Source organism: Arvicola amphibius, chromosome 5, assembly GCF_903992535.2.
Source record: "Arvicola amphibius chromosome 5, mArvAmp1.2, whole genome shotgun sequence".
Taxonomy (NCBI): domain Eukaryota; kingdom Metazoa; phylum Chordata; class Mammalia; order Rodentia; family Cricetidae; genus Arvicola; species Arvicola amphibius.
In genome coordinates, this window is record NC_052051.1 from 143,894,517 (window position 1) to 144,182,874 (window position 288,358).

Genomic DNA, 288,358 nt, shown 5'->3' on the forward strand with positions numbered 1-288,358 from the left:
GTTGGCCTTAGAAGTTCCAGAGGCTCCCCAAAGAAGATTGGATATTGCTACTGCTGATGGCAAGAATGAAGGCATCCAGTGCCCTGGACAAGGGAGAGAAGACCCCCCATACCCCTTAACACATGCTAAAGTCATCTGAAGAAGGGAATCTCAGTTAAGAATGCCTCCATAAAATCAGGTTTGTGTGCAAATCTGTAAAGTATTATCTTAATTAGTGATTGATGGGGGAGAGCCCAGCACACTGTAGGTGGTGCCATCATAGATGGGTGGTACAGCGTTCTATAATAAAGCAGACTTGTTGTAGGAAGGGGTTTGTTTGTTCATTTCCAGCTGCCCAGCTAGCTTAGACCTGAAATAATCATACAGAAACTTATCAATTAAATCACTGCTTTGGCCTGTTAGCTTGGCCCATTAACTCTAGCTTCTATTGACTAACTCTTAATATTAATTTAACCCATTCTTATTAATCTGTGTATGGCCACATGACAGTGGCTTACCAGCTAAAGTTCCAGCATCTGTCTCAGGCAGAGGATCCATGGCTTCTCCCTGACTCCACCCTTCTTTCTCCCAGCATACAGCCTACCTTTCCCTGCCTAGCTAAATTCTGCCTTGCCTATAGATCCAAAGCAGTTTCTTTAAGCAGTTTCTTTATTCATTAGTGGTAATCCTAGCACACAGAGTGGACTCCCACATTACAGATGAGCAATCATGTAAGCCAGCCAGTAAGCAGTATCGTACATCAGCTCCTATCTCCAGGTTCCTGCCCTGCTTGAGTTCCTACCTTATTTTCCCCTGATGATGGACTATGAGAGAGGACTGTCACAAGGGAAGTAAGCCTTCCCTCATGGAGTTGCTTTTGCCATGGTGTTTTATCACAGCAAAAGGAAGATAAACTAAGAGGGACATACTCATCAATGATTATATCAGCTGTAGGAACTATTCCTACTACAATAACAGTGTGTCAGGGAAGATATGTCTACTGGTTCAATAGTGGCATAGCTACACTTGGTATAACCAACACTTTGAATTTGATTTGATTTGAGTCTTCTTCTACAGGACTAATGAGCTACCTAATACTACAAACTTGGTCAAAAGCCTATGGCTATAGGGATTTATGGACCCAATAAAGAGCCATCCCCATTATGTTTTGTTAAATGGACCATTTTGTCAAGATTCCTACTAAATATTTGGTTATATTTTAGACCTTAGTGCTGCTCTCAGTGTAAGCCAAAGAAGCTCCACTTTCCAGAGAATGACTGCCAATGGCAGAGATTTTCTGTTTGGCTAAAGTGATGAGAATAAATGACTTTTGAGCACTCATCCCTAAGTGGACATCTATATCAATCCCCACAACCAAGTAACATCGTGGTGGGGCGACATAGCTGTGTATGTCTATTTTAGTGAAAGAATATATGAACAAGAAGTTGACGCAGAGTGCTATGAAATACTGCCATCCAGGACATGCCATGCCTTTACAATCATGTATGCACAGCAACAGGAGATGCCCTGCACAAAACTGGACCATTCAGCACTAGAGCATGAACAGACGAGATAGCATGACCTTTTTGAGGAGCTGTTGGCTAAAATGGCTTTTTGCAAGAGAGAATGCCATTTGCTTTAATCATGTCTCGGGGAAGAAGGGGTGCAAATGGAAAATAAAGAACTGGCTAGCAGAGCACAATGGGGGTATATGTGAATATAATTACAGTCCATCTTATAAATGTATCTATATCTCATAAATATATGAAACTATCAAAAAGATATGCAGATCATAAATATGCTTAAAAGGAGATGTTTCAGCATCATTGACTAAAGAGCTACAAGTTAGAACTACTGTGTGATACAAAGACGAATGGAAAGGGGCCTCATTCACCGGTGTTATTTTAATGCACCCATGAGCTCATATGACCTCAAAGTACTTTGATAAATCTGCAGGCTGTCACCTTTTTACCTTCAGGGACAAGTTACTGGTCTGTGTCTTGCAGATGGTACTTAGCAGGCAGGTTTGTGTAGACGCCCACCATGCTACAGAGGCAACCTATCTCTGTTTGCAGTCAGACTGGAGTCAAACACTCCTGTAAAATGGAGTCTCTCAGGGCAAGTCCACACCTGAAACCCTCTGTCTCACCAGTATGGGCCACCTTATGAGCAGGACACAGCATCGTCCTCTCCATCGTCCAATCGCATTACAGCCCGGCGTTGTCACTTCTCAATCCAGCCTCATTCTCTTTGAATACCTTCCATTTCTTTCCCTGGGTCAAACCTCAGTTAGATCCTAAGGTCTCGTCTCATTCACAGTCAAACCTTATCCAATCAAACTCGTGATTCTTATTTGCCCTCATCGTGTAGTTTAGGGGAAAGGATTTCACTAGGCATAAAAAGTCTCATCCTTTCTATTTTCAAGCCTTGACTGGCACAAAATAATTGAAATAATTCATCGATAGCTGGTCAACATCACCCTAAAAATCCAGACCCAAACCTTTAGGTTATACATTTTACCTAAGGGAGAGCAACACTAAATATATTGTAACCTTATCCCTGGAAGAGGCATCCACACATCACTTTTTCTCCATCAATCAAAGGGAGATGAGAACAAAGGGAACTTATAAGGAATTTCCGAACAGGAAATGTCTGTATGAACTAGGACGAGCCCACAGATTGTCAGTCTTCGTCTTCTGCAGCTGTCAACAAAAGGATCTCCAGGTCTCGTTCAATCTACATCAGTCACATTGTCCCAGGCCTTCTAGTGAGTCACCAATCTGGTAGGAGTAGGAGACTAACCATCCTGAAAAAGAAAACAGCAAGCATTACTAGGAAAAATATAATTAGGTGCTCAATTATGTGGTACGGGATGCGAGCAATCTAAGAATTGAGAGCACAGAGTCTGATGCTGGAAAAAAAACATGTCCAAGCTTTCACAGAGTCATTGTGGGGTTTTTTGCTTGGTCTGAAACATGACATACTAGCATTGTTATTCTGGATCCATTGGGGCAGTGATATTTTCAGGGCAATAACTGTGTCTTCTTACATTGTATTCTCCCTCCCCTTGAGTTCCTTGTCTACACCACTGGAATTATCTCTAAACCCACTCTGTCTTACCCTGTTTACTGTATTAAACAGTTCCATGGAGTAGCTAGCTCCACTTTATTGGAAATCTGCTGAGAGCTGCGCCTCTACCTGTGTCTTGATCAACACACCTGTGCATCAACAGAGGACTTCAGTATGCTCATTATGACTCAGAGCTTACCAATTCTTCATGGAACTGGGATTAATTCATAATTTGTAAAGGGAGCTGGTTTCAAAGGCAAAGAATTTAAGTAAAAATCTGAGGAGTCTGGGATGGGGTGAGAATGGGAGTTTGGTGGTGGACTAAGAGAACTCAGGTATTTTTGACTTTTTTTTTTGATATTCTATTGCCAAATGCTTTAGCACCTTTTTTGTTCATGTAAAAATCCTTCCAGTCTGTAATTTTTGAATCCCCTGCTCAAGTCCTTAGGAACTCACATCCTGGTTATCATTTTATCTGTATGTTTTTTTTTAACCTCCTGCTTGGGGCCAGACATACAATGAACATATTTAAGTACCTAGTTCTCTATCTACTCATTTATCCCTTTTATTACTTTCCTATTGTTTTTGGTTTAAAGCACCCATAACCAAGGCAATTCTATTAAGAAAATGTCATTCAATTGGGTTTATGGTTTTCAGAGGGTTAGAGTCCATGATGGTGGAGCAAAGGTATGGAAGCAAGAGCAGCTGAGAGATCATCATCTTTGGATCCAAAGTCCAAGGCAGAGATAGCATACTGGAAACGTTGCAGCCTCCAAAGTTCCAACAAGCAACGCCCTAATCTTTCCCTAACAGTTTCACACCAAGTAGGAACCAAGTATTCAAACTATATGAGCCTATGGGAGCCATACTCATTGAAGCCACATATCCCTTAAATTTCTTGTTCTTTAGATAACCCATGCTACTAAATATCAGTCAAGGACAGACTGAACAAGTTCTTCCAAGTGTGTGAGTAAAGGCAGCCAAGAGCCCCAGAACCCAGTCCATTTGCTGACATTGTAACGCCATGTTACATATGGTGGCTAAGAAAAGCTCACTGATGCAGTCTTTAGGCTTGTGACATTGTATGTTACACAGCATTGGTGGGATGCTAACTGATGCAGCAGTGCTCCACAGCAGTCATGGGGAAGGATAGTAGTGGCCCAACTCTAGTTTTTACACTCATCCCTAACACACCAACATGTTAGAATTTATATTCCCGAGAACTGACCTCTCTTATTCTTTTTCTTCTCCCTCTTACTTGGAAATGTAGTTAACATTTTAGAGACGGATGAAATTTAAGAGATTATTGAGAAAACTGGGTCATTTGAGGTTTCTCAGATGGAGAGACTACATTGTTGCTTGAAGAGAGAAGGAACTTTTTAAAATGACCTCAAATGACAAGTTAGAATAAGTGGGGAACAAAATCTTCTAAACTAAAGCCTTGAAGGAAACGAGTATTTGGTACCTTGAAGAGAATTTCATTAACCGCTGGGGGATTCTGAACAAGAAATTGGTCATAATCTTATCCGTGTCTGTTGTGTGAGGAGAGGGTACGGTGTGGGTCAGGTGAGAGCCAACAGAAGAGTGGACAGGAAACAGAGACACAGCCCCCCATCCCTCCATCTGTAGTGGACTGAAGCTTTCAGAGACCTCCAGTAGGGAGAAACTGCTATTCTTGACTGGGGTGGCAAAAAAGAATCAGAGGATGAATCAGTATTGTATAGGTTACGTTTCCATCACTGTGATTAAAAACACCCTACCAAGGCAGCTTGTAGAAGGAAGAGTTTGGATTTAGGATTACGGAGGGATAAGAGTCCAAAACTGTCATGGCAGGGAAACGTAGCAACAGGTGGGCAAGGAGGCTGAGAGCTCACACCTCCATCCACAAGCAGGAAACAAAGGGATCCAACTTGAAATGTCCCGACTTGAATTTAAACCCTCAAATTCCAGTGACATCCTTCCTCCTACAAGGCCAATCAAACCAGAATTGGCATTTTTTAAAGAAGGTGCTTTTCAATATGGGTATGGACATGGGCATGAATAGACAATCACTTAGGGAAAGGGCAGGACTCACCCTAGTGTGAAAGGACAATCACACACCTGTCCCTTAATATTCATACATGTGATTTTGATAGCTACTGAAATTTTACAAGGATTTGGAAGGACACCTACTCTCTGTTTTCTTCTCTTTATTTCCATGAGTGCAGAGGGTCCTTGCTGAGATGCCTTGGCTAGGATTAGAGGCTGATGAGGCCAAAGCACAGCTCACAACACTGCGTGGGGGCTTGGGGTGCGTTTTGACTGTAAATAAGATTTGTTTACAATTATTTTGTGAGTTTCCAGAAAATGGCAGGTTTGCAAGTGGAAGTCAGGCCATGCTTGAAGGTCATATGCGCTCAGGCCTTAGGCACGCTTTATAGTGGCTTTAACATTCTTACTTGAAATATGCTGTATGTAAAGAAGGGTGATCTCCAATAATTTTCAATTAAAGGCTTAAATAATGGATGTCTGGGTGCCCATATGTGCTTAAGAAAAAAATGTATTGTAAATGAAACTTAATAAATAATTTTAATTGATAACTTTGGAGGGAGTTTGAATGTAATGCCCCCCATCCCCAGTCTCATAGGGAATGACACTATGAGAAGGTGTGGCTTTGTTGGAGTGGATATGACCTTGTTGGAGAAAGCGTCTCTCTGGGGTGTGAGATTTAAGGTTTCCTATGCTCAGGATACCTCTCAGTCGACTTCTTGTTGGCCTGCAAGATCCTAGGACTCTCAGCTTCTTCACCAACCAGCGCCATGTCTGCCTGCACATTGCCATATTCCCCAACATTGAGGATTCATGGTCTGAACCTCTGAACTGTAAACCACCCCCCAATTAAATGTTGTCCTTTACGACAACAACAACAACAACAACAGAATATGATCTCCACCCAAGGCACCCTTCCCAGCACTTTTTGTTAACTATGCTGCGACCATTGACTTTCAGCTGGCAAGAGAACCTAGCCGGACTGTAGAACAAAGGTTTCCTTTCTCTTCCATATGCCTTTAATTTTCCCTGTCTGTCCTACCTGAAGGAGATGGCCCGCATAAGTTAAGGGGGATTCCTGGTGGCTCCACACCTATGCTGTGAGAAAGATTCCTGATAAACACTCAGGGGAGAACCAGAATGATTTGTTGAAGGGTGAGACACATGGCAAGACAAAACAAAGGCGTCAATACAGAGTTCACTTCTTTGGAGGCAAGAACTGAAAACCATTCAGACTTGCTTCAGGGAGCAGTCCTCCCCCCAAGACAGAAAAGCTCTAAGGAATGAGTTCAAAGGAAAGACCAGGAAGTCCATTTTGGAGAGGCTAAGGCTAAGATGTTGTGCTTATAGATATATAGAGATATATCGAGGGCAATTAATCTACATCTAAGAAGCAGAGAATCAGGTCTGATTCTATGGTAAAATTAGAATCCTTTTCAGTGCAAATAACGCTACGTGGTTATTAGCATCTATTTGCTTTTAATTGTCATAGAAACTATACCTTTATTTTATTGACTTGAAATTTTGCATACAGAGCACCACCAACTCCTCATCAGCAGACTCAGTTATTTCGTTTCAAAATGTGCGTTTTGTTTGGTGACATAAATTACCATGAAAATCACAAAAGCTTTTAAATCACCCTTCGCTTCAAGGGCCTGAGCAAAAGTGGAATCAATAAAAACACACCATCATGTACATATTTGGGTTTTAATTTGTTTTGTTACACGGGATATCAAATATACAGATATTTTACTGGCATCCATTGGTTTTTAGTTTTAGGTAATCCTAACTGTTGTCCAGTCATTCAGAAAGCATTTTATTGAATAAATGCTAGGAGCTTGGAAAATCTCAGAGAAGAGTGGATTTTTTTTTAAATGTCCCCTTTGCAATTGGTAGAAGCCTGACTGGAAGCTGTGGTTGGGAGGGTAGATGGAGGAAGGCATAAGAGAATAGCGTAAAATTGGAATCACAGTATAGCAATAAGTCCTATAAATAAGATTTGAGCAAATTGTTTCAGTGAGTGGGGAGGAAGAACTCTCCTAGCTTGGAGGAAATTATAGCCCACTATATATTTTTTTCAATCAAAATAATTTTATTAGGTGCCTACTTGGAACCAGCTTACTGATTTTACTTTGCTATCTGGTTAAAAACTAAATAAAAATAATGTAGGAATTTCTTTTTAAAATTAATTATCTTTCTGACAATTTCATACATGCAGATGATACACACTGGTCCCACTCATCTCTCTATTTTCATTTTTTCAGGTCTATTGTCTTTATTTATGGTTAAACAATATCGAAGTCAGAAGATTGAGGTTGGGAAATGTATATCTCTTATAATATTTGTATTTAATGTTTCTTCGACAATCTCATACCTGCAATGGCACTCTGTTCCTATGAACATTACTGTTCTAGAGCTCTCTCTCTCTCTCTCTCTCTCTCTTGCTCTCTCTCCCCTCCCCTCCCTCCCTCCCTTCCCCCCTCTCACCTCCCTCCATCCTCTCTGCTCTCTCTCTCTCTCTATCTCTCTCTCTCTTATCTCTCCCATGTTACATTCATGTCTTTGGATTGTGACCCACCATGGTTTAATCAGGCCTGCCTGTGTGGTCATGGGTTTGGAACTGTTCCACTGGATCCTGATGAGCTTACACCCCAGTATCCTGTCTCCACAGAACAGTATCCTCCCACCACTCTCCCCACCCCACACTCTTTCCACCAAGCCCACTTTCTTTTCTTTCTTTTTGGTTTTGTTTGTTTGTTTGGTTTTGTTTTTCTTTTCTTTTTTTTTTTTGAGATGGGGGTCTCTGTATAAAACCCTGACTGACTTAGAACTCACTATGTCGACCAGGCTGGTCTCAAAATCATAGAGATCTGCCTTCCTCTGCCTCCTGAGTGTTGGAATTAAGACGTTGCACCACTAACACCCTCCCCCCACCCCATTTTCATGACTCTTTGTTTGTCTTGCTTTTTCTTTGCTGTCCACTGGGTTTCCCAAAGGCCACTACCATGGGCAGAGGGATGAAGCTATCTATCTACTGGAGCATGCAGTAACTTGCCAATGGCTACATCAATGACGACAGTGACTTTTAAACTGACATTAGTTTCACTAGGTGAGGTGGACCTCCTGAGAGCCTCCCCTACTTATGAATTAATATCTCAAGGATTAGTCTCTGTAGACCCATACCAAGCAACTGCAGCTTCTGTGAGCTGATAAATACAGTAGCCATGCCAAGCCAAGACCAATATGTCATTGCCCTCTTCCCCCATCATCTTCCCCATCATGACAACGCTTTAACATCCTTCTTCCGTGGTGTTTCCTGATCCGTGGAGAGGGTGATGTGCATGTTCATTTAAGGCTGAGCACTAATAGTCCTTCATTCTCATCATCTTGACCCCATTAGTCCTGTACTAACTGTTATCTATATTATAACTAGATGCTTCTTTGATCAAAGCTTAGGGTAACCTGTTCTACTGGCCTACTGGTCTACCCGTATTACATCAATATTCAGAAGACCTCTTGACCACACGTCCATTCAACAAAATGAAAGTAGTAGGTTCTTCCCTAGTACCTCTGACCTCCCAGTTGTGGGCCTTTGACCAGGTACATAGTCACAGGCATAAGCTCCCTCCTCTGGATTGATGAGCCGAACCTCATAGCCAATCATCGTAGCATTAGTTGCTCTCATTGCATTCGTTCCACTATGGCCCCATAAGCACCTTGCCTGGCTTGTTGGCACTGTAGTATTCAGAGCTGGCAGTACCACCGCTGGCTTTTCTCTCATGGTTGCCTTTATAACCACTGCAAAGACTCTAGAGGCTTAGCCAGAGCATCCGGTTGCATCAGGCTTTTCTAGAGTCTGCAACCAGACACAAGGTGTCAGCAGCCACAGGATCTTAATGTCCAATTCTGGTGAACTGCCAGGGAAAGTGGCTGCAGCCTAAATATTTGTTTAGGCCTCTGGAATTTCTTGACCAACAGTTCCCAAGGTGATGTTCTATATCTGACACTTGGGTTTCATTTAATAACCAGGACTGCTGGAATCAGCATTACCCACAGATGCATGGTACCCCGAATTCAAAAATCTGTTTTTAAAATTCTTTTTCTTTTTTTTTTTTTTTTTTTTTGGTTTTTCGAGACAGGGTTTCTCTGTGGCTTTGGAGCCTGTCCTGGAACTAGCTCTTGTAGACCAGGCTGGTCTCGAACTCACAGAGATCCGCCGTTTTCAATTAGCCTGTAAGTCATGCTTTCCCTGTGATGTCTTCATACACTGATGTTTTAGTTAATTATCACCCTTGCTCCCATCTTCTCCTTTATCCCATCCATTAATTTCCATATTCACGTGTACTACCATCCCTTGCCTGCCTAAGGCATCTACTCCTTTCCACCATGACCCTCTTCCTCTTTTATTGCTTTCAGGTCTCTACACACCTCCTAGGCAAACAGATATAAAAATTTAAAGTTACAGTTCACATTCAAGAGAACATGCAGAGTTTGACTTTCTGGGGCTGCATTACTTCACTCAGTAAAATATTACAATATTTTCTAGTTCCATCCATTTTCTTGCAAATTTTCTTTATCTTTTACAAATGAAGAAAATCCTGCTGCATGCATGTGCCACATTGCCATGATCCATTCACTGGCTGATGGGCACCAAGACGGGTACCATTTCTTAGCTGTTGTGAATGGCGCAGCAATGAATGTGGGTAGCAGCTGTCTCTGTAGAACAACATAGTCTTTTGGCTTTACAGTGATATAGCTGGGTTATAGCAGTTCTATGTTCAGCTTTTTGAGAGGCTTGAGAACCTTTAGAAGGTGTTGTATCGTGAATGCACTAGTTTGCACCCTCACTAACCGTGAATAAACACTTTCTTTCCCCCACAGCCTCACCAACACCCTTTTTCTACCTTGAGAAGGGGCTGACCTTTCCTCAGAGATACTGCGACAAGGTGTGAATTAGGGAAATATTCAGCTTCTAAGTTTACCTTGTGAATAGCAGGACTGCAGCCTTCCAGCAGGACCTATCGGGCTGGCATTCTGCTGATGAGTTATGATTGACAGACGGGCATGGAAGGGGGAGGAGCTCGCGGAGCCCATCACTAGAGTGTTTGCCTTGGTCGTACCAGCAAAAGGAATGCACTGGAGGAGTTACCTCTTGCTGGCTTTTTTTTTTTTTTTTGAAAGCCTAGAACCACGTGCCGTGCTGCAAATAGTCAATAAAGAATGTAGGGGTCACCGAAGCCCGACACCGTGACAGAAATGGGGTCCATCCATCGCCAATGTTTTATATGTGACAACGTGAAAGACGATCATACAAGCCCTGCTGGCGAGCAGCCTGCATTTAAACCTCAACCCACCCTTGGTGGCAAGAGTATTCACTGCGGGCGACTTACTTAATTCTCCCAAGTCTAGGTTTCTTAACCTCCAAGAAGGGTGGGTGCTAATAACAGGGAGTTCTTTTGGAAATCGTGTGGGATTATCAGGGGAAAGCAGGTAGCTCAACGCTGTGCACAAAAATAGTGCTCAGTAAATACTAGGAATTTTGCCTCCCTATTTTGATTCTTTTGTTTTAGAATTTCAATTTTAATGGGTGTAGGGCCAAATGTGATGCCGTGTGAAATAGGGAAAGATGCGTAAGATGGCAACTAAGGTCCCATCAACCACCTTGTTTTGTGATCCTAACTACTAATCACTAAATTGGATTGCCTGCCATTCTACAGAATGTCCACTAGGTGGCAACATGTGGTCATATTTACTGTCTGCTCTGACTTTGTAAGAAGGATCATCAGAGATTGCCGGCTTGGGTTTCACCTCATCTGACACTGGAGAATTTTGTTGCCACAGACAAAAATGACTGGCTGGCTATAGCAATTATTGGGGGCAGGGATACTCCATTATGAGTTTTTGTTTAAAAATAACTTATCTGCCTGTTCCCATGTTGGGTTTTTTAGGACTCTTTGTAGTTGCTGACAGCTGGAACCAAGGCCTCAGTAAGGACAAAGTATGTCTTTGTTCATTAACAAACGTTTACGGATTTCCTGATAGAGATGGGATACAGCCTCTGGACTCACAATTGCTCACAGTTGAACAAGAACACAGTAAGTAAACGGTTGGCATTCTGGCAGGAATGGTGGGAAACAGGCTAATGGAAATTTGAAATAAAAGATGAAAGTCTCCTCTGGAAGAGCACCCTGGAAGTTAAGTTCACTCAATAACTTACTTGTAGTTGTAAAACAAAAACTGAGCAATCAAAGCTCTGAATGACTTGCCACAACCACACAAAGGCCTTTCAAATAATCAATAAACATACCATGCTTCCAACCTGCTGCCCCCCCATCTCTTCAAACAAGCATAGATTCCATAGAAGAAACCCCATCTGGTTGCCATAGAGCTGATTCATGGGACACAGCTTCTAGCGTCCAATCCACAGAAAGTACCTGTGAGCTTGGGGCACTGCATCTGGATGGGGCCAACTAGGAAGGGAGCTCCCCAGATCACCAAGTTCTTTGCTCACGCTCGTGAACTGGGTGCCTGTACTATTAGACTTTTCTCCCAGCTCACTTACGCCGGTTCAACTCTACAACTTAATTTGCAATTTCCTTTATACCGTGTAAGCTAACAAAGTAATGCCCAGGCCAGAGTAATTAATAGTTATTCACAGATTTTGTGAAAAGTTGAGTCCCTTGAACATACCCAAAGACTAGCTGCTAGAATATTTTGGCTGCACCGTATACCATGTGTTTCCCTCATGTCTCCGAGATGAAAACATTGATCTCCCAGGAAGGGAGGGGATGGGGATTATTAGAGACTTTAAAGGATTGGACAAGGAAGAATTAAGTCTGATAACAAGTGCCAAGACCGTCAAGACTCAGTTCGGGCCAGACCCTCCAGTTAATACCTTAGATATTTTATAAAGAACTAGAAGTTTGTAGGTATAAAAAATAAAGAAACGGGTAGAAGGTGAAGGATATAAAAATACCAATCACGCCACTTTACTATTACACATGGTATAGACATGTGAATTACCATACCACTGAATTGTTATAATCATTCCAGATATGTATATATTTAAAAATCTTGTGGCTTCAAACTAGGAATAGCTTAAAGAAATGATACATTAGGCAAAATGAATTAAAAACCTCAAAGGTTTCTACACAGACTGCTTTCAAATATGTGTTCCAAGCTTCACTTTTCTCCAGGTTATGAACTTTGGGGCGCTTCCTTCGAATCAGGGTGTTTGAGATGAAAGAGACCCATGGGGGCTCGGTTACTTTCTTAAGGACTTGATTCCTGCGGCGTTGGATTACTGGAGGGCTTATGTTTGTGTCTGAAGTCAAGGTAAAATATTTCACTATTACATGTTGTTTTTTTTGATTCTACAAGGTTGGCTAACTTTTAAGGACATCCTTGCAATTATTTTTCACCAAAGTAAACTTTTAAAAACTGATCAGAACAATCTCTGCTCCATCGCTTTGCCCTTCTTATCTCTTAAGTCCAGGAGTCAAGATTTTAATGCTCTCTGCTTCCTTTGCCTTATTAATGACAAGAACCCTCTCCTGTTGTGCATGCGTAATCTCGGTTTCCTGTGGGGTCTAAGCATGGACAAGCTTCTTGGATGGCCCATGCCTGCTGGCTTTCTACACGTGACGTCTGGGTTAATTCTTCTATAGTAAAGTTCTATTTAGGCTGTTCAAGTTGAGCCTGGTAGGAGCGTACATTTTGGGCGAGTGCATTTGAAATAGAGGAATGGCAGAATCAAGGATGAGAATAGAGATGCATGGAAAGATCCCAGGGGAAAACTGAATGGACCACACCCAAGCCATCGAATCAATGGAATCAGAGGAAAAAGCCAGCTTTGTTGAAGGAGCTGAGACTGTACTATGTAAGAGGACAGAGGGCAATGGTTGAGGAGCCAAAATGGGATTGAATGATGCAGGATGGGATGGAGTATTGAGTGTACTCTCAGTAGCAGGGTGGCTCTGAACAGAGGCTGTCCTCTCCCAGCCGAGCATGCGCCATTTGGTCTGAGGTTAAGCGATTTGTGATGTCCTCTCTCTCTCTCTCTCTCTCTCTCTCTCTCTCTCTCTCTCTCTCTCTCTCTCTCTCTTTTCTCTCTCTCTCTCCTGAGGCAGGGTTTCTCTATAGCTTTGGAGCCTGTCCTAGCTCTTGTAGGCCAGACTGGCTTTGAACTCACAGAGATCCGCCTGCCTCTGCCTCCCGAGTGCTGGGATTAAAGGTGTGCGCCGCCACCACCCGGCTCTCTTTCTCTCTCTCATTTTCTTTAGTTGCTATATATTTTTAATCTTATTTTTTAGATTGTAATATAATTATGACATTTCACTGTTCCCCTTCCCCCCTCTAAATCCTCCCACATACCCTTCCTTGTTCCGTTTCAAATTCATGGCTTCTTTCTTCATTAGATATTATTATATGCATATATGTGTATACACACACACACACACACACACACAACCTAGATATAACCTCCTCAAATGTAAAATGTTGCTTCTATGTATCTATTTTAGGACTGACTGTTTGGCGTTAGGTAACCAGTTGATCTGCTCTTCCTTGGGGAAGACTGTTTCTCCAGCCTTCAGTATTACTTAGTTACCTGTAGCTGTTCGTGTATGGTTGAGATTTTGCAGACGTTTCCCTATTCGCTTTGGCATGTCTATCAATGTCAGCCTTGCTCAATCACGTTTCCATCAGTCACGTAGGTGATCTCCTTAACCCTTAGAATTTGAGAGTTCCTCTGGAACTCTCCTGAGGACTGCTGGCCCGTTTTTACTACACTCCATAACTTGAGTCTCAGCTTTCAATGCCTACTCCCCGCCTGTTTCTGATGTTCTTCCTCTTATCTCAGCTGCCTGTGAGTCAGCCTGTGACAACTGCCTGCTGTGAGCCAGCTCGCTGCCCGACTCCTGTAACTCAGCCTCCACTGTCGGAACTGCTTGGTACACCTGCCACTGCTGAGGCCCCTTGGTGAGGCTGTTCTGTCTCTGCCTCCCTGCCACTCTGCTGCCACCATCCTTTCTGTCTCTGCTGCCCCTGTCCCCATGTAACCAGCTAACCCTTGCACTGCTGAAAGTAAGTGCTGAAAGACTCTTGGCAGAAGTCTTCTGGGAGCTGTTGCTTCGGGGGTAAGCAGCTCCGGGTGAGGTCTCCCAGCCAACTCCCTGAGTGATGTAAGGAGCCCCATTAAATGACCCAACAGGAGGCACAGAGGGCATTTGAACCAATCACAACCACTTCTTTGGATTAATGACAGCCTTGCCTCTTAGCACTGGTTATAACAATCCCTCTACTAGATCACCAGAGGAAGGACTTCTCTGGCATGGGAGATAATGGTGGAAGGTTTGTCTCGAGTTATTTCAGGCTCGAAGCAGAAAAAAAAAAAAAATCTGGCATCAACGGTTCTACACATCCCTGGCTGAAGCTGCACCTCCAGGAGTTGAAGGGAGCAGCCGGGTCCTCACGTAGTTTTCTCAGGGGTAGCTGGTACTGGCGTGAGGGCAGGCTGGCTGGCTGTTAGACCGATGGTCCTTTTGCACAGGGCAGTCAGGGAGAAGGCAGTAGATGAGAACTAGGGAGTCCAAATAGCCCCATCTCCATACATCTGCTTTTTATAGGGAGGAGAAGACGACCAGCCGTGCTCATGATGTTAGCTTACAGAGCATAATTAACGCTAAAAAGTGGATTGCTAACAGATTTTAATAGAGGTTAACGCTGCCCGAGCCTGGAGAAGAGCTGGGGCTCCTTATTTGGCTCACAGGGAGAGGCTGTCAAACCTCATACCCATCAGAAGCAATGGGGGGGGGGGGGTCGGTTGCAACAATACAGCTGCCTCAGGGATTCTGGTGAGTGGATCCGGAGCCAGGCCCATGCCTTTGCAGTCTGACAAGTTTTCCAGCGGCCACTGTTGATCCAGGATCCATATCTGAGGCCAACTGCTCCGTCGTTAGGTTTTCCCCCGCTAGGTTAAGTGAGTAGAAGATAACTTCTAAATAAATACCGTGACCGTCTTTGTCAGTGATGCTGACCGTGAGGGGCTTCACTGTAGAGATGAGGACAAGCTCAGGATCAGCAAGGAGCAAAGCAGGCTTCTCTTTGTCCATGGCCAGCTTCAGGTGCCCACAGGGCCTCTGTTTACCATCTTTCTGGGGGCCCTCTGGAGCTTGGCTATTCTTTGTGTAAGATGCTGCTTCTCAACCACAGCTATCTCAGAAAGAAAACACAACTCAGGCGCACTTTTCTGAATTTTAGAAGTCCCCTTAAAGTAGTTCAAGAAAATGAAATAATTTTAGTTATTTTATTTTTGCCAATATATTTAAGATATCAATTTCACCTGTACATATATTGCTATATAAAATATTGCTGAGATCACTTATATTCTTTGATGCTTTGAAATTGTATATTTCAATTAAGACTCACCAGTTCTGTGTACTCCACAGTCACAGGTAAGCTATTAACTGCCTCATTGGAAAGGATGCTTGAAGCCACTGTGTGGTCCCCACTACAGACTGGCCGGGAGACACTTCTGCTCCTCTTTGGAGGCAGCCATGGGCTGGTCCCCAGGTGAGCTGCATTCTGTGAGTTCCTTTCCCCCAAACTCATGGCTTTCCCTTCATCTCCTTAGTTATTACTCCACAGGAAAACATGGAAAGGAAAACCTCACTGCCCCAAGCAGCAAACCGCTTAAAGAGATCCTCAGGTCTACCCAATACAGGAAGGAGCTTGACAAACTGAAAATCCCTTAAACCTTTGCTCTGGGCAGTTTTTGAACCATATAAGCATTTTATCATGTGTCTGTCACACATTTTCTTCCATTTTGACATCTCTTATATCTAAAAGCATCCTGTTACACTGTTATTTTATATTTGGCAATAAAAGTTCTTGTTTAAAATTGATTTTATTGAGCTATAACATTTTTCTCTGCTCCCCTCCCTTCCTCTCCCTTCTCCTCCAACCCTCTCCCATGGTCCCCATGCTCCAATGGGGAAGCTAGGAAGCCTGTGTGGGATCCTAAAGCCACGAGCCCTGCTGTGATCGGGATGATGTCCTGAGACATGGGTTAAATTTAACTTAGATCATTAACCAGACAAATTCTTAGGCTACGATTTTAGGTGTAAAACAATTCTGACAAGCTGATTGGCAGCCTCTCATTATAGAGGCATAGTGATTAATTAACACAGAGCTTAATTAATTTTGTAAGGCGAGGAGGAACAGTATTTCTTTGGAGTGAAAAATCAATATATAAATAGTTGAAAGTCCCTGCTCATTGGTAATTTCACTCAGATAGTTAACTTACTTTTTTTTTCTTTGAGACAGGGTTTCTCTGTGTAGTCCTGACTGTCCCTAGAACTTTGATCTGTCGACAAAGCTGGCCTTGAACTCAGAGATCTGCCTCCCTCTACCTCTGAGAGGTGGGACTATAGGCTTGAGCCACTGTGCCCAATCTAAATTACTTTTAATTCTCAGTTCTTGGTAAATGTTATCTGCCTCCACCTACCAAGAAATTTGGAGATTTATAGTATTGTAACTCAAATTATTTTTGGCTGAGTATCAGGTGTTATGTGGATATGTTCATTTATTCTTGCTTCAATTTTTAAAAACATATTTTTATTATTGCCTGGGTCAGGATGTCAATCAATACCCTTAAAGCTGAACATTTATCTAAAAACTGTAAAGATACCCACTTCCCTGCTTTTGGTGGGGGATGCATCACGACTGTGTCCAGGGTTCATTCTGCTCTGTTGCCTGCAGAAATTAGAGTGATCTTAGGGACTGGTGGAAGGTAACATTTTTGCCATGTGACATAGTAATTTCTACTGTGCACAAACAAACACAGCAGCACAGCCAACTCCAGCAGTACAGGGTTTTCTTCAGCTTGACCAAAAAAAATTACTTTGAGGAACCAAATAGAATTCAGAGTTGACAATCAGTAGTCTAGGAGTCTCGCTGGGGCTGGGAAAATAAAGCTATCCCTCGCCAGGTGCTGAAGATGATGAGTGAGTAACTTGGCAACCGTGTGTAAGGCTTGATCTCCACGAAGCAAGTGAGGCTGTCTGGCTAGCCAGGGACAGATCGTCCTGCATGGCACAGGCAATTGCGCAGCACAGAGACCCAGGGAGAGGTGGGGATGATGAGACCACACACTGTAGGACCAAAGTCAATGAAGACAAAGGCATGTCTCATTTTCCCCTCTTTAATTTTCTGCTGAAGAGCAAATCTTAAAGGAGTCTAGAAGGGCAAGGGCACCCCCTGAAAGGGCTAGACCCAGCCTTGAGAAGGACGTCACTTCAGAAACTGGTTACACATCTTCCTTACTGACAACTCACGCTAGTCTACCTTTCCCTAGGACAAACGGTATTTTATTTAAGCGTTTGAAGTGGCCTTTCTCTGTAGTAATTTAATAGATACTTAGCTTTTAGGTAAGTATGTCTTTTATCTCGGGTCGCTACAGCTGTAGAGCAGAAGGCAGGATCAGGCGCGAGAGAGGCTAAAGCCGGAGTGGCTCGGAGACTCGGGCTCACAAGGGAGGAAGGTGGGAGGGGAGGAGCATTTCAGGGTCTGTGGTCAGTGGTGGGCAGCAGAGCCCACGTGGATGCTTCTGTTAACAGAACCAGCTGAAATGCTACGCCAGGCTTCTGTGGCCACTTCATACCATGTCATCTGCTCACAAAGAGAACAGTAATTTCCTGGTAAAGATAAGTGTGACTTTTGGTCACCATCTGTTCTAAGAGCAGGATGCCAACTGAATTTCTTTCCCAATTTTAAACGGATTCACCTGCTCGAGCCATATTATGTACTTTCCTGTTTTAGCTTTAATGACTTATTTCAGAGAGCGTTATCAAAAGAACACACCAACAGAAACTTTAAATAGGAGCCCACAGTTCGCACTAATGGGCTTCTGATTTTAATCCTTGTGTACCCATTGCACCTCAAAATTGAAAAAGAAAAACGAATTTCAAAGCTTCTGAAGTTTAGTTTGAGGCTATCTTTTTAATCTCTTTAACATTTACTCTTCAATTGTTTTCCTCCTAATACTCAACCCCTATTTCATATTTTTCCATACACCAAATAATTCATAAATATCTAGTTTTGAACTCTAGACTCTTGTTGAACTCCTAATAGCTATATCCCTACAGCTGGACAACTGTTTGGCACTTTAGATATAATATTTTAAAATCAATTTCCTCTATAAACTGTTCTTTCTCTGTTATTTTAGTCTTACAAATTTATTAATTACTGGTATAAATCATATGCCAGATTATGGCTTAGAAATCATCAGTGAACACAGAGAGGGGGCAGGAGGCAAGAACTGTAGGGCCACTGGTGTACAATAAATAATAGAGATCTATCCCACAGTTGCACTAGAGGACTGGGTGTGTTTTCATGATACAACTTAATAGTATTTCCTCATAGACCACACGTAAGGTAATAACAAGGGGACTGGGGAGCACGTGGGCTAAGCAGTTAAGAGCACTTGCTGCTCTTGCTGAAGGTTCTGGCTCAGTTCCCATCACATATGCAGCTCACCACCTTCTGTAATGGCAGTCCCAAGAGATCCGGTGACCTCTTCTGGCCTCCTCCAGCACTGCACACAAGTGGTGCACTTACATAGATGCAGGCAAAACACACATGTGAAAGTATTTTATTTTATTTTTTTGAGGCAATGTTTCACTAGATAGCTTTGGCTATCCTAGAACTCACTTTTTAGACAAAGCCGGCTTCAAACCCACGCAAATCCACCTGTCTCTACCTCCCCTTCCCCGGTGCTGAGATTAAAGGCATGCACCACTATGTCTGGCTAAATAAATATTGTTTAAAGAAGTATATGGAACACTTAATAGAAATAATTCAGAGATGATGTCATCAATATTTGTGGTCCAAACAATAGGAATTATGGAGTTGCATCTGCTGAGTAGAGAAGATTGGCAGAGAGGCAGGTATATGTAAAAATCATGAATTAAGCATGTAATATGTAATACAGAAATTTCTGTTAGACCAAATGGTGATACTGAACAGGTGGCTGGAAATGTGTGTTTGTACAGCCACTATGAACATAGCACATCTCTCCATTTTCTCTAAGTCTTCTTCAGTTCTGCACACTCCATTTTAATACTTGCCTGTGTATAGTTATTTCCATTGTTATTTAATATATTACAAGTATTTAATGCTTACTAAAGCTATTATAAGTTTTTTTCAAAATATAGTTTTATAGTTTATTGTTTTTGTGTAGAAATTTAAATTTTTGTATCATCCAGGTACACAGCCATACAGATAAACTTTTTAATTCTACAGTTTGTCTGTGAACCTTCCACACAAGTGATCGTATGGGCTATAAGTAAGGAATCAGAATTTCTTCCTTTTTAACATTGATATATTTTATTCCTTTCTTAGTCCACTGGAAAGAATATTCATTATTCTATAACTTAATAGATTGGGTGAAATCATTCTTCTATCTTAGGATTCATCTTTATTTATTTAAATGTATGCGTGTGTGTGTGCGTGCATGTGTGTGTGCATGCGTGTGTGCATGTGTGTGTGTGTGCCAGTACACGGGTATGTGCACAGCAGTGAGGTGACAGCAGAAGAAGATGGCTTTAGTTCCTTGGAAACTGGAGTTCCAAGTGATTGTTAACCAATGGTATTCACAGCATACAGAGAGGAATTCCACATCAGATCTCTGTGAGTTCAAGACTACCCTAGGCTACACTAGACTGATCCAGTCTCAAAGAGAAACAGAGTCAGGAGGTGGTGGCTCACACCTTTAATCCCAGTACTAGGGAGGTGGAGACAGGAAGGGGTATGGCTTGATGGAGAGAGAAATATAAGGCAGGAGGAGACAGGAGTCAGGGCATGCAGTCTGAGGATTCAGAGGGATAGGATTGCCCCTTTGGTCTGAGTATTGGTGGAGAGAAGAACTCCAGCGGCTGGCCACTCTGTTTCTCTGGTCCTTCAGCTTTTGCCTCCTGAGAGTTGACTCCAAGTTTTTATTACTGAGACCAATAAGAATTCGTGCTGCAGGGTTTTGCTGTGACAGATCTGACTATGTTTTGGGGAGGATTGTGGAAGGACTTTGGAACTCTGGCCTAGAAGAGTCCTTGAGTGTTGAGACCTCAGTGGGGTGTTGTGTGGGAACTTGGAAAACAAGAATATTGAGAGCAGTGCTGAAGATGGAGGCCGGGCTTGTGAAAGTTCAGAGGGAAGTTTAAGGACTCAGTTGGGGCAGTTTGTTGCTTTGAATTAAGATCCTGTGGTTCTGGTTAGTTGGGGCTGAAGAATCAGCTGTGATTAAGAGGATACCAGAGCTACTAACGCAAAACTTTGCTTTGCTGGGATACTTGATGCTGGCCAGCTAGAGTTAAAAATTAGCAGTGAATAGGAGACCAGCACCACTGAAGTGAAACCTGGGACATTTCCTGAGAGCACAGAGAAGTTCTGTTCCAGAGGCAGCCAAGGTTGTACCTTGTGCTGGCAGCCGGACTTGGTCACATGTAAGCATCACCCAGGTGGCACTAGTTTTGAAGGCATGAAGGGATCATGGAGAGCAACTGAAGCTTGGCACTGTGAGAGGCAGGAAAGACCATTGGTGTCTTTTTCTGTTCCGTAGGCTGCCATTTTGTTCTAATGATAGTGTCCTTTGCCATCCTCAAGCTTCTTGGTTTCATGAGGTCACATTAACTAATTGTTAATCTTACTGTCTGTGCTAATATTTTTTTGTTCAGAAAGTATTTTCGTATTCCAATGAACTCAAGATTATTCTCCACTTTCTCTTCTAACAAATTCAATGTCTCTGGCCTTATTTTGAGGCCCTTGATCTATTAGTGGCTAAGTTTTGTGGACTGTGTTAAGTATGGATCTGTTTGGAATCTTCTACATGCAGCCATTCAGTTTGACTGGTTCTATTTGTCGAAGACGCTCTTTTTTTTCTCTCTCAAGTGTGCATTTCTGGATTCTTTATATAAAAAAAAATCAAGTGTCTGTAGATGTGTGGGCTTCTTTTTAAGCCTCAGTTCTGATCTATTGATCAACATGTCTGTGTATGTGCCAGTATCATACTGTTTTTATTATGATAGCTCTGTAGTATAATTTGAAATTGGGGATAGTGACAACTCAGTTCTGTTATTATTCAGAAATGTTTTAGCTGTGCTGAATATTTTCCTTTCAAGTTCTGTGAAAAATTGTGTTGAACTTTCCATAGGGATTATGTTGGTTCTGTAGGTTGCTTTTGGTAGGATATTCATTTTCTGTATATTAATCCTACTTATGCATGAACATAGAAGATCTTTCCATCTTCTGATATCTCCTTCAATTTCTTTCTTTAATCTCCTAGAGTTTTTTTTTTTATCATATAAGTATTTCACTGGTTTAGTTAGAGTTTAATCCAAGTATTTTTTTTGAGGCTTTTACAATGGACTCGTTTCCCCTAATTTGTTCTTAGTCTGTTATTTGTATACAGGAAGGTTACCTGATTTTTGTCTGTTGATTTTGTATCCTGCTACATTGTCAAATGTATTTATCAGCTGTTAAATTTTCCTGGTGGAGTTTTTAGGGCCATTTACATATACAATCATACAATGTACAAATAAAGTATTTTGACTTCCCCTCCCCTCTTTGTACCCCTCTAATTCCTCCAGTTGCCTTCTTGCTTAGCTAAGACTTCAAGTGCTATGTTTAAATACCTATGGAGAGAGGTGACAACCTTGTCATCTTCCTGATTTTAGTGGAAATGCTTTGAATTTCTCTCCCATTTTGGTTGATGTTGGATGTAAGTTTGCTGCAAATTACCTTTATTATATTAGTTCCTTGTGTCACTAATCTTTCCAAGACCTTTATCATAAATTATATCAAAGGCCTTTTCAAGCATCTAATGCGATGATCATGTGGTTTTTGTCTTTTATACTGTTTTTATTGTGAATTACATTTGTTGATTTAAGTATGTTCGAGCATCCCTGCATCCCTGGGATCAAGCTTACTTGATCATGGTGAATGATCTTCTTGATGTTTTCTTGGATTCAGTAAATAATTAGTGAATAATTTAGTAAATAATTCAATAAAATAATTCCAATTATTTTATTGGTATTTGTTCCAGTAATGTTCATATAGCTGGAACATCTTACTGTCTACTTCTTGTGGGCATTATTTCTTCTTTTTTTCTTAGAATTTTCAGATGTTCTATTAAGGTAAAAATATGAGTCTGTCCAATTATTTTTTAATGTGGGTTCTTACAGATGTCACCTTGTCTCTCTCTTAGAACTGTCTTCATTGTGTCCCACAGGTCTGGGCAGGTTGTGGTTTCATTTCCGTTCAGTTCTAAGATGTTTTTAATTTTCTTAATTTCTATCTTGACTTATTTTTCATTTCATAGTGAGTTCTTTAGTTTCCATGAATTTGTATGCTTTCTGTTGCTTCTGCTGTTGGTGATATTTAGTTTTAATCCATAGTAAGTTATCTGGGTTCTGGTGGAAATACACAATACCATTGTACTAGATGGTATTGTGTTTTTGCCCTGGTCCCTAAGTATCTGGATTTAGGATGATTGCAATTCTAGGTGCTGATATCTGGTCTTGTCTTTTTTTGGGGTAGGTGTTCCATTGCTTGTTTTCTGTTGCCATCTCTGGATCTTAGAAGAGTGTAATGGTTGTTGGTTGCCTGGTAGGGTGCTTCTGAGTCCCTGCTACATGTGGTCACTGGGGGTCCAGGAGAGAATGTGCTTCTTGGTATTGGGGACTGACAGGAAAAATGGAAGATCATCTAGAATGGAGGCAGAGGGTGTATGTTCAGGGGGGGTGGTCTGAGAGGGTCTGCAGGAAGGAGGAAAGTTGTGTTTGTCCCCAGGAGTGGAAGTACTGCGGGAGAAGAGGTCCCTTCAAGTAGTCTGTTGCAGGACTAGAGATAAGACTGGAAATTGACAATGGAGGGAAGGAAGGAAAATAAAGATGGGCTACCTGATTCCTAGGTCAACGTAACCAACAGCTTCCTAGGTAGAGAGTACCTTCAGGTACTGGTGGCCAACACAAGGGGATGGCATGAGGGAAGAAAGTTACTTCCTGGGAGGATCTGTACAGTCCCCAGGGGATGGAGGCAGGGAGGGAGGATGGACCCTACAGGTCTAGAGTAAATAATCATTTTAATAAATACTTTCCTCACAGTTTTGAAATGATCACATATTTTCTTCTTTAGAAAGACTATATATTATATATTACTTATATTGTTGATTTTTTAGTAATTATATTTATTTTTGCTTCACTGGAGCAAATCTAACTTGATTGGGAAGTAGTTCTCTTTTTCTCTGGACTCAGTTTCATAACATCACTTTGTGGAGCATGAAAGCCGTTGGCCTGGCATTTCGCTTCTTGTAGTATTCTGGTTGCATCCTCTATAGCCTGATCATGACCCGCTCCTGGCAACAGAACACAGCTGATAAAATCCATTTTTAGTTTCTGCTTTGGCCGACTGTGAAGTGTTAGATCCCAGGGTGCTAATTTAGACACAGCTCTCTTTGGTGTTCCTGACTAGGAGGTTGTTCAGAGACATAGTTAGTAGAGAATCACTGTGCCTGGCACATTCTGTTATAGGATGAGCAATTAAAATTTCTGATAGAGCAATGACCACGAAATCATCATAGCCCAGGAGATTGCCAAGAACAAAAATGGCCATTCGTTCTTATATTAGACTCTGAAAGAGAAGTCTGCATTAACATCTGTGGTTGTTTGAATAAGGGCCCACGTAGGCTTGAATATTTGAATGTCTAGTAGAATTAGGAGGTGTGGCCTTGGAGAACTGTGTCACTTGGAGTGGACTTTGAGATGTCAAAAGCCCACACCAGGTCCAGTGTCTCTGCCTGCTGATCAGGAGGTAGAGGTATCTGCTACATCTCTCGCACCATGTCTACCTGCCAGCAGTCACTCTCTCCACCATGATGTTAATGGACTCAGCCTCTCAAACTCTCAGCAAGCCTCCAATTAAATGCCTTGTTTCCTGAGTTCCCTTGATTCCTGAGTTCCCTAGATCCTGGTGTCTCTTCACAGCAATGGAATACTAAGATAACATCGTAGTGTGTGAAACTTGTTCCACACTTCAACTGCTTCTTTCTAGAAATACAGGCGTCTTTCTCCATTACCTGGCATAAAGCCTTCTGTTTGACTTCTAGAAATTGTATAGGCAAAGCACAAAGGATTTGCTAAAGCATGAACTACTGACGGGGAACAATTTAAATTTCAACTAGCTTCAAGCAGAAATCATACATGTTCAAGAAATAGTGACTGGGGCAAGTGGATAGTACAGTTTTTTTTTTATTGAGAACAGTAGGACTAAGACATTGGCCTTTTCGGGTACAGAAACCCCTTAAACAATGTCTGGAGCATCTCTGAAGAAGACGTGGAGCAAGGACAGTCCTGGGGTAGTTCTTCACTTCCAAATGATGTCCACAGTCTACTGCTCACAAGCCCTAGCTGCTATTAGATTAAGCCCCTCTCCTTTATCTTCTGTTGGTTGACATATTTGGGCAAGATCAGATATTTGAAATATTTGAACTAAGTTATAGAAAACAGCTCTTTCAATTACAAATACACATTTGTGATTTTCATTTGGTTCCCGTATTTGGTAGTTTTCACTTTTTCCCTTTTCTTTCTATTATTATTATTATTATTATTATTATTATTATTATTATTATTATTATTGATATTGATATTATTTTTAAGAGTCACAAGTAAATAAAATTCAGTCAGGATCACGCAAAGAAGTCTTTTGGTCTGGGTTATGGCTCTCTCTTTTTTGGAGGTAAAGCCATCATAGAATCTTCCTTGGGTGAAGGAAGGAGAGGAAATGCGTGCGGGGTGTGCCACAGATTCCTGCCCAACCCACGGGCAAGCTCCTTGACATTATTCCTTGGTTATTTGCTTTTTGCTGGAGGCATGAGTCACGGTGCTTTCCAGCAGGAGTTTCTAGTCTAAGGACCGTCATCCCTGTTGACTTTTCTCTAACAGAGGCTACCAATGAATAGTTACTAAGTCTTAGAGAGGGGAGGTACCATGCACTCATTTCAAGGGCAGTCAATTCCTGATGCGAACTGGCATTCTCAAGAACAAAAGCTACACCTATGTAAACTATTACACAGCTGACTGATTGATTAGCATATTAGTGGTTGAGGTGAGTTGATATATTACAGGTTCATATACAAGTTATCTTGAATTATCTTAGCATCACTACTGAATGTGACCTAATGTTCTTGTGATTGCTATGTAAAGCCTTTTGGATTGCACAAATAGATCCATAGCTTTCCCAAAATCTAAAGATAAAAATGTCATTAGATAATGTGATGTCCATGATTCGCTGTAACCCACTTACCTGATGTTTCCAGAAATATATTTTAAAAATAATTTGATTTGGTGCCTCTCTTTGTTCCATCACCTTATTGGAAAGTGAATATCTATTGGAGTAACTTGCTATTGGAATTGACTCTGTCTCTCCAGGATACACTTGCTCATATTCAGTTTCAGAATACACTATTGGCGTCTTTGAGGTGATGGCTGGTTTTTGTTGCTGCTTTTGTGGGTTAGCGCAAATCTCAATAGCACATTTCCTTTAAAAAGGAGATCTGGGGCAATAAGTTCACTAGCTCTAAAGTGGAAAACTCGGGTTTCATCAAAGTTTTTCTTAGGATCAGAACTGAGAAGAACAGGGTCAGTCCATCAGCAAGCACCCAAAGCAGTAGCGAGAAGCAAACAGGAAAGCTCGTTTTACAGAATTGAAGCCAGAGGGGCTGTATCCCTGCCTGCAATCACCCAACTCACCTGAACATTGCCTCGCACAATTTGCCCTCGCAACCTCAAGAGATTTACAGTGTACTGGGTGACTAGTGGCCACGTGATAAGAGAGGGATGAAGGAAGCATGCCTTAGAGAAGAAGGGATGAGAAAGGGTGCTGTCACGTTATGCAATGCTGTATAGCCTCCATAGCAAGATCTCCACACTTTCGTTCAAATCTGAACACTCCCCACCACTGGGTCACTTTCTAGGGGTCTTACCCATTGCATGGTTCCTTCAGCAGACTCCAAGGTGTGCTCTATATTCCTATATTTGCCAAGGCCCTGAGTTAATCCCCAGTACCCAGGTATGGGGGTTTACAACCACCTCTGCACTCTAAGAGCACCGATCCTCACATGTACAGACTCCCTTCTCCCCTACTGCTGCACACACAAGCATACACACAGTGCAAAAATAAAATAAGTTCTAAAAAAGAACAAAAAATACTAAAAGTAAATGGCTTTTTAAATTAAAATAAATATTTAAAAAGGAGAACAACAACCAACCCAGAAACAGAGGTATAAAAATCAAACACTAACAATTAACTATGCTGAAACAGGGTAGCCCCACAGAAAGGCAACCAGACTATAATAAGCCCCGTATATCGTCAGGCTAGAAATAATCCTAAAAACCATGAAGAATGAATCGATAATGCTGGTGGATTTTGCCTCCTGAAGCTGCGGCAGAAGGAGAAGACGTAAGATAATAAGCAGTGCGGAAGGAAGCGAGGAAGGACCTCATAAGTCCCCTCCTTCATCCTCCTCCTCTTCTTCTTCTGGACAGGTTCTCATGCAGCTCAGGCTCTCCTGCCAGCTCCCCATGTAGACAAGGATGACTTTGAACTTGAGACCTTACTGCCTGAAGCTTCAGAGTGCTGGGATTAGAGGTCATGCCATTACACTGTAGTTTATACTGCAGACCAAACTGCACAGATTATGCCAGGTTCAATGCACTCTGCCAACTGGGTCACATTCAGTCCCAAAGCTAAGGCTTAAGTGCAGTTAAAGGCAGATAAGGAAGTTCAGGTCAGAGCTGGGGAATTTGTCCAGTGCAGAAGGCAATTTGACACAAAAGCATGAGGGACCAGAGGTTCAAGTCCCAGAAGCCATATAAAAGCCTGGCTAGTGTAGTGGCCACCTGTCATCCCAGCACTCACTGGTCAAAGACAGGATCCCTAGGGCAATCTAAGCTATAGATCTATGTACCCTGGGTTCAATTGAGAGACTCTGCCTCAAAGTAGCGAGAGTTCAAGGAAGGCACCCAGTATCAACTTTGTGCCCTTTCATGAACATGCACATGAATGTATGTGCACTCAAACACATATGTGCTCACACACGTGAACATGCATACAGACAAACCAAAACAAAAACAAAAATGAGAAGAAAGTTGAGTTCCAGAATCTATAAGGATCCGTTCTATTCCAATAGAAGTAAAGAGTACATACACTGTTGAAGTGCTATTGAAATCCTCTGGGGTGGTAAAGACAAGGGGAGAGAATGTAGACAAGAGGTAATAAAGACAGTGACTTGAGCTATAAGCGCTAGGTAGAGCCAGGCACGCCTTCCTGTAGCCTTACTCTGAGCTTCACATCCCTCCTTCAGACAATCTCTGCAAGAAGTGTTTAAAGTTGACATTTAAGCTGTCAGTTCCAAAACACAACTCTCACCTCAAAGGGAATAATAAGTGACTTTATTCAACAGCCACATATGTGACCATAGCTCAGGAACACAAATCTAGGCTCCTCAAGATTCTGTGTTTCAATGTGGCAATGACTTTATCATAGTTTTACAGAAATCGAACAAGTTTTAAAATACACTGGTGGGACTGGAGAGAAGGTTCATCAGTTAAAAGCACATTCCACTCTTCTGGAAGACCAAGAGGTGTAGTCCAGCACATTCCCCAGAAGATTTACAGTCTGTATCTGCAGCTACAGGTGATCTAATGCTTCCTTCTGACTCTGAGGGCAGATGTGTCTACACACAGATGTGTACACACAAGACATCATCATTTTCTGAAACAATAAAATATTTAAATACATTGCAACGAACTCAGGCAGGCAGGTTACAGGCAAAGCAGGAAAGTCTCTGCTGCAGGCCTCAGATGTTACCAGACGACATTCTTAACCTGTGGGTTGCGAAAGCATAGAGAGCTGTTCAGCATGTTTTAAAGAGATTTGCCTACTAATACAGGGATAGATGTTGGATCACAGGGCTAAGCAAGGGACAGCTATTAAGAAAAACAAAGAAAAGTACAGATAATTTGATTCTGTGATTTTTGATGGTCCATCTCTCCAGAAACACACAGGTTTTAATCGGTCGTTCAGCCTTGTAGAAACTTTAACACGGGGAAGGCTCACAGTGCAGAGGGAGTGATGCTTAGCACGCTAGCTGTGGTCAGCACAGGTGAGAGTCAAACTCATCAATGTAAGAAAGCCCACAGAAATCAGAACTTCAAGTTCAAACAGCTGTATAAACCAGAGTGTTTTGAAATGGCATTTCTGGGAGCATATCAGATTTGTGTGTGTATGGCATTGTGTGGTGATGGTTTGCTTGTTTTGTGCTGGGAACCAAATATAGACCTTGTGCATACCAAGCAGCCATATTACCATTGACATGCATCCCTCGCCTTACCCTTCTGTTTTGCTAAGAAAGCAGTCAATACTGAAATCTAGAGCTCTCATTCAGCTGGTTGACATCCCAACGGTGTACTGTGGTTAACATTTTTTTTATTGCGTAACCAGCAGATACATATTTCGAATGTCATTTGGTTATGTCATGGTTTCTACATCTGTGATGTAAAAGAGGTCATATATAAAAGACTTACCTGTTCAGACAGACTTGTATACATAGATAAAATGCTTATTGTTCCTAAGTACTTGCTGAATGTTTTGCCCATGAGCTTATAACAATGATGAAGGTTTTAGTTCCTATAATGATTCTTTCCATCCTTTCTTCACAAAGATAACATTAAAAGGTGAGTGAAAGCAAATGCTCCCAGGACCTCCTTCTGGTACCTCACCCTTGTTTTTCCTGCAGCTTGTGTCCTTTATCCCAGGTAGACTGGATACATTGTGAGCTCCTAGACTGTACACCCAGAAAACTGTGGATTTAGGAAAGTACACGAACTCTTACTTTTCTATCTGGTTTTGCAGATTTCTTCAAGGACATTGTCTTAATCAGTTTTGACTACTATAATAAAATGCCATAGGTTTATATTTAGCCGGCTAAATACTCAATTTTATTTCTTACATTTAAAAGGCCTGGATGGTCAAGATCAAAGCACACACAGATGTGATATATGAGACCCTCTTCCTCCTTTGTGTCCTCCTTGCTGTGCCCTCAAACTACAGACTTCTTCTCTCCTGTTTCTTCCAATAAGGATACCAAACCCACAGGGCCCAAGACCTAACTGTTTAAGACAGATCTCCTTTTAAGAAAGATCTCCTTTTTAAATGACCGTGGTCATTTGAGATCCAATGGGGGTGGGAGAGATAAGCATTGACTCTATGAACAAATCTGATAACCCTTAAATATAAAGTTAAAATGCAGTTGTCAAGTAGGAAGTCAATCACCTCTGTGGTTTTGCTCCTTATGATTACCTGGAATACCACTGGGTTCATGGAGAAATAGAGTTACTGTTCTGAGGAGGTTCTAGCTAGAGAGAGGTGGAACGATCCTGGTCAGAGTGAGATTCACACTCAGGGGAGGAAGTGTGATGTTTAAGGAAGAAGCTGGCGAAAGCAAACAGGAGTAAACCAAAGCAAAAGGACAAATGGTTGGTACACACAACTTCTATGTGTACGCCAGGAATAAACATCCGTGACTATCTTTGGGTCACCATATTTCTGCCAGCACACATGTATGAGTTCACAGCGCCACGTGGATTAGTGAACAGAAAATTAACCGAGAGCCATCACCTTAAGAAGATCGTTTTTACTTTTTAAATCTCTTTGCTCTTTCCTGGCAAAGATAATTTCATTGGTTTATTTTCTTTTAAAATTAATGAATTAGTTAATTCAGTGTGTGTGCATGCATGTATTGAGTATATGTGTATTGAGCATGTCTGAGCCGGTCAGAAAACAGCTGCTGAGAGAGGCTTCTCTCCTGCCATCGTGTGGGATCTGGGGACTGAATCTAAGTGGAAAGAATTGCACGCAGGTGCTTCTCTTTCCTGGGCTACCTCACCGCTCTTCAGTAACTTTACAACTGTGTCTTTGACTTTATAAAAATAAATCAAATTCTGGGGACTATCAACTTTCACTTCTCCAATCGGGCCATCCTCCACACAAATCAATTTGGTGGGAAATACCATTTCCTTCTGCCAGATGTGTTGGGATCATTGGGTTCAAAGGAAAATTCTAAAAAGCCATTTGATATCGAAGCGTTGAGCAGCAGTGTTCGGTATCCTGTTAAATGTGAAGGGAGTGAAGGAAGAAGTGGCTTTTGTCTTTGTTTTTGTTTTCCCTCAAAGACCTAAACATTTATGAACTTTCAAAAGGGACACAGAAAATAGCTGAAATGGTCACCTATAACTATATAGGTCCATACTGATGTAAGTGAATGTACAGATACATGAGAGATAAGAAAAAAGCTTTAAATGATAATGTCTGGATAACCCAGGAAGTAGAGATCAGCCTTCCTCTCACTTGGAGTAAACTGAACTGAATGATTTCAATGCAAAGAAGGTACAATAAGAGAAAAATAGCAAGCCGGCCAGTGGTGGCCTTTAATCCCAGCACTCTGGAGGCAGAGGCAGGCATGTGAGTTCTACAAGAGCTAGTTCTAGGACAGGCTCCAAAGCTACAGAGAAACCCTGTCTCAAAAAACCGATATATATCTATATCTATATCTATCTATCTATCTATCTATCTATCTATCTATCTATATATATATATAGAGAGAGAGCAACCACCTGTGGAGACACCTAGCCTAGCATGGCTTTAATCAAAGAATCACTTGCTAGTGATGTCTTGTTGCTTTCGTGCTGACCACAGGTAAATGGGATGAGAGGGGGACTCATCCCTGTGGTTATCTTCCTGGTATACACATAACCACGTGTGAAAGACACCTGACCAGCAGGCATCTTACTTACAAAACCTTACAAGTATGCCTCAAATCTTTTTTTTTTTTTTTTTTTTTTTTTTTGGTTTTTCGAGACAGGGTTTCTCTGCAGCTTTTTTAGAGCCTTTCCTGGAACTAGCTCTTGTAGACCAGGCTGGCCTCGAACTCACAGAGATCCGCCTGCCTCTGTCTCCCGAGTGCTGGGATTAAAGGCGTGCGCCACCACCGCCCGGCTTATGCCTCAAATCTTTAAAGCTGACTGAGACAAGGAAGGAGTGAGAAACTGTCACAGACCAGTAGTCAAAGTGACCTACACTACTGCCATGTAGCATTTTGAACAGGATCTTGAGGCGGGGGTAAACGATCTTTGCTCAAAAACTAGAGACATTTGCAGAAAGTTGGGTTTTGTTAATAGCAATGGACGTTGTTAATTTCATAGTTTTGATAAGCCCACCTCTATGGATGTGTGGACTTTGGCACTGACTGAGGGGGTCAAGGGAACTTTTCCTAGTTTTCCAATTGTTCAGTTTCAAATCACCACCAAATAAAGTTTTATTAAAATACACACACACACACACACACACACACACACACACACACACACACACACACACACACACGGTAAGTTTATGGACTTAGGTGCTTGTAGAACGTCACCAACGAGGGCCCCTCCCCTAAACCTCTCTCCTGGGACAGGCCCCTTGGGGCGGTGATTTGTCTTTACATGCCTTCCTCCAAGGGATCAGCGAGCAGAGGCTCCTCCCAGGGGCCCGCCCAGCCCCGGACTCTGCCCTGGACGCCCTTCCTAACTGAGCTCTAGCTGCCCACAGTCGCCAACTGCACCAGCCGGGGACTGACCCTGGACACACCTCCGGATCTCCCTCCCTAAGCTTCAGCAGCAGGCGGGGCCTTGTGCTGAGCGCCCTCCAAGGTAGGCGAGCGGCTGCACCGCACCAGAGACACGCCAGGTTGGAGGGGGGGGACCCAGGTGACCTTGGAGCTTTGCACCCTGGGACGTTTCCTGGAAAAGAGGGAAATGGTCTTAGAGAGGTGAAGAGGGTGTTTCTTTGAACCTTTCTGTTCTGGACTCGAATTTTCTCTTACAGGAGTTTCAAGGAAGAGAGAAAGTTGCCTTTCCCCTCCAAAGGAATCCACCCCAGGGCACACACACCTGTTTATTTAGGCTGTTGTTATTTAATCCTTTAGTCAGAACTCCTGAGAGGCCAGTCTGACTGTTTCAGTGACCCAGGAGAAACCTAGGAAAAAGCTGCAAACTCATTGGAGCTGCAGTTTCTGCTTCCGCAATTTTTAGCAGGAAAGCACCTGAGCGAAGGTATCAATCACTTGTTCTGGCTGTCTCGCGAAGAAGCTGCAGGTGCTTCAAGGGGATAACCCATTGACGAACTGTTTCTACTGTTCAGCCTAGATTTTAGACGGGCCCGAGACAGCTTTGCCAGCGAGCAAAACCACCTACAGGAGCAGTTTGGGTGCTAGAGTGGATCGTTGTGAATTTTCAGCCGATTTGGGAAGGAAAAGAGTGAGCATAAACTTCCGAGCAGAGAGCACGCCTCCAGTCCAGGACGCAGTGATGGTCTACCATCACGTCACAGCTGTTTTACTGGAAGGATGGAGCCTCCCTGCTCCTTTCCCTTCGTGCTATATAAAGGTTAGCTGAATTAGAAGCTTAGGAATGGAAAATAAGTTTAGGAAGGGCAAAAGGTGATCTAGCCTCCCGACGGTACCCCATGTCATTAAATATTCAGCACTACTGAAGACTGGTTTTCCAGAAACTTGAGCTGAGCCGGAGTGTCAGGTGCGCACAATTGGTGCTGTTGTTCAGTTGTTGCTGGGCTGCCCTCCTCCCTCCGTCTCTCCATGCAGGGGGATGGGGAGCGGGGGTAAGCGGGAGAGCCCACGAATTTGTGTCTAGGGGAAGGAAAGAGCACTGTATGACTCCTCACCTCCAGAAATAATGAAAAGGGGATGGTCTAGGACCCAGGGAGATTTCTTAAGATTTTTAATTTGTTCTTTAAAATAAACATAGGCACTCTTCGTTGACTTACTAATAGGGGCTACAGAAAATTAATAAATCCACATAATATCCTTTTTGAGCTTGGCTGTTTCAAATGTGTCTCAACAGCAGACTGCGGTGCAACCCACGTTTTGGCCAAAATGCTTTAAAAAACGTAAGCTGGATTTGGCCGAAGCTGTAAAAACATTTACTTCGGAAAATTGCTGATAGAGAAAGGATTTTCAAGAGAACCGAAAAGTGCTTAAAGTTGTAGGCTTATGGTTTTTTAACTGAGACAGGTGCATCCAATTTAGATGATCGAAACATTTCATAACCACAAAAATGTGCTGCAAACAACTTGTGGATTCATTCGGGTTGTACTCGCCAAACAGTATTTTGTGGTTGATTAATTTAATAACCTGTTCAAACAAACTTGCGTTTTGCTAAGTGCAAAATCTGTCCTCTGCGTGGGTTTGGAAAGCAAATGGTAGTAGGGTTGTTTATATACACTCAGCTTTAGAAAACACTTTAAGCAATTGTGACATTGTGGACCGGATCATACATTCTTTAGGTCAATATGATGTTCCTGCCTGGTATGGTGTTGCATGTTAAAGGCACAAGAAGACACAGTCCTGTCTGGTTATATAATGCTAGATCCCTCCAGAGCAATGTACGATATATGTCAGGAAACATATCCGCAACCACCTGTCAGTTGTGACATGGCTAAGAGAAACTTCGTTCCAAAAGATGTTTTCTTCACTAAGAACAAAACCCACAACTTGGAGAAGAATCTCATGTTGTGGGCTGATGCCACTTCCTATAGATTTGGGGAAAACTTAGAAATTATGGATTCTAGGTTTAATATTATTCAACATGAAGTTATTGAGCATAAAAAAGTCAAATGTTAGTTTCCTTGAAAAATAACCAAAGACTAACTGTGTTCTTTAGGTAGCAGTGATTCCAGAGGAAAATGAACACAACAATTTAAAATTTAAGAAACCCTATTCCCACAAGGTACTTTTCTCCTTTAAATTAGAAGATCATAGAAATAATATTGGAATTATCCATAGAGGGCAAATCAGCTATGTTTAAGATATTTTTTACCTTATTCCGTTCCTTGAAAGCAGCTTTATGGAGGTGAAATTAAAATACTCTAAAACGTATCTGATTTCCTACAGAGCTGAGAATCAAACCTGGGACTTAGTGTGTACTGGGAAAGCATAGTACCAATGAAACTATATCCCTACTACAATCTTTAATATGAGCATTACAAATTTATCATCCCATTCCTGCTAAACAGTGGGATTTTCCATGTGAAACTGTCTTGTAAATCCAGTCAGAATGTCCTAATGTCGCAAAAGCAATGACCTTTGGGGTAACTTAGGATTCAGGAAGCTGACTGCTTTCTAGGCCCCCACTTACCTTGCTGTGTGCTGGGACAGTGGGTGCCTCAGGAGGAAGGTGGTGCTGGATGACTAAGGCGAAAAGTCTTTTCTATATTTGAGCTGAAACTTTGCTAGAGTCAATGGGTTCTGAGGACCAGAGAGAAGACAGTATCTCAGTGAGTGCCTTCTGTTGCTACTCAAAGATTGTACCGCAGAAGATACATGAACAGTAAGATAGCATGAGGTCTTCTTTTTTGGCAACTTAGAATACAAGAGATTTTTTTTTAAAAAAAAAAATCACCCTTCATTTGAGGGCAAGATAAGCTGAATCAAATAAGATTATTTTCTGTGTTGAATGTATTCTCATATACAGCTCAGGACTTCTTTCTGTTTGGAATGTTCGGAGGATCCTCCTGAAGGTCCTCTGAGAGACCCTGACTGCGTGATCTCAGTCACACCTTTTGCTTTTCCCACCTTGGCAAAGGTTTGAAAGGTCGCAAAACAGATGCTTTTTGAAAAGTTTTGCAGTGGCAATCTTGTTTATTCCCTCTCCAGGATTCCACCTTCATCCTTTCTTCTATATGCACTTCAGGAATTAGGGTGGAAGCGTCCTTCACACTCTGTGGATCCACCAAGAGGAAGGACTCGACAGGCATTGAGCTGGGAACATCTTCCCATCATTTTCCTCCAGTTCCTCTGCATTGTTAAGATTGGCAGGAGGAAAAAAAAAAAAGATTGGCAGGAGGAAGTCCACAGTGCCAACACCAGGCATCTCTCTGCCTCTCTCTGGTATCTTTTTATTATCACTTGAGTCAAGGTAGAATGGTGTTTTGGGAAAGCCAGGCATCTTCATTGTATAGAAAGGAGCACAAATGGTAACAGAAAGAAAGGTCTTGGCTGCTTCCGGCTGTGAAGAGATTTCATAGTCATTGCTTCAATAATCTGTGTGTAAAGGGCTTCAAGAAAACCATCCGGAAGGGTCAGGATGCAAGGGTTGATGCTGCAGGAGGAGTTGAAGGTTCATGGGTCAAAGTTAAATCTTACTGTAAATACTCATCTGCTTCTTGCATAGCTCTCATATTTCCTCCTGATCTTTTATGTTAGTGCCCAGTTCTCATGATTAGCTTTCTCCCCCCATACTGAAAATAAGTATTTCTCAAACAATATATTCTGATTATAGTTTTCCCCACCCCTTACTTCTCCTGTTTCCTTCTCACCTCCACTCCCATCCGGATCCACACCCTTTTGTTTTTCTTTGGAAAATAAACAGGCATCTAAGAAGTAATAACAAAATGAAAGAAGATAAAATAAAAACAAAATGAATAGGTCAAAGCAAACAGAAGAAAAACCCTAAGAAAAAGCATAAGACACACATATAAATGCAGAGACACATACATTCATGTATCTGGCATCCCATAAAAACACAAAAGTGGAAGTTATAATATATATGCAAAAGGCCAGTAAGGTTTAAAAAAAAAAAAAAAAAGGACCTGACAAGGGGGGTTGAGAAGGTTCAAGGGAAGAAGAGAGAGAGAGAGAAAAGGAGTGAGGGAGGGAAAAAGGAAGGAAGGAAGGAAGGAAGGAAGGAAGGAAGGAAGGAAGGAAGGAAGGAAACGGTGGGCCGTGAAACTGAACAAAAATTTAATAGAAGAGATGCAAATGGCAAGAAAACACTAAGAGTTTTCAATATCCTCAGCTGTCGGGGTGAAAAGTTAAACTGCTCTAGAATTCTCCTTCTGTCCAGTCGGAAAGACTTTCACCAGGAGGACAAATGTCAGCAAATGCTACTGTAGATGTGGAGGTGGGGGAAGGGGAACTCATGTGTCTTTGGTGGGACCATAAACTAGTGGCAGTCTTGGAAATCAGTCCGGAGGTGTCTCAGAAGCTAAAAAATAGAACTGCCATGTAACCTAGCGATACCACCCCTAAGTGTATACCCAGCAGACTTTGTGACCTGCTACAGAGACACTTGACTTCCGTGTTCATTGCTATGGTGTTCACAGTAGCTAGAAATGGAACCAACTAGATATTCATCAACAGAGGGATGGATGAAAAGTGGTTTATACATAAATACATTATCACTCAGCTAAAAAGAAAAGTGAGATGTGCCAATGGATGGAGTGAACTGAAACATTTATTTTGAATGAGGTCACTCGGGTTCAGAAAGACAACTGTTCTATGTTTTGCCTCACATGTGGATTCTAATTTCAAATGTTTTGTTGTGGGTATTTAACCTGGAGCCCAAATGGAGACCAGGAAACTAGAAAAGGTACCTTTTCTGTGGGAAAGGGACAATTTAAGAGAGAGAAGGTAAGAGATTATAGATAGAACAAAAGTAGAATACTAGGGGCAGAGAGGCTTATGCTAGGAAAGGCCTGCAAGTGTAATGGCTAGCAACTCCTATGATGCATATATATTATATAGTATGCTGTGCTTACAGTAATAATAAAGAAATACCTATATTATATAACTAGGAATTTCCTCTAGAACTTACACATACTACAAACCTGTGCATGTGTACTGAAGAATGAACACATGGTTGGACAGAATTAACCCTTCCTAAGAATATCACAGAGAAATGCTTGGAAGCAGAACGTGGGTTCTGTGTTACATGCATGCCTTTGGTGGGCTGTGCTTCATTGTCTGTCCCCTGAGGCTTATAGTCAGACACTGGATGTCACCATTGTGCTGTGTAATGTCACAGAACAGGTGTGCTACTTAATATTCCAGGCATAAACATTCCCTTCAAGACGTGGAGATTTACGGCCCCTTCCCCCAACAATCTGTTCATCCTGTAGGACTTTTCTTCTAACTTACTTTTACAGTTTAGCTGGTATCAAAGCGCACATACATCCTACTGATCAAAACCAAACAATATTGTTAGCGCTGAGCCAAAACTCTGAAACCTGAAAACTCAGAAAAATGTGGCCAAACCAGTCGGGGCTCCTGCTTACAGAACACTGTAATTGACTGGATGACCTTGCCTAAGTAAGAATCTACTACAAGGGTATGTAATTGGCTCCAGAATTGGTGAGGGAGTTAAAAAAAAAAAACAAAACTAAGTTTGGAAAGTAGGAGGACCCCTGTGAGGCTCATTCTACAAGATTAGGACTGGGGAAGAGCAGGTGGGATTCCTTTGGGGGACCAATGGTCATCATTACTTCCTGCTTCTTTCTCAGTGGGTTTGTGAGGGGATTTTTCTTTCAAGACTCCAGCAAAATGAAAATGATGATTCCATCAATCTGGGGGGAGTCCAGCTCTGGGTATCCAGTGCCAGCTGTTCTGTGCTGTCTGCCTTGGTGCCCTCAGAACCAGCTTAGGCAAACATGCCTTGCTGTCCCCCCCCCCCCACCATCTCTAGAACCCGCTTCTCCAGTTAGCCATGGGTTTTCCTCTGTTCCAGACTTTTCTCAAGTGGTACCTACCTAGGTTGACTTCCTTTATGTTTATTCGGAACAGCACCTCCTTTCATCTTGTTCCCCAAGTCTGCTTTATTCTTTATACCGTCCTCCCACATATTTAAATATTCTGCCCTGCCTCTTTTGCTGTACTCAAAGTTCTATGTAGCAGTCTTCAGAGGCTGACCCTGTAGACACAGCTCCTACCACAGCAAAGTTCAGGAAATCTCTACTACAAGAAAGGGTGAACGAACAGGTAAAGAAAAGAAATGCCTTTATTAATGTTTCATGACTACAAATGGCCCTGTATTAGATTCTTATAGCAGCTCTAGCCTAGAGCCACCAGCTGAGAGGCTTAAACAGAAATTTGCCATCTTGGAGTTGTGTTGTTTGGAAGTCTGAGATCAAGGAGTTTGCAGGTTAGATCTGTTTGAGAACATGGATCAGAGTCTGTTGCAAGTGTCCCTTCAGGCTGCTAGAGGCTTGAGGCAAATCCTTGGCGCTTCCTGGCTGGTAGAAGCATCTTCCCACGTGAGCCTTCATCTTCTCCTGGCCTTGTTCTAATGAGTCCATCTCTAAGCCCGCCTTACACATAAAGGTATCTGCAACTGGAAGGAAGGTCGGTGCTGCTCCTGCGTCAGGTCATTTCTGCTTAATCTTACTATACACACGATTACCCTATCAAAGAATGTCGTGTTCTGAGACACCGGGGCCTAGAACTTCAGCCTGGAAATTTGTGGTCACAGTTAGATCTGTAGCAAAGCCTATGTCATACTTTCTCAGCTCTTCTCCAGTCTTTAAACTGTGAAGTGTGTTTAATTACATCATCCTGGTCCAGGGGTATGTTGGTTTATCCCACAGAAAACAGTGCATCCCACTATGTCTACTTTGCTGTGTAGACTGTAAGCTATTAATAACATCATCATTTGGATATGGTGACAAACTGTCAATTCTTTAGTAATAGGGAATGGCTGCTGTAATTTGCTAGTTTCAAAATGCATAGCCCAGCTCACAATGCAGATATTTCCAATATCGCCTGATTTCCCCCCCTATGGGAACAAAACCACTCAGACTGCTCTTCAACTTTAATTATGGATAAATGTCTCATGTTTTATTTACTCATTTGACAAACATGTGTAAATCATTTATTATATATGTGCTAAGTGACTGACAAATATTAACTCCCAAAATATCCCGTCAGTTTTTATTATTAACAGTTAATATTACTCGAATTTTACCATAAAAGAAACTGAGGCCCTGAGCCATGGGGGAGCACCCATGCCGAGTATCTCCTGGGTGGTGTGGTGACCAGGAAGCTAGGAGAGCTCCCTCTGAACCCTTTAGCCACAGAGCCCTTTTTATTCACTGGAAGCTCTAGGGAAGACACTGTACGGTGGTAAGACAAAGCAATGCTGCTTTGGCTGAAGAGGAGGGGCAGGAGCACTCTCTGCCCAGCACCCCACCCTAACCCCCCTGCCTTGTTTACAAGGTCTGATACAGGAAATACCTCCTCTTGGCATGGTGCCACATGGAAGCTGCCTTCAATCCATCCTAGCATAAAACAAATAAAGCCTTTCCTCACTTTAATTAACTGATTGTGTTTTATTTTGAAAATTTTATCTGTCTAATCTACTTCTGGCTGAAATAAAATGCTAACATGGATTTTCCCCAGGCTGATAATGCCATATGGCTGGTTGGACTTTGCCGTGCACATCCCCCCCTCCTGCCTCCATCTTGAATTTCTTTATTTCACTCAGCGACTGTAGGCACAAAAGTTTTCTGAATCAAAGAGAAATGGAACTTAATTTCATACAGCTACTGTTGGATGTAAAGCTTTCAACCTTAGGTGTCTGCGTCCCTCCCCATCATGGGTGGCTCATCTCCTGAGGTTATTAGGGATATAAATGCAGTAAAACTGATGTTTACAGCCCATTGGTCCATTGAGTGCCTCCTTCACCCAGCCACTAACTACAACCCATTTACTCTGGGGATTGTTCCCCTTACTTTACCTATATGTAAATTCAGGCTATATTTTTATGTAACTTTTGCAAGTAGTAAGTAGGGAGGTTGGTGTTTTGGGGAGAAAGTCACTGAGGATCACTTATCTGGGATTAAGGAGAAGATGTCATTCTGATCAGGAATGAAAGGCAGAGAAGAAAATATATTTTGGGGTCTCTGACATGGGCCCAATGTGATTGTGGGATTAGGAAAGACGAAGAAAGCAGGGGGCTTTTTTTTCCTGATGACTCGATTTTAGTGATGTAATGCATGTACACAATGCATCCCAAGCATACAATACATCCCAAGCACACAATACATCTCAAGCACACAATGCATCCCATGCACACAATGCATCCCATGCACACAATACATCCCATGCACACAGTGCAGCCCCTATGAAAAAGGAAAATGAAAGTAACTCAGTAAGGTTGTGGATACACGAGCTGCAGTGGCGAAAAGAGCTCAGCCCAAGCTGGGTGGTGGCTTTGCTTGTATCCAATTCCTGCTGCCACAGTCCCTCTTCCCTGCCCTCCCATAACTTCTTTCTCCTTCTGGAAATGAACAGATAGTAAATATTTTAGTTTTGCTTGGTGTGTACTGCTTCTGTGGTAATGCTCACCTGTGCTGTTGTAGGGCCAAAGTTTCAGAAAGGGAGTAGGAAGAGGGGTGACTAATAACCTTTAAAGATTCGCTTCTATTCACCCACTTCTGCCAGCTATACCTCAGTGTCCAGAGCTTTCATGGTCACCCCCAAACAGGCCCACTGGCCAGAGGAACAGTTGCACAGAACACGAACTTGAGTGCATTTCAGATTCAAGCCACAGTTGCTTTTCTGAATTTAGTGCTCACAAATTTCAACTTCACATACATTTCACATTTTATGAAGTGATATACTTTTGGATTATTTGGGAGCATTAAAATATAAGAATAATCTTATCAGCTGTGCAAGCAGAGGGGTACCAGACGGAAGGCCAACGTACAGATTGCTGACCACCTTCTTCAAGTTTCTGAACACATTGCTTATTGTCTCTAAGGGGTTTTGTTTGTCTTTGAGCATTCAAATGTTGTGGACCAAGTCCCTAATCCTGGAAGCGACTTCAGAGGCCCAAGAGAGGGAAGTACCTCCATGTCGTTCCACACAGCAGACTTATGGAGTTGATGCTGCCAAATTGAGTTCTGCTGAAACAAAAGAGAGCCGTCGCTGCCTTCTGAGAGGATTTGCAATAAAATGGAAAATTCTTGGCATGCCCTGTCAATTTCATTGAAGATTAAAGGATAAACTCAGGGCTTTGTGGCTTCCCTGGAGACAATCTTTCTTCAAGGTGGTACGGGCCAATATAAAAATCCTCTCTGCCTTTCAGCAGCATAGGACCTTGCTAGATTTAAGCATTTTGTTGTTTCTTTCTAGGGAAGACCGTCTGAATGGGATGGAAGTGCTCTTCCACTTGGGATGAAAAAGACTAGGGTTTGAGTTTTGCCTCTCTTAGTTTTATTGTGATCTTGGATAAATTGGCATCACTATGGTAGTCTTAACTTCCTAATCAGCAGAGAAGGTTTAATAATTCTACACTCAGATTCTACATGCAGATTGGTATTGTAGCTTGTTTTCTATTGGCTAGTTTTCTCACCACTGTGAAAAAGTGCCTGAGACCCAACTTAAGGAGGGTAGATTTACCTCGTCCCAGACTTTTGGAAGGGCGGCTCTCTAGTGAGCCCCTGAGGTAGAGTTTCTTGCTTAGAGACCAGACAAGGAGGTGGAGCACTGGAGCAGGAGCAAGGCCTGGCTGTAGTCCTGAAAGGCTAGAGCCTTTCAGTGACCCGCCTCCTCTAGCCAAAAGTCATTGAAAGGTTCTATAAACTTCCAAATCACTGCCAACAGCTGAGTGCCAAGTGTTTGAATACGCTAACCATGAAGAACATTGTCGATTCAAGTCATCTATAGTTTGCCAAAATTTTGAATAAGACATGAATGTTATCTTTCTCCAAACTCTATTTTCTCCATCTTTATTGTTTATTCCTCCACAGCAGGTCCTGATGTCATCCTTTTACCCACAAAATCTCAACAAGTGTCACTAACAAACAAAATTTTCTCAAAGGATGTCTTAATTCCTTTAAGCTTAGAAACATAAAGGGTTCTTTGTGTATGTGTGTGTGCCTGTTCATATTTGTGCAGGTGCATGGTTGTGTGGATGTGTGTACATACATGTGGAGGACAGAAGACAAGCTCTGCTGTTAGTTCTCAGGTATTTCCCACGTTTTTATTTATTTATTTATTTTTTGGGACAGATTTTTTTTCATTGGCCCAACACTGATCAAATAGGCTGGTTTGGCTGCGAATGAGTTTGAGGGATTTGCTTATTTCTTAGCTCTGGATTGTTGGCGTTCCAAATGAGTGCCACAGTGCCTGGCTTTTTCCCTTGGATTCAGTGGGGTTGATTTCAGTTCCTCTGTTTGTAAAACAAGCATTTTACCAAATGAGCTACTTCTCAGAGTGTGATAAGAATTCTCCACTATTGGCTTTTTCCAGTCAATCTAAAAACAAAACAAAAACTACATATGCCTAGTGTGTTTAAGGCAGGATTCAAACAAGATTCATCTATTCTATTTGGTTATTTGTCTTTAAAGACTCTTTAAAAAAATTAATATTTTAAAAATTTTATTTTATGTGTGTGTGTGTATGTGCCTGTGTGTCTGTAGAGAACATGTATGCAGACGCCTGGAAAGGCCAGAAGAGGTTGTCAGATCTCCTGGAACCGAAGTCGTAGGTAGTTGTAAGCTGCTGTTGTATGTAAATTATCTGGATCCTCTTCAGAGTAGCAAGTGTTCTCAACTCTGAGCCACCTCCCAGCCCCAAGACTTAATCTGTAGCAGACTTAGTTACAAGGATGCCTGAGGATTGAAGCCCCTCAAGCCGTAGTGTTCCTCATTAGACTTTTTGTGATTGAGAATTCTTTTAGAACCATTTCCTTGACAGCAGTTACAAATATGATGTTTGCTGACATACCATAAAACCTTCCCGTTATTAACTATTTAGCTGCTGAAAAATGGAGTCAATGTATTATTGATGTGACATGTGCTTGCTATGTCTTTTTCTTTCTTCTGCTCTGTCCCATTTCCATCTAGTTGTTGGCTCAGCAGTCTGCGGGGACTGGGTCGGGGGTTGGAATTGGGGAGACAAAAAAGGCCATGGCAGTAATAAGTTCTCACCTGCTATAAGCTCAAGGACTTAGGATTTTTGATATTATTCAAGTCATTACAGTCATTTAGGATGACCGCCATCCTTCATTCAAATAGTATTTGATCACCTGTCATACTTAGTTTTATGGACTGTGTATCTTCGACCCGAAGTACCCAAGAGGATTCAGCTTTTCCTCAGGAGAACGTGGTATCCAGAGAGTACAGCCTGTCCACCAGGATTGTGACTGCTACTCTATTAGAACCCAGTCACTGTGTCTTCTCCTCCTTCCTTTTGTGTGATTGTATTCATATTCTTGTGTGTGTGTGTTCATGTGTGTGTTCATGTGTGTGTTTGTGAGTGTGTATGTTCATGTGTGTGAGGTTAGGATCTCACCCTGGAACCTAGGCTGTTCTGTAACCTACTTTGTCAGAGTTTTGAGTCAATATTTGTCTTCATTCATATTAGCCACCTTTTTAAGAAAATAAGAAAATGTGATATTGTATATTCATTCTGTACCATATTTTTAAATTGAGTCATATATCATAAAGAATATTACATAACAGCACTCTACTTACCAATACTGTTTGGATCTTTTCTCTGCGGGTCTTTTGATAAACAGCTTTAATCCAGGTTCTTCAGGACATGCACACACAGTTTGATTTTAACTGTATTTCTGGTTCCACAGACATTTAGTAAGCGCTTACATCATGCTACAACATAAAGTGAATGAAACGGGGCCCCACTCTTGCGATTTTGCAGTCTAAGATGATACTGAACATTTGATACCAAGACTTTGATTATGGCGGAACTCCTTTATGTCGTGTTGCTGAGCTGACTTACATTTTCCCAAAGCCAGAATCCACAATGACAACTGTGACAGTGACCACAGAAGTTCCCCCAAGGCGTAAGACAGAAGACAACGCTGCCTTGTGTGTGTCTTCGTCAGCTCACATCCTTGAAGAGACAGAGTATGTGAGAAAGGTATGAGTGCCCAAGACGTCACCTGCGGGATGTGTTGTTTAGGATGGGAACCAGTGGGCATTGTGTTCTCAGTCATGTGGAAAGGGGTGACCTCACTTGATGTAGGATACTCGGCTGCTTGGATTTAACAGGGCCAGCCATTTTTCTTTAGAATATAAACCTGTGCCTATACGGGAAGCAAGCCGATTTTCTCCATTCAGTAGAACTGAATAATGACCTGGATGCTTCAGGACACCCATCAGCATTTAATTCCCACCCCACCGTTCTCTGCAGGATTTCCTGCTGTTTTATAGCCTTCCCTGGTGGTTTCCTGAATGCGATCGCTGCCTCCCAAGCAGAAGTTTATGCTTCCTGCTGATGCTTGCTCTCTTCCCTCACCTTGTTCCTGTGCACAGCTCCAGTAGCTAGTGCTGGACCCCTCTGCAAGTGGCTGCATTCAAAATGTGACTTTGGAGAGATTCACCGTGAGAAGAAGTGACAAAGGATAGTCTCATAAGCTGCTTGTTATAACAGATGGGAAAATTCTGACATTGGTAGTTTGTAATTTGTTCAGAACAGCTAATTAAATTATCTTGAACTGTCTAGTAATTCCACAGGTCAGCAAGACTGGCACTCAAATTTTATGCATAAATTTGTATGATCATGTCTTAGGGATTTTTTGTAGTAATTATTTAATAGCAATTATTTTGTGGTAATTACTATTATCGTAATTATTTTGTAGTAATTACTATGTAGTAATTATTTTGTAGTGATTACTAAGTAGTAATTGTTTTTATAGTAATTACAAAACACCAAATTAGTACTAAATTATAGATAAAAGTGAACAAAATGCACAGTTTTTAAGTACTAATTACTAAATTATTTTGTAGTATATATAACATTAGTTTGTCATATTTTAGGATTAACTGGAAAGGAGATATAAATCCCAAACACCTATTTTCATTAATCTAAACAATATTAACCTAAATATAGTTTAGGTTGGAGGCTAAATCTGACATCATGATATATATGTAAATTAGGTGTCCTGGTATAGAGAAATTAAAATGCACTTGGAGTTAAATGGCTTATAAAAAACTTAACTATTTTTTTTAATCCAGATTCGAACTACCCTGGAAAAAATCCGAAATCACATGTTTAAGGATGAAGCAGGACAAGGCAATGCGAGTTGCAAACGAGACACAGAGGTAATAAATGCACCAAGACTCATTGCATGCATTCTTTCAGAAAATTAGCATAAAGCCATATAGATTTCTACTCTACCAACTTTTCTTCCCACTATTCCTCTCTGAAGCTGAGTGATATTTCATGCATGTCTAACCTCTAAGATATTAATGCTTATATGTACGACATGTAAACGGGGGAGGTCATTAGAAGAATCAGAACAAAATGTCCAGAACCTGCTGTATTACTGCAAAAAGAATGTAATTATAAAGTGTATAGGAAGACACTGGACCAAGGGGAATACATGGTAGCAACACTTTTCAGGGATGAAGGTGTTGTAAGCTTACCAGTCTACTCGTTGGAACACACAACTGACAGTTTTGAATTGAGGGATGGCTTTGCTGATCGATAACCTTAGGCACCACGCTCTAATTTCAGTAGCATCTTTGTGTACTTAAGTTTGGACAAACCTCTTTTAGCTCATACTGTACCAAACTAAATACCATCAGAGCCAAGAGCATCTATGCCATTAGCATTACTGACTGTAAACCATGGTCACACATGACATGAGAAGGCAGCATGTGCTACGTAAATACAGTCCTCCTATGCCATCCTCAGCTTCTAATATAACATGGCTAGTGCTAAAGATTCTCTTAATTAATTGCTCCAAAGCTGAGCAAAAAGGGGGTGATATTGTGGTGGTGTGACAGAAAATTAAATAATAAAATTAAAAAATCATTTTGGCCATGTTGAATTGACTTCTAGAACTCTATTGGTGGGTGCGCATGACCCTAGATTTGAGAGCACAGATCTGGATTAGATGGATTCCATTATGAGACAGGCCACAATCTACAGAATTATGGTGTTGTGGTGAAATATTGAAACTAGAGCTGAGTTTGGCGCTTGAGCAGGAGGACAAGACTGTAAGGCCTGCCTGATTGATACGGTAAGACTTTATCTCCAGAATAAAGAATATTTGAAAGTGGAAAGGATTGGAAAGCAAGTGAGTGTACATAGATATGGCAGATGACCTAAGGGTGTAGTGAGCGGCTTCCCAAACGTGGGCCTTTGGAAGAAGAACCATCACAGAGGTTGAAATAGATAGTGGAGAATTAGGAGGAAAAGCCATAGAGGATGGACTCCCTGAGGGTAGTTGGAAAGGAGTTAACTGTCCAGTGTTGTCCATGGGCTATGGAAACTAAGAAATGGCCAATGGCCATGGAGACATTGAAGTGGACTTTTTGGCTGTCTTGCTAGGCATAGCTCTGGATTATGGACAGACAATGGTGCTTCCATGATGTAGGGTCTTGTTAAGCGTAACCGTGTGGACTGCTTGGGCCCTGGCAGCAGCATCTCCATAAACTTAATAGGTTTGTACTGACTAGGCCTCCACTCAGACCTCCGGACTCAGAATCTACAGGCTTGTCATTGAAACTGCTGGGCTGACATGTTCTCTAGTTTCCTCATCACCCTCCCATGCCATGAGTCTCTGTAGATTTGTATCCCAGGTGTATTTTCAGGGAGCCTGGCTTTGCACAGGATTTAAACTGTGGTGGAATTCTAGTCTTGGCGGTAGAGAGGGCCTGCTTGTTCTTTCCGGCCACCCGGCTAGCTTACACCTGAAATAACTACACAGAAACTGTATTAATTAAATCACTGCCTGGCCCATTAGCTCTAGCTTCTTATTCCAAACGCTTACACCTTCATTTAACCCATTTCTATTAATCTGTGTATCACCACGAGGCTGTGGCTTACCGGTAAAACTTCCGCATGTCTTACGCTGGAGGAGGATCCATGGCATCTCTCACTCCACCCTTCTTCCTCCCAGCATTCATTTCCATCTTCCTCACATACCTAAGTTCTGCCCTATCAACAGGCCAAGGCAGTTTCTTTATTTATTAATGGAAATCACTGCACACAGAGGGGACTCCCACATCATCGTCTGGCATCTCTGATTAGAAATTCAACAGACTACAGGGCCAGCCACTGGCAGTGGCACCAGAATTTATCCCTACTGCTTGTACTGGCTCTTTGGGAACCCATTTTCTTTGGATGGATACCTTGCTCAGCCTAGATATAGTAGGAAGGGCCTTGGACCTTCCCCAAAGCAATGTGCCACTCTCTGAGAAGTGGGTGGGGGAATACGGTGGGAGGTTAGGTGGAGGGAAGGAGAGGAGGGGAGGGAGTGGTAACTGGGATTCGTATTAAAATGAAAAAAAAAAGATTGTTTTCTTTTTAAATTAAAAAAACAAATTTACTATGAAGTTAAGCCAGGGAAACACCTTTAACATTGAATGCTAGCAGGTCCAATTCTGTTTAACCAAAATGTATTTATAGGTATGATTTTAATTAATCCAATGTCATGGTTATTGTTTGATATATAATACTTTTAATAAATAAGGCATAGAGGGTATTCTTCCAAGATTCTTTAAATTGGAATAGACACAGAAGCTGGCTTATTTGTCTAGAATTAATCATCAAAATTAGAGATTCAAGTGTTTATTTTTGCTTGTTTGAATCCTCTTTGATTTATGTAATGAATGATGATCATTTTTGCTAATGTTCATAGAGAATGGGGTGACCTCTTTGGAGGGAAGTAAGTGTGTCACTATGGGGACAGGCTCTGAGGTCTCACATGCTCAGGCTATACCCAGTATGGCACACATTCTCCTTCTGTTGCCCGCGGGTCTAGATGTTGAACCCTCAGCTCCTTCTGATTTCTATGTTTCTGCATTTCAGCAATCTGGAAACCTTCAGAATGGCTCACAGTCCACAACAGATCCCACCAGTCTGGATTTGCTCATGGAAAACATGAGAAGAAAAGACCAGCAGCTCCTAGAAATGAACAGAGAAAATGAGGTGTTAAAGATCAAGGTATAACTGCTTGACACTCATAAGCAGTTAGCATCCATAAGTCTATATTGGCTACGAGACATCAACTCATACCCATAAGCCTACATTATTCAAACACATGGCCAACATGTTGGAATATTGTACAAATTAAATCCTACTATTTTGTTTTGGAGACTACTTTTAGTATTAAAGAAATCTTTTGGAGGCCCGTGGGTGTAAAATTTCAGCTGTGCAAAAGTAGGAAGATCCGGAAGTTTCCTGTGTGATTACATATCTTTAACTAACAGTGCTAAAGTGTGTATTATGCCATTTATTAAAAAAATAGATCTCAGGTTAGATGTTTTTTACCATTATGCATTTCAAGATGATTTTGCATCTTTAAGAAATATTTGAGCTAGGGAGATACCTTAATCAGCTAAGAGCTCCCTCTACAAACAAGAGCGCCTGAGTCAGAGCTGAGCACCAACCCAGAAAGCTATACATGGAGGTAGTGTTTGCAGTCCCACTGCTCAGAAGGTGGAGGCAGGAGGATTCCTGGGGCTGCTGATCACACATCCTAGTCTAATCTGTGGGTTTCAGGGCATACCATGAAACTCCATTTTAAGGAAAAAAAGAAAAAGAAAAGGCAAGATTGACATCTACCTGAGGAAGGACCTCCAAGGTGTACTTCTGACCTCCCTATGCACGTATGAACTGTGCATCTGCACCCACACATATGTACACATGGGTACATGGTCACATACCCCCAAATCCAAATGACCAAATTAACCTGTATTATGAAATACCTCCTTAATTGTTTAATTAATCTATTATTGAGTGCTTTGCATTTCCCCTTCGGGGTTTGTTTTACTTGTAGCCTCACAATGATTACCGTGGGATCATTTTGATCATTCTCTTAGATTGTATCCTTGAAAGATCAATGCTTGTACTGCACTGTTTTGACTGCTCCAACCTTGTCCCACAATTTCACAGTGCGGCATTTGCTAGTACATAATGAATGTTGGCGATAAGAGCATTCACCTCTGTGTGCTGACAGTGTGCTGTCTAGCTATGCAAAGCACTGGTACGCACAATGCTCCAGTCTGGCCTCACCATGGCAGATGCATGGCCATGGCCAATGCCCTCCCGGAGACTTCTAGATGTGACACTTCTCTCTTCCTCAACACTTCTTCCCCATAAATGATCTGTATGACTGCAAACTGTAATCGGGGACTGCTTTTAACTGACCGTAAAACTGTTCTCCTTTGAACTCTTTTTATTTTGTGATGTCAAAACATGCAGGGTGACTTTTATTTTTCCTAGCTGGAAGCTTCCCGAGAAGCAGGAGCCGCAGCCCTGAGGAATGTAGCCCAGAGATTATTTGACAACTACCAAACACATTCTGAAGACATGAAGAAGAGGCATGAGGACAGTAAGCGTTTACTTCAGGTACTAGCCCTGGCTGCGGTTCATGAGCTGGAGAAGTCAGGCCCACCCAGCCATAAGTGGGCTGGTGATGCACTGTGTGATTACTGCTACCTACAGGAGCAGGTATATGAGTCCTTCCATCAGGGGCTCAGCCCTAACCTGAGTGACCTGTCAAGAAGGCACACCTGGTATTCTCAAGAGCAGATACATACTCATTTTTTACTGAGCCGTTTTTGAGCTCTGTTTTATATGCACACACGTACATGCATGTGTTTTATAGGTGGAAGTTGCCTGAAGTCCCCTCCCTAAGGAGGACATTTCTTCCCTGTGACTGACCTTTACCCCCAGCTACAATTTAACAAGCAACCTTGGGATACAGTGGGGGTGATTACCCTGCTTTTAGGACATTTTCTTCTAAGAAAGAAAACACTTTTAACTGGATAAATGAGATGCTGTTATATTTTGCAATAGATAAAAAGTAGAGCAAAAGTCTAGCAAACTGCTCTTTGTTTTTCTGACCACAGATCAACAATCTCGAAAAAGAGCAGATGTTAAAGCAACGTGTTGAAAATCTGAGTCAACTTTCAGAAAAACTTGAAGAAAAGCACGGACAAATCGTAGGACTGGAGAACCGCGTACAGAGGATGGAAAATGTAAGTCCCCGCCCGGAAAGCAAAGACGTTTCATCCTGACAGTGTCGTATCAGGGGGTGTGGAATGACGTGGTTGGAAGTCTTCCTAGGCGTGTGGGTGTGTGCAGGGTGCTACACAATTCTGCTTTTCCCCTTAGACATTTCATGTGACCTGCTCGGTAGCAATCGGCTGGCCTGATTTCTCCTTGTAGTCGATGTACATATTCGGTGGTCTATGAATGAAATAATGGGTTAGGTCACAGAGCAGTCTTGTTAGGAGCAATAACAGAGTGGATGCCTGTAATCTAACATTTATTTGAATCATAATAAATCAATAAATTAGAGTTTAATAAATCTTGATACATTCAAGTCAGTATAATATTCTTTTTCTTTTTATTTTTTTATATTTTTATTTTTATCGTCCCATGGCTGCTTGAGGTTTATAAAAAAAGTGGCTACAAAATATGTGATAAATAACCTGTGGACATTAGAATTTCCAAAAGGTCTATTTAGGGAAAAACAGTGGTAAGCAAAACTGTGAAATTCTCATGGAATAGCTTCCAGTAGTTAGCACTCCAAATACCAACAAAATTGACATAAGTTTAAGTATGTGCTTCCCTACTTGAATTCAGATAAAATAAGAAATATAACCTTTTACTAGCCATACAAATGGGCATCTGAAAAACTGAACTGAGAGTGGATAAGACTATAATCTTAGACTTCTAGAAAATTATGTCTTCTTCATCCTCTCTCTCATTGTATTACTGGATTGGCCCCTTATCTAATCAATATCCACTCGTTTGAGTTTTCCGAGGCCTTTGTCTGTAGATGGGGTGGCGGGGCTGTGTCCTGTCACCCGGCTAGCTTTACACCCGAAATAATGAGATGGAAACTGTATTCATTGAAACACTGCTTGGCCCATTAGTTTCAGCCTCTTATTGGCTAACTTCTCACATCTTGCTTTAACCCATATTTAGTAATCTGTGTAGCACCACGAGGTGGTCGCTTACCAGGAGAGATCTTAACCTGCGTCTGTCTTGGAGAGGAGAGGCATGGCGACTGACTATGGCTGCTGCCTGAAGCGTCTGCCTCCCAGCATTCTGTTCTGTCTACTCCGTCTACCTAAGTTTTTGTCCTATTAAAGGGCCGAGGCAGTTTCTTTATTAACCAATGAAAGTAACACATAGGCAGAGGACTCCCCTCCATCATTTTTGTCAGTAGGGAACTTTCACTTACTGGGTATAACCTTTCAGTACTATGCAGGTTTCCCAATGATGTACAATTCGAGGTTGGTGGTCACCTGCAGGTGCCTGAAATGTAAGAAAAGAACAGTGGAAGAGAGTCCCCTCTCTGAGCAATTCCGAGAGTTACAGGACTAGACACAAGTTCTTTTCAGACTCCTGGGTGTGTTTATTCTACTGTTATTTCAAGATACTGAGCACCTGCCCTGTGATGCACCGTTGTTTATGGTTATTTTCTGTTCACTCACAAATATCAGCTAACTCCTGTGCCTGGCTGTGTGCATCAGGTGAGTCTCTTGTAGAGGTCTGTGACACAGGCAATAGATAGGATGCCATGCTCAGCAAAGCCACGAGACAACCTTCTAAAGTTTATTCTAGAAAATCTGCTCAGTAGCAGCTAAAGCAGGGCCTGTTGGAGTCTCCCTGGTTAGTGGAGGTGAGTGGGGATTGAATAGAGGAGCAATGTGTAAGGCTGTTGTTGTAAAACGCATTTAGCTCAATGTTATTTTGTACTTTCCAAACAAGTGTGGAATAAGTCAAATAAGCAGTCAAGCTTGGTGACGCCTTCTTAGGCTTAGCAGCTAACAAGAGAGCAGGCTGTATGGACATTCTCGGGTGGGGAGTACACATCGGAATTAAGGAGAGTATGCTGAGCCTTCTGTATTAATGGGAGCAGATGCAAGTTTAAGACGGAAGTGAAGATGAAAAGTCCACCTCCTCAGGAAGGCTGATAAACACTGCCCTCACACTGGCTGCTCCCAGAGAAGGGTTCATTTGCTACTCACTTGAGCAAGGCCTTGCTCCAGTAAATAGCCATTAGTGCTGCGAGGTCTGGTAATGAAGACATTACTTAATACCTCCGCCATCTGTCCCATTTTAATCAGGAATGCGGCGAGAATGAATTCCGAACACACAGCAAGAAGCTAGTAGAAATGCCCTGTAAGAGCACTTTAGCATGGCATATGTTCCTTTTGCCAGCAGTGCGATTCTGTTGGCTCACATTTGTTAGCGCGTGTCATTGATTTGGCCCCACTAGAATCTAAGGGCTCAAAGGCACTTCGGAGACCCACTACTTCCTCATCGTTCTTTAATAAATGAGGCCGGAGCAAACAAGAAACCATTCCAGAATCTCCCATTTCTGTTTATAAGCCTTCCTATTATGTCCACCTGTTTTCTAATGTTGGATAAAGAATGTAGTCAAATGGCTGAGCGGGTAATGGAGTCCACCACCAGGCATGCCAATCTGAGTTAGAGCCCTGAGACCCGTACGATAGAAGGAGAGAACTCATTCCCACAGTCTGTCCTCTGGCATCCGCATGCACTCTGTGGTCCAGACACACACACAATAAGTAAGTAAAAATGCAATCATTTTTTAAAAGATCATATTCTGGGTTGCTAAGACATTCATGTGGTAACACCATGCCATAAATCACGTCAGTCCACTTTGATCAACTGTGAAGGGAGAGCCTGAACCGTCAGAGACGAGCGGATACCCACAGTGAGGTGGTGTGTGGAAAAGAAGCTGTGCTAGGCAAGCGCAGTTTCATGCGTTGTCCAGGAGGAGTTCATGAAGGAGCCCGTGGCATACGCAGGAACCCTGGCTAGGGTAGAACGCGTTTTTGTTAGCGGCCCCGTCTCTGACCCTGGCTGTGAGCATCCATTAATCAAGAGAACATTCCCATGTTCTCTGTACCCCACACATTCATAGTGTGTGGTCTGTGGCAGTGTTTCCCCGAGAAAGAAGACACCCACATCGGCCTCAAGGTATATCTGCTATCCCTCAGGAATTATTTGGAGACGCTTAAGGCTAACACAGAAAAGATTAATATGGAATCATTTCTATGAGGCAAAATTGCTCTAAGAAAATAATCAAAATAAGTTAGCATAATTAAAAGTAGCAACTCACACGGGAAATAAAGTAATTGGTACCTTTAAATTCCTGCGTATTGAAGTCCAGCTCTCCACCAGGGAAGCAAGAAGGATTCTCATCCCACATATATGGTCTCCACCCATTTATTCCATCTTAACTTCATTTTATGGATATTCATAAAGTTAAAAATATGGCTCATACAAACAGATAATGAATACATTTTAAAATTAAATTTATTGCTAATTTGGGAACCAGTATGATAGTAAAGTTAATTTAATAAAGTATAAGTATTGGGTGGGGTCGCACAAGGATGGACAAAATACTGGGTTGTGTTCCCACTCTAGGTGTATCTAATTAATATTATTAAGACAATTCAACTATAACCTTTAGGATTATCTTTTCCATCTGATAGAAATCTATAACTTAAATCTGATACGGAAGATCCCACCTATCATTCAATACTAGGTGCCGTGCACCGCGCCCCCGTGTCTGCGTTCGGTGCGAGTTTACCCAGTTCGTGAGATTCGGGCAAGGGGCAGGAGGTTAAAATACACAAACACATACACACAGAAAGACAGCGACACAGGTCATCCTTGAATTCCCTAAGAATGCCCCCTTTATTGTGTTCACGGGCAGATTATATAGAGATAGCCACACCCAGCCAAACCCACCAGAAACCACTCTCCTGCCATCAGGAACTCCTGAAGGTCTCATGCTCAGAGCAGCTGTAGGCACTCAGATCCGGGGATTACAAGAAATCCAGGATCTGGGGTCTCACTGTTCCCAACAACTAGGGAAACCAAGGCAAGAGGATCATGAGTTTAAAGCCAGTTTTGGCTACCGTGTGACTTCAGGGCTAGTCCGTATACCATAAGAGTCCTGGTCTCAAAAATAAAACAAAATGAAACAAAAAGCTTTAGAGAATTGGGGTTCTAATCAATAAAAAAGTAAAACAAGCGAATCGTCTGGAACTGTTAAGTAATTGTTGGATCCATTACTGAACAGTGTCCCAGCGTGCCACTAAAGCTTCATGCTACAGATTACTTTTATTTCAAGTTTTGGTTAATGTTTCTTTACACTGATAATGTCCAGAGAGGTTAAAAACCTTGGACAAAGCTTCAAAAACGAGATCAGTGTATGGCATGAGCTTCCTGGTTTCGGTTGTATGGCACTGCCTGGGGTGGTGTCCATTTACATTTTGTGGCAGGCAGTAATTTTGAATAGTGTTGTGCATGTTTTCAGACATTTCCAGTCAAGACTGCCCTTGCTGTCAATGTCATTTTTGCCTCATTGCAGCCTTTCCTGGTCCCCCAACTTGGCACTAACCGGCAGTGCAAACTCTGCTTACCCAAGCCTGGGCTTTCCTGAAACTTGTCACTTTTCCCGTGAGATGAGCGGTTGGGTTTAATAATTAAATCACCCTAATTTAAAAGATAGTCCTTCACCATCTTATTTTCTCCCGGTTCCTCATTAGGAAGCAGTTTCAGCATTCGTGGCCCCAATCCCTCATTAGGCGTCCTTTTACCTGTTAACTACACGGTGGCAGATGCTGTGAGAGCACGTGGACACGTCACCGTGTGTGCGGTGGTGTCCTTGGATACCAACCGTTCTCCTAAGGTGCTCAAGAGGCAGGTGCGGCGGCAGTAAGGGAATCCACATCAGGCGAGGCCATGCAGGCTTCTTCCTCCAGATGGCACAGGCAAGGTGGCGCTGCAAGGGCTCCACTTTGGCCGTGGGCTGGAGAAAGAGCAAGCTTTGTCATTCAGACTAAAGGAAGAAATCATGAAGACATTTTGAAACAAGAATTCGTGCACCTCATCAGGACCTTGGGAGCTCAGTCCGGTGCTCCAATGTGGGGCTCTGTCATTTTCTTCATCTATCGTCAGGTGGAGGTTCTATGGTGATATGCAAGAAATTCATCAGTATGGCTATAGGAACTGGCCTTTTCAGGCTCCCTCTCCTCAGCAAGGTCCTGATGAGGAGCAGAAGGAGGGGAGAGAACATGAGAAAGAAAGTCAGGACCGTGAGGGAACCTCCAGCTGGCGACAGATGGGGAAGGTTCTCACGATGTAGACCCAGCTGACCTAGAAAACATTGTATAAACCAGGCTGGCCTTGAATTCACAGAGATTTGTCTGCCTGCCTTTGCCAACTACATGCTGAATTTAAAGGCATATACTAATATGTTATCACTTTTTATATTGTATTGTATGTATGTATGTGTGTGTATACGTTTATTTATTTTTGGAAATTGAAATAAAATTACATCATTTCTGCTAAAAAAAAAAAAAAGAATTCGTGCAGCCTGGGCTGATCTTGAACTTGCAATATTGTGCCGCAGCTGGTCCTGAACACCTGATCCTCCTGTCTCTAGCTCCGAAGTGTGAGGATTAACCACACACACCACCATGCCCATCTTAAACAATACTCGCGACACGGGTCTGATTTGCTTCTAAAGCTTTAAAGAGCGTTGCCTGGCCAGGCTTCTCGGTGACACATTTGTAATTGCTCAGATGAGATGAGCTCTGAGGCGCAGACTATATTTCCAGTATCACGAGACACAGCTATTGTGAACAGTTTGCAAGCACACACACATACACACAAACAAAAGCTGCATCTTGTTTTCTCCTAGGAAAAGAAAACACTCCTAGAGAGAAAATCGTGTTTGGAAAGCAAGCTGCTGCAGCTCAAGTCCAAGGATGCACATTCGAAGAGGTTTGAAAAATCTACCTCCTAAATAAACAGTTTCTGGTAGCTTTCCTGTTCGTAGCTGTGCTGGGCTGTAGGCAGGTGAGACTTGTACTTCTAGAGGGAACAGAGAGAGTAGGGCAGATGCAGGGAGAAAGGATGTCAACTTTCCAGGATTAATAGACATGCATCCCATTTCCTATCTATAAGGGATCAGAGGCCGGAGTACAGGAGGGTCCTGGAGACCCACTTGGAGAGTTCATGCTTCTGAAGCGTGAGTCTGCCACTTCTCCACTCACTCAAAGTTGCTGGGGCATCTTTATCCTCTGTGCTTTCATCACTGAGAAAGCGTCTCTTCCACAGCCTACATCAGACTGGCTAGTCATCAGGTGAAACTCTTAGAGCCTGGCACTCATCCAACTCCATAGAAAATGAAAGAAACAGTATGGAAAGCAGCCTTAGTTTGTTGGGGTGGCTTGGCCATATTCATCATTTTCAGCCTGTTATGTCTCAGTCTCTACTCAGGAGGCAGGACAGCTTATGGTTGTCACGGCAGCTGTGGTGCTGGAATGTCAGGTCCTGATCCATATCTTGTTTCCCTAGATTGCCCCTTTCCTTTTGATTCTAAACTCACTACAGTCCTGGTGTGTTCTGAGTTCAAGATAACGCATAACCCTATTTCAGCTTCTTACTTCAACCATCAAGGACTCTGGTCTCTAGGTTATTAGGCACTATTATGAGCACCCAGGGGACAAATCTTCATTGTCCTTTGTAATATCATATAGTCACAGACATCCTTACTCCTTCATCTTTTTACTTCCCCCTGTTTCTCATTCCTTTCTTTCGATATCTATCCTTTACTGTCTGTTGTTATACTTTGTGCTTTCTGGCTGGCTGGTAACGATGCATTTTTGGGCACTTATGGCAATGGCCAGAGACAGGCTGAACTTAAAGTTGCACACACATATTTGAATAATCTGTCATACTAATCTGTTATTTTTCCTTTCTTCCTCCCTGTGAATAAGCGTAGAACCCAAGGGAGCAGATGTATGGTAGCTTGTGCCGCTGTCTGTCTTGGTAAAGAAGGACATACAGACAGAGGGCAGCTTGGGCCCTGGCAGCACTTACAGATTGTCGCTAGTTAATTTTATTTTTGGCCTTTCTCTTTTCCTCCATTTTCTCTTTTTTTCTTTCCTCCCTTTGCTCTTAAATGTAAAGATCTTTCTCATGTAACTGAACTATGGACTTACACAATGTTCCTTCCTTTCAGAGTCCAGGTAGTCTGAGTTTGAGGATTTCCTTTTGTTTGTTTAAAGACAATAATAGGTGTCTCATCTGATTTTGAAACAACCTGACCTTTCATTTTAATCTGCTGTATATGAGCAATGCATTGGGAATTCTCAAAAGTAGTTTTGAAGCCGGGCGGTGGTGGCGCACGCCTTTAATCCCAGCACTCGGGAGGCAGAGGCAGGCGGATCTCTGTGAGTTCAAGGCCAGCCTGGTCTACAAGAGCTAGTTCCAGGACAGGCTCCAAAGCCACATAGAAACCCTGTCTCAAAAAAAAAAAAAGTAGTTTTGAGGGAAGCTTTGGAAATTTCTTGGGAAAAGCGCGTGCTCTGTGTTTCTAGAAAGGAACTGGACATCCAGTCTTACTGCATTTCCAGGCTGAAGACATCTCAAAACCCTGTCTTCCTTCTTACCTTTCCTGAGCTGTGAGAGGAAGCATTGTTCACATTTACTGGGGGACAGCAAGAGGGAAATCAGTATGAGTGGAACTCTTAAGTTGAAGCACTAAAAGCTTAGTAAATGCACCACAAATATGAGATGTTTTTCTTAGTCTGAGGTTAGATAGGCATAAGGAAAATACAGAGAAGAACAGAGTTACTTTCTTAAAAGTAAGTATTGTTGCTGCTATCATCTTGGGTAAGGTATTTTGCAGCTTACAGAGTAACAACCTTTGCATGAATGTAATTTTTCTAGTAGCTTCTCAAGGACAACCTCTGCACTCTGAAGTGTCTAGCTGCTCAGAAGATGCCATGCTGGTTTGGCTTCAGTCTTCCCATACATAGCAGAGCCTTGCATGTTGCCATGGATGGCATTGATACCAGTTCTTTCATTTCTGGAAACTTCTGATGGCCTCTGAGACTAGTTTCCTTACTCCCCTGTGTGACAATAGAGGAAAAGCCCTGGAAGCATGGCTTGCCCAGCCTGCTTCCTCCCACATCAATCGTTTATCAAGAAAATATCTGCAGTCTTGCCTACAGGACAATCTGAGGGAGGTGCTTTCAGTTCGTTATTTCTGCACATGTGATCCTACCTTGGGTCAAGTTTATAAAACTCTAACCACACGCATGCATAGTAGTAAAGCCCTTCGTCTCAAGAGAGCACCCCACCCAGACTTCTGGCTCCTTACCCCCCAGAGGAAACCCGAGTCTGACCACTAGCTAGGCCATTGTTACTCTTTTTCTTTTCTTCTTTTTCCTTTTTCACTGGAGGAATTTTTAAATTTTAACACTAATTTCTATTAATCCTCACATCCAGCACTGGGCTTTCTGCAGCTGCCCTCTACTGAGACTCCTCATCCTCCCATCCCCCATATCTCCTCACCAACTCTTCCTCCCAGGGATCTGTGCATCCCCCTACAATGTCCCAGCTGCCCTGCTTGCCTGGTCCCAGTCTCCTTGAAATTCAAGGATTGCTGACTCCCTGGGTTTGGGCTCCTCTCATTCTGTCTGGACTGTTTGAAGATCCCCAGAGTCCACAGTCCTTGGTGGGGGTCTGATTTCCCCACTTATTCCTTTGATGTGTGACTCCTCTGGGTGTCATGAAATCTCCACCCAAGCTTCCTTTGCCCTGGTAAGGGAGTTGCTCAGGTGGAAGCCCAGAAAGAACTAAAATCTGACAGTGATGTGTGCTAATGGGACGCACATGAACTTTAGAAATGATGAGACAGGTGACCTCTGGTGACCAAGAGTTCACAGTCTGGTCTGTTCCAATTAAGAGCAGAAACATTCCTGCTAAGAGCAGACATTCACTTCCTTCCTTTCCAATACTTCTGCCCATGAACATGGAAAGGAAAAACAGATTGACTGTACATTTAATTGCTGTTGTTTCCCGTTGCCTCTCCCTAAGAGAAAGACCAAAGTCTCGGTTTCTGCTGGGAACTGGGTCCTTTAAAGGTCTGTCTTCCCAAAACAGGGCCTCTTGTCCCTCTCTCTGTATGCCAAGCAGGCTGTCCTCTTGAGCTTCTTGCTGTTTGTGAGTCTCCGCCTCCCACACTGCTGTGGAAAGACTAGGGTTGCACATGTTGGCTGCCCATACCCAGCTCTACGTGGGCTCAGGGAATCCAAACTCAGGTCCTTAGGCTTCTAGCCTCGGAGTCATTTCCCTACCCAGAAGCAGCTTTTGGCCCAAATGCACATCTCGTTCAATTTCGTATGCAAGCAGAGCACAGGGCTAGCCTTCCTCAGGTTTCTTGTGTGTACCTGGATCCCTGGGACCTTAACTGCACAAGGCTCAATAGCAGGAGGGGAGGCTGGTGTAGCAAAAGTTCCTTCACTCCCTTCCTCCTTTCTGTGCATCCTCAGCTGCCAGGATCTTCAAGCAGAGATTTCCATCCTCCAGGAGCAGATCTGTCACCTGCAGTTCGTGATTCACTCTCAGCACCAGAACCTGCGCAACATCATCCAGGAGGTCAGGGTAACAAGGGCCTTTCGCAGGTAGATGGCAGGTTTACCGTGCCAAGACCACACCTGGGCAGTTTGGCAAGCTGAGTTCTGAAACACGCCTTCCCCCGACATAGCCTTTCAGTTTCTCAGGCAACCTGGCTCCGGGGCTTCTCTTGCCTATAATGTCAACACCTGTCAGGTTCTAGAAGAGCGTTTGAGAAACTATGCTTAGCTGCTTTTTAGATATTTTAGGGATTTTTGTACAAGCATAAAGGTTCTGAGTCAGATGTTGCTCACTGTTAAATAGAAGACTTTGTACATTAGGAGGTTCTAACCTTTTTTAAGTAATCAGGTCTGGATTGTGTGTGATACTTATTTTCAGGATTGTAGATTGACTACACCTGGCATATGTTAGCTAAATGCCCTAACACTGAGCTGTAGCAACAGTCCTATTTTACATTGAATTTGAGGTAGGGTCTTGATGAATTGACCGAGAGTAGTTTGGGAATTGCTATACAGCCCAGGCTGGCCTTGAGTTGGTTCCAGCTACAACCAGATGTGACTGTTACATCTCTATACCCTCATAAGCAGTGTCTCTAAGGGGTATTTTAAAGCAGGAACTAGCCTGCACTCTGCTCCGCAGCTAACTCTTCTGCAGAATGAGGCTCATGTTATTCACTGCAGCCTTTGCTCACCTAGGTTCCCGTTGGGTTTTTTGTAGGTAGGTTTCTCCCGTAGATGAAATCGGAGAGGACCATCATTCGGTAGTGACCCCCTTTCCCCCCCGCCCCCAGGGTGGCCTGCTGGCTTTGCCCATGCTGCGGGATTGCATCTTTTTTTTTTGATGAACGTCGTCTGGCCACATAAAGCTGCGTAATTCTTGATTTGTGTAACTGAATTCCCTATGGTCTGACAAGATTTCCCAATTGTTCTTCCTGATTCTTAGATGGAAGGATTAAAAAGTACTTTAAAGGAACAAGATGAAAAAATTGAAAATTTGAAAGAAAAAGTCAACATACTTGAAACTCAGGTAAGAAGAGAATCTGTACCGTATGTTTCTGTGTTGGTACATGCCTGGGTATGTATACATAAGTGTGTGCCTGCATGTTAATGATACATTACCACGTGTGCATGCACTTGAGAATGGTTATGTGCCTGTGTGACTTCGAATGTGTCTCTATGTCATTGCATTTGACTGTCTGATTGTCTGTATATAAGTACATGTACACTGGTGTATATGAATGTGTCTTCAGTCTCTTTATCGGCATATATGCATCTGCTATGCTTGAGATAGTATAGCTTACTTTCAATAACAATTGCATTGTAACTAACTTATTATTGAACACATGTATTAAATTTTCATTATCAGTTTTAGATACCAAATAAAGGTTAAAAGTTCAGTCACATTTCACCCTGGATACTCACTGTACTGGCAAAACAGGTGATGATCTTGAACGAGAGGAGTGATCAAGGCTGCTCTTGTGTAAACTTCCTCTAGTCAGATGGTGAGGCTTCTTGACTCCTGGTTCTCACACTTTTTTCTGGTCTGTGACGACATCTTATTTATATATTTTTTCATTCATACCCACTCTGGCTTCCCAGCCTTACCTCCGAGCTTAACTACATCTCAAAGTCTCTGAAACTATCATGCCTTTGAGTGGTTTTTCAAACTCAGTTTAAAATGAGAGGCTTTTCTTGGGCGTTGGTTGGAAAAGTGGTATGAGTTGGTTTTCCTTCACAGTAGAAGATTCTCCATGACTGTAAAGTGAAGAGCTTCCCACACGGCAGTTATATAAAGAACTGACTTTTTAGAAACTTAAGCAAAGTAATTTTGCAGTTGTATTACATTCTACTTTTGCTAGTTTTAACTTAATAGTTCATCATGGATGAGCATTTTAAAATTAAATGTTATTGTAAAGAATTGAAAAGTCAAAAAATTAAAAAACAGAAGCAGCATATTTTAATTTCCTATGATAAGACATGTTTTTCTTGCAACTCATTCTCTCTCCTGTAAACCTCTTCCTGGCTCTTCATGGTAGATTCCATCTGCCTCACAGGAAGGACAGGAAATCCTCAAAAGGTGGAATCCCTCCAAGGAAGATTTTTGTTATCTAATGAGTTCATTATAATCTTTCCTAGATGCTGTACAATGATTTAGTTGTCTTTGAGGTCAAGTAGTAGAACCAGGAAAGTGTGTCTCTACCCATTTCATTCTGCCTTTATAGTCTAGGTTCAGCCAGGGATTGTTGACACTGCAGTTAGTGGGGATGTAAACAGACCTGTGCTGCCCCTCCTGGACACTTGTGAGCTGGCTACTGACTCTTCACAATGATGTGATAATACCCTTCAGTGTTTCCCTGGATTCTTTGAGTATAGCTGAACCCAGGCAGTCTGTTTTATTGTTTTGTTTTTGTTTTTCATTTATAAACAAGGCTTGGAATCATCTAGTGATTATCCTTATGGTCTCCAATTTATTTTATTCAGTAGATAGATGTTTTCCTTGTCAGTAGTATACTCCTTCCCTCGGAGCTTTTAAAACTCAAGCCTTACTAATGAACTGGCCTTGAATTTACTACACAGCCAAGGACAACCTTGAATTTCTTATATTCCTGCCCCCAGTTCTTCCTGAGTGTTGAGATTGTAGGCCTGTCTAAGGTTTAGAATCTGCTTGGGGTGGAACTCAAAATTTAGGGCATGCCAAATACACACATACACACACACACACACACACTGCCAGTTGATCTACATTCACTTAATTCATTTATTCAACAAAACATTTCATATGTATTTACGTGCTGGAGAGCACCACTATTGGGTCAGGCTTTCCTTGACTTCATCTCGTTTATATTTCAGTTGAGAACCTAGCAAAAAAAAAAAAAAAACGATCTTTCGGAGTGCCAAGTGCTTCAAGAAATGCTAGGACAGTATAAGAAGTGAGGGAGGAACCGGGCAGAGAAGGCATCTCCGAGCAGGAGATGTTTGAGGAGATTAGTGAGTGGCGAGCTATGGTGAGGCAGCTCCAAGCTTATTCCCAATACTTTCTTCTCTGCACAGCTTCTAATCTGGACGAGACATACCAAGAGTGGACCAGCTAGCACTTAAATGATAAGCCTGCCACTGACTATGAAACTGATCAGCACTGGCTGATTCTGTCACAAAATGTTTGGTCCCTTTCTAAGAGAAGAACACTTCTAAACCTACCAGCATTATAAACTCTGTAGACTGTCATCTCGTCAGCTTCTGCATAATTGTCCAATCGCAGGATATTTTATTCCAATCAAAATTGTCAGTATGACACTGAGTTTTCAACTACGTCATCATGTACTGAGTAATGATCATGGAGACGTTCCTCAGTCACATACTGGCCTAAGATATGAGCCTACACTCATCGTGTGCATACATTAGATTTGTCTCCTAAGAGGGAGACGATGTTTATTATGAGTTTGTCTTAATGGATGTATATCTTCTGGATGAGATGTGTATGCTTAACTCTTGAGGTTACAATGGAATAGTGTCTAGTGATGCCAGCTCTGTCGTCCATCTTAAAGCTCTTCTCCCAGGTCTAATACATGCTGGAGACAGCGATGCATTTTCTCAGCCTATTACTTCTCAGAGTTGACAGACCCTTAAAAGGACCTGCCGACTTTTATCATATTCATCAGCAGGCACATGGCTTCTGATTCCAGGTGTTTGGGGGATGGAGGTTTTAAGTCCACAAGTTCCCAGGTGATGTTGATGACCCCAGGCTTATTTGGTAGGAACCACAGTCATGGGATTTGTCCCTTTTATACCTCACCTGTTTCCCTTTGTCTTTAGGATTCAGGTTCAGTCTCTATGTGTATGAAAATGTCCTAAATTATTCTGGTTACTCTGATTTAGTTTACATCTTTTCTATAATCATCAGTTGCTTATTGTTTTATGACATCTATGAAATGATTTTTGTTTTATTTTATTTCTATTATCACTTCAGTGGTAATATGCATCCTACACATTGAAATAGAAATTTTCAAAATGTCATTATTTGGGGGGGGGGGCTGTGTAGTACTTCATTGTATAAATGTACCATGTTTTCCTAATCCATTCTTTGGTTGAGGGACATTTGTTTCTGGGTTGGGCCATGGCAAATAATGCTGCTATGAACATAGTTGAGCACATGTCCTTGTGTTATGATTGAGCATCCTTTGTGTATATACCCAAAAGTGGTATTCCTGTGTCTTGAGGAAAGTTGTTTCCTAATTTTCTGAGAAATCACCATACTGATATCCAAAGGGGCTGAAAACATCATACCGAGTGACATAACCCAGACCCAGAAAGACAATTATCACATGTACTCACCCATAAGTGGTTTTTAAGCATAAAGCAAAGAAAACCAGCCTACAAATCACAATCCAGAGAACCTAGACAACAATGAGGACCCTAAGAGAGACATACATAGATCTAATCAACATGGGAAGTAGGAAAAAATAAGATCTCCTGAGTAAATTGGGAGCATGAGGACTATGTGAGAGGGTTGAAGGAAAGGGGAGAGAAAAGGAGGGGGTCAGAGAAAAATGTATAGCTCAATAAAATCAATTTAAACAAAAGAAAGAGAAATTTTCAATGCTAGAACAGGAGAATTCTGGGAAGAGGAAAGAGTCAGTCTGTAGTCATCATAGAGGAAGCCAAACACAGAGGAAGCAAGATGAGAATGCCTCACTAATAAAAGGTACCAAGCCATGTGGCTAACATAGACAGGAATAATGGACTAATTTAAGATGTGAGAATTAGTTAATAGGAAGCCTAAGCTAATAGGCCAACCAGTTTATGATTAATGTAGACCTCTGTGTGTTTCTTTGGGTCTGAATGGGCTGAGGGACCGGGTAGGACAGAATCTTCCATCAACAAAAGCTTGCTTTGGTTTCTTAATATCCCCCTGGTATTGGCTTAGTGTTGTACATGTAACAGGTACTGGATTGCTGGAGTGGGTGGGGTATGAGGCTTAATGGCTAATTCAGTTGATTGTTGATTTTTTTCCTAGTTACATTTTTACCATACCTGGACTCCTTTCAGACACCCCTAAATGTCTGTACCTCTTGCAATCACTGGTTATTTACTTGCAAAATCAAGAGTCTGGGCTAACTCTTGTGGTCATGCAGAAAAAAAATATCTTGCAGGGAGAAGAAAATGGGCTGTGGAGTCAAACAGCCTGCCCACAGACCAGAGTTGGATATGAGGGCTGCATATACTACCAATGATTTACCCAAAGCTGATACTTTGCCAATTTGAGTTTATTTAGTTTTACTCTATTAATAAATAATATGTTTGTTAATTTTCTATAATTTGTATTATATATTACACAGAATCTTTTAAAACACAGTACACATGTTTTCTAGAGTTGAGTAAGTCAAATGAAGAAAAGTAATGTATATACAATACATATAAGAAAAAAGTCTTATATGCTAGATATTCAAAAATTTTCTTCCTGATAGATTTCTATCAAAATCTAATGTCTGTTTCTCAAAATTTTATATTTTGGTCTTTCTCCAAACTAGTAGCATTTCTGAATCAATATGTCCTAAGAATGTTTCTTTAAATGTAATCATATGACTTGAAAAGAACAGCCACTGCTATCGTCACTTCACCTATCTGGGACTTAAACCAAGGTCCCAGATGCTTTAAAATCATTTGAATATTTTATACATGCATGTGATGTATTTTGATTAAAGACACTCTCCCTCCCTCTCTTTGAACTCTTCCAATACTCCCTACCACTATTTTCTATCAACTTCATTTTTTTAAAAACCCACTGAATGCTGTCAGGATGGCTGTAGGATCATCAATCGGAGCATGTGCAAGATATAGCAGTCACATTCCTAAAGAAAACTGTTAGTATCTCTCTCCCAGCAGTAACCAGTGGTCAATAGCTCCTCAGCTGGAAGTGGAGCTTCATGAGCCACTCTCATATTTGTTGGGATTTTGGTTGGCTTATTCTTATGTAGGTCTTGTCATGGTAACTGTGAATTCATATGTACAGTGTCCCTGTCATATCTAGACAGTCCTCCACTACTTCTGAACCTTACAGTCTTTCTACAACTCTTTTTATGATGTTTCCTGAGGAAACAGGTGTGAGATAGATGTGTCATTTAAGGCTGAGCACTCCACAGTCTCTTATTGTCTGCACTTTGACCAATTATGAGTCTCTGTTAATCACCATCTATTGCAACAAAAAGTTTCTTTGATGATGATTAAGAGATGTGCTTATTTATGAATATAATGACAAATATGGAGAAGTTTAAGCTATGTTCATTTAGTTGACTAATAAAAAGGCATTTTCATTTGGGACTTACCGATTCATGGACTCTTGGCTTAGTCAATAGTACTAGGTATGAGTTTTGTCTTGTTGAGTGTACTTTAAATCCAATCAGATGGTGGTTAGTTGTTCCCGTAACATTAATGCCAATAGTGTACCGGTGAGCATATTTTATCAAGACAGTTGTTGTAGCTTCCAGGGTTCATAACAAGGAAAATCTCTTGATTTGTTTTCTTCCTCAGTAGAGTACAGAGCACCTTCTAGCACATGAAAAGTAGCTAGTAGGGATGAAGCTTCTACATTAGTATTAGTTAGATTTCCCTAATTAGTTAGATTAGTTAGCATTCTATCACTCAAGTGTGTGTTGTCTTCAGAAATAGGATCTTACCACCAGGTTCTGAGCATAACCAGGAGCAATGGCAATATCTGCAATGTTTTTTGGGGGAGTGGGGTCTGTATTATACTAGTGACCAATAGCTGGAAAAGTGGTAATCCATACCTCACAATAAGTTTGTTGCTTGATGGCATATGGCATCTTGGAAAAGCATTATTTCCCTGTAAAGAGCTCATTTCCGTAGATGTGCATGATTTAGAAAACCTTGAGTTTATGTCATGTACCGACCTCAACAAAATTATATCTTGCCAGGATAGGAGTGTGGGAATTTAAAAATATGAGTAAAGAATATGAAGACACATGAAAATTAATATGAACAGAAACCATATAAAGTACCATGAGGGCATTCCAGTGAGTTACTGAAGTCGCCTGTGTTTATTTTTCCATAGCTTTTATAACCAATTAAACAGAGGGAGAATGTAACAAAAGACTTTATTAACTTGATACAAAGGACAACTCAAACAGTCAATTGCTCTAACACTTTGAGACATCAAATCATTAACATTCTGTTGTTTAAGCAGTATAGCTGCTCTAGACCACATTTCCTGAAGGCAGCCACTCCCCAGGTGACCTCATAGTTACAAAAGAAAGGGCAGAAGTTCATTTGCATATCCTGGCTACCTGTGAGGATGGCATGGACCTTCTTGTATGAGCTATTTTAATGTTAAAAGAATCACGCAATCACATCCTGAGTTGGGATGCTTGTCTCAGTCACTTAGAACAACCTCCAACTCTCTGACCATCAAACAAGGTGAAAATGGGCCCACATTTTTGGGCCCCTACAGGTTTAATGACCTCTGACCTGTTATTTCAGCCAACTGGCAACTCAACATGGGTGATGATCTTTCACTTTTTAAAGTTTTATTTTCCATATATGTGAAATAATTATACCAACACCTGTCAGTCTCACTGGGAGTAAATTTGTTGCAGTTATTCTCTTAGCATGTAGAAAATAGATATACAAATACACCCTGAAAGCTGGGTAATATAGCAGAACTTCAACTTTTCATGATAAAAATGCTAAGTAGAGTAGTATAATAAACAGATGTCTATAAATCAACACCTGTGATGGAGACTGTCTGAAATGAGTAATTTATATGCGTTTACCTCATTTTAAATATAGGAAGAAATTGCTCTTATGGAATCTGTAGTGGCACGTTAATTGTATTTTAATAAATAAAGCTTGCTTGGGGATCAGGAAAGTAAAATAGCCACAGTGGTCAGCCTTACAACCAAGCAGTGGTAACATACACCTTTAATTCCAGAGCCACATTGGTTGCCATAGAAACCAGGTGGTACATGCTTTTAATCCCAGAATTAGAGAGGACTGTAAGTATAAGATGGGAGGAGACAACTCTCAGTCACATCTCATTCTGAGATTCCTGGAAGCAGGATCACCATTTTGAATTGAGGTCGAGATAAGAGCCAGTAGTTGGCTTCTTTGCTTTCGAATCTTTGGATTGAACCCCAATTTCTCTCTCTGAATTTTTATTAATTGTGCTTCAGGAATCTGTTATGTAGATGACAAAATTAGATATAAAAAAGCCAAGTAAGGTAAATAACAGCACATAGATAGTGATTGACTGTACTGGAAAATATAACTGGTAGCGGCATCTCTTCTTACTTGCTGTCATGGGTTGTATTATATCTCAGAATTATATAATTATATAATAATACCTGTTTTTACAGGGTTTATAATCAAATGGGTTACTGCAAAAGGATAATTATGTAATCAGTATCATGTATACCACTAAGATTATTTTCATTTGCCTATGAGAAGGAATCTCTGTAAACTCAAATAGTTCAGAGGCTGAATCTCAGGGTTTAGCCCCTTGGCACATTAGGTAATCTTCAAGCTGTATTTAATATTGTTTTCCTTGGTTCTGATAAAATAAGCACAAAAAATTATTCTGTAGGTATTAGGCCAGTGGGGAGTAGAGTGGAAGGATTGAAAATGTAGGATATATGTGTATTTGCTGTCTTATCTCTGTACCTTTTGCCTTCCAATTTTAGAATAAGGAACTTAAAACCAAGGTGGCAAATTGGACGGAGACTCCTAAGGCACCAGTTTCTAAGGCTGTCTCTACAAGGTAAGGTCATTCTCCCTTCAGCCCCATCTTCCACCCTAAATCATGTCTGGAAATGCCCTGAAAGACATCCTCAGAAGCCTATCTCCTAAGTTCCCCTAAACCCATCAGGTTTGTGTTGAGGATTAACCACCACATTATCTATTGCTTCAATACTGCTCAGAATTGATGGTCTTATCCACTACTGCCTACTTGAGGTTGGATATATTAACACTTACTAAGTGCATGCATTGTACATCTTTCCTCCCTCTTCTCAGCCTTAAACCAAGCCCAACCTTAATTTCAGCACTTTTCTTTACATATATTACATATAATTTTCCTCCATTCTCCTTCTTCCTCAGCTGCTCTTTCCTTAATGGATGTTTTAATCACTAGTTGTTAGTACTTACTAAAATTTTCTTGTCAGCTCTCAATCAAATAGATTGTAAATATTCCCAGGAAACCACTGGGTTCTCATTTCATTTTCTGCACTGCTAAGAACATGTAACTTCAGCAACTACCAGCTACAAATGGATGGTTTCAAGCAGTGATGATGACCCAAGGAAGCAATCAAAATGATACTGAAAACCAGACTAATTTCTTTGTGTGTGATGTTTATTGTTGTTGGCTGATTCAGAATTTGAATCTGGGCTCGAACCTCATTTTCATAAACTTTAGGGAATGCTCACTTAAGAAAAAGCATAGCCTGTAATTACACAAATCGTTTAAAAAGTGATTAAAAACTTCCTGTTCTGGCCGCTTTTGAATTCCACTGTCTGGTCCCTGCAGGGAAGAGTCTCATTTTCTTAGACTCTTGGGCACAGGGGCTGAGGTGGAAAATCAGGCTCGCTATGATTAGCATTAGTCTAGGAATTCAGACAGATTCGTCTCTCCCTTTAAAACTCCTAGCGACAAAGATGCAGTTTGCTAATGATGTACATAATTAGAGAGTAGAGATGAAGCCGCGTTGAATCAAGTCCTCTCAGATCTCCAGGTGCTAAATCCTCAAGCTTGTTGGTCACTAGCATTGCAACTTCTAAAAAGAAAGAAATTAAGCCCTAGAGGCGCTCAAATAGGACTCTGCTTTCCTGGAGAAGGGAGGATGCTCAGTGTTCTGGTCCCTGCCTTGTATAACTGTTTAAAGAGTTTTCTTTCTTTGTATGGCTTAGAAAAAGTCAATGAAATCTCCTAACTGAAATGTTGAAACTGGACATTTTGTGTCTTTTAAGAATAGAAATTACAGTGTTAAGGGCACAAAGTCTGATCTTCATTTTCAAAATAGAGTTGGTTAGCTGCTTAAGAATGGAATTGCAGTATGGTTTGGTAAGTTAAACCAATATACAATGGAATTCTAATTTAAGGGAGATAACATTTACAACTTGTCTGGACAAATTAATTGTATTTCTTCCAAGACCTAGTTATATTCTATATCTCACTAAGATTTTTTTTAACCCCTGAGTCATTAAAGGATAGAGATGTCCCTTGTGCTGAATACAAGAGTGATCCACTTGAGATTAGGGTTCATACTGCAAAACAAAACACATGCATACTTATATAGATGTGTGCATATATACATTAGCACATACATGTATAGTTTTAAATACTAGACTCACACAGTAAGGGAGAAGGTTCAGGCTCCACAGAGCTGCAACATACTTCAGGAGCAGATATCTGAGTTCTCTCCTTCTCGATTTACTCTGTTGCATAGTTCCACTGAGTGGAAAGGCTCTTCTAACTCTGCTTCCTCTTACTCCTCATTCCTGCCCCATCCAACCTAGCTGAAATTGCCGATGATAATGCCTTCCCAGTGTGATTTCACTATCTCCCACGGGGTATCCATTACAATAGATACATTAATGGCTCTCTCTCTGAGATCAGATTTCGCAGTATGGTGGCAGTTGACGTAGGGGTAATGATGGTATAATCATTGTCTTACTAGACTATGCCTTGTTCCACTCTGGTAATGTGTGTTGTCTTTTCTGCAGTGAACTGAAGCCTGAAGGGGCCTCTCCCTATCTGATGTTGGTCAGGCTACGGAAGTGAACAGACTGGATGAAGCTCCGATAGAGAAGGACTCTGTAGATCTTATTTATTCCTTGAAATGCAGTTTCAGCTCTGAAGTTAAAATGACACCATGCCAGTGTTTATGTAAATATAACTTATTATACATCAATAAGATTATAGGAAGGTGATATTCCAGGCAATTCAACACATGTCTACTGGAGAGAAGAAACTTTCCACCCCAAAAAATTAACTTAGAAGGACATGAAATCAGGTGCTTCCTATGATGGTAGATGAATTCTGCTCTACACCTAACAAATTAAAATAAAATCTGAATCCATATCCTCAGATATTTTACTAAAGGGATTTGGGCTTTGATAGTGGTTTTTACATGTCTAAGTGAAAGGAAGTGTGTAAATGTATATGAATATATGATATGTTTTAACTTGGTCTTTAGATAAAAATAATCTTACTATGACACAGTCTCATCTCCGGACCTGTCATTAGTGGAAGAATTTATCTCTACTGATTTTTGAGAAGAGGATGGAGTGGATTCTTCTGGGCTCATCTGACAGCCAATGGTGGCCCCTGAATTTCAGAATTATGGCGGCCTGGTTGTCTTGTACTACCTTAGAAGGTCATTGTTCTGCAGAGGTTTTATTGCTAGAGGAAAACTTCACACATAAAATACAACTGGTGCATTTTGCTTAGTTACTTATTTTCTTCTTGGTATCAATGTTATCTGAAATTATTAGGCAGAGGGATAGAACACAGTGCTGTTACCATGTATCTCCATAGTAATGTAAATAATACAGTCCAGTGGAATAATGGCTGCTGTCTACAGCCAGGGGAATCATAATTCATGAGCTGCAATGTTATAGTGAACTCAGATTCTGATGCATGCCTTCATTTAAGGTGAGTCTTCTGAGTGCTATGAGTTAAAACACACTCTTAACTGTAGAAATACTGACGTTCAGGAGAGCAGACAATGCTTCAGTTGAGTGAAGAGAGAGACTGGGTCATTGTCTTAGTTAGGATTAACATCTCTATAAAGAAATACCACGGCCAAAACAACTGGGGGAGGAAAGGGTTTATTTGGCTTACACTTCCACATTGCTGTTCATCACTGAAGGAAGTCAGGACAGGAACTCAAACAGGGCAGGAATGTGAGGGCAGGAGCTGATGTACAGACCATGGAGAGGTGCTGCTTACTGGCTTGCTCCTCATGGTTTCCTCAGCCTGTTTTTTTCCTCAGACCACCCACAATGTGCTGGGCCCTCCTGCATTCATCACTAATTAAGAAAATGCCTTACAGCTGGATCTTATGGAGGCACATTCTTAATTGAGGCTCCCTCCTCTTTGATGACTCTAGCTTGTATCAAGCTGACATAATACTAGCCAGTACAGTTACTTGAAAGGACACTTTCCCTTAGGCCTTTGGTTATCCTTTCAGGAAAGATGCTTCCAGTCTGTCCATGTGCCATATGAAATATAAATATTATCCTTTACGTATTTAAAGGCATGTACAGTAAGGTAAAGTGATGTATTTATAAATCCATCCAGGTACTACAGTTCTTGAAATGTTGCAAAAACGTTTTTATTTTTAATTCTTCTTTCATACAATATATTGAAGTTTCCCTTCCTTCCTCTCCTTCCAGTCCCTCCTCAACCCCTCTTTTCCCTAGATCCACTCATTTCCCTTCAGTTAAGAGTCTCCCAAATATATAAAGCAAACATGGCATATCAAATTTATAATAAGAGTAAACAAATCCCCTCCTGTTAAAGCTAGATGAAGCAACCCAGTCAAAGGAAAAGGGTCCCAAGAGTGGGACAAAGAGTGAGAGACAGCCCCTGCTCCAACTGTTAGGAGTCCCTCAAGAACCCAAGCTCTACTGTAGGGGCTATGAGACTGGCTCCAGACCCTACCCAGGGTTCCAAAGATGGAATTCTTTTCAGGGGTGAAAGGGGTGTAAAAAAATTCTATAATACTTTACACAGACAGGCTAATGCCCTTCATTTTAAGTTTCCAACTATATACACTTACAATCAGCACTTCTCCAGCCCTTACCAGGTGCAAGGCTGGAATCTTTCAAGGTCAAGAAACACATAAAAGTTTTACACAAAGCATTTACTGTCAGCTGTACTGTATGGCTCAAGGTGGGGGTAGTTGAAGCCTCCAGGAACTTCTTAAAGAGAAAGGAGGTTAATTAAGGGAGAGAAATTATTTGGGAAATCTATGAAGGGAATTTGTGTACTTTCGCTGTTATCTTAAATGTAACTAGGTAAACGAGCTAGAGATTATAATCAGGGAAAACCAGGAGCAAGGCAAGAATCATCTTTTTCCTCAGTGTGCAGCTATTTTCCAGCTAGCGGAGGGAGTAGACGGTGACTAGGCAACAAAACGGTAAATAAACTAAGGAAGCCTGTGGTGTTTGGTGTTAGCACTTTCGCCAGATGTTAGCTGACTGAAAGGAGCCCTTTTGGCTCTAAGGATTACATTCTATACTATCTCTGAGAGTAAAATACAAGCAATAAACTTCTTGCTTCAACAGACCAAGGTAAAAGTAAGTACAAGGAGTTAAACATTTGCTTTAATGTTAATGAGAGGTTAGCTTTGGGCAGTACTTCCCTATCTACTGGCAGAACGAATCCAGGGCACTCTTCTTCTCTCTCTGAGAGCTATGGCTCAACAGCCACAGATGTGCTGGAATTCTTGTCCTTGGTCATTTGTGAACGTCTCAACAGAGGTCTCTTTGCCTGGACTCTAACACTGACCAACTCACATATACCACCCATGATAAGATAGGCAAATGTACAACTTAAATATGTATAATACATTGCATACATAGTTACTCCAGTGAGACATTAAACATATAAAAGGGAAAAGGATAAAGAGAGAAGAAGAAGAAAGGAGGGAGAGAGGAAGGGAAAGAGAGAGGGAGGAGGAGAAGAAAAAAAGGAGAAGAGGAGGAGGAAGAGGAAATGGGGGAGGGGAGGAGGAGGAGGAGGAAATGGGGGAAGGGAGGAGGAGGAGGAGGAAATGGGGGAAGGGAGGAGGAGGAGGAGGAAGAAGAAGAAGAAGAAGAAGAAGAAGAAGAAGAAGAAGAAGAAGAAGAAGAAGAAGAAGAAGAAGAAGAAGAAGAAGAAGAAGAAGAAGAAGAAGAAGAAGAAGAAGAAGAAGAAGAAGAAGAAGAAGAATTGGCTGTAGGTAACTACATTTACCCAGTTGTGTTCTCAGGTAAGACTTACGCATTTATTTTTTCCAGGGATTACTGTTGAATGCTCTTTGGTTGTTAGACCCAGTTCTAGATGCTGGAGATATAAGAGGGTGTGGTTATGGGCACAGAGAAGAAGAAAGTCAGGGAAGAAAAAACAACAAATAAAAATGTCTGTTTTCCTGAAAATATCTAATAGGGTGATGGTGTGGCTCGGTGTAAAGTGAGTGCCTTAAATGCCTGGTGCCCTGGGATCCATCTCCAGAACCGTGAAAAGCATACATTCTAAGGACAGGGAAGAAAATAATGTCAGAGAAGTCTGATGGATTGTAAAGAAAATATAAAGCTGCCTACAGCGACAAGCAGTTGCTAGGATGGCTTTACCCCTTTTAGATGGGGTGATATAGTAATACTATACATGGATGATTTAAACAGGGCAATCATTTAAAATAAGAATGCTTCTCCTTGAATGGATATTTAAGTAAAAACAGGAAGAGCAGAAAGTAAGGGGAGAAGATACTACTATTGAACCAGAAAATGGTTCGGCTCAGGCAGGCCCACTAGTCAGCAAGGAGTGAAAGTCTGGGTGTGTCCATGACCTAGGGACCAAATAGCAAGATCTATCATCTTCATACACAAATCCCCTTCCACACTTAACCTTCTTTGATGTAAACCCTTTTATCTAACTCCTTTAAATTCAGTGGTGGGGAAGCTAAAGATTTTTAGGGGTCTGTATGGTCCCCCTTTTCTTTCAGTTTTCTCTGGAAGGGCCCATGGGGGCAAACTATGCCTAAATGGCTCCTTTAAGTCATCTTGTTTTATATTGCTCCAATGGCCTCATGATACCCTTCTCTAGGAAGAGAAGGAAAAACGGCCTGGTTTTCTGGGTGGAAGTAGGGCGGTATGCATCTGCGTCCGATGCATTAAATGGCAGGCCTCTTTATCGCTCTGTCTGGGTGGCTTCCCATGCTGAGTGCAGGCATTATGGAGTTCCTCTCATGAATCAAACACACTGAGGAGGTCTGCTGCAACTATACAGTTGTTTTTGGTTTTTTTGTTTTGTTTTGTTTTGTTGTTTTGTCTTCAGACACTTAGTATAAAAGAGTCCCTCATCTTTTAGAGATTTAAGAAACTGGTGCAAAGCAAAGATGATTGCAGAAATGTGATTAGCATAAGAAAACCCCTCCAGGAAGCAGACTGGCTCAGTGAAATCATAATCAGTGTGTTGCACTGGCCTCTAAACCTCCACGTGTGCCGCTTTTGTGCATCTCCAACAGAACAGCAATGCCCATGTTCTTCTGTTGGTTATTTTTTCTGCAGAAGCAGTAACACATAAAAGTAAATTTTTCCTTAGATTCGAGAACTGGATAATACAACATATCACGAATACAGTTTAAACACAGCGGTTCCGTAATTACAGACAACAAATGTTGGAATTCTCTGGTTTATATCTCGACATGGCACATTCTACGCCTTAAAAAACATTCCATAAAACATTTAGAAAGCAAGACCTTCGAGATTTGTATCGACTGATCCAGGATGAGGTCAGAAGGTCTGCCTGTACGCAACGCAATGCTGGGCCGTAAAGTCAAACTAGCGAGGCCAAGAATTTCTGAACTTGCACAGGGAGCCTTGCTGATCTTTAAATTAAAAGCTCATCAATATCTTGGCAAAGCCTCTCTGAGCAGCATATGGAAAGAGACTGACTCTGGGAACAGGGCAACTTTGGCAAATGAGCATTGAAGCTGGGTGGCTGTGGTTTAGAATGGTCCTTCAGCTGCCAGTTTCCTAGCAAGTCTGTGACCAAAGCGGAGCCCATTCTAGTGCAGCATTTTGTTACGGGTAAGGAACAAGGAAGTGTTTGTGGACTACAGAACACCTCAACCTGTGAACTCATTTTAATGACTGCATCAGTCAAAACCATTAGAGAATTTTAATTGAAAAGCTCAGCTTTTAAATAATGAATAAGGACATTTAGAGACATGGATAAAAGTCACTGGGATGAATTCAAGAAACATTTACCCTCCTCCAAATGGATTCCATTTTCAATGTTGCAAACGCTTCATGCTGGTGTTTGTATCTTGCTTTCCACTCTGCGTGCATCTGACATCGGCGCACACACAAAGTTGATTTGAACACACAGAAAACTTGATAAAAACATGTTTTTATTTGAAAAGTGTGCAGGAACAGTCACTACGTACAGTTCTCAACAATACTACTCAAACCCAGACATCACAAACTTATGGGCGGCTATGATTTCTGAAGCCACTGGAACTTTGATACGACAAATAATGACCTAACAGTGTTTGTCAGGAACCACTGCCTGGATTGGAAAATCCACGCTCAAAGTCTTCAGTTACACTGAAAGCATTAGACAAAACTGAGATCTGTATAGAAAGCAGACAAAACAAACATGCTCAGGTTAAAGACACGGATAATATTACTGGAACGGAAATTGCCGAGATACCATGAAACACTTCATATCAGTGTTGTCAGAAAAACCTACTTTTAGCCTATAAAGTAAAGCAGGATAATTTATTTTTCTTAAGTTCAAATGCAAGAATCCTTTAGACATAAAATTTTATTTGTACATGGGGTTTTTAACCAACTTGTAATATCCTACGTTGAATCTAACTGGTCTCCTTGAAAGAAATACAAGATGACACATTAATCGAAACAAAGCTCCCATTTTTCTACAGTAAGATACAGTCTACATTTTCAATCAAATATAGTGACCTCAAGGTGACTGACAATCCATTTAGCAGCCTACTTCAATTATTGTGATGGTTCTGCTGTTCATCTTAAAATGACAAGTGGCCCAAGTTAGAAACAAATTTATTATTCTTAGTTTATGATAATGGTGTCTGTTTATGAAAGGGAACAGTTTCATACCATTTCTTTCGAACCTAACTTGAACCCTATGAGTTACTCAATGTTCGTTAAGCTCTGTATGAGAGAAACCACATGGTCCTGAAGCTGTCTTTTCTGGCCATTTTATTTACTACCACAGACTCTCCATCAAAGAACATATGGGCAAGAGTCATATGGAACAAAATGATAAGCATATATGAATAAGTCCCTTCCTATATATAGCGTTTGACATGTGGACAACAGTTGCTGGTTAATTGGAAAGCCATTCAGTGAAGGCCAGATGTGCTGGCTCCTGTAGGATTTACCAAGCATCTTGAACGACTAAGTTAGCCAAGAGGCACTAGACACAGTGTAGATGACCTCTTAGAAAGGAACACAGGCAGAGAAGCAAATTTAAGCCAAAAGCATTCCTGAAAATTGACATCCTTTTAAGTAGTTCTACCATTTTGGTACTAATGTTTTACCTTAGTTTTTTTTCTCATTATTTTTTCTTAATGATATTTTCATATATGAAATTACAAAACATCTCAGTCATAAACTATTGGTTTATAGAACATGGCAATAAAGTATCTTTAAATATTACTGCTTGAAAATGAAAACATTAATTATTAAGAATCTCAGACTTACATGTAGTAAATAAAATATTGCTAAGTATCCTAAATATTTGATAGTCTTTCATTTTGCTTAGCTTAGGTCTAAGTGCACAAACTCCACTAAGCGGATAAAAAGAAAAAGAAAACATTTCCACAGATATAGTTTTAAAATGTTAAAACTTTTTTTCTCTACCTAAGTGAACCCATGGCTGTCTTCATGATTTCCTATATTGAAATTCCTGAACAAGCTAGCTTGTCACTCTTAATTTTCTTTTTTATATTTATTTATTTATTATGTATACAATATTCTGTCTGTGTGTATGCCTGCAGGCCAGAAGAGGGCACCAGACTCCATTACAGATGGTTGTGAGCCACCATGTGGTTGCTGGGAATTGAACTCAGGACCTTTGGAAGAGCAGGCAATGCTCTTAACCCCTGAGCCATCTCTCCAGCCCCTCTTAATTTCTTTCATAGTTCTCCATCAATAATGTCATTGTGGTTGGACCCACTCAAGACTTCAATGTCAATATTTTTCTTTTATAAAATCTTCTCTATACCTGACAGTGTTTGTCATTTCTATACTATAAGACAGGCAGCTCCATGTATTGAGATAACTCTCAGTTACTACCAAATACTCATTATCGGGTCTCAGATCTCTGGTCACCTGAGAAATGACCTGACATCACTGTGGTCAAATATCAGGAAGAAAATATTATAGAGTGAATTCTTAGGCAACCACAGTGAGTTTCTTGGCATCTTTAAAAATGATAAAGCTTTCTATAAAATATCTGAACATAAAATGCCACTTTCAGTGCTGCAAAGCTTGGTAGCAGAAAATAAAAACCAGGTTTTCTATCACTTGGGCTAAACTTAGCTCCCCCTTCTTCTCCCTGAGCCTCTGTTGCCTGAAGACCAAACCGAAGTCCTAGACATACTACTCAGATGCCCTACCTCTCCGCTTACATATCCCAGACCTTTAAGGAGTTACTACATATCTTAGTAAGCCAGATACTTAGAGTGTTAGTTCTTTATAGATTGAGTGTTGGAAATCCACCATGGATGACAATTTGTCCTCATTTTGGGTGTGATACACAGCAAGGAAGGCATACTTTTTCTTTCTAAAGAGATAGGAAGTATAGAGTAAATTATCTCCTTCATAGGTGCTCTGGTTGTTCACTTTGTCTAGGCACACACAGCATCACTGCACAGAGCTGCCTCAGATGCTAACGAGAAGATGCGCCAGTCCCATAAAATCCATCGAATCCCAGCAGACTCACTCCAGAGCTTTCAATGTTTGGATGAGGCTGTTATTACAGATCTTTAATGTTGTTATGCTGTTATTTATGTGCAACTCTCTTTTCTTTCTTTCTTTCTTTCTTTCTTTCTTTCTTTCTTTCTTTCTTTCTTTCTTTCCTTGATACAAAAGACAACACCATGTTGATTTAAGCTCTTAACCAGTCACCTTATCTGTTCAGGTTGGCAAGCAATAGCTGTACAGTAGAACAAAATCACCTACCGATGCGTAGAATGTCTCATCTGGTTAAAAAGTGACATATAATTACTTTACAAACTGCTGGCTTTTATAGAGCTTTTTTTTTTTTTTGCAGTGAATTGATAGCAAATTGGCTAAAGTAGTAAATTATGAATTTTGATAGAGGTAAATTATGAATTTTGAAAGTATTATAGAGAGATCCAAGTTCATCTCCCAGCTCGCAGCACTTTTCTCCACCTAGTAACAACTTGTTAGGATAATCAGACCGATAGTATGTTCTCTTCACTATTTTGCATATTTTTCAAAAGCCCATTCTTGTGTTAGATTAAAAATAGCATTATAAAAATCTACGGTTGCTCTCAAAAATGTCTAATGTGGGACAGGTTAGGAGAAGGGAGTAATAATCTCCAGATTCCAATAATGTTCTTCCGTTCTTTGCTGACAGTATCAGCTTGCTTTCCACTATATTATTGTCTCTGTGAGGGCTTTCGGAGACCTAAGACTAAAGAAACGGAGTTATGTGGTTGCAGACGAAACTGGTCACAGAGGTTTTTGAGGCACTGAGTTTGGGCAATGTAAACATCAGCCAGTGTAAACAGTCTAGACTTGGGTTCTGTATCAGAAAGAAGTACCATGTGCACTGTATACCTCTCAAAACACAATATGGTTCACCGAAAGCATTTGGGAGGTAATTAGGAGGAGGAAACAGCTGAACCGACATGTTGTAGTGAGATTAAAAAAAAACAAAAACAAAAACAAAAAAAGAACTTCTCTAAATCAGAATATTCACGGCACCAGGTCGATTTGAAGTTATATAATGAAATTATTGAATTAGCAACTGGAAATCATAGGAGAATGAATTGCTAACAATAGTCAAACAGATTTCAAAGTCAGACATCAAAGTTTACAGACAGAAGTATTTCTAGACTGAGTGTTTATAAGTAGACTATTTTCATTGTTGGCAGTTTGAAATGTCAGCCCTCTTGAGTTTATTACCCAATACTTGTCACTCTTACAGGCACATTTCCATATTTATAGGTACCATTGCCCTCTGCTTCATGCTCCATTAATCCATGATGCTCTTAAAGCAAGTCCTGAAAACTACTCATCCTGACAATGAAGGACTCTTGCTAATCTTGGCATTAGCAAATCAATCATGTAACTAGAACACAGCCAGAAACCATCCAATGGGAAGGTGAAATTCCTTCACCATTATATGACTCAACCATTCCCTGGTGTGGAAATACTGGCACAATCTGAATCAAAATCAGAAATCGATATATTGATATCAAGACATTCATCAGATTTCACCACAGCTGTGGGCGTTTCTTTCCACTTTACGCTGCAAACTGTTAGCTCTCTCCCTTCGTGACACAGATGTTGAGATCGAGAAGAAAATCCCAGACAGTGGGAATGGAAGGGAGTACTAACCTAGAATCAATCACAGAGGTTGGAGGTGTTGGGCTGTTAGACTGAGAACTCACTCAGGGTGAATCACATTACAAGCTTGCACGTTGCTTTGGTTAGTGGCACAGTTCTGGACCTAACTTATCTTAAAAACATTTTATGTCGCCATGTCCTTGGCTCTGTTGGTGTTTCTGAAACTGACTGGACAACAGAGGGAAGTAAGCAGGAAGAGTTTTAAGATGGCCCTCGGGTTTTACTTTGCAATGTTTGTAACCTTTTAAAGCAGGCAAGGTATGCAAACTCTTAAGACTGAAACACATTTTAAAGGACGAGAAACTATCCTGTCACCAACTGCAAGCTCAAAAAAAAAAAAAAAGAAAAAAAAAGAAACATTGAAGCAATTTGTCTTTGTTATTGGTAAAATTGATTAAAAAATTTAATACCACTTTGATAGGGTTGGCTTATATATACGTCAAATTAACATTAATTAAAACTAATACAATATGAGTTTTCACAATGATAAGAGTAAGTCAAAGGTAAATAATTCTGTGGTTAATTCCAGAAAGAAAAGACAGCTTCAAGGAAAAATAAAGCCACTGACTGTAGTTTTAGTGAGATGAAACACAGATCCATTCCTGTTATTTTCTAAAGTACATCTCAACTATAGTTATTTTTCCTCTTGACAAAATAAAAACATTATAATAAAGAATGAGGCATCACCAATTTCTGGTGACTGATGGCATGAAAATTCAGGATGACCATAGTTACTGGTCCATAATTATTTTGGAGTCATTGATCCATGAACATATATTCATTGCTGTAACTGCTTCGACGTAGGGGTAAGTGTGGTTAAGAGGGAAAATACAACTTAGAATTTCTAGTTGCTTTGAAATGAAGCAAAACTCACAATTAACAATCACTCTTTATTTTCTACCACCAACATTTTTTTTTTTATTTAGAAACGTTAAGACTAAATCTTAAGTTTTCTTGACTACATTTCTAAGGTATATCCAATAAATATGATTTATTTTTTCTTGTGACTCTTTATAAGAATTTGATAGAAAAATAGAACTAAAATGTGACCTTGGGCACCATGAGGAGCGGTGCTAAAAGTCTGAATCATTTGAATTGGATCCTCGGAGGCATTTTCAGTCTCAGCTGGTAATGCCAGCTTCTAATCTGCCTCAGTGAAATTTGGCTAAGTGACTTTCTCAGACTTTCCTCAAAGATCCATTTAATTTTACCTGTCCCACTGCCATATTTCCATGTTTAATTTTTCTCCAGGGAATGTCTCTTACACTTTTTCCTCCACGGTCCTATTCTTGTCTTTCTGTCATTTGTGAAAAATATAAAAATGGCATTATTACACAATTTCCTATGGTAAGTCTAATGTTCATCCACTCACAACCTTACCAGTGCAGCTAACTGGGTAAATGTAGCCTTATTAATAAGCCACATGGAATTCTTTGTTAGGTGTCCATTTTTAGGAATGTGTCTTCCCCAGTGCAAATATAGAAGTATGAATCAGACTCCATATAAGTAGCAGCAAACAGAAATCATCTTTTCATATCCTTTTTTTTAGTTAGCCTACTCCTTTCTCCAGGCTGATAATAATATGTGCTTAATTTTAATACTCATTGATACAAATACAACCAATCACCCATGGTGGTGATTTAGGAAAGGTTTCACCTTTTTCTGGAAGGGACTCGGGTGGACAGTACAGTTCTTTTTAATACTAGTGACTATTCTGGGTTATTAAAATAGATTGGGGCAGGAAGAGAAAGACATGCCATTGCTCGTGATCTACTCAACAACAACTTGTGGTTTGCCTTATTTCAGGATGTACTATTTGGGTACACTCTTCAACACAGGTTCCTAGCAGTGTCTCTAGCAGGCACATTTCTTTTCTGATGGCTTCTCCCCATCCAGCGTTCCAGAACTTCCACCATTGACAGTGTCCGGGACCTGTGTCTTCTCTACGCATTGTTCCATTCTCTTCATTATTAAGTCCAGAAGGGTTTCCACAGACTTCTCTACATTTTGTCCTGTTGCTGCGCTTGTTTCAAAGTATGGTATGCTAACATGGAGACACACACACAAAAAAAAAAAACAACAGATTTTTCAAACTGACCTGTAAAATTATATCCATGAATCATATATAACATGTTATTTTGAGGTGCATATGCATCATAGAGAGATTGACTTTAACTAATTAACAAATGTATCACTTCATAAGCTTATTATGGCTTATTACTATCCAAAGTCCCACATTCTTCAAGAATACATGTTACCATCAATAAAGACAGTCACCAGATTGTGACATTGTGAACTTACTATATTCTTGAATAATGAAGATTGTAATATTCTTATACAAAACTATATTAAAGCAGATTTGGGGTTTATTACTTAAGAGATTTTATTTTTATTTATGTGTGCATACATATGCATGTATGTACATATGTATGTGTGTGTGTGTGTGCATATGCCTAAAGATGCCAGAAGAAGGTGTCAAAACCCCTGAAGCTAGAGTTACAGGTAGTTATAAGCCACGTGACATGGATGCTGAGAACCAAACCGGTTCTCTGAGATAGTGCCAAGTGTTCTTCATGACTAAGCCATCTTTGCAGTCCGAGAGATGACGTTAATTAAGGACCAGGAAGTCTGCTACAAGACTCTGTCTCCTAGAAATGACAGGGAAGCTATGTCCATGATACTTCAACAATATGGCTACCCAAATAAAAGCTGGGCAATGACAGCACCATTTGAAATATCAGTGTGGATAGGAAATTGCAGGGGAGGCCACCCCTAGACGAAGAGCGATAGCTGATTAAGGACTGCCAAGAGAGGAAGAATTAGTCTTCCCCAGAGATGAGTGCCCTAAATGGTTATCCAGTTCCAACAGGTCAGCCCCACTGCCTCCAAAATACACACAAACAACACTAAACAAACTCAGCAGGTTGCATTTATATACAGGGAAATGATGTAATTACATTTTAAAGTTTTATTCTTTAAGAACAAAGATTTTGGCATAAATTTAAGTTGAGCACAAGGTTTAACAGAAAGAGAGGTACCTAGGGAAAAGAGAACCACCCAGCCATTGTAGGGGACTCCTCAAGAGGAAGCAGTCTCACGCAAGATTTTAATGAGAATTTTTTTTTTAAATGAGGAGGAGATCAGAGGAGATACCAGGCATACAAGTGAATGCCATGCAATATATGCAATATACGGCTGGCAAAGAGATCTCAGTGTCAGTTTTTGTTGGCAGGTTGGAAACCTTGCTTGCTTGCTTGTTTGTTGGTTTGTTTTCACTAAATAAACCCTGGTGAGTTCTTTCACGCTGTCATGACCCAGTGTGGGGGAGACCATTAGAGGAGGCAGCCAGCCAGCTGAAGCCAAAGCATCATCACTGCTTTAACACAGTGCAGTAAACAAAACCAGGAGGAGAAATGCCTAAACCAGCCATCGGCAGGACCAGCCGTCGGCAGGACCACTACCACTTCATGGTCTGCAACGCTGCTACCATTTTACTTCCTTCTGGCCAATCACCTAGAAATTTGGTTTCAAAATGCCACATACATTGAATACAATACTCATAGGAATGTAAGCTGCGTTTATTTGGAATTAACAGCATCAAGAAGATCAAAACTTTAACGATCCAAATGAGCTCTTTCTGGCCGATGATACAACCGCTTAAAGATTACTAGTCACTGACAGACTCTGCCGTGGAAGTCAACCTGCAAGTACGTGGGCTGCTTTTGTTTGAGTTCGTTTCCAGCTGCCAGCCAAGTCTACTCAGGAAGATGGCTTCATCAGATACTGTTCCTGTCTCACCTAAGTAACTGTTAAGTGAGAGGCAGTAAGCTCCATAGTTTACAATTATAAGCCTTGATCTAGATTCCTTGAACTAAATTTAAGCTGGTCTCTTTAGTAGCTACTTAGTCTTCTACCCAGTGCTTAATCATTCTGTGACTCCTTTCTTGTACAAAAGGTGGTGACTTGGGTATCACTTACACATGGCTGTGAGGAGCCCAACGAGCCGACGTCTAGCAACAATTGCAGATGCATGATAAAGACTCAATACATGTTAGATACTCTAATTAATAGGACTTCTAGAAGGAGTGTGATTGATTTATCTAGACTGGGTGGCTAATGAACTTCACCTCATCTCCCAGCATTGGGGTTGCAGCCCATTCACCATAGCCAGCTATTACATGGGTGCTAGGGATCCAAATTGAGGTCCCCACTCTACCCAGTGAGCCATCTCCCCTGCCTGGGAAGTCTTTTTAATCCCCTGCTCTTTCTGATCCAAGGGGATTCCTTCAGCTGTCTATATCATGGCTGTGCTTCCCCCGTGTACGGGGTCAGATGATTCCTAGTGAAACTGACTTACCCATATTTTTCAGCCAGCTCCCGGGCTTGCCGTTCGTTGACTTCCCTTTGGTCTGGCAGATCTGCCTTGTTGCCAATTAATACTATATCTGGGTTTTCACAGTAAGCATTTGCTTGTAGTTGGCCTTGGTTAAAAAAAAATGAAAGCAGTGATTTAGTCATGAGCAAACGATGTCAAAGTACTGCTCCTACTCCAGATTCCTAACCCAGCTGTTCCTCGCTAATCAGCTCGGTCATCTCTCCTCATAGTTTCTATGTCTATAAAATGGAACCGATGCCTCACAAATTTAGGATAGAGATGCTGAATGGTACACAGGAAATACCTGAGACAATACCTGAACATGCTCACCTATACCTGGGAGCTTACCCCTCTGACCCAAGTGGCTTCCTGTCATTGGTTCCTCAGATGCAAATATCAAGCTGGATCTAAACCTTCCACTTGCAGATGCTAGAACATGTTTTTCATGTATGTTCATTTGCTCCATTAGATGGCGGCTCTGTTCCCCTCTCCTGACATCAAAGTGATGATCTATGGAATGAACAGGTCTTGAAAAACCGAAAATTCATGCATAAACAAATTTAAGATAAAATCTTTTTTTCTCTTTCTTGAGGCAAACATGTGTGTGTGTGTGTGTGTGTGTGTGTGTGTGACAGAGAGAGAGAGAGAGAGAGAGAGAGAGAGAGAGAGAGGGAGGGAGGGAGGGAGGGAGAATAGGAGATAGAGAAAACAAAGGAAAAAATGAAAGCATGAAGTGGAAAGAAGAGAAGGAAAGGAGGAAGTGAGGGAAGGAAATGATGGGAAAGAGAGACCACACCACCTGTATCTTCCACCTCAGTAAGGCCTGCTATATGTCATGTACCCAGGACAGGAAGAGGCACATGAAGATTTATCCTGCAGTATCAATGATCTGAGTGTTAGAAACTCAGAGGTTATTAGACATGGCAATTAATTATCTTAAATCCCAATAATATCTTCCGGGAGACTTGAGGGAAAGGACCATCTGCCTTGAAAAATGACAAACAAACCATTCTCCGAAAGAATCTAATAATCTTATTAATTCCTTGTCTCAACAGAATCTAATCATAGTACCAGAATTTGGATAAGGACATACAACATTCAAAGGAAATAAAGACAGATCCTAGGGTAAACAGTAATTTGGAGAGGCAATTAAGAAAGTCAGGCTTTGTTGATATTTTCCCTATTGGCTGCAACTGGTTACTGAATTCACATTCAAAACACATACAAAAACTTTTCCTATTGCTATATTTAGTGCATCATTAATTTTACTTTTCTGTATTTGCTGCATTATTAATTTTGTATAATGTGTTGTGTAAGTAGAAAAGTAGCAATATGGATGGAAGGATGTAGCAAGAGTCTGAACATACACTGTGTGCCAGGGAAGGTGCAGAGCGTTGCACTGGAACCAATAGGTGAAGCCTACTCTTTCTCAGTGCATGTATTCTGTGCTAGAAATAATAAGACACAAGTCAATGCAAAAACCTGTAAAGATACCGGGTGGTGGCAGTGTCCAAATGAATTGTGTGGTGTTGAGAGAACAGAGTGATAACGAGCACTGCACTAGATAAAGTGGCAGATCAGGAAAGGTCTCTGAAGAGAGAAATAGAGTCTCGGCAAATCTGGGGAGGAAAGGAAGTATCACAGGGATGTCAACTTACAGAAGAGAAATCCAGAAAGATGGGAAAGGAACGATGGATATCTTTAGGAGGAAGTGGGTTTTGGTTCTCTGAGTGCCGCTGAGGGTCAGTAATTAGAGACTCGGGAAGAAGGAACAGCCAGGATTCACAGTTTCATAGATGTAGCTGAAGGGCTTTGTCTTTTATTCCAAGCTAAATATAAAGTCATAGGCTCTGAGGGCTTCTGAGAATGGAGCTAGGGACCAAGGCTGGACGTTTCTCTATTTGAATTGCCTTCATGTTTGAACAACTTATTTATTGATTTTTGCATATGTTCATGTGTATGTACATATATACATATGGGGGTACATATACATATGAGCATATATATATGCATATGGGTATGTAGATGTATATGTACCGATATATGCTTTCCTTTGGAGATTAAAACTCAAGGCCATTCTATTCTTCAGGTATCATTTGTCTACTTGTTTCTCAAGATACCTTTGAGATCTTGTGAATTTAGTGGCTGGCCAGGGAGCCCTGAGGAAACTCCCATCTCCATTTCTCTAGCGCTGAAAGTAGAACTGCATCCTACCACTATTGCCGCCTTTGCACATGTCTGGGGATTGAACAGAGGTCCTCATGCATGCACAGCAAGCATTTCACTGATTGAGCATCCTACTCATTCCCCTTTAACAACATTTCATTCAAGTAAAACCTTGTGAGAGCTGTGTGGTCCCTGCACCATGCCTTGTCAACATGGCCACGGAAAACAGAATTCTAACCCATGTGGCTTATTGACACAACAACCCCTCTGAAGGTGACACAGTGCACACTCTGCTCCTCTTCTCAGAGTTAATCCGTGGCTGTGCTTCCACAAGGCAAGTAAGCAAATAGAGTTGCAAAGTCCCAAACAAGCCATCCATGAGCATCACTAAGCCCACTTACTCATCCAGTTTCTGACATTCAGAAAGCTCTGTTGACTGGTGAGATCAAACATTAGCAGGAAGCCCATGGCATCTCTGAAAAAGGCAGTGGTGAGACTCCGGAACCTGCCAACGAAGCACAGTGACTGGTTCTCAGTTTACAAACTCACACTCGTAGGACCAACAACACTGTTTCCCACACATACATGCTGTCTCCACGGCAACCCCTTACCTTACTCTATGGACATGTGAGACTAGGCCAGAAGATGGCTATAGGGTAGGAAGAGGGCATCTCCTTGCAGATTGTTTTTTAAAGACCACTTTCAGGTTCTATGGGGCCATGGCACTGATAGAGAATTCCATTTGATCACTAACTTGCCACCATAGCCTCTTGGAATCTTTTTCTTTTTTGACTTATGGCCTTCTCTGGGCCACAATTAAAATCTTAGCCCATTTATAGTAGACTTTAACTTAGACTTTTCTGATGTGGGATGTCCTTCTGTATATGTGTTGCTTCTACTGGTTGATAAGTTGTTTTGGTCAGTGACTTAGCAGAGTATAGCCAGGTGGGAAATCCAAACAGAAATAGAGATAGATAGATAGATAGATAGATAGATAGATAGATAGATAGATGATAGATAGATAGATAGATAGATAGATAGATAGATAGATAGATAGATAGATAGATAGATAGATAGATGATAGATAGATAGACAGACAGACAGATAGGAAAAGAGTAGGTGGACTTGAAAAGATGGCACATTGCTGCCGAAGGAGAAAGATGCCAGAACATTACTGGTAATCCACAGCCTTATGGCGATACATAGATTAGTAGAAATGGGTTAATTTAAGATGCAACAGTTATCTAGGAATATGCCTGAGCCATTGGCCAAACAGTTGTAATTAATATAAGCCTTTGTGTTTTCCTTGGGGACTGAATAGCCACAGGACCAGGCAGGACAGAAACTTTCATCTACAAATAGTGCCCAACGTGGGTCTCGAACCTATGAACCTGAGATTAAGAGTTTCATGCTCTACTGACTGAGTAATAAAAATATAGAGCATTTTCTCTGAATTTGTCAAATGTAAATGGACTAGATATTACTGATGTATTTACTGCCTATATATTGTATATATTCATTGTACTTATTGTACGTATTTTCCTTAGATTACTTATAGCATTCTTTTTTTTATTTTAGACAAAAAGAGGAAATGCAGTGATATTTCATTTGTATTTTAATAAATAAAGCTTGCATGAAGATCAGAGAGTAAAACAGCCCCACTGGTCAGTCTTATAGACCAGGCAGTAGTGACATACACATTTGATCCCAGTAGTCACACTACTTTGCCATAGAAACCAGGCAGTAGTGGTGTATGCCTATGATCCCAAACCTAGAGAGGAATATAAGATGCAATGAGACAGCCCTCAGACAGTCTCATTCTGAGATTTCTGGAGACAGGATTGCCATTTCAGACTGAGGTAGAGTTAGGAGCCAGTGGCTTCCTGTTTTGTTTTTCTGACATTCAGGTTGAATCCCAATATGTGTCTTTGGGTTTTTATTAATCATGCTAGATTTTTCAAATTTTCTTGTCTGTGCACAAAAGAAAAGCAGGCGCATAATTAGGTTGAGAATGAGAACTTCTGTGAGCAAGCAAAGGAAGCCACAGCTCAGAAATAGAAGGGTTGATGTACTTTTTTTACCACACCCTTTGGGGTGAGACTCTCCCACAGGTGACTGCGTGAATCATGAGAAAGAAGAAGATTATTGGGGGACTAAAAGAAGGACAAAGGAGAAACTCAGGAAGTGGGAAAAGAAAATGAGAATATTCATTTTCAGTGTAGGCGGTAAAGCAGCTATTACACAAAGGCTAAAATGCACTCCCAGTGACTCCTCCCTGGTGTCTGCCCTGACTTCTTCAGTTAAATTCCAGGCAGGTTGAGACCCACAATAACATCAGCGCTAGGGAGAACTGGAGAAGGCTTGCAGGGACCAGGAAAGGGTTGAAGTTAACCACAGAATTTCCGAAATACACATAGCTTTGAAAGAGAGAAGAGAGGAGTATGAAATTTGCTCTCCTCAGTGGCTTCCTAAATTTTTTGGTCTCTCATTTTAGTCTCCTTCCTAAATACTTCATGTTGGTTTTCTCAGCGTTCTATTCTGAACCCTTCCCATTTTACGCACGCGCACATAAACACTGTCATTTAGTCCCTTGGCTTAGCTGCAGCCTCTATGCTGAGCAACCCAAGATATATAGATAGCTTTTTGCTGTCATTTGAATTCGTGCTTTAGAGATTTTTCCACATGGACAAAACTCAGGCATTTCTCGAATCACACATCCCAAGCTCAGCTGCTGTCCTTTCTGCCTTCTGTTTCTGGCCAGGGCATTCTCACCCGGTCGGGGCACAGTCCCTTCCTGCTTTCCTTCCTCAGTGTCTATGCATCGCCATGAACACCATCTTCTCCACTGACACGTCTCCTTATACTATCTCTTACTACCCATCATCGCTCACACTCAATTATGGTCCATTTTAGAGGAGCTCTCATTTCTTCCTGTTGATTTTGTGTTTCTTGCACTAACCACATTTTCATGATTACACGTGACTCTTAGGATAACACCAGCACTCGAGAGGCTGAGGCAGGAGGATCTCAGTGAGTTCAAGGCCAGCCTAGTCTACAAAGTAAGTGCCAGGACTGCCAAGACATTTACAGAGAAACTGCATTTCAAAACAATATATATATATATATATATATATATATATATATATATGGATAATACCAAAACACCCCACTAAAGCTGTCAAGGCTTTGCAGGATCATCACCCACCCATCACTAGGCTTCATCTCCTGCCTACTACCCACAGGCACGCTAATCTTCTTTTAGTTCTGAGAAAGTTCACTGTCCCCCTGGGCTCTTTCACAAGCTGGTTGTTCTGTAGGTTGCCACCCATTAGTCTTTCCTCTTCCTTTGCCTGTCCTTTAGCTTGGATTACCTTCCCTCATGCATTGTGTATGAGTGTAAACAAACGCACCAGTGTAAACCCACTTCCTCCCGGAGCCTTCTGGGAACAGCATCTTCCTGCAGGGCTCACTTACCACCTTCTGTCTTCTGACAGTTGTCCTGGGACCATGCTGCTGAGATTGATTGTTTGTCCAATGCCTGCACTAATGTGTAAGCTCCAAGGGAAAAGGTGCTGGGTTTCCATTTCAGAATACCGTTTGTTTTCATTGCCCAGAACATGCTATTTACTTACGAAGTGCATTTTGATATTAAGAAAATAAGAAAGAGATAGAGTGCAGTAAAAGATTCACTATTCTTACAGATTCTAAATAACATCAAAAGAGAACAATTCTTTGAAGCATGGGGGAGAAGAATTAACCATTTCTTTTGCATGGCATTTCTGTAACACAGAGGTGTCGATTACAAAACCCAAAAGCATTACTTGCTTTTTTTCCATGGAGTTCTGTCTCTGCCTTTGCCCGGGAGTTCTTAGAGATCACAGACATTCTGTAGTAGTTCTCTCTGCTGAAAAGCTGTGCCCACAAAACTGTTTCTTAATCATTGTACTGATGTGGCTGAGAAAAGTGATCACTGGTGTGTGAGTGTGTGTGTGTGTGTGTGTGTGTGTGTGTGTGTGTGTGTGCATGTGTGTCTGTGTGTCTGGGGGACAAGCCTGTGTATTGTTTTCCTCATTGCCCACAGCAAATAATGAAGTAGTTAACAAGCATGCTTTGTGTGGTCATCAGACTGAAGCAAATTTTCCTTCCCTGAGTGGCAGCACAGAAAGGACACTGTTGCTGTGGAGCAGGCGAACATCCTGGACCATTTATCTCTGCTACCCTTCCTTCCATTACTCCCTGGAAGAAACACACCTGGCATCCAGTTACACGGACTTCTTCCCCTCCCCATCTCATCCTAGTCGGCGACTCAGATGGAAACGCTAAGATCATACAGACAGCAGCAGATCCAAGAATCAGGCACCTTGTTGTTCTTTAGCCCTCGAGGGGGCACAAGGGTTGGACCCTCTATGTTCACAATGGGTTATGTATTTTCCTGCTTTCCCACCATCAGCTTTTATCAATTACCATTACCCTTACCGGGATTATACCGCCAGAAACCCCAAGGCATTATCTTGTTGCTTAGCTACACCTTCTATCCACAGCATGCAAAATTCTCCAGGGATGAATAAGCCCAGAGTTACTAAGGCAGTTCACCCCATTCCTTCCCAGCACAGCTGTATTAAGGGGACAGATGAGAGACGCCGGCCATCATGTGGGCCTGACATGTCGTGTGCAAGGACATATGGGGATCCGCATTTTTTTTTCTCATACTGCTTCCTCCAAGACGAGTTACACTTCTCTATAAAACACACATCTTTGTGGCAACAAAACCGACACATGAAAGGAGACTCTCGCGAGGAACGGCTTCAGAAGAACCGGCAGTGTTGAAGGGTGTGTGTAAATGGAATTCACAGTCAAAAGAGCTAACCAAGGGGGCCCGGCGGCACCTCTCCTGGCGTTTACACTCACTGAAAGCGAGAACATTTTGGATGCATGTCAAAAATATGGGTGTTTACATGCATCAGCATTGTAAGACATATGACGGAGAATCAGGGGCAGGATGTCTTCCACATATCTCTGCTGTCACTCCCTTGCCACTTTTTTATTCAGTCTAATAGTAGAGGATTTTTTTTTATTAGATTTGGGTCTTTAACACTTGGAAATTGGGTCCCGGAGAGACATGTTTTCATTGAATAATGGAATCCCACTGCGAGCTGCGAGCGACCAAGGCTTCTCTATACTGTTTGTTACCGTGCCTTTGATAGCGGAGAGGATGCTGCGAGACTGGGAAGCTCACAGCTTGGCTGGGATAAGATGGCCACAAGTGATCGAATAAAGAGCAGTTTAAGAATATACTAGAAAACCTATCTTACTGAACGGTGGCGTAGCGTTCGTTTGGTAGCATGTTAGTGGCAGCGTATAGGAGCCCTTGGAGTTCAAAAGAAAGTGGGGGTTTGGGGCTGGTTTCCCTGGGAAGGTAGAATTGGACCAAGGCTGGTGAAAGGAAAGCATTGGGAGGGTGGGAAAGAAGTTTCAGGTTCTAGGACTGAAGCCATAGCTCAGTGGTTGGTGTGCTCCAAGCCCAAGCAGATGGCTGTGGATCCCCTGAACCCTCTCAAAACCAGACACAGCAGTGTGCCTCTGTCATCTGGGTGCTCCTGCTATGAGATGGGAAGTAGGAACAGGAGGATCCCAAGAAGCTCATGGGCAGGCTGGCCTGGCCTGAGACCCGACCTCAAGCATGGTACAAGAGGAAGACCTACACTCTGAAACTAACGGCTGTTCTCTGACCTTCACCTGCATGTCATGGCCCATGCATGCCACTGTCGCACACATGCATATGCACACATTATACATAATATATCTGAAAAATGCACACACATCATACACAGCATGTAGAGAGCTCAACTAAAAAAAATATTCTAGCTATCAGGAAATGGCGCGAGCCTACTTTGATTGAGAAAAGGCAGTCACCAAGCGTGTAACAAAGAATCTGGGGGTGGGAGGGAGAACACAACGACAGGGAGGATGACACACCTTTTCTTCAACTCTGTCTGTGATCAGCTCTTGAAGCAGGGCTAATTTCCCATCTTCACTAGGGTAAATCTGGAGAGATTTCTCCCCACTAGGAAGTATGAGGACAGATTTGCTCACTTCTGATTGACTGTTCGGATCTGCACTAGCTCTGCAGTTCTAGCATGCAGAATGAACTAGGAATCATGGACTTTCATTTCTTTATACAAATCTCCATTCGTCATTTTGTTTTATTTGTTTGGGTTGAGACAAAGTTGCTCTCATTTTGTAGCCCTGACTGGCCACAAACTTGCCACAACCATCCTGTCTCAGACTCCTGGGTACTAGGATGTAGGAATGAACTACACACTGGGCATAGCTATCTATTTTAAAATTGGTAGAAAAGCTGGATACCATTTATTTTTGAGGTTCATATACATCATTCACTTTTCAATGCTTTCTACGTTATGGGGAGCTAGAAATAAAGGAATTCCCATTACCGCTCTTGTCCAGCAGTGTCCCAAAGCTGCAGGTGCACCTTAAACGCTTTCCCTGAAGATCCATCTGCTCCCTGTGTGTTGTAAACCTGAAAAACACAATTCTCCCACGTTAATATTGCTTTGGAACTTGTCAACACTGTAGTTCTCTGGGTTCGCTCAGAATGTTTTCGTTGATTACTATAATCAAAGTTCATAGTGCAGAATAAACACTTGCTTTATTTTCCCCCAAGTATCACATAGATCTCACTTTCAAATGTCAAGTACAGTATGATTTTCAACACAGCGTAAGCATACTGCAAACTTAAATTAGACACCTTCTGTCATTTCCTCATGGAGGCAGCAGACATCAGATTAGGATGAAAGCCGTGGGTTCAAACAACCAACTTTTCATTTAAACTTCTAAGTCTAATTTTTTTTATATTGACAAATTGAGACCATAATCCTTTTCAATTTTATAGTTGTAATATACTATGAAATTAGTTGTAGTATACAAATGAAATTACAAATGGAAAAATCATTTCAATCAAAATTTGTTTGCCAAGTGCCTGCCTCTCTTTTAGCATAGAACTGCCTTTCAAAATGACATAGGTAGTAAATATGCACAGAATTTCTCAGTGGGGTCAGTTGGGACACTTCAGCCTCTTCCTTGGAGGGCCTTTGCAGAAAATGTTCATGATTTAGAGAAAGTGTTTTACAGGAACAGTTTTTAACAAGATTTCTACCTAGATCGGTAGGCATTGCTGAGGGAAGAAGTCAGAGGAATTCCTGGAGCTGCTGGAAGCAAAGCTGCCCAGAGTCTATTGGCTCTCAGTTGAGGGAGAGGAAGCGATTCAACTTTTCAGGCAGTGGCTCTCCACCAAGCATTTCCCGTGGGGATTTGTGACATCAACTGGAAGGCACAGTGATCTTGGCAGTCAGGACTACCATGGGTGGCAGGAAATCTGGCTAAGCTTCTGTGCCTATGCTGCATGCCTCCCGTGTCACAATATCCTCCTTCCTGTCATTAGTGTCTAGCATAGGAGACGGAAGTGCTGTTGTGATTCTCACTTAAGCTCCCTTCTCATGGAAAATAGCATGGATGGGTCTCACATTCTGTTCCCAACGAGCCAGTGATTGATGGCTGAGGCTACACATAAATAAAAATGCAGCAAGAACTTACAAATCTCATGTTCCAGCTATTTGCCAATCATTCTTTTAACCTCTTTGTTAGGAGTAAGGGAATGAATCCTTCAACTCTCTAAGAAATTTACTTCAGCCCAATGAATTAATACTTCTGGTACTTTAATACATCAAAATGTGAAAGTGTCCTTAGGAACTCATAGAAAACACATTATCCACAAATTCAACAACACATTTATTTTAGTTGCTTTGTGTGCTTTGAAGACAGATAGTGTCACTCAATATTTTCCTATCAAAATGTTACTGGTAGTGGAAAATGTAATAAATAATATTCTTCAGTTATGAGTTTTATGTGATTAAAAAAAGAGACACTTTGAAGTGCAATGAACACAATTTCATCAATTTTTATTTGACCCAAGCGAATGGGTAGTAAGGTTAAGAGTATGGTTGAAACTTACCACACGTTTTTCCCGAAAATCTATTCCCACCGTAGTGATGAATTTGGGATTGAATTTATTGTCTGTGTATCTGTAAAGAAACGTGGTCTTCCCTACTCCTGAGTCTCCAAGGGCCAGGAGTTTAATCAGATAATCATAATCTCCATCAGTCATAGTGATGGTCTTGGCAGGCCTGCACAGGAGAAGAGCAAAAACGATACAGTGGAAGTTGATTTCCTTGTCTGCTATCAGAATACAACGTTCGCTTAATTAATGACATTAACACCAAATGCCTCTATTTTGCCCAGACTCTGAAATAACTTGGTCAAAGCAGCTTCAGGTGTGAGGGCATGCCTCCCATTTGTCACTTCACCTCATGGCTCATAACATCAGGCATTTGCAAAATGGACATTGGCACCACAGTAATAGAAGTTTAAAAGTCAAGGACGTTTGTTTCCAAAACCAAGACTCCGGAGGATTAGAGGTGCGGCGCTCAGAGAAGAGGGAGACACAAGAACAGAAACTCCGCTGGGAAATGAAGCAGCGCAGGTAGAAAGCGACTGCCACTGTACACAGAATGAAGAAGTTGGAATGGTTTGCATCTAAGAATAAAGGAGACGCTGTCTATTATATCCATACACAATATTCCTTTCTGATCTTAAGTATTGAACAACTAGCATGATGCCCCTGAAGACACTGATGTGAAATCCGCCCCAAACAAGGAAGCCTCCGTTCTCCGTGAGTCTATGTAGAGTTGTATAGTGCCAGCTTCTAGACTTCAAGAAGGAGGCGGGATTTCAGCGATTTCCATAATATGCCTCCTGCCTGGGTGAGCAATATCGCCCATCCTTTCTTCCAGGGCACAGACCCCTCCACCCCTGAAGTTGTGATGACTGTGGCTTGAACCAGCCCTAAGCTAAATGCAAATGCATCTGCAGGGCTTTTTCCAAGGTGAGGGCACATTCATCTGAACGACACTATCCTCTATTGTCGTGAAGTTCCCACAATGATTAGAGATTTGCTACAAACTTCTCACTCATAGGCCACCGGAATGTGTTTGTTCTATCCTACAACAAAGAGGGAGGCCTCAGAAGACATTGCTAACATGGAAAATGTTGTTCTATTACGTGAAAAGAAGATTTTCCTATTTATGGAGACCCAGGAGCCATTGCAGCCTTTAAGACAGTCTAGTCTGCAATGACTAAAATTACATTTCAAAAACAGCCTATTAGATGAGCTAAACCGTTTTCATAATTTTCCAAAAATATAAAAAAGGCCTGCTGGTATAAGTCTATAATTCCAATTGTTTGGGAGGCTTGAGGCAGGAGGATCACAACTTTATTTCCTCCTGGGCAACTTCACCTGATCATGTTACAAAATAAGGAAGGGGACAGGGACATATCTCTGTGCATGTCACACATATGCATGCATGTGTGAGAAGCTGGGTTCCACCCACACTGCCACTAAGCAACCGAATAGAAGAGGATACACATGGTTTATGTGTCCATAAACGTAATTCAAAATGCTTTATTTTGCCACTTTAAGTAGTAGTGCAAGATAAAAGACTTTATGTCTTTGGGTAAAACAACTGATGAAGATAATGAGCTACTTATCGAGTAATTAACAGTTATTAAATTGCTTTGGAAAGTTGCTTCTTTTTAAATATAACTATTTCCTTAATTTGAACTATATTGTTTTTGCTAAATAGGGCTAAATTGATTATGGATGTGTGCTTCTTTCATTAAAGAATCCTTTTGGAGATTGGATAATTCATATTGTTGTCCTCAAACATTCCTCCCTTTCAAACTATCTAGACAAAATCTGATCATGGCTTTGGAAGCAAGTGCACCCATCAGCAGCTCACCATCCTCAATGAAAGGGCACAGATAACCACAGACACCGGGCTTCCTTGGAGATACCTTTGCCTATCAAAGCGTCAACTTGATGGCGCTAAATCAGAGCTTTATGGTTGAACCTGCTGCTCTTCTTAGTCTTTGAGTCATGCTGGTGCCCAGGCAGAATGATGCTCCCTACTGGAGGCCCCCATTACCATCTCTCCATCTTCTCTGTAAGTATCATTTTATTACTAGCCTCTTCATTTTTTTTTTCTGGAGAAAGGAGGACTGCCACAGTCTGTCCTCAGTCTAAGCCATAGAGGGGCAAAACTGGAGCTACTGACTGCCTGAATAGAAAGTAAAGTTGGAAGGTACCTAGACAAAATGAAAAGGGTGGAATTAAAAGGGTGTATCAGCATGATCTAAATTTTTATTCAAGTTTCCTATATTATTTCCCCTTATTGTTGATAGTCACAAAAGAGACTAAATCTCAGACAGATCCAGTGAAATCCATCAGCATGAGTGTTGAGCACAAAGATGAAACTCAAAAATAAATACTTCACAATCTAGCTTCCGGCAAAGTTTGGATGCATTTAAAAGGTGAGAATGAATGCAAGGGGAACTGGGAATGCAGCACAATTGGTCAAAGGCTTGCCTGATAGGAATGGGTTCATTCTCAAGCCCTGCATAACATTGGCTGAAATTGTACATGCTTCTAATACCAGCACTGGGAAGGTAGGGTCGGAAAGATCAGAAGTTCAAGACCATTTTGGGCAGTGTAGTAAGTTTGAGGCTGGCCTGGGATATAAAGGACCCTGTCTCTAAAAAAATAAAATTAATTTAAAATTAAACCACAAGAACCCAAACAAGAAAATTACAACATAGAGTTTCAGACTAAAACACAATTTCTAAATGAGTAGAATCATCGTTGTGCTTGTAATTCAAATCTTTGTGAGCTATGGGATTCAGCGGGTCTTAGAGAAAGACTAACTACCAAGCAGTCTTACAGCACAGCAAGGACCCGGACTGGGTGAGAACCAGGGAACCCCTGCATGGGAGCTTACTTCCCATTTATACTACGAAGCTCTTAACCACTTGCCAACTACATGACGCAGCATGTGTTCCTGACTAGTAGCCAGGGTATCCTCTGTTCATTGTATACATCCAGCCTGGGGCAATACCAGGGCTGCCTCCAATCAAGATCTAATCTAGACTAAGTAGTACCAGCTACCAGGGAATAGTTTCACCCTGGACCCCATCGCCTCTGCTCTCTATAAATAAAGAGTGCTGGATACCCTGTGGCATTTGACACGAACACCACATAAAATAACTGAAAACCTGGCACTGTGAACGCATTTACTTAGTGCTCCCGATGTGCTCTTTGATCTTTTAAATTAAGAATTAGAAGGCTTATTTTTAAAGTTTCTCTTAAAAATATTAATATTCTGTTCCTCTCATTTAAAATTCTTTGTACATTTTTGTCTTTACCTTGAAGATGTGTTTGATTCACTTCTCCTTTTATTACCACATTATTTTCTGAGTCCTAAAATGATTGGTGTTGATGATCTTTCCCTGTCAGCGAAGCACAGCAGCACAAAGAAAACTAAAGCCTTGGAAAGATCGCCTTTTCCAAGAAATGGGAGAGAAACTTATCTGGAAAGGATCAAAAAGCTGACATGTTTTAACAACATTGTTTGTTTTCCTGTACTAAGATTGGTAATCTTGTCATTTCTTGGTTGTACTGGTCTGAAAAGGACAAAAAGCCAGAAGACTGTAATGTTTTCCAGATCACGTCTGCTTCTTGGTCCTTATCACAATGTCACAGCTATGCCACAGAGCCAGGAGATACAGATACAGAGAGATACAGAAGATGGGGTGCTGTGCGCAGAGCCCTTCACGGGACAGCAAGGGGAAGGAAGCTGAGGCAAAGATCTAAAATACAACACTCTTACAGCTTCTGCAGAGTCTGAAAGTCAGCAATAAAGGCAATAAATGCAAATAACCACCTGGACCTCAGTGTTCAGATGGGAAGTCACACCCGAGAGCACGCTGGACTTGCAGGACAGACCATTGATCTCCAACTGAGCCAAACGCCCACGACACTTTCCCTCATTTGCTATAATTAGAAGCAGAATACTGGCAGATAAGATAGTCTCCACCCCTAGTCAAGAAAACATCTTTCCAAAAGACAGACCATCAAAAAAAAAAAAAAAAAAAAAAAAAAACAACTAAACCAATAGAAATGCAGAGTTGTGGAGCCCAATCATGTTGGATACATCTCTAGTACACTCCTGTACCCAAGGTTCACGGAACATTGGGGGGGGGGGGGTCAGGGGATTTGTGTTAACATCAGAAGCCACACCCACAAAGTCTCACCAATATGGCAGCCCAAATGTGAGCTGAACAAGGATGACACTAATCATTGTGCCAAATTAGACTAGGAAAGCCCACGAGGCTTCAACCTTACACAAAGAACCATAGGCCACTGAGTAAAGTTGGGAGCAAGAGAGGTGGTTCCCTTTAGATAGGGAAGAGTATACCAATTGCCAGTCCAAACAACCTTGAAGACATACATTCAAGTAACATCATATGGCCTCAGCGGGATATAGTTAGGGATGTGTGTGTGTGTGTGTGTGTATACAAATGCATATATGAATTCAATAAAAAATTTATGAAAAAGGAGATAATGAATTTGTTTGTTTTTGCTTTTCAAGCCAAGTTTCTCTATAGCTTGGAGCGTGTCCTGGAACTCGCTCTGTAGACCAGGCTGGCCTCAAACTCACAGGGATCTGCCTGCCTCTCCCTTCCAAGAGCTGGGATTAAAGGTCTGCACCACCATGCCCAGTGAGGCCATAAATTTTAAGGAAAGCAGAAAAATTAAATTACAATCTCAAAACAAAACAAAAGATGAGGAAACATTTTATCTTTAAAGAAAAAAAACTCTTGCATTTAATTGACAAAAAATAAACATTGAGTTTGAGTTTTAAGAGAAAAAGTTCAAAGAAATGGAAACTGTTGGGCAGGGAGATGGTAGAGATGCTGTGCTTGTGTAGGGGCAGATATTCCTCCTCGGAGGGGCCAGGGCCATGATTTTTACTCCTGGAACATCCTGTCTGACGCTGCCCCCAATCTCTTGTCTCTACCCCTACTGTTCACTGTTCTTATTCACCCTAATTTCATTCATCCTTTCCTTCCTTTCTTTTTTGAGAATTTCACATATTAATACTGCATTTATACCATTTCTCCTCCCTCTACTTTATGTAACTCCTTGCATGTCCCAAACTGTCTCTGAAATTGATAACATCTTATTTTATTACTATTATATATAAATGTATAATACATATATATGCAAAACAAAACTATTACATATAAATTGTTTATGCATGCACACATATTTATACACACATATAATACAGCCTGCTGAGTCCATTTTGTGTTGCTTACACACACACACACACACACACAGAGTCTTCACTTAAAAAAACAATCTAAAATTCCCCTTAGGTCTTAAAATCTTCTCGTCTCCTTTTCTGTAGGGTTTCCTGAGACCTTAGCAGAGCGGTTTGATGGAGACATCCATTCAGGACTGAGTGTTCTAAGGTCTCTCACCCTTTGCACATTATCCAGCTGTGGCTCTCTGTGTTTGTTCCCACCCACTCTAGGAGGAAGCGTCCCTGGTGATAATTTTCCCCAGAATGAATATTTAATCTTAAAAGAATTATTTTGAGATCCTTGGAAGACAAAGCTCCAAAGTCCTGCATGTTTTAAAGATATGATTGGTGTTCACTCGGAGCCTAGCAAGTAGACCTAAAATAAGGAGGGACTCGGTGAAAAGGGCTCCTTTGGGGGAGAATTTATTTATTCATCTAAAACACATTCTCTTGTACTTCTTGTTTGCAAAGTTTCGAGGAAACATCTAACACATACTCACTGGTACCTCTTGTTTGCACGGTTCCGAGAAAGTAAGTATTCCTTGTGTTTCTACAGGGGACTTACAGTGACTAGAATCAGGGGCTTTACTCATATACTTATGGGTAAAATTTCTGGCCAGTCTACCAAATAACAATCTCAAGAAGGCTCTAACAAGCTGTGACCTTGTGACTTGAACTTATTCAATTCATAAAAAACACTCTATTCTTGAGAGTATATTGAATATTTTCAAGGTGCTTTGGGAATTTTAAAACAGGAAGCAAATAAAGCAAGCATAATATCGTTTACACTTAGTGTAGATCATTTCAAAATAAGGCTGTGAAGGATTGACAGTCATTTAATCTTTCTTCGCTACCCTGTATTTGATAGGCTGTGTGGGGCTCCAGCAGATCTATGCTGACTTGTGAAACTCTCACAGACTGTGCTTTGCTTCCTGAATGACAGCCCCAAAGGAGTCCTAACCAATTGGTCTTAAAGAATTAATTTCCAGAATGTCAAATTATGGATGGCCAGAACAACTGGTATCTAATCTATGTACTAATGGAACAGAACTACGTTTTGAGGGAGAAGTCCCTTGTAAAAGATACCTTTTATTTAGTGGATTCTATAGCATTATTTTAACGCTAGAAAAGTTTATCACAATTCATTTTCATTTCAGCTTAAAAATATGAACGTGAGCTTACACCAAAGGTTCAACCTTAAATATACATCTCTGTCAACTTAAGTGACATTGACTTACTGTAAACAGGAGTGAATTTGTCTATTTGAAGAAAAGTAAACGGATGTATTTTATTTTATCGGCGATCAAGGGCTATGATATAATAAACTAATAATTCTTTGAGATCTTCACTTGGTTTATACTTTCAGTAGAGGCTAGAAATTCAAACAGAGAGATTTAACAAGCATATATACTTATATTAACGTGTCATGCTTATTTGTAGCTACTAAACTCATTTGCAAGTCATTGTTTTTCAACTCTATCAATTACTTTTTCTGCATAGTTTCTCTGTTTTGGTTTTAGTTTTATAGCATTGTGTGGGTGAGATGTCAATTTAAAACAAACCAGACTACAATTATTCAAGAAGATAAAACGTTAATGAAGTTTTTTTTTCCCCTCTTTCTCTCAGACTGCGGGCACATCTGTGGAGAACTTTCTTGGTGAGTGATTAATATTGGATGGCCCAACCCACTATGGACAAAATTACCCCTGGTCAGATGGTTCTAGACGGTATGAGAACGCAAGGTGAGCGAGCCACGGAGAGCAAGCCAGCAAGCAGTGTTCCTCCATGGTCTCTGTATAAGTTCCTGCCTCCAGGTTCCCGCCTCCATCTCCTGCCCTGACTTCCCTACAAGATGGACCATTAAGATAAAATTAACCCTTTCCTTCCCAAGCTGCTTTAAGATATGGTGTTCATCACAGCAATAGAAAGGACACACTTTGAAATTATATACTCTTACTGTCTTTGTTAGGTTTCTCCTGCTATGAAATGACGCCATGATCATGGCAACTCTGATCAAGGAAGGCATTTTATTGGGGCTGGCTTATAGTTCAGAGGTTTAGTCCATTACCGTCATGGTGGAAAGCATGGCGGGGTGCAGGCATACACAGTGCAGGAGAAGCATCTGAGAGTCTATATCAGTTGAGACACTTGGTCTGGCTTGAGGATCTGAAACCTCAAAGCCCACCCGTAGGGACACACTTTCTCCAACAAGGCCACACCTCCTAATAGTGCCTCTCCTCACGAGCCTCTGGGGTCCATTTTCCTCTAAATCACCATACTTACCAATCCAAAAAATGAAATATGTATATACTGAATTTTATTATTTAAGTTGAGAAGATTGTAAAGATACTGAAATCATCAGGGTAGGGGTGAAGGCAAAGATTTTTCAATGTTTCATTTTAATCACACTTGGAACATTTCTTAGAAGAATATTTATTATTGCAATTTTCAGGCATTTTAACTTGTAAATAAAAGAAAATTGCCATTATTGGGTAGTTTTTACCTGATATAATTTCTTATTTTGCACTATCAACAGATCTACCATAAAAACAAAACTTTGTAGGGGAACGTACAAAGTCATACACAAATGCTTATGGCATAATTATTCTTGATAATTCCAAACTGAAAGCAAACCAACTGGTCACCTATTGAGTGTGTACATGAAATGTAGTATGTCCATGATGGAAGATTATTTGGTCAGAAGAAGGAATGAGGTGTGTATACATGCCATTATCACACAGAAAACTTGAAAGTATTTGCTGAAGGAAGCAAGAAGCAAAAGGCCAAGTATTTTACAATTCTGTTTATATAAAAGACTCTGAAAAGATGACATCAGAGACAGTTTAACAGGAGCCAGGGAAAGGAAAAACTGCGAGTTATGGCTGTCAAGTATGGACTTCAGAGACAATTCCCTGGGTTTAGAGAGTGACATCGGAACAACTTTATGAATATACTAAAGCCACTTAAATAAATGCTTCCAAAGGTTTATACTGTTGCTATATCTCAATAATACCTCTTATTAGAAGCCCAATAGGGTAAATATTAGTTTATTTTTCAAGTAATTTTTGACCTAGCGAAATTTATGGATTTTTGCTTAATGCAATAACTTGCTAGTAATTTTCATGCACATTCAAAGAAAAATTCACACCCCAAAACCAAGGCAAACGGCCTGCATAATGTACACTCTTTATATGATTATCACAAACAAATGTTTTTTTTTATTTATAAAAACAGTTTTTTATTTAGCAGGAACTTCATGAGCAGTCCTGTGTACAAATACACGCAGTAATCAGGACACTGAGAGTCTGAGGCAGAGATGATGGGTTTGTATCGCACTGTGATCAAATAACACTGGAAAGCAACCAGAACAATTCAGAGTGTGTGTGTGTGTGTGTGTGTGTGTGTGTGTCACCCCGTAAATCTGCTTGTCGGTGTCCTCCAGGGAGTTCAGACCTAAACATCCAAGCCTCTCTGGGCTGGTCTGAACCTCTGTAAGCTGACTCTGGAACTTAGAGATTAATACTCTGCCACGGCAGGATAGGGCAGCAGCTAAGATCGAACCATCTTTCCTCACCAGTGTGGTTCACTTTGAGCCATGTGAAGAAATGACAGAAAAAGTCAAAACCCTATGATTCCTTCCAGCAGTTGAAAACCCATGTCTTCTTAATGCGACCCAGTCAGTATAGAAAACCCACAACCATGGGGGAACAAAAGGAGTCTGTTTATCCAACTTGATCCTGTTGTGGTTTAAAGCAGTTTCCTCTACTTGATTGTGACCCTCCAATCTTGGCACACAAGCAATGACTGATGACTTCTTTTGATGAAAACTATTGTTGCCATTCCATTGACATGATGCCCAGAGGCCCAGAGTTGCTCTCAGATAGTGTAAGCTTTGTTTCCATGGAACATGGGAGCCAGCTTCTGGATCATTGTAATCACTCATTCAAAAATATGTACAGAAGATATCACATAAACTCAATTTAACAAACTAAGCTTCCAGGACTTTTGAAACATTTAAAATATTGGATCTTTTTTGCTTGCCTGGTAAGTGGGCTGCATGACTCATTTATTCTAAAGAAAACATCTTTTAAGAAAAAAGAAAAAAACTTTACTGTTGTGGAATATTATTCTAAGGTGTGTTACATTTGTTTATGCTGTGGAACATTTATTTAATGATGCAAGGATGCGTTACATTCTTTTATGTTACATTTGTTTAAGTCTGTGAAACTGTGTTACTGTGTCTGTCTAAAACACCACATTGGCTGGGCGGTGGTGGTGCATGCCTTTAATCCCAGCACTCAGGAGGCAGAGGCAGGCAGATCTCTGAGTTCGAGGCCAGACTGGTCTACAAGAGCTAGTTTCAGGACAGGCACCAAAGCTACAGAGAAACCCTGTCTTGAAAAATACCAAAAAAAAAAAAAAAAAAAAAAAAAACCCACCTCATTGATCTAAAAAAGGGAGGAACGGTCAGTAGCTAAGCAGGAGAAAGGATAGGTGGGGCTGGAAGGCAGAAAGAATAAATAGGAGGAGAAATCTGGGGAGCAAAGATCTAGGAGTAAAAGAAAGACCAGAAGAGAAAGACATCAGGTACCAGCTACCCAGCTACATAGCAAAGCCACAGCGTAAGAAATAAAGAAAAGATATGCAGAAATACAGAAAGGTAAAAGCCAAAGGCAAAAGGTAGACAGGATAATTTAAGAAAAGTTATCAAGAAACAAGCCAAGCTAAGGCCAGGGATTTAGAAGCAACAACAAGACTCTCTGTAATTAATTTGGGAGCTGGGTCACTGGCCCCCAAAGAGTTAAGAGTAAAAACGAATCGAACAATACTTTACTGGGTTCCTTAAGCTCAGACTTTTGATAGAGACAAGAAAAAGAGAAAAAAAAATTATAAAGGAGTAAATTCCTTAGAAATCTGCAAAGGATCTATCCTATATATTTCCTTTAAGATTGAAATTTTGCTAGTGAAGTGTGAGAGGATTAATCACTGTAGAAGCAGTAGGTTGTCCTACAGAGCCAGTGCACCCCGTCAGTCACAGACCAGAAAATGGGCTTCCCAATTTAGTGGCTCACAGATCTGCCTGTTTTGAGAAATTACTCCTGCCCAAGGCTTAACGGCCCAACTGTGTAAGTAGATCTGAATTTTGGTAAGGAAATACCACCCACTATGAACCAAATGATTCATCTTTCTTTGCTGCTGAGTCATATTGTAAGTAAAAAGATATTAAATTTGTATTGTAAAATGAAGCTTCTCCTCTTAGAATATCAATCGAAAAAAGATACAGCTTCAAATTAAAGTTATTTTTTTGTTTTGAAATAGTTATTTTTTGGTGCTGAGGATTGAACTTGGGCTTCATGAATGCTAAGCAAGTGTTCCACCAGGGTGTTCTAAGGTCAGTCCTACATGCTTTACTTTTAAATCGACAAATAAAAATTGCATGAAATTATTATGCAGGGCATATTTTGAAATATGTGCACATTGTGAAATGGCTAAATGGAGCTAATTAACATGGATCAACTTATTTAATTATCTCTATGCATCTAATGTGAATATTCTAAATTCACTTTTAGCAACAATTAAAGATATAATCCATTGTGGGGCTGGAGAGAGGGCTCAGTGGTTAAGAACACTGGCTGCTTTTCCAACAAACACAGTTTTAGTTCCTAGCACCTGCATGGAGGCTCAAAACTGTATGTAATTCCAATCCAAGGAATCTGATGCCCTTTTCTGGCCTCTTGCACACCAGGCAAGCACATAGCCCATAGACATGCATTCAGACAAAACACCCATATACATAAAATAAAAATTTAAAAACCCATAAAATTATGATATAAATAAGAACAATAGAAGTCATGTTAAACAATAGTTTTCTTAAACATTGCTCTTAAAATGTTATATTCTGTGACCAAAATTTTCCCAGTCCCCACCCTCCACGTGTTTGACTATGAAGATTTTTTTACTAACTTTTCAAATATTAATGTAACAATGTTGAAAATTATGCTCATTTGCTTGCAGGCTGCTGCATTGAGAAAGACATGTAGACTTCTGTTTTGCTTAATTATGAAATTTTGCAAAAAGGCAACATAATCAAAATATCTACCACAAACACAGCCTCTGCAATATGACGAAGCCTAACTAAATAGTTTCTATGGATTCATAGGCAGATAGTGATGAAAAATAAGATGAAGGTGATAATTATTAGTAAATTAACATTCAAAAATAATTTTAGATAGCTCATGTAACCATGACATTCCAAGAATAATAAAGATAAAGTTCCCAGAATTATTCAGGAAGATAACGTTTGTTGGTTATTGTTTTAGTTTTATGATATTTCATAAGGATTTTTTGAGTAATGAGTGCTGGGTTGAGAGAGAGTCCATCCACAGGGAATGGGGTTACAGCAAAGAAAATGCTTATCTCACAGTGGCCCTTTCTACTCCATTCTGTAGAACGTAGGTCAAAGGAAATTTCTGGGTCTCAATTTTATTTTCACAACACATGTGATCTAATGGTAAAGGGAGAGCGACGAAGATTACTGCACACACATCTTAATCCTACCTTGGGTGGGGAAAATCCTTGGGTCAGATATTTTATTTGGAATGCATCCTACTTCAGAAAATTTAGAGTCCTGGGAGGGATCAGAATCCAAAGGGAGAGGGGGTGGGGGCAGAACAAATCTTTCTCAAGTAGGTGAGATGAGAGCTGGTGTTTGAGGAGAGAAAGGGGGAAAAGCAAGTTGGGATGGGAACACTGGTCTTGGGCCAGATGTGGCCCCAGTGTGGGAGACTTGGTTTCTATGTACAAAGTGTTCTGGTGGCCTGGGTCAATGAAGTTGGATATCCAGAATTACATGTTGACTGGATTGCTTTAGTATGAGGCAGACATTAGAGTGTATTGTTGGAGAAAGAGGCTGCTTGTTCGTCCCAGCCACCCAGAACCAAAATAACCACACAGAAACTATATTAATTAAAACACTGGTTGGCTCATTAGCTTTAGCTTCTTATTGGCTAACTCTTATATCAGTTTAACCCATTTCTATTAATCTGTATAGTGCCACGTGGCAGTGGCTTACTGGCAAAGATTTGGCATGTCTGACTCTGGCAGCGGTGCCATAGTGTCTCTCTGACTCTGCCTTTCTCCTCCCAGCATTCGGTCCAGTTTCCCCCGCCTACCTAAGTTCTGCCCTATCAAAAGGCCAAGGCAGTTTCTTTATTCATTAATGGTAATCACAGCACACAGAGGGGACTCCCACATCAGTGTATTTCTCTGCATTTAGAAGTATGATCATAGACATTTTCTACCCACGTGGTAAATTAGCCCTTTGTTCTAAAGCTATTTATCTGCAGCTGTGGGCATATAAAATATCTGCCTGAATATTCAGGTGCCCTGAATTTTTCTCCATTCTGTCTTCCCAAGAAATTGGAAGCCCTTAGAATTTTGGAGTATGAGCCTCGTATAATGAAGATAATAAACCCACAGAATCCTTAATCAGACCAGATTTGACATATTTTTAGCCTATAACAAATCCAGCAAATTTCTCAGAACAAAGGTGATATGGAAATCCTTAAGAAAAGACATAAGCTGCATTTTAAATGGACACTTTCTACTTAAGAAAGCACAAGATCATTTCAGCCACTCACGACCCTGATAGAGTGCTGGCTGGAAGCAATTATCTACTGATTACTAATGACAATTTTACTTAGACCATTGTTTACTTCTTAGCAGTAATCTAGTCAACTAAACTCACCTAAGACTTTCCTACATACAACATTCATAATACGGTCTTTGTCACCTTTCAGCCCCAGCTGCTCCTGGTGGGGTAAACAGTCAATAGAGCATGGAAACATAGCTCGGATGGCCTGTTGGGCTGCTTGGTGCATTTGGAAGTTCAATAAGAACAGAGCATAAAGTAGAATCTTGGTTTCTCATTCAGAGCCTGCCAGAGTGTTAGCTTTCAAATGGTGACTAGCTGGGTGTGGGTCTGGTAAGCACAGTAAGCTGAAGCTACACCTAGGAAAATTTTTCTAGTGGAATTTTTAGTTGTCGTTTTGCTTAATTCTTCTTGAAACTGAAAAAGTGTGCTTCCGTTGGAAAGACATTCTCTTCACTGCTCGTATGTCACCGTTCTTCTTACGGAAGAATCCAAAATCAGAAAGAATAAAACCAGGAGCTAAAGTTTAGTTAAATACAAAAAAAAGTTATATAACAGTTCTTAAGGAAACCAGGGTTGGAGAGGTTATTCAGTAGTTAAGAGCATTTAATGCTCTCACAGGATTGGTTCATTTCCCAGCACCACACGGATGGTCAAAACTGAAATTTCAGGAGATCTAGAGCCCTTTTTATGACCTCTAAAGGCATCAATAAGGCACATAGTATACTTACATACATCCAGGCAAAACACTCATGAATATAAAATAAAAGCAATTAAATATTTAATTTAAAAAAGAAAATGAAATAGGCTCTCATGGACCTGCAATAGAGCAAAGAGATTAAAGGGACTTGTTGCCAGACCACCTGCTGACCTGATTTCAAACCCTAGGACCCACAGAGGGTAAACGGAGAACAGATTCGCTCAAAACTGTCATCTGACTGTTGGAAGAAACTGCTTGTTCTTTCCAGCCGCCCAGTTAGCTTAGACGGGAAATAATCACACAGAAACTGTATTAAATAAATCACTGCTTGGCCCATTAGCTCTACCTTCTTACTGACCAACTCTTATATATTAATTTAACCCATCTCCATTAATCTGTGCATCACCATGAGATCGTGGCCTACCAGCAAAATTCCAGCACGTCTGTCTTTGGCAGCTCCATGGCTTTTCTCTGACTCCACCCTTCTTTCTCCCAGCATTCAGCCTAGCATTCTCTACCTACCTAATTTCTTCCTTGCTATAGGTCCAAAGCAGTTTCTTTCTTCATTAATGCTAATCACAGCACATAGAGGAGACTCCCATGTCATCTGATCCACCCCCACATAGCTCCCAAATCAATAAATAATTGCAATTAAAGTGGGTTTTTTGTTTGTTTATTTTAATAAACTTTGTCTGTGTTCTGGAATTGACACTTCCCATTTTCATAAAAGACTGCTGTGTTAATTTTTGAGACCTTTACGGAAAACAATAAGTAAACTTAGCACTTTGAAACCCTGAAAGTTGAATGTATATGATTGGGGAAGAATTGCCATAGGCTGTCACCAAGAGTAGACATATGGCAGTCGACACAGCAGTCCATTTGACTGAGAGTCTGCATCTCAGAGAAGTTCTTAGCTCCCAGGGGGAATGCTTTTCCCATGTGTTTTCAATTTTCATGAAGAAAAATAGACCTCTGCCTTCCCCCACCCTACATTACCAGTTTCTAGTAACCTCCACTGTACGTGGGAAGTTCCGTCCAGACAAAAGCATGGTCTTGCTGCCAGAAGTTGTTCCAGTAGATGATATTGTCCCAAAGGAGACACCATTGGTTATGAAGCCTGAAGGCATGCATATTAAATTTCAGAAGTATAAATTTCACATGCATAGAATAGGAGACCAGAAACATTACACACTTCTCTGTGTGTTTCTGCGGATACAATGAAGTGAACATAGCATTGTGTGTGACTAATGGAGATTTTTATATTTTAAAACAAGCTTGCCACTGCCTTTCTCAGACAATGCCACTCAGCAGTTAGCTATCTAGTTTATATTAAGACTAAAAGGCTAATATTAAGTAAAACTGGGGCGTGATAGGGCACATCTTAAAGTCTTCAAACACGATCTCAAAGAGATGATTTTCTCTAGTGTCTAAAACAGAAACTAGTTTTATAAGATGAATTGATAAAGTGTTTTAGGGGAAAAAATCACAAATGTCAGCCAATAATATACCTTATGTCACGGTAGATAGGAGACTTTCATGAACAGCAGAAATCAATAAACTACAAGGACCGATGATGAAGATGCACACAACATGCTGTTTTCAAGCAAACAGCAAAGACTGGGATAAGCAGGCATTGACTTAAAAGATGAACGTGGCCCTTTGGCATGCAGATGCAAGCTTGCTTACACATGCACATGATTGTACACATGTTAGTGCATGCAAATACATGAACACCAGAATGTGCACACGAGTGCGCGCAGCACAACAAGCACTGAAAGACTATCGGGCAATTTCTAAAACCCACTTTGCTATTTTTCTGATCTTTACTATTTGGAAAGTTTGTGGAATAAATTCATAAACATACTTAACAGCAACACAAATTTTGTAAACTATAAACTGGAAATCGGTTTTCATATCTATGATTCTAACCAGAAGAGTGAGATATATTATTTCTGTTTTCTTGAAACACGATCCACCTATGTAGCACAGACTGGCCTTAGTTTTACCAGCCTCCTGCCGGCATCTTGGATGCTGGGATTACCTATTACAGGCATTCACCACCATGCTCAACTAAGATTTGCTGGCTTTTGTTTGATAGGGCACTATGCAGGTCATTCCTAGATCTCTTTATCTGGAATTAAAGTGGTGTCATAAACACACAAAAGAGGACACACTTGACAGTTGTTCCTGGTAGGTGCAGTGACAAGTTGGACAAACATCCCACCATCCAGATGAAATGAACCCTGCCAGGTAGTCCATTTTGAGCTTCCAGGGTTCAGTATCAGCTGTGATAGTAGAGGCTTCAAAGGAAAAAATTTTAAAAACCTGCCTGATGACACTTCCTTAAGGTTTTCCTTATCCCTGCCTTTAATAAAAGCTAGCATATTTAACAGTCATAGAATTTCTCTGTGTAGAACATCAAAGTCAAAAGAGAAGAAATAAAGGAAAAGAATAGAAAAGGAGGAGGTAGATTTGAAATATTTTTACAAATTATTATGAGGTGTTAATTCACAGAGCAGGCATGGTAGCTTTGATCTGTATACTCAGCAATCAGGAAGCTGAGGCAGGAGGATTGCTATCAGTTCAAGGCCAGTCTGAGCTAAATAGCAAGACCCATGTCATTTTGGGCTGCGCTGTGAGATAGTGTCTCAAAAAGCTAAAAAGAAAAAAATTAAGGAAAGAGCATGAATTTAACCGTGTGTGTGTGTGTGTGTGTGTGTGTGTGTGTGTGTGTGTGTGTGTGTGTGTGTCAGGAAGAGGGCTCTGGGATCAGAACCAGATTCCACAATCTATTTTAGCACAGATCTATTTGTCCATTTATAAAGCAAGAGCCTGGGGTCTTTGGAAGGCTCTGCTGCTAAACGTGCTTGCTGCTCTTGCAATGAGTTCTGCGAACTCACGGTATAAAACCCATAACCACTTGTAACTCCACAGCTGTAACTCCAGCTCCAGGGCATCTAATGCTCGCCTCTGGCCTCCTTGGCACCTCAAGAAATGCATAACACACACACACACACACACACACACACACTAGACAGGACACTACTGACACACAGTACACATAAATAATATATATCTTTAAACATACATAAAAAAGCAAAAATCATAAGTTCCTAGGTTCACACCCCAAAGAAACATACACTGAGCACCTGCTGTGTGGGGAAGATGCTGTTTTTCTGAGGCTCAAATGATGGAACCTGAAAGTCCCCATCCACCACCCTCTCCGCTCACCCCTCCTCAACAGCAGAAAGCTGCTGGACCACACAAGCCACGGGTCGCTTACACAGACCCCGTGTCCAGACCGTCTGGTAACAGCATCCACTTTCATTCTCAGAAGGGTCCATGTGGATAAGCTGCACGGCCCTTGCAACCAACAAAAGCCTCTAATTTGTCTTCTTCCCATTACACTGAAAACAGAACAGAGCCAAAATACCTGTCTGGCCTGAAAAGCAGCCTGTGATCTGGCTCTGACAAGTTCCCTGATAATTTTCTACACTTACTTTCCTGGATTCCTTGAAGGAGTCAAGTCCTAACCTGTCTCATGGCCTTAATGCTCATTGCTCCCCTATATTATACCTATGTCTCTGCATTTTCGCAGTTGCCTTCTGATTACCATTCAGGTCTCAGCTACAATAATTCTTCCTGAGAAGATCCAATGGACATCATCTGTATCTGAAACTGGCTCCACGTTCCCTTGCTAAGGCTTCGCTCTACTTGAGTTAGTGCACAGTTCCCAAACCTAGCTGATATCTTCCTCCTTATTCATTATCACTTCCCTTCCCATGTAGAGATGGAACTCAGGGAAGACAGAATCCCCACTTACCCTGTTCGCTTCTGGAATCTAGACCAAAAACAATCCTCATCTAATGTCTGAACGTAACATATGTCCTGCTAATTCTAAATAATTCAAAATAAATCTAGTGGTTGTATAATAAATCTATGGGTCCTCAAGAGCTTGATCTCAGGCAATAACTAAAATGGAAATTTCTACATGAGAAACACTATCTTTGCCCTCAAAGTGACCTTATGCATTAACTCACAGATGAAACCAACCTAACACACAACACCTCACAAGAGTCCACCATAGATTAATCTGCTGTGGGATAATGCTCTTGTACACTGTAAAGATTTGTCACTCATATTGGTTTAATAAAATGTTGACTGGCCAGTAGCTGGGCAGGAAGTATAGGCGAAGTGACCAGACGAGGAGAATTCTGGGAAGAGGAAAGGCAGAGATGCATTCACAAGCCAGACACAGAGGAATCAAGATGAGAATGCCTCACTGAGAAAAGGTACCAAGCCATGTGACCAAACATAGATAAGAATTATGGGTTGATTTAAGTTGTAAGAGCTAGTTAGTCACAAGCCTGAGCAATAGGCCAAACAGATTATAATTAATATAAGCCTCTGTGTGTTTCCTTGGTAATGAATGACTGTGGGACTGGGGAGGACAGAAATTTCTGTCTGCATTAATCCTCCATAAAGAAGGACCCCGAGTGAGCATACAGATTATACTTTTGCTTCCTTAGTTTTGAAGACCTTACCAAGTAACGATACGTTTTGAATATGTTGGAATGAAGGGATGCTTGGGAAGCTTGCATGCTGCAGGGTAAGGTTATTAGAGACAGGGCCTACTCAAGAGAAACACTAACTCCAAAACTCCCCTCTGTCGATATAGAAAACTGTCAATGAAGCAACCAATTATGTTGGACATCAAAATTTGATGACCAATAACGCAAGTGATCCACACTTCAAACAAAATCAGGAGTCTTGCTTCATGTGTATAAAAGTGGTAAGCATTTGAAGAAATCTCAATGAAAGCCTCTTAAGCTGTGCTATGTAAAACGGAGGCTCTGATGTCATGGTTTCCACTTTGGACTTAACCCTTCGACAGCTAATGAACTGATTCCTTTCTAACTGACTGAACTCGTGGCCAGATTTCAACTATGTTGAATTACTGTGACCCATATTACAAAGATCTTACAATATACTTGGCACTTAATTTATATGATTTATAATCTAATCATATTTTTTAATGAACTGCTGCATGTGACAAAGGCAGACTGAAAGAAATCTCTTATTTTTAAACTATATTCTCTGCCCATAGAACTTTCTAAAATTAGCTTTTGCGGTCAATTTTTGAATATACTGGAGGACCTGCCTGCCTCTCAGCATCTGTCCAGATACTCAGCCTGAAGTCCTCATGAAATAGGTTGATTAAGTAAAGTCATTAAACTCACTACCTCCCATAATCACCCAAGTCCTTTGAGGCAATCAAACTCAGTAGATTTCCTAGTAATAAGAGGCACACACTTCCTGTTTGCTAGGTAGTGCAAAACAGGAAAGGATTGAGATGGGACAACTGGCATCAATGAAATTTTCAAGGGATAACATAGAAGGGAAACCAGTAATAATTAGAATAAGGGTGACTGACAGATGGAGGGCCACTTTTAAAAATCGTGAGAGGATTTTCAGAGTGAAGTTCTTATCCCTCTTCCTTCATAATTTTGCTTTAAGCCCACTGTGGGGCTCAGTTATGATAAATTCCAACTATTTGTATGGTAACTGGTCTCAACCCACTTTGTTGAGCTCTTCAGAGTCTACGTGGGATTATAAATAATCTTCTCTTTACTGGTGGCATTTGGCTGAATCTATCACAGTCTGCACTTTTACCGGTAGACTCATTCTAAAACAAGACACAGTGAAATGATGGTGGGCAAAGGGAATTATCGAAACACTCAGCTGGAATTCGCAACAATGCAAGCCTTACTGCGTTCCTCACATGAAAGAAGCCACAGGCAGAAAACTACAGAGCAAAAACAACAGGAAATAAAAACCAGCTGAAGAAAGATGAAGAAAGAGGGGACAGTGGAATGAAAGGCCTGGTTTGGGGAGGGGACAGATACTGAAAAGTCTGAGCTAGACAAGGGGTTGGGGAGTGAACGGTCCTGCCAGGAATGATAATCTCTCTCCAAGAGTCTGTGATATCTAATCTTTGGACCAAAAGAAGGTGGAATAACAAATTCCAATGTGAGAACACTCTGGAGGTTAAGGCACATGTGATCCCCACTTTCTGAAAAGACAGAAGTTAGAGATTCAAAGCAGCAAGAAGTTAACCTACTTCGCCGTTCTCTGCTCTCGCGGTTTTTACAATTCCTCTGTTGCTGTCACAGCATTATCCTTTGGCTTCTGGGCCCCCACTTAATTCCTAATTACTAGAATCATGTAAATTGTGGTTTCATGTGTTCTGGTCAAAGCCAGTCCGCAGCTTGCCACAGACTGTCAGGCATCCAGAACTTTCTGTGTTTGATGGCGTTCTGGAGCCTCCAGTGTATTCTCAGCTACTGTTTTGCTGACTGTTGAAATAGTTTTTAAAAAAATTCAGTTGACCACCTCAGGGGAGCAAAGACTGTCAAAATCCAAAGAAATCAAGATGGCATTTTGGTTTCACAGTCCCTGAACACTTGTGCCATCAATAACATGGTACTCGTTTTCCTAAATCACTCAGATCACAGCATAGGCTTGGGTTTCATAGACTGTATGTATGAACACATATTCAACATATTGGACTGTTGTGATATGCAAGAAGATTTCAGAATTGCTGCAAATATGGAGACCAATAAACCCAGCTAAGTCCGTTTTTTCCCCTCCCCCTTTGAATTTATGACTCGAGTTCACTGGAAGACATTATTGTCAGGAAATCACCCTGAAACAGATACTCACCCTGGGTTCCCTTTGTAGAAACTCCCATGGCTTTGTGGTTTTGTATCTACACCACACAAGTCAAAGGGAAGAAAAGAATACATCCGTAAAGGAAGAGAATGAAGATACTCGGGACATGCAGGAACAAGATATCAACGCCCAGTGTTTAAAGTCGGTTCATGTCACTCTCACGTCCTGACAAGGGCGTGGCTTTCACACAGTTTGACGAGCAAGGCAAAGTCCATTAGCATAAGAACCAATTTCCTTTCCCTACCCCACAGCTTGTGACCATTAAGTGTTTTCAACATTTTGTCATTAGCTTCTCATGCTCAGGTGACCCAGGGCAGGTGAATCAACAAATGTAAAACACAGCTCCACCTCGTAAAGGCGTTAATAGAAACAGAAGAAAATTGAGTCCGAAGTTTACTTGTTTGGTTTGGATTGGCTGATTCGGTCTAGAGGGCATTCTGTCCGGCAAGCGTCAGCCGAGGCAGACAGAAACCACTGTGCTCGCTCCCTGCATTAAAAGCTGGAGGCCGTGAATTGGGTTCAGGAGGAGGAGCTGCAAGAGTACAACGGAGGGAAACATAACTTTATGAAGAGTTTGGGTTCGGATTGTAGGTCGAATCATAGCTCCCCTAATTTGCAGCGACTTGAGCAATTTCCACAGCCTGGGTCTTAGATCCCTTTGTAAATAAGGACGTGTAGGGAGAAACAATACTGGTGACATGAGACCCAGCAGATGGTGAGAGCTTTAGTAGGGAGAGGGAAGTTGTTTGTATGAAACACTTCTCCAGCTATTTCTTTGCAATCTTTATATATATATTTTTGGTACAGAAATTGGCATCAATGTCATAACAGCAAATAATCATGGTTCCTATTTTATATATTAGACGTCAGAAAAGATGATTAATAAAGAACTCTCTGCTCAGTCCATCGTACGTCTCAGGAACACTTGCAGAATGCCCATGTCCTTTGAAGGAAAGAGGAACTTATTTTTGGGTGATTGCTAAACTATATTAGCAAAAATAGGTATGTGTTATTGGTTAAAACTCACTGAAGCAGAAACTTAAAATGGATACGTTTGTGTAGGGGTGCGGACTGTGTGTGCACAGGTGTAAATTGCTTCTCAGTTAAAGACCCTCAGTGATTTTAAAAGATTGTGCAAAATTCTAGCCTTCAGAGGGTCTGATAAAATGTGTCTGGGGTGTGGGGGGGGGGTTGTAGAGTACAACCCCAGGTGACCTTCTGCATTTCGACGAAACAAAAAGTCAAGATAAAAGCAATGTGATTAGCAATTTAAGGACTACAGGTTTAGCAATTAAAATTCAGAAAATCCAGTTATATTTGGACATTAGATGAAAACACCAATTAATTTGCAGTGTAAGTCTGTACCAGTTTAATTGACTGGCCTGCATTTCATTCGACAGCTGCAGATAACTTGCTAATTCTTGTACAAAACAAGAGAGACAGAAGAATCTGTGCAATCTAGGAAAGACCGCTCCTTGCTGTGTAATTATTCTGCATTTTGACTTCTGACCCACATGAAATGATACAAATTTTAGAATGGATATTATTGTGAACTTAAGTCATTTCTAGCCGAAACTAAAACTTGATATAAAATAAAACTAACCCATGATACCAATGCCAGCATAGGATGGGGGGACCGCATAGGCTCACATTTAGATGAAGGGCTACAAGCAGTTAACAGCTGGTAAGAGAGGGAGAACTGGTTTTCCCCAGTGATGAAGCTCTTGATTGATTAGCCAATATCAAGTGGCCACCTCTAGAAACAAGGGTCCAGGCAATATGACTGGATGTGGCAGGTTGGATTTACATATTATTTGTTTATATGTGTATGTAACAAGAACAATTAAAGAAGAGGAGGACATGAGCATGGGAGAGGGGACACAGTAAGGGTAGGAGAGGGGAGGGGAAATGATGAAATTATACATATAACTACATCATTATATATATACATATTTATACAATTTATCTTTTTCTTGAAATTATAATATTTCCCTCTTCCCTTTCAAACCTTCACATTTACCTCACCTTCTTCTCTTTCAAATTTAGGGCTTCTTTTTTTCATTAATTGCTATTATGTGCATATGTATATGTTTTTGTAATGTATACATATACATATAGTCCTAAATACAACTATTTCAGTACATGGTGGCTCACAATCAATCATCTGTAATGAGATCTGGTGCCCACTTGAGGAAGAGACCTGGTCAATCATCCTCTTCAACTTTGACCATAAAACCCAATATGGGCAAGTTTAACAGAACCACCATATATGGGCTGCCCATGCATGCTTCAGCATTGCCAAGGCATAAATTTCAATTTCATTTCAAATGTTAGTTGTAGGCATGTTTTCAGGGCTGACCATTTGGGATTGGATAACCATTGATTTGCTCTTCCCTGGGAAAGACATTCCTCTCCCTCTCAGAACCTCCTGAGTTGCCAGTAGATATTTTTGTGTAGGCTGAGGCCTTGTGGTCTTTCTCCTGTCCACTTTGGTATGTCTAGCTCTGCAACCGATGGAGACCAACCCAACCAATTGGAGAAAACCCAACCAATCACAATACAGAGTTGTAATCATATTTTAGTTAAATAGAAAAAGAAAAAATTAACAGGAATTAAACACTTGAATTTATTGTCCCCTGATTTTGCAGTGTCATATGTAGACAGAATTAGTACTGATAATCACTTTCGGAGTTGCCAGAGTGTAGTAAAAATTAATATTAACAACCTCTCATTGAATTGTTATGATCATCACTTTACATACACCAATTCATTTAGTTCTCACAAGAATCATGGGGGGGAGCCGGGCGGTGGTGGTGCACGCCTTTAATCCCAGCACTCGGGAGGCAGAGGCAGACGGATCTCTGTGAGTTCGAGGCCAGTCTGATCTACAAGAGCTAGTTCCAGGACAGGCTCCAAAGCCACAGAGAAACTCTGTCTCGAAAAAACAAACAAAAAAAAATTAAATAAATAAATAAAAATGAATCATGGGGGGGGGGGTTGTAAATTAAAGGACTGAAATCAAAAAGGTATGTCTTTTGCTCAGGACCACAAAACTGAAGTCAGGCCTGGCATCTGAATCCAGGTCTGCCTTCTCCAGCCCCTTCCTTCCAAATACGACCCAGCACGTTCCATACAGTCTTTCAGAACGCATGTTCCTTAGACGTCAGCATACTAGGCATGAAGGTCAATAGGAAAGAAACAAGATGAGTAAGTGCCTTCACATTCCAGCATCACTGCCCTTGCTGTGGAACACGACATGTAAGCAAATTGACTTTCCCTCCATTGTTTCCTCCCTCCCTCCCTCCCTCTTTCCCTTTCCTCTTCCTTCCTTCCTTCCTTCCTTCCTTCCTTCCTTCCTTCCTTCCTTTCTTCCTTCCTTTTTAAACAAGTTCACAAGTATACACTGTGCACAGCCTGTGGACCAGGAAAAGCTGCCTATAAAGAACATGTGTGTACATGTGACCACATTTGACCGGGGATTCACCTTTTAGAAAGGTCTCCTGTATCTCGCAGTAGGGAGACTGACCCTGGTCCATTCATCTGGATGAGGCACAGAAGGAAATCACCTAGAAGCTTGTTAATCATCCTTTGGCGTTGAAGAATTCATATAAAAATAACTAGTTGTTTTTGTGGAATGATGCAATTTTGATAAATTACGGAATATCTAATGATTAAGATTAAACTTCTGCCCTGAGCCTACCTTAGCTAATTATTATTTTAAAAGTATGAGTCAATATTTGCCAGACAGAAGCAAAATGCCACATAGCTTATCAAACCAGCATTATTTTCATAGCTTATCAAAAAGAGGAACATGTTAGAGGTTGCTTAGCTTCTGCTGCGAATAGTTCCCTAAAGATTTCTCTCAGGTGTACTGTCTGTACTTCACATTCCGAGGGTCTGCCTTTTACAGTGGCTATTCTCTGAATCCCAGGGTCTATCTTCTATGGTGTATATTCGCTAGCTCCCCAGGGTCTGTTTTCTATGGTGTATATCTGCTAGATCCCCAGGATCTGTCTTCTACAGTGTATATTTTCGACACCTCCACGGTCTGGTTTCTTCTGTTAGTATTAATACTTATAGGAAGTGAGAAGAAAATATCACCTCTTGAATATGGCCTTTGAAAATCAAGTCTGAAGGGCCTTTCAAGTTGATTTTAAAAACATTTTGCATGAAGGCAGTACTTCAACATAAAGGGATCCGTTGGCTCTCTGAATGACTGTCAGGATTCTGACCTGTAATGTGTCATGAGTGGATACAGGTGGCCGGCCTGTCACAGCTCTATCTAGCTGCTGTGAACCACAGCAGACCACAATAAGGTTGAGGTAACTTTGACTCCCTCGTGGTCAAGTTGTGGACTTTCTCACAATACACACCACACTTCTGGAGCAAGTAGTTTCTTAGTTCAGGCCTTTTCAGAACTCTGTCTGGAAAAAAAGTTGTCAGGCCACAGCCTTGAGGTTTGGCATGCCCAGCAGTGGCTCTGTGCACCCAGCAGTGGCTCTGTGTGCCCAGCAGTGGCTCTGTGCACCCAGCAATGATTCTGTGTGCCCAGCAGTGGGGCAGTGGCCTCTGTGTGCCCAGCTGTGGTTCTGTGTGTCCAGCTTCCTGGGTCAGACAGCCATGATGATTCCACTTTTCCTGATGATTTTTTTTAACCACACAGCATTTTCTTTGGAAGAACAGGGTAAAAGATGTGGACAAGATTCTTGTCTAAGGCTGTATGTAAGAACAGTGAGCATTTTAGGAGTCCATACAACTGTCAGCACTTACCCCACTATGTCCTGTTTTCTGGGTGATCCTTACATATTTGAGTCATTGGATATTTTTAATGTCTTATATTCTGGTAAGGTACAGCCTGTGCTGATCTCATATCAGTTTCAATGAATTAAATCCCATAATTAATTAATTATGGGATTAATTCAACATAATTGTATTTACTATATTTGAGTCAAATTTTGTTTTATTTTTGACAATTTTAAAAAGTAAGGTGTTGGATTTTTTAATATTTATTTATTATGTATATAATATCCTGTCTACATGTAAGTCTGCAGGCCAGAAGAGGGTACCAGACCTTATTACAGATGGTTGTGAGCCACCATGTGGTTGCTGGGAATTGAACTCAGGACCTTTGGAAGAGCAGTCAGTACTCTTAACCGCTGAGCCATCTCTCCAGCTCCAAGGTGGTGGATTTTTAATAAGTTTCAAGACTAAGATGGTTTGAAGTTTTCTCTCACTGTTATGAAGCCCTCATTCCCTACCTTTTCACTTTAAGTCTTAAAGCCTTCTTTCCAAATGTTACAGAATGATAGGCTTATCTATTTATGAAAAAATTCCATGAACATTCTCCATGTCATTGTGCATTGACACGAAGGAATGATTAATGTAAAAAAAATCTAAAAGTGGTTAATAACTCAGGTATCTATTTTTATTATTGCCTAGTCAGTTTAATGATTCCACTTGGGAAATCTGGGAAAATTAAACCCACAAATTTGGGCAATTGATCTAAAATACATTCAGAAAGGTTTAAATGCATTAATAAACCTTGGTTCTATCATGTTTTTTCCCTTAGCGTTTCAAATTCTTTGAGCTTATAATTTGTACTTTCCTATACATTGCAACAGAGACTTCATAAAATTGATGCTAGAATGAATTACAATATAAAAATGGATGAGGATTTTTAAAGTGGGAAATTTTAAGTATACCTAGCCTAGAATTAACAAGATTATTTCTTGTTAACATCGTTTTCCTCACGAGAGTGTCTGCAGTGAGACTAGCTCACTTTGATGCCTGTCATGAGGACTCTACTGTATAGGCCAAGGCAGCTGTCCTCTTCATACAATGGTTTTAGATAGTGGAAAAACAGAGAGAGCTCAGTGGTTAAGAACACTGGCTGCTATTCCAGAGGGCTGACAGGGGTTCAATTCCCAGCACCCACACAACTGCTCACAGCCATCTGTAATAACTGCAGTTCCAAGGAATCCAGAGCCCTCTCCCTGCCCCCACAGGCACCAGAAATGAAAGTGGATTGCATACATACACACAGGCAAAATACTCATACAAATTAAAAAAAAAAAGATGAAAGCAAATAGCCCCATTCAAACGTGATTACCCTTTCAGTTTTCCAGAGAACAGAGTATTTACATGATGAGAATTATCTCTACCAGGTCCCCTAGGATTATATGCATATGCTAAATAATGTGTGACAGAGCTACATGTCTATGTCAGAGCTCCAGAGCTTTGGAACCTTGCAAAAGATCCCTTTACCTATCAAGAAAACAGTGCCAGTGCCACAGGCTCTCTTCCTGTTGATAAGAGTTGGACCAAGTCCACTTCCATTTCACTTGCAAAACTACAATTAGATATGCAAGATATTCATGAGTATGGCAATAGAACCTTCACCTGGCATTGGATGGAGAAAATGACAGAGCCCCACATAGGAGCACCGGACTGAGCTCTCAAGGTCCTGATGAGGAGCAAAAGGAGGGAGATCATGAGCAAGGAAGCCAGGACCGCGAGGAGTGCTTTTACCCATTGAGACGGTGGAACAGATCTGGGAGACCACCAAGTCCAGTCGGAATGGGACTGATGGAACAGGGGACCAAACCGGACTCTCTGAATGTGGCTGACGGTGGAAGAGGACTGAGAAACCAAGGACAATGGCAATGAACATGAACTCTACAGCATGGACGGGCTCACTGTGAGCCTTGTCAGTTTGGTTGCTCACTTCCTGGACTTAGGGGGAGCTGGGAGGACCATGGACTGAACATAGTGAAGGGAACCCTGATGGCTCTTTGTCTTTGGAGAGGGGTGGAGTGGGGGTATGGGTGGAAGGGAGGGAAGGGAAGGGGGAGGAGGAGGGGAGGAGATGGAAATCTTTAATAAAAAAAATGAGAAAAAAACCCTACAATTAGAGACATTGCTCTTTGTATGCTTAGTATTACCTAGAATAAAAAAAAAAAAAAAAAAAAAAGACCTCTCTAAAACCACTTGTATTCTTTGTTAAATGTGATAAGCATGACCAAATGTACGTGTCTTAACAGAGAGCTCAGAAGAGTTGAGGCTTTTGTCCACACATACTAACCCTCAAAGTATCCAATGAAGTCATTTTTCTCTCTCTGCTTCTAGATGATATGGATTCAGTCCATGCTTGCTTTCCTTCTTCTTTTCCCTCAGGCACATTACTTCTCTCTTGAACACTACACACTCACTGCTTCAGTAGCGTGGTGCCTACTTTAAACAGGGAAGCTATTGTTTCCCAATTTTGAAAAGCATTATATTCAATAGTCCTTGGAAGACATTCTTTATAGTAGGAGAGCTAACACACACATATCAGGGCTGGTAGAATGGTTCCGTGGGTAAAGGCATTTGTTGTATTATCTTGGGGACTGACTTAGGTGCCTGGAAACCTATAGAAAGGTGAAAGAAGAAAGAATAAAATGGACTATACAAAGTCATCCTCTGACCTCCACATGTGTGCTGTGACATGGGAACCTGTGTATACACATCATACATACATGCATGCATACATGCATGCATACATACATGCATACAGTAAATAAAATGGGAAGGCTGGACCACATCAAGGTGTTTGGCATAAGTGAGAACTTTTAAGTTAGAAGACTCAAAATTTTCTTCTATTTGTAAAAGTTTTAAAAAGGCATCCTGAATATTGACTTAGGTGTTACAAATATATTTTCTTCAGCAGACAAAATTTCAAATAAGCCCTTATTAATGGTTCACCGGCATATATTCTCTGATATCAACATTTTCAACTTTAGTCAACAATCCCATCAACATTTCAAAGTCCAGGTTAGCAAGCAGAGGGAGGGCAGGGAGGGATGCACTGCCGAGATGTACAGTCTGTAAGGTCATGGGCAAGGCCAGAGAATGGACCAAAGATGTGGATCCAGGGAAACAACCAGAGTGAACCGCAGGGGCCCAGGTCCTTAGATGCTTCCCCATTGGATGACTCTATCTAGAACTCTTCACAACATAACTAAGAAAAGCTAAACGTAAAACAATGTTGATCTAGTTCCAATTTACTTTTTCTTATTTAAGTAAGGATTTTATACCAATTTTTGCTGGAATAGAATTCAGGAGGAATTTTATCCTCCAAAACATATTCCCATTCTAAATGTAGACAAAGTATCAGGTTATATGACTAATCATCTTGTTGTTAAGCTTTCTAAGGGGAAATTATAATGAGTTTCGGTTAATTTTTTTTAAAAAAATAAACATAATTTCTATTGTAAGATTATATCTAGTATGACGATGAAAGGATAGTAAACCTTGTATCAGTTCCCCTCTGGCCCCCACCATAATTCCCTTTTCACACTGATGCCAACACAAAGATAAATAGTGATAAAAACAGGCAAAGCGGCAAAATGAATGATAAATGTGATTGTAATAACAGCACAGTCCTTCAGGATAAAGTGTTATAGATTCTCAGGGACCTATTATGCAAGCAGGAATTCTAAATGAAAACTGATTATCTCACTAAATGTGTATTCACTGGTTTTCTTTGTTCTAGACTTTTCTCCATTACTAATCAAATCTCAGTGAACTTTTTGGATTATTGACATTCCCAAACTACTGCTATTTTAACTCCTGGTCATTTGTCATAGCTGATGGCTAACCCTGTACCCTCTGCACAAAGTTAGGTCCTAACGATGATGTGCACATGTAAAACATAATTGCATAGCCTGCTTTATTATGACCTTGATTATGACTTGATTTCTACAGATGTACCTTTTTAATCTCAGATCCCACCCTGATTATTTGGGAACTCCTGCATAATTTATTTGGAGTTGAAGCAAGAGTCAGGAAGTAAACTCATAAATCTCAGGAAGTTCCTGAAACTTACCATATATGCAAGGCCCCATCTTCCTTCCCAAGGTGATACAAGCAATAAATATTGATGAGGAGGTGAGGCTTTCTAACCCATAGAGCTGCTTACAAGTTGTTCAGATACTCATCACTCATGGTGGGATAGACTTTTGGCAATATAGCTATTATTGAGTTGTGCATATGTTATAAATAGTATCTTGCTCACATTCCTATAAATAACTTCACTAAATTAATTGATTCACCAAGGTGGACTTTGGTAATAATGTGACTTTGATCTGTTATCACTTTCCTATCTGGGGTGAGTACATATTTATTGATGTTTCCCCAGGAACAACACAACACAACAAGCTATAAGCTATAAAGAATCACTTTCCTTCTCATTCTATGACTTTTATCCTCCCTGCCTTATGTGCAGAGCATTGACCTAAACCTATTTAAATGAATGATCAGCATACTGTTGACAGCCTCTTGGGGTGACTGGTTTATGTTTGTGCCTTTTGAAAATAAAATATTCTATACTTTATAATCTGAAAGGAGGAAAAAAAAATGACCGACTTCAGTTTGGCCAAACTTGGATGAGTATTGAAGAACTTTACAAACTTTAGAATTTGGAGATTCTAGCCTCCTTCTACTGCCTGGAATTTTAAAGTGTAAGAATCAAAGAGACTGAACTAAAGGTAATGCTGTGTCCAGTTTCCCAATAAGCCAGCGTACTCTGTTTTCTTTCATAATACTTTGACACTGATCTCCGGACTCTGTTGCTAGGTGGCAGGTCCACGCTGGGAGGCTTAACTGCTCCCATTATTTGTTTGCTCTCCAGTTGTCATGCTAGTTGTTTGGTGTATTTGACAGCAGCCCCCTCAGGAGAATAAGGAGGGAAAACAAAAGACAAAAATGAAGAAGCATCATCCTTGCTACTACTACTACAAAAAAAAAAAAAAAAAAAAAAAAACTCTCAGGGTAAGTTACTTCTGCAATGAGTTGGAAGCGGCTAACACCTCCTCAATAGAGTGGAGTTTACTGTCACTAAACAAAGAATGCCTTGGATTGAAAATCTAGAGTTCTGATTTTGTCATGCCCACCAGCCTCCAATAAGCATCAGCTCTATAGGGTACAGCTCTACCTCTGTAACTTCCAGAACTTCAATTACCAGGAGACATTTACTCTCATCTCCAGTCAGGTGATGTCTCTTGTTTATACAATAACCTGTATCAATCACAGACAAATTTGAAGGACAAGTTCTGCCATTTTGGAAATGAATGTGTAATTGCTCATTTTTAAAAGAATATGTAAATTTAAGATCATTTGAACTTTTTTTTGTCTGAAACTAGCAAACCTGGGGCAAGATTATCAACTACAGTATCCTTGTAAACCAAGAAAGTGAGTTATTTAAATGAGCTTTTGGTTCTTGAGAGTGAAGACAGGTAACTTCTGGTAGCAATGGGTATTTTATATTTTAGTCAGTGTTTTTTTTTTGTTTTTTTTTTTTTTTGCTTTTTATTAACCAGAAAATACAGGAAAAAGATTTCCATCTATCATAGTGACAGGTACTTGAAGATGTCCTGATAAACTGGTTATGATTAAGGGTTAGTTAATAATATCTGTTTTAATTTTCTTTTAGCCACACAATTTTACAAAAACCTTTGTAGAAAAATAATCTTAAAGTGTATGCCATAAAATGAGGCTGTAAATTATGTCAGTGTGTTTTATTGAGTGTCCTCAAAGTTTTACAAAGAAAGTACCACAAAATCTGAGAATTTTAATAGTTAACCAGACCCAGGCTTTCATTATGATGTAGTAACACAAAACACTACTTAGAATATGCTCCCTTTCCTCACATGTTCATGTGTGGTGCACATGCATGTGCAAGTCTGTATATGTGTTTGTGGTGTATGTGCTTATGCTTACGTTCAATTGTAGAGGCCAAAGGAAGGCTTCATGTGTCTTCGTCTGTCATTCTCTGCCTTGTTCCTTTGAATCTGAAGTCCTTTGTTTTTGGCTAGGTTGGTGCTGAGCTCCCAACTCCAGTCTCCTCTCAGAGAGTAAGTGTTTTTATCCCCTGAGCCATCTCTCCAGTCCTTTAGTTATCCTTTCTTACAAACGGTGAGGCAAATAGTGCTTCATTGGTTTTTATAGATTTCACTGTCTTGAAAGAGAGTATTATTTGAGGATAAAGGAGATATATGCAGGAAAATAGGACCAAGTGAATTTTAAGAAGAAAGAAGAACCTGGAGCAGAATTTCCCATGATGAATCAATTGCGTTTGCTTTGAGGCTATTTATTAGATACATAAGACATTTGATCTTACTTGATAGTTCACACATTTCTAACATGTTCATGTAGGAATGCCAGATGTCATTTTGCTCACCATAATTAATAAGGTATGATTTTGCCATTAAGGAAAGGCAACTGTTGCCTCTCTGTAACGCCTCAATTTTAATCCCTCATTCTGTGTAAGGCGTCTGTTTGTCTAGGCTGGCGGCCTATAAATTGAATTGAATACTGCACTGGCTTCTATTTCTGAAGGAAACAAAGGGTAACAAACTGAGGTCAGAAATCACTCTCAGATTACTGTGAAACTCCCAAAGCATAGTCAGCCAAGAGCCTCTTTCCTATCATGTGCCTGAGGTTGGTCATGCATTTTGCAACTGTGCATGCTTGGAAAGCCTACTGGTCCTTGCCAGCCTCCCTCTTGCTTTAGTAGTTGACTTGAGGCTGGCTCTGAAAAACAGTCACTATCCTTGATGGAATGCATGGGCTTCGTGGCCGGTTACTACGACTTCAGCCTACAGGGTGACCACAGAACCAGCCAGTTCACATACGCTCAGAACACTCACCAGGACCTGAGACACTGGGAACTTAGTGTCAGATATCAAGTCACATGTTGTAGACTATGAGGGGACAAAAGCCTCGAGCTCTAAGGCCAGTTTCTATTTAATGGACAGACTGGAAAGATTCTATTGCAATGGGAACCAATGCTTTTTACGAGTGGGCAGATGCTCAGAACACAAGAGTCCAACTTGTTTAGCCCTAATGAGGTAATAGACATTTGAATGAAGGCAGGTCTAGAAACTCCAGGTCATCCTGGTACCATCCACATAAGCCACCGCAGCTTAAAATTCTTTTTGCTCCAAACTGTTCTTAAAAGTCTTCTTTTAACTTTGTACCTTTTGCTACATATAAACAAGAGACTAGGAATCATGAAGACCAAGCCAAAAGCTGCTTCCAGCCTGTAATCAATGGTTTAACAGCAGTATATGCTTTCAGCCTTGACAGGCAGGTCAAACAATGGTAACCTGAAGTGATTCATGAAATACTTGTAAGTTTTCCAAGAAAGGCCCTTTTCTTCCCTAGAAACTGTATTCATGCCTTTTTCTTCACATTTTTATATTATAAAGAAGTCCAGAGACGTTGTTTACAAATAAGAGATTGGTGCCTCTAATCTGCTTGACACATACTCAAAACTAATCTGGGAAAGTCACACTGATCACCAAAGAGAATAGGAAACATTGATGAAGTTAGAGATAGTTAAAATTTAGAATAGTTGCAGTTGGCCAACATCTTAATGAATAACATAAGTAACAAAATGCACCGGGGAAAGAATCAACACTTTCTAATCTGTATTTAATCATCAAAACACTCGGCCTGTTGGTAAATTGCTAGGGGGTTTTATAAGAACACACTTTTTCAGAGTTGTATTTTTCAAATAACAAAGAAAGGTTTGCACACCCAGATGAAGGACACTAGAAGGAACATAGAGAACATATAAGGTAAACATTGGGGCACATAGTATATTCTCAAACTTGCTGTTTCATAGCCAAAAATATACATGGACCATGAGAGGCAGCCAGATGGTTAAACATAAGATGTTTCCTAAAATTTTGCAAACAAAGAGCTAGAGAGAGAAGGAAACTTAACAGAGGTTGGAGAAGAGAAGACCAGAAAGAGAGATAGTTCCCTAAGTGTAGTAAATCAATTAATACATTTACAAGTCAACCAATGAACGGTATTTTACATATTACTAAACCTATAAATAATTATTACCTGAAAACTATTCAGTTCTTTCAGAACATCAAGATGCATTTTGTTATGCATTGATAGACTGATCTTATGTTTAAAATGTATTAAATTCTGTCATGGCGGCCAGGACAAGACTTTTGAGGAAAATTTTAAAAAGCTAATTTGGGTTAAAATTAATAATAACGTGGAATCAGTTATTAAATCATTATATTAATCAAGTCAAATTAACTTATTCAATCACTTTAGAAAGCTCTGAAGAGCCCATGTAGTACTGCATCTTCCAGTCAACTAAGCTATGACTTGTTCTTGTTTCACAAGGTACTTGGGAGACAGTATCAATGAACTGAGTCATAGGGCAAGGGATGGATGATGTTGTCCTCATAAACTAAGAGCTGTTGGCATATTTAACATGTCTTTCTAGTTTAGCAGCAATGATAAGCATATAGAATCATATATATTGTGCTTCCTTGTGTCTACTGGAACTTAAATGGTATTATTAACTAAAGCAGAGCACTTCTTATGGAAAGTAAATAATAATAATAAAGATAATAATAATGATGATGATGGTAATGGCAATGATGATAATAATAATAACAACAATAACCACCACTTTAATAGGGTAGCTCATTTCTCTCCAGAATTCAGGGCTATCCTGAGAAATGATACTTGGTTTCATGGATGTTAGTGACCATCTCCTGCCATTATTTTTAATTTCTACCACTATTCTTCTGAGAGGCCTTTATCTTGATTAGTATTTTCTGGAAGAGATCCAATTAAATGACCATGGCTACCTCAAATGGATTCATGTCTGCATCTCTTCCCGACTTGTTTCAGTTTCTCTTTCCCAGATTTGAGTTTTTTGCACCATGCATTATTTATTCACCAAATTCTTTATTAAAATCAAGGCAACGGGTCACCCTTATAAGATGCCCCTCCCTTCCCGCAACAGCTCATCAGGGCCCCCTTGTGTTAATGCTTCCCTCATCTGACCCCTTCCCCAATTTTGTTTATTTGTTTTTGTTGTTCAAGACAGGGTTTCTCTTTTTAGCCCCCACTGTCCTAAAACTCTTGCTCTGTAGAACAGGTTGACCTTAAACTCGTAGAGATCCTCCTGCCTCTGCCTTCAGAGTGCTGGGATTAAAGGTTTGCGCCACCACCAGCCTGGCAGCTGTCGAAATTGGGATTTTTTTTTTTTTTTTGGTTGCATTTCTAACCGACAGGCTCTCTACACTGCAAACCTCTCACGCTTACCTTCCTTCCTGTTACTACAACGCTGGCTTCTAAGAACAAATTCACAGCTCACCAAGATACAGGAATCTGCTCACAGAAACTCACCAGACTCCCCTTCTTCGAGATCAGAGACCCGGCCTGTGCATGTTTACAAAGAAAGTAGCAAAGACAATGCTTACTACACAGAAAGCACTTAAGGTATTGTTTAAGTCAACAAACCCAGATGGACTGAAATTGTATTGGGGATTAAATTGCGATCATCGTACTCAAGGTGGTGAAAATCCAATACTTGAAGGGGGACATTCTGATGGCTACTAATAGTTTCCACAAAGTGGGCTGTGTAGATACCTGTTGTGCACTCAGGAATTAGGACATCACTGAACTGCTTGTGTTGTTCCTTTTTCTGGGGTTGTCTGTGGGGAAATGTAAGGGAATCAGAGGTTTAAGTCCGACTGACGAGGCACCTAATTCAATTGGATAGCCAATATCGTTCTGTAACAAACAGCATTGTGAATTTTTACTAAGCTGACATTTCCCTTAAGATTTACACTGTGCTGCTACAGCCAGAACTTGTGCTGCCCAAAGAATGTCAATAACTCATTGATTTCTTGCGTTTATCCTTTGGATCTGGTGACCATGCATAGCACATCTTTACTATGGAAAAAATCAATTTGAAAACAGCTTTGAGATATTTTTAGCCATCATATTCTAATTTCTATGTCTTCTACAAACACAATTTCTGAAACAAATAATGCAATAAAAATGTTTCTACTGGTTACAAAATATTGTTCCACAAATGCTACATTTTAAGGATATATAGCCAACATTCCTGAGTTTTTAGACAAATAGTCAATCAATTTTAATTGGCAAACAAAGGAATGAGTCTCATCGTGGCATTTCATGCATGTATCAGATTTTCCTCTAAATTGGCCCCTTCCCCTACTGCTCCCTCCATGCTTCTTTGTGGCTCACTTGTTAAGATTTTAGATGTAAGAATCAACTTCAGACTTCCTTAAATAGCTAAGGAAAGAAACAGATACAAAACACATTTAATAAAAGGTTCAGTGTTTTCTTGAATCATGGAAAGTTGTATTATTGGAAATAGCATAGTGAAGAATGGATATTCCCTGTAGGAAAAAGAAACTTCATCCATTTGCCCCAATTTATGTAAATATTAGCATTTAAAAGAAATAAATGGATATACCATTGGCATCCTCTAAGTCGTTAATAGAAAGAACTGTGATCCATTTGGCTATTGCAGGTTAGCTAGTCTATTTAGTATCTAGCTGTTTTATCTTAGGTATTCACAACTAACAAAGATTTTACAAATAAGCGCCTTAATACTTAAGGTAAAAGAGATGTCCAAAGTCACGGAGGCAAAACAGTAGGAGTTAAGATCGGGAATTGAATTCAGAGCTATTTGAACTCAACATTTGAATAGTCCTAGAATTTTCATTTTAAATTAGTTCTTGTTCTTAAAGTGGGAAGTCTTTATCCTTAGTGGCCTGAATGTCTTCCAGATTGATTTTAAGAATCCACCTCAGTTCTCTAGCCCACTTAAGTCCTGCCTGAAGACTGCATTTCCCTAAAGCAGCTCTAATCTGGCCCCTTCTGGGAACTACTTCCCTGGTCTCCCACACAGCTCTACTTAAGGGATAAAGAGGACTTTGAAAGGGTGAGGGCTGCAAGGACTCACAGCCTTGAGGAAGAGTCCATTAGAAACAGCATTGGGAACCAGAGAGAACATTCTAGAGGAGTGAGAGTCACCTTCAGAGCAGCTGAAGTTGCCATCCTGGAGTCGTTCACAGAGAAACCACACCAGATTCAGGGACATAGGAAGCATGCAGCTCAGGGCTTCTCAAGTTTGCCAAGAGGACCACCTCTGCAGGCTGCTATGACTCTGTCCACTGAAAGGCCAAACATCCTGGTGAACAAAACTTTCTCTGTACTCTTTAACTCTTTGTAATCCTAACAGAATGAATTATTTCGAAGTCTGTCAATTCCCAACATTGATAATGACAGACCCCGTCCAAATTACAGATAACAGCAAATGTTACTACTGAACTACATCTTCGTTTTGTCCACTTGGTTCTTCTATTAGCTAAGTGAAAATCTGAAATAAGAAAATCTGGGGAGGTGGTACAGGCTAACTTCAAAATAAGAAGCACCCAAATTATTCTAGGGAAATCCCAGGACAAAAGTTAATCTGTAAGCAGTGTTCTCATGTGATATCTTCTGAGTGGTCTTCATCAGCTAGCCTCAGATTCCAACTGAAGATTAAAAAGTAGATCTTGCTTCTATGACTCACTGTGTATCTTCTTGTTTCATTATGTTCTCTCTCTCTCTCTCTCTCTCTCTCTCTCTCTCTTATAGTGATTTTTTGTGCTGTCTCTAATAAACCCTAACTTCCCAACATTGATCAGCAACATTCGAAAGTATGCTATAACTTACTATCCCTAGGAAGATTAAGATCAAACGTGGAGGGGAGAGGCCCACGACTCAGGACTGGGGACCACAGTTCCTATATAGTGAGCTGTAGTGTCCATCTTTACTGTATGTAGTCAAGGCTTTACAAAGTTAAGGAAAGGATAGTGTCACTCCTGCATTTGTAGCCTTTAGAGGAAAACTTTAGAAAATTAGAAGTCTAAGTCGGTCCAAGGAAGCACCCAAGTGAAGATGTAGCCAGTTTAGATGTTAGAAGTGATTTCTACTCTTTCTAAGCACCAAGAGACACTCATTTTAGTGAGGTACATTGTGGGATATGTGAGCAAACCGTGTAAAGATGTGTCTCTGTTTTATCTCAATTGCCTAAGGCACCTGATTGGTTTAGTAAAGAACTGAACAGCTAATAGCTAGGCAGGAAAGGAAAGGTGGGACTTCCAGGTAGAGATAGGAACTCTGGGTTAGAATCTGGTGTGGTGGAAGCAGACCAAGTCAGATGTACAGAATAGAGGAGAGGTAAAGAACCATGTTGCAGAAGATAGATTAAAAGAAATAGGTTAATTTAAGTTACAAGAGTTAGTCGGGAACAAGCCTAAGTGAAAGGCCAAAATTACATAATTAATAATAAGTCTCCATGTCATTATTTTGTGGGGTGGCAATCCAAAGAGAATCCAACCAGAAAGACCTGCTATGGGGACATGGTGGCACCATCCTGTGATCCCAGTACTCAGAGGCTAAATCAGAAGGATGAAGGGATCAAGAGTTCAAGGCCATCCTGAGTGAGTGCAGATCAAGAGGCTGTCAAGGAGAGTGGAGGACCCAGTTTCTCATTCCCTCTTTGAAAAGAAAAAGTCTAATTTCATTCCATATTTTATGTATTTGGACATGGCCATACATATTTGTCTACAACATGTTTTATTGATGAAAACAATGTACTCCAAGTAATGACCAAGTATCGAATCATTACTATAATAAGCTTCCGGGTTCTGATTACCTTGCCAAAACTAGAGTGAAGAGATATGGTATGAACCAACACTTTTTTTTTTCTGATGTGTCCCTGTAGTCAATTTTAATAATTTCAATTCTTTGAACAAGTTGAAGTACCAAACGATTGTGCTGGTCCAAGTCACCATAACTGTAAATGAACTGTATGTGTTATAGAAGGAGGGCTAAAACAAAGACTTGTGAATTCACCTACTGAAATGATTTCCCTTTATAGAGTTTCTCTGTCTCTATTCCTCACAATTTCTCCCATTCTGTTTACCTTACCCATTCTCTATACCTTAAATGGGTAGACACAGACATGGAACTGGGGAAAGGAAAGGAAAAAGAGAAGGAAATAAATACAAAGCAAGACGTGTAGACTCCCCAGGTCCAGAGCTATAGAGTAGAGAGTTTGAACAATGAGTAGCATCAATGGGAGAAAGTCATGGTCTTAGATGGATTGCCATGATTTTTTACCTACTACACGCACTGTCCAGGACTGGCAAAATTTGCTTATGATGACAGAGTAAACTTAACTGTTGTAAATCACCAAGGCCTGAGCCTACATCTGCCTCCAACAAAACAACTTTACCTGCCTAAAATGGTTTTGCATATTTGAATATTAAACAATTGTATAAGGCAGTACAAACCTAATTTATTTTGATAAGTTTTAGTTCTCACAACTAAAATGTTCATAATCACTTCTCAAGGTTTTATCTAGACTGTCTACCAACTATTCTACATGCTTTGTTCTCAGATATGTATGACCATGGCTTTGGATTACACCTGCAAGGGCATTCGATTGCAGTTAATGTAATTTGCCAGTGGGGACCACACCTACAACACTCCTGACAAATAATTCTGTTGTGTTGCCCTTCTTGGGTTTATCCAGTTCCTGCAAGGTGTTCTCAAGGTGCATGCCTAGGTTTACCTGTGCTTACTGCCTCCTGCTTTCTTCTCTCCACCTTTTCTCTCACTTCTTAAGTACATCATGCTCATTCCAGGCTAGATGTCCCATGGATGCTTTTGCTCTGCCTACTTGGTTCTGCTTCAGTTCTTTCCCTGACCAGCCCCAGATATCCTTCAGGCTTCAACTGACTTTCTGTGTCTGCACAGAAATCTCCTCCACTCACACTATTATTTTTTTCCCATTTAATGAAATTCCTTATGCTCATGATAGATGCTAGTGGTTTTTCTTTTTTTAGCCCAATGCTTTCAGTTTGAATACTATTGTCTTTTATTCAGAAATAAGAATGCAAAACCTGCAGGGTGGTGGTGGTACACGCCTTTAATCCCAGCACACAAGAGGCGGAGGCAGGTGGATCTCTGTGATTCTGAGGCCAGCCTGGTCTACAAGAGCAAGTTCCAGGACAGGCAACAAAGCTACAGAGAATACCTGTTGAGAGAGAGAGAGAGAGAGAGAGAGAGAGAGAGAGAGAGAGAGAGAGAGAGAGAGAGAGAGAGAGAATGCAAAACCTTGGACACTTTGATATACAGAATGGGAACTTAGTGTGGGCAAAATAGAGATGGAAAAAGAGGTCAGGGATTGATTCAATGATATGAGACAATTCCTCATTCACTGTTTTGTTCTGGAAAAAAATATTTGAAGATTGATAGCTCTTTAGCACTTACCCCATGCCCACTCTTCCTCAAAATATATTGAAAATTATCACATTACCTTTGTAAGTATACCTTTGTCTCACAAGAACAATTTAAAATTATTTTAATTAGAATCTGAATGTAGCTCCTAAGATTTTCTGGTGCCCTCTAATTTCTATTTCTCTTAGCGTTAAGTGAAGAGCTACTTTCAAACGTTTCAGTTAGTTTATAGGAATATGCTATTTGGAGAAGTCCATCTCTTGCCAAAGTTTCCCATGTCTCTATACAACCATGCATGATCACATGTTTCTCATCTCAGTCTTTAATCTCAGTACATCTGGCATCCCTGGCCGTTCTGTAAAAACTCCTGTCTCGTGCTCATGATGACAGTGTCACCTGACAGCTGTCCTATCGCTTGGTTAGTTTTCTGAAGCTTCCTGTTACAAGACCCCGCCATGTCAAGTCAAGCCACAGATCGGTTTTTTGATCTAGATGTCAGTCTCACCCTAGCTCTCCCCAGTTAATGTCTTGAAGACCTTGGGTCTAGCTATGCTTTGGCTTATGACTTCTAGCTGTTGTAGATCTACAGAAAGAAAAGCCTAAGTGACTGTTTCCACCCAGAAGCATGAAAACACTTCAGACCGTTGGTTAGTAGAGTCTTTACCTCCCTCTTAAACCATTTCCTTACCCATCGCTACCAGTCTTAAGAAACTGCATTATCATCTACCCAAGTTGTTCCTTATGCATTCTGATGACCATTTTCAGTCTTTCTTTCCATCATCCTTAATGTTTACCTGTTTCATTAGTACATCCAATCAGCTCTGCTTTTAAGTATTTTCTGAATGGATCTGCTTTGATCTGCAATTCCAATGTTCATCTACATTGTTGCCATGGCTGGTCAATTTGAGTAGCCTTACCGCTGTCCTTTCCTGTATTGTGGTCAAATTACAATCATTGTCTTTAAGGAAGCCAGAGAGATAGCTCTAAGAAAAATCACCTCATTAGCTATACAATACTTCCATAACAAAGACATAAGTTTTTGAAGAGATAAGCATGGGAAATATCTCAATTTTATGAGTTCATAAATTATGAGTTCAAAGTGTCCCCCTGCTCCTACAGGTGACTAATTTAAAGGCCCCTGAGAATACTTGCATACATAGAAGCAACAGTCTTTATACCCAATTATATAATATTTGCACATTACCTGCACAAACATCACATATTTTAAATCTATACCTTAAACCATCTCTGGAATAGTCATAATCAATACAGTGTGAAGGATGTGTAAATGTCTGTTACAATAGATTGCTCAGGAAATCATGGTGATAAAGGTCATGCACATGCTCCATACAGGGGCAATTTGGCTTCAGATATTGTCATTCAAAGATGGTAGAACACATGGGTATAGAATTCACTCAAAAAAGAGACAAGTGTAAGCATATATTGAACCATCATACTCTACATATATATATAAAATAAACTATGTCTCTCCTCAAGGCTCTTCCTGACCGGTAAAATATTTTTACCCATTACGAAGCTTTCTTTAAAAATATTAAAGCTTGTAGGATTACTAATTTATTCACTTCTATCTCCTCACCCTATGATGGATTGTTTCCATGGCAGGGTCCTTCTGTTTTTTTTTAACATCTCTTGCCCATGGTACTTAGAAGAATATTAATGCTTATAAAGTGTTAGGCAAGGATTTGTTGGAAAATGTCTCACAGGCCATTTAGTATAGCTTTTTCTCATTCCACCCAAAGTGAAAACCCAAAGCCGACTATTTATTAGCATCTTCAAAGCCATATCTGACCTGGCCCTATTAGTGCCTCACCCAGGGAACTTGACTGGCAAATCCCAGTCTGGAATAATCTCCAGAGGTTCACTCCCTTGCCTGTTCCAGATAGACAATGAAATAGCTTCTCAGTAGGACTCGCCCTGGTACTTAATCTGCCCCCACCCCCACACTGTCGAAATTTATGGAATATCTCTTACCTGCCCTCTACTCTATATCTCTTTAGCACCTGTGAGTCATGTGTCATAGAGATAACCTGTTTATCTTGTCAGCTCTTTTTCCCCAGGTAAGTAGTAAGATCCACAGGGTTATGGACGTCTGCTTATTTTGTCCATGTCTGTCTATAGAGCCTATAACAGCCCTTGATGCTATTTAGAAATATTTTTTGAATAAATGAACAAGCAACTGAATATATTATTTCGTCAAGGTATTGAACAAGTTGAAAACACTGAATTTATGAAGGAATTCTTTTAATTATTTATTAAACGGAAAACTATTACACACACTAGTCCTCCACTTATTTAAAGAGGACTGAGGAGAGAAGCTCAGCACTTGAAGGACAGCAATAATGACCAAAAAGAGAGTGAAATCAGCCAAGTATGTAGTGCCAAGAGCAGGTCCATCTAGTGATATTGTCGCTTCCTGCATCAAGAGACCATCCATCCACTCCATACCTTCTACACCTAGCCATGAAGAAGGCCAATCATCTTCCTCTAAAGGGCATCTTTACAAGTAATTTACGGCAAGCATCTGGTTGGCCCTGTCTCTTTTTATTGAATTGTTCTCCTGCATCTCAGCATTACCGGCAATTGCTTCAGAGCTGAAGTATTGGCTAACCAGCCTCGATGAATCAACACAAGAAACCAGACTCATTATGAGACGAGCTTTATGTGTGCCGTCAATGCTCTACTAGGCCAGAGTTCCTCAACCTGTGGATCGCAAACCCTGTGGGGAGCGAATGGCCCTTTCACGGGGTCATCTAAGACCATCGGAAAACACAGATATTTACATGACTATTCACAACAGTAGCCAAATTACAGTTACAAAGTAGCAATGATAATAATTTTATGATTGTCGGGCTCACCACAACATAAGGAACTGTCTTTAAGGGTCACAGCATTAGAAAGGTTGAGAACTACTGGTCTAGGCTGAAAGTCAAACACCAGCTCTCTACAATGGGGAAAATCAGCAGGTGCCAGCACTGATGGACCTCGACATCCCTGTTTCTAGAGGAAGCAGAAACTGGAAGACAGAACTACAATGTGGTATACCATGAGTTAAGAGGATAACTTTCCCAGGGTTACCTTCCTTATCAGGTCAAACATGCCTGTTCTAGAAATGACCTATGAGGAGGGAGAGCCGTGGTTTGCTTGCATTTGACATATTCTTTTTATTGCCACTTGGCAAAGATGAGAACAGGCTTATCCAGTTTCATCGGAAATGTTTTGCTTTCCATTCAGCAGCAATGATAGTAAGAGAGCCAGGGAGTTCATAGGCAGTCCTTAATCAGAGACGTCTCCTTAACGTTGGAGTCTCTGGCAAGTGTGTGCCTTGTGATGATCCACAGAAGTTCCTGTTGGTAAGAATAGTAGTCTCCTGTGGGTAAGGATTTACCTTTGGAAACTATGAAAAATTGCCCTGGGAGTGGGCAGGGTGGAATCAGAAAAGCGCTTCTCTTGTTTGATTACTTCAAAGTGAGCTTTACAGTAGCCTGAAAAGCCAGTAGACTTACCCACCTGTAATAATACCAATGTCCATCTTTTCTACTTTATAAAAGTTACAGCCATTAACCAGTACATTGTACACATACGAAAGTAAGTATGACTATAACTAAATATTGAGAACTGTGGGGATTCTCTTAAGCAGGCTCACATCAAAATCCACCTCTTTGCTAATAACCCTGAAACTACATGCATTTAGACTGGAGTTCCACAGCCTTAGTTTTTGATCGTGTTGCAGAAAGCTGGCAAGCATGTTACAGGTGTGCAGGCTTTAATCAAACGCAGCTTTTTCCTAGGAAGGCCATCCCTGCTTACACATCACCCTAGTCGATGGTTTTCGGAGGCTTAGGACGATAATGTTGCAGCGGGGAAAATCTTGGAAGTGGGACCACTGGCAATAACCCTCCCTCCACACACCCACTCTCTAGATGCAAAACTTTGATCAGAATTCGAAAGTAATGGGGCCAAGACTGTAACACAGAAAGCTTACTTCACTTTCTGTAGCTGATTCATCTCAAGGAAATGCTGAGACAAGTCCTGTGTCTTGCCTGGCAAGCCTCACTGGGTCCTTTCTCTCTGCATACCAACCACTCTTCTTGCTGATAATAATAGTTTTTACTTTTATTTATTTATTTATTTATTTATTTATTTATTTATTTATTTATTTATTTATTTATTTATTTCGATACAGATGATATGCCTCTGTCCAGTGCTCTTGTTTGGGTTTGGTTTTTGTTCGAAGCAGCTATAGAATAGGCACACACCAAAGCAAAAGGGTAGATCGAGTTTGTGGGGGCCATCTGAGCAGGAGCGGCCGGCCCCCAGGTCTGTCTCGCTAGGCTTTCTGCAGGGAACAGATGGAAGGCTGCAGGCGCGGGGCCTGCGTCCTCCGGGATCCCCCTTTCCCTGAAACGCTGAGGGCACCCAGAGTGGGTGGGACCGAATTCCAGCCGCCAGCCGGCCTTCCCCAACTCACCAGCCCGAGGAACAGCCACAGCGAGGGCGCTGGTGTCAGGTTTCAGGGCCGCTCCAGTCTTCCCGAGCTCCGGGACCCACCAGCAGCCACCGCGCACCGGCAGCCTCACAGAGCCACTGTCATGGGCACGGTCCCTGCGTCTGCAACCTGTGGCTCCTGGTCTGTGCAAACGCCAGGCGGTCCCCAATCTCTGCCAGTCCGGACTGCGAGTGGCAGGGCTGGTAGCACCACCCGGGAGTCCGCCTAGGCGGCTGGGATCAGGAAGGTTTGTGTGAGAAGAAGGCGTGTCTCTGAGTCCTAATGCGGATGTGCCTGGCTCACCTCGGGCCAGTCTGGCTAGTGACTCAACCGCTGCAATAAGAAACACATTTGGCTGCCGGTGGAGTCTCCTGTACCCCCCCTAACCCCCCCGCTCGTTTTCATTGACTTATTTTTCTGGCTTTGCGCTGACACCTCTTTCAAAGAGCCTGGAGCGCTGTGGGGAGACCAGCTTTCATAATGCAGCTTGCCCCCACGGTGTGTGTGTGTGTGTGTGTGTGTGTGTGTGTGTGTGTGTGTGTGTGTGTGTAGCCTCCCAGAGCAAGGGCTACCGAATAGATGGCAGAGAAAAGCATCCCGTTAGACTGGAAATTGGAAGGAAACTGCATTTCTAAAGTTAGGACACAGCCATAAGAATACACAATCAATCCACGCCACTGGAATCCTTCCTAACTAAAGCCATTTGAGGACTAATGGGTTACTGCCAAACCAAATAATAAATACAGCCACTAAACTAGTATTTATTAAATTCACAGTATGTGGCAAGTCCTATACTAAATAAACACTTTAGTTTTCCCCATTAAGTGAATGTCCTGTGTAGCCCTTGGGTATTACATTTTGGACATACTCTGGCATCCCTATGTTTTCAGACTCATGGTTAAGGTATACAAGACTGAATACGAAAAATAGCATTTGACATATTCCTTCGCCAAGAAAATAGTTCCAAACTTGTGGCTTACGCTCACATTAGCGTTAGGGAGACAATGACTTAAGCTTTAATTCTTTAACTCATCCCTGACCCTGTGCTTCAGGGTTTAAAGGTCTGCTGCTGGGGCACATTTCTTGCAGAAGGCCCGAACCACAGACCGCCAAGCACAAAGGTGTACCTTCCTTGAAGATGAAAATATCAGGGCTAGTCGGGGCTGCAAAGTGAGTTTCTAGTCAGACCAGGCTTCCTGTGGGGAGGCCGTCCCAAAAGGAGAGAAAAATGGAGGACGGACCGGTGCGAGGGATGGGATTTGTAGAGTTAACGCCAGTCAGTAGTCTAGAACAATTCATGGTCTCTTTTTTAAAAAAATTCATAGAACCATCGCCTGCATGTACTATTTTAGTAGCCTTTATCTTCCCAAAGTATTAATTAAAAAAAAACTTTAAAAAATATTCATTGATTTTATTTTCTGTATATGAGTGTTTTGCCTTTTGCATGCCTGATTCTCTGAAGGGTCAGAAGCGGACATCAGCTGCCCCTGGACTGGAGCCATGGATGATTGTGAGGTACCATGTGGGTGCTGGGGACCAAAGCCTGCCCAGGTCCTCAGAAAGAGTGACAGGTGCTCCTAAAAACTGAGCCGTCTTCTCGACCTCCAATATCCTTTGACTCATAAAAATAGTTTTGGCTCTTCTAACAGAAAAAAAAAATGTGCGAAGGTAACAATTTTAAAGGTTCTTTTGTGCCTGGGGCTTATGTGACACAAATTAAACAGATAAAATTTCTGTCCCATTCAACAGAACATCTCTGATGTATATGCAGATACCATTGTAGTAGGGAAACTTCTAGCTAAAATGGCAAGTTCATCACCCCTGTCTTATCCTCCTCAAACTCCTGAACACAAAAATAGATCAATTATGAACTTCTAATAATGCCTTTAAACCATAAAAAATAAAATAAGAGAGAAAAGACACAATTGCAATGGATTCTTGTAAAGACGGTCAACCAGTTGGAGACAGGTATAAACTTAGAGAAGCAGTTTACACGGTGCCTGTCTGTGGGCAGAGTTAAAGATATGGTTATCAGCTCTTCTCCCTGCAAAAGCCAGAAGGCGGAGACTTTATACAGCAGAAATACTGGCACAGGCTAGCGACTAGTTGTGGAACATAGGGTTTGGTTAGAGACACGTAAACAGTGCTTGGACCTGAAGCTCCCTCCCCACTGCCATGTAATCAACTGACTTCCTTCTTCTGCTTCTTCCAGCCTCCAGTCGTCCAGAGAATGCAAATAAGAGTCATGGGTGGCTTACCGTGAGATGAACACAGGCCCTTTGACTGGGCTTCTACTGACGGTGAACAACAAAGAAGTCAGTCCTCAGCGAAGCAGAGCAACAAAGAAAACAATCTTCAGTGAAGCAGAGCAAAAGCTACATAAAATGTTGGAGGAAAAAAAAGGGACCAAAACCAATTCTAGAGAGTTCTAGAAGGTGAGTTCTTTCTGTGCAGAAAGGAATGGAAAGGTGACAGAAAGGAAATAATGCTCTAAGAATTCCACAGATAAAGACTATGAGCTTGTGAGATCAAAAGTCCCTTTACACTCATCCATTAGCAAATACACATCACTCTGAGTTATTAGTAACCCACAAATATTTAACATGTCTTCCAGAGCCACAGGTCAAATCATTTACACAGGAACAAAAAAACTGTATTGAATTTCCCAAGAATAATAGCAAACATAGATGTTTCCTTGACTGCCCTTACATCTGAAAACAAGTTTATTTTGAATCTAGAATTGCACGCCCAAATGAATTGCTAGCCATGTAAATGATGGCATTTTTATGCTTTCAAGCACTCAAAATTACTCATTCTTCCATGGACCATCTGAAACAGCTTCCTCAAAAGAAGTCGATAAATCAAGAAGAGATGAGTGAAACCCAGAAAAGTCAAGTCCAACATGAGAGAGAAATTACAGTTGCTCAGAAGAGCTCTCATGAAACAGGCCAGGGGAGGAGGAAGGCTCAAAGTAGCTCTATCTCCAATCAAAAGAAAGAAGATGGTAGTGTTGGTATCTGCACACTGAGAAATTAGCCGCTGTGCTCGCCAGATCCTTTCTGTTCTCCGGAGCATCCCTCTAGAATTCTTTCTGAGCTCCCTGCCGCCGTGGAGCGTTCAGTCGAGTTCTTGTCAAGGCTATGCGGCAGACATGATCAACAACACTGCTAGGCTACATCCATAGCATGGCTCTTGGGAGCCTCCTTTCCCTCTCACACATATTCTTTTTTTCTTGATAGCATTCAGATGCAATTAGAGAAGGAAGGGCTCTGAAACCCTACAAGGCAGTAAAGTTTCTTTCTTTCTTTTTGAGACAGGGTTTCTCTGTCCTGGAACTCACTCTGTAGAGCAGGCTGGCCTTGAACTCAGAGGTCTTCCTGCCTCTTCCTCCCAAGTGCTAAGATTAAAGGCCTTCAGCGCCACTGCCTGGCAACAATAAAGTTTCTAAAGAAAGAAAGTTATGACCCTGAAAGCTTGTAGCCAAAGAAATCTTCTGAACTATGACATGAGCAAGAAGTAAACTTGTATAATGACATTGAGATTTTTGAGGTTGTTTCAGCAATTAGACTGCTCAGACTGCCACAATTTAAGAGAACATTTGAAGGCAGTTTTGAATAATTTAGTTTGTGTACGAAGTACTACATAACATTTAAAAGTACCTTACAAACTCCAGGAAAAACAAAGTGTTGTATCAGAAAGGAAATACACGATAGAATACTACTTCATTCTGGTGTGAGTATAATCAGTATAATATCCACAATGGAGTTAAGCAAACTGCAATAAAACCACTCATGGGAAGTGCAGAGAGGGAGAGACTGGGGATGTGTCTGTGTAAGAAAGCTAATCACATCCTCAATTACAATCACATAAAGTGCGTGAGTATTGTGTAAGATAGCTAAATAATAATTACTAGGCTAATAAACCATTTAGAAATATGAAAGGGGGACCAGAAAACATTAAATGAACTTTACTGGGGAGGGGAGGTGAGCTCAGGACTTAAGGGAAGATCTGTGGCTATTTTAACACCATTTTCTTCTTTTTCTATTTCATTATTTTCAATGATCTCTCTTTCTCTCTCTCTCTCCCTCTCTATTTCTCTCTCTCTCTCTCTCTCTCTCTCTCTCTCTCTCTCTCTCTCTCTCTCTCTCTCTCTGTGTGTGTGTGTGTGTGTGTGTGTGTGTACATGTACACACACAGGTACCAGCAGAATGCAGAAGAGGGCATCAGAGGTTCCTGGAGCTTGAATTGTAGGTTGTGATGAACCATCCTAAGTGGGATCAAAGTGGGAATCAAACCCTGGTTGTCTGGAAGAACAAGAAGTGCTGTTAACTGCTGAGCCTGCTCTCAGTGGATTAATTTTTAATGAATTTATTCTTTGTCAGCATCATATTTATATATGTAATATTTTCTGACCCTGCTCTTTCCCTTCCCCCCATTTACCCTCTTTCTGCTCTCACTCCTACCCACATCCTGATCTCATTTTTCTGTCTTCTTGTTTTACATTACCTTAATAAAAATACAGCTTGGAATCCTAGTCCTCCTACCTCCACCTCCCTATTGATGGGATCATGCATGTATGATACAATGCTTAGATCAAGAACAGGTAGATAATAGATGATAAATAGATAGATAGATAGATAGATAGATGATAGATAGATAAAAAGATGATAGCTAGCTAGATGATATGTAGATAGGTAGATAGATAGATAGATAGATAGATAGATAGATAGATAGATAGATAGATAGACAGACAGACAGATAAAACGCTGATAGCTAGCTAGATGATATGTAGATAGGTAGGTAGATAGATAGATAGATAGATAGATAGATAGACTTAAACAACAACTGTGTTTGATTTCTTCTCTATTGTCTTTCGTGACATGAGCTACATATTTTATGGTCACAATAGTGATTTTGAGTCTTCAGCATCCTCTTCACAATTTCTCCTGCTTGGTCTCACTGTTGAACTTCAATCCTCTAACAAATGACAGCAAAGGGAGCCATTCTTGTGCAGGCAGAAGGGTGTGCCTCCACCTTCTGCTGATTGCTACTTCACGTGGTGTCTTCCTAATCACAAGTAAAAATCAGCTCCTCCCCAGTTGAAGGAAACGCCAGAGCGTGACTAACCAGTCACAAGACCGGACTCCCAGGCTGGCCGTGCTGGTTGTCCTGCCTACTGCTAAGGATGTAACTTTAGGGTATGTGCATGGTGAGAACTTGAGACAGTAGGTTGCTCCAACTGTGAAGCACAAGGAACTCTTTCAGACATGTTTTCCACACTGGCCAGGCAGACACAATTGTATCTGGCCTATCCATGGGCTCTGACCTTCCAGTAACTTCTAATCTCATTTTGCCTCACATTCTTGGAATGTGAAATGGGGAAACCTAATTTGGAGCTTATTGTAATGTATGTTGAATTTGTTTTTCCTATGTTACTGGGAAATACTGTGGAGAAGGTTCAATTTCATATATAATGTTTGCATGTAATTTTAATAAAAACTCTGATTTCTGAGACGTCACAGTGTAAGGGGGCTCTTATATGGGCTCTAATGTCTATCCATGAACACAATTGCAATAAGACATTGTTTGGTCATTTCAATAACCTTGCCAATAAACTGTTAAGTAAAAGAAAGCTGCATTTTAGAGAACTAAGTATATAGGAAAATATTACTTTTTATGTCACTGTGTTGGCTAGTTTTATGTCAGCTTGGCGCAAGTAAAAGTCATCTGAGAGGAGGGAGCCTCAAAACAATGCCTCCATAAGATCAGGCTATAGGCAAACCTGTAGGGCATTTTTTAAATCAGTGATTGATGTTGAATGATGCAGTGCATTGTGGGTGGTGCTATCCCTGAGCTAGTGATCCTGGCTTCCAGAAGAAAGCAAGCTGTGCAAGCCATGATGAGCAAGCCAGTAAGCAACACCATTCCACGGCCTCTCTTATTGTTTCCTGCTTCCAGATTCCAGCCCTGCTTGCGTTCCTGTCCTGATTTTATTCAGCGATGGGCGATGATGTGGACGTGGAAGCTAAATGAACCCTTTCTTCACCGGCTTGCTTTGGCTTGTGGCGTTTCATCACAGCCATAGTGATGCTAACGAAGGCAGTCACTATGACAACATTCAGCGTGCAAAGCAAATACATCCCTGTATCAGCCTGTGTATGACGTGTTTAACAGTCATATGTTTCAAGGGTTATCTAGTCTGTGTTGGGTTTTAGAAAAGTCTGATTGTTTTTAGCTGAGCCTTTAGAGGCTAGAAATACAGCTTTGGGGAAAGGAGGAGGCGAACCATTATAAACCAGACTCAGGAAGGCGCTTTATCATAAAACAACTGTAGCCAAAAAAAAAAAAAAGAGAAAAATAATTCTTTCAATGTGTGCATTTTCTCAGTGAAAATCAGAAAAGGAGCCCTGAAACTCTCCCAGTATTGCTTATGATGTAATGGTACAGTTAAATTAATTAAGATTAGCAGCTCCCTCTCCTACAGTTTGACATGAGAGAAGTAACTAGAGAAAGCTTTGTCTCTTTCTGAATGCACAGCTTTGTGCCCTCTCATGACTGACAAAAGTGGGTTCATAACAATCGGAAACACAGCCCATACATACACCCTTTGTGTCCTCACCTGTTGTCACTGTTTGGAGTCAATTTTCTCCACCTAACTGCGGACATTTTAGGTACAGCCAGGCATGGCGGCGTACTCATGATGTAAAAATGCATGTCAATTTTTTTTTTTACTTTTTCTTGAGACTACCATTGTCAAGATGAAATTTTCTTTAAAACGCCTCTGTTTTAGAGCAAAAAATATGAAATATTTGCTGTCTATTTTGTTTTTTAATAACCATCAATAAGCTTTTTAATATTTAAAATATAACTTTACCTAAGCTAACCCCTCACACATTTTGGTACAAACATTCACTGAAATTAAAGCGCTATGATAAACGCTTTTAGACTACTGGAACTTGTTAATTTGCAAGGATTAGATAGTCCAGTGTTTAGCTTCTGTGATATCATCAGTATTAATTCACCAGCTAGACCAAGTAGTCCATAATTTTCTTTTCTAAAATGTGTTTAAATGTTCTTGTTCGTTCGACTTGAGAATCTGCCTGTGATCGTCCACTGGTTTATTGAATGCAGTTTAGTTGTGTGTAAGATGGTAAAAACTGGTGAGTGTCTACATTGTCTCCCTCTGTACGGTGCAGCGTTGAGCATTGGCACAGCTCCTCTGAGCTTCCAGAGAGAATGGTGCGGGGACGGTTCCAGCTGTGTCCACAAGAGAAGCGGAGGCCCTCGGGAGTCCAGAAAGGCTCTCCGGACCCCAGGAACAAGTTGAGAGTAAGTAGCCTGCCTCCAATCATAGAGGCCACAGAATCATGGGGCTAGGGGTTAACTGATCCTACCTCTTCCTCCCAAATGCTGGGAAAGGTGTGCACCACTGCTCTTGGTGAGTTTTGTTTTAGTAATTATTATGGTGTTTAATGTTCTTTGTAAGATTCTCTGTCTGAAATGTCCTGTCTTGTGGTGGACTGGATATGAGCAGGCTGCTACTTCTTGTATTTTTCATATAAGTCTCCTTGTTTTCGATGGCTTTGAGTTCATTTATAAGCGTTGTTGTGAAATTCTTCAATGACTATTTAAAGCTTGTTCAGCACAACTGATAACTGAGAATTTACATTAATATTGGGCTCAGGACAGACATGGTACAGAATTCCCACAGGAAAATAGTGTGATTAATAACTCTAAAGCTTGGCCCTCTAAGTCTCGACATAGTAAATTAGCAGTAAATGTTGAAGTTCTTGGTCCAAAGGGTTTGGCTTGTGAGGACCTCGGAGTTTGGCATCTACTTTTACTTTTAAATTTTCTTTCTTTTTGTCATTTATTCTCTGAGTTGTTACAGAAAAATATTTTTAATAGTAAAATAATAGAATTATCAAGCTGGACGAGTCTATGGAATAATAGTAAAGTGGTCTCTATACAGAAAAGAAAAAGCAAATAGTCAGCCTGCAGGAAGCAGTGGTCATTATTAGCAGTCATCAGCAAGTGAAAACTAAAAGAACAGCTATGCATTCGTCAGTGTGGCTATCAGTGGGGTCCGATGAGACCGAGTGTCACAGAGGACACAGAACAAGGGAAAGAGTTGTTTCCTGCTAGTACGCGTGTAGACGGGCTTGACTGTTTTAGAAAACAATAACCAACTAGATACACCCTGTCTTAAGTGCACAGTCGTTAGAACTTTGTAGTAAGTTTGCCAGACATCATCTCTAGCATCTGCCTCCTAACCACAAATTTAAAAATTATCCTCATGTCCATTAAGAATACAATTAAGAGTAATGTATATTCATAGAACAGAATACTAGTCAGCAGCAAGAATGAACTCTGGCCGCAACAACCCTAGCGAATTGCACCAACATAATTCTGAAAAACTCAATCCAAGCACAATAAATATATTCTGTAGGGTTTCATACATAAAAATGCCGAAGTTGGACATATCCAATCCACAACATTACAAGTTAAGACAGTGGCTCTCCTGGGAGGATTTAGACTGTGACTGAGGTGTGTCACAGAAGTTTCTAGTAATGTTTTGTGTCCTCATTCGTATGCTAGCTATGTGGTGTGTGTGTGTGTGTGTGTGTGTGTGTGTACTTTTCTTGTGCACCATTCATCCAGCCTTATCATTTGTACACACTTGTACCTTTTTTGTCTTTTTAATGAAAATCATCTTCAAATGCAAGAATACAACAAAATAAGATTCAAATGAGACGGAGGCGAAAAGGGATGAAGAGCAAGATGAAGTAGAAGTCAGGCCAGCAGAGAGAAAGCCTGCCCTAACAGTCCCCCTTCACACACAAAAAGATGATTCATTCGCTGTGTCTGTGGGAAGTCGAGAAGATCTGTTGCTCAAGAGAAGTCTTAATCCACTCACAGGATTAAGACCAAAGGGGAATTTCTCTCATGCCTGGAATGAGGTTTTGTGCAGTGTTGGGAGCAGAGAGACCCCAGATCCTGAATTTCTTGTAAGCCCCTGATCTGAGTGCCTACAGCTGTTCTGAGCACGAGACCTTCAGGAGTTCCTGATGGCAGGAGAGTGGTTTCTGGTGGGTTTGGCTGGGGCATGGCTATCTCTATATAATCTGCCCCTGAACACAATAAAGGGGGCATTCTTAGGGAATTCAAGGATGACCCATGTCGCTGTCTCTCTGTCTGTGTGTGTCTGTGTATTTTAACCTCCAGCCCCTTGCCCGAATCTCATGAACTGGGTGCCAGTGCACCGAATGCAGACACGGGGGCGCGGTGCGTGGCATGCTAGTCCTGAGCTATGACTGGAGGAGCATCTTTATAGTAAACACTCACAGGAAGCGGCTGGGGCTGTTGCTGTTCAAACTGCCATCCACTCAGAAAGATCACATTAATAAACTATGAAGAAAAGTATGTGTGCATTTCAGTGGGAAATGAACATTTGGCAAACTGCTTTACTTACATGAGGAATTTACTTACTTAAGGAATTCATGTCAGAGTCAAGAACTCCTGTGATTATGTTCTGAGGCAAGAAGACTTGAAAATACAGCACCCCAAGATTGCTTGGGCAGTGGTCAGAATGTGTTGCTTGTTACAGGAAGCCATTTGGTGGGTAGGGGCCAGTGGAGGTAAGATGACAACTTATGGGGTTGAGAAGTCTGATGCCTGTCTCTGTCTTTGTTGACCTCTCTATTTCTGCTCAAGTTTAAACCACTCTATTATTCCCCACAAAGAGGTTTAGGTTGTCTCCTCCACCAAGTGATGTTACTCCTAAATTTCTGCTTGCATGTAGTGTAGTCCCCAGGGGAAAAACTGAAGGAGGTGTATTCCATACATATTTAACTGAGTACCATCGGCCCTGGGGGCAAAATTTCTTCTCTAGTGAGGTGCCATGATCTTATCTCGCTTCCATAGAAAATATAAACAATACCTGGCACGTACAAAGAACTAGAGAGTAAACTGTAATCTGATTATGTCATTTGGAAAACAATATCTGCAAAAGCTTTCTATGCGGTGGGAGATGGCTCGGTGATAACGAGCAAGTCCTGCTCTCCCAAAGGGCCCCAGTGTAGGTCCCACCTGTGAGCCACCACAGTCACCTGTACCTCCAGCTTCAAGGGATCTCAGGCTTTCCTCTGACCTCTGATGGCAGACACACACACATGGCATATGTTCATACACACACAAATAATAATTAAAATAAGTCTTTACTCAGGAAAATACGCACAGACATTTAAACATTCAAACTTTGTAAATTTGACAATACAAACTATTTGAAGAGTATAGTTTAAAAGTGGTTATTCCAGTTAAATGTTACATTGAGTATTTAAAAATGGACTTGCTTTATGAAACTAATATTATCTCAATTATTGTCAATGCCACTCCTATGTTGGGAAGTTATATTTCATTATATATTTAGTAACTCTTGCCTTTTTCACATTTAGTGAGGGAATGTGTGTAACCACCAAATTAAGTGTATATGGTCAGTTGTTTAAAAATACTTGCCCCACACATTTGTGCGTGTGTTTTTTGTTTGTTTGAGACAGGATCTCTCTACATATCACTGGCTGTCCTGAAACTCACTAGGTAGACCAGGCTGGCCTTGAACTCATAGAGTTCCACCTGCCTCTGCTTATGAGGGACGGAACTAAAGACATGTGCCACTAAGCCCAACGTGAATGTGTTCTTATGTGTGTGTGCATATGTGTGCCTGTGCACACATGTGTTTGTGCATGTGTACGCACAAGTTTGTGTGCCCCCAGGCCCAGATATTTTCCTTCAATGCTGGTTCTCCAGCTCAGGCACTCATGCTTGTACTGCAAATACTCTACCAACTGAACCGTCTCTCCCACCCATAATTACTTTTTAGAAAAAAAAGAAAAAGAAAAAAGAAAAGAAAAATGAGTAGAGGAATCTACCCTAGGCTAGAGTTAGTGAAATATAATATAGATATGATATCACTGTTGGGTTTTAGTAATTTTAGAATAATGCTTTCATGTTCTAAGTAGTAAAAGAATACAACATGCACACACACACACACACACACACACAAACATACACACACCAAAAGAAGTAAACACCTCAAAAATCCCCACCTCTTGGCTTATCTTTTTGTCCCCTGAACTAAATAAATTTAAAAAATCATAATCTTAATGTTCAAGCATGTACTAAGTGATAAAGAAGAATTTTAAAGAACACTTTTAAATCTGAAGCTGGACTCATTCTTGCTACAGCCAAAGAGTTGAGTGTGGCTCTAACAAAATAGTTGCTACATAATCCATCAACCTAAATAAAACATTCACCATCTGACCCTCTGTGGACTATTGGTTATCCTAATAACAGGGGATTTTGTTCAACAAGTTAACTTTCACTCATTTGATACAGAGCACACGCACTGAGATAGGATTATAAAAAATGTTTAGATGAAAATATACTTGTGATGCCTATAAAGCAGGTGGCTAGGGCAGCATGCACAGTCGGAGCCATTTGCTGTCAAATAGATGCTCCTCTACACACAGCGCTAGGCTGGACGTTCACAGTTGAGGACCTCAACTGTCAGAATGTCACAGGTCTAATTCCATGTCTGACCCTACCATGTTCCATTGTTCAGAAACATGCCTGACTCTGTCTCCTTGCTTTATGTTCTTAACTTTTTGACAGATTTTTTTTTTTCCTATCGAAACACGGACTTAAGGTGAACGGATGCAGCAATGCTCACTCTGATGGATATTTCATTGTGAGATGAGGCACTTGAAGGTTTTGTTTTTTAAATCATACTCAGTGGATGGCAGAGAGTTCTTTTTCTGTATCCACTCCTGTCTGGAAGGTGCAGAATAAACTTTGCTTAAATCAATAATTTTCATCACCATTACTTTGAGGGCTGGCCACACTGTGTGTGTGTGTTGTATGAATTGGTGCCATGCGTGTGCACAAAAATGTGTGTGTGCACACATGTAGAGGCCAGAGGTCAATGTTGGATGTCTTATTCCATCTTTTTCAATCCTATCGTTTGAGACAGGGTTTCTCAGTGGACCTAGGGACTCACCTGGAAGCAGCCTGCTCCTGGCCTCTCAGTACTGGGGTTACAGATAGATGCCTCCATGCTTGGGTTTTTCATATGGATGTTGGGGATTTTATTTCAGTATTAATTGCTAATATTAACTCCCAGATCATGTATTAATTATCAGACACTAAGTATATCTACAGAGGGTTAAAGTGGTCTTAATGAATGAGTTGCTGGTGATGTTCTTAATTCTTATGGTTTAAGAGAAAATGGAGAAGGCTTTAACTTTTCATATAAAGAAAACAAGACATATCAGTATGCACATTCTCTCTCTCTCTTTCCTTTGTCTCTCTCCCCCTCTTTATCTCCCTTCCAAGGAATACCACACATGAGAAGTGTTGACAATTGTGTGAGCAGAAAGAGTTCCAAGAAAACACCACATTGAGAAATACTACTCCCACTATTGCAGTTAAAATTTACCGTAGGCATTAATATACTAATCTCTCAACCTCTTCATCCCAATTTAGCCTATCTTATCCATAGTCATTTGACTGTAAAAATTCTTTACATATGAAGCATTTATTTCAGGTAGCATGTATCTCACACCAACTATATAAAATAACAAGAAATACGCACATACCAGCAATCCAAAGATTATTTAGGAGCACAATTCATATAAAAGTTTTGATTCCTGATCTCAAGAAGTTTATTCCTATTCTTCATTTCTTAATTTTTTGTTCAACAAAACTTTGTAATGCCCTTGGTATGGCTTTCAGAAATATGTTAGGTCAGATTATTTTCCACTCTTTCCCCCTTTCACATCAAAGGTTTAAAAGTGATACATGTAAGTTTGCATGCCTCAAATACACGCTAGTAGGTAGTGTCTTCAAATATTTAAGAAACACAGAATTCCCTGGGATTCATTTTTCAGATTCACCAGGAGTATAATAAATATCAAGACCACAGCAGAAACTGAAAATTAATTTTACCAGCAATGAGGAGGAGATGCACAAGGGTTTGGAGACCATCCAGACACACCTACATGTATGACAGGCATGTTCACTTTTCTGACTCTGAGCATGGCTACAGTAGTACATGCTTACACCAAAGCTTATCACATAACACACCTTAATAACATGTGACTTACTGCACATCATTTTTGTTTCAATACAACAGTCAGCGGAGGAATGGGGGCACTAACTAGCCCTCAGAAGACATTATCTTCCTTTAGATCAGCTCCTCTCCTCCCAGAATGCTCTCTGGGAGCTACAATGTGGGCACTTGGTCTCTATGTACCTTCCAGTGTTACTCCTATGATGGCAAATTTTCAGTGAGGTTTTAGAATCAATTGTTCTCAAATCTTCATTTCATTTCAATGCCGAGGAGCTTGACAGTCAGACGAATAAAGGTATAATTGCTTAACCAGAACAACTGAAAATACTAGAATACATACAAGGATGGGTATGTTCCTCAAATAGCAATTAATTAAAGACAGCTCAGTTTCCAAAAAATTAATCTAGACATATTATATAGCTCATGAAACTTTGCTTAATTTTTAAATGATGAAGTGAATAATTAACTTATAATCACTTGCATATACTTAACTAAAGTAGCTCCAGCAGGCTTGCTCCCAAATGCTTGCCTTTAACTAATGCATCAGCTAAGTTTTCCTGAAATACTACTCTATAATAAGTCACCCCAAAACTTCAAGGCTTAACATAGGATCTATTCTCTTGCTCAGCAGTCTGTGGTTAACTGCTCCTTGCTGGCTTAAGGCTTTGCTCTGTGCTCTGTGCTCCAGGTTCAAGTTGAGTTAAAGTCTGTTCCATGTGTCTTTCATGCTCCTGGGGCCAGATACTCTCTGATGCTCATGATATGGTCCCCAGCTCTTCCTACTGGGACATAAGCTACAGGGTCAAGAGCTGTACAATCTTTAATGGTGGATGTGAGAAGCAACAGATAAACAGACCAGGCAGACAATGGCTCTTGAGGCTAATGCTTGGTAATATATGGGAACTTGTCCAACTATAGCATTGGTCAAAACAGGGAGGTCCTGTGAACTCATCAACAGCAGTGACAGCATGGGAAATGTTATATGAAGGAACAAAATGCTTCCTAAACTATTATATAAGATATCATCACATGTTTTCTGGAAATTGGAAAGCAAAACACAAGGAAAATGAGTTAATGATGCTAATTCTATGAAACGGCTTCATAACTGGGAAATGTTTACCTTAAAGAATCTATCATGTGCTGTGGTTGTAGGCTCCATTTCCTTCTGTTAAATTATTGATCTCACTTTGAGCACAGACAGATATTTATTGATTGTGATTATTTTCTGTTGCTTCAACTTATTCCTATTATTTCTGCTATTTAAATGTGTGTGTCATCTTGAGCCAGAAGTGTTGCGAGGCTTATGTGTGTTATAGACACAACAGTCACTTTATATTTGTATGTTAGAAAAATCTATTGATTTTCTTTGGTTAATAAAAGCAATGACAAGACCAATCACCAATGAATGTTAAATATATCCATTAGTATGTATGTATTTGAATGCGTGAGTACATGGTACAATTTTATCTGTGAGTGGGAAACATTTCTATGCTCTCTTTACTCCTGTATTAATCAAAGTCGAAATCTTCTTGGCCTCTCGAGTATTATTTAACAGAGGGTTTAGTTTGGCCAATAACATGTGACAAAGATGATGTAAAGGACTTTCATGAGAAACTTCCATTTATCAGGAGGTACACATTCTGTCTCAGTGGTTGTTATGGCTAGTGTATTTGAATAGCTGGTCCCCAGCTGGTGGCACTGTTTGTGGAGGTTGTAGAATCTTTGGACATGGGGCCTCATTGGTAGATAGGGGCTTAAGAGTGGAGCTGGAATGTTCCAGGCTCCACTTTGGTTGAGCAATTTGTCGCTGATCTATTGAGATGGGCACGTGTCACACTGCCTGTGCCTGGTGCCAGAACAGAGCCGGCCGCGTCAGCCCATCCTGAACCATGAGTCAGAATAAACCCTTCCTCCCTATATTGCTTCTGTCGAGCATTGTGACATAGTGTACGGTGATTGTAGAAGGGCGGGCTGACCTGGAGAGGCCATGGACCAGGAACTGCCAGGACCTGGCATGTCACTCACATAAGTATGTGAGTGACAGCTGCCCTGGGTGTATGTCTGAATCTACCTGAGCTCAGACACAGGATCACTTGTTACCACAATACGACTGTGCCTCTCTGGGTAATTACAAATGGAGATTGTTAAGTGGCAAACAAGGAACAAATTTTAAATATTTAAGTTAATATTTAGACATATATATGTATATGTATGTATAAAATATGTATAAAATATTCTCGATAGTCACAAGAGAAGCTCCTCGGGGTTTTGACTGACTTTTATCAAGCCTTAGGATGTAGTATGTTCAAAATTAACTCCTGTTTTCGTAAAATAAAAGCAGACTGAGGACAAGATAAAGACCCGAAATGCCAAACCAAGTGCCATCTATTAAGAGATAGATTGCATCCCAGGAATACAAATTTATTTTCTGGGTTCTTTTCCTCGTTTGTTCAGATGTGATAGTTGTATTCCATTTTCAGAATTTACTTGGAGGCAAGTACACACTGAGGACAAAAATAGCCAGACTGTCGGCCTCAGTGAGTGTTCAAGATGAAAGCAATAGGACATCATTAAACAGACATTATAGGTGCCATGTGAACTCCACAGAAGTATAATTGCCTACTTGCACTCAGCATTTAAATACGGGCCTTTTTTTTTTTTCTGGAGGTGGCAGTAGAATGATGGCATAGCACAGTTAGCAAAGAAACTGGATGTGTCAAAGACTGGGGTCTTACTGATGTGAGTCAAGCTACTGCCATCACGCCTGTGATGCTTTAGAGATGTACCTGTGTATTGTCAAGTTGAGAGTGAATATTAACTATCACATCCTGTCACAGCATGATGGCATTTTGTTTCTTTGCAGTACCAGTGATTGATTCTAGAGCCTCCTGCAGCCTAGGCAAGCTCTCTGTTTCAATTTTCAATGAAACAGGACTTAGAATTGTCATAGAAACATCCCTCTGGGTATATCTGTGAGGGTGTTACCAGATATGTTTAAACAAGGAGGGAAGACTCACATTGAATGTGTACATCATTGTCCTGTGACTAGAGCTCCAGACTGAATAAAAATAAAAAAGGGAAGGCAAGCTGAGAGCCATCCAACCATTCCCTTGCTTCTCCTTCCTAACTTAGATGGAATGTGACTAACTGCCTGGATGCTCCTACTTTCAAAACCTCCCTGCCGTGGTAGACTGTATCCTCAAATTGTGACCCAATAGAAACCTTCCTTTCCTAAAGTGCTTCTGCCAGAAATTTAGTCATCGATGAGAGAAGCAACTCATTCACTACCTCTGAGTTAGATCCAAGACTTTTATTTCTCAGGATCTTGCTAAATTGCCCTAGTTAATAGCCCAGGCTAATCTTAACTTTCTGTCCAAGTGCCAGAACCTCCTGAGGCTACATGTTTCCCCATGCAGTCCATGCAGCACGTACCTAAGACCTGTAGTGTGGAGCTGCGGGCCGGCTTTTCGTCATGCCTGAATCCCACATGGTTAGCTTATGCCCCAAAATAACAACACACAAATTGTATTCTTTTAAACACTGCCTGGCCCTTAGTTTCAGCCTCTTACTTACATCTTGACTAACCCATATCTAATAATCTGTGTAGCACCACAAAGTAGTGCCTTACCAGGTAGATTCTAGCGTGTGTCCATCTTGGGCTGGAGCTTCATCGCATCTGGCTGTAGAGGCAGGGCAATTGTCTGAGCCATCTACCTCACTTCCTTCTTCCTGTTCTGTCTACTCCACCCACCTAAGGGCAGGTCTATCAGATGGGCCAGGCAGTTTCTTTATTAATTATCCAATGAAATCATCAGATAGATAGAAGACACACCTACATCAAAGACCACTAAGTGAGTCAACTTTAAATACAAAGAAATGCATCATGGATGTGTTGTGGATGCATGGAAAAGACAACTATAAAATATCTAATAGTAAATAGTCATTATTGTAAAAGAAATTGATTGTAAAATTTATAGCTGGGAGCTATGAACATTTCAACAATGTTTCTAGCTTTTCTGCAATGAAATATCACTGAGAATCCCACCCATGAGTTTTCTCTGTCTGATATCTGTCTGGTATTCAATGTTCTGTTTCCTTGCCTGGGACAGCACCTGCAGCTGAATATGAAGGAGGCTTGTGGAGAGTGCCTAGCCATCCAATCTGGGTGGACCACTACTCGCTAGCTGAAGCTGCAAGGAGGAGGCTTAGCGTGCTGATTAATTGGATTGAAGTCTCTCCTGGTACCTTCTCCTTCACTTTGGTCACAGCCGGTGACAACCGAAGCTGAACAAATAAACAAAGAGCAAAACTATTCACCCACAACCCTTCAAACATGCACACACCCAAAAGAAATCCCCCATATATCCTTCATCCAGAGATCCACTCGTTTGGGTAGCTCGCCCAGTTGTATCTATAAGTTAGATAACATCCACTTCCCACATAGGCTAAACAGTTGCATGTAGTTAATCTGTCTCCTACTGCACTTTAAAGAATGAATTGATCTTCCTCCTTTGACTCTTACAACCTTGACAGTTTTGGAGATTCTCCTTTCTTATGCTGTCAGTTGTCTCCCAGCTTGGGTTTATCTGATGTTTCTTCATGACTTACTGTCTTCTCACCCTCTACTTTTACTGGCATACAAATATCCTGGGGTATCTCGTTAAAGCCCAGGTTCTGATCCAATTAGACTGTGGTGAGATCCAGCTTTCAGCATTTTTAACAGGCCCCCAGGCCATCCACGGTGCTGAGCTCATTTTAAATAGGAACACCCCGTTGGACACCAACTAAGAAGAGGGGGATAGAATTAGGAAATGGGGTGGCAAGATAGTAAGAGCCAGAGTACCAGGAAATCTGCTCTGAAACACTCTTGTATAGAAATTGCTGCATAAATAAGATCTGAAAAGTGGTAGCATCTATAGGCATGTTAACAAGGAAGGGAAAAGTCTCATTGGGTCATACCTCTGAATAAGGAACTACAGCCAACAACTGGCCGCTGAGAGATAAAGAGCATTTCCCAGGGATAAGCTCCTCGCTGGGTGCTTAATAAAAAGTTGTCAGCCCTTAAATCATATGCACACAAATAAGAACTGACTCAGAAAGTTGTAATTATATACTTGTGTACACATACACATATAGATATGTAACAATAATCAAGGAAGAAGAGGCTATTAATTTGAGAGTTGGAGGGACCTTGGGGAGGGCCTAGAGAAAGGGGGGAAGTGATAGAATTATATTTTAATTAGAAATTTATATAAAATAGCACCTTCTCCAGTCCTTATATGCCTCTGTCCCACACCTTTGTGTTCTGCATAAACACCATTGCTATATGAAGCCACAATGCCTACTTGCTTACTTATTGTCCCTTTCAGTATGCACATATATGCTCATAAGATAAGGAATGCTTTTTTAGTTTTACTTAGCTTCAGAGATCCAGTGTTAGAAATAACATAAATATTCAATAAATATTTACTGCATAAAAGAATGAATGAAATGTTAAGCAAAAGAACAAGAATAAAGATTTGATAAGGCTATCTTTCTTCATGACCACCAATAAATTTAATCATTAGTACTAACTTTTCAAATAATTTTGCGTACCATCAACGTAAGTGGTGTGACATTGGGCAGGGCATCGTACTTGGCCTATCCTCTTGTGATACTAGGAACCTACTTAAAGATCTCAGAAAAGGATCATAGCCTAACAAATACCTCTCATTCTATACTAGGAGTTCCTTCTCCTTGATTTGGGCTCCAGATGGCAAATTGAGTCCATATATTTAAACTCTCCTTTGTCTATTTCCCATGGATATAAAATGAAAATATAAATATAGAAATAAGAAAACTACTGTATCAGTTGTGGAGAGTAGAGAGTATTAACATCAAACAACTTTTTTTCATAAAAGACAGAGGTGATGGGTTTGATCAGAAAGGTAAAAGAAAAGTTCACATAAATTCATTCGAAACAAAAAGGACCCCATTTGGGCATAACAATATTCTTTGACTGGTTCCAGAAAATAAAACTGAATAAAGAATCCCTACATAAAAGGTAAAGCAGCAAAGCCTGAGCCAAAAAGCAAAGACCAACAGTAAGAAGGGGAGCAACACCCCAGTGTCCACAAATCAAGTTCTCTAAGCAAAGGCACAAAAGAAGGAACTCCAGATTATTGAGGTGGGTGATGTTGTTGGACCCTAGAGTCCCATCACCGAGGAGGAGTCGCCTCAAGAGACCATCTCTCACACCACAGCTGATGTAAAATCATAAGGATTTTATTAATTCTGTCATGACAGAGTCTTTCAGCATTAGAGAGGCCAGAAAGACCCCAGATAGCTGGTATAGGCCACTTTTAAAGGAAAAAGCCACAGAAGCAAGAGGGGTATCTGGGAGTTGTCCTTAATTGGTTGGAGAGCGGTTGCCAGATCTGATGAGGTAAGAGGAATCATCTGAGGGTCATTTTGACCCCTTTCCCAGGGGCTGAGTCAAAAACATCAGGAACTTAAAGGTTATCTTGCCCTGCTTTCTGGAAAACATTCACAAAGACGCAGGGAAATGGAAAGTTCCCAACATTTCAGTATGTGTGTGGGTAATTGTTAGATTCCTGGTTCCCAGGGGAGGGGGAGCTCTACTGCTGAGAGGCCTCAGCGTTGTCTGAAATGGCTTTAGAGTTATTTTAGAGTTCTACAATGTTTCGCTCACCTGCTCTACTGCCAGAAAGGAAATACATTTCCTGTAATGATTATCCAGGAGCAAAAAGAAGATTCTGAGAGCTTAGGGAGCTCTTGTCTTCCTTGACTCTCGAATATCTTTTACCCTTGGCTTTACACCTGTGGTCAATCTACTGACAGAATTGGAGGGTTTGCAGGTTACAGAATCTCATAGTCACAAACCTTCCTCAATGGGAGCCTTGGGATGTCTCGTCTTTACTTCATCTGACCCTTGTAGTCTGAGAAGAAGCCATCAATTGTTCCCTTTACTTTAACTTCCAAGGCTCAAACCAGAGATCAATCTCACTTCTCTACATCCATGCCAAAGACACCTGGGAGGGTGATTGAAGCAGGGAGAGCAAAACATGACCTTCGTTACTACAGACTGAATTTGCATCTTCTACAAAGTTGGACCACCATCAGAGACTCTGAATTCTAAGGATAGGTAACTACAAAGAAACAAACATGAGTTCTCCAGATATCTTGGCGATGGCTTGAGCCTTGACTGGTTGTCACAACTGGGTGGTAGAAGATATGCCAGTGATGTCTAGTGATTAAAGATGGCAGAGCTATTACTAAGAACTACAAAATGAACTGGCCAGACTGCCAACCACCCAAAGAGCAATATGATTCCAAGTGTCCATTGTTAGACCTGAGAACTCCTGCTCCAAGGTCAACAGATTGAGTGTCACAATAGTGAGGCTAGCTATCATGTGTGCAGGCACCTTGGGTAAAGGGGTGACCAAGCGAATATATTGATGAAAGACTTCCCAAGGTTTGAAGAGAGGAACAGACTGTATTTTCAATGGTAATTATTGCTGTAATCTAGTTTTATATTTGATTTTGTAAGTGTTGAAAATCAACTTTATTATTTTGGAACCCAAACCAAAATAAAGTAAAAAGCAAATTAAAAAAAAAATAAAACTACTCCACGAGACAATTTTTTATAAAGTTAGTGATCTAGATGTGACTGAAGGGTTGGTGACTGAAGGGTTGCTGGCCTGCCATTGCAGGCTCAGTACTTCATCTATTATATATGAGGTAAAAATAACAACATAATTAACTCTGACAGCTATGAGGATAGGCAGCAGTTAAAAGAGAATGGTATGCTGAGCAATAACCAGGGAAAACGACATAGCCAGAAAATATCTATATAAGCAAGAGCTGGATTTAAACAGCATCACATAATTATCACATCATTTCAGATGCCTGGTGCATAAAACATTTCAACAGTGGAAAAAAGTAAAAACAGAAATTTCAAAAGATGAATTCTAAACAGAAAAAATTCAATAATTGTAAGGAACAATATTGTGACAAATTACTTTGCTAGCCTTTAAAATGGGACAATCTTTATTAACGAGATAAACATGCAGTATGGGTGAATAAAGAGGCAGGTGTGGAATGTTCTAATGCAGTTTTTAAAGACCAAATTTCTCTTCCATCTCAAAAAAATCTATGAAGTTTCAAGTGTATATAATCCTTTCTGTATTCATCACAATTAGTTTACAACTAGAAGTATCTTGAGGAAATGGCTGAAGAGGTGAATATGGAAAACATTTGATTTTGTTCAATATCACATGACTTCTAATGGCAAATCATTAGGGAAAAACCCAAAGTTCTTTCACAAAAGTTTCAAGAGATTGTACTACCAGCCATAACCCAGTGTTATATGGCTGCCAAAGACAGCGAGAGGATAAACTATTAAGGGCAAGCTAGGTTATGACATTTTCTTGCATACAATAAAAGTCCAAGACATGGGAATATAATTCAGTGGCAGAGAATACGTTTCATCTCTAACACACGTGAGAGCCTGGATTTCATCTCCAACACCTCAAAACACAAATCAAGGAAAACATTCTCACCAGTTTAAGTTCTAATTATTTGTCCAGGTTGTCTTTCCCTAGTGGGATAGGAATTATCATACTCAAAAATAATACTCTACAATTTTCCCTGTTTCAAGACTATATTATTTTTCTTAGAAGAAAACAATAATAGCTGTGTATAACCATAAAAATGTTACTTTCATGCATAAATTCAATATAACAATATATATTTAATAATAATATATCCATATATTACACCCTAGAGAGATCATATGCAGTATTTTATATGAAATTGCACTTTATGATCTATGAAGTTAATGCACTAGATTTCAATGAATCTCTTAAGAATAAAGAAAACCTTAGTTGATTTATGTCTCTATCAGACGGAGAAAGATGTCCCATTAAGTTAGAAAAGAAGACGTTTTCTGTCTTTGATGACAAATTAAGTCATCCTAAACCATATTCTTGAACTTATATTTTTCCCAAAGGTGCTACCACTGTCAGTTGACACCCGTCCCAAAGTGAATGAGTCATAATTTTATCTTTAAATGGTCCTTAGCCTGGGGTTGGTAAGAAGAAGGCTCAGCTGGTAAAAAGTTTTAAGTGTGAAAACTGTAGTTCAGTCTCTGGGATCCACACAGTGGAAGGAAGCAGCTGACCTCTACAAGATTTCCTCTGACCCATTCCCCACCCTATACATATACAAACCATCCTCACACGTACACATGTGTGCACGCACATGCTCACTCATTCACACAGACACACAAACCTGAAGAAGTTGTAATAAGAAGTTTTAAAAACACATAATCTAAGTGTATAGTGCACAGCATGTCACATAGCTGCTGGGATCGTGACGGCACAGCAAGCTCTCTAACCACTGAGCTGCAGCCCTGACCCCTGTGTAGTTTCTGTTTGATTACTATATCTGTCCATAGTCCCAAACAGAAATTATGCCAGGCAAAAACTACCTAATAATAGCAATTTTAAGTTAAAATGCCTGAAAATTGCAACAATAAATACTCTTCTAAGAAATGATCCAAGTGTGATTTAAGATGAAACACTGAAAAATGAACAAATTGATCTTTGCCTTCACCTCTACCCAGCTGATGATTTCAGCACTTTTACAATTTCTTAAAATTAAACAATGAAACTCAATAAACACATTTTTTTTTTTTTTTGGAATCGGTAAGTATGGTGGTTTGAATGAAGATGACCCCCAGAGGCCCATGAAGAGTGGCACCATTAGGAGGTGTGGCCTTGTTGGAGGAAGCATGTCACTGGGGGTGGGCTTTGAGGTTCCAGATGCTCAAGCCAGGCCAAGTGTCTCGGTCTCTCTTCCTGCTGCCTGCTGATCCTGATGTAGACCGCTCAGCTACTTCTCCTGCGCCACATCTGCCTGTGTGCTTCCCACCATGAGGATAATGGACTAAGCCTCTGAAACTGTAAACCAATGAAATGTTTATCTTTATAAGAGTTGCCATAGCTATGGTGTCTCTTCCCAGCAATAGAAACCCTAAGACAGTAAGGCTTAGGGATAAACTATATTAACACCAGATGGCATAATTTTAAAAGATAAAGTTATAAGTAAACAATAGCATTTATGCCTGAGAGCTAGCAACATGGAAGTTTTGAGCCTGATGAGGCCTGTGCTCTTCATATGTAGATCTTTGGCGAGTTACCGCTGTGGCATTCATGTCCTGTTTTGTTTGAAGACCACACATGTTATGTGAATCACTTGAGTTGAGTTGGTTGCTTTCCCTCTACCTGAGCTTACTAGGGCTGATTGGCTGATTACAACTGTAACTATGGACAGCTGGAATGCTGCGGGCCCGGAGCCAAACTATCTTAGGCTCTCTTAGCCTCTCAAATGCCCATTTATTCATTTATTCTCTGTGTTTAACCTAACATCCTTATTGACTATCAGGCAAAATCTTTATCTCCCAACCCAAAGGCTAAGAACATTATTGGACAGTATCTGAAACCTGAAACAGAGACTTCCTCCCTATGCTGTAGCCTTTAATTTATTTTCTCACATTACAGATGGTTGTGAGCCACCATGTGGTTGCTGGAAATTGAACTCAGGACCTTTGAAAGAGCAAGCAGTGCTCTTAACCATTCAGCCATCTCTCCAGCTCCCATGCTGTGACCTACCTTACTAATATTCAAGTGTTTTTTTAATGTTTTAATTTATACTTTTCTTTATGTTTCTATAAAAATCAATCAAATTGATACCATATTAGAACATGAACTCTGGCATAAGTAAGAGTTCCTAGGACATGGAAACTGGCATTTATTAGATAATTCATTGTTTACTTTGGGGTGAGAGCTGTGTTTTCACATTGTCAGAAAGTAGTGCTTTGGATTGTTGCTGCTACTGCTGCTGGTGGCTCTCTTTTTTTGTTATTATCTTTTTTATTAAATTATATAATTTTACAAATTTTCACCTCCTCCCCTCCTTCCATTTACCTTCCCTTCCCCCACCCCCTCCCCCTCTCTCTCCAGTCCAAGGAGCAGTCAGGGTTCCCTGCCCTGTGGGGAGTCCAAGTTCCTCCCCCATCCATCCAGGTCTAGGAAGGTGACATCCAAACCGACTAGGTTCCCACATAGCCAGTACATACAGTAGAATCAAAACCCAGTGCCATTGTCCCTGGCTTCTCAGTCAGCCCTCCTCGTCAGCCACGTTCAGAGAGTCCGGTTTGATCACATGCTCCATCAGTTGCTGTTGAAAACACCACGACTAAAAGCATCTTAGAGAAGAGGGTTTATTTATTTTGTTTATACTTCTGAGGCACAGTCCTACTGTAGTTGAATATCACACGTGGAGACTGATCCACCTATTCTGAATTAAATTAATTTTCTTTGTACTCTGAAGAGACTCACATGTTCTCTGATGGTGGAAGTCTAGGCCAGGACTTATGCAGGGTAGTAACTTGAAGAAGAAACCATGAAGGGATGGTGTTTACTGGCTTTCTCTATGGTTTCAGGTTTCAGATACTGTCCAATAATGTTCTTAGCCTTTGGGTTGGGAGATAAAGATTTTGCCTGATAGTCAATAAGGATGTTAGGTTAAACACAGAGAATAAATGAATAAATGGGCATTTGAGAGGCTAAGAGAGCCTAAGATAGTTTGGCTCCGGGCCCGCAGCATTCCAGCTGTCCATAGTTACAGTTGTAATATTTTTTATATAGTTCAGGCCCACATGCCTAGGGATAGTACCAACCACAGTGGGCTGTACTCTCTCACATCAATCACCAATCAAGTGTCTTCCTTATAGACATAGACACAAGACAATTTGATACATGTAATTTTTCAGTTGAGGTTTTTCTCTTTCCTGGTGTCTAGGTTGTTTCAAGTTGATAGCTGAAACTAACCAAGACAAACCTATTGTGATTGAAGGCTGTATGTAAGGTTGAATCACTTATACTGAATTAAATATATTTTCTCTAGCCAGACTCTTAATTGAGGAGCCCCTTATATTCTCTGACGGTGGCAGACAGAGAAACCCTGGAAGAACCTGGCTTCTCATCTGAGCTCTGCCATGCATGATTAAGTGTGGCTCCTACATCTTCACACTTTCATTTGGTCATGGGGACAACAGAAAAGCTGAACCACACAGAAGCTAAAGTCCTTTCATACTGGAGTCCCTGCAATTTCATGGCAAGACCCTGTGGCAAGCTTTTACTCTGATCCCAGAAGGTTTTCTCCTTGATGTTCTCAGCCTTTGTGGAGGGTGGTTCCTGTGTTCAGGTACGTCTGAGATGAAAGATTCTTTCCTATGCCTGAAGTTCTCAGGAAACAGGAAATGAGTACAGAACAAGGGAGGAGGGACATGATTTCAAAGAGTAATACTGGGAGAAAGTAGAGACACAAGAACAGCCAGCTGTTCGGCGGCAGAAGAGGCCAATACCACAGAGGTACTTATTATCAGTGTTTGGCTCCATTCCAGTCAATTGAATTAGAATTTTCCAGAGTAGGCCTGACACTAAATAAATAAGGACAAAAATAATAAATCGTCTAGGTATTCCCGTTGTGCAGCCAGCATTGAGATCCCCAGAACAAGATGGCAGTGGGAGACAGTTGAGGAAATGAAGGAACTAAATCAATTCAGAAATAGCATTATGTAAATAAGATGCTTTCAAACGCTATAAAAATTAGCAATGTTAACTACTCCTGGCTTACAAAGAAACCAAAACCGCTCCTTCACTGAATCTACTGGAAAGCCAGGCTTGCAAATCATTGGGCTGGAAATCACTGTGCAGTACTTTAATATCTGATCCTTATTAGATTTCAGACATAGGTCATTGGGAAATCTGTTTTGAGAGTTATTTCTTTAGTCTGTCTCAATAAATGGGAAAAGGCTGAACTCTGATACAGCTGTTCTGGAGAAATACTTCCCATAATGCTTTTACATTTTAATTAAGCTATGGATCTCTATGAACAATTTCAAACTTGTAAAAGCCTGCACACATACTTGAATAGTGAAATACCTGCTTGCCTTTGCTTGTATACAACTCATTTGCATATGCTTTAGTAAGGCTGGGAATGTCTGTTCTCAATGTTGAAAGAATTAGAGGTCTTAGTTACATTGTAAGTCAGTAGAGTGGGTAAGAAGTCTACATCCCAGATTCTAAAGTGAGACAAAGAATCTGAATACCCTTGGAGAATCGTTGTTTTTTTTCCACCCTAATACAAAATCGACTATTTCATGTCATAGCTGTTATTGCAACTGTCACATGACTCTGTTTTCATTTTTCAGATCACTCTAAAGAGCTGACTTGCACTCTACTGTTAAGATGGGGAATTTGGGAAGCTGGTGGCATGGAAAAAACCAGCCTGATGCATTGCTAACCTGAGGAGCTAAAGGCCGCATTTCAGAACTGATGTTTGCACTTTCTGTGATTGACACAAGAAAGTCCAAACAGCAACATATATGTGTTGTATGATACTTTATCTGTGTTCTGACAAATAAAGCTTGCTTGGAGATCAGAGGGCAGAGGTAGCTACTAGTCAACCATAGAAGCCAGGCCTTTATTCCAGCACTTGGAAGCAGGAAGCAGGAAGATCAGGAGTTCTAGGCCACCATGGGCTACAAAAGATTGAAACAGTCTAAAAGGAAATGGAGCCAGGTGGTGGTGGCTCATGCCTTTGACTCCAGCACTTGGGATCTCATGCCTTTGGTCCTAGCACTTGGGAGGCTCACCCCTTTATTTCCAGCACAATCAGAAGTAGAGATAGGATCCTCCCCATTCAGTCTGAGATTTCACAGAGTTAAGAAGTCTAGTGGCTGCTGCTCTGCTTTTCTCCTTAACATCTGATTCCAGGTTTTTATTGTTAAGACTAATTAGAATTGTGTTTCACATATGCATAGAAGTTGTAGGGATATTTGTTTGTAATTAACAAAAAAAAAGCTTGCCTGAAGATCAGAGTGAAGAGCTAAGCCACTGGTTAGCCATAGAGGCCAGGCAGTGGTGACACACACCTTTGATCCCAGCAATCAAGAGACAGAGATAGCCAGACCTCTTCTTTGTGAGTTCAAGGCCACCCTGAGCTACAGGAGATTGAATCTGTCTAATGAAGAAATAGTTCACACAAAGGTGATCCCATCCCTTAGGATCACATGCCTTTAATTCCAGCACTATGGAGGTGGAGACAAGAGTATATGGCTGGGTGGAGAAAGGAATAGAAGGCAGGAGGAGACAGGGGCTCAGATGTAGTCTGAGGATTCAGTCTGAGCACACAGTCTGAGGTTTAGGAGAGACAGCATTCAGTCTGAGGATTGGTAGAGACAGGATCGTCCCTTCGGTCTGAGCCTTGGTAGAGGTAAGAACTCTCCACTGGTTGGCTGTTCTGCTTCTCTGATCTTTCAGCATTAACCCCTATATCTGACTCTGGGTTTTTATTAGTAAGAACAATTAGAATTTGTGCTACAAGAAGCCAGTCAGGCAATTCAGAAGTTAACATCACTTGTACACCATGGGACAGGTACACTTGTTTCTCCTCACCGTCTTCATTATTGCACAGGGGAAAAGGAGCCCTAGACAAATACACTTGGGGCCTGTGACATCCTGGCCATCTCTCCTTGGGCGCATATTATAACCTGAACTCCTCTGTTGCCAGGAGTGATAGTTTGAGATTTCCTTCTTTCTAAAGAAGCTAGGAAGCTAAGAAGGAAGATTTTTATGCAAACTCTCATTAGAGATAATAGTGACAGTTATTCCAGTGTTTTTTCTGGTACCATGTTTTTCCAGTCTTTGTGGATCAAAGACAGGACATCTAACAAGGACCATTCTACATTCAGAATGACAGCTTTATTACATGTAAGGTTCAAATTGCACGTTTTTCTGCATCGTAAAGAATTTTTACTCTGTAAGAGCTTGTACCAATGTGTTGGTATTTCACTGTGCCTTCTTAATTATGAGTAAAAGTCATGCCTTTTAATACAGTTACTGGAGCTCATTTTGATTATTCTCAACTTTTTATTTAATGCAAACACAATCTTACAGAAATGTCATTGATAATGGTTCTCAGAAAACATATGCAAATGTGTTTATTTGGGCCTGAAAATTCATAGGATCTGCAGACAGCTGTGTGTGCAATGGTAACTAGCATGTATACAATAGTCTCTGGATTTCAAGCCTGTAATAACTACTTTGTACATTTTAATTAGGTTAATTTTCATCGTCCACTGAAGCAGGTATTCACTTTTCATCTCGGTACAGATAGAGAAATTGAAGCCGAGAAACCTATGTATCCAGTCTCACTTCTCACACAACTAGTAAGCAGCAAGGCCTGGGTTCCAACCCCAGAAGGCTGATGGCAGAGTCCCATTCTGGTTCTTCCTCTTCCAGCTGGCCTTTGACACTGAAAAGTGACTCTGAGTCCTGGCCCCATGGCTGCACATTGCTATGTGAGCAATTGTTATGCAATTGTTACGTGACAGTTACAATGAGATTTTGGACTGTAAGCTTTACATTTCTTTTACACAGCCACGACAGCTTATAAAGTTTGAGTCGCTGAAGCGTGCTGTCTTCCGAACCCATCACAAAACTCTGGGGGCATTCTCAGTCCAGAGTATGAAACAAGGAAGACTTTGTTTCTTCATGCTTTCTGATGTCAATTTAAAATATTTCATCATGCTAAGATGCACAAACTCGAAAGGACAGGCCTTCTAGGTGTGATAACTTGAGGGAAAAAACCAATGAGAACTAGAACCCCGCACTCCCTGCTGACCAGCCCCATGCCTGGGGACTTCTTTCTCCGTCTTGTTCACAGTCCTCTCTCATTCCCCATCACATCTTAGTAATCTAAAATCAGAACTAGCAATTTTTATTGGAAAATGAGAAAAATAGAATTTGAATAACTACATCTGAAACTAGTGTCCGAGCAAGAATGTGTTCAGACACACAACTATATATTCATACCAGACCAAAGACATATTTAGTACTTTTCTATAGTCACGTATAAACCAATGACTGGAGCAATAATGGCTAAACAACTTTTCAATAATCTGCTTACTTATAATTAGGAATGAAGTCATCGTTACTTAAGCAACCCACATGCTAATTTAGAGAATATTGATCACTTTAAAAGACAATCATTATTTGCCTAATTTTATGGTTGGGCAAAAAAAGAGTTAACATAGCATGAAATAAAGCCACGGTTAAGAACATAGTCACGAAAGGCCGTGTCCAGATCATGATGGGTGTGATGATACCTATTACACAAGAGTGGGAGCATTTGGTGGTGCTCTTCAAGAACCCACAATGGCAGCTCACAAGCATGTGTAACTCGACTGCCAGGGGATCTGACACCTCTTCTGATTTCTCTAGACAATGGGTGTGCATGGTGTATGGACACATGTGCGGGTGAAACACCCATACACATCCAAGGGGAATAAATATTTTTAGTTGGACATTTTCATAGCTCTGACTCAATTCCTTTACATCTTTTAAAACACAATATTGTAATAAAAATAACTTTTTCTTCCAAATGCCTAAAATTTTCCTCATTGGGAATACCATCAGAAACAAAATGGAGGAAAAACTATCAGTCAGGTATGGGTGAAAGGAATCGTTCTTCCCTAGATCCATGAAGTAAAGAGAATCTGTGGATTTCCTAGTTCATTGCTTAAGTGACCTGGCACTTGTTCTATACTATCATCCCCTAGCCCTAACCTCAAGAAGAGACTAAGTCTCCTTAGCTGGTTTCTGTGACTGGTTTCTCTAGATCCAGAGCTCAGGAGGATGAAGCCAGAGGACCACTGAAAGTCTGAGGCCCGTCTCAGACACACGGTGAGACCCTGCCTCAAAATCCAAACCTGAAGACAAAGAGCAGTTCCTTCCCCGATGACACCATTGGGAGAATCGCTGAGTTATGACACTCACAAATATTAGCTCTCTTGTAAATTTCTGGTTTTTTTTTTATTTCCTTCTCATCTTGTTTTCATTCTAAGGAAAATTTAAGAATGCTTAGGTTAAGATTTTGCATTTAGAAGAAATTAAATGTCAGACCTTGACCCAGAGGATTTTGTAGACAGCCCCAGTATTGTTAGGAACAATGGAGTTATGATGAGAGGCTAGAAGGTTAATGAGTTGCTCTTTCTCTTTTTTATTCTCTGCCCCCTCGTTTTATCTGATGGTTGAGGAAGCAGGTCAAAGGGAAATTCAGAAAACATCGAAGACGTGTCAGAATCTCTGTGCTCTTAAATATCACCTGAATCACCCTTCAGTGCCATGTGCAACTGCTCAGGCCAGTACTAAACTCCGGGGAGTCTTCAGACGTCTCTAAGCTTGTACTTCCTCCAGTGCAATTTCTCTACTTTGACCTTGTTAAATGTGCCTTTTAAAATTTAATTGGCATGATTCTGTCCTCGGATTATCTTCCTGGACTCCATGGGAAAATAAAGCAAAGAAGATCACAGGAAAAGTTATTTCCAAAATAAAGCTGCTCACCACTCTAAGAGTACCAGCCAAACACTCAAAAGTTTGTCTTTTCTTAGATCCTGGAATAGACATTTCTGTACCGCTGTAGGGGAATGGATAGCTCAGATATTGCTACCCCAACATGGTTTTAATGAGCTCTTTTACAGGAACTTTAAACAAATTTAAACGGTTTTGGAAAGACTCAATGCCAACAAATCATATAGCTTGAATTATTAATACTTCAGATCATCAATTAGATACAAACCTAATTATGAGTACCTTACCAGAGACTGATAAATTATGGGGAGAGTTCTTTTTAGCCAGTCAATGTTTTCTTGTGATGTCTTATAGAACTCTGTATAGACTTTCTCTATGTTTTATTATGCTCCCTGAAGTTTGATGTCTACATTGCTATTGCTTAAGTTTTACCTACCTCATCATGTGTACAAACACTAAGTCAAAATGTATAAGGTCTTCTCCCTGAACAGGAAGCCTTGTGATTCTCCCCATCTCTTCTGTTCCAGTACAGCTTAGATGCTCTCATGGGACCATAAGGTAGCTGTCCCTCGTTATTATTCAACCAGGCCCCCTTTTGGAAATAAAAATATTGCTATTATAATTAAGGAATCACACTTGGAGGACTCAAGGCCTGGGGTAAAAGACTCAATGTCAACCAAGCCCAATTCCAGAATGTCTTGTGCTCTCCCAGGAGAGGAACACGGAAGAACTGGAGGGTGTGTGGTGACAGCAAGGCAGGAAGCTGATTATCTCTGGGCTCAGCTGATGAGAGCTGAGCAATGACTGGGACAGAAGTTTTGTGACTGATGCATGGTCTCTTTGCAAGAATCTCTGGTCTAAAATTTCCCAGTTTCCCGCATTTGTTAAACACATGAACCTTTCAAAGCAAAGTTGTGATACCACCCAAAGAAAGAAAAAAAAAACCATGTGCCCGAATATGCCCCATGTGTATTTTTGTGTGTGTGTGTGTGGGAGGAGTACCCGCAACAGACAGAGGAGGGCATCTTTTGACCTGGTGTTAAAGGCCGTTGTGAGCCATCCAACATCAATGTGGTGATAACTGAACTTGGGTTCTCTGGAAGAGAAACAAGCACTCTTAACCATTGAGTTGTCTCTACAGTCCCCCCAAAAGGAAGCTTTTGCTTTTACCTTCAAAATGCAAAATTTAAAGGAAGATGTGCATGAGATACTCTAAGATGGTGCAAGAGAGAAGTATATTTTTTTGGCAAATTTCTACCTATGTTAATATTAGATATATTTTGGCATCCTTTTCAACCCATCTTCAATATTCAGGTCAAATTCTGGGATTGTATCATCCATCATTTCCACTCCCTCTTAAAATGTCAAGTTTCCTTATGCAGGATGAATTGAGCTAAGAAAGTAAATTTTAGTCAATTTCATATTAATAAATGAATTTGAGCATAGCAGAACAGTGTTAATTTCTGTTGATATCGAGATGTGCTGAGACAGTGCCACTCAGGATGCTTTGTGATAAACTATAAGGCCACTTTATTACAGACCAATAGCTTGTTTAATTTAATTTACTTATGAACACACTTCCTCCATTTGTGTTTAATAAATCTTGATTACCTCATTTGTAGATTAATATGTTTCAGAGATTATTAAAAAAAAAGTTAACTGAGAAAATAGATCTCACACTGACTTTTAAATACTTCAAACTTTTGTTGAAATAAATTTGCTGTAATAAGTTCATGGAAAACAATTTGACTATTCAAAGTCTATTCTTACTTCTAGTACATATGGTATGGATGTGAGATATGTATAGATGATGTGGGATTTCCCTCTATATGTTAGAATGCCATTAATGAATAAAGAAACTGCTTTGGATCTATAACAGGGCAGAGCTTAGGTAGACAGGGAAGACAGAACTGAATGCTGGGAGAAAGAGGGCGGAGTCAGAGGAGATGCCATGGATCTGCTGCCGGAGATAGACGTGCTGAATCTTTGCTGGTAGGCCACGACCTTATGGTGATGCACAGATTACTAGAAATGTAAACTAAGATATAAGAGTTATCCAAGAAGAAGTTAAAGCTAATGGGCCAAGCAGTGATTTAATTAATACAGTTTCTGTGTGGTTATTTCAGTTCTGGGCAGCCGAGACTAACAAGCGGCCCCCTCCTCCAACATATAGAGTCAGATCTAATGAAGTATTAGAAGGTCTTATCTAGTCCAAATTGGGTGTTCCAGCATTAGACAAAAATGGAAGCTAAGACTTGATTACTTGCAGTGGATTTGGTCCAACCTCATTAAGAGATACTTCTCTTTGGGACCTCCAAAGAGACAACTCAGAGACATAAAAGATCCAGTGGCTTGATCTTGGATGTCCAGTGCAGTTCATTGCAAGTTTGAACTGCAGGAGCTTGCTCGTGACTGTGCAGAAGCATCTACTCCATGTCCCCATTCCATTAAGTAGCCTGTATAATGACACATCCCATATATCTAAACAATTTGTGTTTATTGCAGACCTCCCATGCTCCCGGCAATGCTGTAGGCTCTGAGCGTATAGCAGAAAACAAAGGAAATAAAGCCCCACGTTTTTGTGCAACTGTCGTCTGATGGCAGACAAGGGTCATAAGCAAAATTATATGTTGTAAACAATCTATGTGTGTAAGGGAGAATTGCCAAGGGGAATTAAAAAGGGAGAAGGGGAGTCATAAAGATATGTCCTTTTCATCTAGAGCATTGAGTATCAAACCGAACAACTTAGACATGCTAGACAAACATTCTACCTTTGAGTTACATCCCCAGCCCTACAATCATAAAGAATTCAAGGGTGGTTAAGCAAGCATTAAAAAAAACATCTTAAGCAGCAAAGACCATTCTGATCAGAAGATCAAGTACAGTGGCCCTGAGGGCACATGGGAGGTCACTGTGTTTGGAAGAATGGGCAAAGAGCAAGGGGAAAGCATGCCTTCAGGACTCAGAGAAGCTATTCGGATGGTTTCCCATGGAGGTGTCATGTGACATGATATGATATGACACATGTCTTAAGATGATCCCATTGACACTTTCTTGAGAATATGAGAAACCAAAAGAGGCAAAATCCAATTATGATAGAAATGTGAAGTTTGGAAGTTCTTTGGTTGCTTGACTCGGTTACACAGCTAAGTCAAAAGAGGTCTCTACACCTGAGCCCAACATACTCCAGAGTCTGTGTTGTTTGCCACAATTAATCATGAGTTCCCAGCTGCAGAAATTTTATTTCTGAAATAAGATGGAATTGGCATACTGTGGTAGAGGCCCCATAGTAAACCTTCCTGAATCCTTGTCCCTGGAATTTGCTTCTTCTCTCCCTGTCCTTTATTTTAAGACAGATCTGGATTTTCTTGGCTCTTCTATTGGTCACGAGCAAGTGATTCAAAGTGAGGCATGATATAAGCTGGCTCTGTGGGCACCTCCCTAATGGTGTTTGTAACTGTGAGTCCAGTCTACCTGGTTTTTCAGACAAGGGAATGTCTGTCAACTTGGGATATGTTTTGGCATCTGTGTTCTGCTATAGAGTGTGATGTAGCAAAAATCTATTGTATGCACAGAGGGGAACAGGGATAAGAGAGGAAAGGGCAGACAGACTTGCTCCTGTGGCATTTTTCTGAATTAGCTTCCTTGATAGCCACTAGACACCTTAGTACTCTTAAAATCAACTGCATGCTGCTTCTCATGAGCTCAAGCTAGTTAGAGTTAAATACAATCAAATGCTCTTTAACGAAAAAGCTTGGCATGACAGCCAGGGATCCAGAAGTAAAATAATTGCACTCCACATAGAGGTGCATGAATCCGCAGGCTGTATGACAGACATTTTAACACTTTCTGAAAGGAAAATATTTACTAATTTACTCACCACTTTCAATACAATGTTTTTGAAAAAAATGGCCACTAATAGTACAGAAATCACAGCAGGGAAGGTGATAATAGCACATTGGTCGTGCTCTGAGAGAACTGAGATGATGATCATCATGGGCTAGGCTCCTTGTGTTCCCAAAGTATTTAATAAGTTTCGGGAATGCATAGATGCTCTCCTAAGAAATTCAAAATGGCTGCCATTTTGTCAGCTGTCGTTCAGGTTCTGTTCTCACAAGGCTCCACTGTCAGTGCTCACTCTACCCATGGAACCAAGGTGAACGCTCCGTAATTTTCCTATCTAAAATGGTGAATCACTACTTGCTTTCATGGATTTCGGAAGCTGTGCAAGAGGTCAGTATTGTTTGTATTTGAGTATTCAGGATATAAACGCACAACCCGTGTTTTAAATTAAAAGAACTACATTTTAAAAATTTCAATTTTAATAACAATTTTGAAAATTATTAATGAGGCATTTCTGGAATTTTGATCATATAACCAGTGTCTGTCAGGGTACCTTGAAGTCACACATGTATTGTTTTTCTACCACAAAAGAAATATAGAAACAATGGCTGGAGAGAGGGATGTGAGAATTTATACCACACCAAAATTGTTACAATAGAGCATCTTCTTCAGATAGTGACTAACTCAAAATCTCTCCTCATTTAAGCCTCTGGTGAAACTGATAAACTTCCTTTTCCAGTTTTTTGCTTTATAGCTACACTAATAAACCTTCTCATCTGTGCAATTACATGTTAAGTACCTTCTCTAAGTCAAGTTCCAATCTACTCTGGGAAACAAAACATGAAAATGGCATGCCTCGTTGGCTTCATCATTATTATATTCTCATAATCTTTCTGTACATCAACATAATAACTATACCTTGGGCATTACTATTTTTAGGATAATGAATATTCCAACAGTAACAAATTTACATAATGGATGGTAAATTGGCATAATGGATTGGTAAATTTTGATATGTATGTTAGTCAAGAGCAAGTAATTTTTCTCATTAACTTTCTAAAGCCTACCTCTTGTACTTGAGAATGAAATGTCACTATAATTAATAAATTCTCAGCATTTTACATTTTAAACTGATCGCTTTTAAATCCATTAAAATTTTCTTTAAAGTCTTAGTTGACACATGGTTCTAAAGAATTGGTACCAGTTTTCGGTTCTTTTCAGGGCTGTAACATTTGATTTTGTGTAATAACAGAAATTTCCTTGGAAAGATGAAATATTAAAGGTCAGCCCTCCTAGTAATTTCTTTTTATTCCTGAATAAACAAATATATATTTATTACAGCAGCCTGATTACAGTTGGCTGGAGAGTAACTGCTAACAGTGAGGAAGTTTACCAGCGATTATGTGCTTCATGCAATTCTGGAAGCAGTGTGGCCCCTCCCACAGGGAAAGGTGCTTAGGAAGGAGCCAGATCCCGAGTGGATCAATGCTGGGAAAGGGCATTGTCCAAATCCGGCATCACAAGCAAAGGCTTTAAAATGAGTCCACGCCCATTCTGTGTCAGGCCTGGATAATTGGGGTCCTAGTGGTGGGGCAAGAGGAGCATGGGGGAAAGAGGGGTGTGAAGTGCTTATAGTGTTAAGATCAATAGACCCTGAATCCCGAACCACAAAGGACAGGGAATGGTCAAGAATAAAGGCTAGGTGAATCCAGGAATAAAGACAAAATAGGCTTCATCCTCTCCTTCCACTGCCTTCTGTCCTCACCTACTTATCAAGGAAAGCTGAGACAGAACTCAAGCAAAAGGCCACCTGGGAGGTTTTGGCCATAGATGCTAGCGCAAGATACAAAGACTGCATTGTAAAACTTCCAACAGGCAGCCAGCTGGGCTTAGTTGATGCAGTATTTCCACTTCTTGTTTGGTAAGTATACATGGGTGACAGGTGCCTCACAACTTGGCCTCTTGCTGGACCTTAGAGGTCAGAGGTCAGATAGGCAGCACTGCCTTCCTTATAGGTTCACAGAGTTCATTCAATTTCCTGAATATCAGAGTCAAATCTGAATCCAGAACTCCAAGATGCAAAGACTAATTGCCTTTCTCCCTGACACCATGCTCTTCCTAGGAAAGAGGGAAGCTGAGGAACAGTGAGGGATATGGGGAAGAAAAATTGGAGGTTGGCCAATGTCTTAGCTTAATTTCCTGGAGCTGTGATAAAAGATCCTAGCAAAAGAATCTTAAGGGAGAAAGGGTCTATTTGGCTGACAATTCCAGGTTACAGTACAGTCCTCCATTGCAGGACAGTCTAGCAGGAACTGGAAGCAGATGTCGCTATACTCAATGAACAACAGAGAATGATGAATTCATGCAGGCTACTGTTCAGCTTCCTGTCTCCTTTTTATTCATTCTAGAGTCCTGCCTATGGAATGATACCACGTACATTCAGGGTGCATCATTAACCTAATTAAGAAAATTCCCTCACACATATGTCCACAAGACAACCTGATGCAGATTATGCCCCACGGAGACTCCCTTCCCAGGTAACTTAACACTGTGTTACAGTAACTCTCAGAATTAGCCGTCACCATGCCACCTCTGGTCTACCTGACACAAACACATTGCTTTAAGCCTTAACCCTCTGTGCCTTATCCCGTCTCATGTTTACTTCATAATGTAAAATACAGTCCAGTTTCAAAGTCCTCATAGTCTTTACATATTTCAACACTTTAAAAGTCCCAAGTCTCTTTAAAATATAAAATTTTAAAATTGAGTTATATTCTAATGTCAAAATGTGTTGAGAGCTGTGAACTCCCAGATCCTGAAACAACTTGGTTTCTCCTGATCTGAGTGCCTACAGCTGCTCTGAGCATGAGACCCACGGGAGTTCCTGATGGCAGGAGAGTGGTTCTGGTGGGTTTCTGTGACATGGCTATCTCTATACAAGCTTCCCCTTGACACAATAAAGGGGCATTCTTGGAGCATTGTGGCATCAAGGATAACCCATATCCCTCTCTGTACTGTCTGTGAGTCTTTGTGTGTTTCAATCTCCAGCCCCTCGCCCGGTTCACGAACTGTTTAGTGGTGCATAGAGCGCAGACAGGCATCGTGCGCTGCAAAAATGGAAGCCTCGGGCATAGCAATGGGTGAGCTAACTAAAATTCCAAGTTCAATGGTAAAAACGCCAAATCTTGCAGATCCACATGCAGCGTCTGGGACTTACAGTGAGATTAGATGGGCTCTGAAGGACGTGGGTAGCCCCACTCCTCCAGATCTGCTCTTATAGGTGCAGAACATCCCCGTCCTTGTCTGTCACCCTCCTTGGTGGAAGATTCATGGTCCTGACATCTCTAGTATCATGGGATCTCTAATGCAGCTAGAATTCACCTTCAAAGCTTCTTTACATAATGGTCTCTCTCAGCTCCCTCTTCATAGGTACTCCAGCCCTACCGTAATGACTCTTGACCAGCTTAACCTTGCATTTTTTTATCCCCTTTCAAAACTAGTACAACGTGGATGCCACTGTCAAGTTCTGCCAGGCATTGGAGATGCAACACATATATATCAGCTTGGAACCACATATACATCAGCTGCTCTGTGCTGACCCTCAGGAAATACTTCACTATGGTCCCAGTGTGAGTACCAGGCTTCTCTCAAAACCTCATTGCAGATGTTTTGTTATTTGTACCTTCTTCATCTAAAACTTTGAGCTTGCCCATATGCCTTCCCTGCAGCAAACAAGTTAGCTCATGATTTTTAAATTAAACTTACTAAAGTTCCCAGGACACAGGGAGAATGCAACCATATTCTTGACCAATGTATCATAGAAACAGCCCTTAACCAGGTTCCTGGTAGAACAGTTCTTTGTTCTCTTCTGAAACCACATTATGTAGGCCACTGTCTGCCACATTTCTCCTAGAATTTTTGACTAAAAGATTGCTGCTCATTTATTCTAAGGTACTGATGGAATATCCCACCATGCTGTGCTTAGAGCACCTGTTGACAGAGGTTTCTGTCCCTCCTGGTCCCGCAGCTGTTCATTCCCAAAGAAACACACAGAGGTCTGCATTAATCATAAACAGGCTGGCCTATTATCTCAGGCTTCTATTAACTATTATAACTTATATTAGGCCATAATTCTTGTCTGTGTTAGCCATGTGGCTAGGTACCTTTTATCAGCAAGGCATTCACCATCTTGCCTCCTCTGTGTCTGGATTACAACTGCAGACTGAGCCTTTCCTCTTCCCAGAATTCTCCTATTCTGATTTCCCCACCTATACTTCCTGCCTGATTACTGGCCAATCAACATTTTATTAAAGCTATACAACTGGCAAGACAAATCTTTGCAAGGTACAAGATCATTGTTCTACAGCAAGCATCTCATTGTTTTTCTAGCTCAAAGTTACAAACTCTCTCGTGTTTCTTCTGTAAAACAGTTTCAAAGGCCTAGAAACCCACAGTCAGGTTTCCCAGAGAGGAAGCCCTTCTTATGGATCCTGGTCTGTATTTTAATTCCCTGTTGCTGTGCTACAGTACCCAACCAAGGAAACATAAGGGGAAAGGTGTTCATTTGATTTGAAGTTCTAGTTTAGAAAGCCTTGAGAATACATGATCCTCAATGATTGTTTTTGTTTTGTCAGAAAGTAAGGGGAGGAGAGGGATAGGAATAGAAAACTTGAACTCAATTTTAATCTAGATCCTAGCTTGTCTTAATTTCCTTTCCATTTTTTTTGTGATAAAACACCCTAACAAAAGCAACCAGAGGGAAAAATTATTTATTTGGCTCATCATTCCAGGCTATAGCTCATCAACACAAGGAATCAAGACAGCAGAAACTTGAAGCAACTAGTTATATTACATTCAGAGTCAAGAGCAGAGAGAAATGAATTAATCCATGAAAGCCAGTGATCAGGTCATTTCTTCTTCTCATTCTGACCAGGCTTGTTCATGAAATGATGGCTCCCCAACTAATGGAGGGGTCTTCCTACCCCAATTAACCAAACTGAAAAATTCCCCTACTGGCATGCTCACAGGGCAATAGACCTAGAGGAGCCTACAGGAAGACCCTCTTCCCAGGCAATTCTACCTTGTGTCATAACAACAATCAAAATTCATTAACCATTACAAATAAGATGGTTCCCTTTGCAGAAAAGTAATAAAAGTGGCTTTAAGGATGCTAAAGTAGGGGAGTTAGAATGGAGGTTGTTGATGGCAAGATGCCCAAATGATAAGTCTAGAAGGAAGTAGAAAGAAGAATGCTTACCAATTCCATGGAACCCCATCAAACCTTAGACTGGTTTCAAAGACAAAAACAATAAATAGGGCACTAATTCTTAAAATATTATAGTGCATGGGATGCTCTGGAGACTTCACATATTAAAATGACTTCTGTAGAAATTTGACTTTATGGACATTTTCCTTGTCTATACTTATGGGTTTTTTGTTTGTTTTTTAGCTAGAGTCAACGGGCAACAATAAGAGCTACACCCAGTGCCAAAAAAGAGAGACTGGAGCAGGAGGAAGCTATTCCAACTTATCCAAAACTACTAAAAACCCAAATGCTTTTTAATGAAATTCCTAAAGGAGCTAGGTTTTGACTATATCATTGGCAATTTGAACCTATGTTTAAGAAGGTTAAGAAATTAAAATAAACAGCAAACAAACAGAAGTTATTTATCTAATGTTAAATGTAGTGACCCTTAGCTCCAGTCAAGAGCGCAGCCTTCCCGAGTATACAAACCGCATGCTCGCTCATTTCTTTTATTCGATTACTGCTAACAATGATAACTTATTTCGACACTGCTTCATACATCTCTCCAGAACCCTTTCAGAGTTTATTTCCAAGCCTTCCACCGAATTCAAGCACAGTTAGCGCCTGCTTGGAACACTTAGGTGTGCTGGGCTGCAGAGGCCCTGCCATTGTTCCTTATTCTGGAAGATTCAGTTTTCCTGTGGTCTCGTTCATCACCTGCTACAGCTTGGTACCCAAGCAACCAGCATACTGCTTGTTTTTGAGTGAATGAATCCTCGTTTCCTTTCTCACCATCCAGCATGTACCATTTTGCCTTCGGTGACAAAGTATAAATTCTTCAGTTCTATAATAATTTAATTCACCTAGTAAAATCATGATAAATTAGAAGACTTCTTTCATTTTCTTCCAAATACATAAAATTAAGGACATGTCAAGGCATCCTGTTCCTATGGATGTTATATATTATTGTGATTAGGTGGGTTTAGGCTGCATGTTACCTTTGTGTGGCTAAATTGCAGCTAAAGAGAAATCTGAGTGTTGTGTATAGGAAGATGAATAAACCTCCAAAGATGGCAATTGTCCAAGAAACAGAGACATAATTTGACAGTCACAGAACAAAACATAAGTGACCCATAGAAATATCTGTGCATGGTACCATGGCAACACTTACCACATTATCGTCCACAATGATAAGGAAATTTATTCCTGTTGTTTTTCTATTCTCCCCCAAACATCCCTGACTCCTTTCTCCTGGATTGTTCCCATTGTGATCCATCCAAACAATGGATGGAATTTTCAGGAAATAAGGTAAGAAACCACTCAAGGAGGGGCTATTGGCTTCTGTTCATTTCAAAACTCAAGGTATAATAATAACTATACATGGCTCAGGCCACTCCCATTTTATGTGTAGTTGTGGCATAAAGATTCTAGAGGTCTCCAAGTACATGGGACTCACTTCTTTGGGATGAGATACACCAGTGTGTGCAAACAGGACCTATCTCTGCTTTTGGCAAGAACTTGCTGTGGCTGCAGACTATTTTTCTGTCAGTGGTGATGGTGGTGGTAGCAGGGAGGACTAGCTCACTGTTTTCTTTTCTGGTTGATGGCATTATCAGCAACTTCCTTCTGTCATGAAAACACTGAATGGGCAGTTCTCGTTGCTCTTTCTGTTTCCTAAAAAGACTGCAGTCAAGCAAACACAGATATGGCATGTTCTGTCTGTGAGACATATGGCCTATTTTCTAATTAAGCAGTTCACAAATCTTTGAGTCATTTACTTAAATAAAAATATTAACTGGCATCTTTTCCATGAAAAGATGTCCAGAGATGTCAGAGCATCCCTCAGACTGCACCTCTGTGTCTCTCCACTGCAAGCGCCTCGGTGATAAGCTACAGGTCCAAGGTGCCCTGCAAATCGACCGTGTCCTGTAGATCAGCCCTGAGAGCATCAAGGAAGAACCTCAGAAATTGATTAGGTATCCAGGTGAGGTATTGTGAGCATTTCAGGAAGGGGGAACGCCATGAATAAGATCTGGGAGTTGCGGCAGGCAGGGTAGATCATACAAAGGAATTGCAGATAGTTCCACTGGGGCCACACGAATTAGGATGAAGAAACACTTGAGGGTTAAATTTGAGGGAAATGTTGCACATCGCATTCAATCTATCATAACACATATTTGTGGAGTTAAAAATCAATGTGATACACGCAGCTTGGTGGTAGCCTGAAGGCCAGGATTCAGAATTTGGCAGCTGCTAATAACAGGGAGAGCTGTGGGGTAATGAAAGAACAAAACCACTGCCTGGTGGCAGTTAAGCTATTGAAAGAAAATCCCCGGAAACATTTCTATTGGCAATAATATGCTGAGAATGAAAAATTAAGCCAAGAAACTCAACCTGAGTCCTAGAAGGGAAGTGGATGGAATATTGTTAACTTGGCATCAATTCCAGATCCAAGATGTAAGTCTCAAAGGCAAGGACTCCATTCTCTCACTCAGCTAATGGGAGAGAGGGTGGGGGCGAGGCGGGGTGGGGGGGGACTTTACAGACAGGATTTCAGAGCTACCTCTTCTTGGCAAGGCTCAGGCTAAAAGAAACTGTCAGAAACTCTCCCAAGGTGTATCTGGGTGCAAAACCGAAGGGCTAGCAAGTTGTTTGAAGAGGAAAAGACATAGGTCATGGAAGCTTCCTGCTGCCTTTGCGCTTCCTCCGTCTCTCACAGAACAGGTACTTGGGACATGCCCTCCCCATTTCGGAGGCACAGTTCCAGACCGTAGGATGGAAAGGAGCAGGAGAGGGATGGGAGGCTGACGCCTGGAGATCGGTACCCGCTCCTCTAGATGGGAGGAGGAGAAAAGACAAGAGAACAGAGAAGGACGAGAAAGACAGCCATGCTATTTGGCGTCCTAAGGAACAGAACAGTCCTTTCTTGTAGAAAAACCAGGCACGAGTATTTTCTCTTAGCTGTTCACTATGAGACCTAGCTGATTCTCTGAAGCCCAGTAATAGTCATAGCCAGTTTCTAATGTTTTCACCTACATCTTTAATAAGGTGAGGATAATTCAGTAGTTCACCTTACTGAACAATGGCGAGGAGAGCCAGCTTCCCACTCTGCAAGGCTTCCTGTGTTTCCTATAATCAGATTTGTTAATGTTTCCAGCTCTGTGCCCTTACTTATAAAAGGGAATAATAATGTCACTTCCATATTAAACTGTTAGGTTAGATAATCTATACTTAGGGTCTCTTTCAATTTCTGACACACTGAATAGATGGCAATTATGTATTTATTTTTAATCTATTTTAATATGTTTTCTAAAAGATTTCCCATTATAAAATTGAGGCCTTTAGAGATCATAATTATTTCTAAGTAGTAACATTACTTTGTCTTTTTCCTCGTAGTATTAGTCTTGGGAGGAGTCAGAGCAGAATAAGGGATGAAATTACAAATTGGCAGGGATACCATGTTTATGGAACTATTTGCCCGCCTCCAGATTTTTAAAGCTTTCTCTGGCTATTATGTAAAGGCACTAACACAGAAAACAAACTGTATGTTATATTTTTCTATGATTTAAGATTTAAATTCATGAACACCAACTAGCTTTGAGAAGTAGAATATATACTGTCTTATTTATCTTCTGCTGGAGTATGATTTGTTATGACAAAGAAGTTTCCTTATTTATGTGTTTTATTAACACCTAAGATAGTGTCTGGAAGGGGTGAATGTTCAGAAGATTGCAGTGATCCAAGTTGCCTGAATGAGAAACTATACATAAGACACAGCCATGGCAATACTGGCTACCTCCTATCACAGGGTGAAACTGGACTCAGCACCATAGCAAAGGTCTTTCCTATGGCGTTATTAAGTTCCAGTGGAATGATTCATTTTGGGACAGTCAGACTAAAGTTACCTCTAACCTTTATCCAGCTACCTTTTTTGTGTCCACAGCCCCTTTACGAATGTATCATGCCATTCGTGAAGCTGAGCTTTGGTTTCACAGTGAGATCCAAAAGCACACTTGGAGAGAATGGACATGAATAACAGGGGAAATCTGATCCCTCTGTTTACCTGATTCATTAAAACACTGATTTTCTTTAGTGTTTTATAAAATGAAATTTCAAAGCCGTTATCTGCTTGATTCAATTAAGTTTAGAAAAGAAGTGTGAGATGGTCTTTGGCAGAATCCAAAGCCAAAGAGTATTGCAGAAGATTAATTAAAAAGGGGACTCAGGGATAATAATAAATATTAAGCTCCCTTAAAATGCTAAAATGAAACTGATTTGACATTGTACATGAATAAAGAAATTGAGGACATACTGGTGAAAAGAACCATGAGTTAAATTTTAAAGAAAAGTGATATCATTTTTCCAGCCAGTAAAGGAGACATTGAATAAAGAACAAAGTAGACAGATGAAAGCATGGGGGGGGGGGTAACAAAGCAAAGAGCAATGCTTACCATGTTAATACGCCAAACACATCCTCAATAAAGTCTTATGGGGTGAATTCAGGAGTAAGAAATATGCCATGTAGAATGAAATATGTAATATATTGAGAATAAAATAAGATAATTGTTTTATATGATTTTATAATAATTTTTTAGAATTGTGGGATTTGGAGTAAGGATTTTAATTTTCTCCATTCAGTGTGATTAATTCAAAGCAACTGATTTCCTATGCTCATACTGGATTGTTTGAAATTTGGATGCCTGTAACTATTAAAATGAAAGATTTCACATTTTGATTCAAATAGCTATATGGAAATGTGGGGGTCATCAATATGGATAAGCCTAGAAGCCAATGCAGAATTAAGGCTGAGCCACCAGAACATTCTCTGTTCTCCAGCAGAGGAGGAGAGCTCTAATTCCCAAGCTTCATTTGCACATGCTGTTATTCACAGATGAATAGAGTGTGCCACTTTGTTAGTCACCCCCTGGGTCCATCACACGTAAGCAGAGAGAGGAAATGGTCCAAGAACCATTGGCATCTAATCCACGATACATTATGTCACTAAATATCTGGCATGGCAGTTGGCTAAACCTCACCACTCAGTTGCCAAATGTCATTTAACAAAGTGGTCCCCATCCAGGACCTCTATGTGACTGTACTGATAATATTATCACTGGAGGTGAAGAGACACATTCCCCAAGGAAACTCATCATTAGAAATAAACATGGCAGCCCACCAGAAAGCATAAACAACATGAAGGAACCAAAGGAAGGCTTTTTAAAGTGTCTGTGTGGGTTCGTGTGCACATGAATGAATGTGCACGCTGCAGAAAGTCTTTTCTCCACCAGGCAATAGAGACGGTATGTATTTTCTCTAAACTGCCAAGCCTCAAGATGAGTCTTTCTCAACACCTTGAAGAAAAGTATTTATTCTTGTCAGCATCGTGCAGAACAGTTCTCAGGGTAACTTGAGTTCTAGTTTCTTTAGCCATTTTGGTAAAAGCAAAGTGAAGATTTATCTTCCACCTAGCTTCTTCACTAATAGAAATATTCCTTGTCTCTTTGTTGAACATCAAATGTGATGTTTTAAAGAAAAAAAGAGAGATAAATACTTTGATAAACTTTTATCTTTTATCTTACAAAGCCTTGTTAGAGAAGTCAACCTCTCTCTCCCCTCCCTACATTTTTTCTCCCCATCTCTGTCTGTTTCTCTTTCTTTTACACAACCACACACACACACACACACACACACACACACACACCTCTACTATCATCTCTGTCATAATGATCTGCTTTGTGTATTGTGCTTATTGCAGACTTCCCTTGCAAGCTCCCAATTCAGATCAGTTATTAGGTAACTTGGAATGAAATGTTGCCAATTCCGGACTCCTGGTCTCTTGCATCTGAACATGTTTACTATGCTCCATTTCTTTATGAATGTCACAGATACAAATCCAGGCCTGCATCCAGCCTACACATGCGTACTCCTGCATGTTTCCCTCAACTTTCAAACACATTCCATTAAAATACACACTGTCTTAAACACATAGATTTTTATAGTTAAATGGGTAGGGTTGTTTTGGTATAGCCATTGTACTTTAAAAAAACTGTTAAAAATTACATCATTTTAATCTTTATCAGCAAATGTTAAATGATCTGTTAAAGCCTTTTCCTTGAATCCTTACCTTCTGGAAAATAACAGTAACATGCTCTGGTCTTTCTCATTGAGATGTTCTGTGTGATTATTTTGGTTCTAGGCATCCAGGACAAACAAGTGGCCTTCCTGTTACAGTTGTTTAGTAAACAATGTTGCCCAAGCAACTATTTAACTAGAAAAAATGAAATTATATTATAAGCAAATAAATGCCACATCAATTAGAGACTTAACTATAGTATATAAAACACGATCAAACATAAGCTTACATCAATTTTTTTTTACAAAGAAATCAAAAATACTTGGAAACGTACACCCTTTCAACAAATGATATCAGGGAAACTGGATGTCCCCTTGTAGAAGAAGGAAGGGAGATCCATATCTCTTACTCTCTGCAAGAATAAGTTCAAAGGGGATCAAAGAACTTAATATAAGATTTGAACGAGCTAGATGAAGACATATGTGAAACACTTCAAGACACAGACACAGCAAGGAGAGCCTCTTCATCCTGTGGCATGCTACTCCTGTTTCAAATTGCTACAGTTTTACAAAACCTTCACAATTTATTCATAGAGAGCAAGTTTCTACTTCCAGAAGATTCTCCATTCTCTGGTTATATTTTCCCCCAAATATGCTATTATGGATGCATGGGTTTCCTCTTTAACCAACAGATCAGTTTCTGCTCATCCCTCCAATGTGAGCTTCCATTTGATCTTCTTCAGGACACCCCTCCAGTCTCACTCTCTACTCTGCACTGGCTCCTACCAGATGCTGCTACTGCTCTTACTTGCTGTGTTGTTTTCCTTCAAATTTCTACTCGCTTGAAGTTCTTGAAAAGGAGAATATCTCCTTTGTCCTAATGCCCTTATCAACATGTCTTGTTTCCACTAGCTCCCAGCTCCCACATATGTTTCCTGAACTATCTTTAGAAAACTTGTATAAAGACTCCTTTACGGTCTAATTACTTCTTGGAGATAAAGCTGATCTTGTTGTAGCCACACCAAGTTATATACAACAATAGCCAAATCCCACATGGAGGTGGCACTTTGTATATTCATGCATGTGCTGAGATACAAGCAAAATAAGCAAACCCAGTGTTCATCCGTGACAGACAGATCAGAAGAAATAATATTAAATAAGAAAATGAGTGATTATTAACTAAGGTTAAAAATGATGATCAACAAGCTTCATGGACTTTATATTATATGAGTCATCACCTAAACTCTATAGTGATAGTTGAGTTTTGCTTATTAATATGTTGAATAAAAAAATCTCTTCCTGTAGTGTTTTAGTTGTGTGATGTTTCTAAGAGTCACTAATCAGTTACCATGTATTGGTGGTTCTTCATTGAATACAGAGAGTTGAATTTGAGCAACTGAAATGCAATAGTGCTCACTCCTTCATCAGAACACTCTACCATGGCTTAATCATTCCAGCTGAAACAGCTTGGTCCCTCCTGAAAAATCAACATGCCCTCCACAGATGGGCATGAGCCAGTGGGTAAACCTTGGCCATGTAGAGTTATTTGATCTTCTAGGATATTTACCCAAGAAGAAACCTGCTAGGGGAGTTTTACAGCAAAGATGCCGGAAAGTAGAGGTAGAACAGGGTCCATGTTCCCTCTACTGTAAGCAGCATGTTGCAAATTCAAGCCAGAACAGGAGGAAGTCTCTGGTTCCTAGACCTGTTTTTTTTTTTTTAAAAAAAAAAAAAACCTTTGTAATAGACTAAAATTTTTTTCCACTTTTCTCTATTAGAGAGTTCAAATTTGCGTTAATTTACAAATTAAGTGAATTAGATTTTATTCCAAATTTCCTCATCGGCTGTAGCAAACACGTTCATTCTTTGGCACAATTACAGGATGGGCAAAAATGAACCAGTCCCAAGCTCCCTCAGAAGAAGCCATTAGGAAAGTCACATTATGACACATTAGCCATGATCTACTTTTATCCTTCATATTAAAAACTCCCTAAACGGTCCTTTTCTTTATTTCACGATGAGTAACTGAAATGACATTTAAAACTAACAGGCTGAGCCTGTTATCTCGGGGGAACAGGCACAAAAACCTACCAGAGGAGACACAAAACATGAGTCAGTTAGCTACACGTGGCCTTGCCACTGATTTCTAACACTCTGCTCTCTGTCCTTATGTCTTTAGGTATATTTCCTGGACTTACATACACAGGTGAAGCACAGCTAAGCCCTGTGGAATATTCCTTTACACGGTGTGAAGATACGTCGCTGCGATTGGTTTAATAAAGAGCTGAATGTCCATTAGCTAGGCAGGAAGAGGTTAGGCGGGACTTGTGGGGACAGAGAGCTCTGGGAAGAAGAAAGGCAGGGTTGCCAGCAGGATGCAGGGGGAGACATGCAGGAAGAGAGGTAAAAGCCACGAGTCACGTAGCAACATGTAGATGAATTGAAATGGGTTAATTTCAGTTATAAGAGCTTGTGGGACAAGCCTAAATTATGGGCTGAGTTTTTACAATTAGCAATAAGTCTCTGTGTCATTTTGTGTGTGTGTGTGTTTGTGTGTGTGTGTGTGTGAGAGAGAGAGAGAGAGAGAGAGAGAGCTGGCAGCCCAAAGAAAAATCCATCTACAACTAAAATGCAAAGAATCTATATTCTAAACATCAGCCCCGATTTACTTCCCTTTTATAGGGGTAGAAATGCAGACACTTTAATTTCGCTTTTCAAATCTTAGGGCAGTTGAGGGAAAGCCTAGGAATTGAATTCAGGTGTTCCAAATCCTCTGCTGGTAGGCTTTGCTTAACCTGCTTGGTTTTTTTTTTTTTTTTTTCTTTTTTTACCTGATCTCTTAGACAACCTCCACAGCTTAAACATATAGGGCCGTCATTCTCCATTGCAAGTTAGAACTGAACTTATGCTTTATGTTATTTTGTTTTGTCTTTCTGTTGGTTTTCCTTTTGATAATGCCTGAAGGGTCTGCCATAAAAATAATGAAGGAGTGAAATGGAATGAAGTCATATACCACGTGTGTCCAACAAATCAAAAACGGAACTCCAAGCAGCCTTGGGCTTAGCGAGGTTCAACATTTGCAGCTGCAGAAGTGTGACTGGTGAGCCCCACTTTGTAAAAAGGGCCACAAGGACAAGACTGGGTTTCTAAGTTAAGCACAAAGCTTCAGAAAATCATTGTTCCCTTTAGAAGAAAACAATGCTTTTAGTAGAGTAAATACTAGGGAACTAAGAAATTATTCTGCACCTAAATTGATTCAATTCAGCTTATCGTTCTAACGTATTTTAACTCAGAAACTCGTTTTGGGGGAGAGGACTGACACACATTTCCGACAGAACTAAGTTTAAGCAGAAGAGGCACCTGTCAGTTTCCTTATCATAATGAGCAAGGTCCTCGGGCCAGCATCCGGTCTTCTAAGACTCCACTGCATTAAAAAGAACCCACAAAGGGTGTCCTGGAGATAGCTCGTCATGTGGCAGGAAAGGGATAGACATTGGCAGTGACACTTAACTTCTTGAGCTTACAGTCCTATTGTAGGATACACAAAGCCACAAGGCAGTGAGGAGCTCAGCCCCCGTCTTCCCACATTGTTCCCACGAAGGCATTAGGGCTGTAGACTGAGATCAGCTGGAGCAGGGTGTGTCCTAATTAGACCATAGCGGATGCGATGAAGAGCGCCTTGCACAAGGCGATCAGCATGTTTGCTTAGCAGATGAGGAACACTCTCAGCTGGGGAAAACTATGAACAATAATAGCTTGAAAACAAAATGAAAGCAATGCACTCACTGTTCACAGAAGACAGAGCTCCAGCAGGGCTGAGAACGGCATTGTGATACAGGGGTGCAAGAAATAAGCCTTACCACGCAGGATATACACAGAACACAGGAATCTCATGGCAGCTCCAGAGGTCCCTTGGATCTACCTCTCACTCCTAGAATCGTGTACACAACCTGGGCAGAACGCAAGCATTTAAAAATGTCCAATTACAGCAGGAAATGAACGGTCATGCGTACAAGACGCACAGTAGAGAACAAATGGAGGATTCTGTTTCTAACCTGCTTGGTGGCACCTTCGGGTTCTCAAGGACCCTGACAGCACATAACACTTAGACAAAGGGTGAAGTTAAAAAAAAGTCACCCCTTGGGAGTAGACAAATATGAGATGTGTTTTGAAGGAGCAGTCAAGAAACCTGGGCATAGCTGAATGAGAAAAACAATAAGAGGGAGCGAGTAGAAGATAATGATAAAGTTTAAAATGAAAAACAAAATGGCACCATTAATAAAAAAAAAAAAAAAGAGGGTCTGAGAGGGAGTGAGATTTGCAGTAAGATTTGGTGTTGAGGTGTAATAGCAGATTACCACTGGGGACAGAATACTGTCTCCCAGGTTGGCGACACAGGGAGAGCAGGGATAGTTTTAAATCCTCCTTAGCCAACTCAGCATTTCCCAAATGAGATGGGGATTTGGTAAACATCACTCTCATCTGATAGAGGAGAAAAATGAGAAGCAGAAATATCAGATGTTTGCTTTAAATATATACACACACACAAATACTCATTCACATATACGTATACACAGATACATACACCTATACAAATACACAAACATGGGCATACATACAAATACATGCACACATATGCAACAGGAATACATACAAACACACATGAGCATACATAACAAGCATGCCTGTACAAACGCACACACAAACACACATTGGCACATACACAAAGAACACACACACGCACACACACATACGCACACATACACACACAGCTCAGAGCATAGTGAAGATTTAAAGCTTCGTGTTGATTTTACACTCAACGCTTGAGTATTTACTGTGTGCCTGACCTTTCCTGGAGTCCATAATCCAATGAAGAAGCAAGGAAGGAAAAGCTGGAGGTCAAGAATTGACAGTCAGAAAAAGGAAGGGAGAGGACTCAGTAATCAAGCTGCATCCGAAATAATTTCATGTCTACTGCTCTGTGGGTACCTGCTGCACACACGACAAGGAAGGGGTGATGGAAAAGAAGTGTGCACATGGGAAGGTGTGCTAGCAAAGATGCATGTTTTACTGTAGATGATATATACCGCAGACCACCAGGAAATGAGAACATGTAAGTCTTCTCTACTCAGTACAGCTGTCCCTCAATATCTATGGCAAATCAGTTGCAGAGTCCTGAAGCTCTAAGGACACCCAAGTCTGTCTTTAAAAATGTTTGTCACTAAAAACTACACACATCTCCTGTATGTTTTAATTATCTAAGAAACTGTAAATGCTATTTAAGTAGTTGTTATCCTATGCTGTTTATGGATTTGAGGCAAGGCAGGAAGAAATCTGTACACACTCGATACCAGTGTGATTGTTTTCATATTTTCAAGCCATGCTTAGCTGATTCCATGGATACAGAACTCAAGAGAGAAAACAAACTGTGTGTCTCACCTTGATGCAAACTTGTCTCAATGATTCTTTTCATTAATCCAGCCTGTGAATGAGTTCTGCCATGAAAGCCTTGCTAGAGTACAAGACTGAGTGTCAAGCTTTGTGCTAGAAATAGTTACACAGTTAAGAAACAAACAGTGCAATGAAATTTACAGAGAAAAACAAAAGGGTACAGTCATACATCAGATGTACTAGGATGACAGAGATGCTTACTCTGTCTCTCCCTTGAACTTGCTAGGAGTGGAGGCTTAGCATGGTGCCATAGCCAGGATACTTTAGTTTTTCCCTAAGGCTGAACACAGCACATCAGCCTGGTCAGTGATGTTATTTGCTGTCCTTAGAATATGTGTTCTTAATCTTTAGGAGCCCAAACCACCCCATCCCACACCACTAAGCTTTGATCAGATATCACCTTGGCCAAGAAGGCAGAAGCTCCCTGAAGAAGGCATCACCTAACACCTCCTTAAGGTGGCTGTCCCTCAACATTTTTACCCCCACATGATCTCTCTTTTCTTGGATTCTAGAAGTTCTTGGTTTTAGAAGAAGATTGCCAATATTGGTCGAAAATACAAATTTATTAATGGACATTATCAGAGTTTAAACATCACATAGCTTGAGATACCCAGAATTCGCACTTCTGGTTCATCTCTATTACTCTCACTTACTCTTTTTTGACTATGTCATTTAGCCTTTGAAGCTCTCTGAAAGTAAGGACCAAGTTTTTCAATTGTGTAATATTCAACAAAACGCTGAGGTTAGACCCTAAGTGACTATTTCATAAACGAATGAATGCATTAGTCAGAAAACATACGCTTAGGAGCTAGAGAGATGAGTGTTAGGCACTTAAGAGCACTTAATTACTTTAGCAAAGAGCCTGAGTTTGTTTCCCAGCACCCACATCAGGTTGCTCTGAAAAGCCAGTACCTTTAGTTCCAGTTCCAGGGTATCTGCTGACCTACTTCTGGACTCCGAGGGAACTTGCACTCCTACATATGCAGGCCTACAATCACACACAGAGACACGTGCACACACAGACACACACATTAAAAAAACAAGTTTTTAAAAAGAAGAGTGTTCTTTTGTTCCCATATTTGTTCAACCATACCTGTGCAAACAGAGACACATATTGTTCCAGGTGTTAGAGATGGTAGTGTAAACAAAACAGTAAACATCTCCATCCACACACCATGCAAAATAGAGGAAAGGAGACTCATAAATGTAATAAAAGAGGAAAAGTCTTATGGAGAGAAATGATCCCTGAGGGTAACAGTAAACGTGTGAAACCAGGTGGTGGAGGTGCTGGGGTAGGAAGGAGGAAGGTGTGCAATTAAAAAAGTCATTAGGAAGAAGCTGCAGCATGGGCCAAGCACGGAGGAAAGCATTGAGGAAGCCTCAGCAAGCCCTGCGTACATCTGATGACAATGTATCACCACGGGAGGAACATCAGCGAACAGACCAATGTGGGCAAAGTGGAGTGAGCTGAGGCCGGAGGGAAGCAAAGGAGGAGAGACTGCAAGGACTGGGGGACTTTTCTCAGGCTACCCTGGAGCAGTGCCACAAACCAGGCATTGTGGCAGTACAAAGAAATCTGACATTAAGATGTGAATAGCACTGGAACCTACTGAAGACCCTAGGGGAGGGGGAAATCTCCTCCTTGCAGGCAGTGCTTAGGCAGCCAGCTTGAAGCTGCCTCCCTGCAATGTCTGCCTTCATCATCACAGCTCCTCTGAGCTTGGATGTCTTCTCAGTTTCTCTCTCTTTATAAAAAATTACCTTTATTTTACTTTATATGTTTGAATGCTTGCTTGCATATATGCCTATGTACCATGTGTGTTCCTGGTGCCCAAAGAGTCCAGAAGTTGGCATCAGATTCCCTGGAACTGGAGTTGTAGACGAAGACTTTTATGAATTGCAATGTATGTGCTAGAAAGAGAAACTGAGTCCTCTGGAAGAACAGGCCATGTCCTTAACTACTGACCCATCTCTCAAACTCCTTTCCATCCCTTACAAGAATGGCGTGCCAATTCTTGGCCAACAGGATCTCATAATAATGAATACTATAATTGTAAACGCAAATGGGTCACATTTGAGGTTCAGAATGGCTTTGAACCTTAGAGAAAACTGTTTGGTCCAATGTAAAGAGCAAGAACAACTAGAGCAGTTAGGGTATTGTTTCAAGGTCAGAGGGATTGTGGGCTGGAATTTTGAGCTTGTTCAGGTGACGAGAAGTGAGAAGTGGCCCTCCTTTAGATCTATTTTAAACAGAGCTAGTAAGATTTATTGAAACATTAGGATTCTGACTTCTCTTGGTTCGCTGATATATGGCAACCCAGCAGTTGTTATTATCTACTGACTTGGCTCTAGGTGGAGGATAAAGCCCAGGTGATGGTTTGCATATGGCAGAAGAAGTAGAACTCCTACCCCAATTTTATCAGGTACTGCTTCTTTTTACCAATGTCTATGGTTGCCCCCTAGTGCAATAGTGGCACAAATGTCATGGGCATACCAACCATTTTCTGCTCGGGTCAAAGACCTGCTCCACGAGACAGAACACATACCTGGTATTGCTAATGCGGACAAGAACTGTGGCTATATATGCCATAGGCCTATATCCTCTCATTCTGCTAAGTGAACACAGTACTTGAAAGAATCCTAATGACTTATGACTATATCCAAAGTTCAGTGCATCCCTCAGCCCTCTTCTGAGTTTTTTTTTTTTTCTTGCAATGGATGGCAATTAACACAGAGACTCTCAACCGGAAAACATGTAGAGAATAAGAAACCATGGAGAGTTCACCCTAAGTGGCCTAAATTTCTCTGGAGCTGGTGAGCAGAAAGAGTGTGAGAATCAGAGGTGGTGGATGACTCCAGTCAAATGGTGGGGTAGTTGCATGTATGACCTCACACCAATTGTGACAGTGTGTGCATGACCTGCACAAGCTCAAGCCTGACAAAATCACAGCAGTAGCTGTAAAGGTGGGCATCAAATCTCATTGCTAGCTGAGGAACTATTGGCATTTGATAGCTGCTGGGAGCTAGAAGTCAGTTTTTCTTAATGACATGTCAAGAGCACTCTAGGCAGGTCCTACTTCCACCCAAATTAGACTTACGGGATTAGAAAGAAAAGTGGAAGGAGGGGGAAGAGGAAGAAAAGGAGGAGAAAGGCAAGGACTCAAAGTTGGGTATGTAGGGACGTCAGAGTGGAGGGAGAGGGTGGACCTGGGAAAGAGATGGGAAGGGATATAATCAAAACACACTATGAAATTCTAAAGAATTCTTAAAAGTTTCTCTTTTGAAAAATGTCTATGGCTTAATAAATTTCCTGTTGTAATTCAAATACAGCACAATTTAAAGACAAGAAAATGTTCTGATACTAGAAATGTATTTAAATAACAAGAACAGATAAAACGTGTAGGATTTTTCACAAGTACTCGAGAAGCAAAACAACAATTTCCAATTCATGGCATCTATTTGAGTGAAAATATTTCTCTTTAGAGAACAAAATTGATCTCACCCCTCTAAGTAGAAAACAAAGGCCTGAATCTTAAACAGCCTTAGGTGTCAAGCTCAGCTGGAAAAAATTAACTAGGTGCAAAATGAGCTTCTGAATGCTTTGGTAACAGTTTGAGCAGAAATCCTTATTTACTTATTTCCCAAGTTAGAATCTCCAGGAGATAGAACTTGCAGAGGAAATAAGGGAAGTAAACGACTATAAATTATCCCCATTATATTCACAAGCATATTTTCTTGATATTCAATGTATAATAAAGAGAAAGAACACCCCTCACTGGAAATGGCACCTTCCTGGACCTTTCCTGCCCATTAAAAGCGGGTCTTGTATACTGTTTATGAACTAGCCTTCCTTTTTACAGAGTTGCTATTCAGCCCCTCTTATGAGTCTCATACTTGCTCTTCCTTGTAGGATGAATCCAGCCTTTCAGCTTAAGCTTCAAAGGATCCCTTCAGACACGATGACATTGTCATTTCTGTTCTCTCTTGTGGCTGGCCATAATCTCCTTTTAGGTGCTGGCTTCAAATTTACTTCCTATATGTTGTTACTCAGTGATCCACCATATGTCTTCCCTTCCTCTGTTTCTAGCACTGCCAGATCTAAGTTCCAGTCATTTTTGCCTGAAAAGCCAGAGAGCCCCCTAACTGGTCTCCCTGTTGATATTTTTGAATTCCTTAGTCTGTTCTCTATATAAGAACCACACTATTACTCTCAACATACAGGATAAATCATGTTATTCCTTACGCAAACTCTTCCCGTGAATTTCCATCTCATACTGAAACTTGGGGTTCATTCTGTACTTCAACGCCCCACCTCCACCTGCAAGAGAAGGCATCCCCCCACCTGACTTTTGAGTGCCTATGCTGTCACCCCCCCTCCTTGGTCTTCAGTGATTTTTTTTTTCTCGTTTCATATCCTTTAGCCTTCACATCTTGGCTCACATTTCAAAGCCTCACAAATGCCCCTCCCCCAGCCTGGATTGCATACCATGGTTCTTTGTCTCTGGAACCCCATATTACTTGTTTCTTCCTACCACATATCAGCCTGAAATACACACTCGAATGGTTGGCCACTTCAACTGCGTGTAGACAAAGGGCCATAACTGAATCAGTGGTAATTATCTCCCAGTGTCTGAGAGGCCAGCCTATAAAGAGTAGTGGGTAATTAAACCTTCCTTTAATGAATAAATAACACTCATTTTCTCTCCTACGACTTTGATATGCATTTTACCCAGCATTTCTGGCTATCTTCCTGTTTACTTCCCTCTAACTAGACGTGTTGCAGAACACTGTGTCACACCTTAGGAATGAGCAAGGAGTTTGTAAGTGAATCATGGCCAGTGTGACTCAGAACAGGCTTACAGACCAGCTGCCGTGGGTAAACACTTGCAGTTCTCACAGGGAGGACACCCGTGCTTAAACTAGAATGGAAACATTCTTGTTGCTTTATCTCTTGTATAATAAGATGTCTGAAATTGATCCTAAGGTTATGCTTAATTATATGATTTTAAAACTCTAGAAACGAAACACGTTTGAAGTTTTATGATGCCTTCACCGTGTGCGAATGAGGTACCAAAGCCTGAGTGACACATGAAACACAAAGCCAATGAGTGGCCGCCAAGCAACAAGACATCCAGCCTCCTGCTTGCTACTGGGGCATTTGTTCCTAGGCCTAGAACGCATCAGGACTGTCTTTGTATACATTAGGATCACTGTCCAGTGACATTATTTTAGGAAGATCTTAGAAGAAGTTGTTTGTCAAGGGTGACAGAATTGAGGACAGTTATTCAATTCGATGCCGAATCTCTAGGCTCCATCCTTGTCCATCCTTTTTTTTTTTTTTTTTTTTTTCTGCTTTCTTTGGGACTTGCAAATAGAAAAAGACATTTTAGTCAGCATTCCTCCTTCAGGTTGTAAGACTGATGAAGCTCTGACAGCTTTGACTCAACTAGGCTGTTTACTGTTAGGGATTTTTTTCAAACATTCAAACCGATGACAGACTGAATCTGGTGTCCCGAGGATCTATTTGCACAGTAAGACACGCGCAGGACATCTGGCAGTCCACTCGACTGCTCTGTGCTGTTCGTACTCTCCTTAGCTGGAAGAAGGTTAAATGGCAAAGAGCCTGAATGACCACATGACTCTCAACACGGTTTACAATTATGTAGATTCCATTGCCACTGAAAGACGGAATTCTAGAAATGTATAAACCAACCACAGCTGGACAACAGAGAAGCTGCTTCTGGGTACGAAAGCCCTCCTTCAGATGAACCTTTCAAGTGCGTGTCCACTTACTTTAATTTTGGAACAATTTTGCAATGTTCTGAAACATTCTATGTAGCCCCGAACTCCCCAAATTTCTCCTGCTTCCGTCTCCGAAGTGTTAGGATGTGAGAACCACCACCACTGGCTTCAGAAGGTGTTTGGACTTTTATCTCGAGACAGGGTCACATGGATTCCAGCTGGCCTTACACTTGCTATGTTCTTGAGGATGACTTTCAACTTCTGGTCTTCCTGCATCACCTCTGCCGAGGTAGAGTAAACAATCCAGGTTTGCATAGTGCTAAGGTCCAAACCCAGGACTTTGTACATGTAGGACAAACCCTCCACCAGCTGAGTCATGCACACTCCCATTCCCAAAATAAATATTTAAATGAACGTAAACAAGCACTTCCCAAGGGCTGGCCCCGCAATTCACTCTGTGTGGAAGGTGTCCTATTTTCGGCCTTTTCTCTCACAGCGCAGCCAATACTGCACAGAGATAATGGTAACGATGCCACCATATACATACAGCTAACACGGTTTACGGATTTTTAAAAACCAAGAAGACACATCCAAATATCATTCTGAAACAAGGAAGCCTTTGCTTTGGTCTAATCTTCCAAGTGACAATAGAAAAGTCTATAATGGCAGTCAGATCTGCTAGTATAAATACTTCTAAGTACCAAATGTGTGTATATGTAAATCAGAATTAATTTATAATAAAATAATTGATTAAGAACTACCTTAACAAATAGTAAAACCGACGGGCATGAATAAGTGAAATAAATTTACATTGAAATAAAGTTTACATAAGCTTGTGTCAACTTGACCCAAAACCAGGCAGTAAATACCCATAGATAAGGGTAGTCTTCATCCCCTCATCAAGGGTGAAGACTTCTCTTTGCAAAAAATGCAGACCATTACAGAAAACCACAACCAATCAAAATACATTGCTGTGGAGCTCAGTTCCAATGGATACATCGACAAAGCAATCCCATAACGAAGACTTGGAGCATTATGGAAGAGGGGACGAAAAGTCTGTGACAGGCAGAGAATCAGGGATCTCACCATAAAGTCTTGCGAACATGACTGCTGAACACGAGCGGAACAAGGAGGACACCGGCGGAAGGTTCCAGGCCGAAATCCACCAGGCCTCAGCTGTACACTAAGAACTGTAGGCAAGTGAGGAAAGGTGGGAGGAGGAGAGGCGTCCTTCCCCAGGGAAGAGCATACCGATTGCTTTTCCAGTGCCAAATAGGCCTGAAATCATGCATACAAGTAACATTATACACACTAGACAGGTTCTATTTAGGAACATTTATGTATTCACGTACGCATACATATATACACGCAATAGAACAAATTGATGATAAAGAGGGCATGAATTTCAGAGAGAGCCAGATGGATACATCGGAGGGTTCAGAGGAAGAAAAGGGAAGGAAGAAAAGCTGATGTTGGGAACAGTGAGACCCCTGAATTTCTTGTAATCCCGATCTGAGTGCCTACAGCTGCTCTGAGCACGAGACCTTCAGGAGTTCCGGATGGCAGGAGAGTGGTTTCTGGTGGGTTTGGCTGAGGCGTGGCTATCTCTATATAATCGGCCCCTGAACACAATAAAGGGGACATTCTTGGGGAATTCAAGGATGACCTGTGTCATTGTCTCTCTGTCTGTATGTGTTTGTGTATTTTAACCTCCTGCCCCTTGCCTGAATCTCGGGAACTGGGTAAAAGCGCACCGAATGCAGACACGGGGGCGCGGTGTGCGGCAAGCTGTAATTATATTCATCGAAAAGGAAAAACCCTTCTTCTCCTGCTGTTTTCCCGGACCTTCCGTCTCTCGTTTCCCACTCACCACGTGGTCAGATGGCTACACCCATTCTTCTTAGATTCAATTTCCTTGATGAGACCTGGTTTTGGCAAAATGGGCATTTCCTTACTCTATGGCCAGGACATCAATCTTGTCTGCACAATAAGAAGCACCCAAGGACTATTAAAATTTTGACAAGCCTGGGCCCAAGTACAACAATTAAGCTGTAATCTCTTGGGGGCGGGCCACCCTCATTGACTTTTCTCGGAGGTCCCAGAGGGATCTACCACTGTTCAGGTTTAAGCTCCAAAGTCTGCGTAAACCTAGGCTCCTGTCCAGCCACGTGTTACATTTCCCAGGGCTTCAATTTACACATGAAGTCAGTACAAAAACGTCTCCCTAGCATGTTGTGAAGTGGCAAATTGAAGCGCCACAACCAATATAATATCTGTGGCCAAAAGAACCTTGTCCCTCTCCTACAGTAACAAATTGAATCCAAGAACACGAGCCACCGAGGACCCCTGAACCAGTGCAAACTGTTGCTTTGAAGCCCCAGACAAGTGGTAATTAGATCCATGTCCATTTCAGGAACCATGTCCCTAGCATTTTCTCTCTGGCATCTTCTCAGCTGCATCCCCACAGCCTAATCAAGTTCTGTTCAGTGACCTCTTAATCTTTCTCCTGTGTCCTCCTTCCTTTCACATCTAGCTGCTGAAGGAGATAGACGCCAAATCCTTATTTGGGTCTGAGCAGTCGGGAGACAAACGAACAGTCACCATCTACACCGAAGTAGGTTTAGCATATCAATCATGACATATGTAATCGGAGAGAACTACTGTCCACATATAGATTCCAGATCTCACAACGCACATCTTGTTTAACCTGATCATTGGGGTCTATTGTGATTTTTCAATATTCTGAGGTCTCTTGAATTCATCTGACTTCAAACTCAACTCAATTTTTGATGTTCTCTGTAGTCTTGTGACTCTGCAATCTCAAATCAGTTTTCTGTATCACTTTGCATGCCCAAGTATCTAATTGGCTATGATGAGCTCCCTCTAAGAATGATCACCTCAAAGCCAATGAATGTAAAACAAACCAAACATCTATTCCTCATGCCACATTCTCAGTTACGAATACCACCTGCCAATCTATTGATCCAGACCGGAATTCTGTCTGGCTTCTTCCTTCATTTTCTTTCCCTTTAGCATTGAATTGTTTTTCTCTTTCCTCTTTCTCTGCTATCTCTCTCTTCAGACGATTGTTATTATGTCTAAGTTTCTAGAATGGTATTTCCCAAAGCAAGGTAGCCAAAGCATGCATGCATGTGTGGACACACACACACACACACACACACACACACACACCCCACCACCACCACCACCACATCACATGCAACTTACCCGACTACCTAGGGTTCTGTCTTTATTGTGCTCCTACTCATTCATGGCCCCCCTTCTCCATTCATAACTGTCCCCACCCTGTGACAGGAACTCAATACTCTAAACCATCGCTTATGCTACTTGCAGTGCCTCTTCAATATGTCTTGTGACCTGTGACTTTGACCCCTTTCCTTGGCTATCTTCTATCCATCACCAGTGAGTCATTTCTGTTATGTCTTCTCCCAGGAAACGATGCCTGCTCGCTCCTCACTCCCAGCATCTTCCTTGCTTCCAGAATATCCTGTACGACTCTCCATTACCATGTTTACCATACCACATTATAATTAATCCTCACCTCATTTTATATCACAAGTCCCTTGAATTCAGAGAGCCTGCTTGTGTCCTCAGTAGCTAGACAGAGCCCGGCACTCAATGAGACATTATCGAATTAGAAACGAATTCCTGCACTGTGCTCAGCGTGCCCTGCCTCCACCCTACTTTCTATTGCATTTGCTGGGGCCTTCCTCTGTCTCTTCAACTAGACTACTAAATCCAGAGAGCTGTCAAAGAGTGTGTCTTATGTGTTTTTTGTTTTCTCACTGTTAACCACGTGACCTGCTTGTGAATAGGCACTCCATCAATAACAGCTAAAGGAAAGGAGAAAAAGAACAAGGAAGGCTGTTGTCCCGTTTAACCACCCAGTACAGTTTGAACATTTTAAACATTAAAAACTCAAATAAAGTTAGCATCTTATCCTTCAGTCCCAACTCAAACAAATGAGGCAATGACGGTGTTCTAACATTAGAAGAACACGTTTCTGCTGTCAGAGAGTAGAAAGTATATAGGATGGGCCAGGTGGTGGTGGTGGTGCATGCCTTTGATTCCAGCACTCAGGGAGGCAGAGGCGGGTGGATCTCTGTGAGTTCGAGGCCAGCCTGGTCTACAGAGTGAGTTCATGGTTCACCTTCCATTATGTGTAAATACATTCTGAGACATTTGCCTTTTTAACTCAGACATGATTACATGGAAAGAATAATAGTCTTTAGACAAAACCTCAAAAATAAATCATCAGAGATTTGAGAATTATATCTTTAAAAACGTGTACATGCATATTTTAAAAATCGATCTTTTTTTAAGCCCAAAACTATTAGAGTTAAATTAATGAGAAGTATTAATTAGTTCTAGGACACAGCTGGCACTGTGAAAGCTTCAAGTGGAGAAAAGTGAACATTTCATAATCCTTTGGCACAGCATTAGGTCATTTAGAAAGGCATTGTTTTTTCTTCTGTAGCATTCCTTCTTGTACACTAATAATTTTATCTGTCTTTGGAACTTTTAGCTCTTACTGACTAAATGGTTACTTTCTATCTTTTCTCTTTTTCCTTTTTCTTTTTGTTCACTTCTTTTTTGAGACAGGGTTTCTCACTATAGCTTAGGTTGTCCTGGAACTCGCTCTGTCTGTAGACCAGGCTGAGCCCGAACTCACAGAGATCCAAGTGCCTTTACCTCCTGAGTGCTGGGATTGGGATTAAGGGTGTGCACCACCAACATCCAATCACTTTTTTTTCTTTTCTTTTTTTTTTTTTAAGTAACATGTTCCTTTTAGAAAAAAAAGCATGCTCTTTAGTTCCTTGCTGTTATTTGCAGTTGGGAAACAGTGATGGTGATTTGGTGGCCTTCACTGTAGGCCCTGATGGTGCATCTCAGGAAGGGGGGTGACTCAGGAGGAGGGTGACTCATATTCTGAACTGGCAGCTGGCAGTACCTGTCACAAATAGTTAGCATATGAGAGTAAAAGCCCCTCTGGCTGGCCACACTTGAGCAAATCTTTGCAGCTGTAAGGAAGAACAATTCAAGCTGGGAGGAGCCCATGAGGAAGGATGCTTTGGGTCAGGCTGAGTTGCTGGATGTGAAAACATGAACTCTGCCCACTAGTGTCAGAATCATTTGGAGGCTTGTGAAAAATGCACTCTGTGTGGCCGTGATGGGGGTGAGGAAGTAGCATGGTTCAGTACCTAAAGCTCTTGCCCTTGCAACTAAGAAGAGCTAGTCTGTCTTTGGGCCCCATAACCCACTTTCGAAAATGGCTTGATGCTACGCACTTGCAATCCCCGCCCTGGAGAGAGAGAGAGAGAGAGAGAGAGAGAGAGAGAGAGAGAGAGAGAGAGAGAGAGAGAGAGAGAGGGAGAGAGGGAGAGAGGGAGGGGGAGAGAGAGAGAGAGACGGGGGGGGGAGAGAGAGAGAGAGAGAGAGAGAGAGAGAGAGAGACTAGATTCTGGGGCCATCTGGCATCTGGCCAGGCAATCTAGGCAGCTCCAGGCAGTGAGGGCCCCTGCCTCAAAGGAGATAAACGTTGTTATGGAGGATGACACCCAAGGCTGTCCTCCGCTCTCCATACTCATGTGTACACATGTACACACCAATGTCCCTCGGCACCCACACATATTTTAAATACTGCTTCATTTTTATGAAGGTATATATGTGTCTTAGCCCAGAACTACAATCTCAGAGACTCTGGTTTACAACTCTGTCTTTCTCCAGTTTCCCATAGTCTGGGGCCTTCTATTTTAAGCCCCAAGTAAAATACCTGCAATTCCTGCCTTTTTCTGCATACCTGAGGATCATACTGTTTTAGAGAGGGCGTAGATCTACTTAAACTTAAGCAGTTTATTTAGAGACTTTTGCCTGTTGTTATGTTATATGTGACATTTACTACAGTGAACCCCAAAGTGTGCTACAGTTCAGAAGAAGTAAGGCTTGCAAGGAAAACCCATCTCGCTGAATTTAGTCATTCATCTTTAGACTTATCTTAGAAGACTCTAGAAGATTCATATTTTTAATAACATAATCCTCTCAGGAAATATGCTAATCCTTAGAAGGACTCAGATGATTTTGTGGATACAAAACAATATTATAATTTTAAATGGGATTAGGAGAGTCGTGGAGAAAGCCTCAGTAAGAACAATACAAAATGCTCAAACTGGAAATTCTGATTTCACAGTCTAATAACTAGCATTGTCTCTAAAAAGCCAAGCATATTTTGGCATGTCTCAAATGTGGGGAGGCAATGTATGGGGTGCAGAAAGGGAAAGTGATTGAAATTATAGGAACTCAACAATCTGGTACATGGTAAGGGAAACTAAGGGTCAGATACACAATCAGTGGCATAAACAAGAAGCTCAAAGTCCTTGCCTGCTCAAGACTACAGGACCAGAAAGGGTTATTGTCTGCCGAATTCCCCAGCCCTAGTTGGAAAGCACATTTTTGAGGACAAGACAGCTCCCTAGTCTTCCCAAAGTAGACTGTGGTTTGATCACCCTCTCTAAAGCTGCCCCCAAGCTATGCAAGCTGACACGGATGCAGACTTTACAAGGCTGCAGAGCAGACTTTGAAGGAGCTAGACCTATCCCTGGTGTCCTGGGACACAGCCAACATCCCCAGCGGAATGCGAATGTTACACAACGGGAAAGTCTTTGGTCTTGATTTTCGAGCTGGCAGCCTTCTCGCTATGGTTTGGTTCCTGGGATTTGCTGTGTTCTCTGTCACCCTCTAGCAACACAGAAAATGTGGGAGCCAGACTGCTTTACACCCACCATTCGGCTGTCTCCAGGACACCTGTTCATCAGATTCCTTGCTTTGTACTCAGAAGATGCAAATAAATTTAGCAGCAAAAGAAAAAAAAAACATATATATGTATGTATACACACACACACACACAAATGGGGTAAATCTGTTTTATGAAGAGCAAATGAATTCTTACTGAAAACATAAACTATTCAAGTGACCTTATATTTAATATTTATATCACAGATCCCACCTTCTTTTTTTCTTACTTATAGACTTAAATATTGTATGTACATATACTTTTGGAATTTTATCAAGTCAAAGGGTGAAATTATATCCAGACACTTTAGCAAAGAGATAGACCTCACTTATGATAGTAGCCACGACAGCATTCGCCACCATTAAGGCTTACAGAAAGGCCTCTCATGTAGATGTCCTGGAAATGATGCTCCAAGGGGTACCCATCTTCCTCTAGTTACAATAAATTACAATAAATTCACTTTCAGAAGCAATCTTCTTGGAAGTATTTACTATAGATCATTTGTCAAATAAATAAATAAATAAATAAATAAATAAATCAATAGATAAAATGTTTTTAAAAAGTCAGAAACAAGCAAAAAGATTGCCTTGGGTTCTTTTTTTTCTCTCAAGCTCTGCAAATTAAAGTGCTTACTCGCCAATGCAAATCTGCACTCACTTTGATACTGGGATGTACTTTCGGTTGCAATGGGAGACTTTAGGCTAGCACCAACCCCTCAAGACTGATTTTGCCAGAAGGAAGAATGTCAGAATTCTCCGAGGTTGTTTTCACAAGTAGTTAAATTCTAGACTATGTCTTCAGAAACCGCACTTGAAGTTATAATCTACCGTCACCTTCTGCCTGTAGATTCAAAAACCAAGCCATGAAGCCAGGAGGGAGGCCACTTTTCATCTACAACAGCTATCACATACCATTGAAAAAGTTCTTAGACTCTTATTCTGGGAACTCTTTGTCTCTATGTTAGGATTATGCTGGCCTTCCCTGTCTCCTGGCAGGATGAACCCAGTCTGCTCACTCTCAATCTCTCTTGCTAGGAGGTGAACTGGTCTCAGCCCCCCTCCCTTCTTCTGAAGAAGCAAACCCTCTGTCTCTCTCCTTCTCTTTCTCTTTCTCTGTCCCTCCCTCCCTCCTTCCTTCCGTCCCTCCCTATTTCTTTCTCTTTCTTTCTTTCTTTCTTTCTTTCTTTCTTTCTTTCTTTCTTTCTTTCTTTCTTTCCTTCCTTCCTTCCTTCCTCCTTTCTTTCTTTCTTTCTTTCTTTCTTTCTTTCTTTCTTTCTTTCTTTCTTTCTTTCTTTGCCTGTCTCTCTCTGTTTTCCGCCCCCTACATCCCCTCTTTAATAAAACATACTCAATCTCCCTTTGCATGGCATGTTCTGTTTCCTGCCCACGGTCCCCCACCAGCAGTGGGAACATCCAGGGTCACTGGCACCCTAAACCTTTCGCTCTGAAGCTCACATGTTACTTCATATATGTATATATTTAAAGCTAGTATGTACCTAGCAGTATCCATGTCGTACTAACTTACATGTCACAAAAGGGGGAAAGCGTGGATGACTCTGTCTACGTTGACATGAAGAAACACTACAGAAAAGAGCTGTTAAGTTTCACGACCAGGGTGGGGAAGTGCAGTGGAGGGGGTCGGGGTGGCAGATTGGTCGAGGCAAATAGGCAAGGCTTCTTGGCTTTTTATGTGTTGTTTGAATTTGCAATCCCCCATTAAGAATTTTTAATGGTCCTATAAAATGGTATTATGCCCTTTAGTAAGTGTTTGTCTTAACTTTGGAAGTAATTGTGACATCACGTGGTTCATAGGTTTACACGCCAAGGTTGTTTATCTCATATCCCATGATCATATCCAAAATAAGCTGCTACCACAGTTAGATGTCTGCTATTACCCAAAAGGCTAAGCAGGATTTATTAAAACAAAGACCAACTTTTAAGCTTCTCTTCTTTTCCACCAGTTTCTTAGCCCTCTTTTCCCTTTTAATAAAACTGAAGCAGAGAAAAGAGCATCTTCCTCCATTTCACCCTTTCTGTCACCAATCAATAAGGAAAAAAGAATAGTTATCATTTAGTGAGTGCTTACAACATAAAACGTGAAGCCCAGGCTTTGGGTAGAAAACTTGAGGGAGACGGTGGTTCGGGAGACTCCAGTGACTTGTCCAAATTGCCAATCCAGCATGCATGCCTAATTCTGCCTGATTACAAAGATCTGACTCTGGCCTCGCGGGACCATGTGAGCTGCTCTTGAGGTCTGACTCCTCTTGAGGGAGTGTGATGGGCAGACTGGAGATGCTCAGCCATGGGGCTGTGCGATTCAGGCAGGTGTTCGGTGAATGACAAGTTGGTGAGAAATTCTTCATTTTCTCTCCTATTCTACTGTCCACACAAACCATGCCGTGTTGCTGTCTGTAATGAAAAGTATGTGCTGGAAAAGGGACCGGACTGCAAAATGCTTTTCCAATGGAGAGTTGGAAAGAAGGTCATGCCGTTTTCTCTCCAACCCTGGTGTTCTAGACATCTTCCTATTTAGATGTCAGGGTTTGGAGCTGTTTCATTTTCCAGAGACTGGACGATAAAGAGCCCAGCGGGAGTCACCTGCTAGAGCCCCAGTCTTACTGTCACTGCCTTGTGAAGAGTCACTTGAGTAATCGCAATTTTCTAAAAATAGCCGTGGGATGAATTAACTTTGGTAATCAGAGGTCTATAAAATAAAAATGGAAAGTGGATAAATAGAACACTATCAATTTAAAACGTTTTACTATGAGAAAAAAATCTGTTATGAAGATGAAAAGTCAAATTTCAGGATAGGAAAATGTATTTCCAATACATTTATTTTACATTTTACAAATGTTTCATATATACAGTATGGAGAACATGCTTGGATATCTATGTGGGGAAATTATTTGAATAAGCGTTGCTTAAAAGAAGACAGGGGCAAGACGGATGTGCCCACATCAGCAAGGCCAGCAGCAGTGTTTATCAGGGGAATGGAAATGGAAACCAGTGTGCTCACTTGCAGATCTGAATTCAGAAGCACCTGTCACATCAAGGCACCAAGGAACTAGAGTCTCTGTATGTGTCTGGGAGGGAAAGTAAGAAACAGCCAGAACTATGGAAAACCTGTAGCATTAGCATCATATAAAGATGAATGCACCCTTCTCCTGTGGCTTCATCATTCTCTTTGGAGCATTCACCAAGAGAAATACTTACATACTTCTACAAAGACTTGAAAACAAAAGATTATTGCATCTTTTTCTTATTAGTCTACAGAAAGCAGCAACAACCTTTCTACATACATATCAATAGGATAATGGACAAAAAAGTTTATTTATGTGGTGGAAATTGAAAGAAACCAAAACAAAACGTGCACTGTGGATAGGTTCAAGGATAAAAGCAGATCTCAGAAATATTTCACCGAATGGAAAGCTAAACATAAATAAGACAGGTATGTACTCCATAATACATATGGTGTGTGGAATTCCAGAAGGGGCAAATTGTATTACAGTGGCCAACAGCATAACAGGAGCAGATGAAGGCCAGAGTTAACACAAAGGAATGGTATAGAAGATTGATACTATTTGGTCTTCACTAGAGTTATGGTTACAGTCTGATGTGCATCCTTCAACACTCACTGGGCTATTCACTTAAAGTAGACGGCTTATTTTATATGATCCATCCCACAGCAAAATTACTTTGCAAGAATGTTCTCATTCAGATCAAGTCCTGCTTGCTGACTGAATGAGAATCCTTATGAATGAAAGAGGACTTAAAGCATGCGGTGCAGTGTCTACAATACCTGGAGTGTGGTAGGTGATCAATAAGTATTAATCACATCTTCTCCTTTCTAGTTCTTCTTATGTGTAAAGTATCGGCGGTACCTTTACAGGCAGATGCCTATAAAATAACTATCAAGAACTCGGTGCTAAAGAAGAAGCTTGAGTCAGTGGTTAATCATAGAAGGATTATCAAAGGGGTCCGGCACGGCATGTGTACTGTTTCTTCTCTTGGGACTTCTTGGTATTTCTTACCAAAGCCTGGTATCTTTTTTGTATTGTATGATTTGGTATTTGGCATGCATTTCATATACTAGTCATTCAATTTTAAGAACACATTTTCATTTCTCATCTTTGCCACAGATCCTTAGAAAGTACAAACTATAGCCAATTCCTCTTCTGTATAAGAATGGTTTCTATACAGTCAAGTTCAATAAGACCTGGACACATTGTCTCATCTTCAAAAATCTTTCCTATTCAATATTAGTCTAATACTCTCGATACAGTGACATTAATTTAAAATTTCACTTTTCTAAGAAAATTTTTAGACAAGTTCACTTTCTAATATTTTTTTCTTACTATGTTCATCCATCTAGAGCCATTCATTTACTCACTTGCCGACTCTCTAAGACTAGAACACAACTCTGGGAAGGGCGTCTGCCTAAGGGTTATAAGCATCACTAAGCACTGTTAAGAATGTTAATTCCAGGCTGGAGAGAAGACTTAGTGGTTAAGAGCACTGCCTACTCTTCCAAAGGTCCTGAGTTAATTCCCAGCAACCATATGGTGGCTCACAACCATCTATAATAAGATCTGGTGTCCTCTTCTGGCCTGCAGGAATACATGCAGGCAAGACACTGTATACATAATAAATAAGTAAAGCTTTTCAAAAAAATAAATGCTGATTCCAAGCTTCTTTGTTGTTGGCACTCCCCCAGTAAGGGAAGAAATCTGTGTGGTCTTTTAACCCTTGATTGACAGCAGAAAGATATTTCCCTATGTCTGGCTGCCTTAAAAGGTGAGCTGCCAACCAAAGAGCCCACGATGGTGACTTGCTATGCTGACCTCATGACACCCCAGCTGTTGTGACTACATCACAAAGTCCTTGAGGAAACCATGCTCCAACACAAGGAACACAGTAAGGGCATATGCCGCTGAAGCCACAGACTTTTGCTTCAGGAACTTATTCCAGTCAATACCGCTGCAGCCTGTATCAATAACAGAAAACATCACTTCAATCATGATACTTGTTTGTTTGTTTGGTTTTGGTTTGGGTTTTTTTTTGGGGGGGGGGGATTCTAAAAAGGGTTTCTCTGTAGCTTTGGAGCCTGTCCTGGAACTAGGAACTAGCTGTTGTAGACCCTAGTGCTGGGATTAAAGGCGTGAGCCACCACATCTCGGCCAGTTATGATGTTGACGTGACCCTTCCTGCAGATCCTACAAATGACCTTGCCTGTAGTTACTTTGGATCATGTCATCATGGACTTTGACAGCGTCAGAGAGTAGAAAGCCCCCATCTGGCCCAGTCTGTGATGAGTAGAAAGGAGGCGGCACCCATGTGAAACTCGTGATTGGTTTTAATAAAGGGCTTGTGGTAAACCAGAAACCGTACATACCCCAAGCTGTGATTTGTGGAATTTCAGTCCACACAAAGGCCCTTTTCTGATAGCATAGAGAGGCTGTTTGCTATGACTTCTTTGTTAGTTTGGGGGATTCTCTTTTGTACAACCTCTTGGTGTTGTAGCATAAGCCCCTATAAAAACTTTTACCAGATTTTGTTTTGTTTTGTTTTGATTTTAGTTACTATGGTCTTTATAGCAGACAGAGCAGGCTGAGCTGACTGCACAGAAAGCAGACAAAGTCTTCCAATCACAGTGACAATGGCATTTCGGCATCAGCTGAAGAATAAGTAGAGTCATCAGGAACTGATGAACCCAAAGGCTGCTGAGAATTTCAGAACCGCAAGAAAACGTAAGCCACCCCCATCCCCCAAACCCAAAACTCCAATATATAATAGGAGATGGCTGAAGAGTTGCAAAGAATGACTGAGGGCGGAACCTTAGACTGGACAGAAAGTGCAAGCATCAAGAAGATGAGCGATGGTAGAGAAGATGAGGCCCTGTGCAGAGTCAAGAGCGGGAGCCGCTGATTTAAACTGCAGGCCCCAGTTAGCGGGAGAGTCCCAGAAGCCCAAGACTGGAGGAGTTCCGTCCTTGCCACTTAGAAGCCATGCTCCAGTTACTAAGTGCTGGCGCCCTCAGCGAACCCTAAGCCCAGGGCAATCAGCACCTGAGCACTTACGGCAATTAGCCCCTGGCACCGAGTACTTAAGAGTCATAAGCCCTTAATTCTCAAGGCTTAGTCCTCATTGCTTCTGGGTTTGGATGCTCAGCGTGTGAACCATTAAAGGGGCTGGTGCTTGCTATTCTGATTTCTATCCAGATAGAGCGAAAGAATTCCAACCACCCATCTGTAACACCCCATTAAACATATATTGACCATCTATCTTCACCAGATACTGGGTTAAATTGTGAAAATATAGATCATTATGTGCTCACATTCTAGGAAAGATCTCAAAATCAGCAAAGAATATTCATAGCACGTGGATAAACACATCCCAAGAGGTATGTGCAAAGATCCCATGATAACACAGCAAAAGAGTAAAGAAAATAAAACTATGATCATTCTTCTTGCTACTTTTAGAAACTCCTCACATTTAATTCACTTGAGCATCTGAACACAAATGTCCCATAAACTAACAGTAAAGGTTGAGCTATTATTTGGTCAATCAAATTGTTACTATTTTCTCAGGCAAGGATAGAATCCCACTTTCTCTAACTGTCTACCTAGGCATCTGCAGCTTCACTAAAGTCAATAAACCTATACAAGACAAGTTCTGTATTGACAGGACAGAAAGCTGCTTCCATAAGCCGGCCCAGGGACAGCGATGGACTAAGAAACCACAGTCGATGACTCGATATATGGTTATAGAAGGTGACCTTAGAGGAAAGTCAAAGTGACTAGCTAAGCACCTTGGTCATACAAACAGAAACATTTGGGCAATCATGAGTGAGAAGGTACCCATTACTTAAACTGTATGTATTTATTTCCTTGACTGCAATGCAATAGAAGAATATAATCCCTATCAATCTTTTCTCTCTTTTTTTCCAATAAAGAAACATTAATAATCTTTGAAGAACAGTGTTTTCAAGTCAATAAATTGTTTTTTTAAATCTCGGTTGCTTACATTTGTGAAAATGAGTATACAGCTCTTTCAGGAAAAACAAAGTACAGGAGATATGGTGTTACATGCCTATAACTCTAGAGCTTGGGAAACTGAGGCAAAGGAGTCAGAAATTTCAAGTTAGCCTGGGCTACGTAGCCATACAACACCTCACAAGCAAACAAATAAAAGAGTGGTCTTAGAGACACAAAAAGTTCTTTATTCTAGTTTATTTTGAACAACTTATATAAGAAGTAAAGGACAGATGGGCAGTGGTGGTACACGCCTTTAATCCCAGCATTTGGGAAGCAGAGGCAGGCAGATCTCTGTAAATTTAAGGCCAACCTGATCTACAAGAGCTATTCCCAGAACAGGCTCCAAAAGCTACAGAGGAACACTGTCTCAAAAAGAAGAAGAAGAAGAAGAAGAAGAAGAAGAAGAAGAAGAAGAAGAAGAAGAAGAAGAAGAAGAAGAAGAAGAAAGAAGAAGAAGAAGAAGAAGAAGAAGAAGAAGAAGAAGAAGAAGAGGAGGAGGAGGAGGAGGAGGAGGAGGAGGAGGAGGAGGAGGAGGAGGAGGAGGAGGAGGAGGAGGAGGAGGAGGAGGAGGAGGAGGAGGACAAGATAGTAATGCAAGTAACAAAAACACACACAAATTTAAAATGCCCATGATGCCAGACACTCCAAGATTCTTTCAATAATGAATTTGACTGGTGTTTATGTTGTTGGAAAATTCTTTTTATTAAGAAAATAAGGGTATAGAGATTAAAGTTTAGCATAGTAGCATGAGTGTAATATATAACACAAACACACAAATACATTTTCGCAGTTCTAAGGATGGAATCTAGGTTCTCACACATCCTAGGCAAGGGCTTTACCACCAAATGACACCAAAGCATTGCTGGGCATTTCATAAAAAGTGTGGAGAGAGTTTCAAATGTTCCCCCAAAAAAGAAGCAATAATTTGTTAATGAGACAGAAATGCTAATTACCTGATTTCTCACTGGACACTATATACATGCATCAAGCTATGACACTGTACACCATAAATACACCCAACGATGTGCTGTTTAAGATTACAACAAGGTGGGGAAGACAGCCTAGTTGCTCGAACACGTGCACTCTTGCAGAGGACCTTAATTCAATTCCCAGCACCCAACAGGCTCCCAAACCCCTGTGACTCCAGCTCTGCAGAACCCAACAACTTCTTTTGCTATTTTCTCCTTCATCTTAAAATTGAATTGTGGGTTAGATTTAACTTTGAAAATGAGGATTTACCTTTGAGGTGTTAAAGTCACCTGTGACGGTTTGAAAGGAAATGGATCTCAAAGAGAGTGGCACCACTAGGACATGTGGCCTCATTGGAGGAAGTGTGTCAGTGTGGGGGTGGGCTCTGAGGTCTCTTTTCTCAACCTTAACTCAATGTGACAGTCAGTGGACTTTATGTCACCTCTGAATCAAGATGTACAGATGACAGTCTGAATCAAGACTGTCAGCTCCTGCACCCCATTTGCTTGCATGTCTCCATGCTCCCCATCCTGATGATAACGAACTGAACCTCTGAAACTGTAAATAAGTAGCCTCAATTAAATCAATCAAATGTTTTTATTTGTAGGAGTTGCCATGATTATGGTAGCTCTTCACAGCAACCCTAGGCCTTCACCATAGTAGATCCAGCAGACGTTTGGTTATTAGCATGAGAATCACGAGTGGGAAAAGTCTGAGTTGTCCCTTCAGGAATTTAGTTTTTTCTCTGAACCTCCGAACAGTACACTGGGGTAAGAGGGGGAAACAAAACAAACCAAAAACAACAACAACAACAAAAAAAAAAACTTGTGCCTTAGAAATAACCCCAATAGGGCACATGGATTCTTGTATCACATGAGATTTGATAACCATTTTGTGCCTGCATTTGGACTATGCTGTCTGGTACAACTTTGCATGACTCATGCTTAGGATAAATAGGTGATATGGGATTCCCCCTGCATGCTCTGAATACCATTAAGAAACTGTCTTAAACCCATGATGGGGTAGAATGGAGGTAGGTGGGAAATACTAAACTGAATGCTGGGAGAAAGAGGCAGAGTAAGGAGAAGCCATGTAGCCCCACCAGATACAGATGCCAGAACTTTACCCAGTAAGCCACAGACTTGTGGTGATATATAGATTACTAGAAATGGGTTAAATTAATATGTAAGAGTTAATACAGTTTCTCTGTGGTTATTTCGGGTCTGAGCAGCCGGGAATAACAAATGGCCTCCTACTATAAAGAGGCATTTTTTTTGTGTGTGATTAAATAGTTTTAATTGCATACATTGATTTTCCTCATCTGTTGAGACGTGTTTTGTGTCATAACCTCCCCCCTTAACTGTTTATGTAGAATAAAAAGCTATTATTGCCCAGGAGATTGTTTTGTCGGGTGTGGGCCTCACAGACATTTAAGACTTAACTGATATCATTCAGTACTTCAGTGTTTTAATTCTTGCCCCAAATCTGAAAGATTTATGGTGAAACTTTTCACTAATATTGCAGATTTGTCCTTTACTCTTATTTTATGTACTCTTTTATGCATTTTAGAGAATATTCTGAATACTTATACACTCCAGATGGATATATTTTACTGTTGAATGGTACCTTTTACCATTATTTTACGAATTTTTAAATCCTAATTATATTTTCTGCCATGAAATTCACCTGCTACAATTAATCTTGCTGCGATATTCATTTAGATATTCATTTAGAAGTACCTGATAGATACTTAAGTATATTAACAATCCCTTGTTTAATGATGTTAATTCACTCCTAAAATCCTTGTGGCTAAATTAAATATCTTCAAGTACAAAATAAAACGGTCATTATTTTAATAGCAAGAATGAGTATTTTATACCAACCCAAGATTGACGATTCTCAAAGAAAAAGTGTATTGACTTAACTATAAAAACTAAGTTTTATAAACACCAAAAACAAACCAAGGCGCAAACAGAGTGCACACATAAAATAGAACATGAGAAGAACTGATTGTGCTTGCTAATGAGGAACCATTGGTACCCAAAGGTGGGTGAAGGGGACTGTGTGTTTGTTAGACGTGCTCTTAGTCCACACCTGTATTCCAGCTTTGGGGGATTTTTTTTCTTTTATTCGAAATACCCTTGGAAATGGAGTAGTAATCCCAGATACTTTGTTTTTGGTTTTTAAAAAAAGGAACTAAATGGACAAGGCCGCCTAAGGCAGAAGAGTCACTAAAGATTTCTTTCCTCCCTCCGTTGACTGCACAGCAGTGTTTTCGTTTGCTTGGTTTTGTTTTTGTTTTGTTTTGTTTTGTTTTTCAAGACTAGGTTTCTCTGTGGCTTTGGAGCCTGTCCTGGAACTAGCTCTTGTAGACCAGGCTTGTAGACCTGAACTCACAGAGATCCGCCTGCCTCTGCCTCCCAAGTGCTGGGATTAAAGGCGTGAGCCACCACCACCCAGCTGACACAGCATTTACTACATATTCTGTGAGGAATTTGAACTTTCTGTCCTAGAAATTTGTCTTTATAAGAGAATCTTCCAAGCAGAAAATTTCATTTCTCACGAGCTTGTCAGATTTGCATGAAGGTAAATAGAAAATGATGTCCCTTCTTGCCTATTGGTTTCTTGTATTATCCCAATGAGGAATGAGGGACACAGAGTCCCCCATAACTTCACGCCATCCCTCTAGGTGCTACAACAGCAAAGGGCATGAACTGGGCAGCTGGTATATAGGCAAACTCAATCTCACTTGCAAATTTTTGATGCCACTGTGTCTTAAATGTATTTCTTTAAAAGAAGGGAAAAGTGTATAAGGGGAATTTCTTTTTAAAATTTGCATGTGCTTGTGAGTGTGTGTGTGTGTGTGTGTGTGTGTGTGTGTAAATGCAGTGCCCATAAAGGCCAGAGGAATCAGATGCCCTGGAATTGCATTGCATTGCAGTCAGTGGGCACTGGGACTTGAACTCCCATCCTCTGTAGAAGCTGTGGATATTTTCAGCCACTGCCATCTCTCCAGTCAAGGATTTTTTTTTAACTCAAGATGAGTAATCCATAAATAGCATCATACCCACTGATATGATGAATTATGTGTTTCTACTTATGAACTTTCTACTGGTTTGTTTATTTTTGCTACTTGCCTGCTGTGCATGGGTTAATCATTGTCCTTTCTATTGCTTAATTACTGATTAGTTATTTGTTTTTATCTGTGCATGTGTGTGTCCCTGCATGAGCTTGTGTACATGATACACATGCAGGAATTGTAGTTGGGAGCTGCCTTGTATGTGCTGGACAATCTAAAGCTGGTGTTTGGAAAGAACAATTAAGTGTTCTTAACCACTGTGCCATCTGTCCAGGCCCTTCTTTTATTTTTTATAAAGACAAAATCTAATTAATTACAAAAACATTTGTAATTAAATTGAAATCTGAAGTTACTAACATAGTTACCAATTTCTCTAACAATGCTCTAAGACATTTCTCCCTCCATTTCTTATCATATTCTAGTATTTACTTCTACCTTGCTTTTATGGTGACTCCAATATTTTGTCTTCAGTGTTGTTCCACAGTCTAGTTCCAGCGTGTTTAGGATGCAGCCTCCTTCCTCCCTACCTTGTTATGGGTGTGCATACTCATTAGCTTTAGGGAGGGGTCCTTGCACCAAGAAACTGTAGGTGACTTCAGCAATAGGGTCTTGCTGTCAAGTTCTGGAGCATAACCAAGGGCATTGGCAATAGTCTATGATATTTTTGCATCTACGCAATTTCAATTGTCAAGAATGCCAAAATTTGTTAACATGTGGTATGCCTCTAGCAGGGGCATTGTTGGCCTGTAATAAGGTAACTTTATTTAAAAATTTTTAATATGCATATTTCTGTTCAGACGTTTATACAATAGTAGGTAGTAGGTACCAGGGAAATGCAAATTAAAACTACTTTGAGATTTCATGATACCCCAATCAGAATAACTAAGTTTTTGTTGTTGTTATTATTGTTGTTGTTGTTGTTGTTTTAATGGCAACAAATGCTGCATGGATGTGAGAAAAGAGGAAGACCTATTCAGTGCTGGTGACAGTGCAAACGGGTGCAACCAATACGAAGATCAGTGTGGAGGGTCCTCAGAAATCTAGAGACAGACTTACCACATGATCAAGCTATACAATTCTTGGGCATACAGCCCAAGGGTGCTATTTCCTGCCACAGATATAACTGCTCCTTCATGTACGTGAGTGCTCTGTTAACAACAGAGAGAAAGTGGAAACAGCTAGATGTCCGTCAATCTCTCATTAGATAAATTGTTGCTCAGAACACCTTGCTGTAGCACACCTGCACTTCACAGGATGCAGACCGTTCAGTCCTGCACAAGGGTTTAATCCAAATTTACTAATTTATCAATGGCTGCCACTTTGAAGAGTTTCATATGTAAATCTGCACTCATCAGAGTTATGTGTGCATATGGACACACATACACACCTCTATTCTATGTTAGTCTTTTTCTAGTCAAAAAATAAATTTTCATTTTGATTTTTTTAATAAAATAGATTCATCTGCATCTAACACGTTTCATTCCAGTCTGATTTTTAGTGAGATGACATTTCTGAAATGTTCACCTCTGTGTCCACCTGCATCACTGAGAAGTAATGGAGGGAAAAGTTTAAATCGTGGCACCATGCTTTCCCACTTAGAACCTGACTCTCAAAGACTTGAAATTGGGGTGGAGAGACGGGGGAGTCTGGGATGAGATGGGAGAAGTGACCACAATACATTGTAGGAAAAAAATGTAAAGGAACTCAAGCAGTTGGCTTGGTATATAAATGTGGTTATTTGTGTTCATGTGCATATCTCCAAGGTATGATAAGGAGATTGCAAACCTCAGGCATTTAGACGTAAGGGACTCCAGTACTCAGTTAACTACTTTCTTCATCCACGAACTTGAATCTGAACTCTTGTGTTGTACACTGTGATGTGCCAGGTTTAGCTATATTGAATTTCTCAAGTTGTACTTGATGGGCAGAGCCGAATATGGGTGTGCACAGTTTAGCCACAGGCTGTGAGTCTAACCTGCTGAGTATATTCATCTCAGAGCACTCTTCTCTGGAAGGATAGCATCGGAATTAACACTGGTCAACCACAGTGTTTATGGCTTTAAGACCAGAAAAATCCATGTCAGTGCAACCTTTCTAAATATTTTATGAGATTATAAAGTAACTATGTAGTTTCCTCTTTCCCTCCCTCTATCCGGTATATACTCCCATATAACCTTCCTTGTTCTTCAAATTCATGGCCTTCTTTTTCACTGATTGTACACACGTACACCATACACACACACACACACACACACACACACACACTAATTTGTGTATTCCTAAATACATAAAAACACCCTGTTCAGTCTGTATAATGTTACGTGTGAGTGTGTGTGTGTGTGTGTGTGTGTGTGTGTGTGTGTGTGTGTAAAAACCATTTGGTATTAGGTAATCCATTAGTGTGTCTCGGCATTTCCTAGCTGTCTGAAGGTCTTTGTGTAGGGCTGAGTCCTCTCCAGCTCTCTCCGTCTATTGTTGCTCCTGCTCAGCTCACGTCTAGGAAGTCATGTCCGTGAGACCTTATGAGTGTAGCTTCTGGTATTCGTCAGTGGCAATAAGTCACAGCACCTACCTGCTCCCCATCCCCCTACAGACTTCCCACCCCTTGTTTGGGGAAGCCTTAGTTGCAGGAGTTGTGTTGTGGAGGTTTTAGTCTCTGCTTGGCTCTACAGCTTTGCATTTTGATTGCTTGAACTTTCTGGAAGATTCACAAGTAGTGCTGCGTCTTTCCACTGCTGGTGGGAAGGTGTATTAATTATTTATCTCATTGTTGGGCAGAACACTTGGCAAAGGTGACTTAAGAAGAGATGGGATAAGTCTTAGTTCACAGTTCGAGGAGAAAGCCCGTGCTGGTAGGAAGGTCACGGTAGCAGTGGTATGAGGTAGCTGGTCACATTCTACCCACAGTCACGGCCAGAGAGGGGTGAATGCTAACACTCAGATTCTCTTTCTTCTTTCTGTTTACTCTAAGTCCTCAGCCCAAGTGAGAATGCAATAGCGACAGCCATGTCCACACAGTTATGTGAAGCAGGAAGAGGAAATTCAAACAATATTCTGAATGAGCCTGCTTATCAACAAATGCATAGTGCACATTGTATGCTTTGGCTTTATTCTCAAAGGCTGGATTTCTAAAGCTTTTTGCTATGTGTTCAGTTTCTTCTTCTCCTGTCTTCCTCCATTTTCTTCTTCATCTTCTTATCTCCCTCTCTTTGTCTGTAGTATTCATGAAGCAGGGTTTTCATGTACAGCTCACGTTGGCCTAGAACTCCTTATGTAGCCCAAGCTAGACTGAAGCCTGTAATCCTCCTGCTTCGGCCTCCCAAGTATTGGGATATCAGGTGTGGGCCCCTAGGCACTGCTTAGACTCTTTCTTTATAAGAAATTGTCAGTTCTGGAAGCAACAATACCTTGGGTCTCAGCGCTAGGTAAATCCTAACGTTCTCTTTTTGTTATACTGCAACAAAGTAAGTATCATTGTCCTTGCTGGCTCACACCAGTGCGAACATGATTCCACCGTTGTGCTCTCTGTGGCTTTTCTTTCCCTTCCAGCATTTTATTTAATAAAGGAAAAGTATAATTGGCTTGCAAAAGAAAAAAAAATAAATCTCAAGTTACATGAAATTTTATCCTGTGGTGGCTTATGTAGGGCAACTGTTCCTCAAAATTCATATTTGAATTGTGATTTTCTTTCTGCATGAATCCAGAAGGGCAGTTTCTCACTTCTTAAGAATCTCTTTTTTTATCCATTCAATGAAAACTGCTTCCTCCTATCCCCAGATTCCTATAAGAAGCTGACCCTGCTTGACTTCATTTTTCTGTGCAAAATCTTGGGAGCCATTGTCTCTAAGCAATGGACAGGTACAGAGCACACACAAATGAAAGTCAGTTATAATAGCAAAGTATCCCTTCCATATGAGGGTACCCTTCCATATGAGGGAATTAACGGTGTACAAACCACATAAAAATGAATATTGGAAAAATATCTTTTTAGGGGGAAAATGCCAGTGCTAAAATTTAACAAAACCAAGTTCACTATTAGCTGAACCTCTTTTAAATAAACAGTGAGTCGCAAATATCCACCTGACCATGATCCCTGGAATCCAAACAATACTGAATTTCAGACAGTAGGCCTCTCCTCTGGGAAGTCACCAGATTCTTATTGCTTTCGCGCTGTAGCAGATTGGGTTCAGCCTGTGTATATTCTTCAGCTTAAACTCCACTTGTCTGCCAGCAGTTCCAAGCTTCCTCCGAGCTTTGCACCCACAATAGGCAGCTCGGCAGGTTCTCCTGGCCGACCACAGCTAGAGACTGAAGTTCAGGAGGAGTTGCTTTCTGGGAAGAGTAGCCAGTGCTGAATAACATCTGTGTTCTTGGGATAACGTTCCACACATTGAATCCACATACAATCAATCTATTTTTAAATGATTTGTGTGGTTAGACACTGATAATGACAGTTGTCTTAGTCAGTGTTCTATTGCACTGAAGAGACACCATGATCATGGTCATTTCTTATAAGGAAAACACTTAACTGGGGTGGCTCGTTTACAGTTTCAGAGGTTCAGACCATTATTACCATAACGGTGAGCATGGCAGCATGCAAGCAGACATGGTGCTGGGGAAGTAGCTGAGAGTCCTACATCTTACAAGCAACAGGAAAATGGTCTCTGTTATGCCAAGAGATGTTTAAGCAAAAGAGATCTCAAAGTCTGCTCCCACAATGACACACTTCCTTCAACAAGGCCACACCTCCTAATAGTTCTACTCCCTATGAGCTTAGAGGGGCCACTTACGTTCACACTAACACAATATGTGTCACATAAAACCGAAGAGTAAGCACACAGACCACTCTTTGGTGGGCATGAGTTCTCCTACCTAAGCTTTAATTCGAAGAACTGAGTCATGTTTCTAGTTGAAAGACAGAAAAACTTCCTGAAGCGCAGGAGATTTCACACAAAGTTTACAGACTCCTGAACCGCAGCTAGGTCAACAACTGAGAAGTAAAATTAAAATCTACCCTGGGTTCAGAAATCAATGAAAGGCATTGACTATGTCTAACCTAAATGTTCTTTCTAACCTGAATGTCAATGAGAATGCTTTTCTCTGCTTAAGAACTATCATGTAGAGATGTTAACATTTGTTTTCTGTATATTCAATACATACAAAAGACACCTCAAATTGACAGTTTCAATGAATTTTAACTTCATTGAAAATAATATATGCCATATTAAATGGTAACTATTAGAGTTCCATATTTAAAACATAAGAAGTATGAAATACTCCAGTAAATCATAACCACCCTTTCAGCCTTTGTCTCTCTTTGCCAAACTACAACGTTTTAGGACAACTATAGGCAAATTGTCAAAGGTTTCAGGTTTCATTACTGAATAGATTCTTATTTAGGGCATTTCAATGTATCAGGTATTTGGCATCTAAATAGAAAATGTCTCGATCCATTAAAAGGATTTATAAGTCCCTTAGTAAGTGCTTTCTCTCAGTGAACTCATGGCATTGATGTCTTGCATTATATCTTGATTATTTTCTTTCCCTAAGTTTATCTTACAAACATGAACTGATTACTAATAAACTCAATATTAGAGACATCTCTGAATGAACCTACTTCCAATTGGCAGCAGACACACGCACACCTAAATGGATTACTGAGGAACTCAACCTTCCCAACAATCTAACCACGCCTTAGAGTTTTCAATGCCTGGAATCAGTACTGAGGCCCTGGAAGGGCTCTTCGATAGACCTGTTAACTACTTATAGAAAAATGTCACTTTTCCTCATAAAACTGTGTTTCTTTGGATTTTTTAATATCAAACAATTCCCTCACCACATATGTTGCATAGAAGAGAATCTTAGGCTGCTCGTTTTTCATATGCTTCTAGGTGTAGTCTCCTAACTGTGCCATTGAGCATAAGTGGCAGTAGAGAAACATAGGTTTCTCTTCTGAGGCTTTACTCTGGGGGATGAATGTCTCATCAGCTTTCTGAAAGTCTGCCCTATGATAAGAAAATAGAACTGTGGACATTAAGGAAATGGGAAGAGAACACCACACCGCACCAGAGTAGAGACTAGAAAACAGTGTTGCAAGCTTTGAAAACAGAAACCAAGCCAGTAGTCTGAAGCCCTGAGCAAAATCATTCTCCAATCCAAACTGTGTGCGGACCCAGCCTCTCTAGCAAACTGCAGCCTTCAGGAAGGAGCACAGCCACTCCGAAGTGGAGTTTCAGGCCCATCACTTGCGGTTTCTGCCTCCCTCTGTTGCTCTTCATGAATGAAACATGCCCATGGTACTGCACATTGGCTGCTTCGACCAGGAGGAAAAGGGTCAAGGGACACAGCACCGCCAGTGCGTTAGAGATGTGACACCAGGTACTTACACCTCCAAATGCTTCCAGATCACAGCCTCGGGGACTAGCTAGCCCATTTCTTGACGGCACTGTTGCTTCCGTCCACTGTGGGAATTAACATAAAATGATAGAGTAACCCGTTAGAGCTGGACAGCTCTGCAGAACGTCAGATTATGTGAACACGGAAAGGCATGCGGACACGGTACAAAAGCTGAGTGATAAATAGATCGTCTATACCTTCTCGTCTGCAAAAGAGAGGCAATCTGAGCCTGGGTGCCCGCTGCTCTCTTGTGTAACACCGAAACCGGCTCAGTCCTTCTGACAGGGTGAGAAGCGCGCCTGCAGACAGTGTCTGGGCGGTCCTAGTGCCTGCTCAGGTTAGTAGACTTGCAGACTCCACAGGGCCTCCCTGCTGTGTCTTTCAGGGGCTGCCACCAAGAGGTTTGAAGAATGTCAGTCTGGTTAACCGGCAGCAACAGTGGGCATTGTGTAAATAAGAGATTGTAAATAACATCAAATGGTAGTGGGCTAAGTAAATAATAGTTTCCTAATACCATCCAGACTACGTTGTGGAGAATAAAAGGTTTAGAGATGAAGAAAGTGTGCTGACAAGCGTCAAGGCAGAGGGCCATCAAACACGAAACCCATTTGCACGAACACCGTGTTTATTGAAATGCATTTATTTTGTGGATTTTTTTAACCCACATTTAGATTGCAAAGGTAATGATACAGGAAGATTCCCCCCCCATCCCCACCCCCCTACATCGTTAACAAGCACTCTGGAGGTCTAATAATTGAAGCCTAGCCTAGCCTGTTAAAAAACGCAAAAGAAAACAAATGGAGACCTGACCTTCAGGAGCTTATTCTATGGGGTGGAGGGGGGAGCAGAAAATGCAAGCCGTCCTTTCACACAAGCACAGCTTGCTCCACCTCTATTCATTTCCTCCACTCACAGCCTTCCCACCTATGTTGTTTACACTTTCTTTGAGTTGCTATCATTTAGCCATTTGTGAAAGAATCTATTGCATTTACTTTGCAGAGTAACTCTTAGGCGATTACGTGGTGGGTTCTCAGTAAAGTAGCTGAGAAAAGAATGAGGCAGGCAATCAAGAGAAACCTCACTGTGCACAACACAGCTAATGAAGCCAGTTTCGGAGCTGATGAAATTCAATTTACTGTATCTCTCTAAGCAACTATTTCCATTCAGGTACCACTCTGGGGACGCATTTACCTCTTGGGAGCTCATAATTTATTTTCATTTAATTTTTAAGAAATGGGTTGTGTTCTTATTTATGTGGATGCATATGTGGATGCGTGTGTTGGTGCGGATGTATGTCACATGGGTGAAGATGCCCACAGGGGCCAGAAAAGGGTAGCAAGACAAGACGCTTGCAACTGGAATTCAGACAGCTGAAAAACGGCCTGATGTGGATGCTGGGGACCGAACTCGAGTCCTCTGCAACAGCAGCAAGTCCTCATAACTACTGATTTATCTCTTCAGCCACATCATAATTTAAATTAGGAGATAAATCTATGCATGTAATTACAATAATCGCATATATGTAAAATATTCACCTTAAGATAATGGGTATCATAAGTCACGTGTTTGGATGCTTTGGGCAGGGCTGATTCTGAAACAATGCTTCTGTTAAGAGAGTGAGTGTGTGGAGCAGGTTAGTATATATGAAGCTAGAATCTGAGAAGTCAACTTCACTGATATTTTTCTAACAAAAGTTCACGACAATAGCAAAATTGGCGGAAGGAAGTGGGAAGGTAGGTGTGCACCACACGCTTTGGACCATAGCCTAGCCTTGGCAAATGGTCAGCAGGAGGATGTCCAAACCTAGTAGAGCGGTTGCCTCTGCCAGAAGAAGGGACATCTGCCAACTCATGTCCAGGCAGTCAGGTGGAGTGATGGTGTTAGAGAATTGGTAAGAAGACATATTGGGCAGCTAGTGAAATTACCTGGCGTGAGTGAGAAGGAAACACGCAACACTCAACAAACCCGCTTAGGAGTTTATTAGAGGGGCCTGGGAAGTCAGTGTGCAGAGAGAGGGAAGAAGATGGTGCGTCCAGCCACGTCATACGCAGAAGACGGGGCTCACACATGCGCGCAAGGACTTAGCTGAGTCATATGTGGATATTGCAACCACGCATGCAGGCAAGGGCTTAGCTGAGTCATACATGGATCGCTTAGGGCCCTTTAACATCCCCAGGGGCCATTAGTCACTTCTACCTGAGGGCTTGTCTGCCCCAGCACGACCCCTAAAATCCGGAAGTATCAGCCTTATGTTGCTGAAATCATTACAGTTAGTACATACACCAGAGAAGACGAAACTTCAGGGTTCAGCTAGGAAAAAAAATCCAATGAAAGATTCTCACTATGAAGAGCTCAAAGAGTTTTTTGTTTTGAAGATTAGAGATCTACCAAGCCTAACACTGAAGGAGGGGGGAATGATGGTTTTAATAATCTAAGGACCTGAAAAGAAAATCAATGACTGGCTTGATCTTAAGTCTCGTGTAGATCGAAGAGCTTTAGCTGCTTAGGGAAAGAAATGTAAGCGCAAGAGTTCTGTAGGTTATCGCAGAGTCAGGTTAGCCCCCAGCATAGTTCTGGCTCAGTGAATGATTACTTGGTTGAGCCTGGTAGACTAGGACTTGCTTCTCTAATATACTTCTTTGTGCATCTTCCTAATTTAGCATGTCTTTGAAAAGACTGAAGAAAAGGGTGATAATTTCCCCTCAAGAGATGCTTGTAAGTACCAAGCATGACTTAGCTGGAGTCAGGGAAGTAGCTGTTTGGAAACGGACCAATGCCAAGCAACCATCTAGAACCATTCATTTCTTTCTTTTCTTTTCTTTTTTTTATTTTTCTTTCTAAAATTGTTTTTATTGAGCTACATATCTTTTCTTCACTCCCCTCCCTACTTCTGCCTCCCCTTCTATTCTCTCCCATTATCCCATGCTCTCAGTTTACATAGGAGATCTTGTCTTTTTCTATTTCCCATGTAGATTAGATCCATGCATGTCTGTCTCTCTTAGGGTCTACTTTGCTGTCTAGGTTTTCTGGGATTGTGATTTGCAGGCTGGTTTTTCTTTGCTTTATGTCTAAAAGCCACTTATGAGTGAGTACATATGATGTTTGTCTTTCTGGTTCTGGGTTATCTCACTCAATATGATGTTTTCTAGCTCCATCCATTTGCCCGAAATTTCAAGAAGTCATTTTTTTCTACTGTGTAGTATTCCATTGTGTAAATGTACCACATCTTCTTTATCCAGTCTTCAGTAGAGGGGCATTTAGGTTGTTCCTAGGTTCTGGCTATGACAAATAGTGCTGCTATGAACATAATTGAGCACATATCCTTGTGGTATTGTAGTGAGGTGCTGCGGGCTGCGTTTCTGCTGCCCGGCTCCTGGCCACCTGGCTAGCTTTACCCGAAATAACAAGACACAAATTGTATTTTTTTATATACTGCCTGGCCTGGCCCATAAGTTTCAGCCTCTTACTCACATCTTGACTAATCCATATCTAATAATCTATGTAACACCACAAAGTGGTGTCTTACCAGAAAAGATTCAGCATGTCTGACCTGGCGGCTGACTTCATTGCATCTGTCTCCCTGAGGAGAGGCACGGCAGTCTAGCCCAGAGAGGCGAGGCATGGCGATTTATCTCACTTAGGAGAGGCGTGGCATCTGACTGAGCCATCTACCTCACTTCCTTCTTCCTGTTCTGTCTACTCCACCCACCTAAGGGCTGGCCAATCAAATGGGCCAGGCAGTTTCTTTATTAGCCAATGAGAGTCCTCTATCATGGTATGATTGAGCATCCTTTGGGTATATACCCAAAAATGGTATTGCTGTGTTTTGAGGTAGGTTGTTTCCTAATTTTCTGAGAAATTGCCATACTGATTTCCAAAGCAGCTATACCAGTTTGCATTCCCACCAACAATGGATGAGTGTTCCCTTTTACCCCACATCCTCTCCAACAATAAGCTGTCATCAGTGTTTTAGATCTTGGCCATTCTTACAGGTATAAGATGGATTCTCAGAGTTGTTTTGGTTTGTATTTCTCTGATGGCTAAGGATTTTGAGCATTTCCTTAAGTGTCTTTCAGCCATTTTAGATTCCTCTGTTGAGAGTTCTCTGTTTAGGTCTGTATTCCATTTTTTATTGGATTATTTGTTCTTTTGATGACCAATTTCTTGAGTTCTTTGTATATTTTGGAGATCAGCCCTCTGTCTGATGTGGGGTTGGTGAAGATCTTTTTCCATTCTGTAGGTTGCCATTTTGTCTTGTTGACCGTGTCCTTTGTTTTACAGAAGCTTCTCAGTTTCAGGAGGTCTCCTTTCTTTCAGTGTCTGTGCTACTGGGGTTATATTTAGAAAGTGGTCTCCTGTGCCAAAGTGTTCATGTGTACTTCCCACTTTCTCTTCTGTGAGGTTCCAGAGTGGCTAATTTTGTATTGAGGTCTTTGATCCATTTGGCCTTGAGTTTTTTGCATGGCAAAGATATGGATTTATTTTCATTCTTCTACATGTTGATATCAAGGTATGCCAGCAACATTTGTTGAATATATTTTTTTCCATTTTATATATTTTGCTTCTTTGTCCTTCTTTGTCAAAATCAGTTGTTCATAGGTGTGTGGATTGCTATCTGGGTCTCCAATTTTATTCCATTGGTCCTCCTGTCTGTTTTTATGCCAATACCAGGCTGTTTTCAATATTGTAGCTCTGTAGTAGAGTTTGAAGTCAGAGATTGTGATGCCTCTAGGAGTTGCTTTATTGTACAGGATTATTTTGGCTATCATTTTTTTGTTTTTGTTTTTCCATATGAAGTTGAGTATTGCTCTTTTGAGGTCTGTGAGGAATTTTGCTGGGATTTTGATGGGCATTGCATTGAATCTGTAGATTGCTTTTGTAAGATTGTCATTTTTACTATGTTAATTCTATCTGTCCAAGAGCATGGGAGATATTTCCATTTTCTGGTGTCTTCTTCAATTTCCTTCATCAAAGATTTGAAGTTTTTGTCATACAGGTCTTCCACTTGTTTGGTTAGAGTTACTCTAATATGTTTTGTTATTTGTGGCTATTGTGAAGGGTAATGTTTCTCTGATTTCTTTCTCAGTCCATTTATCATCTGTATAAAAGAGGGCTACCAATTTTTTTAAAGTTAATCTTGTATTCTGTTACATTACTGCAGATGTTTAGAAGTTGTAGAAGTTCCTTGGTAGAATTTTTGGGGTCACTTATGCAAACTATCATATCATTAGTAAATAGTAAGAGTTTGACTTCTTTGCTTTCGATTTGTATTCTCTTGATCACCTTTTGTTGTCTTATTGCTCTGGCTAGAACCTCAAACACTATATCAAATAGAAATGGAGAGAGTGGACAGCCTTGTCTTGTTCCTGATTTCAGTGGGATCACTTTGTGTTTCTCTCCATTTAGTTTGATGTTGACTGTTGGCTTGCTGTATATTGCCTTTATTATGTTTAGGTAATTTCCTTGTATCCCTGCTCTCTCCAAGACCATTATCATGCAGGGATAGTTGTATTTTGTCAAAGGCTTTTTTAGCATCTAATGAGATGATCATGATTGGGAATGGGGTCCAATGCAAAGGCCGGCTCTTAGAGAAAACTGACGTGTGTCTGTGCAATAAGGACAGACGAGGGTAAGAAAAGTAGGATGCTAAAAGAATCCTCTGTTGAAGGAGCCTCTTCTGGGGTGCAAAAGGTCTTAAAACTTACAAAAATAAACAGTATAGTGTTATATTTTTTAAAGCCTATGAAATAAAACAATAACAAAAAAACACAAGGTAGGGAAGTCAGAGAGATTTCTCACTCTCCTTTTGTTGCTTTTGCACACATAAGTAGCCAACAGTCTGGAGCACAAAAGAGGTCCTTATGGACACCAGAACCAATCCCACTTGCATCTTGATCTTGGAGTTACAGTTTCTAAAAACCTTCAGAATGTTTTCTACTGATTCCAGCCATTCCTCTATGGGACTTCATTACAGCAGTTTGAACTAAGTATGGATTCTTTAATACTTCGGGGCTTAAAACACTTGAAATATGCAGATACAACTCACTTCTTCATAGTGTGTTAGGCTTTCACAGTCAATTGCTTTTCATAAATGAGAGTAGAGTGAACACATCAATATAAACCCATGTTTAGATAGGAGAGCCTTTTTAATCCTAATAGATGTGAATTAATACTAATTGTCTTCTAGGCTTTATGTGATAGTCCACTGTGAATTATGCTTTACTGCATAGTACAGAACATTGCTAATAAAAACAAAACTCTAATATGAAAATTAAAATACCTTTACTAAAGTGAACCTACTAAATGTTTTGGCATTAAAGTTAAATGTTGTTGCCCTGCAAACTCTACAGACAGCAGTAACTTTCGAAGGTCTTGGACTTTGAACCTTTTGTACCATGAAGCCCAATTTCCTCATAAGTATGACCTACCAGTGAATCCTTTGCTGAGAGTTGGTTAAGGGTTACATTGGCTTATACATAGCATGGATATTCTTTTCATAAGTGGATCAAGAAATGGTTCCATCAATTGTGATTTTCAATATTATAAAGCTGAAGCTCTACCTTGTGGAGGCATGCAAAATATAAATTAATTCCTTTCTCTATTCCTAACTAAGGGAACTTTGCTTCTTAAAACAAATAAGCGTGTGATGTTCTTCATGGTCTAAGGAACATGACAATGTGCTTAGAATAATAAAGTCAACCATCATAACTGATCTAAGAGTAAGGTACGAGATATATTTAAATTATAGAAAAAATTCTTTCTACTAGCCCAACTAGTCTTTGTAGAGACTAGAATTCTACAATACAGTCATAAACTTGAACAATTAGTTGCTGATGCTGCAGTGTTGTATCATTCGTATTAAAAAATGAGAACTTTTTTTCTTCTCTTTTCCTTTTAGTTAGAGATTTCTCTTTTAAAGAAATTACAGAACACTGGCATTGCCAGACTGTACACTACACTCTTGTTCCTAAATCCCTTTCTAACTTATTTTCTCATCCCCCCTGCAGAACATGCTTCCTAATGTGCAGTCACACTGCAGGTCAGCATCTAATGTCGTGCTCCCCTGCATGCACTAGCAGACTTGTATATGAACCAGGTTTCAGTACTTCATTCCCAAATCTGTTTTGTCAGATGGACTGTCTGTGATTAGAAAATTTAATGCAGTGGCATTGATATGGATAAAATGTCAGTGCAAAAGATATATAATATGTCTAAGACAAGTAAATGCAATGCCCTTTAATAACTAGATAAATTGAGTATGGTGAGGCATTATAGAAAATTCAAGTGTAAATAAAAATACTCTAGATAGTTAAAGCCAAATTTTGTTGAAAATTTAGGATTCTGTATTTTGACAACTCTTCAAGGGTTAATGTACTTTGTTCATTTCAAGGAACTAAAACTGGAGTCACAGACACTTGCTGATGTACATGAACTCTAAAAGGAAGGCCTTAGCCTGACTGCAAAAATTGTCAAATAAGCAATAAGTTGCAAGGGATTTTTTTTAGGTGATATTTTAGTGTTGGAGCAATAAAAATTATTTCCATGATAACCTTTAATGTTTTTATTAAATTACCAGGCTTACTTCCTGACCACAATCCACCTACCCTGTTTTATGTTTTGTTATGACACAGTTTGAATGCCCTTTCTTGTGTGAACTAAATAAAATATTTATAATATTATTATCACTTATTTGTGGGGAAATTCTGTCATTTCTTCACAAGAATTTTGAGCAGAGATTCTTAGAAAGATCTTAGTTGAAATTTCTACTTTTTAGTGTGTCTGGTGGTCATGTAATTAGAAAAGAAACACTGGTCATAATTAATAAAACAATTTTAAAGTTTACATTGGTTTTGTGGACTTTTGAGGGGTAAATGGTTGTCCCAGTATCTAGATACGTTTACGGTTCAAAGAGTTAGCTCCCAGAATATCAGGATATCTGGTGAGGCAAATGCCCACAGTTGACATATTATGCTAGTCAGAAGATGCCAAGATTGCTGAGGACAGTAAAAGTCGATAATGAGGGAAGAGCTCATGGGAGCAGACAGCTGCTCACTCACCATATGCTTGAGAGGTGCTCACCAGTGTTGGAGAGGTAGACACTAGCTCACAATGGTGGAGAGCAAGGCTATGGGTCATTACTTCCTCAGGCTCACAGTTGTCTGGGAGAGAGATTGTCTTCAGACTTCACTATGAAGTTTCAAATTACAAACTCAGAGAGTTCTCTTCTAAGATCCATGACTTAACTAGCTGTGGGTAATTGTCTAGGTTTATGGTACCCGACATGATTTTTCTCCTATGGAATGTGATTAAGTCCAACTAGAAAGTTGCTATTTTTAAATCTCTGCATTTCTTCCTCTGCATGGAATAGGAATTTACCTCCTTCTGTTCTCATAACAAGGCAGATATTTGTCATAAAAAGATAATAAAATATTTTGTATTTTAAGCCAGTGTTTTATATTTAAAATATACTTTTATGATTGATATTCATAAGCCCAATGGCTAGATAATAATTAATATAAATTTATGTCATGTTTTATTACCCCATTTCAAAATTAATTGCTGGCTTAATTATACATTTTTTGTATTTTCAGTTATAATTTTATCACATTTGCATATGCGTGAAAATGAAAAATTGTTCAACTCTGCCTTTATTAACCTTTCCAATAATTACATTTTTAGTTGTGCAGTGTTTATAATTGTACATCTTATGACTTTATATTATTCTTCATATAAATGTTTAACTGCTCTCTTTTTGATGATCATCTGAACATTTAAAATTATTGCTCAATTGTTTGATGTGACCACTCTCCTGTATTCCTCCAGACTACTGCTTTTCAGTAGAGTTATTAGGCTGTGGGTATTTATTTTACATTTTCATAATTCTACAATTATGAATTCTCCTTTCTGTTTCTTTTGAGCATGCTATGGAAACTGTGGTTCTCTAGCAATTGGTTCAGTTTCAGATTTCCGATTTGACTGAGGCATGGTTTCCCAGAGTGTCTCTTGCCTTCTCTCTCTGCCTTTGAGTCTCTCCTGCTTTTACAATTTCATGGAAGCCTAAATGACTAGCATTAAGCCACGTGTATTCAAAGAGTCTAATTAGATGAAGAAGAACGTGTGCTTCCTGTTCTCGGGGCAGGAGGGGCAGAGACTAACACCACCGACCACTGAACTCTGAAATCCATCACTGTCTACCCCATGGATAACATAGAGCTTTGTCTTTTTAAAAAACAATTTGAACTCATTTGAGTTTAAAGTGGTGACTTTGAAATTTTTCCTCCTCTATGTATTGGTATATTCTCTCTTGTTTCTTCCTGGCCACCATTCATATCTAATCTACAGCATTTTAGCTATGTATATTTATCCATTTTTACTTATTTTTCTCCATGTGTTTGAACTAGGTAGTTGAAATACTTCTATTTTAATCTTTAGATACATCGTGGACTTTATAGTTTCTGCAGCTACACTCAAAATTTTATTGTGTGTATTTTAATTAAAAATCTGAATAAGACTGAATGATAGCTAATCCTTTCGAATGATAAAATATCTGAAGAGCATTTTGACCTGCAAAATTACCTGCCAACTTTCATATTATTTAGTTATTTTATCTCTCTTCTCTAGATATTCAAATCAAGCTTTGATATGTTTTCCATGCTTGGACTGACAGCTTGATTAGAATTATCTTACTTAACCACTCCTCTCAGAGTTCAGGCAGAACTCTTTGCAGAAGTAGAAGCAGAAGGATTTTAAGAGCCAGAGGGGAAGGATGACCCCATCTTCCAGACACACAGGACTGATACACATATGATCTCATCCATGTCATCTTGATGCAACATTGAGAATTCATTTGTCAAAATGACTTTCTAATTCATCATAAACGTTTTTTGAGTTTCAAATCAGAAACCACGTTTTAATACACCATCTAAATGTTTGACCTCATTAGACTTCTTTGACATACAGAAGAGTTCATAATTACAAAAGGAAATATTAGGTGGGTATTGTCAGATATATGAAAATACTGAATTATCCTAAGGAAAAAAAAATAAAGTCAACAACTGAATACACACACAATCACACATTCACACAAACACACGAGGGGCGGGGTTGCACTATGCTTCACAAGGGTGGAGGTATTAGATGATCACCTTAAAGCTTGCCATTGTGGACATTATCAAATAACTTTAATACTGTTGGAGTGTACTAATTCATAACATATATTTATTCTTCAAAGAACACACTTCAGTGGCAAAAGCAGCTTGCCATCTGTTTGAGTTAATAAAGCTTTATCCAAACACAGCTAATTTCATTAGTTTGCCTTGGTCAGCTCAATAAAGTCAAGCAATTATAATGTGTTGTACATAAAGCTATTTGGCCCGTTGTATAAAAAAAAAAAAAAAAGGAAAGGAAGGAAGGAAAGAAGGAAGATGTAACGTCTGTGCTACTATGTGTACTGCAGTACTAGACCTGTAGTGCGGAGCCTGCATTACGGACCATTAGCGAGTCTCGGGCAAGGGCCCTGGAGATTTAAACACACACACACAGACAGACGGAGAGAGACAGAGACACAGGTCATCCTTGAAGCAAGAATGCACCCTTTATTGTGGTCAGGGGCAACTTATATTGGGTTCTGGCCACGCCCCCAGCTCTCCAGGTCTTTCAGCTGCAGGCCCACCAGAAATCACTCCCCTGCCATCAGGGTCTCGTGCTCAGAGCAGCTGCAGGTTGCTCAGAGCAGAGGAAAACAAGTTGTTTACAGGAAATTCAGGGTCTGTTGGGCCCCAGTTCCCAACAGGAAGAAACCACTGCTTGCTTAAAGATAAATTTTTATTGCGCATATTGAGAATTTTTGCTCTAATTTTACTTTTTCTTTTGGCTTTTTGAGACAGAGTTTCTCTGTAGCTATAATTTTATATATTATATTCTATTTAAGGTTTATGATTTTCGTCCCATTCTAAAAAGCAATACTTATCTATATTTCAGATTACATGTTTTATGAATATACCATAAATAAGGTACTCCCTGATTATTATGTCGATTTCTTCTACTTTTTCCTGTAATTACCATCCTGACCCAGAGATCTATGTGACTCACTTAAAACAGAAATTAGTGCCCCAGAGTACAAGCCCTCTATAAGGTTATGGCCACATTTCCCTCTGAAAGATACCATCCATCAAACATCTACTTGGCTGTTCAGGGCCAGGCCTCTGGGAAGGATAATCCACACCCAGTGCTATTAGAAGTGACTAAGTCTCTCTCGTTTGCAATGTTACTGTCTTGGTTTTGGCCTGTCTTAATTGATATTTCTCAGGCCTTTGACCTTTGCAAATATTCATCACTATTTGTTTGATAGTATATTACCAACTCTTCATTTTACTGTGGCTTCCCAAAAGGCAAAGTGATTACCGAATAAACAATCAGAATGATAAATGGACCAGTATCCCAGTCAAGGAGAGAGATGTCGGGTACCCTATGGTTTATCTTGCATAGGCATCTTTTCAGCAAAAAGAAATTTCAGATTATCTCCTAAAAATATTTTATATCATGTTCATATCATATATGCGACAAGTATTTGCAAACCAAATAAACTGTGCTCATTGGAGAACACCCACACCTCATAACAATCACGGTTCCATGTCAATATGTGCACCGTCCAGTATTGACTGTTTTCCTTCATTCTGATCTCATGAGGATGTTTCCTGCTCATCTACTTCACTGGCTCAGTTTTGTGGAACATAGTGTCGAGCAAGAGACTGACTCAGAAGCAGTGTGGCTTTCCTGCCCCACTGTGGTTCACTACACTAGACACAAACTGATGGATTCTGATTTGTTATGCTGAGAATATTAAAGATTCTTGGCTGGTTATAAAAATGATTTCAGTGTGTTTAATAGGGCTGTACCCATGCCTGAGCATATGAGATTAAACCCAAGGGTTCGCACGGTGGGAGGAAAGAACCGACTCCTGCAAGTTAAATGCTGCTATTTTCTAATAGGCACTCACATATACAAATAAATAAATGAAAAAATATTAAAAGTACTTTAATGACCTGTTCCAAATAATAGAGGGGCAAGAAAAGTATAGTGTTTATACCTTTTTTTTTTATATAACTCACACAGACTTGGCTGTTTTGCTACAGGAACACAAACTGCCCTAATGCAGTCTTAGTTAAGTTTCCCTGAAGTTCTTTGCCCTCTCTCAGTGTTTGAATTAAGGAACCACCATCATATATAGAAAATGGAGGGCAATACTTCATGTAGATCAGCAGAACTACAACCAAAAATCTTATGTTATACTTAGTGGCTGCCACTAAGTTTTTATGATGGGAGATGTCCCAGGCTGTCCTTGTTCTTATCCCAGACTGAACCCGCATTGCTCGGGGACGTAAATGGCATATACTGAGAACTGACATCAGCATCCTGAAGAACTGAATCTTGGAACTATTGAACTGGAAAGGAATTCTTTAATACAAAAACAAATGCTGTATTCTGTTTGGAAGTAATCAGGAGCGCCAGACTTCCAGCAACTCCCTGGTCAGAAGCATCAATTGAAGGATGCAGGAAGCTCCTTTTCTTCTGCGATGTGGTCAGCAGAGTGTCCCAATTTCCCATGAGTGCTCATTTAATCTTTATTTTTATGGTAATGTTCACAATGATGAGATTTCAGCAATTTTGGGGGGACCCACAATGTGTCATCTGCTCTGTGGCAGCTATCAGCCCAGGGCAGCACCATTTGCAGGTTGCTGCTCTCTAAAGATTGATTTAACTTATTTTCCTTATGTATACAATAATCCTGACTGTGCACTGCAGTTTCTACTAAGGTTTCCTCATTCAAAATATGTGATTAATATTATTAATATTAAATTATAATATTTTCATGTTAGGTAAGAACTTAATTATGAAATTAATTTTGATCAATTTATTTTACTATATTTTTATAGTTTTGATCACATTTGTTTGTTTGCTTGCTTGCTTGCTCCTCTCTGCCATGTATGTGTGTGCATGTGGTTGTGTGTGTATGCAGTGGAGACCAGGGGAAAGGTGTGAGAGTTGGCTCTCTCTTTCTACCATGTGGGTCCTAGGGATCTGACTCAGATACCGATAGAAAGCTCCTTTACTTGCTGAGCCCTCTCACCAGCCTGACGTCTTTATTTTAAAGTCAAGCAAATCGAAAGCTATAGAAATTTAAGAGTGTAAGACCATCATATTAGCCTGAGTCTACCAAAAAGTTAGAGCCTGAGGAAAGGCTTTAATACTCATGTTTTATTGGTAGAGAAATGCCAGGTTGGTGGGAGCAAAGGAAAAATGATTGCTTCTGTTGCTGTCAAATCCAATCCAGGATCTAAGCAAGTATGTTTCATTAGAGATCAGATACCAATGTCTAATTATCTCACATGAATAAGGATATTGGTTCTTGAGCTCATAAATTAGGTCCAAAATGATCATAACCTGCTAATGAGATTAATGTCTAAACAATCAAAATTCTATATTGAAAGGAAACACATAAATCCACCTACTATCATGCACTATTATTTTGCATAGTCTCTCATTTAAGTGTACAAATTTGCATGTTATAATCAAAGTCCCCTCTGGAAAGTTCCGTAAACTTTCCCCCAGGATATACTAGAGGACAGGGCGGCAAGGATGGTTCGGGAAATAACACACTTGTTTATAAGCAGGGGGACCCAAGTTCAATCCCCAGAATACAGGTAAACATGCCAAGCTTGATGACGTGAGGGAACATGTAATACCAGCTCCATGGTTACAGAGACAGGAAGATCCTTGGGCAGCCAGCCAAGCCTAAATGATGAATTTCTAGACCAAAGAGAGACCCTGTCTCAAAGGCAGTGGATGGCTCTCATGAGGATGACACTCCAGGCTGTCTTCCAGCCTCCACATGGGTACACGTATGTCACACAAGCCCGTACACATTTAAAGAGAGAGTGTGTGGCAGGAGCAGACTGAAGTGGATGGAAGGCAAGTAAATCAGGGGAATCAGGGGAAGCCCCAGCACCTGAATGATCTCTGCGGGTTAATTAATTTACAGCTGGTGATCATCACAGCTACTGGAGGTATCTTATCCACTTGTCTGTAACTTTCCGGATCACAATATAAGAAAAAGCTTTTTTTTTTTTTTTTCCTGGCCGTGTTCCTTTGTTGTCCACCGGAAATAACATGAATTGTATGATACTGATGTAGCCTGGGAAATGTGGTTTTAGAGTAATTAACTAAAGAGGGCTAACGGCAGGTGAGCATGGGAGGACAGCTTCCCAGAGATGGTCTGCTTTCAGCACAATCTCCTTCTGGGTCCTATTCCTTATTTATTCCCAAGAAATCTCAGAAGAAAAATGTGTAACCACAACCATATGAGCAAATGAATTATGAAAACTTTTTCTGCCTTACTGTGTTTGTAGAACCATGCAATGTAATAATATTTTAAACATATAGAAATGCTTCTAATTGAATGTGGCATTTGTTACAATGTTGAAAACACCCACAGGCTGAAGTGATTTAAGAGGCATGCGTGAGACAGGGTGCACAGGGGTGCGACTTAGCTTTAGTACTGGCTCTAATTAAGTAAGAGTGACTGGCTGAAAACCACTCACACTACAGAAGCAAGTACAGAAATATGAGCTTGATCTTGGCCACTTTGACAGCTAAATGGTGGCTCTATCAGCTACTAATAACAAATAAAATGAAAGTGTTATGTAAAGTGAATATTTGCAATACCAAAAATACGCAAAAATTGTCCGCTAAATTTCTTATTAGAAAAACAACAAAAGTTCGAGAGCTGCAGAAATCTGTAGATCGCTAGGAAAAAGGATAGAGAGGGGCAGCCTACAGTGAAAGACTCAGACATCACAGGAATAGGAATTGTCAGCAGTGCCATGTTACAAATCCATGATGGCAGCCGTGAGCATCGCCACCAAAAGGACTCCAGGAGCTTAACAAGTTGGTATGGGAAAGAATTACTGTTCTCTTATATACAACATTATGTTGTTATCATATTATTTGTGAAACTATATTGTAAAACAAGAAGGAATTTACACATTTAATCATGGACCATTAGGTACAAACCAGAAACGTCTACACAAATTATGCCTTATAATTAAGGTAGAATGTTTAACCTCTTAGTGAAGATTGCAGTATAGGTCAGTACCTATACTCCTATGATATGGGCACCCGTGAGACCCAGGACTGAAGAATGAATAAATGAATGAATGGATAAATGAGTTATGAATAAAATCGAGCAAGATTGTGCGCATCTATAATACTAACACTTGACTAGAAGAGGACGTCACACAGACAACATTGGGGCAGCCTGGGCTACACAGAGACAGGTAGATGGAAAACAGACAGATAATCTTAGAAGACAGATAGATAATCAGAGGAATGACACTCTGAGTACTTAACACATCGCACTGGCACCTCCCGCCATCTGCCTGAGACAGAAATGTCAAGTTTTTCTATCACACCATGCTCAAACTAAATAAAAGCGTATTAAATATATAAAACATAAATGAACGAATATGAACTGTTAGGGAACATTCCTATAACACAGTTTCCTAAACTATGAAACACAGAAGTGGAAAGATTGATACAGAGACATTTTGTAGTTACAGGAAAATAAACAAACTGTGCATTAAAGCTCGGTGAATATAATTACCGGGGAAATAGAGAAAATAAAGTCATCTAATAGAGAATTGGGCAAACTAGATGAAGAACAAATTTCCAAACAGAGATGTAGTAGAATAACTGAAAAGACGCTTATCCTGCTCACAAATCCAGGGCATTCCAGCGTGAATTAGCTAGCCTTTGTCCAGGACGATGTCAAGGATGTGAAGGTTGAGCCCATTCATTAGTAACAAGACACTGAGAAAGGCACTCACAGTTATAGCTGATCCATTGCACCTAGTGACAACCACTGAAGAACACCTGTCGATTTTTCATGTATTCTTTCTGACAAAAGCAACCCCTTGTATCTGAAAAGATATTATTATCTCTGTGTCTGTCAACTAAAACCACTTTTGTCCATTTTGTTAATTTATATAAAAAATCATATTCTCATTTTTTTTGTATCTATCCCCTTAGCACAGACTTGCTTTGAGTCCTTACCTATTGTAGTTTTACATTTCTCAGGCTCTGAACTCTGATGGTCATCTCAGCATGCATATATCCAAACCCTTTCTGATGTCACTGGCAAGACTCTTTTGGGAGTTATAGATAGGGTATTATAAAGGACACTGCTGTGTGTCTTTTGATGACTGGACAACACATTTGTTATGAGTTCACCTAGAAGGTAAGACACTGGCTGAAAGATTTTATTATATATTTTTTATGAGAAGATGTTGCCAAACTTTTCAAAAATGGTTTCATGAACCTCTGTGTCTTCTAGTGATGATATAGGTATAGATGAGACAGATCGAGGTAAAGATATTTTAGTTGTTAATTGTGGTCTTTGTATTTGAAGCCCTTTAAATGTCCTTTATTTGTGAATACCTGCTGGAGTCTTTTAATCGTTTTTCTATTGAATTTTAGGGGTTTCTTAATTTTACTTTTGTTTGTTAAATATGTGTGTTATGAGTATCTACTCTCCTTCAGAGGATTGTTTTCTGTTTTTCTTTTGTTGTCTACCTCCTACACAACCAGGCTGTCCCTACCCTTAACTGTTAATGTCTTTTCACTTGACTTTCCTATTTTCTGGAATTCAGTTAGACATGTTTTTCCTTACAGCTCTTACTTTTGGTACTCTAAGAATTCTCCGAGTTGGCAAAGTTGACAAAGATGATATGATGTTTTATCTTGTCTGATTTCACAAAGCACTAAAAATATAAAAGATTGGCACAATGTCAGATGTTGCAAGATGTAGTTTAGATACCAATTATCAGTATAACTTTACCATGCAAATTAGTTCTTTTTTATGACATTAGACGGAAGGGGCGCTTCGGTCCCACTTAGCATTAAATTGATCAGCTGTGTGGTATTTGGGAATGAAATGAGCTGCCCTTGACACCAGAACTCCTAACTATATAAGTAGACACATGCAGAAGATATAGCTGAAGTCATCAAAAATCATACTTCAGTTTGTCTTTCGATTAATGTATGTTATTATGACAAGTAAGCAAACATACTCACCGTTGTGCAGAATGCTCACAGGGCTGTAAAAGATGCAGCCAGTCTCAGTGCCACTCGACAAACGGCTTGTGGCCTCAACTGACACGAGCCAGCATGCCCATTCCCACACTGTGTTAAACACTTTATGTCATACATATTTTACCTTTCTTGTTTTCTTGGATTTAAAACAGAAATGTGATTAAAAACATAATTCTTCTTAAAAATAAGATTATTTTCTTATTGTATTTCTTAAAAATAAGGTGTCCCTCTTTCCTAATTATTGGAGATGTTTTCTATAGAGTTCACAGATTTACAAGTCCTAGGATATTCTACAGTTTTGTGCTGTCCATCACTCAAAAACGGTCACATCATGATGAGAGCCAGTGCTTCCTGGAGGACAATCTGCCATGTCACCAGCCATAAGGTACTACGTAATTACACCATGTAATCATTCACTTCTGTTTCTTTTTATTTTGAGCAAATAAAATGCAAAAACGATAATCAATATTATAAAACCAGTGAAGTCAGCTGGGAAAGTGGTTTCAGTCTCTGTCAATTTCATTTTTATAATTAGTCTTCTACGACTCCTATGTATTACATGATGACTGCAAATACTCATAAAATTCGATGTGCTTGGAGTGTTATGGAAGATGGGTTTCTTTATTCTCCTAAGGATTCCAAAAGAAATTATATTAATTTGCCTCATTCTTCTTGAATAATATGTGTTGCATATATCTTCCTTGTAAAAGAATTCCTCTTTATTGTTCGAACATTTCTCATTGAAATAGTTCCTAACTCCATCTCTTTAGACTCTTCTACAGCTGAACTACCCTGTGTTTTTCAATCATGTCTTGCTGTACTCATATTTTGTACTTATATTTGATGCTATTTTCCTGTACTTATTAACTATGAATGAACTACCGTTCTCGAAATGAAAAAATGTCTTAACCTAGCCTCTGAGGTCTTTTAGACCTGGGTGAACCTACATCACTAATACCACATCCCTTACATAAACTTTAATAACTACCTGTCTTTGCACATGAAATATGCATATTATTAGCATGTCTTTATTTGAGCCTATATTCAAATTATTTTCTCTATTTGCAAATGCGGTTTCCCTTGTCTTTAACTAGTCACAAAGCCAGCATGTCAACGCAAATCTTTGAATATCATGGCATTTTATTATTCACTCTTAACCAAACACAGAGTCCGCATGGATAAAATGAGTTTTCTTCTCCATTCTAGGTCTGCCACATTTTGCCATACACTCATCCAACCATTCAGGTAGTGAGGAGAATTAAGGATCTCTACCCGGGAAGGTAACTCAGTGGTAGCACTTGCCTAGCATGTTTGAGGACTTAGATTCGAGCTCCAAAACTGTAAAGAACCCCAGTACTAAAAGAGAAACGCATTTTACAATTTATTCTGAATTATAATGGGCTAAATTTCTATTGTAGAGTTCACATCTGTTGTATAAAGACAGAGATAAACAAATATGTCATTTCAGATGACAATGGGCAACATGAAAACTACAGAAAATTGGAGTGAGGAGATGTAAGAATGACGGTGAATGAATGTGTAATGCTTTATTAAACTGTGATCAGGCAAGAATTGCTCACTGAAGGAGCAGTTGAGAGATGAATATAGTTTTCAATATAGCTTTGACATCCCTTGAAGAGTCTCTGCATACTTCCACAAAGAAGAATAGAATTGAATGCAAACCTCTAGTAGAACATTTGGCTTTCTAGAAAGTATTGACATTTCTTTAAAATATGCTTCTATGTTCTGGATTTATGTAAAGGAGACTGACCTTTTAAAGTGTAAATAAATTAGTAGTATTAATGGATTGTCCCACAAATGGAGTTCATAGTGCTGAGTTGAATTGCAGCCATGGATCAGAGGACTTTTCAGAAAGGAGGCAGCTAGTTAGTTCCCAGCTGCTTAGCCCCAAAATAATCACACAGAAAAATGTATTAATTAAATCACTGCTTAGCCCATTAGCTCTAGCTTCTTATTGACTAGCTCTTACATATTAATTTAACCCATTTCTAGTAATCTGTGTATCGCCACGTGGCTGTGGCTTACTGGCTGAAGTTATGATGCCAGTCTCTGGCAGGACTACATGGTTCTCTCTCCTCTGCCTCCTTCCTCCCAGCATTCTGTTTAGTTTTCCCACGTAGCTCTGTTCCCCTATAGCTTTGCTATAGGCCCAAAGCTGCTTTATTAACCAAGGATATTCAAAGCATACAGAGGGGAATCCCACATCAGATCTTGGTTGCAAACATGAAGGAAATGGTCAAGACTACAAGACAGGTGATATGTAAGCTGATCTTTTGACATGGAAACAACTCTGAGACTGGATGAGATATGATAAATTTTTTGGCTACAGGATCCTCATGACTTATTATTAAATGCTATCCTTTCATATGGCATGGATAGAAATTTGGTTATACATTCCAAACAAACTTATTAAGTTAACAGATGCTTTTAACCTGCTCAAACATAAAACAAAAAATCATCTTTAGCTGACTGTGTACATACACTACACATTCCATATTTGTGTTAATACAGATATATATATATATATATATATATATATGTTACATTTAAAAGTTTGTGTGTTTTCAGAAAGAAAAAAAAGGACTAAACACCAATGAAGAGAAGTAGCCCAGGTGATCCAGTCTCTCAGGATGCCTCTCTTGCAGTCTCCTCAAAATTCTCATCTAGAACGAATTCAAAGCTGCTAGCTAGGGTGGTCCAGCCTCACATTCTATCCAGTCAAGACTTCAGATAAGCTCTATATGTTCCCATCACACAGAGACTAAACAAAAATAATACAACTACCTCTCTTTAAGACTTGACTATTATCCTAATGGCATTCCCTAAAAATGCTATCACCCCCAGATAGAAGAAAATCATCTAGAGAAAATGTCACCCATATTCCCAAGAGGGTAGGTGGTTTTTGGTCATTCAATGGATTATAGATTTGTTTTTTTTTTTTTTTTTTTTTTTTTTTTTGGTTTTTCGAGACAGGGTTTCTCTGCAGCTTGGATTATAGATTTTTATCATCAGTTAGGGGAGTTGATTATAAGCGGTTAATGATCATGATCAGGAAAAAAGCTGAAAAAAGGACGTTAGATTCAGTGATCTCTTTCTGAAGAGAAAAGGGGGGTATGGGAATGATAGGGTAAAAGGGTAGATTATTGAATCTAATTTTAAGCTAATAATCAATGACTAGTCTCAAATATTTTCCATTGCTATACATTTTTATATATTGATACAAATTTCAGATTGTTTTGGTTATAACATATTGTATATATGCTTCTACTCTTCTTTAATGTATTGTACCTATGCAATGTATTTAAAAATGTAAAGTTCTAGTCCTTGAAAGCTATTATTATAAACCATTTAGGATAATTAAGAAACACAGGTTAGTCATTAGTTATCATAACAATCATACCTGTAGCTTATGTTAGATATGTTTGCAAGATCATACAGAGGTATATTTTAGATAGATAGATGCTCTTTAAACACTTTGGAGACCTACAGAATGTAACATGTAAGACTTTTCATGACAGTGAGATATATCTGCTCCTGGCAGTACCAGTCTACTTCTAAAAAGGAAGATGGGCATTGAAGAACCTCCATATGGAGTTTGCTTTTATTGTGGAAAAGTTATCCACTGGGGAAGAAACTGTCCCTGCCTCAACTGCTGACAGTATGCTGTCCAAATTAGATAAGCAGGACACAAAAGAAAGTAACTGCCAAACTTTGAAAAAGAAGGTAGTATAGTCCTTCAAAATTTCTGCTTCAAAGAAAAGTCAGATATGCCTGTAAGCCAAAGATGTATACCCCAACATTTCAGGGAACCATAGGGTGACTATCCAGACAGCCAGTTGTCTCTATTGTTTAATTTTGGAATCTGCTTGTTCAGAACTTCATGATTGATCAGGTAATATTAGATCCTTCTAGAATCTTTGATGGGGTTAAAGACTAAATAGTTATAGTTTTACAGTTTTCCTTGTAACCAAATTCAAAACTACATGATATTTAAGGTTGAGAAACATAAACCCTTAAGCTTTTTGTTTAATCTAAGAAGATATTTTAAAGTCTAAAAAGATACTTTTAGGATGGCAGTACAAGTTATGATAGAAATGGTTTAGGCATAAAACTGTACTCATCAAGATAAGATAAATAATAGAGCAATTTCTTCAACTTTGACAAATACAAATAAACTAGAAATGGTGAATGTAATTCTTACTTGATAATTGTTCTTATTGTATATAATTTTACTGTATTAGAGTTAAAACATTTCCTTTCTATTTAGACAAAAATGTTGTGAGAAAACGGTGTAATAAAAATTTGACCTTGCATTCAAAGAGCCTGGAAGCAATAACATGGAAACATGGAAGTAAATGAGAAGAAAAAGAAGATATCACGTCTCTCAAGTAAATGGACAAGGAGAGTAGCAAAATCCTTGAACGGTTTATTTTGATATACATTTATTTTTAATATGCATTTTCACAGAAATGCTTCTTCAAAGCAGGCCGCTAAATCCAAGTCTTTGTATCTATTCTAAAAAAATAAATGTTCGAGAAATTGGTATAACTCTAAAAAAAAAAATTTCAATGGCCAAGAGCTAAGCAGGAAGTAAAGACAGTATTTCTGAGAAGAGGGAAGAAGTAGGAGGAGAGAATCAAGGCACAGAGGAGATGCCAGGAAGACATGGTGGGGGGGGAATCGGACATATGAAATGAAAGAAAGACAAAAAGCTTCAAGAAAAAAAATGTAGGTTAAAATAAAAACAGGTTAATTTAAGTTCTAGGAGCTAATTGGACAAGCCTAAGCAAAGGTCAAAGTTTGACAATTAACAATAAGTCTCCATGTCATTATTTGTGATCTGCAGCCTAAGGAAAGTCTGACTACATAGAACAGTCTAGTACTATTGGCAACACGGAAAGAGTAAAAGGCTCAAGGTCAACTCTGAAGGTCATGTGTCTTCTCTTGCAGCATTTCCTTCTTAGGGTGATGGAGAGAACCAAGGCACCTTCTAATCAGAGAACAGAAAAACCTCAAAACCTGGCAGGAACTAAATCTTAATGTTGGAAAAGCAAGGATACACACAAAGACATTCAGCTCTGCTTATAATTAAGAAATAAACAAGCTAAAGTATGGAGAAAGTCAACACAGAGTTTTAACTTGGTGTCTTAGTTTGTATTTGACCTAAATTCAGTACTGTTCATTTGACTTTAGCACAACTGTGACAAAATGGAAGGCATTTATTTTTATATTTAAAATTTGTTTTCTTTTTTCTGCTATCTTTCTCTATTAGCAGGCTACCTTCCAAGTAAAGCCTAAAGTGTTTCAATTTAGCCTTCAAATAGAATTCTTCATGTGTTTCTTCATGAAACTTGAGACTGTTTTCTATGGGACCAAGATGTCTGAAAGCCATCCATTTCCAAAACTGCATCATTAGAAGTCATTCAAATGAGATTCTGAAGCAATTTGAGAGAATTTTTAGAAATCAAAGAATTAGAAACTTCTTTTTCTTAGTATCTTCTCTATTTTTCCTGTTTCTTTCATTTCACTATTGAGTCATCAGGCTTGCTCACATCCTGAATTAATTCCTTTTCATTCCTCTTCTGTGCTGAAGCAATCTGCATGATTGTGAGCACATCATTATTCATTTCTCAGCTGACTGCAGCTCGGTTTAGGATCCAGTTGTTAGCCTACATGTACTCTGAGTTCTCAGCTGGAGGAGTTCTAACTGGTATGCGATGTTGTAATTATGATTTCCAGCTCCTGATTCTGCAGTGTGTTGCTTAGCTATTAAGGCATCTTCCTTACACTGTGATCTATACTTTCATTTTGCACAATTTCTTTTCCACAAACACTACCTGGGTGCCCTTCATTGAAACATTCATCTTTATGTAGAAAAGTGCCTAATTCTGATCACAATCTTATTTCCTAGAAATGTGAAACTAATCCAGGAAGAAACATGCTTAACCATCACATGAACTCTAATTTCAGAAATGCATGTCTGTTCCATGTCTGATACTGAGCAGTCATATACAGTGTTCTGCAATTAGTGATAACATGCACAGGCTAAGTTCATTCTTGGGAGTAAAAACCTTTTGAAATATACCCACAATGTAATGATCATAGGTTGCATCTTTTAACAACTGACCCATAAAAAATGTTTCCTCTCAAACTCGGCATTATGTGTAACATTTAATGTTTTTATTTCTATTATAAGTGCTAAAATATTTATGGTCTTTCTGTTTTCCTTTGTATGCTGATTGACAACTTTCAGATATAAGAGAAATTTGTCTATTTTTGTAATATATTTTGTGCTCAGTAGTCATAAAAAAGACTAGTGGGAAAATAAAATGTTAGTAAATGATATAAAATGCACGTTGCTGCATCAATAATGGTTGATTGTATGATTTGGAACCACAGCAGTGCAGAAAATTCATATAAAGAAGAGATTACATTAGGACAAATAAAGATGCAAAACTTCAGAGAATACAGAGTTCCAGAGTTCAATCCCTAGAGCCAGCATAAAGGTAGAAGAAAACTGGCTTCACACAGGCATCTGATCTCCGCAATGTGTTATAGCATGTACACACATTAAAACCAATGAATTGATTTAGTTTTAAATTATTTATATATTTTTCATTTTATTTATTTTTAAAAACTTTCAGACAGTATCTTTTTGATGTTTTCCCTCTCCCAGCCCCTACCTGTTCTCCTGTTCTTCCCTATCTCCCTGCTCACCCACTGTGTTCTCTCTCTCTCTCTCTCTCTCTCTCTCTCTCTCTCTCTCTCTCTCTCTCTCTCTCTCTCTCTCTCTTTCTCTCTCTCCCTCTCTCTCTCTCTCTGAACCTGGTACAGGTCTTATTGATGCTAGCATAGTCTCTGCAAGTTCATATGTAACTTGGTCCTATTCTGCCTGAAAGGCAGCTTCCTTGCACTAGTCAAGAACTTGAGATTAGTTAGATCATTGGTCTAGGAAAAACTTAATAGTATTATTCTGTCATATGAACATAGCAATAAGATTTGCTTGTATGTTTCTGTATGTATGTGCATATGTATTTTGTTTGCATGTATTTATGTGCACCACGTGTATGCAGTCCTTACAGCATTAAAAAGAAGGTATCAGGGCCACTAGAAATAGAGCTACAGACCATTGTGAGTCAGCATATGGGTCCTGGGAATATAACTATGGTTCTCTCAAAGAGCAGCCAGTGTTCTCAGCCACTAAGACATCTTTCTAACCCAAGCTATAGGTTTTTAAAAAAAAAAAAAAAACTAATGAGCATGAAGACTTAAAAATGTTCTGTGTATGTAATTTGAAGATTGTATACTCATATGGTTAGCGAGATGAGCTGAATCAACGGAACCATTTGATAATAGGGCATATTAAAATTTTTGTACTTAAGATATAGATAAAAATAAACTAACATAAAAATTGAAAATGAGAGAATTGTGATGTACTAAAATTACACATTAATTTTCCTGGGCATTTGGAATGGCACAGATTATTAGATCCTTGAAGATGTCTTCTAATAATCTGAATGAGCTACAAATGTGGAGAGTTTTTATGATGGAAAAAAACATAGACATTTTTATCCTTTAATAATGTAGTAATAAAAATAAACCCAGATCATACTGTCAAATATTTGAAACAATGAAAATAGACTACTACTTTTATACCGTCATTAAATTTACTATGCTACATCTGTGTTCTTTCTCTTATACAGTAACATTGCTTGAGGTTAGATTTTCTGAGATTCTGCACATCCACCGGTCAAGGACAGCATAAACAAAGAGGACCGCAAACACTGAAATGTATTTGACTGACAGACATAAAATAAATTATTTTGTAGATTCTTTGACTTGATCATGTGGCATAGATAATATATTCCAGATAACTTATATACCACTGTATTCTATACTTCTTGGGTAGGCAGATTAGGATACTATGGTCATTTCTGGCCAAGGGACTTATGACAGCAATGTGTAAATTACAGTGTTCCCTGGTCAAGGCTTTAAGAACACATGTGCCCCTCCAGCCTCCCTCCCCTTGTGATAGTGGAGCAGGGAGCTACTTACTGTAATGGGTCTAGTGAAAGATGAGGAAATCTTGGGTGTCTAACCATTGGATGGAGAAAACACTTAAACAACTTTGCAAAAAGTTCTTCACTCTCCAAGCCTGGTGTGGCACACAAGTGCAGGTGGGCCTGTCTGACCTGCAGTCTTCATGTGTAGTTCCTGAGAACTAAGAATGATTCCAAATGTTAAGTAACTGGGGAAAATAAAAGCAAAAGTGGACTAATACGGCCCAGTCTGTGACAACTTTTGACAGCTAGTCCTGGCGTTGACATGTACATAGCAACTGCTCATTCATTTCCTGGTTGCCCAGAGCTGAATAATCATACAGAAACTACATTAATTACAACATTGTTTGGCCAATAGCTTAGGCATATTTCTAGCTAGCTCTTACATCTTGAATTAACACATTTTCTATTAATCTGTGTATCTCCACCAGGTTGTGGCTCACCAGGTAAGGTCCTGGCTGGCGATTTCTCCCTCAGCAGCTACATGGCGTCTCCCTGACTCCACCTACTTTCTCTCTCTCTCTCTCTCTCTATATATATATATATATATATATGTGTGTGTGTGTGTGTGTGTGTGTGTGTGTGTGTGTGTGTGTATAAATTTGGATTTCCCAGCTGGCCTTACTCTGCTAAGCCATTGGCTAAAACAGCTTCTTTTTTCGTTTGTTTGGTTTTTTATTGATTTTTATTGAGCTCTACATTTTTCTCTGCTCCCCTCCCTGGTTCTCCCCTCCCCTTTAACTCTCTCCCATGGTCCCATGCTCCCAATTTACATGGAGATTTTGTCTTTTTCTACTTCCCATGTAGAGTAGATCCATGTATATCTCTCATAGGGTCATCATTGTTGTCTAGGTTCTCTGGGATTGTAGTTTGTAGGCTAGTTTTCCTTGTTTTATGTTTAAAAACCACTTATGAGTTAGTACATGTGATAATTGTCTATCTGGGTTTGGGTTACTTCACTCAGTATGATGTTCTCTAGATCCATCCATTTGCCTGCAAATTTCAAGATGTCATTATTTTTTTCCACTGTGTAGTACTTCATTGTGTAAATGTACCACATTTTCCTTATCCATTCTTTGGTTGAGGGGTATTAAGGTTGTTTCCAGGTTCTGGCTATGACAAACAATGTTGCTATGAACATAGTTGAGCACATGTCCTTGTGGCACAATTGAGCATCTTTTGGATACATACCCCAAAGTGGTATTGATGATTTGGGGGAAAATTGTTTTCTAATATTCTGAGAAATTGCCATACTGATATCCAAAGGGGCTGTACCAGCTTGCATTCCTACAAACAATGCAAAAGTGTTCTCTTTACCTCACAACCTCTCTAGCATAAGTTGTCAACAATGTTTTTGATCTTGGCCATTCTTACAGGTGTGTAAGATGGAATCTCAGTGTTTAAAACAGCTTCTTTAATAACAATGGTAATAAAATATATTCACAGCATACAGTGGGGAATCCCACATCACCTCCCCTTTTCTGTCTTATTAAAAGGAATGTTTTAACTTTAACATAATGAAATTACACATATAAAACAGTTATCAATTAAGAATTACAGTTATTATATTTAGTCCATTTACATTGACAAATTAAGAAAAATACTCTATAATCAATCCTATCTTTGTGAGTCTAAAGTTTTTTATCTAATTTATTTTTATCATAACTATGGAAAACTTTAACTATTTGTCTTTAATTATTCAAAGACCCTAGAAGGATATAATATTACCTAAGTAAACAGGAAATACATTGTAAGCAACTTCTAAAACTCTAGAATTGACAGAGACATTTTACTGCCTGGACAGTCACCCAAAGTTCTACTGTAATGATAGGGCATCCATCTTCAGTCTACAGACCCATAGTATCTGGCAGACTTTTCCATGAAGCAGGAAATTTGAAGATCTGTTTTACTTTGTACTGGCAAAGTTCATCAGTTGCTTTCTTCTGTGTCATGCAGAATGTCTGGTAGTTTCTTCTGTGAACCCTGAAGGACCATCCCATCTTTTGGAAAGTTTAGCAGTCACTTTTCTGTGGGTCCTGCATGTACAGTTCACATAGAATACCATGAAGCAGTCCAGGAAAAAGCAGTTTCTTGCTCAAACGGCTAGAGAACTCCATAAGGGGCCTCTTCTATATCCATCATCCTCTTGAAGCAGATTGGTGCTGCCAAGAGCAGATGTGTCTCACTGTCAAGAAAAATCTAACTTCTTAAAACATTTAAATGCCATATTCTAAAAGGTCTTTGATGTGTTGAAGATTATCTATCTAACTGAAATATATCTCTGTATATCTAGAAAACCTAGCTAACATGACTACTAGTTTGACTATTATAAATGACTATCTATTAATCTATATTTTTAATTATACATTAAATTTTTAAATGAGCTGTATAAACATAATACCTTAAACAAGAGTAGGAATATACAGAGTGTAACAAAATTGACCTTAAATCTGTATCAATAAACCAAGATTCATAGCAATGCAAAGTATTCATCTCTATATCATGTGTGTATTTTTCTTTCTTTTTTTTCCTTTTTTAGAAATTGACTATGACCATTAATAACATAATAAACCTCCTTTAAAAAAACAAACAGTTATAAATAATAATTTCTGGAATTTAGGAATAGTTTTCTCCAAACTGATTTCTGCTGTTTTTTAGGTAAAGTATTTTTAGGGTTCATGGAGACCTTTCAGAGGGTCTTGTTCCATCAAACCACATTAGCCTGGAAGGAATCAACAGGTATATATTTTCTTTACTCCTTCAATCTATAACTCTCTGTATTTTTTATATTAATTTTACTGTCTCTTTTAAGACTTCATTTTTAAACCTATTTCTTTTTATAACTGTCTATACTCTTTTTTTCTCTCCCAAGCCTACATATATCATTTATCCAACACTGTGACCCATTTGGCGGTCTTTTTTTTTTTAAATCTGAATCTGTCTTTATTGCATGTTTGTAACCATTTTCTGACAGGGTTTCTCTGTTGTATTTGGAGCCTGTCCTGGAACTAGCTCTTGTAGACCAGGTTGACCTTGAACTCACTCTGCCTGCCTCTGCCTTACAGTACTAGGATTATAGGCATAAGCCATCACCACCTGGTGCACATTTTTTTTTTTTTTTTTTTTTTTTTGCTAAGCGGGCATGGCTAGGGACCAACTCCATGACCCTGCCTGTTTGCTCCACCCAGTCCAACATGGCAAAGAGGCATGTGGCATGTTCACCATCTCTGCAAGCCAATCTGCAAGCCAAGCTCACCACCCCAGCTCCAAGGAGGCAAGGGGGCTATGCTGCCATTGAGCAACTATGAGCATGCTATTTACAAACCCCCATTTAATTGCAGGACCTCCTGAAAGAGCCAGAGGCATTCATGCTGCCAGCAGGAACCAGGCAGCCAGCTCCTAAAGGAGTCATTCAGTTTTTGCTGCTAATGCTGATTCAGAAAGCCTTCTCTTAAGGGAATCACGCCTTTGCTTGTCTCTAGCAAACAGAGCCCACCTGAAAACTTGCTGCTACCAACAAACCCTGTTTAACTTTGTTCTTTTGTCTCTAGAATTTCTTCCCAATTCTAGTATGGAGTATAACAAAGGTTTATTTATCTGGGGATAAAGTCATAGAAAGAGGAGAGATCCACAGTCCTCTGCAAGCACTGGGAACTGGAACCAAAGCCAGAACACTTTTTGTTTGCATTTACAGTACATGAGATCACACCCTAAGTGGGCCAGTATCTTAAAGGCTATTGGCTGAAGGAGTTCCCACAGCACTGACAAATAAATTTTATAAAACCACAGAAGCTCTTGTTTGTTTACTGTTATTGAGTATGTCTAATTTTTTCTTTTTCTTTTTCTTTTTTTGCTGTAAAAAGAATTGAGAATAGTGACTAATACTACAGGATGTACAGGGTACACATTCTGGTTCTTCATAGACCCTTTTGGGAGTCCATGATTCATTTCCTGACAAGTCCTCCTTGAGATGGGTCCCTCGTAGCCTGTCTTTGTAGCTGATTCATGCTTTACCCCTAACAGTAAGTGATTAAAAAGTAAAAAGTTGACCCAGAATGAAGAAGCCAACTCTGTAAGAAAAGTAGAGTCAAAATTGGAACTGAAGTGATTGAAGATGAAGCCTGGTGGTAATAGCTCCTGGAAGCTAGAACAAGATAATTTAGGGGCTGTGTTTGGTCATTGTCCAATATGGGATAGAAGACAAAAGGATGTAAGCTTAATAGTCAGGGAGTTCTATTAATCCAGAGAGAAAGGGAAGCCCCTACATTGGTCTCCTCAATGATTTTCCCTTGTTTTCAGTGCTGCTACATTTCCGTAAGAATCCACCCTCACTGTTTTCATGGCTCTTACATCAGTTGATTGGACTATTTACTTCAGCTACTGGGAATGGATTCATTTTATGTAGAATGAACAAAGGCCTCTGAAGTCTCTGACCTCAAGGAACTTTTAATTAAAATTTCCAGAAAGCTTTCATCAATATTTAATAGGGGAAAGCACTAGCAAAAAGAAGCAATCTGTCATGGAGACAGGAACAGCATCCTACAGTAGTCTAGATCTTCTTGCTAAGTCTCTTACCTTTACCACAAGGTCTGAGGATTTTTTTGCTTGATTTTAAATTTGTTTTTTAAAATAAATATTGTGCTTTATATTTCCTTTTAAGCTTTAACACACTAACTAAAGAAAATTCTTTTTATAAAGAATTAAAATTAATTATTTATTTACTATATGATTTTGTAGAGTAACTTAGATGCATTTCTAATGCTGTTTCATTCTTAAATAAGAGCAATGCTTTCTAAGTCTATCAAAAGTATTATTTATCTTGAAATTCATGAATGAAACTCAGCAGATCATTAGATGTCCTATTACATTATTGTGTAGATGTACTTTCTCTCTTTTTCCTAAAGAGAACATCAGATTCTTAAAAGATGTCACAGTCTAAAATAGGGTTAATAACCATTAATATAAAGAGTTTTCATTATTATCAAAGAAAAATAGGTATGAGAAACTTCAGTATAGTACGTAGGGCCAGGGATGTGTGTTTACACAGTGTTCTTTCCCTTGGTAATTTATTCCAGCCTTTTACCTATGTAAGACATATTTTCCTGATTATGTTGCAATTATGGTGAGAGTGAAGACTCATAGTTCTTTGTACAAGTTCTATTGTACTTAAGTAGGACACCATTAACTTCTTATAAACAGATAGCTAAAAAAGCAAATCCTGCTTGTATGCATTATTTTCACTAAAAAATAATCCTTTTTCTTTTCATTTTTTTTAAAACTTCAGTGGGATTTTATAATACTAAGGATAAGTCCTGGACCTCACCTGTGCTACGCAAATACTGTTCCACTGAAATAATTTTCTTTCCTCATCTTTTTAACATTTTAGGTATGAGGCAAAAGATTAATTTGGGTTTAGAATCAAAAGTCTCTTGCTCTGTCTATTCATTAATAATATGTCGTTGTAATATTTAAAAATATTTGCATTCTGGAAATGACAAAAATCTTTGCTCATTTTATCCCATAATCTACTTTACTTCTCTTCCAAGAAAGTCAAATTCTAGGGAACTGAAGGATTTTCAACAGCTAGCCTCCTTTGATCAGCGTGCAATTGTTTACCCGTTGGTTTGACTAAATATACCTGGATGTGCTCCAAAGACTCATGTATTGGGAGCTTCATCTGCTAACATAATGGTATAAAGGTGGTGGGGCATTCAATTGGTCATTACATTATAGATGCACCGCATTTGGATGGGATTAATGCCATCCCTAAAGGACACTAGTGGTTCCCCTAGAGTATGTGATAACAGACTGATCCCCCCCTCCCCAAAACCTGCAGTCTGCAGTCTGTTTTCTCTCTTTGCCATTTGTTATCTAATTCTTTTGTATGATGTCATCTACTATATTGTGACATAACCAGGCCTTTCTCCAGTTCTTACGCTATTGGGGCTTTTCAACCAGTGAAGTTCTATATCAGAACCCAACAAAATCAGAGACAACGGCATTTCCCATCGAGTCCCCAGATTTTTCCCTGAGGTATTTACTTTCAGAAATACTGCTGCTATCCAGTCGTTGAAATTCCTTCACCATCCTGCTGCCTTTGACCTGCTTCCTTGTCAGTTCAGATCTTCCCTGCAACCACATTCCAATTTGGTTGCTATGCAACCAGTCCTGGGAGACATTTCTACTGTGTCTGTGCTTTCCTTTGCATAGATGATCTTTTTAATGTGTTTTTATTTAGCCACAACTTGAATCTAATGCTTTTAATGTTCTCATACCATTACAGGACACAGCTCTGATATTTTACTTCCGATCAGATTGATTCTCCAGGAAATGTTCTGCCTTTGAACATTTCTCTTGGTTTGTTTCCTTTCCTGCTCAAGTTTGTCATGATTTGCACTGTCAACCAGACAAGACGCCTCAACTTCACATACTATCATTGTGGCATAACCATTTTCAGTGAACACCAAAATAGCTGTGCTTGTAAATCAGAAGCAATTGTATGGCTTTCGCTTTAGTTTTACATTCTAGTCTACAGATTTTGTAAATGTTATCAAATATCACTAATAAAATTATGATCAGGAGTAAACTTTTTCCTCTAAAGATGCAGGAACTACCTCCTTAGCAATCAGGGAAATGCAAATCAAAACAACGTTGAGATACCATCTTACACCTGTCAGAATGGCTAAAATCAAAAACACTAATGATAGCCTTTGCTGGAGAGGATGTGGAGTAAGGGGTACACTCATCCATTGCTGGTGGGAATGCAAACTTGTGCAACCGCTTTGGAAAGCAGTGTGGAGGTTTCTCAGGAAATTTGGGATCAACCTACCCCAGGACCCAGCAATCCCACTGTTGGGAATTTACCCAAGAGATGCCCAATCATATTACAAAAGCATTTGTTCAACTATGTTTATAGCAGCATTATTTGTAATAGCCAGAACCTGGAAACAACCTAGATGCCCTTCAGTGGAAGAATGGATGAAGAAAGTGTGGAATATATACATATTAGAGTACTACTCGGCGATAAAAAACAATGACATCTTGAATTTTGCATGCAAATAGATGCAAATAGAAAACACCATCCTGAGTGAGGTAACCCAAGCCCAAAAAGATGAACATGGGATGTACTCACTCATAATTGGTTTCTAGCCATAAATAAAGGACATCGAGCCTAAAAAAAAAAAAGATGCATGAACTAGCTATAAAATGTGTACAGTCACTTGAGAAAAGGCTCTAAAAAAGTGGTTCTCAACCTTCCAAATGTTGAGACACTTTAACATAATTTTTCATGTTGTAATGACTCCCAACCATAAAATTATTTTTGTTGTTACTTCATAACTGCAACTTTTATGAGTAGTGTAAATATTTTCCTGATGGTTTCCTGTGATGGTTTATTTGATACCCCACAACAGGGTTATGACTCATAGGTTGAGAACCCCTGCTCTTATTTTTGTAATGTAAAAAAAAAATGTATTTCTTCATCCAATAAAGACAAAGCCAGAAATCAGTGCCTATACCCATAATGACTCCAAATCCAGATACCTAGATGCCAATGTCAATGCAATCAATAACAGCCAGAACAATATGTCACCACCAGTGTCTAGCCATGCCACTAGAGCAAACCTGAGTAATCAAACAGTAGAAGCACAAGCCTTAAAAACAAATTTATGAAATTGATAGAGGCCCTTAAGAGGAAATTAATATATCCTTTAAAGAAATCAAAAAAAAACAATCAAAAAATAACAAAATCAATAAATCCCTTAAATATGTCAAGAAAGCAAAGAAAAAGCAAACAAATATTTGAAGGATATGAATAAAACTTGAAAGTGATTTTAGAAGCAATAAAGAAAACACAAAGTGAGGGAATTCTGGAAATAGAAAGTGAACAGGAACTATAGGCACAGGCATCAGCAATAGAATACAAGAGATGGAAGAGAGAATCTCGGGCATTGAAGGTTATGATAGAAGAAATAGTTATATCGGTCAAAGAAAATGTTAAATCTAAAATATTCCTGATACAAAACATCCAGGAAATCTGGGACACCATGAACAGACCAAACCTAAGAAGAATAGGAAGAAAAGACAGAACATTCCCATGCCAAAGGCCCAGAAAATATTTTAATAAATTCGTAGAAGAAAATATTCCTAATCTAAAGAAGGACATGGTTATAAATGTGCAATAAATGTACAAAACACAAAATTGGTTGGACCAGAAAAGACAGTCCCCTTGCCACATCATAGTCAAAACACTAAACATATAAAACAAAGAAGAAATATTAAAAGCTACAAGGGAAAGAGGTCAAATAACATATAAAGCCAGACCTCTCAGAATTACACATGACTTCTCAATGGAGATTCTAAAAGTCAGAAGGGCCTGGAAAGACGTCTTGCAGACTCTAAGAAACCATAGATGTGAGCCCAGACGACTATAACTAGCAAAAACGTCAATCACCATAGATGGAGAAAACAAAATATTTCATGACAAAGCCAAATCTAAACTACATCTACCCACAAATCCAGCCCTAGAGAAGGTACTGAAACAAAACTCCAACCCAAGGATGTTAACTATTCCCACAAAAAAACAAGTAATAAGTAATCCCACACTAGCAAACCCCAAAGAAGGGAAGTGTACACACACACACACACACACACACACACACACACACATCATCATCATCATCATCATCATCATCATCATCATCATCATCATCACCAACAACAACAACAACTACAACAAAATAACAGAAATTAACAATTATTGGTCATTGATTGAGATCTTTCAATATCAATGGACTTAATTTCCCAATAAAAAGACATACTGCCTGCTACATAAAATAAATACACTTTAATATCAAAGACAGACATTACCTCAGAGTAAAAGACTGAAAAAAGATTTTCCACAAAAATGTTCCCAAGAAGCAAGCTGGTATAGCTATTCTAATATAACAAAATAACAAAATAAATTTCAAACCAAAATTAATCAAAAGAGATGGGGAAGGACACTTCATACTCATTAAAGAAAAATCTACATTCAATATGACATTCAGTTCTCCAAATGTATGCTGTAAATGCAAGAGAACACACATTTGTAAAATAAATATTACTAAAGTGTAAATCATACCTGAATCCTCACATATTGATAGTGGGAGACTTCAATACCCCATTCTCACCAATTGACAGGTCATCTAGATAAAAACTAAATAGAGTAATAATAGAACTAACAGACATTATGGATCAAAATGGATCTAACAGTGTCTACAGACACTTCAGTCAAACACAAAAGTATATACCTTCTTCTTAGAAACCACAGTACAATCTGCAAACATGACCATATACTTGGTCACAAAGCAAGTCTCAACAGATACAAAACAAAATTGAAACAACCCACTGAATGCTCTCAGACCCCCATGGATTAAGGTTGAATTTCAGCAGCAACAGAAACAATGGAAAGTCTATAGACTCATGGAAACTGAACAGTTGTGTGCTGAATGACTACTAGGTAAAGGCAGAAATAGAAAGAAATCAAAGACTTCTAGAATTCAATGTAAATGAATGCACAGTATACCCAGACTTATAGCACACAATGAAAGTGAGGATAAGAGGAAAGTTTGTAGCACTGAGAGCCTTCATAAAGAAATTGAAGCGATCTCATACTAGCAACATAACAGCACATGTGAAAATTCTAGAACAAAACGAAATAAACACACCCAAGAGGAATAGATGTCAGGAAATAATTAAACTAAAAGCCGAAATAAATAAAGTAGAAACAAAGAGAACCAGACAAAGAATCAGTGAAACAAGGAGCTTGTTCTTTGATAAAATCAACAAGATATACAAACACTTATCCACACTAGCTATAAGGCAGAGGAAGAATAGCAAAATTAACAAAATCAGAAATGAAAAGGGAGACATAACATAGATACCCAAGAAATACAAAGAATCATTAGGTCATGCTTTAAAAGCCTGTACTTCACAAAATCCAAAAATATACAAAAAAATGGACAATTTTTTTGATAGATATTACCTACCAAAGTTAAATCAAGATTAAGTAAACAACTTAAGTAGATATATAACTCCCACAAAAATAGAAGCAAATTATTAAAAGTCTCCCAACAACAAAATTAAATAAATAAATAGAAAGCCCAGGGCCAGATGATTTTAGTAGAGCACTCTGCCAGTCTTTCAAATAAGAACAAATTCCAATACTCCTCAAATTATTCCACAAAGTAGAAACAGAAGAACTTTGCAAAATTCATTTTAGGAGACCCATAATAACCCTTATACCTAAACCACATAATGATTCAACAAAGGAAAAGAATTACAGACCAGTATTTATCATGAACATTGATGTAAAAATACTCAATAAAATCCTTGCAAACCAAATCCAAGAACAAATCAAAAAAGATCATCCACCATGATCTAGTAGGCTTCATCCTAGAGATATAGGGATGGTTTAACATACTAAAATCTGTCGATGTAATCCACCATGTAAACAAACTGAAAGAAGAAAAGCACATGATCATTTCATTAGATACTGAAAAGGCCTTTGACAAAATCCAACACCCCTTCCTGAAAGTCTTGGAGAAACTAGGGATGCAAGCTCCATTGCTAATCATAATTAAGGCAATTTACAGCAAACCCATACCAACATCAAATTAAATGTAGAGAAACTCAAAGCAGTGCCACAAAAATCAGGAACAAAATAGGATTTCCCACTCTCTCCATATCTATTCAATATAGTACTTGAAGTTCTAGCTAGAGCAGTAAGACAACTTGGAAATGAAAATTTAAAGTGTTGCTATAAGCAAACGATATGACTGTAATACATAAGCAACCCCAATAATTCTACCAGGGAAATCCTACAGGTGATAGATACTTTTATCAAAGTGTCTGGAAACAATATTCACAAAAAAAAAAAAGACAGTAGCTCTCTTATATACAAATGACAAAGGGATGGGAAAGAAATCAGGTAAATAACATCCTTCACAGTAGCCACAAATAATATAAAATATCTTGGGTTACATCTAGCCAAGCAAGTAAAAGATAGAAACTTCAAGTCTTTGAAGAAGGAAATTGAAAAAGATAACAAAAGATGGAAAGATCTCCTGTGCTCATGGATGGATAGGATCAACACAATAAAAATAGCATCTTACCAAAAGCAAGGATACTTGCTCAACTATGGTCATAGCAGATTTATTCATAATAATCAGAAACTGGAAACAACTTAGATGTCTCTCACCCAAAAAATGGATGAAGAAAATGTGGTACATTTTTACAGTGTAGCATCATTCAGCTGATAAAACAAGGGCATCATGAAATTTGCAGGTAAATGGGTAGAACTAGAAAAAAATTATTCTGAATGAAATAACCCCCACCCAGAAAGACAAACATGGGATCTACTCACTTATTAGTGGATATTAGCTGTAAAGGATAATCATGCTACAATCTGCAGACCAAGAGAGGCTAAGCAATAAGAAAGGCTTAAGTAGCAGGAGGCAAGGATCTCATTGAGAAGAGGAAATAGAATAAGTTTTGTGGGTGGGGATAGGAACAGGAGGGACCAGATGTGGGGAAGGAGAGAACACTGGAAGAGATAACTGGAATTAGAGGACATTTTAGGAGTAAGGTAGAAACTCATTTGGTGTGCGATTCCCCTCTGTATGCTATGAGTATGTTCTATTGCCATTGGTTAAAAAAGAAACTGCTTTTGGCCAATGACTTAAAAGAATATAGCCAGTCTGGAAAAGATATATGTAGAGAGTAGGCGGAGTCAAGGAGGGACATTATATAGCTGCTGAAGGAAACAGAAGCCCGGGAACCTTACTGGTAAACTATGAGCCTCGTGGTAAAATACAAAATAATGGAAATGGGTTAATTAAAATATAAGAGCTAGCTAGCAATATGATTAAGTGATTGGCTAAGCAGTGTTTTAATTAATACAGTTTCTGTGTGATTATTTAGGGTCTGGGCAGTTGGGAACAAATGAGTAGCCTCCACTTACATTTCATGGAATCTATGAGGGTGACGCTAGCAAAGTCTTTTAGTAATGTGGGACACAGAGCCTTAACCAGCCGTCTTCTGTAATCAGGCAAGGCCTAAAGTAGAGGGATTTGGACAGCAATCCAGCCACAAAACCTCTGACCTTCAATCCTGCAGAGTGTTCTAGGACCAGAGCCTAGGAGAATCATCATCAAAGAAACCAGAGAGACTTTAACCAGTAACTAACAAAAGAAGATGCAAAATCACACAGTCAAACATTATGCAGAGTCTAAGAAGTTCTTCGAACAGTGGGAGGAAGTATGGAAAAACTAGAGGGGTCAGGGACACCGAGAGAATACGGCCCATAGAATCAATTGGCAGAGATTCAAGTGAGCTCGCAGGAACCACAGAGCCTGTATGGGACTGAGCTGAGTCCTCTGCATGTATGTTATCGTAGGGTTGCTTGGTGTTCTTGTGGAATTCCTAACAGGGGTGGGGTGGGGAAATGTCTGCCTGCCTTTAGGACCCTTTTCCTCCTACTGGGTTGCCTTGTCCAGCCTTGATGTGAGAATATGTGCCTGGTCTAATGGTAGCTTGTCTTACTGGTATTTGGTTGATGTCCCTGAAAGGCCTGCATTTTTCTGAGAAGAGGTGGGGAGGATAGGTCTGGCAGGCACAGGAGGGAGAAATTGGGGGAGAGGGAAGGGAAAGTGTAGTCAAGATATAATATGTGAGAGAAGGATAAATAGAAAAGGAAGAAAAGAAAAAAAATCTCTTCCATTCTTAAGAAAAATTCAGACTGGTCCATCAGTTTCTCTGGCTGTCCTAAAACTCACTCTGTAGGCCAGACTGGCATCAAACTCAGAGACCCACCTGCCTCTGCCTCCTGGATTCTGGGATTAAGGCATGTGCCACCACCACCTGGTTTATAATTGCTCTTCTAACTGTGAAAACACACACTGCGCTTCCAAGTCCATGGTATAACACTGAGAACTCAACACAAGAGGTCACAGCGCCTTTTTCCTTTTCTTCCTTTCTTGCCTTTTTACAGGGGGGAGGAGGGCTGTTGTGTTGTGTTTTGTTTTGTTTGAGACAGGGTCTCACCATGTAGCTGCGAGTGTCCTGGAACTCACTAGTAACACTAGGCTGTCTGGTCTCAAACTCATGGAGATCCCCCTGTTTGTTTCTGGAGTACAGAGTCAATGCCTGTGCCGCCCGGTCTGGCTAAGACACCTTTACATCACAGAGCGCGTATGTCTCTGATGAAAAGATAATGATTGGTGAAAATTTTACTTTTAGATGTTACTGTTTAGAATCGTACCTGTAAAATTTGCAAAGAACTTGTTTTCAGGTAGTTTAAAAAAATATGCATTTCTTTTTGTGTCTGTGCCTATGGGCCTGTGTAGGTGTGCACACACTGGTGCCACACTGTGACTGTGTAGGTCAGAGAACAACTCGTTATCAGTGTGTTTATCTTCGCCATCAAACTCGGGGCTTCCAGCTTGGTAGCATGTGTCCTTCCCCGCTAACCCATCTTGGCAGTCCCCAAACGGAAACATTAAAAGCTAAGATGATTTGTACCCTCCCTTAATAAATTACTATTAAAACATAATTAATGTGTACATGTTTCGAGTTGACAGGTGATGTGTCATCGTGTATTATGTGTATGTGGTAGAATACTGTAGTATATTGCATAAATGTGCGATTACTATGTCAATTAAAAGAAGAACTCATTTTTTAATGCTTATTAAGGGGCCAGGGAAGTGGCTCTATGAGTATAAGTGCTTGCTGCGCCAACATGAGAATCTCAGTTTGGTCCTGAGGTGCTCAAGTAATTGTAATGTGGCTATAATAGACTGCAGATAGTCCAAGCCCTTGCAGGGTAGAGAAAGAAACCTGAAGTAAGAGAGCTAGATATACTAGCCAAATAAGCAAACTCTAGGTTCAATAAAAGGCACTGTTTTAGCAATTAAAGTGAAAAAAAAAAAACAAGAAAAATACTCAGGCCCAGACCAAATATGGGAGCTCTCCCCCAGTTCCCTCTGCCCATGACATCCCTCTCTAGGTCCAACTACGAGTCCTATAGAAATGTTCTCTGTTGAGAATTATCTAAATAGAACTGAGAACATAGAACTGAAAAGAACAGCTAAGAACGTAATTGAATAAGGCAAGGGATGCAAAGAGCAAACAGCCAAACACCTGAATGAACTTAAGGAATGCAGAAATAAACTTAAATTCATAAGCAGCTGAGTAAAATGAAGAAGTAAAAGAAAACAGAGTTCGGTGAAAATATAAAAACATTGAGAAATACTAAAGCTGAAATGAAGATGTAACTGGAAAAATCTAAAGACCCAATTAAAAACTGTGGGAAAGCCTTATTTGTAGTTTAAGTTGAAAACAGAACATCAGGACTTGAGGATAAATAAGGTAGAGTAATTGGGTACCCAATAAAAGGAAAAAAGTACACAAAAGAAAGATGTAGGCATTCCAGAATACATGAAAATGTCTATGAATTAATATTAATTTCTGGCATAGAAAAAGAAGAATCAGCCGGGCGGTGGTGGCACACGCCTTTAATCCCAGCACTCGGGAGGCAGAGGCAGGCGGATCTCTGAGTTCGAGGCCAGCCTGGTCTACAAGAGCTAGTTCCAGGACAGGATCTAGAAACTACAGGGAAACCCTGTCTCGAAAAACCAAAAAAAAAAAAAAAAAAAAAAAAAAGAAGAAGAAGAAGAATCACAAGACAGTAGCACCGACTGGAACTTCAACCAGATTATATTAGAAAACTTCCCAGAAATTGAGGAAAGATACACCCATGTGATACAAGAAACATCCAGAACACCAAATAAGACGAGAAAAGAAACTCCCCATACACATGATAGCTAAAACACTAAATACAGAGAAGAAAATGAGGGTACTGAAGGCTAAAAGAGAAAAACCGCAATGGGTACATAAAAGAAAATGCATCAGACTGTCGATTTCTCAGTGGAAACTTTAAAAGCCAGAAGACTCTAGAATAATGAATTCCAAGCTCTAAAATATCACCGATGCCAACCCAGACTACTTTACCCACCAAAACTATTTGCCATGGTTGAAGGAGGAAAAAAAACTTTCCATAATGTATACAAAGCTAAACCAATTCATATCCACCAAACCACCACTGTAGAGAACACGCAAAGCAGTGCTTCAGATTGAAGCAAAGAATAGCATACTTGCGAGTCTACAGAAGCATGACAAATAGAGCTATAATTACTGAAGCAAAATCATAACTAAAACTAGAAACATCAAAAATGCTGTAGTCAACATATACCTCTCACTAATAACTTTAGATATTAATGATGCCAATTCCCCAAATGAATCAAAAGACACTGGTTAGCAGAACGTATCTGGAAACAATTCCCATCATTTTGCTGTCCACAACCACCTTGGGGTAAAAAGATGAAAAAAAGTATTCCAAACAAATGATACCAAGAAACAAACAGGCATCCCTATCTTGATATGTGTCAAAACAGAACTTCAAACCAAAATTAATCTGAAGAGATCAAGGAGAACCCATCATTCTGCTCCAAAAGGACAATTGACCAAGAAAACAATTATGAAAATGATTCTGCCAGATTGAAAGCTGTATTACAGAGGTATAGTAATAAAAAAAAAAAACCATCATGGCACTGGCACAAAAACAGACATGTAGACTTATAAATAAAGAACCAAGTGTGAATGGCCCAAACAACTGCCACCTGATATTTGACGAAGATGTCAAAAATATACGACAGAGGAAATATGGTGTCTTAATTAGGGTTTCTTTTTTTTTTTTTTCCTTTTGGTTTTTTCGAGACAGGGTTTCCCTGTAGTTTCTAGAGCCTGTCCTGGAACTAGCTCTTGTAGACCAGGCTGGCCTCGAACTCACAAAGATCCTCCTGCCTCTGCCTCCCGAGTGCTGGGATTAAAGGCGTGCGCCACCACCACCCGGCCTTAATTAGGGTTTCTATTGCCATGATAAAACACTGCATTTGAAAAGTAAGTTGGGGAGGAAAGGTTTTACTTGGCTTCCACTTCCACGTTCCTATTCATCGTGGAAGGAAGTCAGAACAGGAACGCAAATCCTTCCAGGGCAGGATCCTGGAAGCAAAGGCCGATGCAGAGGCCATGGAGGTGGACTGCTCACTGTCCTGCTTCCCCTGGCTTGCTCAGCCTGCTTTATTATAGAATCCAGCTCACCAGCCAGGGAACAGCACCACTGACCATGGGCTGGGCCCTCTCCCATGAATCACTAATTGAGAAAATGCCTTACAGCTGTATCTCGTGGAGGCATTTCCTCTACAGAGCCTTCTTCCTCTATGATGACCCAAGCTTATGTCAAGTTGACAACAAAACCAGCCAGTAACACTGAGCCCTTGTCAACTTGACACACAAGCACATTACTAACCTTCCTTTTTGTATTAATTCCCCCAATTTTCACATTAAAATTATAAATAATTCTAAAAGTTCCTCAATCTATACAACTTTAAATACATCAAAAATTTCAGTCTCTTTAAAATACCCAATCTCTTTTAAAAATGCGAGTCTTTCAGCTGTGGGCTCCTTTAGAAACCAAAATTATACCTTCTTCAAGACGGAAGAACCAAGGCACGGTCACCATCTGAACCAAGCAAAACCAAACTCCAACAGTATAAATAACTCAATGTCCAGTATCTGGGATTCACTCGTCATCTTCTGGGCTCCTCCAAAGGACTTGGATCACTTCCCTAACCCTGCCTCTCACAGAACACACAACTGCTCTTCTATGCTCCAGCTGGCTCCACGCTGCTGCTGTTCTTGGTAGGCATCCCATGGCACTGGCATCTCAAAATGCTGGGGTCTCTGCTGCAACTGGACTGCATGGTCACCGGCTTTCCTCATGGTTCCAAGCCTCAACTTGTTTCCATGACCTTTCAGTACTGGGCCTTCTACTGCTACTGAGGCTGCACCTTCATTAATGACCTCTCCTGGCCCCACACAGTGCCAAGTCTCAGCTGCTCTCCAAGGCCCCTTCATGCCTTCAAAACCAGAACCACCTGGGTGATGCTTACACGTTCCCAAGACCTGCTGCCAATGTGAGGCACAACCATGACCACCTTTGAAACCTAACTTCTCTGTGCTCTCAGGAAACACATCCCAGAAGATTTCACCTCAACAATGGTGGTCTCTTCTTAATCACAACTAATTTCTTAGCCCCAGCTAACCAGTATCAATTGTCCCACTACCATGGAAGTTTTACTTTGGTAGTTCTGGTATCTAGTTAGTCATAGTTGATTCTTCAACCCCAGCTAGCCAGAACCACAGAATCTTAATTCAAAACAACAAATGGCCCTAAGAGAGTCTTTAAACTTCCCTCTGAAACTTTAAAAACCAGGCCTCAATCTTCTGCACAGATCTCAACATTTTTATCTTCCAAGTTCCCACAGAACATCACACAGAGCTCCTAATACTCACTGGCTTTTCTAACCCAAAGTTCCGAAGTCCTACCACCATCCTCCCAACAACACGGTCAGGCTAGTCTTTGATCCAAATTTTGTCTTAGTTGGGGTTTCTATTACTGTGAAGAGATACCATGACAATGGAAACTCTTATAAAGGAAAAAATTGAATTGAAGTGAGTGCTTACAGTTTCAGAGGTTCAGTCTATTGTCATCGCTGTGATGGACATGGTGCTGCAGAGGAAACTGGGAGCTCTACAACTTCTACGCAACAGGAAGTGAACTATAGCACTTGGCATGGCTTGAGCATATATGAGACCTGAGAGCCTGCCTCCACAGTGACACACCGCCTCCACAGTGACACACTGCCTCCACAGTGACACACCGCCTCCACAGTGACACACCGCCTCCAATAAGGTCATGCCTCATAATAGTAATAGTGCTACTTCCTTTGGGGACCATTTTCTTTCAAACCACCCAGAGGGCATTTTCAATGGATGGTTCTGGGAAAGCTGAATTCTGCACATGGGAGAATAAAATTAGAACCCTAACTATTACCCTGCACAAAAATAAACTCCAAATGGATTAAAGACTTCAACCTGAACCTGAAACACCCAAACTTCTGGAATAAAACATAACAAGTATCCTACAAAATCTGCACATAGGAAAAGACTTTCTGAGTATGATTCCATTCACTCTGGAACTAAGGCCAAAAGTTGTCAAATGGGGCTGTACTGAATTAAAAGCCTCTCGGTGGCAAAGGAAACAGTCATGCGAAGAGGGAGCCAAGAGTGGGAGTGAACCTTCTTCAGCTGCACATCACATTGGCAGTTAATAGTGAGAAAATACAGAAAACAAAAACAAAACAAACAAAAAACCTCAAGAAACAAACCAAGTTAAAGTGGGCTATTGATCTGAACAGAGAGTTCTCAAAAGATGAAACAAAATTCTTTAAAAAAAAAAAAAAAAGAGGATCTCTGAAATGCTCCACATCCTTGAAATCATGGAAACACAAATTAAAAGCACTTTGAGATTTTATTTTACTTCAATCAGAATGGCTAAAAGAACAACTGACATCAAATGTGGGCCAGGATCATGCCCTAAGCAAGAAGCTGTCTGCAACTGACACCTGCTGGCAAAAGTAAAACCAGTTTCCTCCAATGGAGTGTCACTGGGTGTATTAACCATCCTCCAGGGCTGGCTCTATACACAGGAGTAGTTGACTGACTCAAAACAAAACTCAATGGTGTTTTTGTGTTTTGATTTTATTTGGAAATTTTATCTTATTGGTCTTTTGCCAATTTGTTTTAATTTTCATATTTTGCACTTGTGGTGATGGTTGTTTCTTGTTTCTTGGGTTTTTATTTTTTCAGAGAGAAGGGTTGGGTGGGTAGGGTAGTGGGGGAAATCTGTGAAGAGTAAATGGAGGGGGCAACATGATCAAAATGTATTGTATAAATAATTAACAATAAAAAATCAAACTACAGTTTGGAATCCTTGTAAATTGTATTATGCTTTTCTTCATAAGTCCAACATTTAGGAACACACCTTTTCATTCCCTTGTGGGATGCACAGCAACTTAGATACTGTAAGAAGAAGCAATGATGAGACTAAATCTATGCTCGCAGTGAACAAGATGTCTACTGTAGGAAATAGACACTAACTAGTCTGTAAATACTAGTCAAACGGATCCTGAGATAGTTCACAAAAAGTCACAGTCACAGGAGCAGAGCTTAGTAGTAAACGGAGAAAAGAACACACAACTAGGAAAGAACCAGGGATTTGTGATGAGAAAGGGAAGAATACTAAGATAAAGGAGAAAGGGTGATAAGAAGGTATCAATTCAATGTTAGAAAACACAAAGAATAAAAAATTGTACTTGGATCAGTAGAAAAGAAGAGAGGATCTAGATACAGAAACAGACAAATGTGCCTAAAGCTATTTTTAAAACAAAGGTGCAAAATCAATTTAGCAGTACTCGAGAAACTTTACACCCACAGATAAATCTCCCTTAGAAAATACTAGTACCCAAATCTCACACCCCACCACACACACACAAATAATGCAAAATGGATCATAGAGTTAAGTATGAAATATGAAATGGGTAAAAACTCATACCAATCTTTAGCGTGTGAGGTTTATCAGAGTTTCGTGATACCAAATATATGATGCAGTAATGGAAATTTTGTCAAATGTGATTTCATTGATACTAACAGTTTTGATCCATAAAAGCATATGTGAAGACCATAAAAGCAACATGCTCAACAAAGACGCAGTGTCCAGATTATAAAATTCCCCAAACTCGTGGTGAACATTTTGGTCAATTAGATTAGGAAAAGAATTAATCACATGAGTGGATGTTTCACTGAAGGAGCCAGTTATACAGAGCATCAGCATATGAAAATATGACCAGCATTAGTAGTTATTAATAACATGCAGCAACAGCAAAGAACTTCCTGCATGCTAAAGAGATGAGAAAATAAAAAGCAGAGACACAAAATGCTATCACAGGTGAGAGAAACGGGGCTCTTCCTTAAAACTGTTTAGAAATTACAGAGCTGAAAGTATTCCACGGCCTGCTCATTGCTATGCTAAGCAGTTAATAGTAGAAATCTAAACAGTTCTTTCTCTCTGTTTCTGTCTCTCTGTCTCTCTCTCTCTGTCTCTCTCTCTCCATCCATTATCTATCATCTATCTATCTATCTATCTATCTATCTATCTATCTATCTATCCCTGCCTGTAAACCTTCTTAGTATCTCTGCTAAAAAACTAGAACTCGTTCAGCTGTTCTTCAACAAATACGTAGTTAAAAAGAAAAGGGCACAAACCACTGAGACATGTGACACTCTGAGATCTCTGGAGAATGAAGTATGTTGCATAAAAATAACCAACCCCCAAGATTCCATATCATATTACTTTGTTTATATAAACTTTCCCAAAGATTCCATATCATATTACTTTGTTTATGTAAACTTTCCCAGAGATTCCATATCATATTACTTTGTTTATATAAATGTTCTTCACCTTAATTTCTGAAAGGACTAATTTGTTCATCTTGCAAAGATGTGCTCAATGTTTTGCACTTGTTCATGTGTATAACTGAAATCCACTTTTACGTTTTATTATATATATATATTATTATATTATATTATATTATATTATATATGGGGGTTCTCCTTGAACATATGCCTGTGTACCACACGCCTGTCTGGGGCCCACAGAGGACAACACAGCACTTTGGATCACCTGGGACTGGAGTTACAGACAGCTGTGGAGCACCATGTGGAAGCTGGGACTTGAACCTTAGTCCTCTACGATAGCAGTCAGTGCTCTCAAGTTCTGGACCGTATCTCCAGCCCCTCAAAAATACAGTTTTAGAGATTAAGATTAGGTTTTATAGTTATTACTGGCTAAGTTGATTTTAAGAAAATATAGAAAAGGTGTCTTGAAGAGTTCGGTCGTAATTTTAAGGATCGGGGTTCCTCCCCCAAACCTATTGTAGCATTTTCAGCTGTGCAGGCAGAGGAACACATGACGGAATGGAAGCACCACAGAGACATCTACTGGCGGTTCGTGTTTCTTCTGGGCCTGGCCTTTCCTGTATTATGTCCTAAGGAACTGTAACTGAACAGCCCTATTCAGCTTCGCATAGGACGCTGTATAATGCAGCCATGTAGACAATTACATTGCCCAGTAGCCTGGGACCATTAATTGGAGGTCTGGAGGGACTGATGTGCTCACAGACCAATCTTCCCATTGCACGCACTCCACTCCACTCCACTGGTTTTATAGCGTTCTGACGGGCACGCTGGAAAAGTGCCATCCTGCTAAAAGCAGCCAACGAGGCAGCGGGTGATCACAAACAAGGAAATTCACACATACAGCCCGCATAGAAAAAGCCTGAATGCCTTTTAATGTCCTATAAGATGGTTTCCTATAGTTTGGTAAGTAGGCAATTATTGCAAAAATAATGGAGGGCCTGAAATCCTTTCTCGGGGGCATTTTCTTAGAGTCATATCCAAACCCGATAGTCTAATATTCCAGACGAGGACAGAGGAGGTAGTAAGTCTTCGCAGATACTTGGTTCTGCTATGGAAAGGTTGAACACATGGGCAGGAAGGGGAAGTAACTTTGATGAGTCTTTCCTGGCTGCAGCTCAGCGTTCTGCACAGCCACTTCTACTGTTGTCGAGGGTTGGGGGTTTTTGTTTTTGGCTGTTCTTCCATGTTTTAATGCTTCACAGACATCTTTGAAGGCCTGATTATTTTATATCTCACCTCAGAGACTTCAAGTTGAACAGTCATGTAGAGCAATTGATCGGACAAGCTGTCTGTGTAATACTTTATTAAATTTTCATTCAATTAGAGGATGAATTCAAAATCTATGTGGTGATCTATGCATCTGAAGTCATCGGAAAAAAGATCTAACTGGTTGACACAGAGTTATATTCTGTCCCTGGGACTCTTCTCTTTTTCTAGAAGCAAAGTTTATGCTAGAACCGAAGGCAAGAGACCTTGTCTGACAGAGTTGTACTTACATGTCTTTATTAGTATATAAGAGCTACGTTGATATTGATCTGTAAAACAGAAATGAAGGTTTGCACAAAAAGACACTTCTCCTGTGGTTTATAAGAAATAATTTAAAAACTGATCACATTGCTGTAAGCATTAGCCATGAGATAGGATTTATACGGTGTTTGCTGGTTGCAGGAGCAGCACACTCTCAATGGGAAAAATTCATAATCCAACCCCTGTATATCCTATTATTTTCTAGGAAAGAAATCCTGCAAAAAAAGATGCCTTTTAATGTTGCAGTGTTTGTATGCAGACAAAGATATGAATATACACCCTCAAATCTACACATGAAATATTATGCTGCTTGTTACTCAGTCACCACTTTATTCCCAAACTCATGGTGTCAAGATGTTCTCTTTGCTGCAGCTAGTAGATGCTTCATTTTTCCCAAGTGCATTTTGTGTGCACGGAGATCTAACTTCTCTCTCTTGTGATTCAAAGCAGTAACCAGAGAGTTCGACCTTTCTTTTAGTCTTTCCCCTGCTTCCCATCTGGAGGGAACTTTATTAGTGTTTGATGTTCTCTCTGTATGTTCCTCTACAGACAGCATATGGGTAGTCTTTCCATAATTCTTTAATTCATTCTCCTCTACTCCTATGAAATCATGATGATAATGCATTGATTGTTACTGCACTGCAAGATCCCCACTGCACAGCTGAGGGGCGTGACTCAGAAAAACATAGACATGCAATCCACCATTTTGAGACTGAGAGCTAATGGGGTATTTCTTTCTGCACTGGAGGAATGTATGGCAAAAGTCAGGGAGCAGCAGGTGAGAGGGAATGAGGCCCCTCCTCAAAGTTCATCACAAGCCAACGCCGGAACGACTCTTACAGTCACAGGCGACAATTCAAACACCTCTGTTTTAAAAAAAAATCTGATCTGAGGGAATCTTGAAGAAAGAGCAATTTCCTTCTGACTTCCCTGAATTCCTGAAAAGAAAAATTTATTTGTAGAATCCCTTGGGTCTTTGGCCTTGCATTCAAAGAGCCTGGAAACAATAACATGGAAACATGGAAGTAAATGAGAAGAAAAAGAAGATATCACGTCTCTCAAGTAAATGGACAAGGAGAGTAGCAAAATCCTTGAACGGTTTATTTTGATATTCATTTATTTTTAATATGCATTTTCACAGAAATGCTTCTTCAAAGCAGGCCGCTAAATCCAAGTCTTTGTATCTATTCTAAAAAAATAAATGTTCGAGAAATTGGTATAACTCTAAAATAAGTAATTTCCTCTTTACTATAGTTTCCATTTAATTACTGCTGAGGTCATGTGTCCTTTCCTTCGGTCATAGTTGCTACTTATATTTTCTTCCTCAAGAAGTAAATTCATGTCTGTTGACTATTTCCTTTTGGGGAAACTTAGAAATACCAAATGAAAAGACCACACAACTGTTCTAAAGACACTGCACAGCAGATTTCACCATAGTGATTACCTTAAGGTCATGTTGACGTAAATGCTGGCAGAGGTGAATCTGAGACAGACCCTTGGGTCTGTCTTATATATGAAAAAGAACTTTTTTTTTTTTTTTTTTGGTTTTTCGAGACAGGGTTTCCCTGTAGTTTCTAGAGCCTGTCCTGGAGCTAGCTCTTGTAGACCAGGCTGGCCTCGAACTCAGAGATCCGCCTGCCTCTGCCTCCCGAGTGCTGGGATTAAAAGAACTTTTTATGTTGAAAGAGAAAGTTGGGAAATTAAAGACAAAAGGGAGATACATGTGTTCATGCACACACACACACACACACACACACACACACACACACACAAATGATTTCTAAACAGGCATTATCTTTTGCTTTCTTTGAAAGATAAAAGCTAACCCTGAATACAACCAGTCTTTAAGAACATTCTGGGGTTTGTGTCATCCTCTGTGATCATTAGTATTAGGTATACAAATTAGATTAAGCATGCATCCAGCCAAATAAGGCTTTGTGGGTGATCATGGGTAGACTGTGTGACATAGTTTCCCATGGCTGATGCTAGGGCCTCAGTTAAGGTGAGCATCTCCAAATACAATGCTTGTGATAGTGAATGTTGCTTGTGATCACCTATGGACAAACCTTTGTGCCTGCTGTGAGGGAGTTTCTAGATAAGGTTAACTGAGTTGTGACAACCCACGCTCAAAAGCACCATCCTATGAGCTGGGATGGAAGATGGTATAAAAAGGAGTAGCAAGCCAAATCCCAGTCTTCATCTCCTCTGCTTTTTGATACAGATGCAGTGGGACCAGTTCTTCTTCCCTCTATTGTTATATTTCCCTACATGGTAGGCTGAGCTCTCAAATCATGAGCCGAAAGAAACTCTTGATCAATTAATTGGATTTTGTTGGGTATTTCACCCTACCAGCGAGAAAATAAATGAATGCAAGTATTTGTGCTTAGGAGTGGGGCCACCGCTGTGCTAATGCTGACCATGTGGTTCTGAGTAAGCCTTGGAACTGATCTTCCCTCACACCCGCCTAGCTGATCTAATCCTTATTATTCTTTGGAACTGGGAGGACGTAGTCCATAGTGAGGGAAATGTGGAAGACTTCAGAACCGTGTGCTACAAAACCTCTAGGCTGTTGTAAGCAGAACTTAAGGAGCTACCCTGTGGGAGTTCAGAAGACCAGAATACCAAGAGAAATGCAGGTACAGGCCTAGGTCATGAGGTGTCAGAGAAGAAGAACTCTGCTGGGAGGAATCAGGACCACCCACGTTACACTCTGGCCAAGTATCTGCCTGTGTTCCACCTGAATCCTAAGAACCTGAGTGAGGATGATGTACCAAATGATGGGATAATTTGTTCATTGTGGGAGCCTCAAGACAAGACAGCATTCGGCCTGAATTGTGACTACCTCTCACTGCTCTGACCCACATTTACAATGAGAGATGCAAAAATGTGCAGTTTTGTGGAGATGGGGGAGAGAGTAAAGTTATAGATAAAGGCTGAACAAAGCAGTTCATGCCTTTAATCCCAGCACTTGGGAGGCAGAGGAAGAGGCCAGAACATCTCTGTAGGTTTTAGATCAGTTTGATCTATATAGTGAGTTCCAGGACAGCCAGGGCTGCCTAAAGAGATCCCTTCTCAGAATAACAACAACAATAATAACGTTAGAGATAAGGCAATTGCTGAGAAAGCAGATATAATTCCTTTATAAATTAGCATTGTTTTCTCTATCTACACCTCTGTCTTTTACTATTTGTCTGTCTTTCTCTGTCTTGACCTCTCTCTGTCTCTGTTTCTCTCTGCCCCCCTAACAATAATAAAGAGAGGACATGAAGATAAAAGGAAATGGGGGAAACAGGGAGGAACTGGAAGAGGGGAGCGTAGGGTGGAAATGATATAAATATTATACTCAGATATGAAATTATCAAAAATGAAATTTATAAAGATTACCACATTTAAAGAAAAATCTCTACATTGGGATACTGAAAAGTTCCTGTGGCCAAGAGCCCGTGCATCCATTGAGGGCACCATCTTTTACAAGGAGGGCTCCTAAACCGAGAATGCCACTGAGGTGGTTTCCCGCTAGAAAGCAACTGTCTAGGGAAGTATGGACTGGACTCAGCCTGAACAGGACATAAACTCCAGTAGAACCGTGGCCTAAGGAAGACAGGCTAAATTTGGAGTTGGAAGCAGAACTTGTCTTTTCAGTCACAAGAAAATTGAAAAGTGGCGAGATTATGGGGACTCCTGCCAAGGTTCCAAAAGGCCGCAGAGATCAGGCAATGTGTGGCAGGGTAAAATTTCCTGCAAGAAGATTGTGAGGGGTCACTGCACAAAGCCAATGTTGTAATAGAAACTCCAAAATGTTGGAGGTGCTAGGACTAATGAAATATCCATGGAGAAAAACTATTTATGAAGTCTAAAGGTAGCTCAAGAGACTATGTATGGTATCATTTTAATAGCTTAAGGAGCTAGCCTTCCCAAAGACCCTTGGAGTTCAGATGGTTCTATCATGAGCCCTAGATGCTGGTGTTCGCCTTATGAGGTTGAGGTCTTGATTTGTTTCAATTTTTCCTTGCCATTTTCCTATTTCTTCTGTTAGGAATAAGAGTTTTTACTCTGTGCCATTGTATAGTGAAAGCATTTAACAGATTTTCATGTTATACAAGCTCATAGTTCAGAGATAGATGATTTAGATGATTTGAGTTTTAGAAGAGATTCTCCACTCAGTCTTTTGAAGGGTGTTATAACTGTTCAAGAGAATGGAAATATTTGAAGCTGGTCTAAACGCATTTTACATGTGACAACCATGAGTCCATGGGGCAAGATATAGAGTATCATGGCTTTACAGTGATATGTTTGGTATCAGGCTGATAATGGGTAGGCTTGTGATGTTTCATATTGTCAGCCTGGTAGGATTAGAATGACCTAGGCGGCAAAGCTCTGGATGTATTCCTGAGGGGCTGTTTAGGTTAGGTTAGGTCTGGAATATCTCCTCTGAATCTGGAGCAGCATTATTCCATGGACTGCAGTTTGAAACTGATTAAAAAAAGAGATGGTTAAGCACCAGTCTTCATCCCTCTGCTCTCTGACACTATGCCTAAATTCCTGCTGTCATGCCTGATGGAGGAGGGTCATCTGTCTATGTGTTATTTTCATTGGTTAATAAAGAAACTGCCTTGGCCCTTTGATAGGTCAGAAAATTGGATAGGTGGAGTAAACAGAACAGGATGCTGGGTAGAAGGCAATGAGGCAGTCACCATGCCTCTCCTCGGAGCCATGCCTCTCCTCTCCGAGACAGGTGCAGGTTAAGATCTCTCCTGGTCAGCCACCACCTCATGGTGTTACACAGATTACTAAATATAGGTTAAAACAAGATGTGAGAATTAGCCAATCAGAGGCTAAAACTAATGGGCCAGGATGTGTTTAAAAGAATACAGTTTCCATGTAATTATTTCGGGTGTAAAGCTAGCCGGGTGGCGGGATGCAGCCCCATCATTCCTACTACACATGCCTTCCTGTTGGGCCGCCCTGCTGGTCAGTCTACCAGGGCCTGGCAGTTTTCACTAAACTCGGCAACAGGGAGGCTTCCTGTTCTCCATCTGCCCTTATCCGGAGAATGTCTCTGGACACTGAGGACTTAAAACTGTCTCTAAGCCTAGATGCCTGACTTTAGCAAGACCCCTGCTAGAAGCCTTTCCCCTGCTCCGCAAATGCTAACGAAGACTTGAACTAGGAACTTTGCTGTAGGACCCTGGTACCACATAGGAAGCCTTAGGATGAGAGTGTGCTGCTTAATGCAAGTTAACATTTGTCCTCAGGTTTTCCAATCCCTTATGTTCCCTTTACTCTGGACTAAATTTGAGCTGATTCACTGAGGCCGTATCCCAAAGAGCCATCTCCGTCGTACCCACCCTGTTGAAGCACAGTTCCCTGCTTCTGCTCCCTCCAACCTTGTGTACCAATGCATTCAATGATCCCGATGAAGAAACAGAGCACCTTCTCACTACGTACTCAGAGTATGAGCCAAAGTAAACCTTTGTTTCCTTAAGTGACTCAGGTCAGGTATTTTTTCACAGCACAGAAAAGTTGCTAATACTCTTCCAAAGATAAAGGCAGTCAACAAACATGGAAGCAAGCTTGCTTGAACAGAAAGATTGTGGGGCAAGGATTTTGCTTGAAGACCAGTGCCCCCTCGTTAATTGCAATGAGACCTTGGGTATGTCAATTAAATCTCTTAGTCTTAGTTTTCATTATCAGATTAAAATGGAGGAAATTTGAATCTCTCTTTCAGAATAAATTAGATAAGAGAGTCTTTATTTCCCTTATTATTTTGAGAGAGGTTCCCTTTAGGGATCCCTGGCTGTCTGGAACTCACTAGACTCAACAGTCTGGAGCTTGTTGATAATCCTTGAAAGTCGTCATGTATTAAACTATTCTCTGTCAACATGTTCTTTTTCTTCTTGCATAAATGCTGTTAAGTGAGACTAGAGGCCTATCCAACTACAAACCAACATGGGTAAAACAGAGCCTTAAAAGTTAAGCGCCACAGTTAGGAAATTAATGTTCTTGTCTTAAGCCACCAAATGCCAAGCCTGAGAAGAGAAAATTTTCCACAGAGGAGCAAAGACTATTTCACCCTTGGCTAGCCATGGATGGGGGCCAATCTGTGATCTCTTTCAGCATGTTAGCTACGAAGATGAAGCAGGCACATGTTGATGTGACAGCTCAGAGAATTGCATGAACGAATGCAAGCATCCAGAGTAGCATTTCTGAAGCCAGGGTTTCCTAAAAAGAGGAAAATTGAATCATCTGTGCCAGGAACGGAGGGGAGCGGGGAGAAGATTTTTCTAACTATCTGCTAACAAATGATAAAGTTAGAGTTGTGAGAAACTACTTATTAGTTGTTTTAATCAAAACACTCTCCTACCCACTTTTAATGGAATATGTTTCAAAAACTAGGTCACACAAAGCACTGGGTAATGAGTGAGAAACACATCTTAATTCTGGTCCGATTCCTCATGGTCTCAGGGGCTGTCAAGTTTTAATATCAGCCAGAGTTCATGAGCTAGCCTTTGTCTGATTTCCCTTTTTCTACTTCTGGTAATATTTCAGATATAAATGCTGAAAACCTATTTTAACAGAGTACAAGGTGAAAACTGATTTTTAAAAAGTCTCTTCTCTAGTTGCCTTTCCTACCATTACTGGGGACCTTCATGTTGCTGTTTTGATATCTGTGTCTAACTGGCTCCCTCTGGCCTAACCTCTGACCCCTTATGAGATTGGAAAAAGCACACAGGCCTTGCTCAGCCCCACATAATCATTTCCTTCTGTTTGTTGAATTTGATTGTATTGGATTCTCATGTTGCTGTAGCCTTTCTCTCCAGAAGCACAAGTTTCCCGTCCTGCCTCTCTTTACCCTCCTGTGTAGGTGAGACATTTATGAATGGAGGAGCCAGCTGCTTATCTTCTGAAAACAAAATCAAATACAAAGTAAATGTTATTTTTCAGCACGAAAATTAAATTTCTATGCTGTGATCGCCTAATGGAAATGGTTTTGCAACTGCAGACCTACATGAACAATAAAAGTCTTGCCCTTTAAATTGGTTTGTAGAAAGTGAAATGAATCTCATCATAAATCATTTTGTACTTGTCTCTTGGAATAGCTGGTCACAACTCCATTGTCTTCAAGACCAACTTCTTGGCTAGATTGAGGGAAATGGATATGAAGGGCTATTGGAAAGGACACCATGGAACAAAGGATGAGAAGTCTCTGATGTCATGGGTTACTATTTAAATTACAACCTGTAATTTCAACAGTTAAAGTTTTCAAGCCCCGGACTAGAGAGATGGTTTAGTGATAGAAAGTACTTGCTGCTCTCGCAGAGGACCTAGGTTTGGCACAAAGCACCCATAGAACAACCCAGAGGTACATATATCTCCTGTTTCAAGGAATCTGATTCCCTCTCCCGGCTTCCATGGGAACCAGACATTCACATGGTACGCACCCATGCAGACGTGCAGACAATACTCATACACAGAAGTAAATAAACCTTACAAAGAGTTTCCCTAGACCCACGTCCATAGATTCTTACCGTCACGATGGGGTTCTGCCTGGAATCAAGATCCATTCCATGCATCCCGGCCTCAGACCACAGAGTGAGAAATGGTGCAGTGGCTGATGGGGGTTTAGGGCAGGAGCTATGGGAAAATATGTGCACTGAATGAGCAGAAAGGAGCAGAGAGAACTGCATCTAAAGACAGAGCATGTTTTAACTACAATTGAACTAAATTAAACACAAAGGGAGTATCAATTCTCTGGACAGCAGAGTTTAAGAATTTTAGAGAAGCATGTTCCTTGTCTTCCAGCTTACTCCGTTCTGCTTACTACTAAATTGTTCAATATGCACACCAATTCCTCATTGAGAGTGAGCAGATTGGCTCTTGACTGGGTTGAATAGAAGCCTGTGTGCAAAATTCCCATTTGTACAATTTTATTCCAAGCAATTCCTTTTATATAACATTATCCTTCAAAGAGGAGACATTTCTGTCATTTTAAGCTCTTCAACTTTTTCTTTTGTACTTTAAAATAAACCTTTACTCTGAACTAATTTTAGATTTATAGATTTTTTTTAAATATCATAAAGAATTTCCAAAGTTTCCTTACTCAGCTTGAAACAGAAAACAGACATCAATGGAACAAGTCTTGATTTTCAGGTCAGGTCTTTTAGTGTCTGAGGATTGAAGGAGGGGACTTGAACTTGGGACCCCACCACTAGGCACAATGACATTAGCTGTGCTTAGCCATCAGCAAAGATACTTCCCTCTTCAGCAGGTAGCCGTGAACACAGACGCTCTCAACTGGCCAAAGTGTGGAGAATAAGAGCGCTCAGCCCTCAATGGGACATCTGTATCATCTGCTTCCAAGCCTCAGAGAATATCACAGATAGGGAGCAGAATGAATATAAGACACAGGCATTGGGAGAAAGTACCCCCAAACTATCTTCTGGATGAGGCACAGCCACTACATGCCTGAAATCCCCGCAGGTGTGGTTACTTGCACAAGATCTCCACTCTCAGGTCCTTCAGCTTTCATAGAGTAGGAGAAAAGGACTCACACGTTTCTCCATCTCACTGAAAAATTGCAGGCAGTTGATGGACACTGGGAAGAAAGTATTACTTTTTGGTCCTGTTTTTGTTTTTCCCTTTAGTGATGTTTCCACTGATCAGTAGTCCATGTTCTAGCAAGTAACTCCCACCTATGAAAACAATCCTGATTAAACTCAGTAGGTCAACAACAAAAAAAAGTGTTATCAAAGTAGGAGCAGGGCTTTGATGGGGAGAAGAAGGGTTTCCTCAACAGAGGAGAGAGACGGAAGAGTGAAGTGGGGGGTCAAACTCTGTCCACACATGTATAAAACTGTCAAAGAATTAAAAATGAAACCTAAAAGCCTAACATGGTGGTGCAAATCTTGAAACACAGCACTCAGTAAACACAGAGTCAGTTGGATCTCTGTGCTCATGGCCAATATAATCTACAGGGCAAGTTTCAAGTTAAGAGTGGATTCAGAACCATATACTGTTTAAGAATGAAATGCTCTGATATAAGAAAAGCAATAAAAATTGGTGAAACAATGCTGTGTTTGGGGGTTGCATATGCTAGTTTTAAATCAATTTTGTGCCAGTTCTCATAAACACAAAGTTATTGAAAAGTTATGGAGAAAATACTGTGCAAGTTACTCATTCCTTATCAGAAACAATTATGTCTATAAGTTCATGCTTTAGGTGTATGTACTTTTTCATTTTCCGGTGAATTAACAGAAAATTGCAAGACTTGAGACATCAACTAAAATCCAAGTGTTATATTAAATTGTTATGTCCTTCTTTTACCGTCCTTAATTTTGTGATGAACTTAGAAAAATTATGTAAGGAAAAAGAAGTGCAATACACAATTCCACTCACATTGTGGCTGACAATTTTGAGTGGCTACTATTATGACATTTAGCATCCAGGCTTTGTTAACTCTCCCACTTTATAATTCAGAATATGAAAGCAGAGGGAAGATAAATAAGTCTCCCAAGATTGTATGGGAAAATAGAAAAGCGATTACTTCAAGAATAGGCTTTCTGATGCCAGACCCATAGTATATGCTGCCCCATTATCAGGCTGTCTGCCTCTCACATCCATAATAGAACTCATAAAATTCAATACCATATTACTCCTTTTTACTAACCCCACAGACTAATATCACAGCGATAAACATGTTGCTCTTTAACTTTGTGTCATCTGAGTTTCATACTGAACAATAGATTGGAGACACTAATAATTCTGTCAGCAAAGGCAAATCATATTTGTTCTGATTCTTACTGGAAATTTATAGATTGGCTATGATAGTAAAGCATCTAGTCTGATATTTTTTTGTCAGTAAATTTTTTGTACTTTCATTGTATTACAATGAAAAGTCACAAATTTATTGTAGAATGACTTATTGAAAACAGAACCAAAATCTCTGATGTTGGGGGGATGCTGTAGACTTGAACGATTGGTAGCAGGAGTGAGGTGTTAGTTAAGGTTCTTAGTTACAAGCAGCAGAAACTGACTGTGATCATCACAAGCAGAAATAAAATTTGCTGGGAGATTATTAGGAGCTGAAAGTATTTATGATCAGTGGCCAGAACCAGGCTGATAAATACAACAGTTCAGAGGAGTAGAAAATATGTCATTTTGAGGAAGATGATCTGCATGTCCTCTTGCTCATCATTATTAGCGAGACGATTGCTCCCTCCTTTTAACTTTTGTCTTTTGTCCAAAATTCAGAATCCCAAGTGACTGGGTATTGATCAGCTAGCAGTTATTTGGTTGATGAAACCCAGACTTCTGCAATGGCAGTCCCCAGAATTAGGAATGCAGTTTAGCTTTCTGCCAACTGAGAATGAAAAGAGCAACATTGCGTGATAGGTCACATTTATAAAGACTTTATTTCCATGTGTAATTCTATATTGATTTTTTTAGAGATTAAAACCTCATGGCATGCTATTATTTTTGTGTTTAATGAAAAAGTCTGTCATGGAGACAGAATTTCAGAATTCCCAGAACATCTTGGGGTTTTCTAGCTCAGTCACATGTCCCATGAGAAACTAATTTCTAACAGAATCAAACTGATATTCATTTATTTTTCTTTTAAATAATAAAAGTAAGCATGTGTCTTTTAGATGTAGACAGACCAGGACTTGAATTCTTACCAATCTGTCCTACCTATGCAGGCTCTAACAGACTATCTTTGTGTAAAACTACCATTGTGTAAAACAGGAAAACCGGCAGTATTAACATTTGTGGGATTAATTATAATTCACATAAGGTGTGGAAACAGGTCTGGATAAATAATAAACAGTACAGTTTCTGTGAATCCTCACTATGATTATTTTCATCGCCAACATCATTGTGCTAGTGAGACATCCATATGCAACAACCTAATGTATTCCACCTCCCCCAGAGTGCCTTAGTACCAAGACTTTGCCCATTAAGGCAAAGGGAAGGCCAGGTTTTCAATGCAGGTGAGCTCTAGTCATCCATCCTGTATTTTTGGTTGTACTTATCTGCTCACATCCTTGGCAAAGATGTTTTTCCATCAACATAGCACTTCACAGTATCAACTTCTCAGTCAGTGGTATTGACTAGTAGACACATATATTCTGTATCAAGATAGAAAACCTGACCACTAAAAAGGGCATTCATCGGATAACGACAGAAGATAAGCAAGTATCAGATTCATGAACCTAATGAAGACAACAATTGTATGAAATTACCATTATGCAATATATGCTGAAATACACGGTGCTTTTCCTAAAATCTTTAGGAAATGTATTTGCAGTAAATTATATGCTCACTATGAAACTTTCTGAGAATTTGTACCTTTTCAACACTTGTATGCTTCATGGCTTTGTAAGCTCACTTCTGAATAATATAGTTTAAAGTTTTTCATTAATGAGAACTATGTGTTGTGGAATTTAAATTCATTTTGAGAACTTCAATTTTTCAAAAAAAATTACTGTAAGCTATTTAAGCAAAGTTAATGTATTCTGGGATGATTAAAATAGGCTGTTTAATTTAATAGTAAACAATGTTAAAATTCGATGACTCTGCTTTGTTTCAATGTACAAAGTCTGAAATCAAAACATCGACTCTAGACTGTGACAAATAATAAAACACACCAAGCTTCAAACAACTTTAATTTTTATTCACAGTAAGTAAACCACTAGATGGCACTACACAACTGCCATTTTTTTTCCCTAAGACTGACTATAGCGGGTCATAAAGGTAATCCAGGAATCTCAGTGATTGACGGAACAGTTGTCCTAAGCAGACGCATGTAGTCACCAGGTTCCCCAAGATAACGGTGTAAAGCACATGTGGGAAGCTGTCTGCTCCATAGGTTCCATGTACAGGGCAAGTAGCTAGATTTTAACACAAATAGTAAAAATGCAAATGAGCCTTGTGATTCAATTGGACTGATTTGAATTCCACTTAGAATCTACGATCTGACTAAGACAGTCTGGACTGTCTCCATACTTATGAAGAACTCAAAACTTATTGGGAAAAACGACAAAAGAAAGTGAAATAGAATCCCAAGAATGCCATTTTATGGGTTTTGAGCAATATGACTACTCTTATTTTTAATATTCATTTGTGCGTGTTCATGTGTCTCTCTGTGTGTATGTATGTGTGTTCGTGTGCATGTGTGCACATGCATGCTCACTCGCATCCTACAGCACACCTGAGCAGATCAGAGAACAACTTCTGAGAGTCGATTGTATCCTTCCACTGCGTGGTTCCCATGCATGGAAGTCGGGCTTACTGGTAGCGCCATTACCAATTGATGCATTTCACCACCTCCGACGTCACAGGGGCTAGTGGGTGAAGAGGATGTAAAACATGTTCCTTTCCTTAAGGTTGTCTGTCACTTAAGTCAATCTCCAGCCAGTGAGCCGAGCGTTAGTTGATTAAATTAGGCATGCAGTCTACTAACACAAAGCCGAAACTCCACATCTCAGGTAACGGCTGCAGTGTTTGTGATATCCTCTAGGAACAACCCACGAGCTTGTTGGAGACTGATGCATTTTCAGCCACAAAATGCATATTCAAAAGCCCGATGCCCTTAAGGCAGCACAATTTATTGCCTTGCCCTTGCATACTGTGTCCTGATGGGATAACAGTAAATGTCACCACTTGGTTGTCACGTCGTGGATTCTCAGGACTGGGGTCATACTGCAAGCTGGGATAGATGCTTACAAAATCAATGAGGAGACAAACACAGCCTATCGTGGACAAGCTTGGCTGATATTCTTTTTGTCTATCTTGACAGTCAACATCTTATTTGCCAATTATAAATTAAATTTCTTAAAATATAGTATCTCCATTAAATTTCCTCTTGTGAATTCAAAACAGAAAAGGCAATTAGCTAATAAGTGTTTTGAATTTAGACCTAAGTTGTGACTATATTATTTTCACTGTATTTCTAGCCAATATGTAAAGTAATACAAACTTAAGGTATAAAGTTTTAAGGAAAATACAAAAACATGCAAAGAAACAGACAACAGTCAACCACGATCGACCAGTATTATTACTATTATAATATATTATACACACATATATGTGATATATATATGTGTGTATATATATATATATATATATATATCGTGAATATGTAGATGTGTGTAAGACAGAGGGTGTGCCTACAGAGGCCAGAAGAGAGCATCAGATCCTTTGAAGTAGAAGTTACAAGTACTTGTGATGATGCTGGGTACTGAACTCAGGTTCTCTGAAAGAGCTACAAGCATTTGAACCCCTGAGCCACTGCACCAGCCTTTGAAATACTCTTCAATGGAAAAATAAATTTTAAAATTCTTTTGATGTTTGTACCCCCAGAAAGTTCTGGTTAATCCAAACTGGAAATGAACACCCATGAGTAAATGACATGATATACAAACTGCCCATCATGATGAATTGAAGAGTTCACCAAATATTAACAGCACTTACCACTAGCTGGTCCTCCCCTGACCATTGCTCTGGCAATGCCTTCCGGACAGGCCACGCATACCCATTGGGACAAAAGGACTCAGGCCAGGTTCCTTTCCCTGAACAAGCTCAAAGCATGAGCCATCCTCATTGTCCTGGTTTCATTTCTGTGCCGTGGTAAAAGACCCTTGCAAAAAGCAACTTGCACGAAGAAAGGTTTATTTGGCTTATGATTCCTGGTCACAGTCCACTGCTATGTAAGCCACAGAGTGGAGGCTCACTACATCCACAGTGAGGAGCAGAGACGAGCAACCTCCGCCATGCTGCCTGATTGCTTGCTTGCTGCTTGGCTTACTTTTCCTTCTGTCTCACACTGTTTAGGAACCGCAGCCCAGACAATAGAGCTGTTCACAATGCACTGTATCTTCCCTCACCAATGATCCAGAGCGTTCTCTACAGACACATCCCAGGTTAACCTATCTAGATAATTCTTCAATTGAGCGTCTCTTCTCAGGTGATTCTTGTTTGTAATAAGTGGGTAAAGACTAAACCGTACTCTCATCCTCACTTGTCATGAAGGATGGCATGAATGCCAGTCACTCCTCTAGTGTGTGTGTGTGTGTTTTTTTTTTACTTGATTCTTTTCCAGTTCTGTCCTCACACTCAGGCTTATCTTTGCAAAATGCACACATTAGCCGATTACTGCACTTCATGAGTGGTCAGTAGTATTTCATTACACTGCGTAACTAAAACTTTAAATTAAACTGAAAACTGAAAACCTGTAACTCGATTGATGAGAGCATCCAGCTCTTCCTGTGGTGGTTGACACTCTACCCACCAATTCTTTGGCATCGTTCCACTGAAGCCTAAGCATTGCACCTCTCCCCTTGAATCTGAGCCAAATTTAATGACTGGCATATCAATAAAATAGGAAGAAATGGTGTTAAAAGCCTTTGACATCAGGTCATATGAAGTAAGATTTCTTGAAATGCTTGGCAAGTGTCACACACTGCACCTTAAGCCCCACCACGCTGTGGAGAAATCTTTGTAAATTAATTTATGAACATACACTGCTCAGTAGCAGCAGAAACCAGGGCTGAGAGAAACTTTAATAAAAACCTAGATATTGAGTCTACACCCATTTTTCTAAGTTGCTATATATTACCCCAATATCCAATAAAGTGAATTTCTAGCTCTGGAATTTAATAAATGCACTTTAATAAGCAATGGAGAGCTGAAGATGAACTAAGGCATACTGTATTCATTGTTGGAGCCACATTTTTTCCTATTCCTTTGTGGCTACATACTCTTGCAAAACTCTTTGGTTGGCGACACCATTCCTTCATACAGCTATAGATAATTTGCTTAATAGTTAATTTTTGATGGTCATTTTTGTAATATTTGATTTTACTTACTTAGAAATGCTAATATGAAATCTTTTTGTATCTTTCAGCTCATTCCCATAGAAGAAAATTCTTAGAAATGTAATGATTGGGTCATAGAACATCATTCCTTTCAAATTTTTGCTATTTTGTGTGGGGGGAGGTGGGGGGGCGGGGGGGATGGGTGTGCATGTTGTAGTGCGGATGCAGAGGACAGAGGGACAATATGGTTATCTCCTTCCACCATGTGAGTCCCCGGGTTAAATTCAGGTAATCAGAATTGGTGGCAAGCATCTTTACACACTGAGCCATTTCAAAGCCCAGAATATTAGCACTTTAAAGCTGTCAAGATATTCAATATGACATTGTTCAAGTTCATCTTATCTTTCCAGTGAGTCGTTCTTATTAAGCTTTCGTCCTGTTTATCTTTCAATCTTTGGGTCTTGTTTGTAGGTTTTTGTTTAAGACTAAAGGACAGAATTCAACTGCTTTGCCAATAAAATCAATGTCTTGGGTAATATTGACCTGGTGTTTTTAAATGCTGAGAAGTTATAATTGCTGATTTTTTTTCGAGGCAGGGTTTCTCTGTAGCTTTGCAGCCTGTCCTGGAACTAGCTCTTTTAGACCAGGCTATCTTCAAACTCACAGATATCAGCCTGCCTCTGCTTCCCAAGTGTTGGGATTAAAAGCATGTACCGTCACCACCTCTCAGTTTATAATTGCTGATTTTATAAGCCATGCAGCTTGTTAAAATTATCTTCGTAAGATGCAGAGCCAGGCATCATTCTCTTATAAAGCAAAAGTTAGTAGTATTATTAAGTAACTATGTGCGGATGCATTTCCAGTAGATAATAGTAATCTTAGCAAGTGGCTGTTGAACTTTCCTTTGTATGTTACTGAGTAGTTTATATTTTTCTGTTGCAAAAAGAGGCCACTTGTTTTGTTGCCTGCTGCTCAGCCCCGGAATAACCACTCAAAACCATAGTATTTGCAATACTGTTTGGCCATTAGCTTAAGTGTATTTCTGACTAACTCATATCCTATACTGACCCATCTCTATTAAGCTGTGTATTTCCACATAGCTGTGGTTTACCAGGTAAAGTTCCAGCATCTGTCTCTGGCGGGGCTACATGGCTTCTCTCTAACTCTGCTTCCTTCTTCCAGCATTCAGTTTAGATTCGGTTTAGTTTCCCCCGCCTACCTCTATTCCGTGTGCAGGCCCAAGACAGTTCTTTATTAACCAATGGTATTCACAGCATACAGAGGGAAATCCCACACCATTTTTCTATTACATCAATTACTTTAGATCATTTGCCTTTTACCCTCTACGAGAAATATTGATCACAGCAGGTTCTCAAGGTGCGGTGGTCTATTATGAAGACTCATGAAGCAATAAAAAATAAACACTATCAGGAAATTCATTGTTGAACTTTGACTCAGACGCTTGAGAGTTACTGTCTTGAAGACGCTGCTGTACACACTAAGATGGCGACATTTAGCTCACAGAGAATTTTTCTCACCTCTGATGAGAGGTCTTAGACACCAGTTGCTAGTATCATCTTCACAGATGCCTGCCCCTACAGATCATGCTTGAGACACCTGTTAGAAGTGAGGATATAACTGTGGGCATATTTTTAGTAGAGGCACTAGCTCCTCTATGACAAGCATGATGGGTATGTAGCATGAGAAGAATAAGATTTTCAGGAGTTGGTTGGCATTCTACAAGGATGTCGGCATACTAAGTCCTAGCCTCTTCCAAGTGATATGCCAAGAAGCACTGAAAACTTCCCTGGATGCATACCTGATTTGAAAGAATCAGCCTTGGACATTTGCTAAATATGAACTACTAATTGACACTAGCCAAATAACCACAAATTACTCCATTTCATATCTAATTAAATATACTTATAAATACTGTCAGTGCCACACAGTCTGCATCTCTCCTGGAAATCTAGATCAAGATGAAGGAGAGAAGACAAAATAAAGAACAGGTTATAGCTTCTTTTATTTGGGGGTTCTGGAGCCACAAATAGAAGTTGAGATGAAAAAAGATAAGATCACAGTTTCTATCTGAGTTACTCTATTATAACGATAATCTGTATGATCAATGTTAGATAACTTTTAGCAATGAGACAGATGTCTCAAAAGATGATTTTTTTAGGTAGTATGTTTTGTTCATCCTTCTATATATATTCAGTAAGCTATTCATACGGAAAAAGCAACTAAAAATTCAAGAGTGTTTTTGGAACTCAGAAAGAACATGAGTCATTTTAGCCTTACTCCATATTGATGAGGAAGTGGTCAACCCATGATACGACTGCTCTATGCAGCATGCATATTAAGATACACAGGTAATAGAGTCATAGTATTTGTTCTTTGACTTCAAATACCAATTGGCAAGATATTATAGATAAAAGTCTCTCATTTCTCCAAAATGATAATATTTATTGAAATTATTTTTACATTGTTTTGTGGCTGTAGGATGACAAATCAACATTGTTAGTATATTCATAGGCTTGAGCAGCCATCACCAAAGTCAACATTGGGATGTTTTCACCACCCTATAAAGAAGTCCTCCACATATTAGCATTTAGTATCCATCTTCTTCACCCATTCAAATTCCAAAGAATCATTAATCAACTTTAGGTCAAATAGAATTGCCTCTTTTGGAAAATTAATATAAATGGAATTAAAAATCTGATTTTATGGCCCAGAGAAATCAGCTTCTAAATATTGTTGACATGCATAGATCTAGGCTGCTCCCATTCTTGTAAGGGAAGCTTCCTTTTGCAGTGGACAGCAGTTAATTCAGAGACTCATAACTACTCAAGGTGTTGGACATAAGTAACTGTGTGTTCTCAGCCTTATCTGGCACATAGTTATGACCTCAGAAAGGTCATAAAGGATCAGGGAACATTTTAGGAGAGGGTGTGAAAAGAATGTAGGAGCTGGAGGGTGGGCAGGTCTCTGAAATGCTGTTTTAGGAGCAGGTTGTAGTTTGGGGCTCATTTATTTCCATTTTGAATTTTATTTATCACTTCATCAGTTGATGGACATTTGGAGCTATTATGGGAAAATTTCTTGGAACAATCATAAGGGTTTGAGGGATATGTGCTTTTATTTCACCTGAATATAACAATGAATGTGTTATATGTTAACTCTATCCTTTTGAGCCAATACTAGACTCTTTCAAACACAACATCTGCAACAGCTTCTAATCACACCAGCAATACGTGAGGCTTCTGATGTCTATGGTGTGTTTTAATGACTGAACAAAATTGTGCTGGTGAGAGTGTGTTTATTAGGTCTTGTAATGAGGTGAGTATCTTCAACTTGTAATAAAAGAGATATTGGAATTCTCTCAGTTCATCAAGAAAAAGACTTCACTGTCCCCAAATTCCTAAACTGCAATCAGGGAGCAGTTTAGACAATCAACTCAGCTTAGATCGGAGGGAATCATGAAATTTTTTCACCTGTTTCCATTTGCAGCTTCTGTTTAGCAGCTTTGCTTAAATATGAATATACATAATACGTTTGTGTTGATAATGATTACCATGGGGGGTTGCACCATGGTGGTAATATCAAATTATTTATGAAAAGATGTGGGTTTTCTTTAAAGCTAAAACTAGAAGTCAAGTCCAGTGCAGACAACATTCCTACCCATAGGTTCTCAATTTCCAAGCAGATCATTGTGGGCACTTTGTAAAAGGACTTAATCAAGTGTCATTAATGACTTTGCACCCTTTGAAGGAGGAAATCAAGAAGATCATCCTATGGGCCAAGACATTATAAACCAATCTAAAAGGAGATATCTGTGTGTATTATAGATGGATATGAAAATTATAAGTTCATTTATCTAAAGAGATTACCTGTTCATGAGTCCTAATGAGGGATCCCATTTGGTGAGCATTTGGCTAATAACTCAGCAGCTGCGGAACATTATTGCTTATCCTAATTATTTCCGAGGAGATGTGATCTATATTCCACTAATATAAATGCAGGCAAGAAACAGATCTTGACGTTTCTAACTATTTAAAATTAACCACAGAATGTAGAAAGACAATGTTTACCTGTGGGCCACCTGCATTCCAAACATAATACTATGTCTATGTCATCAGTGGCAAGAAAGACTGGAGAATGAAACAATTAGATGGATAATTAAAGAAAAAGCGATCATCATCCCCTCTTCCTTTATCCTCTTTATCTCTTCAATTATCAGAAAATTAACATAGAATCTATTTTCTTTAAAAAATGAACTGTATGAGTAATTGCTTTAATTTTCTGCTTCCCTTTTCTGGAAATTCCTAGCACATGTGAATTCAATGAGGAAGACTATTTTTCTTTAACTATTGAGAAAAGTTAATTTAAAGATTTGATAAAATATCCATCTTTCCATGTGTATGGAAATATCTTTCCTTTTGAATGGAATAATTTAGGACTAGAAGTACCAACCTCTTAAGTTGCAAATACTCATGCATTTGTGCTTTGGGGCCAAAATTGAAATGAGAAACTATGATGGATTGGGATAGTTATAAACTCTGGAAAATAGGTTATATACTATATCATTTCATGTGGTTTTGCATGGTCTTGGGTAAACTAAATGATGTCATGATTAACTTTTGGAAGGTTCATGCTGAACTATTAAGACACGAAATGTGAAGATATCCTACAGGTTACTTTGCAAATGGTCACCCCCTCCACCCAACAAAATGATTGAACATGAAGTAAATACAGTAAGTTAAGGACAATGGAGAATTCATGTCAGGAGAAAAACAAATATTCATTCCATCTTTCCATCTTCTACTTTTGATCTAAGTTTACAGTTTGTGAAATAAAATGTAATTTGGAAAAGGAATGGGAAAGCACACTCTTGTTGCTTGAAAAAAATCTATCATTTAAATTCTGCTTTAGGTTCTACTATGTGTGCATGCACACGTGTGTATGAAGTAATAGCCACTCCACTGTGAATTTCACCTTCTTCAAAAACTATGATATTTTGTCATTTATCCACAAAATTGACTATTAGTTGTTTCTCCTTCTTAACAAGTGCCTTTTAACTTAGTGGCTGACTTGATTGATTTAGATATGATGTTCAGGCCATCAGTGTCCAAACAAGGAATTTTAAAAACTAGATAACACCAGCTACAGTGATCAGATGTTTATTTTGGGAAATTTTTTTCAGCTTTCCCATGGAATATTGGGTTTTCTGAATGTTTTTAATTGTTTGTTGTGAGTTTCACATTTTATTTTTTGTGATACGGACTTATGTAGACCAGGATGGCCTCCAAACTCACTATGTCACTAAAGCTGACTTTAAACTCCTGATCTTTCTAGCTTTCTCTACCTCCCAAGTTCTACCATCATAGGTGAATACTACCAAAGTCACAAAAAATTTCAATTATTCATGAATTCCGATAGACCATAGTTATATAGTTTTCAATGATCCCAGATATTAGAAACGAGTATAATCCATGGACCTATAAGGAAACCAAATTCTATTGTTCTCCTAAAGGAATTTAGCAACAAAATGACTGCTAACAACATTCTGTTACACTCATAGATCAGTGTCTTACTCAGCCATTATCAAAGAAGCTTCCTACTTCAGTAGGTGGGAAGTAATCTGCACATCTGGACCATGAGCAGAGAGACTTTGGAATACTCAGTCTTCAATGGGATGTCTACATCAAATCCCTCCCCTCGGGGATCAGGAAACTCTGTATAAGAGAAAGCAGAGCCGGGAGGTGGTGGCGCACGCCTTTAATCCCAGCACTCGGGAGGCAGAGGCAGACGGATCTCTGAGTTCGAGGCCAGCCTGGTCTACAAGAGCTAGTTCCAGGACAGGCTCTAAAAAAGCTGCAGAGAAACCCTGTCTCGAAAAACCAAAAAAAAAAAAAGGAAAAAAAAAAAGAGAGAAAGCAGAAAGACTGTAAGAGTCAGTGGGGATGGAAAAAGAGGTCTTCTAGACACGAAGAAGCCAACACATATATGAACACAGAGAGATTGTGGCAGCATGCTTACTTGCTTCTTGCATAGATCTAAGTCAGATGGGGTTTCAGTGCTGATGGGGAAAGAGAAACTAATCCCCATCCCTTCCCCTGATGCTATTTCCAATTGATAACTGCTTGTGACAGAGTCTCACTGACTCAGCATTTACAAACATAGGGACCAACTTTCTGCAGGTCAGCACTCCCATTCTGGGAATGGGATGCAGAGTCAGAAAAAAAGAGAGAGAAAAAGACTGCTTTTTCTTTTCTGGGGGATAAAGAATTTATTATTTTTGTTGCTTGTTCTACTCTATTCTTTTTGTTCTGTTCGTCTACACTGATGTTTCCACTCTCCTCCTTTCCTGATGACGTCCTTCTAGAATACTTCCTGGTGTCTTTCTTTGACATCTCTCCTTCTGCATCTTACAGCTTATTATCGCTAGCAAAATCTCTCATGCAGTATAAAAATTAAATCACAACGAATACAAGTAAAAGAAAGCATAGTGTCCGTATCCCTACATGACTAAACATTTTACATATTATAGGTAAAGGACAAGCTATCCCAAGAACCCACATACAATTGTGTCCAAGCAGCTTGTCAAAGTTTAGCAGAGTGCAAGCAAACAAGGTCTTTCTCTCAGCCATTTTGTTTTTGTTTTTGTTTTTATTTTACTTGCAGGCTGCCTTTTGTGATTGCAAAGAAAGAACTAATAATTTATTATTTATCTATAAAAGTAAACTCCTAAAAAGTCTTAAAAGAATCGTAAAATTAAACTTTTATGTATGAAAAACAACCAG

General features: G+C 40.2%; 2 protein-coding genes across 6 annotated transcripts; one reads left to right on the top strand and one right to left on the bottom strand.

The window, feature by feature from the left end:
- Positions 1–31,759: 31,759 nt before the first annotated feature.
- On the top strand, positions 31,760–70,646 carry Ccdc68 (coiled-coil domain containing 68). Of its 3 annotated transcripts, XM_038332150.1 has the most exons (11): positions 31,760–31,877; positions 43,772–43,900; positions 44,998–45,084; positions 47,801–47,935; positions 49,217–49,342; positions 49,846–49,974; positions 55,695–55,777; positions 59,338–59,443; positions 60,365–60,448; positions 68,115–68,191; positions 70,153–70,646. In XM_038332150.1, exons 2-11 carry the CDS (start codon positions 43,784–43,786, stop codon positions 70,208–70,210), a joined length of 1,002 nt encoding a protein of 333 aa, XP_038188078.1. In that variant the 5' UTR covers positions 31,760–31,877; positions 43,772–43,783; the 3' UTR covers positions 70,211–70,646. The 3 variants fall into 3 exon arrangements, with proteins under 3 accessions (XP_038188078.1, XP_038188079.1, XP_038188080.1); XM_038332151.1 differs by lacking the exon at positions 55,695–55,777 and having other exon boundaries at positions 59,338–59,469; XM_038332152.1 differs by lacking the exons at positions 68,115–68,191; positions 70,153–70,646 and having other exon boundaries at positions 59,338–59,469; positions 60,365–60,391.
- A 4,885-nt stretch (positions 70,647–75,531) lies between these two features.
- Positions 75,532–219,844, bottom strand: Rab27b (RAB27B, member RAS oncogene family). Of its 3 annotated transcripts, XM_038329476.1 has the most exons (9): positions 219,712–219,844; positions 219,505–219,579; positions 187,894–187,983; positions 184,086–184,229; positions 94,350–94,521; positions 92,773–92,858; positions 86,722–86,825; positions 84,137–84,260; positions 75,532–81,823 (listed from the first exon to the last, which is right to left on the bottom strand). In XM_038329476.1, exons 4-9 carry the CDS (start codon positions 184,106–184,108, stop codon positions 81,634–81,636), a joined length of 699 nt encoding a protein of 232 aa, XP_038185404.1. In that variant the 5' UTR covers positions 184,109–184,229; positions 187,894–187,983; positions 219,505–219,579; positions 219,712–219,844; the 3' UTR covers positions 75,532–81,633. The 3 variants fall into 3 exon arrangements, with proteins under 3 accessions (XP_038185404.1, XP_038185405.1, XP_038185406.1); XM_038329477.1 differs by lacking the exon at positions 187,894–187,983; XM_038329478.1 differs by lacking the exons at positions 184,086–184,229; positions 187,894–187,983.
- Between the last annotated feature and the right edge of the window lie 68,514 nt (positions 219,845–288,358).

What these genes read in the sequence shown, in the direction of transcription:
- Ccdc68 (XM_038332150.1), top strand. Translation starts at nt 43,784, where the DNA reads ATGACAACTGTGACAGTGACCACAGAAGTTCCCCCAAGGCGTAAGACA. An exon ending in ACAGTAAGCGTTTACTTCAG is followed by an intron (nt 49,343 to 49,845) that starts GTACTAGCCCTG and finishes TTCTGACCACAG; the next exon opens with ATCAACAATCTCGAAAAAGA. An exon ending in GCGTACAGAGGATGGAAAAT is followed by an intron (nt 49,975 to 55,694) that starts GTAAGTCCCCGC and finishes GTTTTCTCCTAG; the next exon opens with GAAAAGAAAACACTCCTAGA.
- Rab27b (XM_038329477.1), bottom strand. Translation starts at nt 184,108, where the DNA reads ATGTTACTGTTATTTTCCAGAAG. An exon ending in ATTTTCGGGAAAAACGTGTG is followed by an intron (nt 92,859 to 94,349) that starts GTAAGTTTCAAC and finishes TGTGTTTTTCAG; the next exon opens with GTTTACAACACACAGGGAGC. An exon ending in GAGCTGGCTGAAAAATATGG is followed by an intron (nt 81,824 to 84,136) that starts GTAAGTCAGTTT and finishes TCTCCATGTTAG; the next exon opens with CATACCATACTTTGAAACAA.